Source organism: Salvelinus namaycush, chromosome 9 (assembly GCF_016432855.1).
Source record: "Salvelinus namaycush isolate Seneca chromosome 9, SaNama_1.0, whole genome shotgun sequence".
Lineage (NCBI taxonomy): Eukaryota > Metazoa > Chordata > Actinopteri > Salmoniformes > Salmonidae > Salvelinus > Salvelinus namaycush.
Genome location: NC_052315.1, coordinates 41,030,428 through 41,282,439, shown reverse-complemented (window position 1 = coordinate 41,282,439; position 252,012 = coordinate 41,030,428). Strand labels below are relative to the sequence as shown.

Here is a 252,012-nt window from a genome sequence, read left to right as displayed (position 1 = left end):
CTTATTATTTTGTTGTGCAAACAAAGGCCATATAATTATATTTCTATGCATATGCTATTAATTGCAAAAACATTTATACAAAGAACTCTTGTTCAACTTTTATCTTAACAAAAAACGTTTATTACTCAGACTACATCATAGTCACAGACAACTTTTGACTCCATCACCAGAAACACCACCCAACATTGCCTTAAGAAGTAGTTTTGTATCTTTCACCTGTTTTACTTGGACTAGGATTTGGGGTGGATAAACTGTTCATAGATCTGTGCCCAAGGAGATCTACCCAGACAGAGCCTCCAGGAACAAAACTGTTTCTTTCCCCAATCTGAGGTCCCCAACCCATAAAAACGGTGAGGAGGAGCACTGCTCTATCGACATGCTCACACTCATAAACGTGTGCTACATATTTAAAGTGCTTTTGAATGCATTAGTGTGCTAAGTACATCAAGGGGATAGTGTGCTAAATAATATCTTATTAGGTAGCATACCCAGGCAGGTAGTTTCCCAAACCATGTATTTAGTGCATGTTAGACTGTGAACATAACAACACATGTATCTCATTGGAAAGTGAACTTTGCATTGTCACAAACCGTGTAAGTACAACATTTGTATTATAAGTGTTCTAAGCCTTCCTCTTGTCACATACCAGTGAGATATTCTAAGGTTTCTAATATATTTTACATGCACATCATATGGCCCTTTTATACAGAGACATGTTTTATTGCCCAAGATGACAGATTGACAGCATTAAGGAATCCTCAGTGTGTTCATTCAGAATACATGCTTGTTGTAGATTGTTCTGCCATCACTGTTCAGTTTAGGTTACCAATTGCTCAGACATACGATTGATGGTGGTTGCTACACATCCCCCCCTTGTTTACTGCATCATACCTGGTGAAAGGTGCTATTATATCCTAATAACAATTCTACTAACTACAGTACTCTACTTCTCATTCTTTAACTTCAGGGGGCATTGTCTTTGGTGAGTAATGAGCCACCACAATAACCAAGTCTTACTGACGCGGCATTGGACATGGGGTGCTGTTGTTGCTCTCAATGTGGTGGCGCGTGGCAACGTAGGCCTATGGTGAAAAGGTAGGACAGTCAAAAGCAAATGCTGTGCATTTTATTGTGTACAATGGTTTCTATATCTACGTATAACTTCCCTTATTGTTCATAACGTCCACAAGAAAAGCTGGATATGACTGCAATGTCCAGCACTCTCCCTGAATGAGTCCAGGTTTCAGTTGAATTGCAGTCCTGGCGTAAAGACCACTGCACCTTGAAAGGTCATGAAAACAGTCACTTCTACTGACGTTGAGAGGTGGCAGGTTTGGAATACCTTTCGTAGATCCATAGCAAGGAGATTTTAACTTGAAAGTTGGCAATAATGCATATGCTTGCCTATATGAATTAAAGTGAAGGTGTTTCTGAATTTGACATTTTTGTTAACACACGAAAATCCAACCTATGACTTCCCTTGTGGATGGATCAGCGAACCTTACCTAATAAGTGCACTAGTGGTGTGAGAGGAACCCATTAAAAGGTGCAATCTGTAACTTTCATTCCCAGTCAAAAGTACTGCCCATGCACTTGTTTGTAGGGGAACTTAAACGAACGCAACCATTTGTTTTTTGTTTTGCTTCAGGGCTAAGTGTGCAAATGGTAAAACATAAGTTGCATATTGCACCTTTGAGGAGCCCAGTCTTCTATAAGGTAGGTGCGTTCTCACTTTGCCTCCTCTCCCTGTCTTCTGTATGGTCAAATGACACTGATTAACTAATGGAACATTTATGTGTGAGCACACCACAACAACTGAGATAGGGCTACATACAGTCTATAGATTATTTATAGTATGTAAACATTTTTATAACTTGTGAGCGTAAACATTATTGCCACAAACAACATTATGTGATCTTTTGCATATATTGCAGTGCAGATTTTTAAAAAGTGTATTGCATTGGCTTTCAGTACACTTCGATAGAGGGACCATAAGCAATAATATGAATGTTTTATAAACATGTTTTCATAATGTGGCTGTTGGTGAAGCAGTCTTTATGGAATTCTATACTGAACAAAAATATAAGCGCAACATGTAAAGTGTTGGTCCCATGTTTCATGAACTGAAATAAAATATGCCAGAATTTTTCCATACGCACAAAAAGCTTTTTTCACTCAAATTTTGTGCACAAATACTGTATGTTTACATCCCTGTTAGTGAACATGCCTTCTTTGCCAAGATAATCCATCTACCTGACAGGTGTGGCATATCAAGAAGCTGATTAAACAGCATGATCATTACACAGGTGCACTTTGTGCTGGGGACAATAAAAGGCCACTCTAAAATATGCAGTTTGTCACACAACACAATGCCACAGATGTTTCAAGTTTTGAGGGAGGGTGCAATTGGCATGCTGACTGCAGGAATGTCCACCAGAGCTGTTGCCAGAGAATTTAATGTTAATTTCTCTACCATAAGCCGCCTCCAACGTTGTTTAAAATGTTTTGGCAGTACGTCAAACCGGCCTCACAACTGCAGACTACGTGTAACCACGCCAGCCAGGGACCTCCACATCTGGCATATCCAGACAGCTGATGAAACTGAGAAGTGTTTCTGTCTTTAAAAAAAACTTTTGTGGGGAAAAACTCATTCTAATTGGCTGGGCTTGGAACTGGCTCCCAAGTAGGTGGGCTTATGCCTTCCCAGACCCACGCATGGCTGCACCACTTCCCAATCATGTGAAATCCATAGATTAGGGCCTAATTTATTTAAATATACTGATTTCCTTATGAACTGTAACTCAGTAAAATGTTGAAATTGTCAATGCATCGCAGTGCTAGCTGTGCCACCAGAGACTCTGGGTTCGAGCCCAGGCTCTGTCACAGCCGGCCGCGACTGGGAGGTCCATGGGGCGACGCACAATTAGTCTAGCGTCGTCCGGGTTAGGGAGGGTTTGGCCGGTAGGGATATCCTTGTCTCATCGCGCACTAGCGACTCCTGTGGCGGGCCGGGCGCAGTGCACGCTGACCAGGTCGCTAGGTGTACGGTGTTTCCTCCGACACATTGGTGCGGCTGGCTTCCGGGTTGGATGCGCGCTGTGTTAAGAAGCAGTGCGGCTTGGTTGGGTTGTGTTTCGGAGGACGCATGGCTCTCAACCTTCGTCTCTCCCGAGCCCGTACGGGAGTTGTAGCGATGAGACAAGACAGTAACTACTAACAATTGGATACCACGAAATTGGGGAGAAAAAATAAGGGGGTAAAAAAAAAAAAAAAAAAAAAAATGTTACATGTTGCATTCATATTTTTGTTCTGTATATACAATATATCCTGAAACTATTCAGACCCCTTGACTTTTTCCATATTTTGTTGCATTACAGTCTTATTCTAAAATGGATGAAACATTTTTTTATAGTCAATCTACACACAATACCCCATAATGAAAAAGCAAAAACAGTTTTTTGTTGTTGATATTTTTGCAAATTTATGAAAAATAAAAACAGAAATACATTATTTACATAAGTATTCAGACCCTTTGCTATGAGATTCAAAATTGAGCTCAGGTGCATCCAGTTTCCATTGATCATCCTTGAGATGTTTCTACAACTTGATTGGAGTCCACCTGTGGTAAATTCAATTGATTGGACAAGATTTGGAAAGGCACACACCTGTTTATATAAGGTCCCACAGTTGACAGCGCATGTCATAGCAAAAACCAAGCCATTAGGGCATAGAAATTGTCCTCAGAGCTCAGAAACAGGATCGGGTCGAGGCACAAATCTGGGGAAGGGTACCAAAACATGTATGCAGCATTGAAGGTCCCCAAGAACACAGTGATCTCCATCATTCTTAAATGGAAGAATTTTGGAACCACCAAGACTCTTCCTAGACCTGGTCGCCCAGCCAAACTGAGTAATCGGGGGAGAAGGGAATTGGTCAGGGAGGTGACCAAGAACCCGGTGGTCACTCTGACAGAGCACCAGAGTTCCTCTGTGGAGATGGGAAAACCTTCCAGAAGGACAACAATCTCTGCAGCCAGACGGAAGCCACTCCTCAGTAAAAGGCACATGACAGCCTGCTTGGAATTTGCCAAAAGGCACCTAAAGGACAGACCAGGAGAAACAGGATTCTCTGGTTTGATGAAACCAAGATTGAACTCTTATGCCTGAATGCCAAGCGTCACATCTGGAGGAAACCTGGCACCATCCCTATGGTGAAGCAAGGTGTTGGTGGCAGCATCATGCATGGAAACAAACTGGTAAGGGCCCAAAAAGGTGACACTTTTTTTTGGCACTGAAACATTTAAAAAATCCCTGGTAGGGGGAAATGCAGGTTTTAACTAATTAAACAACAAATAATATGATCTATATGATCAGTCTCTGTGTGTAAAATAAAAAGTGGTTAATGTGAACCTAACTCACAGATAATTTTTTTTACAGAAAGCAGCCTCCCGAGTGGCGAAGTGGTCTAAGGCGAAGTGGTCTAGAGATCCTGGTACGGGTCCAGGCTCTGTCGCAGCCGGCCGCGACCAAATAATCCCCCCTCACTTACACACAAGTGTTAATGTCAAATTCAACACAACAAAAGCAATATCTTTGGGCTACACTGTACGTTACTACATTGTACACTTTCTGCCTGTGGACATCTGTTCTACAATGTGTCAGCAGAGCATGATACCCTTTGTAGGCAGAAGTGATCTCTTTCAGGCAGAGTACACCTGGCATACCCCTTTTATCCACTACATTGAAAAAAATGAGAAAGAGGGAAAGGATGTGGTGTAGCCTTTCACCTCTATAGTGGCATCCAGCTTAAGCCAGGCCCAGCTCCAGCTTCACTTGATCCCTGAGTCCATTTGTATAACAAGCAATGCCTCATTTTCACCTAATTCTCTCATTCTGAAAATTAACCACATACTGTAGAGAGAAAACATTAGTTCACAGATAGTAGTTAGTTCGTTAGCTAGTTAACTATTCACAGATTGCCAGGGTCCAGTGGGCAACTAACATGTTATAACTTGAGGAATGGCAAGAAGTTGTATACCAGTTAATACTAGAGCGAATTGGTTCGGTCACTAACGTTAGCTCATCTGATGTTGTAACATTAGCTACCGTTAACGTTAGCTGTCTGACTTTATTAGCCAGCTAATTTTCACACCATAAACTCAATTATTTGATCAGTTAAGTTGGCTAATGTTGCTCAACATTTCTCTGGCTAGCTAACAGAGAATTCGATCCAGCTAGTAAGATACGTAACAATGCTAACAATACTTGTTCCACCACACTATCTCCCTCACCTAAAACTTTCGAAATGCCAGTTGTTTTTCGGTTACAGCTCATGAAGTACGCTTCATCACCTTCTCACCAACCTCTTCGTTATCGTTCAGGGGATGTGCTGCTGTAACTGGCAAACTGCCTTTCCGCTCTCCGTTGTCTTTCCAGAGCGCGCGCTGATGCTGTAACTAGCAAATTGGTTCTCTCTTCAGTCGCGTGCTGCATTATGTTGTTATGTGAACGATTGGCTGAGCCTTGGATACAGCCAGTGTTGCTCCAAACGTGCATCACACCCGCTAAAACTTTTCTCATTGGATCTACACAAATCACGAAGGTAACCTATTTTGTATTCAAAACGGCGAAAGGTGACTATTTGGCATCCTTGATCATGCTGCGGGAATGTTTTTCAGCGGTAGGGACTGGGAGACTAGTCAGGATTGAGGGAAAGATGAACAGAGCAAAGTATAGAGAGATCCTTGATGAAAACCTGTTCCAGAGTGCTCAGGACCTCAGACTGGGGCGAAGGTTCACCTTCCATCAGGACAACGACCCTAAGCACACAGCCAAGACAACACAGGAGTGGCTTTGGGACAAGTCTCTGAATGTCCTTGAGTGGCCCAGCCAGAGCCCAGACTTGAACCAGATTGGACATCTCTGGAGAGACCTGAAAATAGCTGTGCACCGACACTCCCCATCCGATCTGAAAGAGCTTGAGATGATCTGCAGAGAAGAATGGGAGAAACTACCCAAATACAGGTGTGCCAAGCTTGCAGTGTCATCCCCGAGAAGACTCGAGGCTGTAACCTCTACCAAAGGTGCTTCAAGAAAGTACTGAGTAAAAGGTCTGAATACTTACACTACCGTTCAAAAGTTTGGGGTCACTTAGAAATGTCCTTGTTTTACATGAATACATACATGAAATGAGTTGCAAAATGAATAGGAAATATAGTCAAGACGTTGACAAGGTTATAAATAATTATTTTTAATTAAAATAATAATTGTGTCCTTCAAACTTTGCTTTCGACAAAGAATCCTCCATTTGCAGCAATTACAGCCTTGCAGACCTTTGGCATTCTAGTTGTCAACTTGTTGAGGTAATCTGAAGATATTTCAACCCATGCTTCCAGAAGCACCTCCCACAAGTTGGATTGGATTGATGGGCACTTCTTACATACCATACAGTCAAGCTTCTCCCACAACAGCTCAATAGGGTTGAGATCCGGTGACTGTGCTGACCACTCCATTATAGACAGAATACCAGAATGACTGCTTCTTCCCTAAATAGTTCTTGCATAGTTTGGAGCTGTGCTTTGGGTCATTGTCCTGTTGTAGGAGGAAATTGGCTCCAATTAAGCGCCGTCCACAGGGTATGGCATGGCGTTGCAAAATGGAGTGATAGCCTTCCTTCTTCAAGATCCCTTTTACCCTGTACAAATCTCCCACTTTACCACCACCAAAGCACCCCCAGACCATCACATTGCCTCCACCATGCTTGACAGATGGCGTCAAGCACTCCTCTAGCATCTTTTCATTTTTTTTGCGTCTCACGAATGTTCTTTGTGATCTGAACACCCCAAACATAGATTCGTCTGTCCATAACACTTTTTTCCAGTCTTCCTCTGTCCAGCGTCTGTGTTCTTTTGCCCATCTTAATCTTTTCTTTTTATTGGCCAGTCTGAGAAATGGCTTTTTCTGCCTAGAAGGCCAGCATCCCAGAGTCGCCTCTTCACTGTTGACGTTGAGACTGGTGTTTTGAAGGTACTATTTAATGAAGCTGCCAGTTGACGACTTAAGGCGTCTGTTTCTCAAACTAGATACTCTAATGTACTTGTCCTCTTGCTCAGTTGTGCAGCGGGGCCTCCCACTCCTCTTTCTATTCTGATTAGAGACAGTTTGCGTTGTTCTGTGAAGGAAGTAGTACACAGCGTCATACAAGATCTTCAGTTTCTTGGCAATTTCTCGCATGAAATAGCCTTCAGAAGAAAGGTCTTTGTTTCTGGCCATTTTGAGCCTGTAATCGAACCCACAAATGCTGATGCTCCAAATACTCAACTAGTCTAAATCAGCATAACAGTTTTCAGCTGTGCTAACATAATTGCAAAAGGGTTTTCTATATGCCTATGTACAGTTGAAGACAGAAGTTTACATAGGCTGGTATCATTAAAACTCATTTTTCAACAACTCCACAAATTTCTTGTTAACAAACTATAGTTTTGGCAAGTCGGTTAGCACATCTACTTTGTGCATGACACAAGTCATTTTTCCAACAATTGTTTACAGACAGATTATTTCACTTATAATTCACTGTATCACAATTCCAGTGGGTCAGAAGTTTACATACACTAAGTTGACTGTGCCTTTAAACAGCTTGGAAAATTCCCGGAAATTATGTCATGGCTTTAAAAGCTTCTGATAGGCTTATTGACATCATTTGAGTCAATTGGAGGTGTACCTGTGGATGTATTTCAAGGCCTACCTTCAAACTCAGTGCCTCTTTGCTTGACATCATGGGAGAATCAAAAGAAATTAGCCAAGACCTCAGAAAACACAATTGTAGACCTCCACAAGTCTGGTTCATTCTTGGGAGCAATTTCCAAATGCCTGAAGGTACCACGTTCATTTGTACAAACAATAGTACGCAAGTATAAACACCATGGGACCACGCAGCCGTCATACCGCTCAGGAAGGAGACGCGTTCTGTCTCCTAGAGATGAACATACTTTGGTGCAAAAAGTGCAAATCAATCCCAGAACAACAGCAAAGGACCTTGTGAAGATGCTGGAGGAAACAGGTACAAAAGTATCTATATCCACAGTAAAACGAGTCCTATATCGACATATCCTGAAAGGTCACTCAGCAAGGAAGAAGCCACTGCTCCAAAACCACCATAAAAAAGCCAGACTACGGGTTGCAACTGCACATGGGGACAAAGATCGTACTTTTGGAGAAATGTCCTCTGGTCTGATGAAGCAAAAATAGAACTGTTTGGCCATAATGACCATCGTTCTGTTTGGAGGAAAAAGGGGGAGGATTGCAAGCCGAAGAACACCATCCCAACAGTGAAACACGGGAGTGGCAGCATCATGTTGTGGGGGTGCTTTGCTGCAGGAGGGACTGGTGCATTTCACAAAATAGATGGTATCATGAGGATGGAACATTATGTGGGTATATTGAAGCAACATCTCAAGACATCAGTCAGGAAGTTAAAGCTTGGTTGCAAATGGATCTTCCAAATGGACAATGACCCCAAGCATACTTCCAAAGTTGTGGCAAAATGGCTTAAGGACAACAAAGTAGGTATTGGAGTGGCCATCACAAAGCCTTGACCTCAATTCTATAGAAAATTTGTGGGCAAAACTGAAAAAGCGTGTGCGAGCAAGGAGGCCTCAAACCTGACTCAGTTACACCAGCTCTGTCAGGAGGAATGGGCCAAAATTCACCCAACTTATTGTGTGAAGCTTGTGGAAGGCAACCTGAAACGTTTGACCCAAGTTAAACAATTGCTATGCTACCAAATACTAATTGAGTGTATGTAAACTTCTGACCCACTGGGAATGTGATGAAAGAAATAAAAGCTGAAATAAATCATTCTCTCAACTATTATTCTGACATTTCACATTGTTAAAATAAAGTGGTGATCCTAACTGACCTAAGACAGGGAATTTTTACTCGGATTAAATGTCAGGAATTGTGAAAAACTGAGTTTAAATGTATTTGGCTAAGGTGTATGTAAACTTCCGACTTCAACTGTAGATATTCCATTAAAAATCTGCCATTTCCAGCTACAATAGTCATTTACAACATTAACAATGTCTACACTGTATTTCTGATCAATGTGATCTTATTTTAATGGACAGAAAAATGTGCTTATCTTTCAAAAACAATACATTTCTAAGTGACCCCAAACTTTTGAGCGGTAGTGTACGTAAATGTGATATTTCATTATTACATTTCCAAAAACCTGTTTTTGCTTAGTCATTATGTGGTATTGTGTGTAGATTGATGAGGGGAAAAAACTATTTAATCCATTTTAGAATAAGGCTGTAAAGTAACAAAATGTGGAAAAAGTGAAGGCCCTGATTACTTTCCGAATGAACTATAGATTGTGTGCTTTTCTAAAATGTGTTTAAAAAGCTTCAAACCGTATGTCTTCCCTATTCTCTTTCTTATCTTTTTCATTAAGAGCTGCTTCCTCTCCAAGTCAAGAACATGACCAACAAATGCTCCATTCAACTGTGCAGGATCTACAAAGATAATGCTCCTGTGTGCATTTCAACGAAGTCTTCATGTGTGGAGAGAGTAACAGCAGTCAGATGACTATGGGTAGATCAGAACACATTGAACCACTTCCTCTCTTATGCTCCATCTTGTTAAATCTTCAACACTCCAGCTAAAAATTCTGGTTCAGCACCATCAGCACTCGCACTCAGTGCCTTCACCAGAGGAGTAGTGAGGTATGAGCACAGCATAACTAGGGGTCAGGGGGACAATGTGGCTTTTGGCTATAGGTGGGATGGGACGTGTGTGTCTCCTCCTTAACACTCCCCAGCAGAAATCAGTTCCCCCCCGGGTCTCTCAGACAGTCTGGCCCCCTGGCCTCTAGCCTCCTCTTCCTCCATACTGAGTAGCTGATGCATACTGAGCAGCTGGTGGGAAGGGATCCGAGTGAAGACTGCAGGCTGGGCATCTTCAGGCTCCTCTTGCTCGATTAGGGGTTCTGTAAGGTGGCGGTCAACAAGAAAGGGTGGGTTGGGGCTGGGAGTGGCACCGTTCATATAGGTGCTGGTGGGGACGGTCATTGTAGAGAAGACTGTGTTGGTGGATTCTGGAGTGCGATCTTTCTTTTCTAAAAAGAGAGAGAGAGAAAACAGAACGGTACACAGGCCCAGAATTTTTCCAGACCACATGACCTAACCCGGAAAAACATTAGACCCTAGTTTTTGCCTACTTGTACACTCTTAGAAAAAAAGGTGTGATCTAGAACTTAAAAGGGTTCTTCAGCTGTCCCCATAGGAGAACACCTCGAAGAACCCCTTTGGTTCCAGGTTAAAATAAGTTTCAATCTGGAACCTAAAAGGGTTATCCTATGGGGGACAGCCAAAGAACCCTTTTGAACCCTTTTTTCTAAGAGTGTAGCCCAGAGATCATCAACTACATTCAGCTGTGGGCCAATTGACCGCAAGAAGCCCAAACAGATATGTTTGACTAACACATAATCACTTCAATCCTTGCTTACAATCACATCTCTCTATTTTGCATTGGAATACTTGGAAACAGATTTCTAAGATTAAAATCACTGATTTCCTGGTGTTTTTACAGTCTTTTATGTCCAACAATGAAAATTATGCACATGATTATTATTATTATTTATTGAAGTATTTGCTCAGAAAACTTGAGGGGCCAAGTAAAATCACACGTGGGCCGCCAGTTGGGGAATCCTGGTGTAGCTTATAAGGACGAATTGGTCATGAAAAACTCTGGGTTCTATATATTGCAAATAAACCTCACCATTCCATTAAGTGAAGTGTTCTGTTAGTGGGCTATTTTTCACCTTTTTCTCCTTGATCTAAAACATCAACAAGAATCAGGGGACACAGGAGTATATATAGAATATGGTTTGGTTGCCTTGGTGACAGATCCCTCCTGAGATTAAGCATGGCAATCTTACCTGTGATAGAAGCGGAGACATGGACAATGGTGTGTGTGCCCTCGATGAACACCGCGTCCAGGGTGTGGTCTGGGGGTAGAGGCTCTGCGCTGACTGTCTCTACTTTGGTGGGCTTACGGATGGTCAGCATGTACGGGTGGACATCCAGGGAAAAGTTGCGACTATGCTTTTTCTCCATCGTGCTCATATCTGCAGTCGGCATTCAACAGATTCAACAGATATGGTCAGCGGAGATGGAACACAACAGTGGGACTGAAAAGTGCACAAATTGCACAACTTTATGTACAGCATGTGATATTCCAGAAGCAAAAGGTTTAGTCAAATATACAAAATAGAGTCCTATAGCAAAATTCTGAGTAACCATAAACGTTACCTTCATTTACCCTAATTTTCTACAGTAATGTCACTGCTCTCAGTACAGTACCTTTAGCAGAGTACTGTGTGCTCTTGCTTAAAGGAGCGACGTAGCTCTCTGCCACTGTTTTCCTCCTCACCAGTTTGGGCTTCTCAGGCTTAATGCTGTTCTCCAAACGCGTCATTGTCAGAGGTTCCTTCACAATGGACATGGACAGTTAGTACAATTATCCCAAGTAGGAATAGATTATTAAAGGGATAGTTCACTTTTTGGAGGTTTTCCTTACCTAAGGTTTTTCCTGACTTAGTAAGGGTTACCTCAGGTTTTAACAAACTTAAAAACAGTTTGGATGAAACGACATCACCCTAATAAATTGGCAAAAACGTAAAAAGTCAACGATCCCTTTAACAGATATAACATTATTAGTTCTGATTGAAACCGATTAGGTTCTCTGCCTTTAGAGAGTTCTAATTGAGTACACTGTGCCATCTCTTGCTGAGAGCCTAATTTCTCTATGGGCCTTTCAATCGGAAAAGGCCCATGTCAAGTCTTCACAATAAACGCTGATAAGAATATCGCTGATATTGCTCTGGTCCACTGAGTACAACCCACTGTACAGTAAGTGGTGCTTTGGTTTTTCAGCACAGTGGGTGAAGACTATTTTACTGCTTATATTAATTTACATTATTATCCTCAGTTATTAACCTGAAGGAAATCCACAGGTAACTTGAGGCCGGGCAAGTTACAAGATGAATCAAGTTAATTTGGGTCTAAAATCTGGAATCTCCTCTTTTCATGTGGTGGTAATTAGTCATAACATAAATAAACTTACTAGGTGTAATTTACCTTTAGACAAACATATAGAGTTTCCAGCCTATTATAAGTGGCCAAAATATGCAGACCTTCGACAGGCAACATTTAGGCCTAGTGTATGGGGTCCTACCTTAAAGGGCTGCGGGAGAGGGTTGGAGCTGGGGATCCACTTCATCTTCTTGCGTGGTCGTTTGATGACCAACGGCTCCCCTCCCAGCTCCCCTACCCCCAGGAGAGAGGGGTCCATATTGGGATCTAGGGTCTGGATGCCTGAGTCCCTCACAGTGGGCGTGACATCTTGGTTAGACTGGGCCAGCGCGGCCAGCAGCTGCCTCACCACGTTGTCATACATGAGGTCGCTCTCATTGGTGATGAAGTCCAGGCGGTTGAGTGACTTGATGTGGTCACGGTTCTCGTTACAGAACATGGCCAGAATGTTGATGTCGCAGAACTGGGACTTCTGCCAGCGCCTCCGCGTCTTGATGCCCACCTTGTGCAGTTTGTCGAACACAAAGTTGGACTTGCGCACCACAAACAGGTGCAGCAGGTTGACCAGGATGACGAGGTTCATGGTGCTCAGCAGGGCGATGTCCACGGCGGCCATGATCCGCTGCAGCTGCACGGCCGGCAGTTTGCAGTTGACGCTGAGCCTCAGCTCTGGGATGCTGCTGGTGTCTGGAGGCTCCCCCAGGGCACAGCTGAACTCGTTCTGGCGCTGGCGGTGCCAGTAGGCGCTCAGGTAGGAGATGGGGATGGAGCTGAGGCAGATGATGGCCAGGTGGCGCCCCAGGTACAGCTTGGCCAGGAAGTTGCTCTGGCCTCGTCTCTCCAGGTACTTCTCAAACAGGTTCTGCTCGGGGCTCTTCTCCTTCTCCGCGTTCTCGATGATCTCACGTCTCTCTTTCTCAGTGATACCCGGTCCTTTAGACTGGATCTGCTTCTCGATTTTAGGGGCCCGACCCTCGGCCGCCCGGTGGTAGCAGTTGTCGATCTCGTGAAGCAGAAAGTTGAGCTCGGAGGTAAGTCTTGTGGAGGCCATGAACTCCCAGCCGAGAGCAGGGATGTACATGATGCCAGCAAAGGCCAGCAGGGCATAGGGCAGGAACTTGTGCTCGAACAGCGAAGGTCGAAGTTCAGGCTCCACCCCGGGCACTGCGTCATGCAGCTCTGTCCAACAGTAGCCTCGCGCGTACAGGGCCTGGTCACGGGTGAAGTTGTGAGGCGTGTAGCAGTAGATTGACTCCTCTGAGAGGGAAAAGATGGAGAGAATTAGTTGTCATAATGAGACATTACAACATGACTGATGGTTATGGACGTTTGTCATCTCTACAGTAAGTGAATGAAATGAATATAAAATGAGTTCAATTGAATTGCCAAACTTTTTACAGTCAGTCCTTATAAGAATAATGTTCATTCTATAGATGTTCTTATGTGGGGGGGGGGGAAATACCATTGATCCACTTCATCATACAGTACCAGTCAAAAGTTTGGACACACCTACTCATTCAAGGGTTTTCTTTATTTTTGCTATTTTCTACATTGTAGAAAAATAGGGAAGACATCAAAATTATGAAATAACACATATGGAATCATGTAGTAACCAAAAAAGTGTTTGTTATATTTCAGATTCTTCAAAGTAGCTACCCTTTGACTTGATGACAGATATGCACAATCTTGGCATTCTCTCAACCAGCTTCACCTGGAATGCTTTTCCAACAGTCTTGAAGGAGTTCCCACATATGCTGAGCACTTGTTGCCTGCTTTTCCTTCCCTCTGCGTTCCAACTCATCCCAAACCATCTCAATTGGGTAGAGGTCAGGTGATTGTGGAGGCCAGGTCATCTGATGCAGCACTCTATCACTCTCCTTCTTGGTCAAATAGCCCTCACACAGCCTGGAGGTGTGTTGCGTCATTGTCCTGTTGAAAAACAAATAATAGTCCCACTAAGCGCAAACCAGATGGGATGGCGTATCCCTGCAGAATGCTATGGTAACCATGCTGGCTAAGTGTGCCTTGAATTCTAAATAAATCATGACAGTGTCACCAGCAAAGTACCCCCACACCATCACACCTCCTCTTCCATGCTTTACGGTGGGAACCACACATGCAGAGATCATCCGTTCAACTACTCTGCGTCTCACAAAGACACGGCAGTTGGAACCAAAAATCTCAAATTTGGACTCATTCTAAATATTCAAAGGACAGATTTCTACCAGTCTAATGTCCATTGCTCATGTTTCTTGGCCCAGTCAAGTCTCTTCTTCTTATTGGTGTCCTTTAGTAGTGGTTTCTTTGCAGCAATTCGACCATGAAGGCCTGATTCACACAGTCTCCTCTGAACAGTTTATGTTGAGATGTGTCTGTTACTTGAACTCTGTGAAGCATTTATTTGGGCTGCATTCTGAGGTGCAGTTAACTCTAATGAACTTATCCTCTACAGCAGAGGTAACTCTGGGTCTTCCTTTCCTGTGGCGGTCCTCATGAGAGCCAGTTTCATCATAGTGCTTTGGTTTTTGTGACTGCACTTGAATAACCTTTCAAAGTTCTTGCCATTTTCCGGATTGACTGACCTTCATGTCTTAAAGTAATAATGGACTGTCATTTCTCTTTGCTTATTTGACCTGTTCTTGCCATAATATGGACTTGGTCTTTTACCAAATAGGGCTATCTTCTGTATATCACCCCTACCTTGTCACAACAAAACTGATTGTCTCAAACGCATTAAGAAGGAAAGAAATTCCACAAATGTACTTTTACCAAGGCACACCTGTTAATTGAAATGCATTCCAGGTGACTACCTCATGAAGCTGGTTGAGAGAATGCAAAGAGTGTGCAAAGCTGTAATCAAGGCAAAGGAGAATCTCAAATCTCAAATATATTTTTATTTGTTTATCACTTGTTTGCTTACTATATGATCCCATATGTGTTATTTCATAGTTTTGATTTCTTCACTATTATTGTACAATGGAGAAAATAGTAAAAAATAAAGAAAAACCCAAGAATGAGTAAGTGTGTCCAAACTTTTGACTGGTACTGTATGTCTGAAGAGCTCTCAGGTTTCATTAATCTCTGGAAGACAAGGATTGCCTCGTCCATCTGATACAGACCACAGTACCCTCCAAGCTAATCATTCAGCCCAGGGCCCTGGGTCTGAACCCGGTCCTGTCCAACTGGGTCCTGAACTTCCTGAAGGGCCGCCCCCAGGTGGTGAAGGTCGGAAACAACACCTCCACGTCACTGATCCTCAACACAGGGGCCCCACAAGGGTGCGTACTCAGCCCCCTCCTGTACTTCCTGTTCACCCATGACTGCGTGGCCACACACGCCTCCAACTCAATCATCAAGTTTGCAGACGACACAACCATAGTAGGCCTGCAACAATGACGAGACAGCCTACAGAGAGGTGTTGAGGGACCAGGCAGAGTGGTGCCAGGAAAATAACCTCTCCCTCAATGTCAACAATCGTGGACTTCAGGAAAAAGCAGAGGAAGCACACCCTTATCCACATTGACTGGACTGCAGTGGAGAAGGTGGAAAGCTTCAAGTTCCTCGGCATACAGATCACTGACGATCTGAATTGGTCCACCCACACAGACAGTGTGGTGAAGAAGACGCAACAGCGCCTCTTCAACCTCAGGAGGCTGAAGAAATTTGGCTTGGCCCCTAAGACCCTCACAAACTTTTACTGATGCACAATTGAGAGGATCCTGTCGGGCTGTATCACCGCCTGGTATGGCAACTGCACCGTCTGCAACAGCAGGGCTCTCCAGATGTCACAGGAAGGCCAAAAAGATCATCAAAAAGATCATCAAGGACATCAACCACGGCCTGTTCACCCCGCTATCATCCAGAAGGAGAGGTCAGTACAGTTGCATCAAAGCTGGGACCGAGAGACTGAAAAACATCTTCTATCTCAAGGCCATCAGACTGTTAAATAGCCATCATTAGCCGGCTACCACCCGGTTACTCAACCCTGCACCTTAGAGGCTGCTGCTCTATATACATAGACATGGAATCACTGGTCACTTTAATAATGGAACACTAGTCACTTAAAATAATGTTTACATACAGCTTTACTCATTTCATATTATATACTGTATTCTATTCTACTGTATTTTAGTCAATGCCACTCCGACATTGCCCGTCCTAATATTTATATATTTCTTAATTCCATTATTTTACTTTTAGATTTGTATGTATTGTTGTCAATTGTTAGATACTACTGCACTGTTGGAGCTAGGAACACAAGCATTTCGCTACACCCACAATAACATCTGCTAAATATGTGTATGTGACCAATACAATTTGATTTGATTTGATAGTGCTGATTCATGGTATAAAACCAAATGCAGAGGAGACTGAGAAGGAGGCATCACTTCAAGCCACACTTGTATTCCATCCACTCTTTCCCTGTTATGCTGAGCACGGAAGCAGCAAGGCCATTCGGCTGCCGACTGCCGACTGCCAAGGTCTGGGTGGTTCAGGGGCAGATCTGTCCCTGAGGCGCACTTGTGACTTTCATTTAATGAGTGTTGGACCGAGCATGACAACATTGCACACTGAGTGCAGAGCGCTGAGTCAGGTGGCTGGGGGACGAGTACTGTGTCTGGGAAAAGGCTGTTTTTCGGGCTTGAGAAAGTTTATTTTATTGTTCTTTATTGTTCTTCCACCTATTTTAGGAGAGTTAAATCCACCAAAATGTGCATAATTTGAGGGCACTAACCAAGTACATCAATACAATAAGTGTGTACAATTTGAGGGCACTAACCAAGGACATCAATACAATAAGTATTGCATTGTACTTAAATGTAATATAGTGCACATTGCACTGCTGTCATCGGTTGCTGCCATGGCACTTCAGATGTGTGTTCGGCCTATCGAGTGAGTCCTATGGGTGACCCATGTTTTCGAGTTTTGGGGAGGAGCAGTGCAGAAAATGCAGAAATGGGCTCCGCCCAACACTATGTGAAATGCTCAGTCACAGCTGGCTGGTGCTGCTATGCAGACAGCCTGACTCAGCATTAAGCTACGCCCCCACCTTCCTCTCATCTCCCTCTCTGTTCACCAGAGTGGCCCAGCCTAATGTCTGCACTGATCTTTCTCACATCAAACACCAAATACATTGCATACTAACCCTCAACTCCCCAGATCTCTCTATGGTGTTCAATCATTCTGATAAAAATAACATAGAGCATGTTAGACATTGTGAATGCCAATGTTGTTGGGGCTTTGTCTGTGAGAGCAACCTTTGTTTTTGTTTTTTTCTATATACCAATGTCATAGTATGAAAAACATGAGGCTACTACAGCTGACTACAGTATCTGTGCTCTGGTTCAGTGTTAAGTGAGAGGCTGATGTGATGAGTCAACAACAACACATTAGGACAGAACGTTCCCAGCCTGCTGTGTGTGTTTGGCGTTTACAGCAGCAGCACGGCACTGTCACAGCCCCCTCTATGGGCACTCTGCTAGACCTGGGTTCAAATACAACTCTAAATCTTAAATACTATTAGCGTTTGCTCTGGTCTGCCTGCTGTGCCAAATGGGTGGGGTTTGTACTGTTGCAACTATTCTACTGGTTCAATTACCACAGACAAGCTCAATCAAATGACTTCAAATAGTATTTGAACCCAGATCTGCCGTCTGGCCGACCCACTGACCTGCGAAGTTCCTTGTGAAGACGAGGGTGACAAGCAGGATGGGGATAATGACGGTGCCGATGGTGACGACGCGGTCAAATGGTAGCTCTAGTTTGAGCTGGACCATGAGGCCGGCCAGCATGCCTCCCTTCTCATCCTGGGAAGAGCCAGGCAGAATCAGCTCCTTCAGCTTCTCCCCCGCCAGCAGAGCCGTGGCCATGTCTAAGTTCTGCTCGAGGATGTTCTGCATCCGGCCTGAGAAGACAACTGGCGCCCCCTCCTCCTAGCTACCTCCACCCACACAAACTGGGCTACTTCCACACACCAAGGACTGGCTGTCTCTGGGCCAGACCTGGTTATGTGGCTATGTAAAGTCAGTAATGGCTGGGTCTTGATGGATAGTCTCTTGGGTGTCTTGGGATCTTCACTGACTGTGAGTGGGACCTCCCACCTTTTGCCCCGTCCTCCTAGCTACCTTTACTCACACAGGACAGTCTGGCGTATGTTCACTGAGAGTGAGTGGGACAAACAATGCTCTCTGACTGTCTCTTCCAACATTGAGAAAGGACGTTAGGTTCAGTCAGTGGTTTTCAGTGTGTTCCAGTTGTGCTGTGTACATTCTGTGCTTTTGTCCTCTCTCACCTTCACCTGGCTTTGGTCCACACACAGTGTCAGGTTGAAGAGAGGACATATGATCTTTATCTCGGTTCTCAAAGAGTGTGGTTCCTCGCAGATGAGTTTGTAAGTTTGTACCATGCCCAGAGCAAAAGGGATACCTCCTGTCCTTCTTCCTGTGAAAGACAGATTGGCAATTAGTTTGATTTAAACATACAAAATGTTGGCCTTTTTTCCCCAAAAAGAGACTGAAAAAATAAAACACAAAAACACAAGCTTAGTGAACATTAAAAAGAGTTTAAGTAAGTTATCTGGTTAGGATAATCTCTATAATCAGAGAAGCACACAGGTACACCATTTGGCAATTAACTGAAAGGCTGTCTCATCCAGTGTTCATCCATATAAATATTTTTAATTTAACCAGCCAAGTCAGTTAAGAACAAATTCTTATTGACAAAGACAGCCTACCCTGGACCAATTGTGCGCCGCCCAATGGGACTTCCAATCACAGCTGGATGTGATTGGAAGTCCCATTGACACCGTGACACCTCTTATACTGAGATGTAGTGCCTTAGACCGCTGCGCCACTTGGGAGCCATATTATCTATATGATATAAATAATAGTATTACTATGTGTCACCTTGTGTGGCTATGTGCCTTAAATACCCACTCAGTAGTAGTGGGGGCTCAAGTACAGTGAAATGCCTTCCTTGAAAGCTCTAAACCCAACAATGCAGTCATCAATATCAATGTAGTACTAAAAATAACATAAGGTAGAACAAAAAAACTGAAGAAATAAGTAAGCTATATACAGGGTCTGTTCCAAGACCATATTTACAATGTGCAGGGATACTGGAGTGATATAGGTAGATACTGTATGTATGGGGTAAGGTGACTTGGCATCAGGTATATGTGATAAACAGAGTAGCAGCAGCGTATATGATGATTGTATGTGAGTGTGTGTGTGAATGTGTGCAGACTCAGTATAAATGTGTGTGCATGTTATGTGTGTGTGAGCAAGTGAAGTGAGTGTGTGTGTGTGTTTGTGTGTGTACAAGGGTCAACTCAGATAGTCCGAGAAGACATTTTGTTAGCTAGTTAGCAGTCTTATAGCTTGGGAGTAGAAGCTGTTCAGGAGCCTGTTAGTGTCAGACTTCATGCACTGGTACCGCTTTCCGTGCAGTGGCAGAGAGAACAGTCTATGGTTTGGGTGGCTAGAGTCTTTAACAATTTCCCGGGCCTTGCTTTCACACCGCCTGATATAGAGGTCCTGGATGGCAGGGAGCTCAGCCCCAGTGATGTACCGGGCTATCCGTACCACCCTCTGTAGCGCCATGCGATCGAGGGCGGTGCTGTTGCCACACCAAGCAGTGATGAAGCCAGTCAAGATGCTCTCAATGATGCAGCTGTAAACCTTTTTGAGGATTTGAAAGAAGTAGTCTGTAAGTAGCTCAGTAGTCTGAAGGGCGAAGTCACCCTCTCTGATGAGAAAGAGGACCTTGGAAAGCCTTACAAAGCTTTTCTGCACCGCCGAGTACAAGGGCATATGTTTATTCCCAAACACTCCCAAACAATTGAGTCAATCAATATTATCAGAATGCGATTTATATCATGTTATTGTTTGTCATATGAAATATGCTCATGTTCTGGTCATTCAGAGAGAGCACACCCCCATGCACATCGAGGGGGCCGCAGCGGAGAGGGTCAAAAGCTTCAAGTTCCTCGGTGTGCACATGAATGACAACCTGAAATGGTTCCTTTTCACACAGACAGTGTGGTGAAGAAGATGCAACAGCGCCTCTTCAACCTCAGGAGGCTGAAGAAATTCAGCTTGGCCTCCAAGACCCTCACAAACTTCTACAGATGCACCATTGAGAACATCCTGTCGGGCTGGATCACCGCCCCATTACGGCAACTGCACTGTCTGCAACCGCAGGGCTCTCCAGAAGGTGGTGCGGTCAGCCCAATGCATCACCGGAGGCACACTGCCTGCCCTCCAGGACATCTACAGCACCCAGTGTCAAAGGAAGGCCAAGAAGATCATCAAGGACATCAGCAACCCGAGCCACGGCCTGTTCACCCCGCTACCACCCAGAAGGCGGAGACAGTGCAGGTGCATCAAAGCTGGGACTGAGCGACTGAGAAACAGCTTCTATTTCCGCCCAGTACCCTCCCCTGAACCTTAGTCACTATTCTAGCCGGCTACCAGCAGGTATTCTACCCCTAGAGACTGCTGCCCTATGTACATAGAGAACACTGGTGTCACGGCTGTTGAATGAACAGGACCAAGGTGCAGCGTTGTGAGCGTACATGTTATTTTATTTAGAAAAGACGCCGAACAAAACAATACACACTACAAAACGTGACGCTAAAGACTATGTGCCATAAACAAAGTCAACTTCCCACAAAGACAGGTGGGAAAAAGGCTACCTAAGTATGGTTCTCAATCAGAGACAACGATAGACAGCTGTCCCTGATTGAGAACCCTACCTGGCCAAAACATAGAAATACAAATAATAGAACATAGAATACCCACCCCAACTCACACCCCGACCAAACCAAAATAGAGACATAAAAAGGATCTCTAAGATCAGGGTGTGACAACTGGTCACTTTAATAATGTTTACATACTTTCTTCCACTTTATATGTATATGTGGTATTCTAGTGGCTCATACTACATAACCTATTTTTATGTGTGTTTTGTTATTTAATTATTTATTGGTATGTATTTTTTAATTGCTAGGTATTACTGCACTGTTGGAGATAGAAACACAAGCATTTCGCTGCACCTGCAATAACATCTGCAATTCTGTGTACACGACCAATAAACTTTGATTTGATTTGAAATTATTCCCCCCTGGAGCTGTGAGGCATTATCTTTATTGAACACTATGTCCAACCTGGGGATGTCAAATGTCAGACTCCACGACACCTGTCAGGGATGCTTCTTAATGCTTTGTGTGTGTGTGCAGGTGTGCATGCATGTGTTTGTGTGCGTCCCATTGCCACTGCTGCACTCTGCAAGTGAGGAGGGGGTTGCTGCTGCTGCATGCACACTACAGGAAGGTTACGTGAATGTCCTTCGAGAGGATTGTGATCACATTGTCCTGGCTCACCTCACCGCAAACACCCCTCCCCTCTCTTTCTCTCCATCTTACTTTCTCTCTCTCTCTTTCCATCTCTTTCTCTTTCCATCTCTTTCTCATCATTCACACAGAAGCTGGCCCATTCATTCTGCAGATAGAGGGGAAGAGAGACTGTAATGATTACATTGTGCAAGGACAGAGGGACGGGAAACATGTCTACTAACTGGATTGTTTGAATCATGACTTACTCCATAAAATGGCTTCCCGGACCCTCCCCTCCCTGTCCCTAGCTGAGACCAATCATTAATATTATGACAATTTGGTTTTCATAGAATTCTGCTCTATTATGCCCTCCAATAATACCGTTTCTACTTTTTTACTGTTGAATGCTATCAAGCCTTACATTTTTCAGCGTATGCATGATACAATTTATGATGACAAATGGAATGTATCTGAGCGTAACATACTGCAATATGTAGAATAGAATGAAGTTCATCTACTGTAAAAGTATCTGAAATAAATCACTGTGAGATAAACTGTCAACTTGTCAAGCCGCCAGTAATGAAACATTAGTCATGGGTAGCGACAGTGCTGACTTGTAAGGATGAATAGATAACACGCTTTTACTAATTTTGAAGATACAGGTGTAGGGTGAAGTTGCCTCTAGACGCTGATCTGGGGTCAGTTTAGCATTTTCCCAACTAATAGTTAAGGTTAGGATTGGGGGACGGGAAGTTGATCTTAGATCTGTACCTACTATAGGGAACTTCACCCGGAGCGAAGATGCAGAGCAAAGGTCCATCTTTGTGGGACCCTTGGATCACGGAAGAGCAAGCCCTGAGACAGAGGTGAAAGGGCTGGTTCAACTTGGGCACAAAAAAATAAAACAATATTTTCTTTAGGCTACTGGTGTAGGCCACATTTATGACCTGATGATTCTTGTAAATGTTTGTCCCACAAGTCCAAATATCTGGTTTACAACCAACAGTTGCCAATTGTAAATCAATGTAGTCTTGTAGGGGACAATATCACATTTCAAACACTCAGCTTGCTTCTGGCAGTGGTGAGCCCTTGGCAAAAGTCCTACAACAGTTTATGCCCCACAGTTGAATTTTTTTTTAAAGGGATGCCCACATTCACTAGCTACTGTAAACCATATGTTTGGTTATGGCTGTCCCTGTTTTATAGACAGTCGCTGCTGGTGTAGACTCACTTGTGCTGAAGCAGTTAACACAATTCACAGTATGTTTAAAGGAATGTGAGTGGAACTGTGTGATCTTTCAAGTACTCTCACCGGTCCTCCTCATTTTGAGCATTAGTGAACATCCATTCCGAGTGTGATCCTCAATTTATAGATTGGCCTCCTTCCAAAAAACCCAGAACAAGCTACTCTTGTCATAAAGTTGTCATAAAGTGAGTATGGCTAATGGTGTAATCTTACATCAACAATGCACAGTCTGCAGTATAACGCTAATTCAATCTGTTATAGGCTAGCTTTCTTCAAGTGCACAAATAACAGGTTGAGCAAACTTAAAAAGATAGGTATCCCTGCAAACAATAGCGATTAGGCTATCCCTACTACACCAAATGCAACTCCCTTGCTAAACGAAAGGCTCCAATAACATAACAATGAAGCCATTGTGGTTATAATTATATGCTACTTACTGGCTATAATATGATATTATAGGGTTTCCTCTACTAGTCTAGTGACATTTCCCAAGAGTCATTCTCAAACATGCCGCACTGTTGGTTTGACTAGTCCTCCACAGGCTATTGGCTACTTTACATCAAAGGAGCAGTGTAAGTGTACGAAACACTGCTTGCTATAAATCACGCCGTTTCAGTACGGAGCAGTGAACAAAACACTCTGCTTTAAGTAACGCCGTTTCAGTACGGAGCGGTGAACAGCTCCTGAAATGTAGATGGGATGCTGAAGATCTGAGTGTGAGTCTGAGAAGGGTGTAGTAAGGACTCGTACTAGACTTTCAGCTCTGTGAGATTCAATAGGCTACCTGTATTAGCTACAGTCCACCTGTCCATATTGGTGACAGGCACAGGAAATTCAGCGTCCATCTATAAGGAAAATATATCAGCCCGAGAATTTACTGTCGATTCAAATTCGCCCATTTACACAAAGAGAGGAAATAATGTACTCACCGGTCCTGTGCATCCTCGGCCTGCTAAGAGTTAATCTGCAGTGCGGGCGAGCCGCTACAGCGTCTATCGGGGCACACCGGTTTGTTCCGCCTTTACCCCTCCACACCCTCCCCTCCCGGTTTTGTCTCTCTCCTCTCTTCAGAACCAAAGACGCAATAATTAATGCATTATGATTCAACTAATTATTGCTTCCACGCTCCTTGCCCAAATTGAAACGACAAATACTGATTTAGATGTATATTTGACTGTGTTGTGAAAACCCGGACAACGGGTTGTGATCTTCAGATAGGGAAACAAGCGCGAAACCTTGGATGTAGTCTAAACGGGATCCTTGGGACGTCCCAACTCTGACGTCACCCCATTGAAGTTTAAATTTAAAATAGTTAAGTTTAGTCTAATTTATTAGGGTTCCCATTAGCTACTGCACATGCAACAGCTACTCTTCCTGGGCTCCACATAAAAACGTAGGCTATAAATACACGACAAAGTATATTATAGACACGAATAACATAAGATATTAAATTAAATTCAAAATATGTATATATTGGAAAGACACCAAGAAACAACAAAAATACTATTTACACACAATTCATATATACATATTCATATTCGTATATACAGTACAGTTAAATTCGATATTTAGAAAGAGGAGAGGCGCTGTGATACAATATGTTTGTTATCTGTTTTTTTAAAGATACACTTGCTTTTTGCCCAAGTAACATCTGGTGGCAGAGCTTTCCATGATAACATGGCGCTATACATAACTTAGCGATGCATTATCTTTTTTTTTTGGTTTTGGGTACAGCAAAGAAACCCATAGTGGCATGTCTGGTGGAGTATGTACAGTATGTCTGTTTGAAGTGCATGCAAATAGATTATACAAGTGGTTAGGAATTTTCAACACAGACATGGTTCTTAAAAAGACTAGAAAAGAAGTAGTCAGTTTCTCCTCAACCCCCAACCATGAAAGACTGTCATGCATGTTGTTGATGTTAGTTCTGTATGTGCAGTTAAGGGAAACGTGTGCTGCTCTGTTTTGAGTCAGCTGCAACTTTGCTAGGTCTTTCTTTGCTGCACCTGACCATATTGCCGGACACAGTATCAAGATGGGACAAGATCAGAGCCTGAAATCTAATACAGCTCCAACTATCGTCTTATTATCCATTTAGTTTAGCTATTTCATTTAGCCAAACGTTTAAAATCGGGGTTAAGGTTAGATAAGGGTTATGGTCAAGGTTAGGGGGTTAGGGTTTAGGGTAGGGACGTCCCAAGGATTCCGGATAGCACCAACCTTAAGGATTTCCTCATTCACCGGTAGGCTACGCTGCAGTATGGAGCAGTCTCTGTCTGGCGTCTCAGGAGGGGCGGAGCAGTCAGTCAGTCAACCAATCTTCCCTTGTTATGTAGGCATTATAACCCCCCAGACTCATAATTTGAGCAGGTCTGTGTGGACAGATCGCATAAGCGCGCCGTTGGGAGAACAGCCAGCAGCTAGACAGGGAACACTCTGCCATAACTCGCCTCAACCTCAATCATGCCCCCCACCAGCAGCTGTGTTTTTGCTCAGGGGTGTGGTGCGTCTGGTTATATGAAGGCAGTTTCTGGCAAGACAGGTCAGATCGATAGCAAGCCCGCAAGTGGCTCGGCAAACGCGCAGCGAAGCCAAGGTGGGCCACTCCAGACTCCGTTCAGCGACAAGTCAGGTTACTAGCCGGTTTTCGCCGGTTCGGTGGCGCTCCTCACGACTGCTTCCAAATATAGGGTTTCTTCTCCGCCACTGCAGCGTCGCAATGATGACCGAAGAAACAAATGTGTTGTCACAAGTGGCAGTTGCTTGAGGCAATGTTCTTCATTTTTTATGGGTTTGGCTTTACGTAGAAAGGCTTCATCTATGTTTTGATCCGCTGGTGAGATCTGCATGCACTTTTGATGAATAGGCTAGGCTATCTTTCACGCACCCGCACCCTGTCCTTGGTGCTGAAACAACAAATAGGACATCAAGTGGGAATAGGCTATGATTTATACTGAACAAAAATATAAATGCAACATTTAAAGTGTTGGTCCCATGTTTCATGAGATGAAATAAAAGATCCCAGAAATGTTCCATACACACAAAAAGCTTATTTCTCTAACATTTTGTGACAAATTTGTTTAAATCCCTGTTAGTGAGTATTTCTAATTTGCCAAGATAATCCATCCAACTGACAGGTGTGGCATATCAAGAAGCTGGTTAAACGGCCGTATCATTACACAGGTGCACCTTGTGCTGGGGTGTAACCAAGAACACCAAGGTAACCTGCTTAAATGACTACCGACCCTTAGCACCGACCCAAAGCACTTCATGGTCTGTAGCCATGAAGTGCTTTGAAAGGTTGGTCATGGCTCACATCAATACCATCATCCCAGAAACCCTAGACCCAGTCCAATTTGCATACCGCCCCAACAGATCCACAGATGATGCAATCTCTATTGCACTCCACACTGCCCTCACCCACCTGGACAAAAGGAACACCTACATGATAATGCTGTTCATTGACTACAGCTCAGCATTCAACACCATAGTGCCCTCAAAGCTCATCACTAAGCTAAGGACCCTGGGACTAAACACCTCCCTCTGCAACTGGATCCTGGTATTCCTGACGGGCCACCCCCAGGTGGTAAGGGTAGGCAACAACACATCTGCCACGCTGATCCTCAACACGTGGGCCCCTCAGGGGTGCGTGCTTAGTACCCTCCTGTAATCGCTGTTCACTCATGTCTGCGTGGCCAAGCATGACTCCAACACTATCATTAAGTTTGCTGACGATACAACGGTGGTAGGCCTGATCAATGATGAGACAGCCTATAGGGAGGAGGTCAGAGACCTGGCAGTGTGGTACCAGGACAACAACCTCTCCCTCAACATGATCAAGACAAAGGAGATCATTGTGGACTACAGGAAAAGGAGGGTAGAGTACGACCCTATTCGACGGGGCTGTAGTGGAGCAGGTTGAGAGCTTCAAGTTCCTTGGTGTCCACATCACCAACAAACTATCATGGTCCAAACACACCAAGACAGTTGTGAAGAGGGCACGACAACCCCTATTCCCCCTCAGGAGACTGAAAAGATTTGGCATGGGTCCTCAGATCCTCAAAAAGTTATACAGCTGCACCATCGAGAGCATCCTGACTGGTTGCATCACGCCTGTTATGGCAACTGCCCTGCCTCCGACCGCAAGGCGCTACAGAGGGTAGCGCATATGGCCCAGTACATCACCGGGGTCAAGCTTCCTGCCATCCAGGACCTCTATACCAGGCGGTGTCAGAGGAAGGCCCTAAAAATTGCCAAATACTCCAGCCACCCTAGTCATAGACTGTTCTCTCTGCTATCGCACGGCAAGCAGTACCGGAGCACCAGGTCTAGGTCCAAAAGGCTTCTTAACAGCTTCTACACCCCAGCCATAAGGCTGCTGAACAGCTAATCAAATGGCTACCCGGATAGTCACTTTACCCCTACCTACATGTAAATATTACATATTATATATATTATATATATTACCTCAATTACCTTGACTAACTTGTACCCCCGCCCATTGACTTGGTACCGGTACCCCCTGTATATAGCCTCGTTATTGTTATTTTATTGTTGCTCTTTTATTTTTTTACTTTAGTTAATTTAGTAAATATTTTTCTTAACTCTTATTTTTCTTAAAACTGCATTGTTGGTTAAGGGCTTGTAAGTAAGCATTTCACCTGTTGTATTCAGCGCATGTGACAAATAACATTTCATTTGATTTGACAAATAAAATGCCACTAAAATGTGCAGTTTTGTCACACAACACAATGTCACAGGTGTCTTAAGTTTTGAGGGAGCATGCAATTGGCATGCTGAATGTCCACCAGAACTGTTTCCAGATAATGTAATGTTAATTTCTCTACGATAAGCTATCTCCAACGTCGTTTTAGAAAATTTGGAAGTACGTCCAACCGGCTTCACAACCGCAGACCACGTGTAACCACGTGAGCCTAGGACCTCCACGTCCGGCTGCTTTACCTGCGGGATCGTCTAAGACCAGCCACCCGGACAGCTGAGGAGTGTTTCTGTCTGTAATAAAGCCCTTTTTAGGGGAAAAACCCATTCTGGTTGGCTGGGCCTGCTCTCCAGTGGGTGGGCCTGGCTCCCAAGTGGGTGGGCCTATGTCCTCTCAGGTCCGCTCATGGCTGCGCCCCTGCCCAGTCATGTTCAATCTATAGATTAGTGCATAATGAATTCATTTCAATTGACTGTTTTCCTTATATGAACTGTAACTCAGTAAAATCATTGAAATTGTTGCATGTTGCGTTTATATTTTTGCTCATTATAGATTAAAACAAATGGTACAGTAATTCACAGCATTTCCAGACATTATCGAAGGAAGGAACTCAAGTGTTTAGCAATTCCCCACCAACAACCAAATTTGTTTTCTCACAGTCGCATATGACACCGCTGTTTTCTGAACATTGTATCCCAACTTAGAAAGCTGAGTTGAGTATTTTGTGCCATTCGTATATTGTGACCAGAAAGACAAGTCAATAGCATAGTCTTCTTGGTGCTTCAGCATGTGCCAGCCTGAAAAAGGGGATTGATACATATGATCATTCATAAAATGGTGAAGTGACATGATGGTGTGTAAACTGTTTTATTTGTCGACATGACAGGAATACAATCAGGACACAATAGTTTTATAGTAAAAAACTGAAGGTCTGTTGTATATGTAAATCTCCATGTAAATATCAGTTTGACCTAAAGCCCTATATATAAAGATAACTACATACAGACAAAGACTGAAAGAATACTGTGCCGCAAATACAGTACAAAGAGGCATGAGAGTACCCAATTGTCTACAGATTGTACACAGTAAGGAGATTGTTATAGCATGTTTTAAAATGTAGCCCTCAGAGAGATGTGAATGCTTATGACGTCACACTTCCTATTGTATCCTTCCTCTCCATTCCCTCACTCTTTTGTCCTCCCCCTGTCCTTGCTCCTTTTCTTTTTCTTTTCTCTGACAGGGAAATTGATTGCCGGTATTCATTATTTATTTCTTCTTCCTCTCCCTTGTCTGTCTTTTCTGTTTTGTCCTCCTTCTCCTCCTCCTCTGTTCACTGTGCCATTTGGACCACAACCGCCTTCCAGGCCTTGTCTTTGTCAAACTCCCGCAGTGTTCCATTGGATGCTTGTTGCTGAGTGAGCAAGATGGAGGGAGGGAAGAGGGGACAGGGAAGAGGGGATGGATAGGAAAGGAGAGGATATCATTTAGAAAAGAAAATAGAGAGACAGAGCAGAGACATTTATACAGTACTTTGTCACTGCAGTCTGCACACCGTCAATGCACAACATACTGTTTTTCCATGAATGACCAGCTTAGACATAGGCATCACTCCTCCTCCCACGTTAGTGACATTTTCAGAGAGCTGGTGCATCTCTCACCTCAGTATGTCAAAGTATCAGTGACTCTTCGTCAGTGACTCTTCATCAGTGAATATACATCAGTCATAGAGCACAACATCTCATCTGCTAAAGATATGTGTGTGTGTGTGTGTGTGTGTGTGTGTCTGTGTGCGTGCGTGCGTGTTTGAGAGAGAGACAGCAAGAGGGAGAAAGAGAGAGGGGGGGGGGGGGGGGGGGGGAGAGACTGTATGCAGTATGATAGGAGAGTGTTTGTCCTAGTTCATGTCTATGGGAATCTTCATGTCTATGGGAATCTGCATGACTGTGTGAACAGTATGTGTGTGTACCTCTGAGTGGAAGGCTGGGAGCTGCAGGCTGTCATCCCACTCTGGACCCCCCATGCGGAGCTGGCTCTTGTAGGAGGCACAGTGCACCACGGTGGCCAGAGTCAGAACTGCCTGCACCAGCAGCAGCGCCATCAGAATCAGCAGTAGGATCTCATACGATTGCTAGGGACACACATACATATTGTATTGGTACACCATCTGAGTTACAACCACAGAATCATTCTTGAGCATGTCACATGTCCCTTTGTCAAAACTTTGGGATTCACTCACTATCTGAGTTATAACCACCACATGAAAAGCTCTGTATGATTTTATATTTCATTGAATTTCTCGATGGTCATTAGTTATATCTTGAGCATGTTTGTCAAAATGACTTTGAGCTGGAGGCTTCCCTGAGGCAGTCCTTCTGAGCTCATCCTATTTACACAGACTCTACCTACTGTGTCACAGAGCACTAGGCAGCTCACCTTGGCTGTAGGCACCTCATGCAGGAAGATGTCAATGAAACTGAGTACACTGCAGGAGAGGAAGCCTGAGGCTGAGAAGAGCAGCGGGGACGTCACACTGCTGATGGCAATCAGCATCTCCACCTGAGAGGCGGCGGGGGGGGATAGATAGTCTTCAGTGAGGTAATGGTTGAGCGTGACACCTGTCCAGAATACATAACCTTTAAAAACTCACCAGACACTTGTTGGGGTATTCTGCCACAACATGGCTGGCAATGGCACTGGGGAAACACTGCAGAGACAGGGACCAAAATAGAGGCACAGGTGATTCAGTCTCTTACCCACATTGCTGAGTTACAGACAGACTATTGGGTCATGAATGAAGACTGGGATGTGTCTGCAAACAATTTGCGTCCTTGGGGGGAACAACACTTTTTGGAACCACTGTTATATAGACCCAATGTAACACAGGCAGCTTAACTCACAGCCACTAAGATCCAGAAGAAGGTGACAGACAGGTATGGACCAGGGAGCAAGACGTCCATGTTGAGAGCGATGATACCGCCAAACACAGCCGAGATTCCTACTATCACCTCAATCACCTGTCAGAAAACAGCAGTGACCATTGGGATGCCGTATCAACGCTGGTGTACTGTAAGTGCTGAACTAGAATGTAGCCGGCGTACGTGTGGTGTTTCAAAGTACAAACATTAGAGCCACTGTTAAGAGTACATAGTAGAATGTGTAATAATGTATCTCATTCGTGAACACAGAAACTCAGTGTCTATGTGCTCACAGAGTAGGCCTTTAGAAGTCGGGTGGGAAAGACGGCCGGTGTCAGAACCACAGGACCGTCATACGTCACTGGCTGAGGGAGAGAAAGGGAGAGAGAAGGAGGCGGGACAAAGTGGGGGAGAGGGAGAATCAGAGAGAGAGAGAACGGGAAGAGAGAGGACATACAGTGCGGAGGGAGGGGGAGAGAAAGGACATACAGTGCGGAGGGAGGGGGAGAGAGAGGGACGGCATGTTATAATGACATGCAGACAAACAATCCTACACAGCACAGTATAAGAGGAGTAAGAGTACAGGCAACACATGCACATACATACTGTTTCCCAGCTTTAACAATAACACACACACCTTCCTGTGGCTACAGCAGTCCTCTGCAGAGCGTGCAGACAGGATGACTGTACTTGCCATCAGCACCTCCAGCAGAATCAGCAGGATGAGGTTAAAGTTGATCTGAACAGCGGCGGGCCATGGGAGAGAAACAGAGGAGGGAAGAGAGATTGTCAGAGACAGGGAGAGAGATTCATTCAACATCTGTATCCTACAACATGCATGTGTGTGTGATTGTAATGCAAGTCAGGTATCATGCAAACAAGCAATTGAAGCCCCTCAAGGCTTTGCCTTAGGGCAACTACATCTAGGGTGCACAGAGATGAGAAAAACAGATCGGCTGTAGACTCACATTGACAGCAGAGGGACTCAACACCAGCTTACAGCCAAACCACACCAGGCAAGTGGTCGTCACAGCGAAGGTGGACACAAATACCACCTGGAAATCTGACACCTGTCAATCACAGATGTAAAATATATTATTAGCACCTGCATCAGGGACATGTTGACAGTATTAAGGGGACATGTTGACAGTATTACGGGGACATGTTAACAGTATTACAGGGACATGTTAACAGTATTAAGGGGACATGTTGACAGTATTACGGGGACATGTTAACAGTATTACGGGGACATGTTAACAGTATTAAGGGGACACGTTTACAGTATTAAGGGGACATTCTGACAGTATTAAGGGGACACGTTGACAGTATTAAGGGGACATTCTGACATTATTACGGGGACATGTTTACAGTATTAAGGGGACATTCTGACAATATTAAGGGGACATTCTGACAGTATTAAGGGGACATTCTGACAGTATTAAGGGGACATTCTGACAGTATTACGGGGACATGTTTACAGTATTAAGGGGACACGTTGCGCCTCCACAGCCCAGTACGTCCTGTGCCTCCTCCTCGCACTCTCCCTGAAGTGCGTGTCCCCAGTCCGGTACGTCCCGTACCTGCTCCTCGCACTCTCCCTCAAGTGCGCCTTCCCAGTCAGGTACGTCCTGTGCCTGCTCCCCGCACTTGCCCTGAAGTGCGTGTCACCAGTCCGGTGCCACCTGTGCTGGCCCCACGCATCAGGCCTCCAGTGCGCCCCCCCAGTCCAGAGCGTCAGGTGACGGTCCCCAGTCCAGAGCTTCAGGCGGCGGTCCCCAGTCCAGAGCTTCAGGCGACGGTCCCCAGTCCAGAGCTTCCGGCCACGTTTCACAGTCCGGAACCTCCTGAGACGGTCCACAGTCCGGAACCTCCTGAGACGGTTCACAGTCCGGAACCCCCTTGAGACGATCCACGGTCCGGAACCTCCTGCGACGGTACATGGTCCGGAACCTCTTGCGACGGTCCACGGTCCGGAACCTCCTGCGACGGTCCACGGTCCAGAACCTCCAGCTCCAGGGCAGGAGCCTTCCTCTGCGCCAATGCCCAGTCCGAACACGGCGTCCAGTCCAGCTCCATGGCAGGAGACCCTCTCTGCGCCGATGCCCAGTACAGGCACGGCGTCCAGTCCCGCTCCATGGCAGGAGCCTTCCTCTGCGCCGATGCCCAGTCCAGGCACGGTGTCCAGTCCCGCTCCAGGGCAGGAGCCTTCCTCTGCGCCGATGCCCAGTCCAGGCACGGTATCCAGTCCCGCTCCAAGGCCGGAGTCTTCCTTTTCGCCGGTGCCCAGTCCAGGCACGGCGGCCAACTCAGCTCCATGGCCGGAGTCTTCTTCGGCGCTGAGGCCCAGTCCGAGCGATGGCGTTCTACCCGGCTCCATGGCCAGACCCGTGGTCTGAGTGGGTACTTCGCCCCGCACCGGAGCCGCCACCGACGCTAGATGCCCACCCGGACCCTCCCCTATAGAGTCAGGTTTTGCGGCCGGAGTCCGCAACTTTGGGGGGAATACTGTCACGCCCTGACCATAGAGAGCCTTTTATTCTCTATGTTGGTTAGGTCAGGGTGTGACTAGGGTGGGTTATCTAGGTTGTTTTATGTTTATGTTGGCCTGGTATGGTATGGTTCCCAATCAGAGGGAGCTGTTTATCATTGTCTCTGATTGGGGATCATATATAGGCAGCCATTTCCCCACTGGGTTTTTGTGAGATCTTGTTTTGAGTCAGTGCATGTGGCACCTCAGTACTGCACGGTCATTGTTGGCTTATTTTTTTATTTTTAAGTTTCACAAAATAAAAGATTTGGAACTCAGAGCATGCTGCGCCTTGGTCCGTTTATTCTACAGACGATCGTGACACATGTTGACAGTATTATGGGGACATGTTTACAGTATTAAGGTTAAGGGGACACGTTGACATTATTACGGGGACATGTTTACAGTATTAAGAGGATATTCTGACAGCATTAAGCACTATCTCAGTGGCCCCTGGACAACATTCATGCAACAAATACACATTTGCTCATTGAGTAGCGTAAGCCTATTTGTTGTGTACTCACTGCAACATGATGGTTCTTGGCAATGGCAAAGCTGACAACTGCTGCCGGGACACTCTGAAACAAAGACACACACAAATACTAATCTCACAAGATGAAAGTTTCTCATAATACTTCATATACTACTCTGTAGCTCTCAAGCCTGGCACGCAAGATTACACAACTATAGTACATACTCTCAATATTTGCTTGCCTGCAGTGCTATGCTGTTTCATAGGCACCAGGTGTTAAACGTTTTTGTAACTGGGCAGATTTGTCTTTATTATAATGAACATGATTAGAAGCACGTGTCTCTGCTCTTGTAAGGGTTCTATTTTGAAGCTACTATACTATCAAGTAATGATGATTATCATAATAATAACAACTATCATGAGGATCAGCCTGTTTTCAGACTCTGGTCAGCTGAGAGCCACTCACCGAGCCTGCAGCACAGCGCAGATAGTCCATAGCAGCAGGAAACACATTGCCCAGGTAGAGAGAGAAGCCTGCTGTGACCAACAGACTGCTCTGTGAACCACACACACAACACACACACACACACACACACACACACACACACACACACACACACACACACACACACACACACACACACACACACACACACACACACACACACACACACACACACACACACCGCACAATGGTTAGCATGTAAACTGCCAAGAGGAGAGTTCACCAAAAAGTTGTCCCCCCCACCCCTGTTCTCTTTTCTCTCACCCCTGTGAGGAGGTTGTAAATTCCCCCCTTTGAGGGATGATTTTATGCTCTAGTTTTTCTGTTTTCAAATCCGAATGTGAATGGAATAACCAGATGTGTGGGCTCTCTCTAACCAATCAATGGCATTGAGTAATCAATTACAGCAGCACTGGGTTTTTTGAATACCCCATTTGTCCATCCCTTTAACTCTTGATGTCCCGACCTCTCACCCCAATGAGAACGCTGTAGAGCCAGGTCCTGTAGCTGAGGCAGGGGTGCATGGGCTTCTCAGAGTGGGCAAGCTGCAGGTCACTGGCCCTCACGTCCACCGTGTAGCTCTCCGGCCGCTCCCTCTCCGCACACCCCCGCCGGCCCACCGTACCCCCGCCACCCCCCCTCTCCAGCGTGGGCATCTGGGTGTAGCTGAACTCCTCCATGGCAGACAGATCGTCCCGCTGCATCATAGTGAGAGATGAGTGACAGCGCCCCCAGATAGTCCAATGGGACGGTCACACTGGGTCTGAGGAACCTGTGTGTGTCTGGCAGAGAGGACATGAACATTTTAATGCAATGGGTTAAATCAGGGTCACACAAAATGTTTCTTGGTAGTCTTAAATAAATCTACTTTGAAACAAAAGTATCCACCTCACACACATGGTTATGGGCTTAAAAAAAAGAAGACACCTGTACAATGTCAGATATAGAGTGGAAATGTATTCCACTTTGAGTTAGCATCCCAATATTACACTTTATATACATCACCAAAGACTGAAATATAGCTAAACTTGTCTGTCATTTTTTTTATTTTTTAGGGATTCTCATTACTCTACTCTTCCTGGGGTCCGAACACATTAAGGCATTTACATGACATATAAAACAAAAGATAAAACAGTACATCATATAACATTATTACACCACTACATATCTACAATACAAAATGGATAATATCACCATACAGTGTTATTTCAATGTAGGTGTGTGTAGAGTACTAGCGTTTGTGTGCATATTCACGTGTCTGTACCTGTGTGTGTGTCTTTTCCCAGTCCCCGCTGCTCCATGAGGGGTATTTTTATCTATTTTTAAAATCTGATTCTACTGCTTGGATCAGTTACCTGATGAGGAATAGAGTTCCATGTAGTCATGTCTCTATGTAGTACTGTGTGCCTCCCATAGTCTATTCTGGATTTGGGGATTGTGAAGAGACCTCTGGTGGCATGTCTTGTGGGGTATGTATGGGTGTCTGAGCTGTGTGCTAGTAGTTTAAACAGACAGCTCGGTACATTCAGCTTGTCAACACTTCTTACAAAAACAAGTAGTGATGAAGTCAATCTCTCCTCCACTTTGAGCCATGAGAGATTGACATGCATATCATTAATGTTAGCTCCTCGTGTACATTTAAGGGCCAGCCGTGCTACCCTGTTCTGAGCCAATTGTAATTTTCCTAAGTCCCTCTTTGTGGCACCTGACCACACGACTGAACCGTAGTCCAGGTGTGACAAAACGAGGGCCTGTAGGACCTGCCTTGTTGATAGTGTTGATAAGAAGGCAGTGCATAGCTTTATTATGGACAGACTTCTCCCCATCTTAGTTACCGTTGTATCAACATGTTTTGACTATGACAGATTACAATCCAGGGTTACTCCAAGCAGTTTTGTCATCTCAATTTGCTCAATTTCCACATTATTCATTACAAGATTTAGTTGAGGTTTAGGGATTAGTGAATGATTTGTCCCAAATACAATTATTTTAGTTTTTGAAATATTTAAGATTAACTTATTCCTTGCCACCCATTCTGGTACTAACTGCAGCTCTTTGTTAAGTGTTGCAGTCATTTCAGTAGCTGTAGACACATTGGCTTTACTTAAAGCCAGTGGCATGTCATTAGTAAAGATTGCAAAAATGTGTAAGGGGCCTAGACAGCTGCCCTGGGGAATTCCTGATTCTACCTGGATTATGTTGGAGAGGCTTCCATTAAAGAACACCCTCTGTGTTCTGTTCGACAGGTAACTCTTTATCCACATTATAGCAGGGGGTGTAAAGCCATATCACACACGTTTTTCCAGCAGCAGACTATGAGCGATAATGTCAAAAGTCACACTGAAGTCTAACAAAACAGCCCCCACAATCTTTTCATCCTCAATTTCTCTCAACCAATCATCAGTCATTTGAGTAAGTGCTGTGCTTGCTGAATGTCCTTCCCTATAAGCGTGCTAAAAGTCTGTTGCCAATTTGTTTACTGTAAAATAGCATTGTATCTGGTCAAACACAATTTTTTCAAAAAGTTTACTCAGGGTTGGTAACAGGCTGATTGGTCAGCTATTTGAGCCAGTAAAGGGGGCTTTACTAATCTTAGGTAGTGGAATTACTTTTGCTTCCCTCCAGGCCTGAGGGCACACACTTTCTAGTAGGCTTAGATTGAAGATATGGCAAATAGGAGTGGCAATATCATGCGCTATTATCCTCAGTAATTTTCCATTCAAGTTGTCAGACCCTGGTGGCTTATCATTGTTGATAGAAAAATGTAAAGGGTTCCAAAAGGGTTTTTCAGCTGTCCCCATAAGAGAACCCATTTTGGCACCCAAAGAATCCAAAAGGGTTTTACCTGGAATCAAAAGGGTTCTACCTGCAACCAAAAATGGTTCTTCAAAGGGTTCTCCTATGGGGACAGCCAATGACGGACTGGCCACCTGGAGCACCGGGAGTTTTCCCAGTGGGCCGCTTGACAATTGGGGCCCATGCAACACAAAATATAAATTACCCCAGCCACTGCTTAAATAAAAATAACCAAGTGCTGTGTGTCTGACTGGCCCATGCGAGTGGGCTGCCGGCCCACTGTGTTACGGCTCTCGTTGGTAGAATGACCGGACCAAGGTGCAGCGTGGTAGGCGTCCATTTTCTTTAGTAATGTTCCATCAAAAACAATAAACAATACAACGAACGTAAAGCTTCGTAGTGCAAAACATGCAACAAACAAAGACAAGATCCCACAAAACACAAACTTATATCTGATTCCCAATCAGAGACAACGATAGACAGCTGCCTCCGATTGGGAATCAAACACACCAACATAGAAACAGAAAACCTATAATTCCCACCCTAATCACACCCTGACCTAACCAAATAGAGAAATAAAAAGGCTCTCTAAGGTCAGGGCGTGACAGTACCCCCCAAAGGTGCGGACTCCGGCCGCAAAACCTGACTCTATAGTTTAGGGTCCAGGTGGGTATCTCTCCTCGCTGGCGGCTCCGGTTCGGGATGTAGCCCCGCTCCACACGCTGATCCCTCCGCTTCCGTGGAACCAGACCGTGGAACGTCGCCGGAGACTCCAGACCGTGAATGGTCGCCGGAGACTCCGGACCGCGAATCGGCGCCGGAGGAACCGGACCGCGGATCATCGCCGGAGGCTCTGGACTGCTGACCGCCGCTGGAGACTCTGGACTACGGACCGCCGTTGGAGGCTCCGGACTGCGGACCGCCGCTGGAGACTCCGGACTGCGGACCGCCGCTGGAGGCTCCGGACTGGGGACCGTCGCTGGAGGCTCCGGACTGCGGACCGCCGCTGGAGACTCCGGACTGCGGACCGCCGCTGGAGGCTCCGGACTGGGGACCGTCGCTGGAGGCTCCGGACTGGGGACCGTCGCTAGAGGCTCCGGACTGGGGCCCGTCGCTGGAGGCTCCGGACTGGGGACCGTCGCTGGAGGCTCCGGACTGGGGACCGTCGCTGGAGGCTCCGGACTGGGGACCGTCGCTGGAGGCTCCGGACTGGGGACCGTCGCTGGAGGCTCCGGACTGGGGACCGTCGCTGGAGGCTCCGGACTGGGGACCGTCGCTGCAGGCTCCGGACTGGGAACCGTCGCTACAGGCTCCGGGCCATGGATCGTCGCTGGAGGCTTCGTGCCATGGATCTTCACGGCAGGCTCCGGGCCATGGATCATCACTGGAGGCTTCGTGCCATGGATCATCACTGGAGGCTCCGGGCCATGGATCATCACTGGAGGCTTCGTGCCATGGATCATCACTGGAGGCTTCGTTCGTGGATCCTTTGCCGTCCAGGATGTCCTCCCATGTCCAGTCTTCCTGGCCACGCTGCTTGGTCCGTTTTTGGAAGGATCTTCTGTTATGGCTCTTGTTGGTAGAATGACCGGACCAAGGTGCAGCGTGGTAGGCGTCCATTTTCTTTATTAATGTTCCACCAAAAACAATAAACAATACAAAAAACGTAAAGCTTCGTAGTGCAAAACATGCAACAAACAAAGACAAGATCTCACAAAACCCAAACGGAAACGAACAACTTATATCTGATTCCCAATCAGAGACAACGATAGACAGCTGCCTTCGATTGGGAATCAAACACACCAACATAGAAACAGAAAACCTAGAATGCCCACACTAATCACACCCTGACCTAACCAAATAGAGAAATAAAAAGGCTCTCTAAGGTCAGGGCGTGACACACTGCCACTGCGGTTGGGTATTACATCTGTCAGCCTCTCTCTCCCAGCCGATTACTTTTGGTCCAGTCCATTCTACCTGGGCACCGCCCCTTTCCCATCTCTGTTAAGTGGTGACATTTGGATAAATAGTGGAGTGGAGCAAGATGGACAAACAAAAAGAGAAAAACGTAAAGGTGGTGCTGATAAGCAGAGAGAGAAGAGGTTGAAGTCCCTTGAGGCTAATTGCAGCCAAATGTTTTAAAATAACAAATTATTAATTTGTCGCCGTTACCAGTCAATCATCCCAGCCTAGTGAGCCTGAAGGCACTGGCAGCAGAGAGGAGAGAGAGAGCAGAGAGAGCAGTCCATTGAGCCCAGCAATAGTCAAGGTTTTGCAGCTGAAGCGGTAAGACAGAAAACAATAGGGAGAAGATAAGCAATGTTTGGGTTTAGCTAGCTGGCTATTTAGCTATATCGGGTGCCATTTGTTGAAACAAGCGCTCGTCAATGTCACTTTTTGTGAACAGACCAGTCACAGCCTGGATGGGGCAGGACATTAAAAAAAGGTTGACGTACTACACCAAACTTTCGAAATGTTGAAGTCATTGTTATGAATGGTTATGATTATTGACAAGTTAGTACTTAGCATTAACAAATTAGAGACTAACCACCGATGTACAGTCGTGTCCAAAAGTTTTGAGAATGACACAAATATTAATTTCCACAAAGTTTGCTGCTTCAGTGTCTTTAGAAATTTTTATCAGATGTTACTATGGAATGCTGAAGTATAATTACAAGCATTTCATAAGTGTCAAAGGCTTTAATTGACAATTACATGAAGTTGATGCAAAGAGTCAATATTTGCAGTGTTGACCCTTCTTTTTCAAGACCTCTGCAATCCGCCCTGGCATGCTGTCAATTAACTTCTGGGCCGCATCCTGACTGATGGCAGCCCATTCTTGCATAATCAATGCTTGGAGTTTGTCAGAATTTGTGGGTTTTTGTTTGTCCACCCGCCTCTTGAGGATTGACCACAAGTTCTCAATGGGATTAAAGGTCTGGGGAGTTTCCTGGCCATGGACCCAAAATATCGATGTTTTGTTCCCGGAGCCACTTAGTTATCACTTTTGCCTTATGGCAAGGTGCTCCATCATGCTGGAAAAGGCATTGTTCGTCACCAAACTGTTCCTGGATGGTTGGGAGAAGTTGCTCGCGGAGGATGTGTTGGTACCATTCTTTATTCATGGCTGTGTTCTTAGGCAAAATTGTGAGTGAGCCCACTCCCTTGGCTGAGAAGCAACCCCACACATGAATGGTCTCAGGATGCTTTACTGTTGGCATGACAAAGGACTGATGGTAGCGCTCACCTTGTCTTCTCCGGACAAGCTTTTTACCGGATGCCCCAAACAATCGGAAAGGGGATTCATCAGAGAAAAAGACTTTACCCCAGTCCTCAGCAGTCCAATCCCTGTACCTTTTGGAGAATATCAGTCTGTCCCTGATGTATTTCTTGAAGAGAAGTGGCTTCTTTGCTGCCCTTCTTGACACCAGGCCATCCTCCAAAAGTCTTCGCCTCACTGTGCGTGCAGATGCACTCACACCTGCCTGCTGTCATTCCTGAGCAAGCTCTGTACTGGTGGTGCCCCGATCCCACAGCTGAATCAACTATAGGAGACGGTCCTGGCGCTTGCTGGACTTTCTTGGGCGCCCTGAAGCCTTCTTCACAACAATTGAACCGCTCTCCTTGAAGATTTTGATGATCCGATAAATGGTTGATTTAAGTGCAATCTTACTGGCAGCAATATCCTTGCCTGTGAATCCCTTTTGTGCAAAGCAATGATGATGGCACGTGTTTCCTTGCAGGTAACCATGGTTGACAGAGGAAGAACAATGATTCCAAGCACCACCCTCCTTTAGAAGCTTCCAGTCTGTTATTCGAACTCAATCAGCATGACAGAGTGATCTCCAGCCTTGTCCTCGTCAGCACTCACACCTGTGTTAACGAGAGAATCACTGACATGATGTCAGCTGGTCCTTTTGTGGAAGGGCTGAAATGCAGTGGAAATGTTTTTTGGGAATTCAGTTAATTTGCATGGCAAAGAGGGACTTTGCAATTAATTGCAATTCATCTGATCACACTTCATAACATTCTGGAGTATATGCAAATTGCCATCTTACAAACTGAGGCAGCAGACTTTGTGAATATTAATATTTGTGTCATTCTCAAAACTTTTGTCCTTGACTGTAGACCATTTTTCTTGCACAAGGATTTAACGACGGAACAAAATCTAAAAAAAATATAAATGTTGGTTGTGTATTTCTTAACCTGTCTGGCTCTGGCGTTCCGCTAGCGGAACTCCTCCCACATTCCACTGAAAAGGCAGAGCGCGAAATTCAAAAGATATTTTTTAGAAATATTTAACTTTCACACATTAACAAGTCCAATACAGCAAATTAAAGATACACATCTTGTTAATCCAGTCAACATGTCCGATTTTTTAAGTGTTTTACAGCGAAAACACAATATAGCATTATATTAGCTTACTACAATAGCCTACCACACTACCGCATTCATTCATCAAGGCACGTTAGCGATAGCAATAGGCACGTTAGCGATAGCGAATAAACCAGCAAAAGATATATAATTTTTGACTAACCTTGATAAGCTTCATCAGATGACAGTCCTATAACATCAGGTTATACATACACTTATGTTTTGTTCGAAAATGTGCATATTTAGAGCTGAAATCAGTGGTTATACATTGTGCTAACGTAGCAGCTTTTTCCCACAACGTCCGGATATTTTTCTGACACTTTTTCTGACACACATATTCTGACCAAATAGCTATTCATAAACATAACTAAAAAATACATGTTGTATAGGAAATGATAGATACACTAGTTCTTAATGCAATCGCCGTGTTAGAATTCTAAAAATAACTTCATTACGACATCCAGCTTAGGTATAGCGAGAGAGTACCCAAAATCTGGGCGCAAACAACTATTTCACATGTACGACAGATATATGAAATAACATCATAAAATGGGTCCTACTTTTGCTGATCTTCCATCAGAATGTTGTACAAGGGGTCCTTTGTCCCGAACAATCGTTGTTTGGTTTTAGAACGGACTTTTTCCCTCTCGATTTAGCAAGCACACTTGCCACTACTTCCGGCGCCGACCAAGATGGCCGCCTCGCAACGCGTTCCTTGGAAAATATGCAGTATTTAGTTTTTTTATGTGTTATTCCTTACATTGGTACCCCAGGTAATCTTAGGTTTCATTACATACAGTCGGGAGGAACTACTGCATATAAGAGCAACGTCAACTCACCATCGTTCCAACCAGGAATATGACTTTCCCGAAACGGATCCAGTGTTTTGCCTTCCACCCAATACAATGGATCTGAGCCCAGCCGGCGACCCTATGCGACGCCGTAAAAGGGGCAAACGTAGCGGTCTCCTGGTCAGGCTTCGGGGACGGGCACATCGCGCTCCACTCCCTAGCATACTACTCGTCAATGTCCAGTCTCTTGACAATAAGGTAGATGAAATCCGAGCACGGGTAACATTCCAGAGGAACATCAGAGATTGTAACGTTCTCTGCTTCACGGAAACATGGCTAACTCAAGAGACGCTAACGGAGTCGGTGCAGCCAGCTGGTTTCTTCACGCATCGCGCCGACAGAAACATACATCTTTCTGGTAAGAAGAGGGGCGGGGGTGTATGCCTTATGATTAACGAGACGTGGTGTGATCATAACAACATACAGGAACTCAAGTCATTCTGTTCACCTGATCTAGAACTCCTCACAATCAAATGTCGACCGCATTATCTACCAAGGGAATTCTCTTCGATTATAATCACAGCCGTATATATCCCCCCCCCAAGCAGACACAACGATGGCCCTGAACGAACTTTATCTGACTCTTTGTAAACTGGAAACCACACACCCTGAGGCTGCATTCATCGTAGCTGGGGATTTTAACAAGGCCAATCTGAAAACAAAACTCCCTAAATTCTATCAGCATATCGATTGTGCTACCAGGGCTGGTAAAACCTTGGATCATTGTTACACTAATTTCCGCGACGCATATGAGGCCCTCCCCCGCCCTCCTTTCGGAAAAGCTGACCACGACTCCATTTTGTTGCTTCCAGCCTACAAACAGAAACTAAAACAACAAGCTCCCGCGCTCAGGTCTGTTCAACGCTGGTCCGACCAATCTGATTCCACGCTTCAAGACTGCTTCGATCACGCGGATTGGAATATGTTCCGCATTGCGTCCAACAACAACATTGACGAATATGCTGATTCGGTGAGCGAGTTCATTAGAAAGTGCATTGACGATGTCGTACCCACAGCAACGATTAAAACATTCCCAAACCAGAAACCGTGGATTGGCGGTAGCATTCGCGTGAAATTGAAAGCGCGAACCACTGCTTTTAACCAGAGCAAGGTGTCCGGAAACATGACCGAATACAAACAGTGTAGCTATTCTCTCCACAAGGCAATCAAATTAGCTAAGTCCCAGTACAGAGACAAAATTGAGTCGCAATTCAACAGCTCAGACACAAGAGGTATGTGGCAGGGTCTACAGTCAATCACGGATTACAAAAAGAAAACCAGCCCCGTCGTGGACCAGGATGTCTTGCTCCCAGACAGGCTTAATAACTTTTTTGCTCGCTTTGAGGACAATACAGTGCCACTGACACGGCCCGCTACCAAAACCTGCGGGCTCTCCTTCACTGCAGCCGAGGTGAGTAAAACATTTAAACGTGTTAACCCTCGCAAGGCTGCAGGCCCAGACGGCATTCCCAGCCGCGTCCTCAGAGCATGCGCAGACCAGCTGGCTGGTGTGTTTACGGACATATTCAATCAATCCGTATCCCAGTCTGCTGTTCCCACATGCTTCAAGAGGGCAACCATTGTTCCTGTTCCCAAGAAAGCTAAGGTAGCTGAGCTAAACGACTACCGCCCCGTAGCACTCACTTCCGTCATCATGAAGTGCTTTGAGAGACTAGTCAAGGACCATATCACCTCCACCCTACCGGACACCCTAGACCCACTCCAATTTGCTTACCGACCCAATAGGTCCACAGACGACGCAATCGCAACCACACTGCACACTGCCCTAACCCATCTGGACAAGAGGAATACCTATGTGAGAATGCTGTTCATCAACTACAGCTCAGCATTTAACACCATAGTACCCTCCAAACTCGTCATCAAGCTCGAGACCCTGGGTCTCGACCCCGCCCTGTGCAACTGGGACCTGGACTTTCTGACGGGCCGCCCTCGGGTGGTGAGGGTAGGTAACAACATCTCCACCCCGCTGATCCTCAACACTGGGGCCCCACAAGGGTGCGTTCTGAGCCCTCTCCTGTACTCCCTGTTCACCCACGACTGCGTGGCCATGCACGCCTCCAACTCAATCATCAAGTTTGCGGATGACACTACAGTGGTAGGCTTGATTACCAACAACGACGAGACGGCCTACAGGGAGGAGGTGAGGGCCCTCGGAGTGTGGTGTCAGGAAAATAACCTCACACTCAACGTCAACAAAACAAAGGAGATGATTGTGGACTTCAGGAAACAGCAGAGGGAGCACCCCCCTATCCACATCGACGGGTCATTAGTGGAGAAGGTGGATCGTTTTAAGTTCCTCGGTGTACACATCACGGACAAACTGAATTGGTCCACCCACACAGACAGCGTTGTGAAGAAGGCGCAGCAGCGCCTCTTCAACCTCAGGAGGCTGAAGAAATTCGGCTTGTCACCAAAAGCACTCAAAAACTTCTACAGATGCACAATCGAGAGCATCCTGTCGGGCTGTATCACCGCCTGGTACGGCAACTGCTCCGCCCACAACCGTAAGGCTCTCCAGAGGGTAGTGAGGTCTGCACAACGCATCACCGGGGGCAAACTACCTGCCCTCCAGGACACCTACACCACCCGATGTCACAGGAAGGCCATAAAGATCATCAAGGACAACAACCACCCAAGCCACTGCCTGTTCACCCCGCTATCATCCAGAAGGCGAGGTCAGTACAGGTGCATCAAAGCAGGGACCGAGAGACTGAAAAACAGCTTCTATCTCAAGGCCATCAGACTGTTAAACAGCCACCACTAACATTTAGCGGCCGCTGCCAACATACTGACTCAACTCCAGCCACTTTAATAATGGGAATTGATGGAAATTATGTAAAAATTTACCACTAGCCACTTTAAACAATGCCACTTAATATAATGTTTACATACCCTACATTACTCATCTCATATGTATATGTATATACTGTACTCTATATCATCTACTGCATCTTGCCATCTCTATGTAATACATGTATCACTAGCCACTTTAAACTATGCCACTTTATGTTTACATACCCTACATTACTCATTTCATATGTATATACTGTACTCTATACCATCTACTGCATCTTGCCTATGCCGTTCTGTACCATCACTCATTCATATATCTTTATGTACATATCTTTATCCCTTTACACTTGTGTGTATAAGGTAGTAGTTGTGGAATTGTTAGGTTAGATTACTTGTTGGTTATTACTGCATTGTCGGAACTAGAAGCACAAGCATTTCGCTACACTCGCATTAACATCTGCTAACCATGTGTATGTGACAAATAAAATTTGATTTGATTTTGATTTATAAAAAACAAGTGGCGCGAATCTCTCCATCGTCAACAAACTCAGAGAACGGAACACGGCAAAACTCCCGAAAAAAATTCAATAATCTGATTAAACTATATTGAAAAAACATACTTTACGATGATATTGTCACATGTATCAAATAAAATCAAAGCCGGAGATATTAGTCGTCCATAACGACAGCTTAAGGCAAATCCAGTTCCCTTCTCGCGCTCTCCAGAAAACAGGAAACTGGTGACACCTCATGCCAAGAGCTATTATTCAACCCCAGATCAAGTTACACACTCAATTTCTTCTCTCACTGCTTGTCGACATCTAGTGGAAGACGTATGAAGTGCATCTAAACTAATAAATATCAAGGACTTTAATAGGCAGGCCCTAGAACAGTGCATCGATTTCAGATTTTCCACTTCCTGTCAGGAAGTTTGCTGCAAAAGGAGTTCTGTTTTACTCACAGATATAATTCAAACAGTTTTAGAAACTAGAGAGTGTTTTCTATCCAATAGTAATAATAATATGCATATTGTACGAGCAAGAATTGAGTACGAGGCCGTTTAAATTGGGCACGATTTTCCCCCAAAGTGAAAACAGTGCCCTCTATCCTCAACAGGTTTTAACAACATAGCTGTGTTCTTCCGTGAATCCTACCAGAGGATGAACATTTGGGAGAAGGAGAGCAAGGACCAAAGACACAGACGTCTTGCTCCAATTGGAGAGACACGCTGGTGGGATAAAGACAGTGCCTTAAAGAAGGTCTCTGGAGCTTTTGGAAATCCAGATGAGGGTCTGTATGTTGATGTCCTTCTCACTCTTTCAACCATACAAGATCAGAAAAACATCAACACCATTGCATGCATCAAGGCACAAGGATACATTGAGGGGTTGCTGAAGTATGAAACAATACTTACAGCTCAGATATTCCTCAAAATTATTCAGGTCACCTCACCAGTCTCAAAATATCTTCAAACAAGTGGAATGGACATTCTGTCTGCGCATCGTATGGTTGTGTCTACAGAGGAGCAGCTGAAAGGAACGGCAAGAGATTTTGAAAAAGTCAAGGCAGCTGCAGACACATTTGTTCAGTGGGCCAACAGAAAGTTATAGAAACGGGATGATTAAACAGAGCTGGAGTTAGAGACCACTCTGCCAACGAAAAGGGCCAGAAAGAAGAAAACCATGCCTGGAGAGATGGCACAAGATGAGACTGGGGCAGAGAGTGCATACAGGATTGGTGTCCATAATCAAATTCTGGATACAGTTATAGATGGCATCCATCGGCAATTTCTGAGTAATGGCACTTTGTATGTCGACATGGCTCTTCTGGACCCTAAAAACTATAGTCAGCTAACATCCAGTGCCAGTGGCCTTCCACAGACAGCCCTTCAAGAACTAAGCAAATGTTTGATCAAATTTGACAGCAGAGCAACGGTGGCCAATTTACAGAGTGAGCTCATGAGTCTGGCAGAACAGTGGACTAGGTTAAAGCAATCGGGATTTGAAGAATACACAACCAGGACTATGGAGGATCATGGACCTGAAGGAAATGAAGACGAGGTGGAGATGGTGAACAAGAGCTGTTCATCTTGCAAGGACTGTCCAGTGTGTTGCTACCGTATTCTTAGTCAGTACAACCTATTGACCGACGCATACCACATCCTGGGCCTTGCTTACAAGTTCCTACTTACCCTGTCAGTAACCCATGTAGCTTGCGAGCGGAGCCCCTCTACTCTGAAATTCATCAAGAGTAGGCTCAGGAGCACTCTATCTCAACAGCACCTGGAGGCTTTTATGCTCATGGCTACTGAGCGAGATGTTTTAATGGCCCTAGACTGTGACCTGGTTATAGATGGCACTGCTGAGAGAAGTGAGCTGCTGCAGAAATTGCTAATTTAACAAGCTAGGAAATATGTTTATTTTAATTTTATTCTATGACTTGCCTACTCACCAGTCTTTTCACCAACAAATTTCTTCCTGTATTATTTATTTTACAGGTCAGATGGTTCCATGTATCCTTGCCATCTTGCTGCCAGTGCCATTGTGCCAATACGTGCTCCTTCCAGCCAGCCTCCCTCTAGAGCAACACATCCCCCTTGTTCTATTTTACATATATTTTACTAAAGTCATTGTTATAAATATTGTTCAGTAATCTTGTTTTTCTTTAAGTGTGGCGTGGGTTGTGTGGATGGTTGTGTATCGCTGGGGGGTTTTGGTGGGCCGGTCTGAGTCAAAAAGTCCAGGGCCATTTTTCATTCCCAGTTCGTCCCTGGGGACAGCCGAAGAACCCTTTAAGGTTCTAGATAGCATCTTTTTTTCTAAGAGTGTAGAAACACTGGCTTTTAGGCAGGTTTTTTGTTGTTGAATAATGATGATTAATTATGAAACTATGAAAAATATGAATAACATTCCACCATGAGACCGGTAGGTCATTTGACTGCAGGGAAGGGCTCCAACACTTTGTGAGATGTACAGAATCAGTATCTGAATCAATCATTTATTCAATCAATCATTTATTGTGTGACATTCAGACACTTTGAGAAATCAGGATCGGGATCAAACGATAACGTCATTATCTTTGGTTCTTTAGGGAGATAAAATGGCTGCACAAATGGAAATAATAAGTTATTTCAATAAATTATCAGTTGATAAATAAGGATTTAGCACATAGTGTCATAAGACAAAATTGTTTTATTTACCATTAATCTTGATTTCTTGAATCTTCTTTCCAATAAAATATAGAAGATCAACAAGATGTATTATGAGTTATATTCATCAAAGTATTTCAGACTAATCAACATCTGAGAGCATTATATACCTCTGAGTGAAAATGGTGTGTAGTAAAAATAGGTATATCTTTGAGCGGATAGAGGATAAAAAGGGGATATCAAGGAACAAGAATAATCCAAATGGAAGTACACGCAAATAAATGTTCACACATCAATGAATCCTACACAACTTCAAAAACAACACCCACTCCCCTCTCTCCTACAGGTCTCATCTGACTCAAACACCCCCCTTTCCACCGTCTCCTTCCCCTCCTCTCCTCTCCCATTCCCTTGTCTTCCTCTCCCACTCACCTGTTTAGATGTCCGTCTTGTAGTATCTCCCCAACTTATCTACCCACAAGTTCTCTCTCAATGGACACACAGCAATTTTATAATCCCATATAGAAGACACTTGTTTTTGTCGGTTGGAAAGAAGTTTCTTCCCTCTCCCCCTCTCTCTCCCACTCTCACCCTCCCTCTCTCTCACTCTCTTTAGAAGAGAGAACAAAATTCTGGAGCTAGCTGTTTTCAAAGAGGGGAACAAAAACCCATGCCTCTCAGGCTGCCAGCGCGTTCTGTGCCAGAGGCATACAGCCTGTGAATGACAAAGAGGGGAGAGGAGAGGCGGAAAGGAGAGGAGGAGGGGAGAGAAACAAGGGGAGAAGGGGCTCGCGCTATGGGGCAGAGATAGATAGGGCAGACCACCTTTCCCTTCTGTCCTTCCACCCATCTGCCCACACACTGAGAACATACAAACACACTTTAGCTAATACACACAGTCAGGCCCAGATACTTGGTCAAACACACGGACACACACAAATTCCATAAGGTATAGGGACAAACACACACACACACACACACACACACACACACACACACACACACACACACACACACACACACACACACACACACACACACACACACACACACACACACACACACACACACACACACATCCCACACACATAGCGAGAATAATCTCATTGTTTCAGTTAAATAACTCTGGGTTCTCCCCTCTAGAAGTTCCCCCTGCTCCTTGCCATTGCCTGACCAACAGTTGCTAGCTACACTTCACAGTCCAGTAAATCAAATTGTCCGGCAGGGCTTTAGAAAACAGGAGACACAGAGGCATTTGGTTCACGTGATTTCATGCCACATCTGCAACAGCTAATCTGATGGAAATTCATTCCAGTGTCTCACATCAGTTTCCCCATAATACTTTTCCCTGAATTACATCCTTTTGAATATAATTAGTGTGTGTTTAAAGTGGTTGTGTGTGTGTTTAAAGTGTGTGTGTGTGTGTGTGTGTGTGAGAGAGAGAGAGTGTGTGTTCCCGCAAGCAGGGATTCCATTCAGACTCTGAACAAAGCAGTATACTCTTGGTTTAAAATTGTTCCTGGACAGTCGTTTCCATGGATACTCTTCAACTCCTCCACCCCTCCACCTTCCTCCGTCCCCTCTACACACACTGGACAATTCAACAAACGCTAGACACGGAATGGCTGCTCAGTCTCAGTAAAGCATAGGCCTTTAGTTCAACACAGTACCATTCTGTGTCTAAGGTTATAGCAGAGCATAGAGTTGTTGATCTATCATGTCTGAGTTTTGAAGAAGTTTGAAGCAGTGGAGAGTAGAATAGAATATCATGTAATAGAATCCTTAAATGCCCCATAGGTGAATTTGCATGGCAACATAAGTAGGTCTACATACATATTGTGGGAGAGGACTAGTTCCTCTTAAAAACCTATATATCCTGCAAATAGAAAAACACACAGAGGAAACTAACCTGGGGTGTCCTTATAGTCCTGCCTTGTTGTACACATGAGGAGTAATGGTTTTATTTTGATTCATTATGTTGTTTGGCAGGCCAGACACTTGGCTGCTGCTACTGACAGACAGACAGACAGACAGACAGACAGACAGACAGACAGACAGACAGACAGACAGACTGACTGGCAGCCAGCATGGTGGCCTCAATTTGATAATAAATAACATCAACTGCACAATGAATCTAAACAATCTGTCACATAAACAGCCAAGGGAGAAAACACTGTGGAGACGGAAAAGAGTAGAGTTGGGAGTCCATTATGCAGCAGTTCATTGATGCTATAGCACTGTTCCGTAAAGTAGAACCACAGATTCTTGACTAGAGAAGAGAAGAGCGAAGTACAATGACACGCCTGTTTTCTCTGCACTGCTGTTACAATGGCACTGATTCTCTCTTCTCCCTTTTAAACTCCATCTCTCTTCTCGGCTGCCTCTCTCTCTCTCTCTCTTCTCTGTCCTTCTCGAATGCTGACTACTTATCTCTGACCACTTGTATTCTCTCCCTCTAGACACAGAGTTACTTTGCTAATAATATCACAATCCTGTTTGTATACTGCCTTATTTACACTGTGCATTGTATGTTCCCAGCATTGAATCCTGTCTATTGGGCTCCAGCAGTGCTCTGCAGACATTCTAGCCCAGAATCCAAACTGATACGCCCCCTTTCGTGGAGTGAGACGATAGTGAAACGGATCATATCACGTTGGAGACCAGGCTAAAGGCATTCACATCTAATGATCACAGATGGGTTGAACAGTAGCACAAGACAACGTTGTCAGGATTGTATTCTAAGGCTACATCCCGATTTTCCAAACTTCTCCCAAAGTGTGCACTTGCGCACTCACTGTCATGGATTTAAAACCATTGGATTGGCATAAGCATTGGCTGGAGGCAGTTTCCACCACTTTTAAATCCATGACTGGAAGACTGCAAGTGCACACTGAGAGAAGGGTGGAGAATTGGGATGCAGCCAAAAAATCACTCATTCTCTGTAGAACAGCTTGCTAAGTGTATGGTCGTATCACAGAACCAACTCCCTGGCTGGGATCGAAGACAACCATCCAAACCTTCCACCATGGGGGATCCAGCTAATGACAGAAGACCAGAGGGCAAATCCACAGGTTCCAACAACAACTGGAAAACATTTACTTAGGTTTGAAGGTTTCACAGCAGGAAAAATAGTTGAGATTGTTGTCGAGCCAAGAATTGTACCAGTCGAGAGAGGATTCATATAACTCTTTATATTAATCTTTATAGAGGAAACAGATATTAAGTCACACATTTACATGTGGTTTCACAATGTCTGGAAAACACAAAAGACGCTTCTCCGGTTTAAGATTTAAGACCGGTTTAAGACCCTGGTAATATTTTGGACGAGGCCCCTAACCATAAAATGTCTCAGAGTACGTGTGCTGATCTAGGGCCTGTTTTAGCCTTTTAGGTCATAATGAATAAGACGAAACAGACAGGAGGGCTTGATCCTAGATCAGCACTACCACTCTGAGACACTTTTTGAATACAGATCCAGGCCCTTCGTCGTTCTCCCCTGAAATGAAGACACCAGTACACTTCTACACAATTAGAGATGCATGCTGACAGTATCACTCCTATACCCCTCCCACTCACTCCTACAGTCTCATGCCACTCTTAAACCAAACTGAACACAAACAAAACAGTCATTCTCGTGACATGCAACTTGAAACATACAGAACAATAACACATTGAAAAGAAGAGCGTTTTTTTTACAGCAATATTCAATGGTGAGACGCATGAGAAGAAACATCTGTAGGATATATACATTAACTTACAGGAAGAGCCAAAGCTCTGTGTTTTATTCACAATATTTACACAGTTCTAACAGCGGACGAAGGAAGGAAATGTGTTCCTGCTTTCCCAAACGTAGCTTGAAGAATTTCCCAATTCCTCTCTCCTTTGCATGACTCCCTTGAAACATATGAACACATGACAAACAGTATGTCCATATATCACCGTTACATTTAACAGACCTAGGTTCAAATACTATTTGAAATCCTTTTAAATCCTTTTAAGTACTGGGCGATTGAGCTTCCCTGTCGCAATGGAACCAATAGATTAGTCGCAAAAGTGCAAACCCCACCCATTTGACACTCCGGGCAGACTAGATTTCAAATAGTATTTGAACCCAGGTCTGCTCTTATGTTTAGTTTGGCTAGGTCCAGTCATAAATAGACTATAAAGCTATGTAGGATTGCAGAACAATGCTAAGAAAAGTACCAACAACGATTCTGTCCAGAATACAAGTGGACAATGGCAGGTTTGACTGCAGTCTGGAGACTAATGTCAAGGAGCGAAGCAATGTTGACTGGAGCTTTACAAATGATCCCAGACACACACTCTTCTCACTGGGTCTCAGCGATATAGTCCCACTATTGCTTTGATCAATCAGCTTTACTACAGCTCTACGGACATTTCTGAGGTTCCAGAGCTGTCCACTTTGCCTAACTGCTCGGACCTAGGCTCAGTAGGCTGCAGGGGAATGGCAATGACGTGAGTCAGCACAGCAAGTGATTCAATAGCGTTACTGTCGATTGTGGTTCAGTACAGGTATGTATTGTACTGGGGACAATGGTGACAGACAGTTCCAGTCCCAGTAGCAGCTCAATCAATCAATCAATCAATCAATCAATCAATCAATCAATCAATCAATCAATCAACCAACCAACCAATCAATCAACCAATCAGACGATGGAGCCCTTGGAGGAGGACAGGTGGATGGACTGGATGCGGATGCCCAGGGTCTTCTCCAGGTCCAGCAGTACGTTGGTGGCGGGGCTGCCTGGGGGCGTGTCGTACAGCAGCGTTTTGAAGGGCTCCAGCTCGATCAGCACCACCATGTTCTTCAGGAAGTAGCCCTCGATGTAGGCAGCCAACTCTGGGGCATCCAGGAACTGATAGAGCCAAAGGTTGGAGAACAGATGAGTGTTGCCTAGTTTGAGATGTATGCCAAACCTATTCATTTTTGCTCACACGCACACACATGCCTACAGTGCGTACTGCAGCAGCACAGACAAACACAGAGACACCTAGCAGGCAGGCAACCACAGGCAAAGATTGTTTACACATGATCACACACACACGCACACCTACGGCCTCACACACACACATACATGGATAGACAGTAGACATGCACATGGCGACCCCCAAACCCAACCATCCACATATACATCCATTCTCAACTCAACTCGACCCTCTCACCTTGGTGTGGCTGTAGATCTCCACACAGGTTTCTGTGTTGATGTTCTTGGAGCAGATGACCTCACAGTGCCTCTGCAGCGCCTCCAGCTGGAAGAACTTGGCCGCTGACAGCAGCTGCACACACCAGAAAAGAGGAGTTATAGCCTGGTGGCATCTATTTGTGCTGCCTTAACTCCTGACCTATGGTCACAACGACATAGATCTGGGTCCAGGCTAGGTAAAGTATTACATATTGTTGGACATATATTGTATTACTGCTTCTAACGAACTGTGACAAATAGAATATTAATCTTCTCATATCAGGTATCTACATTGATGCATCCATATCAGTCTAGGATTCACTGCATCGTAGAGGTTATGACTCAGCATGACTGAAAATGTCCAGAAGTGAGCTACTGTACCAGTTTTACCTCCATAATCTCTGTGTTTCTAATGTGCAGATGCTCCGTCCCACCGCAGTACAGGTATTGCATCACCAGCTGTAACAGTAGTGAGAACTGACGTTTACACAACGTTCATAAAACCTAGACTCAGTCGACCTGGAAATGGATTTGTCATGGGAAATAATGTGGGTTCTTTTTTTTTGTATGAACAGTCCATTTTGACAACGTATCACAACATTGTATGATCTATGCAGGGCCGTGCACAGACCTTTTAAGGGGCAGGTACTCAAAAAAAAAAAAGGGCACCCAAAAAAAATGTAATTTCTGCACGAACCGGACACAGACACAGCAATTATGATTTGATTATTAAGTTACATAAAAGCAATAGATGGCCAAATCTTCATGGCTAATTAAATGACCTGTGTTGAGTCGTGAACTATATGTAGTTCAGATAGTAATTGAACTACATTTGACAGTAGCTTGGTGGTAGTTCATCTAAATTCAAATCAAGCTAGTGTTTTCAGTAGATAATAACTTTTTTGCCATGTAGCGTTGTAGCTAACTACAGGAACTAAACAAGAGAATATGGGTAAAGTAGGTAAGAATTGACTTTCTTTTTCAGCATCAGACCTGCCTAATCCTCACTTGAAACAGAGTTGTTGTGTTTATTAGGCTAAATGGACACATTCTGTTAACATCTGACCCAGAAATGATCTGTTCATGCAATTTGTAGTCTACGACATTTCAGATTTACATATTGAACATTTAAGTAGTTTGGATGTAGTGAACTACTTTTTCAAAGTAACTTTAGTTAAGTCAACGATATGTTTCTTAAGTGTAGCTGTAGTGTAGCTTAACTTCTTCCAGGGTGAAGTGATTGGTAGCTTGGTAAACTACATTTTCAGAGTAGCTTCCCCAACACTGTAAATTACACATATTTAACAACGACTTGCGGGCAGTGGGTTCAGAGCAACAATAAAAGGGCACTTTAGAAACTGGAAGGGGAAAGGGGCATGTGGTCTGCACAGGTAGAGCCCGATCTGTGCACGTGTCTGGATGGTTTCTGGATCTATGTATAGATATGATCAGATTGTAAGGGGAAAACAGATATCTAAGTAAACAGAACAGTTGTTTTCTCTTTGAACATACCAGGAATATGTTGTATTTGACGTGGCTGATTTCAATACATGTGTTTTCAGCAGCTGGTCTGTTCGCCAGTAGAGACTTAAACCTTGAGGAGAGGAGAGAGAAAGACAGAGATAAATACAACCCAGATAGAGAAAATGAGGAATTAGAAACCTTATCTTGGTGGACATTACCGTAATAAACCTTGATTCACAATCGTTTCAATCATGGTCTTCACACTTGACCAATGAAAACCGTAATCACTGTTGTGATCAAGTCATACACTGTATTCTATGTCACAGAGTAAAACACACTGACTGAAAAAACAGTGTATTTTACGGTATAGATAAGGTAATGGTTCCCATCCAATAAAATATGATCCAGGTTTTTACAAGGCCCCTCACACATATCACCATATCTCCAGAACACGTCAACAGAGCATTGTCAAGGACATCAACCATCTTGTGACAAGCCCTCACTCACTGTATGACCTATCGGGTCAATCATCCTTAATGACATGTGACAGGATCTGAAGTGAGAGTATTCTTAGGGTCCCAAAGGCCAGAGAAAATGACATTATGGATCAACGCACTGACAATATAGATACAGTCTCTACACATATCTGCAGTCAGTCATATTTTTCATCATTGTGTAGCCAATGTGCAATCGCTGTGTGTGTGTGTGTGTGTGTGTGCGTGTGTGTCAATGGTGTAAGCAGAGTACAGATGGCGCAAGTATCCAGATCTATATGGTGAAACACAAGCACATTTGAAATATAGGGATCAAATGACCTCGGCATTAATGATTTTGAGTTATGTATGGGTAGTTGGGGACAGGAGTTTTTAGTGACCTGATCAGGAAAAGCTCTCACTTTCTCTCAGATAGATTGAGGGGAATTTATACCATTTCACTTACACTTATCCAATCATTTCAGATCTAGGGGCAAGGGGAAATGTAGGAATATGCCCAGATGCAGTTTAAGCCTATCCAAGATTAGAAATCATGATTGGAGAATCTCCGTTGAAAGTGTGTTTTAGTCTGTGTCCGGAAAACTTGTCCTGTGTGTCTGTGTCTGTGTGAGAGAGTGCAGTGCAGCGTTCTGACCTGCCGGAGGCGGTGAAGAGCAGGACTTTGTGGGCGTAGAAGGGCTTGCCCTCCACCAGGAAGGTCACATCTGACATATCCTTGTTGTTCAGGAAGTGAGGGTCTGGAAGGCACACAGATTCATCATGTATTGCAAGTCACTTCTGAATACCCAGTTTAGTACTATCTTTAGCCACCAGATGGCACATGTCTCTATGTTCATGTGAATCTGTGCAGTGTGATACACTATATATACAAAAGTATGTGGACACCCCTTCAAATTAGTATAAAATTGAGCACACAGCCATGCAATCTCCATAGACAAATATTAGCAGTAGAATGGCCTTACTGAAGAGCTCAGTGACTTTCAACGTGGTACCCTTTCAAACAAGTCAGTTCGTCAAATTTCTGCCCTGCTAGAACTGCCCCGGTCAACTGTAAGTGCTGTTATTGTGAAGGGGAAATGTCTAGGAGCAACAATGGCTCAGCCGCGAAGTGGTAGGACATACAAGTTCACAGACAGGACTGCCGAGTGCTGAAGCGCATAGCGTGTAAAAATCGTCTGTCCTCGGTTACAACACTCACTACCGAGTTCCAAATTGCCTCTGGAAGAAACCTCAGCACAAGAACTGTTCATCGGGAGCTTCATGAAATGGGATTCCATGGCCGAGCAGCCTAAGATCACCATGCGCAATGCCAAGTGTCGCCTGGAGTAGTGTAAAGCTCACCGCCATTGGACTCTGGAGCAGTGGAAACACCTTCTCTGGAGTGATGAATCACGCTTCACCATCTGGCAGTCCGATGGACGAATTCGGGTTTCGCGGATGCCAGGAGAACACTACCTGCCCGAATGCATTGTGGCAACTGTAAAGTGTGAGCTTGGCCCCTTAATTCCAGTGAAGGGAAATCTTAACGCTACAGCATACAATGAATGACATTCTAGACGATTCTGTGCTTCCAATTTTGTGGCAACATTTTGGGGAAGGCCCTTTCCTGTTTTAGCATGACAATGCCCCCGTGCACAAAGCGAGGTCCATACAGAAATAGTTTGTCGAGATCGGTGTGAGCACAGAGCCCTGACCTCAACACAATTGAACACCTTTGGGATGAATTGGAACGTCAACTGCGAGGCCTAATCGCACAACATCAGTGCCCGACCTCACTAATGCTCTTGTGGCTGAATGGAAGCAAGTCCCCGCAGCAATGTTTCAACATCTAGTGGAAAGCCTTCCCAGAAGAGCGGAGGCTGTTATAGCAGTGAAGGGGGGACCAACTCCATATTAATACCCAGGATTTTGGAATGAGATGTTCGATGAGCAGGTGTCCACATACTCTTGGTCATGTAGTGTATATGTAGAAGTCTAGCTATTGCTGCAAAGTGTCAAAATCCTAATTCTAGTGCTCACCCAGGCGTGAGGTCTGTTTCCTCTTGATCTCTGTGAGTTTGGGGATGGGGTATGGCCCGTAGCACTGGGTGAAGATCACTGACAGCTGCTGGCTGATTACCTCATTCTGGAACATAACAGACAGGAGGGGTTAGACATCAGACTGGTTTTATACACTCCATACCCACAATACATGTGTATTTAGATACAACACTCCATACCCAGTCTCTCCCAACACCCGCAATCCATTAGCAGGTCGGAGGTCAGCGTTTATGCGAGAATTTAGTTCTGGGTTCCGAGATTACTCCATACCCATCATTTAAAAGGCATATTCATGTAGAGATATCCACTACCACATTCACTAACAAATCTTCAAATATCCCAAGTCACAAAGGCGACTAACTGATCAAGCACAGTAGCTCACAGTCAACTATTAGTAAAGGCCACTTGCAGACATCAGGTGACCCACCCTTTATCCGTGGATGGGGTGAGTATCACACTGATGTACAGTAGCTATACTGCTGTTGTCTGTGCTGTATATCCACGCGACGATGATAAACATAATGTGTCGGGCTTGAGCGTGAGACGTCTCCAGGGACAGAATGGGCTTCTCCTGTCGGAGGGTGTGTCTGAGTCACTGCGTGTGGTACTAGAGCCTATGGCAGAGAAGGTAGAGGGGTAGTAGCATGCACACACCCGTCTCGCACACTCGCATGCACACACACGCGCGCACATACACGCACGCATACACAACGGACCGGTGCACTTTATAGAACAATTCCACTGTGTATTCAACAAATCTGCCTCCCTACACCACGCTAGCATGACGCCTCCAACATCAATTACCAGCCACTTCACTCCACAAGGAGGTTCATGTGTTTTTTTTACTGTCCAGGCAGAGGCTGAGCTCGCGTAGTTGTACAAACAAAAGCTATTAAAATGTGTCACACGGATACCTGATGTATACTCTCCTGAGAGACACAGTAGAACTACTGAAACATAACACAGGCAAATTCTCATATCACATCGTGAACAGAAAAACAAATGTACAAATGTTCTCTGTGTCACTCCCTCTCTGTTGTGCGTCAGCCTTCCCTTGTGTGTGTTAAACAAGGAGAACAAGGAGGTGTGAATAGACTGGCACACACTCAGTCTGGCTAGAGGAAGATGAATGTATTCTACCTTGAAGTCACACATCATTAGCAGGGATATGACAGGACAAACAGTGACGGGGTCCCTGGGGTGTCAGAGAGATGGGGTCACTGCCTCCGCCATAGATCAACCCTGACAGGGACAAGGGCGGCTGCTGGAATGGGACAGGAGAGGGCAATGTGTGTCCATGTGTGTGTTTGTGTGTGTGAGAGAGAGAGAGAGAGAGAGAGAGAGAGAGAGAGAGAGAGAGAGAGAGAGAGAGAGAGAGAGAGAACGAGAGAGAGAGAGAGAGAGAGAGAGAGAGAGAGAGAGAGAGAGAGAGAGAGAGAGAGAGAGAGAGTGCATAAGTGTGTGTGTGCTTAAGTGTGTGTGTGTGTATGTGTGTGTTTGTCTGTGAGTGCCCATGTGCATGTGTGTGTTCATCTGTTCTCTCTCCCAGCAATAATGCACACACCCTACTACATGACAGGCCAAAAGTTAGATTGGAAATGAAAGGCATTCTATTGTGAGACTCAAAATAGGAGATTCTAGTTCTAATATATTACTGAGATAGTCTGTTGGATCTAATGCTGCAGTGAATCTTGAGGAGAAAAAGAGAGAAGGTGGGTTTTTCAAGAATGGGTACGTAAGTTAGAACCGGAGGGCATAAATCATAAATCAAGGCACTAATTGAAATGGATTGGGCCTCTGGGTGATTCTGTCAGTCACTGTGAAGCTACGGGCTGTATTATATAATCACAGGAAGACAAATAGGTTGAGTTCCAAATGGAACCATATTCCGTATTTAGTGCACCATGTATCACCAGTGCCCATAGGAGGAAATTAGAACAACTATAGGTTATCTCTTCAGGGTCTGGCTGTGAGGCAGAGAGAAGACATTATTATCTTCACTGTCAGGAGAGAAAAGGAGACAAAGAGGGGCACATGGAGATGGAGACACGGGACAGAGAGTGATTGTGTGTTGGGATATGATGACAACCTTCACATTGTGAATTGCCCTTCGAAATTCCTCTAATGTGTGTATTTTTTGTATGATCTTCCTGCAAAGCTAATTTCCCTACGCAACAAATATGGTTGAAAGTTGACAGAAAGTGGAATGTGGATATGGAGAAAAGCAGTGACATGCGCCCGACTCAGAGTAAGAGTGCTGATCTAGAATCAGTTTTGCCTTTCAGATCATAATGAATAAGAGGTGGGATCTGATCCTAGATCAGCAATCGCCTGAGACACTTTTTGAATAGAGGCCTTGATATCCAGTCACCTTGCTGGCTCGTAGGATCTGAAACAAGAGTGGCAGGCCGTGGGTGATGAGCTCCTGTGTGTACTCCTCCTCCTCGATACAGCTGAACTCCTTGAGCAGGCCCTGGATCAGTGGTCTCCGGTGCTGCAGGAAACATGTCCGGAGAGACTCCAGCCAGGTGTGCAGTGTCCAGGGGACTCCTGAGACACACCAAGAGGCAATATGTATAAAAAAAAAGGTTCCAAATGGGTTCTTCGGCTGTCCCCATAGGAGAACCCTTTTTGGTTCCAGGAAGAACCATTTTTGGGTTCCAGGTAGAACCCATTTGTAGAAAGGATTCTACATGGAAGGCAAAAGGGTTCTACCTGCAACCAAAAACAGTTATTCAAATGGTTCTATGGGGACAGGCGAAGAACCCCGTAGCCCTTTCCTGCTGCCAATGACCAAAAGCGCCATTTTTAGCCTCATGTGTGGAATGTTTAATAATTCAATAATAACGTTTTTTTTTTTTTTTTTTAACTGGACGAATATCCGGTGTTTCTATGTCAAACAGTTTTGTTCTATTTCTGTCTTCTGTAAATTACAGTACCAATCAAAAGTACCCATTCACGGGTTTTTCTTTGTTTTTACTATTTTCTACATTGTAGAATAATAGTGATGACATCAAAACTAGGAAGTAACACATATGGAATCATGTAGTAACCAAAAAAGTGTTAAACAAATCAAAATATTTGTAATATTTTCAGATTCTTTGAAGTAGCCACCCTTTGCCTTGATGACAGCTTTGCACATTCTTGGCATTCTCTCAAACAGTTTCACCTGGAATGCTGTTCCAACAGTCTTGAAGGAGTTCCCACATATGCTAAGCACTTGTTGGCTGCTTTTCCTTCACTCTGCAGTCCAACTCATCCCAAACCACCTTGATTGGGTTGAGGTCGGGTGATTGTGGAGGCCAGGTCATCTGATGCAGCACTCCATCAATCTCCTTCTTGGTCAAATAGCCCTTACACAGCCTGGAGGTGTGTTGGGTCATTGTCCTGTTGAAAAACAAATGATAGTCCAACTAAGCCCAAACCAGATAGGATGGCGATTCGCTGCAGAATGCTGTGGTAGCCATGCTGGTTGTGTGCCTTGAATTCTAAATAAATCACAGACAGAGTCACCAGCAAAGCACCCCCACACCATCACACCTCCTCCATGCTTTACAGTGGGAACCACACATGCAGAGATCATCCATTCACCTACTCTGCGTCTCACAAAGACACAGAGGTTGGAACCAAAAATCTCAAATTTGGACTCATCAGACCAAAGGATAGATTTACACCAGTCTAATGTCAATTGCTCGTGTTTCTTGGCCCAATCAAGTCTCTTCTTATTATTGGTGTCCTTTAGTGGTTTATTTGCAGCAATTTGACCATGAAGTCCTGATTCACGCAGTCTCCTCTGAACAGTTGATGTTGAGATGTGTCTGTTACTTGAACTCTGTGAAGCATTTATTTGAGCTGCAATTTCAGAGGCTGGTAACTCTAATGAACGTATCCTCTGCAGCAGAGATAACTCTGGGTCTTCCTTTCCTGAGGCGGTCCTCATGAGAGGCAGTTTCATCATAGCGCTTGATGGTTTTTGCGACTGCACTTGAAGAAACTTTAAAGGTTCTTGACATTTTCAGAGTTTTGACTGACCTTCATGTCTTAAAGTAATAATGGACTGTCGTTTCTCTTTGCTTATTTGAGTTGTTCTTGCCATAATATGGACTTGGTATTTTTCCAAATAGGGCTATCTTCTGTATACCACCCCTACCTTGTCACAACACAACTGATTGGGTCAAACGCACGAAGGAAAGAAATTCCACAAATTAACTTATTTGCACACCAGTTAATTGAAATGCATTCCAGGTGACTACCTCATGAAGCTGGCTGAGAGAATGCCAAGAGTGTGCAAAGCTGTCATCAAGGCAAAGGGTGGCTACTTTGAAAAATTTGTTGAACACCTTTTTGGTTACTACATGATTTCATATGTGTTATGTCATAGTTTTGATGTCTTCACTATTATTCTACAATGTAGAAAATAGTAAAAATTAAGAAAAACCCTTGAATGAGTAGGTGTCCAAACTTTTGACTGGTACTGTATCTTGTCAATAAACTACAAGATCTTTGCTTAACATTATAGGCTTTAAGTGGCTGAAGTGTGAGTGATTGACGTGAGAACACACTAACAGAGCTCAGTGCAACTAGGAGACAAAAGGGAAACAAAACACAAGGTTGTTACACAAACAGCCAGGCCTTCATTCCAGTGGGAAAACGACAACAACACAGGCAGAAAATCTATAGCTAACCTCATGTGACTGGGATGCAATGACCCCAGATTATTAGATCTCTTAGATTACAATGTATAGGGTGAGAATGTATATCTAGTATACTGACAAAGGCTGCACGTATCTATACTGTAATTACTGTGAAGGCCTACAGAATGTATATGTTGTTTACAAATATGCAGTTGATTTGAAACTAAGTCCATGGGTGAAAAGTCAAACATCTGTAGATCATTTCCTGTTGCAAGGTCACAGACATGCATGACATGTTACTGATCTGGTCTATTGATTGTTTATTGAGCCTCTATACCGGAGGAGGCTGGTGAGGGGAGGATGGCTCATAATTATGGTTTTAATGGAGTGAATGGAATGGAAACCATTTGTTTGATACCATTCAGTCCGTTCCAGCCATTAGCCTGTCCTCCGACTTAAAGTGCCACTAGCCACCACTGATCTATAGTGTTACCAAGTGTGCACTCACCCAGGCTGCGTATGTCGATGGTGATATCCACATGTCCGTGTTCAGAGCTGTGGTACATGGCCTCTCTCAGGGCCTTGAGCTTGGCCTTGCCTGTCCGGACCAGGTCCAGCTGGGAGGGGCTCCTCTCCTCCAGGCCTCTCTCCTCCTCTGTCCCCTCAGCCAGGATCTCCTCCAGGGACAGCACGTCCCCCTTCCCCTTCTCCGTCTGGGACAGCAGCTTACGGAACACGTTCCTGTACGTGGAGGATAGCAGACAGAAATATTTGTTAGTAGTGATAGTTGTGAAAATGTAGTGATAATGCAAGGTATGATGATGTCAACACAAGACGATGCAATGTGAGTGTGTGGGGGGAGGGGGGTGTCTGGTGTGTGTGTGTGTGTGTGTGTGTGTGTGTGTGTGTGTGTGTGTGTGTGTACACATGCGAAAGAAAGGCAGAGAGACAGAGGCGCAGAAAGAGAGAGAGCAGTGAGAGAAAGATGTGTTTTCTCTGTAAAGTGTTTTGATCATACTATGGAAGTGTTACCTGTGTCCATGTGCTGCTGCTAGACTGTAGGAGTTCAAATCTCCCTGAGGGGCTGTAGAGATGCCGTTACGGTACAGAGTTCCCACCATGGGGTCTGCTCCCCGCTCCAACAGCAGACTGACCAGCTCAAAGTTACCTAGGGGGAATAGAATGTTGCATGTCAAGTTCCGGGTCAAGTTGAGCTGAGAATGTGTGTATGAGGATGGTTTGTTGCCGATGTTGTGTGCGTGTGTCAATCCATGCATGTGTACATGAGGCTGTTGGTGTGTGCTTGTGTGTGTGAACATTTTCGCTAGTGTGCCTACAGATGTCAAATCTTAATTTGACCACCTTTTTGTTGCTGAGAAGTGTGCAGGAAATGCAAACTTGCAGTGTATTCAAGGTTAAAAAGGCTTCAAAATGTTGTAATGTCCACTTAAATATCACAATTGAGTTTCCCAAATGAAAAATGTATCAACCCCTACCAAAAATGTCCATTAATTCGAATCCACATAATAATTCACATTTCCTGTTGCTTCAGGATTATTTTCCTACTGTAGCAAACTGACTCAAACTAAGATCCTACATCTGTATACCTGCAAGGTGTCTGTGGCAGTGTGCGCATGAGTACGCTAGATCTCCCAGAAAAAGGAAACCTATAACAGTGCTGAATTATTTCCCCAATGTGGGGCCCTGAGATTTCTCTGGGCAGGTGGTCAGCCCAAACTCCAGGACCTATTCATAACATCCCACTGCATCTTGTGGTTATTATCAGCAGGGCCATCATGATGTTGGCCACATTGGTTGTGCAAGGTCGGCTGGAGGCTGTCAGACGCATGCTGTTCCAGTAGTGTACCTGCAGCGGAGGCCAGCTGTAGCGGGGTCTCTGTGTAGTTCTCCATGCCATCCTGTAGGGAGCCCTCTACGTTGGCCCGAGCATCCAGTAGCAGCTGTGGAGGGCAGTGGGTGAGGCAGGGTTAAGGCAGGGGGGAGAAACGGGGAGTCAGACTTATCCTCACTCTCTGAAGGGTTGGTATGAGCATCAGTGGCCCATCACCAAGATAGACTCAGACAGCACAACCTGAACCACATACTGGATAGTACAATTTTACAGCCTGGCAGAACAGATGGCTTGGGAAATGGAGTGTGAAATTATGAAACTGAAAAGCCCCCAACCAAATCTGAGTGAACATTACAGGTGCTTAGGGAAAGTTCTACCCCAAAGAGCCTGAACACTAAATCTGCATTTATTCAACCACAAATCCTGTTTTTCTTCTTTCTGCCCATGTGATTTCCATGTACTACAGAAACCCCTCGATGAGGCTGTGGAAAAAGTCCTGCTACACCTTTTCATTGAACAAGTAGAGCTAATTAGTTTTAGCTGTTCAGTGGAAAGATCGTTGAGATGTTGGTCCATTGTGTTTAATAACCATTAGCAATGTGGACAAACAGATTGTCCTGTTTCCATTAAGTTAATGCAGTGTGTGCCACGTGCACTTCACCAGGAGGAAGTAGAGAATCACACAATCGTTCAAACTAGTACATTTCATTTCAACCCGTTTCCATTGGGTTTTCAAGCTCAGGTCACTCAGCATTCAATGACATTCAACAGACATTACATGCATAGGATTAGGAGAAAACACATTTTAGCTGTTATTATCACCATTTATGTCATGATAATAATAACCATGACACCAAGATTGGGGTCAATTCCATTTAAATTCAGTCAATTCAGGAAGTAAACCAAACCTCTAATTCCAAATTTTCTCAATGCTTTTCAATTAAGATAAAAAATAAAATAATATTCCTGAATTATCTAAATCTGAAATGGAATTTACCCCCACCCTTCATGACACTATATGATGCACAATGAGAGGAGAACAGACAGAAAACACAATGAGGTGAGAAAGGATGACATCACTACCTGCACAACAGGGACATGTCCGTGTAACACGGCGAAAGTGAGAGGTGTCCCCTGGCGCGTTTCGGGGTAGACTGAGGGGTGCTTGTGCACTGTGTTTGGCACCTGGGAAGTCATCAGGGAGGTTCAGGGGAGAGAGATATAAAGCCATTACAATTCTAGTCTATGCAGCAAAGACAAGCAGCTAAAGGAGGGAGTCTAAAGGAAGGAGAGCTGGGTCGTATTCATTAGGCACCAAACGGGGGGAGGGGGGGTGATTGAAACAGGGAGGGTCTACTTGGACTTACAGACAATAAAAAAAGCTAATTCTTGTTTTCTGTTCGCTTTTAAAACTTTTTCCATTGCATGCTCTAATGAATACGACCCTGAGGTAATTAGCTAGTTAGCCTGCGGCAAAAGCCGACATCCTGCAGATTTTTTTGCCAAACCAACTCAGTCGATTCTGTCTAGTTCTGCTTAACAGTGTAGTACTCAGATACTTTCCACTTTTCAATCTTTTCCAGCCTTGGTCTGTCTGTCTGGAGTCCAAGGCTGACCTAAGTTGACCTAACCTCAGTAACTAGACCACATTTCCTCTCAGGCAGACAGTCAATCAGGGGTTGAGACAACAACTGGGAGCACATGAATGTGAGGCTGTGAGCAGAGACCCGTGAACGAAGCACACACAATTCCCTCGAGCAACTCTCAGAGTCTCTGAAGCGGACACTCATTTTGAGCTTTTCTCTAATTGACTTTTCTCAAATTTGCTTTGCTTTAATTTACTTTTCCTGACCTTAATTACTCTGAGGATACACAGAGGCAGAAGTAACACATGTTTATTCTATTTGACCTGGTGTGTGCAGTTCTTCAGAAATACCGGAAGCAACAAACAGTGTCCTGTTGCCTAATCAATCAAAACAGTCACGTGCTCCATTTAACTTTATTTAGATGAATCATTATGACCTCATTGTGATGATAACGAGCGTTCAAAATAACCAATGACATAAACCATCCTCAGCCTACTGGAGTGTTGTGTTGAGTGCTTTGTTCTGGGGTTACCACTATCATGACCGACATGAATTCTGACGTGATGGCTGGTGGGTTACACAGTCATGAGGTGACTCAACAAGACTAGGACTAACAGGCATAGGCCACCATTACATGTACATAACTAGGCTACAACCAAAGATCCCCCAAAGCTTCCCTGAGAAATGCCTCAAACATATTAATATAGTATTTAATGTTCTCTTTTCATTCTTTGTACCAAAGGAATAGCTAAAAGGTGAGCTTACAGTTATGTCTGTGTAATTCAACTGTAAACAGTGTGTCATTAAATTGTGTACAGTAAACAGTATGGCGGCCCGTGCCTCATGATTATGACCGTACCCTCTTTTCACTATACATACAGCATGGCAACAGGAGAGGAGTGGGGACAGATGAGGGACAACACAATCTGGGTTTTCTCCTGTCTCACAACACATAAATTAGAATGATCACGCCAAACAAGACAATGAGCATAGGAGTTTGCAAGACAACACAAACAGATCTGGGAACAGGCTACATACAAATCATTCTACACAACATGGTGTTGTCATCATCACTGACCTCACTGTTGATGTCTGCTCCAGCGTCCAACAGCATCTGGACCATGGCCTCGTCCCCTCTCACACAGGCGTACATCAGAGGGGTCATTCCCTGTACATCAGAGGGGTCAGGGGTCGGAAGATACATTGGTCACATTACAGTTAGGGTTTTGTTTGACAGATAGTCCAGATGTTCAGGGTTATGTGAGATGAATAGGGCAGATATGAAGCAGATGTCAAGGACATCATTTTTGTATTGTATGACAGTGGATGGCTGCTTTACATCTGGGTTAGAATACGTACAGTATCTCCTGTGCCCCACAATACTGTGTGGGCTCGCGGAGCTAAAGCCTAGGCAATACCTCGGTGAGCGAACATAATTCTTCAGGTCTTAGACAAGGTTACTACTCATCATGCGAGCGTGGTTCACCAAACTACCGCAGTTACATGAGCACAAGTCAAAGCCATCAACACATGGCAATAATCCTCAGCTTGACCTGTATCTGACTTCTTGGATATGCTTACAGCACACTTGGACTCCATATTTGAAATTTCCCCCTCCAGCCACTTTGATTAACTACAGTAGCGTGTGGCGTTGATCATGGAAAACTCAGAGTAATGTTCTGCAGCTCCCTAAGACACTGGGAACAGTGTGTTTCCACTGGGCTCCTCAGTCAGTCTAAACATCAAAGACAGGAGGCAGTCTGGAGGGAATGAGTTGCGTTCCTCAGCTCAGAACAGCCTCAAACTAAAAGCTGAAAAATGAATGTTGCTGGTTCACTAGATGTGTGTGTGTGTGTGTATACATGTTTGACTAAACTTGTCACAAGAATAGTAAACCAACTAAAATTCAGAGAAGTGATGACATTTTTCCAGTCCTCACTAGTATAAAAAGGCTATTTTATTCTTATGAGGTGTGTTTAGGGTTAGAGTTAGAATTCTGGTTAAGGTTGGAATTAGTTGTCTCATTTGCAATGGTGCCCTGAGGACAAAAATTCCATCAACACAACAACAAAAATAAATAAAAATATTGACAGATATACAGTTGAAGTCGGAAGTTGACATACACCTCAGCCAAATACATTTAACTTAGTTTTTCACAATTCCTGACATTTAATCCGAGTAAAAAATCCCTGTCTTAGGTCAGTTAGGATCATCACTTTATTTTAGGAATGTGAAATGTCAGAATAATAGTAGAGAGAATTATTTATTTAAGCTTTTATTTCTTTCATCACATTCCCAGTGGGTCAGAAGTTTACATACACTCAATTTGGTAGCATTGCCTTTAAATTGTTTAACTTGGGTCAAATGTTTCGGATAGCCTTCCACAAGCTTCCCACAATAAGTTGGGTGAATTTTGGCCCATTCCTCCTGACAGTGCTGGTGTAACTGAGTCAGGTTTGTAGGCCTCCTTGCTCGCACACGCTTTTTCAGTTCTGCCCACAGTTCTGTTCTGCCCAGTTGTGTCCTCATTATGCCATCTATTTTGTGAAGTGCACCAGTCCCTCCTGCACTAAAGCACCCCCACAACATAATGCTGCCACCCCCGTGCTTCACGGTTGGGATGGTGTTCTTCGGCATGCAAACCTCCCCCTTTTTCCTCCAAACATAACAATGGTCATTGTGGCCAAACAGTTTTATTTTTGTTTCATCAGACCAGAGGACATTTCTCCAAAAAGTACAATCTTTGTCCCCATGTGCAGTTGCAAACCGTAGTCTGGCATTTTTTATGGCGGTTTTGGAGCAGTGGATTCTTCCTTGCTGAGCGGATTCTTCCTTGCTGAGCGGATTCTTCCTTTCAGGTTATGTTGATATAGGATACGTTTTACTGTGGATATAGATACTTTTGTGCCTGTTTCCTCCATCATCTTCACAAGGTCCTTTGCTGTTGTTCTGGGATTGATTTGCACTTTTTGCACCAAAGTTCGTTCATCTCTAGGAGACAGAACGCGTCTCCTTCCTGAGCGGTATGATGGCTGCGTGGTCCCATGGTGTTTATACTTGCGTACTATTGTTTGTACAGATGAACGTGGTACCTTCAGGCGTTTTGAAATTGCTCCCAAGGATGAACCAGATTGTGGAGGTCTACAATTTCTTTTCTGAGGTCTTGGCTGATTTCTTTTGATTTTCCCATTATGTCAAGCAAAGAGGCACTGAGTTTGAAGGTAGGACTGGAAATACATCCATAGGTACACCTCCAATTGACTAAAATGATGTCAATTAGCCTATCAGAAGCTTCTAAAGCCATGACATCATTTTCTGGAATTTTCCAAGCTGTTTGAAGGCACAGTCAATTTAGTGTATGTAAACTTCTGACGGAATTGTGATACAGGGAATTATAAGTGAAATAATTTGTCTGTAAACAATTGTTGGAAAAATTACTTGTGTCATGCACAAAGTATATTTGCTAACCGACTTGCCAAAACTATAGTTTGTTAACAAGACATTTGTGGAGTGGTTGACAATCGAGTTGTAATGACTCCAACCTAAGTGTATGTAAACTTCCGACTTCAACTGTAAATATATTATATCAAGTTATTACAACAAGTAATAATTGTCAATTGAAACAATTGCATACTTCAATTAAATGTAACAACAGAGTTTAAAACTGCCCTATCGGCACCGGGAATCCCGGTGTAATTTGTTTTGTAAACTATTCCATAACTGCGGTGCCTTAAAACTAAAGGCGGATTGACCAACTTTGTGGAGACAAGCGGGATCTCAAGAGTTAACCAACCCTGCAAACATATTTTTATATTTCAACAGCGAAGTGAGATACACTACATAACCAAAAGTATGTGGACACCTTCTCGTTGAACATCTCATTTCAAAATCATGGGCATTAATATGGAGTTGGTCCCCCCTTTGCTGCTATAACAGCCTCCACTCTTCCGTGAAGGCTTTCCACTAGATGTTGGAACATTGCTGCGGGGACTTGCTTCCATTCAGCCACAAGAGCATTAGTGAGATCGGCACTGATGTTGGGCGATTAGGCCTGGCTCGTAGTTGGCGTTCCAATTCATCCCAAAGTTATTTGATGGAGTTGAGGTCAAGACTCTGTGCAGGCCAGTCAAATTCTTCCTCACCGATCTCGACAAACCATTTCTGTATGGACCTCGCTTTGTGCATGGGGGCATTGTCATGCTGAAACAGGAAAGGGCCTTCCCCAAACTGTTGCCACAAAGTTGGAAGCACAGATTTGTCTAAAATCGAATTATTTGCTGTAGCGTTAAGATTTCCCTTCACGGGCCTCTAGCACTGCATCACAGTGCTAGAGGCGTCACTACAGATCCGGGTTCGATCCAGGGCTGTGTCACAGCCGGCCGTAACCGGGAGACCCATGGGGCGGCACACAATTGGCCCAGCGTCGTTCGGGTTAGGGGAGGGTTTTGCCGGCAGGGATGTTCCTGTCCCATCGTGTCCCATCACGGTCGCCAGTTGGACGGTGTTTCCTCCGACACATTGGTGCGGCTGGCTTCCGGGTTAAGCGAGCAGTGTGTCAAGAAGAAGTGTGGCTTGGCAGGGTCGTGTTTCGGAGGATGTATGGCTCTCGACCTTGGCCTCTCCTGAGTCCGTACGGGGTTGGCAGCGATTGGACAAGATTGTAACTACCAATTGGATATCACACAATTGGGGAGAAAAAAGGGGCTACAAAAAATACATCTAAATAAATTCCCTTCACTGGAACTAAGGGGCCTCACCTGAACCATGAAAAACAGCCCAATACCATTATTCCTCCTCCACCAAACTTTACAGTTGGCACTATGCAGTCGGGCAGGTAGCGTTCTCCTGGCATCCCCCAAACCCAGATTCGTCCGTTGGACTGCCAGATGGTGAAGCGTGATTCATCACTCCAGAGAACGCGTTTCCACTGCTCCAGAATCCAATGGCGGCGAGCTTTACACCACTCCAGCCAACACTTAGCATTGTGTCTGGTAATCTTAGGCTTGTGTGCGGGTGCTCGGCCATGGAAACCCATTTCATGAAGCTCCTGACAAACAGTTCTTGTGCTGACATTGCTTCCAGAGGCAGTTTGGAACTCGATAGTGAGTGTTGCAACCGAGGACAGACGATTTTTGCTCTCTACGCGCTTCAGCACTCAGCAGTCCCATTCTGTAAGCTTGTGTGGCCTACCACTTCGCGGCTGAGCCGTTGTTGCTCCTAGACATTTCCACTTCACAATAACAGCACTTATAGTTGACCAGGGCTGCTCTAGCAGGACAGAAATTTTACAAACTGACTTGTTGGAAAGGTGGCATCCTATGACGGTGCCACGTTGAAAGTCACTGAGGTCTTCAGTAAAGCCATTCTACTGCCAATGTTTGTCTATGGAGATTGCGAGGCTGTGTGCTCAATTGTATACACCTGTCAGCAACAGCTGTGGCTAAAATAGCCAAATCCACTAATTTGAAGGGGTGTCCACATACTTTACTCTATATATAGTGTATGTAAGATACGTCACTTCCTCTTGAATTTGCAGACGTGTTGCTGTGCGTTTTGTTGCTGTGCGTTTTGTTGCCAACTTTACTTTGCTAGCTGACAACTTTACGTTTTTATTTTTAATTTTTAATTACCGTTTATATTTTTAGTTTTTCCATCGCAGCTTTTTTCCCCCATTCAACTTTTTCACTCCGGACGCTTTATCTGGACATGGTTCGTCAGCACCTTCAACAGCCGAAGCTAAGTAGTAACATTAACATGATGTCTTCTAATTGCAGTCGCTGTACTCATAATATACAGGAGAACGATCGCCTTATGGCGAGGATAGCTGTGCTGCAAGCCCAGCTTCAGACACAATCGTTAGGCAAGGGTAATTTCAGTGTAGGAAAGGAAGAAACAGCGTCTGTGCCACCAGTAAGTACAGATACTAACGTTAGTATAAACCCCCCCGCACAGTCCCCGCAGCCGGACAACTTTCTCATGGCTTCTGGAGGGAAATGCTGTTGGAATGCTCAACTGGTGTCGCTCATTCAGCCGACAGAAACTTTCAACCGGTTTTCCCCATTATGTAGCGAGTCGGAGTCTGAGGCTGAGTCTTCTCTTGTCTCTACTCCTCCCGCTACGGGGTCTGAGACGCCGAAGGCTCCAACCATTAGCTCTGACAAATTGAAAACCCTAGTCATTGGCGACTCCATTACCCGCAGTATTAGACTTAAAACGAATCACCCAGCGATCATACACTGTTTACCAGGGGGCAGGGCTACCGACGTTAAGGCTAATCTAAAGATGGTGCTGGCTAAAGCTAAATCTGGCGAGTGTAGAGAGTATAGAGATATTGTTATCCACGTCGGCACCAACGATGTTAGGATGAAACAGTCAGAGGTCACCAAGTGCAACATAGCTTCAGCGTGTAAATCAGCTAGAAAGATGTGTCGGCATCGAGTAATTGTCTCTGGCCCCCTCCCAGTTAGGGGGAGTGACGAGCTCTACAGCAGAGTCTCACAACTCAATCGCTGGTTGAAAACTGTTTTCTGCCCCTCCCAAAAGATAGAATTTGTAGATAATTGGCCCTCTTTCTGGGACTCACCCACAAACAGGACCAAGCCTGACCTGCTGAGGAGTGACGGACTCCATCCTAGCTGGAGGGGTGCTCTCATCTTATCTACTAACATAGATAGGGCTCTAACTCCTCTAGCTCCACAATGAAATAGGGTGCAGGCCAGGCAGCAGGCTGTTAGCCAACCTGCCAGCTTAGTGGAGTCTGCCAATAGCACAGTCAGTGTAGTCAGCTCAGCCATCCCCATTGAGACTGTGTCTGTGCCTCGACCTAGGTTGGGCAAAACTAAACATGGCAGTGTTCGCCTTAGCAATCTCATTAGGATAAAGACCTCCTCCATTCCTGCCATTATTGAAAGAGATCGTGATACCTCACATCTCAAAATAGGGTTACTTAATGTTAGATCCCTCACTTCAAAGGCAGTCATAGTCAATGAACTAATCACTGATCATAATCTTGATGTGATTGGCCTGACTGAAACATGGCTTAAGCCTGATGAATTTACTGTGTTAAATGAGGCCTCACCTCCTGGTTACACTAGTGACCATATCCCCCGTGCATCCCGCAAAGGCGGAGGTGTTGCTAACATTTACGATAGCAAATTTCAATTTACAAAAAAAAAAATGACGTTTTCGTCTTTTGAGCTTCTAGTCATGAAATCTATGCAGCCTACTCAATCACTTTTTATAGCTACTGTTTACAGGCCTCCTGGGCCATATACAGCGTTCCTCTCTGAGTTCCCTGAATTCCTATCAGACCTTGTAGTCATAGCAGATCATATTCTAATTTTTGGTGATTTTAATATTCATATGGAGAAGTCCACAGACCCACTCCAAAAGTCTTTCGGAGCCATCATCGACTCAGTGGGTTTTGTCCAACATGTCTCTGGACCTACTCACTGCCACAGTCATACTCTGGACCTAGTTTTGTCCCATGGAATAAATGTTGTAGATCTTAATGTTTTTCCACATAATCCTGGACTATCGGACCACCATTTTATTACGTTTGCAATCGCAACAAATAATCTGCTCAGACCCCAACCAAGGAGCATCAAAAGTCGTGCTATAAATTCTCAGACAACACAAAAATTCCTTGATGCCCTTCCAGACTCCTTCTGCCTACCCAAGGACGTCAGAGGACAAAAATCAGTTAACCACCTAACTGAGGAACTCAATTTAACCTTGCGCAGTTGCACCCCTAAAAACGAAAAACATTTGTCATAAGAAACTAGCTCCCTGGTATACAGAAAATACCCGAGCTTTGAAGCAAGCTTCCAGAAAATTGGAACGGAAATGGCGCCACACCAAACTGGAAGTCTTCCGACTAGCTTGGAAAGACAGTACCGTGCAGTACCGAAGAGCCCTCACTGCTGCTCGATCATCCTACTTTTCCAACTTAATCGAGGAAAATAAGAACAATCCAAAATTTATTTTTGATACTGTTGCAAAGCTAACTAAAAAGCAGCATTCCCCAAGAGAGGATGGCTTTCACTTCAGCAGTAATAAATTCATGAACTTCTTTGAGGAAAAGATCATGACCATTAGAAAGCAAATTACGGACTCCTCTTTGAATCTGCGTATTCCTCCAGGGCTTAGCTGTCCTGGATCTGCACAGCTCTGCCAGGGCCTGGGATCGGGAGAGACACTTAAGTGTTTTAGTACTATATCTCTTGACACAATGATGAAAATAATCATGGCCTCTAAACCTTCAAGCTGCATACTGGATCCTATTCCTACTAAACTACTGAAAGAGCTGCTTCCTGTGCTTGGCCCTCCTATGTTGAACATAATAAACAGCTCTCTATCCACCGGATGTGTACCAAACTCACTAAAAGTGGCAGTAATAAAGCCTCTCTTGAAAAAGCCAAACCTTGACCCGGAAAATATAAAAAACTATCGGCCTATATCGAATCTTCCATTCCTCTCAAAATGTTTTGAAAAAGCTGTTGCGCAGCAACTCACTGCCTTCCTGAAGACAAACAATGTATACGAAATGCTTCAGTCTGGTTTTAGACCCCATCATAGCACTGAGACTGCACTTGTGAAGGTGGTAAATGACCTTTTAATGGCGTCAGACCGAGGCTCTGCATCTGTCCTTGTGCTACTAGACCTTAGTGTTGCCTTTGACACCATCGATCACCACATTCTTTTGGAGAGACTGGAAACCCAAATTGGTCTACACGGACAAGTTCTGGCCTGGTTTAGATCTTACCTGTCGGAAAGATATCAGTTTGTCTTTGTGAATGGTTTGTCCTCTGACAAATCAACTGTACATTTCGGTGTTCCTCAAGGTTCCGTTTTAGGACCACTATTGTTTTCACTATATATTTTACCTCTTGGGGATGTTATTCGAAAACATAATGTTAACTTTCACTGCTATGCGGATGACACACAGCTGTACATTTCAATGAAACATGGTGAAGCCCCAAAATTGCCCTCGCTAGAAGCCTGTGTTTCAGACATAAGGAAGTGGATGGCTGAAAACTTTCTACTTTTAAACTCGGACAAAACAGAGATGCTTGTTCTAGGTCCCAAGAAACAAAGAGATCTTCTGTTAAATCTGACAATTAATCTTGATGGTTGTAAAGTCGTCTCAAATAAAACTGTGAAGGACCTCGGCGTTACTCTTGACCCTGATCTCTCTTTTGACGAACATATCAAGACTGTTTCAAGGACAGCTTTTTTCCATCTACGTAACATTGCAAAAATCAGAAATTGTCTGTCCAAAAATGATGCAGAAAAATTAATCCATGCATTTGTTACTTCTAGGTTAGACTACTGCAATGCTCTACTTTCCGGCTACCCGGATAAAGCACTAAATAAACTTCAGTTAGTGCTAAATACGGCTGCTAGAATCCTGACTAGAACCAAGAAATTTGATCATATTACTCCAGTGCTAGCTTCCCTACACTGGCTTCCTGTTAAGGCAAGGGCTGATTTCAAGGTTTTACTGTTAACCTATAAAGCGTTACATGGGCTTGCTCCTACCTATCTTTCCGAGTTGGTCCTGCCGTACATACCTATACGTACGCTACGGTCACAAGGCGCAGGCCTCCTAATTGTCCCTAGAATTTCTAAGCAAACAGCGGGAGGCAGGGCTTTCTCCTATAGATCTCCATTTTTATGGAACGGTCTGCCTACCCATGTGAGAGAAGCAGACTCGGTCTCAACCTTTAAGTCTTTACTGAAGACTTATCTCTTCAGTAGGTCATATGATTGAGTGTAGTCTGGCCCAGGAGTGTGAAGGTGAACGGAAAGGCTCTGGAGCAACGAACCGCCCTTGCTGTCTCTGCCTGGCCGGTTCCCCTCTCTCCACTGGGATTCTCTGCCTCTAACCCTATTACAGGGGCTGAGTCACTGGCTTACTGGTGCTCTTTCATGCCGTCCCTAGGAGGGGTGCGTCACTTGAGTGGGTTGAGTTACTGACGTGATCTTCCTGTCTGGGTTGGCGTCCCCCCCTTGGTTTGTGCTGTGGTGGAGATCTTTGTGGGCTATACTCGGCCTTGTCTCAGGATTGTAAGTTGGTGGTTGAAGATATCCCTCTAGTGGTGCGGGGGCTGTGCTTTGGCAAAGTGGGTGGGGTTATATCCTTCCTGTTTGGCCCTGTCCGGGGGTATCTTCGGATGGGGCCACAGTGTCTCCTGACCGCTCCTGTCTCAGCCTCCAGTATTTATGCTGCAGTAGTTTATGTGTCGGGGGGCTAGGGTCAGTTGGTTATACCTGGAGTACTTCTCCTGTCTTATCCAGTGTCCTGTGTGAATTTAAGTATGCTCTCTCTAATTCTCTCGTTCTCTCTTTCTTTCTCTCTCTCTGAGAACCTGAGCCCTAGGACCATACGTCACGGCAAACCGGGCATGATGACTCCTTGCTGTCCCCAGTCCACCTGGCCTTGCTGCTGTTCCAGTTTCAACTGCTCTGCCTGCGGTTATGGAACCCCTACCTGTCCCAGACCTGCTGCTTTCAACTCTTAATGATCGGCTATGAAAAGCCAACTGACTTTTATTCCTGATTATTATTTGACCATGCTTGTCATTTATGAACATTTTGAAAATCTTGGCTCTCTCTAATTCTCTCCTTCTCTCTTTCTTTCTCTCTCTCGGAGGACCTGAGCCCTAGGACCATACGTCAGGACTACCGGGCATGATGACTCCTTGCTGTCCCCAGTCCACCTGGCCTTGCTGCTATTCCAGTTTCAACTGTTCTGCCTGCGGTTATGGAACCGCCACCTGTCCCAGACCTGCTGTTTTCAACTCTTAATGATCGGCTATGAAAAGCCAACTGAAAATTATTCATGATTATTATTTGACCATGCTTGTCACTTATGAACATTTTGAACATCTTGGCATAGTTCTGTTATAATCTCCACCCGGCACAGCCAGAAGAGGACTGGCCACCCCTCATAGCCTGGTTCCTCTCTAGGTTTCTTCCTAGGTTTTGGCCTTTCTAGGGAGTTTTTCCTAGCCACCGTGCTTCTACACCTGCATTGCTTGCTGTTTGGGGTTTTAGGCTGGGTTTCTGTACAGCACTTCGAGATATTAGCTGATGTACGAAGGGCTATATAAAATAAACTTGATTGATTGATTGATTGATATGTTGGAAGCTTGTAGAGCAGAGCTTTGTAAACAAGAATCGAGTAATGAAGTGTTCTACGGGACTTTAGCGAGGTCCAGCTCACCTTCTGATACAGGATGCAGTGATATGTATTAAAACTTATTCCTGCTGTTCATGGTGAGGCAAGATCTATTTTTAAAGCAGAAGCCCACTTTATATCTTTTTAACTCGCTCATCAGCATGTTTTTTTAAATGTTAAATCTTTATCAATCCAGACACCGAGATATTTTTAGGCGGGAAAACACTCGTCGAGAGTGCCATGAATTAGAGAACAATATTTAGTTTTGCCCGCATTAAGTAGGGATTTCTGTAATGCAATAAAATCAGATTGCAGCTCTAACAACGCCTGGTCTACAGTTGGAACAATGGTATAGATAAACGTTCCGTCTGCATACAGATAAATATTACAGGATTTAATACATAGACCAATATTATTTATATAAATAGTAAAGAGAACCGGTCCCAATACCGACCCCTGCGGTACACTTTTCGTAATATTGAGGAAATTAGAATTGATCCCATCAGAAATCACACTTTGTGTCCTGTCTGTTAGATAGCTCTTAAACCATTTGCACGATTCCTTGTCCAGGCCCATTTCAAACAGTTTTTGAATGAGTAGGGAATCGTCAACGGTGTCGAATGCCTTGGAAAGGTCTATAAATAGGGCAGCACAATGTTTTTTATGATCTAGCCAATTCAACACATCATTTAAAACCAGACTAGCGCATATTTAGAATAGAGTGAGAAGGTAAAACATTTCTTAGCTGGGAGTTGGTCAGGGATTCTAGTACCTTGGCTAAGCAAGATAACTTTGAGCAGTAATTATGTAAATCAGAAGGATCTCTGGCCTTTATTCAGGGGGAGGACATGTGCCGCTTTCCAAATCTTAGAGAAAACACCAGCAGCAAAAATACAGGTTAAAGGTTCAACAATGAGTGGGGCAGGATTAGGGTTACATTTAGAGTTAGGGATTAGGGAAAATAGGATTTTGAATGGGAATCAATTCTAGGTCCACAAAAAGTCCTCACAAGTATAGTAAGACATAGCTGTGTGTGTGTGTTGTCTCAATGGACTGATGTGTGTAGGAGAGAGTGGGCAATACTGAGTTTCACACGTTTACCACAGAGCAGAAAAAAAGTGGCAGGTCAAATTGAGTTGAGAACATGGGTGGGTGGTTGTGGGCGTGGGCATCCATCCATGTGTACATGAGGCCGAAGGGGTGCGTGCGTTTGTGTGTGTAAGCATCTTTGCCAGTGCTTGCCTGCCTGCAAGGTGTCTGCTTTATTTTGCGTTATGTCAGCTCTATGTTCTGTTCCCCAGGCAGTGTGTGTGTGTGTGTGTGTGTGTGTGTGCGTGCAGGCGCGCGTGCATGCATTTGTGCATGTGTATGTATGCGTGTGTGCCTATGAATGCGTGTGTGTGTGTGTGTGTCTGCATGTGTGTGTGTGTGTGTGTGTGTGTGTGTGTGTGTGTGTGTGTGTGTGTGTGTGTGTGTATGTGTGTGTCTAACTAACCTGTTCACTCATGCTGTTGATGCCGTCAGGCCCCAGCAGATTGACAGCCTGTTTCACCAGGTCGGTCCGGCCACAGTTGAGCATACGGAAGCCCAGGTCCTGGAGGAACTTAGCCTCTGTAGAGGCTGCATCCAGCTTGCGGGAAGCACAGAAACAGTCATCCGTCCTGATAGGGAAATCACAGGCAATGAAATCAATGAGCTGAATTTAGAGTGTGACACTGATTCTGGACAGAAATGATTTGTGTGTTAAATGACTTGTGTCAATGTGAGGACAAATAACAACTGTATGAGAGGTGTGTGTGTGTGTGCGTTCAAGTGTGTGTGTTTGAGTGCGCGCGTGTGTGTGTGTGTGTGTATGTGTGTGTGTGTGTGTGTGTGCATGAGCGTGCACATGGGTCCATCCGTGGTAGTGTGTGTGTGTGTTTGAGTTCATATTGTTGAGTGTGGGTGTATCGAGCCTGCGTGCCATGTGTGTGTGTTTCTATGCCGTACTTGAGCTGGCGTGGTTCACAGTCCACCCCTGGCAGTAGCAGCCTGGCGGCCTGCCGGATGTCGTCACTGTCCACTGAGAAGCTGCGGCGGTGCTCCGCGTGAGCCACCGACACCCTGATCCACTCCATCAGGGGAGGCAGCACTAGGAAAGGCCTGCAGACACGCACGCACGCACGCACGCACGCACGCACGCACGCACGCACGCACGCACACACACACACACACACACACACACACACACACACACACACACACACACACACACACACACACACACACACACACACACACACACACACAGGAGTCATCAATATCAGCTATGGGCTGACTGGTACAGGTAAAAGTTGTCCTGGTTTAGGTACAGATCTTGGATCAGCTTAGCTTACACAAATCTGACATTCTAACCATTGTCATTTAAAAGTGACTTGAGATCAGTGTCTTGGAGCACAGTTATGCTACTCCTTTATTCAGAGACCCTAACAGCTGGTTCCCATTTAACTGTATTTGTTCTTTAGAGGATGGAGAAACATATTAATATGTATATGCACCTGTCAGTCATAGACATTGTTACTATTAATATGAATATACATGTAATGTTAATATTGAATAATACTGATGTGACTCTAGATCACTGCATATTATCTCACACAAGATAGCTCAATGCCTTGAATGTCCAGCCCCAGCTTCGCTCCTACATGTACAGTGCCTTCGGGAAAGTATTCAGACACCTTGACTTTTCCCATATATTGGTAGGTTACAGCCTTATTTAAAATTGATTCAATTGTTGTTTTTTCCCCCTCATAAATCTACATACAATACCCTATAATGACAAAGCAACAACAGGATTTTAGAAATTTTAATAATCAAATTTTAATAATCACTAATCAATGGAAACAGGAAGCATCTGAGCTCAATTTTGAGTCTCATAGCAAAGGGTCTGAATACTTATGTAAATAAGGTATTTCTGTTTTTTATTTTTAACAAATTAGCAAAACATTCTAAAAACTATTTTTATTTTTGCTTAGTCATTATGGGGTATTGTGTGTAGATTGCTGAGGATATTTATTTAGTTAATCCATTTTAGAATAAGGCTGTGGAAAAAGTGAAGGGGTCTGAATACTTTCCGAATGGCACTGTACATCTGTCATATATTTGTCACCTATAATCAATCTGTCATTCATCAGTATAGTATTCTAGCCTGAGGGAGAATCCTGCTATTTAATTATTCAAATTTTCATCACTGCACACATGCAAATATAAATGACTCCTGGGAAACATGTGACCTTGAGGCACTATGACACAATTTGTACCAGCGTTTCAAAAGACACAACACCACATCATGAAGTAGTGTCTATTTTATCGGCCAATATATTCCACTACAAAACCAACAGAAAAGCTCAGACATAGTTCACGGGCTAGCTTTACGACGTGTTTCCGACCATTCTCTTTGAAGATTTCCAATTAAGTGTAGACCTAGGCAAGGTTTTAAAACACGATTGGAATCACGCAGCTTTCCCAATTCTCCTCTACAAATCTGTTCATTAGGAACCTTTCTTTGTGGTGCTCAGAGCTGACTGGGGATGGAGACCTGGAAGACACATTAGCAGTTAGTTCTCCATTACAGGGCTGTAAAGTGTAGAGCCCCGGAGGAGGCCTGCTCTGCATCAACTGTCAGCTTATTCACCCATTTCCCCTTCCCCTGACAGAGGTTTCCTCATATCCTCAGGACATTCTGGTCCTGTGAGGTTATATAATGTATAGGAGCGTTTCCTCACCAGGTGACCTGGCCAGGAAAAACTCCAAGCCAGTGTAAATATGAACAGTGTAGATAGATAGCTATAGATAGCAGTTTCGCAGTTTTAAGAGTAGACCAAATTCTAAGGTATAGGAGGGATCTCAGAATCGACATCATGGCAATGTTGGGTAACACATAATACCATTCTAAAACATGGACTCCATACAGCCTATAACTTGTATTGAAATGTAATGACTATGTCAGAGAAAGCAATTTAGTAAAGCCATACGTGTTTCAATAATCATTTCCTGCTGATTCCCCCTGCATGTGATTGTTAGGGCTTAATGTACATTAACAAGCTGTCAATTGTCTCTATTTAAATATTTTTCCTCGATAGGAAAACATCTGGTTAAGGGACGTGTGGGAGACTTGAGGCTCACTGTGAAAGCTAAATGCAGGAGGTGAGTGTCGCGTACTTCAGTATGGCTTTGGTTCACGACAGAATGAAAGTACTGCCATGACATGTGTGTCTTACCCGTCTGATGAATGTCAATCCTAACGGTCTATCTACACCATCAACATAACAGCCCCTGTACAGTGCATTCGGAAAGTATTCAGATCCCTTGACTTTTTCCACATTTTGTTACGTTACTCCTTATTCTAAAATGGATTAAATCATTTGACAAAGCAAAAACAGGATTTTAGAAATGTTTTCTAATTTATTAAAAATAAAAACTGAAATACCACATTTACATAAGTATTCAGACCCTTTACTTAGTACTTTGGTTGAAGCACCTTTGGCAGCGATTACAGCCTCGAGTCTTCTTGGGTATGATGCTACAAGCTTGGTACACCTGTGTTTGGGAAGTTTCTCCCATTCTTCTCTGCAGATCCTCTCAAGCTCTGTCAGGTTGGATGGGGAGCGTTGATGCACAGCTATTTTCAGGTCTCTCCAGAGAGATGTTCATTCGGGTTCAAGTCCGTGCTCTGTCTGGGCCATTCAAGGACATTCAGAGACTTGTCCTGAAGCGACTCCTGCATTGTCTTGGCTGTGTGCTTAGGGTCGTTGTCCTGTTGGAAGGTGAACCGTCGCCCCAGTCTGAGATCCTGAGTGCTCTGGGGCAGGTTTTCAACGGGGATCGCTCTGTACTTTGCTCTGTTCTTTGTCTTGATCCTGACTAGTCTCCCAGTCCCTACCGCTGAAAAACATTCCCACAGCATGATGCTGCCACCACCATGCTTCACCGTAGGGATGGTGCCATGTTTCCTCCAGACGTGATGCTTAGCATTCAGGCCAAAGAGTTTAATCTTGGTTTCATTAGACCAAAGAATCTTGTTTCTCATGAGTCTTTAGGTGGCTTTTGGCAAACTCCAAGTCATGTGCCTTTTACTGAAGAGTGGCTTCCGTCTGGCCACTCTACCATAAAGGCCTGATTGGTAGAGTGCTGCAGAGATGGTTGTCCTTCTGGAAGGTTCTCCCATCTCCACAGAGGAACTCTCGAGCTCTGTCAGAGTGACCATCAGATTCTTGATCATTGCCCTGACAAAGGCCCTTCTCCCCCAATTGCTCAGTTTGGCCAGGTGGCCAGTTCTAGGAAGAGTATTGGTGGTTCCAAACTTCTTCCATTTAGGAATGATGGAAGCCACTGTGTTCTTGGGGACCTTCAATGCTGCAGAATCGTTTTGGTACCCTTCCCTAGATCTGTGCCTCGAAACAATCCTGTCTCGGAGCTCTACGGACACTTCCTTCGACCTCATGGCTTGGTTTTTGCTCTGACATGCCCTGTCAACTGTGGGACCTTGATATAGACAGGTGTGTGCCTTTCCAAATCATGTCCAATCAATTGAATTTACCACAGGTGGACTCCAATCAAGTTGTAGAAACATCTCAAGGAGGATCAATGGAAACAGGATGCACCTGAGCTCAATTACGAGTATCATAGCAAAGGTTCTGAATACTTATGTAAATAAGGTATTTCTGTTGTTTATGCATTTGCATAATTTGCCATTGTGGGGTATTGTGTGTAGATTGCTGAAGACATTTTTAATTTATTTAATCAATTTTAGAGTAAGGCTATAACGTAAGAAAATGTGAATACTTTGAATACTGTATATCCCATGAGGTGTGTGAGTGTGTCCGTCACTGTGTTCTTGCTTGTTTGTGTTTGTTTATGTGTGTGCGTGTTACCTCTCTGTCTGCAGGGTAACCTTGGAAGGTTCTACGTTGGGGTTCTCCCACTCCATCTGGGGACAGTGCATGAAGTAGCAGAGGGTATAGAGCGCCTCAGGCTCCCAGTGTACTGAGCTGCTCTTCTGGTGGATGGGCGTCCCGTTGCTGTGGTTCTTCACATGCAGCGGCTGGAGGTGGTGCATGGCCCGGGAGACCAGGTCACCTGCAGTGCACAATGGAAGGATGGGGGGGTTACGCACATCCAAATTAATATCAGGAGCGGGACAAAAAGAAGGTCATCAAGAAATGGAGGGAATGTCCACCTACACACACACAAGCATGCATACACATATACATACATATACTGTAAGGGGCGATAGATTATACTGGGAATGTCTAGACCCCATGGTGAAGAAACACCCTAAAAACAGACAGACAGACAGGGTTCATAACTATCTTCTCTAAAGGAGCTTTCGTCGAGTTAAAGCGTAGCCACGAATGGTTTCTATGAAATATGAATATTTATATACATAATACTCTCCTTGCTATTTACTCATGCTCTGCATAATCCTCCTGTACTTTAAGGGCCTGCAGTGGCAGTCAAACTCTCTGCTTAAAAAGATTTCCTCATAAAATTAGAATATTCTCCAGACGCTTAGTATGCAAACACTCTTAGCCAGAAACTGTTTCCCACAAACTTTTTTCCTGGGCTGAAGGGACACGACATATTGCCTTCTAATGCCACGCAGACGTGGAAGCCAGACAATGAGACAGCTGGGCCCAGATACAATCCCACTGAGAATCAGTAAAACTGAACGTGGGTTTCAAAGGCTGCAGTATTTAACTCATTGACACAACAGGTATTAGTCCTCACCCTTTTGCTACTGTATAGGGCAGAAACACACATTTTATATATTACTCTGCATTAGAAACATACTGTAGGCTATATACTTCTACATCTCTATCATGGCAGGACATTCTGAAACACCTGGGCCCTATCACACCGTACACGTCTGTTACTATATATATATACAGTTCCAGTCAAAAGTTTGGACACACCTACTCATTCAAGGGTTTTTCTTTATTTTGTATTATTTTCTACATTGTAGAATAATAGTGAAGACATCAAAACTATGAAATAACACATATGCAATCATGTAGTAACCAAAAAAGTGTTTAACAAATCAAAATATACTTTATATGTGAGATTCTTCAAAGTAGCCACCTTTTGCCTTAACGACAGATTTGCACACTCTTGGCATTCTCTCAACCAGCTTCATGAGGTAGTCACCTGGAATGCATTTCAATTAACAGGTGTGCCTTGTTAAAAGTTAATTTGTGGAATTTCTTTCCTTCTTTATGCATTTGAGCCAATCAGTTGTGTTGTGACAAGGTAGGGGTGGTATACAGAAGATAGCTCTGTTTGGTAAAAGACCAAGTCCATATTATGGCAAGAACAGCTCAAATAAGCAAAGAGAAACGAAGGTCCATCACTACTTTAAGACATGAAGGTCAGTCAATCCGGAAAATTCCAAGAACTTTGAAAGTTTCTTCAAGTGCAGTCACAAAAACCATCAAGCGCTATGATGAAACTGTCTCTCATGAGGACCGCCACAGGAAAGGAAAACCCAGAGGTACCTCTGCTGCAGAGGATAAGTTCATTAGAGTTGCATCTCAGATTGCAGCCCAAATAAATGCTTCACAGAGTTCAAGTAATATGACACATCTCAACATCAACTGTTCAGAGGAGACTGTGTGAATCAGGCCTTCATGGTCAAATTGCTGAAAAGAACCCACTCCTAAAGGACACCAATAAGAAGAAGAGACTTGCTTGGGCCAAGAAACACGAGCAATGGGCATTAGACTGGTGGAAATCTGTCCTTTGGTCTGATGAGTCCAAATTTTAGATTTTTGGTTCCAACCATTGTGTCTTTGTGAGACGCAGAGTAGGTGAACGGATGATCTCTGCATGTGTGGTTCTCACCGTGAAGCATAGAGGAGGAGGTGTGATGGTGTGTGATTTATTTTGAATTCAAGGAACACTTAACCAGCGTGGCTACCACAGCATTCTGCAGCGATACGCCATCCCATCTGGTTTGCGCTTAGCGGGACTATCATTTGTTTTTCAACAGGACAATGACCCAACACACCTCCAGGCTGTGTAAGGGCTATTTGACCAAGAAGGAGAGTGATGGAGTGCTGCATCAGATGACCTGGCCTCCACAATCACCTGACCTCAACCCAATCGAGATGGTTTGGGATGAGTTGGACTGCAGAGGGAAGGAAAAGCAGCCAACAAGTGCTCAGCATATGTGGGAACTCCTTCAAGACTGGTGGAAAAGCAATCCTCATGAAGCTGGTTGAGAGAATGCCAAGAGTGTACAAATCTGAGGTCAAGGCAAAAGGTGGCTACTTTGAAGAATCTCACATATAAAGTATATTTTGATTTGTTAAACACTTTTTTGGTTACTACATGATTGCATATGTGTTATTTCATAGTTTTGATGTCTTCACTATTATTCTACAATGTAGAAAATAATAAAAAATAAAGAAAAACCCTTGAATGAGTAGGTGTGTCCAAACTTTTGACTGGTACTGTATATAACAGAAAAACACATCTTATGTATATAATATTGTTATGCATCAGACAAACATACTGTATATTTTCCTGACATAGAATGACATTGTGCTAGTCTTTGTCAACCAAGTAATACTGTAATGGCACATTCCATTGGTTTCACATTCACACATAAGGGTCTGTTCCACAATCACAACACATTGCATTCAATTAAATACTAAAGAGTGTTCTTTCAGAAGGATCTATTTCTCACCACTCATTCAGTGGCAACAACAACTAGCAGTTGTACCAATAAAGGGATGCTTCTATGGGGACAGTCATTCAAAAAGACAAAAACGGCTTGTTTAGCATCATAATTGTGCGGCTTGACTTCTGCCAAGATTCCATTTTGCCGTGACAATGAGAGATGTGGAGGCATCACTAAAAGAGGGGAATTGGATGCTTGGAATCAACAGTCTATCTTCCAGCCAGCAGACCTGGAAGATGTCAGTGCTCGACTGATAAGAGAAACAGTGCAGCATTGTATGGAACAGTATGATGACATTGCACATGCATGCATGAAAGCCTGCACACACACGCACGCACGCACGCACACACACACTAATTGTACAAATGGGAATACAGTGTAATAGTGCCCTAATCTTGGTACCAGTCTTTTTAGCTAACATTTCACTACTTGACAAATGACAGGAGTGGCAAGGAGTGGAATGTAATAGCTGAACAGAGATGGCAACCAGGCTAATAGTGCCCTCATGAGCAGTGGAAGGAGCGGGGAATGAGTTGGGCAGCTCAGGGCGATGGGGTAATAGCCATTCTCATCTCTTATTGACGCTGGCATGTGACATTTCCTGGAGTGGGGTGGCGGGCAGGCAGGCAGGCAGGCAGGCAGCCGTCGGGCTGAGGAGTGAGATTACCTAACCCAACAACCCAACAGCAATACTGTCTGGCACAGCACAGTGCCATAGGCTTCACAGACAATGAGCTTCTTCTAGAAGTGCAGTAAAACAACCACCCATCTGCTACAGATGGCTGAAAGTGGAGGAGAGATTGACTTCATCACTACTTGTTTTTGTAAGAAGTGTTGACAAGCTGAATGCACCGAGCTGTCTATTTAAACTACGAACACTCATGCATACCACACAAAACATGACACCAGCTCGGTACACCTATGCATACCCCACAAAACATGCCACCAGAGGTTTCTTCACAATCCCCAAGTCCAGAACAGACTATGGGAGGCACACAGTACTACATAGAGACATGCCTACATGGAACTCTATTCCACATGAGATAACTGATGCAAGCAGTAGAATCAGATTTAAAAAACAGATAAAAATACCCCTTATGGAACAGCGGGGACTGTGAAGAGACACATACAAAGTACAGACACACGCATACGCACACAAGCACTAGCGTACACATTCTATACACACGTACATTGCAATATTGTTGTATGGTGGTATTATCCATTTTGTATTGTAGATATGTAGTGGTGTAATAATGTTATATGATGTACTGTTTTATCTTTTGTTTTATATGTCATGTAAGTGCCTTAATGTGTTCGGACCCCAGGAAGAGTAGCTGCTGCCTTGGCGTTAGCTAATGAGGATCCCTAATAAATACAAATACAGATACAGATGGAAATACTGAAACTAGGAGAATCTGCTAGCTTTGTCAGGTCCTCTAATAAAAGAGCTACCATTTCACCATGAACACTGGACTGTCCTTTGTGTCAGCCTCAAGAGCTAGTCTACTCATGGGATTCAAGCCATTGCTAGTAATCAATATCTCATCCAACCAAGCTCATTCTTTACATCAACAATGAGCACCGAAGTAGGAGACAGACAGGCTAGAGATAGCTCTAGTCTATTCATAATGCATTTTTCAAGTGTTCTACGGGGCCCCATACCCTTTATCGACAGGCTGAGGCTCTCTCATCAAAAGATAACTTCTCAGGAGTACAATCGCACTGCTTATATTTACAAGTGGGATTTATGAGTGTTGGCATCTGAGGGGTCAGTTACCAGATATTCAGTGCCCACATAACAGCCAAGCACTCATTCAAGCGTGATGTGTAATGACTATTTAATGGGGTAGAGGCTGAGAACGTCTCACTGGAGCCATGACTAAACTATTAATTTACCAGTACTAGCTAGATAAAAATTTGAAATGGCATTGGCTATAGTTTGTCTACAACTTCTAATCAGATCTGGTCTTTGCAGTTGGAGAATGTGTAGTGTAGTCTACAAATTTGTGCAGGTGAAATCACAGCTATTTTGGAGGATTTGCTGTCAATCAGCCATGATCGTGTTTAATTGTGAGTTGGCTGTGTAAGTCCAGCACGCTTCTCTCCAAGGCTCTGACAGAAGCACAGGAACATAGCAGGTTAAACTGTGGGTTTGATTTACCAGAATCAAGAAAACATTGCAGTACAGTAAATCAGAGCTCATCATCATAAATGATCCTAGTCATCCTGGGCACCACTACATCACAGACTACAGTCCTTCCTTAAATGCTCTTGGGCTGAGGAGTCATACTGCAGGCTTTGAGAAGGAAACAGAGTGACCTAGCGCTGGGCCTGTCTGTGAATCCCTCAGAGACCTAAAATCACCATGCCACAGCGCTATAGATTATAGATGAACACATTTCCATTTCACACAAGCTTACACTACACACTTGTGTGAAACAAGGCAAATATATGCACCTACCAAATGATTGTTATTATTTTATTAGTGCATGCAGCTGAATGCAGATACAGACACACCAACATGTTGTTGCAGGAGAGTGGATAGAAGCACACACAGTGCATTGAGTGCAAGCAGAGGGACCCAGGACATAAATTCCTACATGTGATTAACCAACAGATGGTTCTGCCTATTAGAGATCAAAATAAGATTAAAAGAAAAGAGAGGAGTGATTGCTTTCTTGACAGTACAGCTGACAAACATAATGATATTATCAAGATGAGAATGTTGCTGCTTATCTGTGCCTGTGTGTACAGTACAGGAAGAATGCCAAAACATTCTCAGTCAGAGCAACCTTCAGTGCTCAAGTGCACAGATGAAAAATCCTACAGTGCAATGACACTCTGCTGCCAAGACGATTTCCTTCAGGGATCTACGCGTAGTACTAAGGTCCACTGCTGACTGTTAAGGTCTTGGCTTTACATTCACATTCAGCACCCTACTGCAAGAAGATGACCAATGTCCTGGTATGACTCATAACACCCAACATAATACTTGCTCTCTCAATTCAATTTGATTCAAGGGGCTTTATTTGGAATGGGAAACATATGTCAACATTGCCAAAGCAAGTGAAATAAATAACGAACAAAAGTGAAATAAATCATGAAAAATGAACAGTAAACATTACACTCACAAAAGTTCCAAAATACTAAAGACATTTCAAATACAGTGGTGTAAAGATGTGCAAATAGTTAAAGTACAAAAGGAAAAATAAAGAAATATGGGTTGCCCTTCTCTTCTCTCTCTCTGTGAAAGGCCATTAGCAGTGTGAACTGTGGACAACCTGCACTTAGGCAGAGCTCTGCTAAATCAATGCTTGGAAGACAGAGAGGACCAACATACTGATTACATCAACTGTGACATCAGGACAAAGAAAAATGATAGAAAAAGGCCTGGGATTGACATTGACGTATCTGTATGTCCTGTGATGAATTTTAAAATGCCAAACATGACAATTCCATAAGGTGTCGCAAGAGAACAGAAACAGACTGGAACCCAAGCTAGGGCAGTACAGTATATTGATTGTAAACGCCACTGCCCGTTGGTTCTGGGTGGCAAACATACAATAACATTTGAATTTGATGTCATCCCAATACAATCTAGTCACTGTACTCCATGGTCAATGTTTTTTTATTATATGACTGCATGAAATTACAACTACATTAAAACATGATGACATCACACAATCAAACCAAACAGGTAGGATGTTGGAATTAGAATGTTTGGTTGATAAGAGCCAGTGTTTATTGAAACCCATTGCCATAGTGATACTAAATTATAAAAACACATTTACTTTTGAATATGATGACATCACAATTGAATACAGCATGTTTTGAATGTAGAATGCCTGGTTGGAACTCAGTTTTGGTGGCAACTTGTGGCGGTAAAAACATTTTGCCAGCCGGTGAGCGCCTACAAGCCACTGATGCAGACCTTTGGAACATCTATATTTTAAAAAGTCTAATAAATCCATGTAATATTGCCTACACCTTCACAATAAATCCATTTATTTTAGACAGGTCTAAAGAAACATGACATGAAGAAAATGTAGTCTATTTCAGAAGAACAGAATAGCATCCTCTGAGTTGTCCTTATGTTAGGCCCTGATCTGGCTATGCCATATGGCTGTGGGCTACACTAGTTCATTTAGCAGACAAGATTTGCTTAGAATTCCATGGGATTGTTTTATATTATTTTATAGTATTAAGAATACAATTGAACAAAGCTGAATAAAATAGAAAGGATATTTTCTCCAAACGATGTGAGGAAGTGTTCACATGCTGCTATTTTGTGTTGAGCGGTTAACAAAGAAACAGGTCCTCCTATATGCTTAATTTAGAGTTATATTATGTAACTTTTGTCATTCTACCAATATTGGGCTATATGCTTATATTTTTAATACATTCTAAGGCGGCATGATGCAACTCTAATGATCATTTGAAAGGCATGAGCTCTGCTTTGTTTTTTTGCGCAGGCTGCACACAATCAGTCTCTCATTCAACATTTGACAAGCACTTGATAATACCTAAAATTTCCCAGCAGCATCCCCTTTGTGTGGCCGTAATTCCCCTTTAAAAAAATCCATGACTTTTGCGGCCAGTGGCCGTTGTGCCCTGGGGCTGAATATACTAATTATACTTCCCTTCTCCAGGCTGCCTGCTCCGAAGCCCCTCTCACTCGCATGGCTCTCTCAGATAGCTACATTTTTATTAGCCAATTCCCATCACGTGATCAGGTCTTTCTCATAGGCTACGAGTGAAGACAGACACATTGGGGACGCAACTGCGCGCGTCCTTATCCAATTCTGAGGCGCATTTTGAAGATACTGGAAGAACTGTCCACATTTACTTTTCGTCAGCCAACAAGATGATCATCACCCTCCCGGATCCGGGATCCTCCTCATCAAAAAAGCTGACTAGCATAGCCTAGCCTAACGGGACAGGGATATCATATAATATAATTTTCATGAAATCACAAGTCCAATACAGCAAATGAAAGATAAACATCTTGTGAATCCAGCCATCATTTCCGATTTTTAAAATGTTTTACAGCGAAAACACAATATGTATTTCTATTAGCTAACCACAATAGCCAAACACACAACCACATATTTTCACCATGTTTCCACCGCATAGGTAGCTTTCACAAAACCGACAAAATAGAGATAAAATTAATCACTAACCTTGAACAACTTCATCAGATGACAGTCTTATAACATGTTATACAATACATTTATGTTTTGTTCGAAAATGTGCATATTTGAGGTATAAATCATAGTTTTACATTGCAGCCACCATCAAAAATAGCACCAAAGCAGCCAGAACAATTACAGAGAGCAACGTGAAATACATAAATACTCATCATAAAACATTTATGAAAAATACATGGTGTACAGGAAATGAAAGATAAACATCTTGTGAATCCAGCCAATATTTCCGATTTTTTAAGTGTTTTACAGTGAAAACACAATATAGAATTATATTAGCTTACCACAATAGCCAAACACACAAAAGCATTTATTCACCGCAAAGGTAGCTTCGCAAAAACCAGCAATAGATATAAAATTAATCACTAACCTTTGGACAACTTCATCAGATGACAGTCTTATAACATCATGTTATACAATACATTTATGTTTTGTTCGAAAATGTGCATATTTAGAGCTGCAAATCGTGGTTATACATTGTGAATACGTAGCAACATTTCCCCAGAATGTCCGGAGATATTTTGGACACTCACCTAATCTGACCAAAGAACTCATCATAAACTTTACATAAAAATACTTGTTGTATGGCAAATGAAAGATACACTGGTTCTTAACCTGTTGAGGACAGAGGGCGCTGTTTTCACTTTGGGGGAAAATCGTGCCCAATTTAAACGGCCTCGTACTCAATTCTTGCTCGTACAATATGCATATTATTATTACTATTGGATAGAAAACACTCTCTAGTTTCTAAAACCGTTTGAATTATATCTGTGAGTAAAACAGAACTCCTTTTGCAGCAAACTTCCTGACAGGAAGTGGAAAATCTGAAATCGATGCACTGTTCTAGGGGCTGCCTATTAAAGTCCCTGATATTTATTAGTTTAGATGCACTTCATACGTCTTCCACTAGATGTCGACAAGCAGTGAGAGAAGAAATTGAGTGTGTAACTTGATCTGGACTCGAATCATAGCTCTTGGCATGACGTGTCACCAGTTTCCTGTTTTCTGGAGAGCGCGAGGAGGGACCTGGATTTGCCTTCTGATAAGCTGACGTTATGGACGACTAATATCTCCGGCTTTGATTTTATTTGATACATGTGACAATATCATCGTAAAGTATGTTTTTTCAATATAGTTTAATCAGATTATTGAAATTTTTTCGGGAGTTTTGCCGTGTTCCGTTCTCTTCCGTTTGTTGACGATGGAGAGATTCGTGCCACTTGGCAAGTGTGCTTGCTAAATCGAGAGGGAAAAAGGCCGTTCTAAAACCAAACAACGATTGTTCCCGACAAAGGACCCCTTGTACAACATTCTGATGGAAGATCAGCAAAAGTAGGACCCATTCTATGATGTTATTTCATATATCTGTCGTACATGTGAACTAGTCGTTTGCGCCCAGCTTTTGGGTACTCTCTCGCTATACCTAAGCTTGATGTCGTAATGAAGTTATTTTTTAGAATTCTAACACGGCGATTGCATTAAGAACTAGTGTATCTATCATTTCCTATACAACATGTATTTTTTAGTTATGTTTATGAATAGCTATTTGGTCAGAATATGTGTGTCAGAAAAAGTGTCCGAAAAATATCCGGACGTTGTGGGAAAAAGATGCTACGTTAGCACAACGTTAGCACAATGTATAACCACTGATTTCAGCTCTAAATATGCACATTTTCGAACAAAACATAAGTGTATGTATAACCTGATGTTATAGGACTGTCATCTGATGAAGCTTATCAAGGTTAGTCAAAATTATATATCTTGCTGGTTTATTCGCTATCGCTAACGTGCCTATTGCTATCGCTAACGTGCCTTGATGAATGAATGCGGTAGTGTGGTAGGCTATTGTAGTAAGCTAATATAATGCTATATTGTGTTTTCGCTGTAAAACACTTAAAAAATCGGAAATATTGGCTGGATTCACAAGATGTTTGTCTTTAATTTGCTGTACACCATCGATTTTTCAGAAATGTTTTATGATGAGTATTTAGGTATTTGACGTTGGTGTCTGTAATTATTCTGTCTGCTTTCGGTGCAATTTCTGATTGTAGCTGCAATGTAAACTATGATTTATACCTGAAATATGCACATTTTTCGAACAAAACATAGATTTATTGAATAACATGTTATAAGACTGTCATCTGATGAAGTTGTTTGTTGGTTAGTTTGGTTGGTTCTTGGTTAGTTAGGTTGGCTTTGTGCATGCTACCTGTGCTGTGAAAAATGTCTGTCCTTTTTTGTATTTGGTGGTGAGCTAACATAAATATATGTGGCGTTTTCGCTGTAAAACATTTTAAAAATCGGACATGTTGACTGGATTCACAAGATGTGTATCTTTCATTTGCTGTATTGGACTTGTTAATGTGTGAAAGTTAAATATTTCTAAAAAATATCTTTTGAATTTCGCGCTCTGCCTTTTCAGTGGAATGTGGGAGGAGTTCCGCTAGCGGAACGCCAGAGCCAGACAGGTTAATGCAACAGCTGTGTTAGATTTTTTAAAATAACTTTACCACAACATACAGCTTGGGTTATTGTGAGACAGCGCTCACCAACACGGCGGAGAATAGGCATCAACATATTACACAGAAATACGAAATAACATCATAAATGTTTTCTTACTTTTGCTGAGCTTCCATCAGAATGTTGTACAAGGAGTCCTATTTCCAGAATAAATCGTTGTTTGGTTTTAGAATGTCCATTTCTTCTGTCGAATTCGCGCCACAATGCTAGCCAAGGTTGCTAACATTCCCATCCTCTCTTGGCGCAAAGAACGGAAAACTCCAAAAGTCCCAATAAACGTTGAATAAACTGATAAAACTCGGTTGAAAAAACCTACTTTATGATGTTTTTATCATATGTATCAAATAAAATCAGAGCCGGAGATATTCGCTGTGTATACCGAACGCTTTTCAGAAGACAATGTCGAGCTCCCCCGCGCGCCGTCGAAGACAAAGAAAATACCGGACCTGTCACTCCAAAAGCTCTTATTCGGCCTCAGATCAAGCTAGACACCCCATTCCACCTTCCACTGCCTGTTGACATCTAGTGGAAGGCGTATGAAGTGCATACATATCGATAAATAAAAGCCAATTGAATAGGCAGGCCCTGAAACAGAGCCTCGTTTTCAGATTTTTCACTTCCTGTATGGAAGTTTGCTGCCAAATGAGTTCTGTTTTACTCACAGATATAATTCAAACAGTTTTAGAAACTTCAGAGTGTTTTCTATCCAATAGTAATAATAATATGCATATTGTATGATCTAGAACAGAGTACGAGGTCGTTTAAATTGGGCACGATTTTTTCCAAAGTGAAAACAGCGCCCCCCTATTGACAAGAAGTTACAGCAAAAGCATTAGCCTATGTCAATCTACTATCCCCCACAGTACAAAAGTTGACCTATTGTATTCTGTGCGAAAAATAAATATTCCAAACATAGTCTGGGACAGTTGTGGGATGCGATAGATCCCAAATGAATACAACCACTAGCATCCCCGAAACTTTTTTTAAGCAATGAGGCTGACGCAACAAATCAAAACGTTAAGCTTAAAATGTTGCTAAACTATTAGGCTAGTTCTTCACATTATAAGCGCAGCAATGCACACACGGCAGTAGGCTATAAGTGCGAATGTTCAAAAATGCAATCAATTAGCGGGAAAACACCATTCTCAAAAGTGATTGCAAATGCGATTATGCATGTGATGCTTTCATTATAAAAGTGAATTTTATGGTGAAAATTATGTTCCCCAAACTTGAAACTCACGCGCTGCGTATGTTTGCCAGTTAGGCTCAACACCCCTTGTAAAGCGGATTAATGTGCTTAATTTTAAGAAGTTATTTGGCCACTTTAGTTGTGATACAAACCTTATTAAAACATATAGGCCTATAGGCTAGGCTACATAAGGTGTGCGACTATGAAGTTGCCTTACCGCACACAAGCTGGGCATTATTCATATATATATCGTTCACAAGTGATAGGCTAATATTGTCACCCCTCAGACTGTTGATTTAATCTTTACATATAATAATATAATAATAATAATATATGTGTGAAATTTGTTTTGATTTAGAATGGACCATTATCATGCACAAAACATACATGTCATCTATGCACTTAAACACTGTTCCCGTGGTTCATTTTCATGCCAGCCAGATAGGCTATACTCCTGTTGTAAAGAGAAGCAATGTGCTTAGTATTAGGAAAATAGGCCTAGCCTATAGAAAGCTGATGGGATCCTCCTCTTTTTAATAGAAGCCATCACTCTTTTTTTCACTTAATTGCATAGCCTATAGAAATGTTGCGCAACATGAGCTTATGGGCTCTCATACATTTTTTATTAGATTTGCGATCACATTTGCATTGATGTCAGAGTGATTAGAAGGCCAATAGAGTGCTGAGTACCAGGCAGGTTTGGTAGGCTACTAATGACCATCAAAAGCATCAGAGTTTGGAGAAGCCTAATTACCGTGACTAAATGGTCACATGGAATTTGACTGCCCTAGTGGCAACAACCCTAAGACTAGCTGTGCTCTGCTATCCAAAATAATCAATTTGAGAGAATCGACCATGGAGGGGACAGGGACACCAGTACCTTCTTCGCGTGGAGGTCTCACCCCCACATAAGCCCACCTCAACCCCACTGAGCCCACTCTCTCAGGCCTTTGCTACAGTTCATTACTCACACAGTAAGAGCCCCTTTCTACCTAACTGACTATCCTACAATATTAAATCTGTCACTGTCTAAATAACAAATATTTTCATGACTTAATGTTTTCCAGCCTGCTGCCTCTATCTGGCGTGATGCCTCACTGCAGGTGGCGGCCCAGTCACACTCTGAGGTCTCCAGTTGTGAGAAGTACTGGGAGTGCCAGTGCATACAGCTAGCTGGGATTCAGTACTACTACATCCATGTGGCTTTTGGCTTCCTGCCTCTTTCTTTTGGTGGTGGAAAAAGCAATCACTGAGGTCATAATTTTGAAAATTTTTCATGAGGTACTTTTCACCTAGTGGTTGTATCTATAGATTTCCATATGAAAATAGCTTGTGTGCTGAGTATAGGATATCCTCAGCTGTCCGCTATTGACATTTTCAAGAATAGGAGGCCATTGCTGTTTAATGTACAGAATTACATGATAAATTTCTCTTCAGAGGAGGATTTACCTAACTTTACCTCATTTTATCAATGATTGACAGATGATTCTCTGTGTTATTTTTGAATCATGTCAGAGACGAAGGCCCGTTTTGTGGGCACTTTGACAGACTGCCATTTCAAATACACTAATGTGGATTTAACACAAAATAAATAAGACAGTACTAAGAAAGAGGACAATCAATACCTCTTAAATGGACATTAAATACCATTGGAAAAACACTGTACCTGGGATATGCAAATTGGCTTTGCTGCCGCTTAGCTACATTTAAACTAATCTGAGATGTTATCATCTGTCTTTCTTCTCTCCTCTCCCTTTTCCTCCCCCTCTCTCTCTCTCTGAAAATCTGATACCTAGTCTGCTGACATTTCTGCTTTTCTCCATGATTCATTTGGCAGATTGAACTTTGCAAATACTGTATGCTTTACAGTCATCCGGTCTATTTACAAGATAAACATCCTGCGCTAATATTATCTTTGGAAAGAAGCTCGAGACGCATCGAGAGGCATCCTTAGCCTGCCGCGGATGCATCACTGTATTTGTAGTGTCAACAGAGCTGAATGAGTCCCGGAGTGAACCCATCAATACTCCATGTACAGAGCACTGCTGATGTGGCTTAGCGCTCTGTACGCTGGGGACTGGGACTCCATTCTGATCCAGAAGAGATTTGGATCAGTGTTAATTTTGATGATATGTTGACGCTGGACACACATGGTGCTTTGGGTCTCTCATTGTGTCATATGCAATAACAACGTCGACAAAACGTCGACCGAACGTCTGCAAGAGACTGCATTAGAGCCTTTCTGCATGTGTTCTTCGAATGACATGGCTCTATATATCTACACTGACTCGCACTTCTGGACATCACAGATCGTTTCTCGGTTAAGTCAGCTGAAATTCGCTGAGGACAAGCATTCAACCACACTCTCAGACTGAACGGTGTGTCTCTTCAAATTAAGGGCCCACTCACTCACCCCCAAAAATGGCAGAATGACTACAGTATTTTGAAATGCCAGGGGAAGAGATACAGTACTGTGTATGGGCCTAAGATCATTATACAAGAGCTCACTACTCTCAAGTGGAAAAGGTTTTCACGAAAAACATATACAGTGCCTTTGGAAAGTATTCAGAACCCTTGACCTTTTCCACATTTTGTTACATTACAGCCTTATTCTAAAATGGATTAAATAAAACAGAAATACCTTATTTACATAAGTATTCAGACCCTTTGCTATGGCACTCGAAATTGAGCTCGGGTGCATCCTGTTTCCATTGATCATCCTTGAGATGTTTCTACAACTTGATTGGAGTCCACCTGTGGTAAATTCAATTGATTGGACATGATTTGGAAAGGCACAAACCTGTCTATATAAGGTCCCAAAGTTGACAGTGCATGTCAGAGCAAAAACAAAGCCATGAGGTTGAAGGAATTGTCCGTAGAGCTCCGAGACAGGATTGTGTCGAGGCACAGATCTGGGGAAGGATACCAAAACATTTCTGCAGCATTGAAGGTTCCCAAGAACACAGTGGCCTCCATCATTCTTAAATGGAAGAAGTTCAGAACCACCAAGACTCTTCCTAGAGCTGGCCGCCCGGCCAAACTGAGCAATCGCGGGAGAACGGCCTTGGTCAGGGAGGTGACCAAGAACCCAATGATCACTCTGACAGAGCTCCAGAGTTCCTCTGTGCAGATGGGAGAACCTTCCAGAAGAACAACCATCTCTGCAGCACTCCACCAATCAGGCCTTTACGGTAGAGTGGCCAGATGGAAGCCACTCCTCAGTAAAAGGCATATGAAGGCCCACTTGGAGTTTGCCAAAAGGCACCTAAAGACTCTCAGACCATGAGAAACACAATTCTCTGGTCTGATGAAACCAAGATTGAACTCTTTGGTCTGAATGCCAAGCATCACGTCTGGAGGAAACCTGGCACCATCCCTACAGTAGGGACTGGGAGACTAGTCAGGATCGAGGCAAAGGTGAATGGAGCAAAGTAGAGAGAGATCCTTGATGAAAAACCGCTCCAGAGCGCTCAGGACCTCAGACTGGGGCAAAGGTTCACCTTCCAACAGGACAACGACCCTAAGCACACAGCCAAGACAACGCAGGTGTGGCTTCGGGACAAGTCACTGAATATCCTTGAGTGACCCAGCCAGAGCCCAAATTTGAACCCGATCGAACATCTCTGAAGAGACCTGAAAATAGCTCTGCAGCAACATTCCCCAACCAACCTGACAGACCTTGAGAGGATCTGCAGAGAAGAATGGGAGAAACTCCCCAAATACAGGTGTGCCAAGCTTGTAGCGTGATACCCAAGAAGACTTGAGGCTGTAATTTCTGCCAAAGGTGGTTCAACAAAGTACTAAATAAAGGGTCTGAATACTTATGTAAATGTGATATTAAAAATAAAACAATTCAAACATTTTTAAAAACCTGTTTTTGATTTGTCATTATGGGGAATTGTGTGTAGATTGACGAGGGATTTTTACATTTTTAAAAATACATTTTAGAATAAGGTTGTAATGTAACAAAGCCTGAATACCTTCCGAAGGCACTAAAATAATATAGAAATGTAAAATGTCAAATGTTGGTCCCGTGTTTCATGAGCTGAAATAAAAGATCCCAGAAATGTACATATTTTTCTCAAATTTTGTTCACAAGTTTGTTTACATCCCTGTAGTGAGCATTTCTCCTTTGCCAAGGTAATCCATCCACCTGACAGGTGTGGCATATCAAGAAACTGATTAAACAGCATGATCATTACACAGGTGCACCTTGTGCTAGGGACAATAAAAGGCCACTCTAAAATGTGCAGTTTGTTACACAACACAATGCCACAGATGTCTCATGTTTTGAGGGAGTGTGCAATTGTTATGCTGACTGCAGGAATGTCCACTTGAGCGGTTTTTAGAGAATTGGCAGTAAGTCCAACCAGCCTCACAACCGCAGACCACGTGTAACTACGCCAGCCCAGGACCTCCACATCCGGCTTCTTCACCTTTGGGGTCGTCCGGGACCAGCCACCCGGACAGCAGATGAAACTGGGTGTTTGCACAACTGAAGAATTTCTGCACAAACTGTCAGAAACCATCTCAGGGAAGCTCATCTGTGTGCTTGTCGACCTCACCAGGGTCTTGACCTGACTGCAGTTCAGCGTCGTAACCGACTTCGGTCGGCAAATGCTCACTTTCGATGGCCAATGGCACACTGGAGCAGTGTGCTCTTCACGGATGAATCCCAGTTTCAGCTGTACCGGGCAGATGGCAGACAGCTTGTATGGCGTCGTGTGGGCGAGGGGTTTGCTGATGTCAACGTTATGAACAGAGTGCACCATGGTGGAGGTGGGGTTATTGTATGAGCAGGCATAAGCTATGGACAACAAACACAACAGCTTTTTATCAATGGCAATTTGAATGCACATCACCTCATGTTTCAGCACGATAATGCCTGGCCCCATGTCGCAAGAATCTGTACACAATTCCTGGAAGCTGAAAATGTCCCAGTTCTTCATGCTCACTAGACATGTCAATCATTAAGCATGTTTGGGAAGCTCTGAATCGACGTGTACGACAGTGTGTTCCAGTTCCCGCCAATATCCAGCAACTTCGCACAGCCATTGAAGAGGAGTAGGACAATAATCCACAATTAACAGCCTGATCAACTCAAAGGAGATGTTTCGCACTGCATGAGGTAAGTGGTGATCACACCAGATACTGACTGGTTTTCTGATCCACGCCTCTACTTTAAAAAAAAAAAAAGATTTTTTCCTAATTAATGAATTTAAATTGACTGGTCCTGTGTGGCTCAGTTGGTAGAGCATGGTGCTTGCAATGCCAGGGTTGTGGGTTCAATTCCCATGGGAGACCAGTATGAAAATTTATGCACTGGAAGTTGCCCTGGAAAAGAGCATCTGCTAAATGTAAGTTATTTCCTTATATGAACTGTAACTCAGTAAAATCATTGAAAATGTTGCGATCATATGTTTGTTCAGTGTATTAATTTGATGAGGTTTGTTGACTGAGAAAAACATTCTCATTTACAGCAGGGACCTGGGGAACAGTTGCTGTACTTCTTCACATACAGTACAGTATACAGTTCAATAGATTTAATGAACACGGGTCACTTTTATAATGTTTACATACTCTTTCACCCACTTTATACGTATACTCAGTGATCAGTTTATTTATTAGGTACACCCATCTAGTACTGGATATGACCGCCCTTTGCCTCCAGAACAGCTTGAATTCTTCAGGCCATGGAATATTGCTCCATTGGTACCGAGGGATCTAAAGCCAGGAAAACATTTCTCACACCATTATACCACCGCCACAAGCATGTACCGTTGACACCAGGCAGGATGGGGCCATGGACTCATGCTTCTTATGCCAAATCCTGACTCTGCCAACAGCATGACGCAACAGGATTCAAGGCAAGGTTCTTTCGGTGTGGTCGTCTGCTGCAATAGCCCATCCGTGAGAAGAACCGACGAGATGTGTGTTCCGAGATGCCATTCTTCACACTCCTGTTTGCAGTGGCGTGCCGTGGGCCTGGGGCCTGGGCCTTCAGTGAGGTACTACACAGTCCCACCCGAATTAATCCACCTCATTATGATGCCATGGCTCTAGAAACTATACATTTAGACAGAAACGCAGTATAACCAGGCGTTGCGGCACCTTGAAATTGACAAATTGACATTTTTGGGTAAACAGTGTTTACCCAAAAACATGACACAATCAATGAGTCTTTTCAATATTTCCCTTCACCTTTTCATTGTGCAGCTCCGTTGCCCTGCGCGTTTGTTCTTTGAGCTGTAGATCCACTCCGGTGTCCCCAAAAGTTTTCAAAAGCACCATTGTTTGTTAGTGCCCAGCCGTACTTTGGTGTCTCGTTGCTGCCTTGGTTAGACAACTCAAGTTTGCAAAGCCAGTGTGGCTCCAAACACCAAATCGATCACTTGCAAATAATAGGCATTCCCAGCAGTACAGTTTGCAGTGCTTCTCGGAGCCAAGGAGCCTGTGAGCCATTGACAGCGCTCGTAGTTGAAACTTTGAAAGTGGCGAGCGAACGAAGCACTTTCCCGCCTGTGACAGGCTTTGTGGCGTCGGGCGACCTCTCCTTACAATGTCTAACTTTTCTTGAAAAGTTCGTCTTGAGAATGGCGTTATAATTATATCCTTGACCAAATCGATATCTTCTCCTCCTTCCGCCATTGTGGGTTGAAAAAACAGCTTAGTAGTACGCAAATTAATTCGTTTATCAAATTCAGTTTCCTAGATCTCCATAGGACCTGCCTCTCAATATTGGTAATCCAATCAAAAGACGTGCACGCACTACGCCTGCTAGCTGGCTCCTGTGTAACACTGGAGCCAGCCAGAAGGCGTACAATAGCCAACTCTAAAGCTGATTGGTTGACACTAAATTTTCATTTCCATTCACTATAAGCTACAAGCGCCCGCACTGTTGATTCTGAAGGCCTGAGGGCAGATTTTAGACCCCTGGCAACACATGATGGCTGAATATGATTGGATAAAAGATCTAACATAAAGACCAGCCCTCAAAATCTCAACCTGGGGCTGGAAGCAGTGCAACCAAGAGGAAAGCTATGAAATGAAGAGTATAACTCTTACTCTGGGGAATAATTTAATACATATTTGTGGGAAAATATATTTAAAAAAAAATTATATTCTGATGATGTTTAGGCCAGCAGAGAAGGCCTTGCAGGCCCTGACGGCCCACCACTGCCTGTTTGTAGCGTGCCTGGTAGCTTGCACGATTCTTGCCATTCTCCTTTGACCTCTCATCAACGAGCTGTTTTCGTCCACAGGACTACCGCTGATGTCACGTTCGTCGTTTGGATGAAGAGAGGAGGACCAAGGCGCAGCGTGATATAAACACATTCTTCTATTTATTATAACGAAACGAAGAATACTTAAACAGACTTACAAAAACAACAAACATGAAGCTATATAATGACAAGTGCAGCCACAGGCAACTTACACATAGACAATCGCCCACGAACTACCTAATGAATATGGCTGCCTAAATATGGTTCCCAATCAGAGACAATGATAAACAGCTGCCTCTAATTGAGAACCAATCTAGGCAACCATAGACATACAAACACCTAGACATGACAACGCCCCATAAACATACAAAACCCTTAGACAATACAAAAACACATACATCCCCCATGTCACACCCTGACCTAACTAAATTAATAAAGAAAACAAAGAATAACTAAAGCCAGGGCGTGACAGCTGACTGGATGTTTTTTGTTTGTTGCACAATTCTCTAGACACTCTCATGCGTGAAAAGCTCAGGAGGCCAGCCGTTTCTGAGATACTGGAACTGGCACCTGGCACCGACGATCATACGATGCTCAAAGTCGCTTAGGTCACTCGTTTTGCCCATTTGAACGTTCAATTGAAAGGTAACTGAATGCCTCGATGCCTGTCTGCCTGCTTTATATAGCAAGCCACGGCCACGTGAATCACTGTCTGTAGGAGCAAACCATTTTCGTGAACGAGGTGGCCAATGAGTGTATACAGTGAAGGGAAAAATGCCTCGATTTTCTCTATCTTTACATATTTTTATACTGAATGTTATCAGATCTTCAACCAAAACCTAATATTAGATAAAGGAAACCTGAGTTGAGAAATGACAAAAAAATATATACTTATTTTATTTATTTAATTAACAAGTTATGCAACACCCAATTCCCCTGTATGAAAAAGTAATTGCCCCCTCAATAACTGGTTGTACCACCTTTAGCTGCAATGACTGCAACCAAATGCTTCCTGTAGTTGTTGGCCAGTCTCTCACATCACTGTGGAAGAAATTAAGCCCACTCTTGCATGCAAAAAATGTTTTAACTCAGCGACATTTGTGGGTTTTTAAGCATGAACTGCTCGTTTCAAGTCCTGCCACAACATTTCAATTGGGATTAGGTCTGTACTTTGACTAGGCCATTCCAAAACTTAAAATGTGATGCTTTTTTAGCCATTTTCATGTAGACTTGATTGTGTGTTTTGGATCATTGTCTTGCTGAATGACACAGCTGCGCTTCAGCTTCCCGCTCACCGAAGGGTGACCTGACATTCTCCTGTAGAATTCTCTGATACAGAGCAGAATTCATGGTTCCTTCTATGCATCAAGTCATCCAGGTCCTGATGTAGCAAAGCATTGCAAACCATCACACTAGCACCACCATGCTTGACCGTTGGTTTAAGGTTCTTACTGTGGAATGGAGTGTTTGGTTTTCGCAGACATAATGGGACCCATGTCGTCTGTGAGCTGAAGCACAGCTGGGTCATGCAGCAAGACAATGATCCAAAACATACAATGAAGTCTACATGGAAATGGTTAAAAAGCAACACAAGTTTTGGAATAGCCTAATCAAAGTCCAGACCTAATCCCAATTGAGATGTTGTGGCAGGACTTGAAACAAGCTGTTCAAGCCTGAATACCCACAAATGTCGCTGAGTTAAAGCAGTTCTGCATGCAAGAGTGGCCCAAAATTCCTCCACAGTGATGTGAGAGACTGATCAACAACTACAGGAAGCATTTGGTTGCAGTCATTGTAGCTAAAGTTGGCACTGGCCACTGAGTGTATATGCTGTATTCTAGTCATGACTCATCCTATATCACTTCTGGATTATGTGTGTTCATTTAAAAAAAATATATTTCTAGGTATTACTGCACTGTTGGATCTAGAAACACAAGCGTTTCTCTGCAAACTTGTGTACGCGACCAATAAGCTTTGATTTGATACCTACATCTTATTTTTTATTTCAAAAAAATATTTATTTTGACAGGGAAGACATAATGAGACCTAGGTCTCTTTTCCAAATGTGCCCTGTATAATACAATATAAAATACATATACATAATACATATATACACATTAGAATTCAAAAACACTTACAACAGATTTCATGGGGAAAGAAGACAGATGTTTCATAGTATTCCTGAAAGCATATGTGTATCTCCTTAAATAGTTTGAATAATGGACCGATTTTGAATACTCTGACATTGACTTCGTTATCAGGACTTCTGTGGTACATCTTGAAAGGCAAATCATATTTTCATGGATGCTTCATGTGTAATTTCTCTGCTGGGGTAAAGTGAGACCTGAGTGGGCTAACTCTAATATGCTAACTCTACCCCCCCCCCCCCCCCCCCCCACACACACACACACATAAACACAACATATGTAAAAGGTAGTGTAAAAACAAAAAAAGTCTGAGTGTACTCACTGAGTTCTGAGATGCTGCCTACGCGTGTGGCTAGCAGGCACTGCTCGATGGAGCGTAGCTCCGACTGACTGTAGGCGTGGCCCTCCCCACTCTTCCCTGACCGATGCAGAGTCAGGCTCTCTGGTAGGCTTAGCACACCTGGAGGAGGGAGAGAGAGAAAGTAAGGGGAGAGACAGAGAGAGAGAGAGAGAGAGAGAGAGAGAGAGAGAGAGAGAGAGAGAGAGAGAGAGAGAGAGAGAGAGAGAGAGAGAGGGAGAGAGAGAGAACAAGAGTAGGATGAAAGGGAAGAAGAGGAAGGAGGAGAGAGACAGGTGGTTAAGAGCAGACAAATGCGTAAAAAGTAGAAAATTACAATAATCCTATGCAGGAAGAATAATACAGCACAAGTGGGTACTTTTGTATTGAGGAGAAGTGACTTTTCCATTGCAGGAAAGCCTAATGTTCATTAAATATGTCAGTTTGTACTGCACTGCAACAGGTGAACGGTTTGGCCCAAAGCTCATGGTCAGCCATCTTTGTGGAGGGGACATTGAGGAGTGCATATCTTGTACTGTATTGTGTTTCTGTCTACGCAAGCAGTCACTGTGTGTGAGGAACAACACCTGGCAGTCTCTGTCGATGAGCTAGGGTGTAATTGTTTGTTGTTTACAACTCGAGGCATTGGAGCAGGGAGAGGATAGACTTCATCCCCTCAATTTCAGAAATGTCCCATTTGACTGCCTGTGCTTCATAAGAGTATTATTGCTTAGAGATAAAAAATAAAAAAAATGTTATAAGATGATTTGTTATGATGCGGGATGGTGCCTGCTTTGATTTGACTGTCTACCAGGTAAACTACCAGGTAAACGAATTTATGTCCAAACATTTGCTATTATGCTGCGTACGCGCTGGATTGGGTGCCGATTCATATCTAGTTTAAAGGTGCCAATTAGGGCACAGGGGTTTACTTTCTTCCTATTTTGTTACTTTGATAATATGCTGTACATGTAAGAGCTCTGTTTTATTTTAAGTTGATTAATTGTACGGCAGTTGGATTTGGAATGCCATCGCATTTATTACGGCTACTGTGATGTATTTTAGAGAGATAATGTCTCCTCTCTAGTTAAGGGAGTTGGTATGACCCAATCCAGGTGAGACGGTTACCAACTGGTATTTATGTCTGTCTGTTTCAGGAAGGGGGTAGACTGCTGCTGATAGTAATCTCCCTGTCTCCGTCCGCCATTTTCAATACAAGATGCTTGTCGTGAGGCATTCTTAAGTGCAGCTCAGCGGTAAATAGCTGTAATATAATGTATAGAGTGTTTGCTAAACAGTTTAATAATCTAGCTTTTCTTGTTTTTGTGGATCCATTCTGGATATTCATGTCGACTTCCATCATGGAAGACACCTTACTTTATCACGATTCCACACCTGCTTATTGTGTTCTTTATTAAGATTTGAACCATCAGGTGGCCATGTTAAATTATAGTTCACTTAAAATACGTCTATTTAGCTCTGCAGATATCAGGGTATGTGCTTATATTTCTATGTTGTAACTATACCTCTCAGTTTGGCTCAGATGGAGTGTTCTACCTAAACTAATATCGTGGAGGCAGTTTCATCATGGCTGCTGCCACAAAGCACATTAGTCATTCTCTCCTGCTCAGGGGATGATGAGGCAGATTGCTTTCCGTCACATTTCAGACTTCCACATTTAATATTTTTCCACAGCAGCGCAGTGCTGCTACTGCTTCCCCCCACTCACCACTCACACCTGCAGTGTGTCAAATAAAAAAAATGGCTGTAACCAATGGCTCTATTCTCTCCAGGCAGAGGGGAAACACTTCCTCATTCTCAATATGCAGCTAATTCAATTGACTTGCTGCCTAGCCCTGCAGTATACAGTACACTAGTCATCAGTCTCCAAGGAATAAACAGGCTTTAAGGGAATTTAGTAATCCTCCTCTGACCCATTGGACATGATTAGACTAATGTGTTACACATATTAAATGATCTGAGGCCTCTGTTTTGAGAGTCCAAACATTTCTTCTTTTTTTGCTTTTCTCCTTCAGGGTCGCGATGGTCAGAATATTGAACTGATGAAACTCAGTCACCATGGAGATGGAGGGCCGTGACGCAGGTAGAACAGGTGTTGTGTGATGCAGACCCACAGTGCACTGCTCAGTGTCCGTGACCCCTCACATTGTACACCTCAGTCAGGTACACTACCTTGGACCACGTACAAACACATGTCCGTCTAACAAAGGACACTAGACCCAGTCATCTGCTATATTAGGATAGGGTCAGATGTCTGATGCTGCACCAACCAAACCTAACTTTACAGTACCAACCAATGCCTTGGGGAAAGACCCTTACAGGTAGCCTGGTCCCAGATCTGTTTGTGCAAATCATGACAATGACTGTAGGTGTTGGCAATAGAGCACAACCAGATCTGGGACAAGGCTACCTTACAGTAGACCAATGGCAAAGAAACCAATTTTCCTTCAACAACCACCTGGGCATATCATGGAGGTCTCTGAAATACCTTCTTTAATATCGTTCTAGATGACACTGTGGTCCCTTTAACTGCAGCGTGTGCGAAGCTCCAGGTAATCCAGCTTCAAGCACTTAAAGCAGTGTGGGGCTGTCCTGGCATCTCTCCCCGCGCCCTCGCCTGCCAGCACTTTCACACCATTATATACAGTACCTAGCTAAATGGGGATCTGTTAGGCTACCACATGTTCCTCCAACTTTGACATGCAGTGATTTATCAAAACACCAATCATTTGTGTGGGGAGAGTAACAACAGCCGCATTTTTCTGGGGGTAAGTTTCTAGTATTGTGCACTAAAACCTAGAAAAGGCAACGCCAAGAGGACTCAGGGGGATGCTATGAGTTCCAAAAACACTAAAGTGTAGGGGCAGCAGTCTAAGGCACTGCATCGCAGTGTGAGATGTGTTACTACAGACCCAGGTTCATTCCCGGGCTGTGTCACAACCAGCCATGGTTGGGAGGTCCATAGGACGGTGCACAATTGGCCCAGTGTCATCTGTCTTAGGGGTGGGTTTGGCCATGGGGGCTTTACTTGGCTCATCGTGCCCTAGCAATTCCTTGTGTTGGGCCAGGTGCCTGCAGGCTGACCCCGGTCGCCAGTTGAATGGTGTTTCCTCTGACACATTGGTTAAGCTAGCGGGTGGTTAGGCGGGTCATGTTTCGGAGGACTCATGACCACCTTCGCCTCTCCCGAGCCCTTCGGGGAGTTGCAGCGAAGGGCTCGGGGGGGGGGGGGGGGGGGGGGGTAAAGTACAAAAAATATATATAAATAAATAAAAACACTGAAGTGTCACCTTGATTCCCCATAACCTTTATTTAACTAGGCAAGTCATAAGCTTGGCTGTGATGGCTGGCACCCTTTTCCCAGAGGACCACAACATGCAGGACATGACCTGAACATCCACTTAGTCCATTGGTGTCCATCAGCCTGTGCCAGACCTGAGACTGGAGGGAAGAAGAGAAGGAGAGAAAAGGGCCAGATATACTGATGAGCGAGTTAAGACTCCTTCCTGTTCTCTCTCGGCTCCCTCTGTCTATCTCTCCATCCCTTGGCCGTCCTTCAGTCAGACCAACACAGTTCTGCTGGAGCTGGACAGGCTTTACTCAGAAGATCATTGAAAAGTCAGGATTACCGAGGGGCTCTAGAGAGTTGTTTACTGTGAAACTTGGCCAAAGTAAAGACCTGTATCAATGTCCTGAAGCAAAAAAATGTGGTTTCCTCCGTTTTTGAGCCTGTAATTTTCCAATGTCCTCAAAATGTATTAATTGATTTATATGTGGGAGTGTTTGCTTGAAAAACACCTTGCAAATGTGCAAATTAGCTTTTGGCAGTAACTTCCCTGACGTTACTATGACGCAGGGTGCAGAATCATGCAGTGATGGTGCAGCACCAGCTGACAGTGAAGTGCAGGCTGCTCACAGGCTTGGCTGTGGCAAGGTGACTCACTGCATTCTAATGCAAACCAGTGAAGCAACAGCCCGCAGGGAAGAACTGCTCGAGTTCTTACACACACACCAGCCACAACCACAATACAGTACCCACTTTCTCTCTCTCTGTGCGTGACAAAAAGCCATGCCAGCACTCCTCTCCTGATGATGTCCCTGTCACTGTGCTGTGGATTAAACCTGGCAATATTCAGCTATCGGAGAGCAGATGATTAACTTGTATTGTCTGAAGTTGTTGTTTTACAAATGACAGAGGAATCTGTTTTGCAATGACAGAGGTCCCTCTGACATTTGGTGGCAGCAGTGGGATCCAGTAACCGCAGGGTATCACCTGTCCAGCCATTGAGTGTTACTGGTTTGAAAAACCAGGCATTTGAAAAATAAATTTCAGCCTTTGCATCTATTTGCCTTTAACTACACTCTTACAAAAAAAGGTTCCCAAAAGGGTTCTTCGGCTGTCCCCATAGGAGAACCCTTTTTGGTTCTAGGTAGAACCCTTTTTGGTTTGAGTTAGAACCCTCTGTGGAAAGGGTTCTACCTGGAACCAAAAAGGTTGTACCTGGAACCAAAAAGGGTTCTTCAAAGGGTTTAAAATATATATATATTAACCTTTATTTAACTAGACAAGTCAGTTAAGAACAAATTGTTATTTACAATGACGGCCTACCCCGGCCAAAACCAGACGACACTGGGCCAATTGTGCGCCGCCCTATGGCACTCCCAATCACAGCCGGATGTGATACAGCCTGGAATCAAACCAGGGACTGTAGTGACACATCTTGCACAGAGATACAGTGCCTTAGACCACTGCCCCACTTGGGAGCTATGGTGACAGCTGAAGAACCCTTTTAGGTACTAGATAGCAAATTATTTTCTAACAGTGTACCTGTGCCAAGTGACTGCTATTGCTATTCAAATTATCCACATGTGTGAGCAACTGAGTCATAAGGTTTAATGCATGAGAGAGAGAGAGAGAGAGAGAGAGAGAAAGAGAGAGAGAGAGAGAGAGAGAGAGAGAGAGAGAGAGAGAGAGAGAGAGAGAGATCCTCCAGGCAAGCCACTCTTTACTGAAGGATGAATACATTTATGTGTACAGGAGCCCCCCATCTCTCTATGATGAATGCTTAGTACTCAATAATAGGGATGTTTTAAAGTGGACAGTCTCATACAGCCTCATAGAAAAGATCTGGGACATTAAAAGCAATGGTTTGGAACACTGAGCCTGTTCTACTGCAACTGGGGGTACATAGTAGTTACAGTAACTTTTAAATGTAAAAAAACTATTACTGTTTACTTTGCCGATCTCACTAAAACATTGACTATGAACTCATTGCTGAAGTAATCAATGTTATGAGCACACGTCCATCTGAGCTACTATATAGGCTTAATAGAAGAAAAACAACAAGCAAAATGTAGGGAGAAAAGCGGGAACAGAGCACGGTTACTACAGTAGGCTGAGGTGCACCATTGCAGTATGCAGTCTCACTTTCCCCATCATTTGAAGAAGTAATATCACATGCCAATGTGGTCATAACTGCCCTAGCTGTGTTGTCTATCTCTACCGCCCCCTGTCTGTAGGGCTGAATGCCTAGCATGCAGGGGCAGGGACAGGCCCTGCCTCTCTGACTTTCCCAGACTTGACTGTTGGAGTTGTGACTTCGATGTGGCTTTACCCTGCACTTAAATCTATTTTAGAGGGATGCACGGAGCCTGGTTCTCCCCCAGAAAACTCTGCAGGTCCATGGGACTAGTTTCCCTAGGTTTCTCCACAGAGCAGGGACGACACTGAAATAGAGAACTCTCTGTCTGCTAAGTCACTCTGTCCTCTGTGTACTGTGCACAATGTTGCAGGGGATATTGAAGATGAATAATGTAACTTGTAATAATGTGAATTGTTCATGTGTCTTGAACAAAATAAAAAGAGATCGAGAGAAAGAGAGAGAGTGAGCGAAAGAGAAATGTCTATATGTAAAAACACATGAAAAAAGAAGAATAAGGTAGAGAGAGAGAAAGACAGAGAAAACAGAGAAAGAGACAGAGAGAGAGTATTTCCTATTCTACCTTTACATCTTTGCAGATTCAGGGCCCTAAAAAATCCTTGACGCTGAGAACGCGGACGAAATCACGGAATCCAGACATTAAAACGTAATTCAACAATATTCAAAAATGTTTTGAACTTAGTAGGAAATCTACTAAACGTATTGAATTTAATATTATAAAAAAATTATACTAATAATAATAATTTGCCCAAGATTATGATAAGATATTAACAAAATGGATAAGTGTTTTCCTTAAACTTTCTGAAGAGGCAATGGCGCAGGAATGGCCCTGTCTGTGTATGCACGTTTGTCTACCACTTTGTGTAGCCGTTAGCGATGATGCTTATGTGATGACTGGTAGATGGAAAGGCACTCCCAAAAACCTTCTCAAGTCAATGTTAACTAGCTACAAAGTACCCTATGCCTACCTGGCAGAATGATATCATGATTATTTGCATCCATCCAGTGGCGATTTCTTTAGCCAATTCTGCAATCACGTGTGCTTCAGAAACACCTCTAACCAAGCAAGTCTCGTCAAGGGTATCTACACCCCAAAATTTACATTTTGTAGAGTTTTTACACAGACCTCAAAAGTAGTTTTCTGATATGGTTTAATCATTGTTGTGGACATAGAAAAACAACAAAATTGGATGTTCTATTAGAAATGTGTGATTCAAACCGGGAAAAAACCCCAGAGAAAACTGAATTCAGGAAAAAACGAAACGTAATCAGGCAAAAAATTTAACAGATTTTATATAGCCCTACAGATTGTACTGTATCAAGTATGTGGACACCTGCTCGTCGAACATCTCATTCCAAAATCATGGGCATTAATATGGAGTTGGTCCCCCCTTTGCTCCTATGACAGCCTCCACTCTACTGGGAAGGCTTTCCACTAGATGTTGGAACATTGCTGCGGGGATTTGCTTCCATTCACCCAAGAGCATTAGTGAGGTCGGGCACTCATGTTGGGCGATTAGGCCTGGCTCGCAGTTGGCGTTCCAATTCATCCCAAAGGTGTTCGATGGGGTTGAGGACAGGGCTCTGTTCAGGCCAATCAAGTTCTTTCACACCGAACTTGACAAACCATTTCTGTATGGACCTCGCTTTGTGCATGGGGGCATTGTCGTGCTGAAACAGGAAAGGGCAGCCCCAGACCATTATTCCTCCTCCAGTTGGCACTATGCATTCATCTGTTGAACTGCCAGATGGTGAAGCGTGATACATCACTTCAGAGAACGCGTTTCCACTGCTCCAGAGTCCAATGGCGGCGAGCTTCACACCACTCCAGCCGACACATGGCATTGCGTATGGTGACCTTAGGTTTGTGACGTTGCTTCCAGAGGCAGTTTGGAACTCAGTAGTGAGTGTTGCAACCGAGGACAGACAATTTCTAGACGCTACGTGCTCCTAGACGTTTCCACTTCACAATAACAGCACTTACAGATGACCGGGGCAACTCGAGCAGGGCAGAAATTTTACAAACTGACTTGTTGGAAAGGTGGCATCCTATGACGGTGCCACGTTGAAAGTCACTGAGCTCTTCAGTAAGGCCATTCTACTGCCAATGTTTGTCTATGGAGATTGCGTGGCTGTGTGCTTGATTTTATACACCTGTCAGCAACGGGTGTGGCTGAAATAGCCAAATCCACTAATTTGAAGGGGTGTCCACATACATGTATATATATAGTGTATGTCTGTAAGGGGTTAACCCTGATACTGCACATGGTCTCCAGTGGGATATGGAGCTGGCCCACTCTGGGCTCTAACATCGCCCTGCCAGAACAGATGGTGGCCATATGTATACAGAGAGGGATCAGACATGATGGAGCTAGCCTGAGAAACAGTGATGTAGAAAGTAAGAGACGAGGGAAAACAGAACATACAGTGCACTAGATGACAGCTTTATTCTCTCTCATGCGTTGATATTTGTAGTGGTAGAAATACAGCTGTGAGTGAAATGTCTAGAGTTGGATCTGAGTTAGAGGAGAGGGACACATGCCTGGGATGACTGTACAAGTGCTGGAGTATGGTCTTCGCCTGGGATACCCAGAAACCACAGTACGGTCTATGACGGCCACCGACCACAAATCTTTAATGGGTTAGTACTGTACCAGCCACAGGAATGTGTTTGGAGTTGGAGGTTACAACCACTCTGACGGAGTTAGATCACACATGCCCTGGGAGAAAAGATCTCTACACATACACGTGTCTGCTTGGATAAGTAATAGAACACGGTCTAGGGAGAGAGCATTTCAACACGCTATCAGCCACACACATATTGTAAACACGCACATACTGTACATACACATTCACACGCAAGCACACACACATATGTATGCACATGCACAAACGCATGCACACCACACGCACGAAGAAACATAGACTACGACACAGAAATAAGTATGCATCAAACTGTGCATAGTAGTAGTCTATACATCCCAGTAAGGAGAATAATGTGACATTTTTGCTTACAGTAACGTGTTCATTTGAAACTTCCATTTAAATTTCAACCAACCAGGATCTCACACAGACACACACAAAGGGTACTATCTGCACATGCACAAACAGACAGCAACAAAACTCATGAATTCCACCTATCAAGCATTCAAAGCTTTCTGCCTCTTTCAACCTTGTTGCACTGGAAGAGTGGGTTGCCACCTGGAGAGAGCCATGCGAATGAAGAATACATTCAGTCCTTTGTACCCGTTTGCAAGCCAGTACAATTTCCATTACATCTGAAAACTCCCCTACTGCTCAGTGTATAAAGGGCCAGGAAAGAAACAGAATTTGGGGGAATTGTGTAGCACTGAAAAAAGGAACTTCCAATATGCCCTTGTGGCGACATAAATGGCAAAGGAAATGAGAGTGCATACATGTGTAACAATTTATATTCCAAAGGAATATATAGACAGTCATTTGACAATACACCAACCATTTGATTCCAATAGTTATGACGTCACGAACCATTGACTTAGATGGAAAGCCTCTCTATACTTCCATACTGTCTGATCCTAGTACACCATTCACCCAAAGTTCATCTAGTCTCCTCTCTCATCTTGACTAGCCTGTTTCCAAATCTGGTTGTGCTTTCTTGCCAACTCCCATGGTCATTGTCACACCAAACAACGGCCATAGGAGTTGGCAAGATGGAGTAAACAGATCTGGGGGGCCAGACTACCTCTTGACAGCATGTTGATGAGATATCCTGTCTGTTTCAATGAACAACATTCTGCGAGAAGGTTATCTAATGACTTTTCTGTGAGAAATCAATACGTCATTGCATCTTCTGTAATTAGCTATTCATCTTCAAAATGAGAACACAAAACAAACAAGTTGTATCTATATTAAATGACTGGGCCTGGGTGTGTGTGTGCATGCGTAAATAACTGTGCCTGACTGAAGGATAACTGACGGGTAGAGCGATAGAGAGGCTGACAGATAGAATGAACAGAGCAATCCCAGGTCCCAGAGCAGATTGGCCACAGCCCCGGGTGGATGGCATCACACAGAGACAGCTGACAGCCTGAGATAAACCATGAGCGTCATGATACTGACACACACACACGAAATGAGGTCTGATTGACACACAACAGGGACACAACCCAACCTGCATTACACAATTGCCTCCAATCTGAGAAAAAACTGTTTTCTGTAAGCCCTGTTATTTTATCCTGAGGTAATAGCTAAATTGCCTTCTGTTATTCACCTCTTTTTATACCATTTCTTCTGTCAAGGGTAATACCCCTGCGTGTAATATACATGAGTCGCATGCTCCCCGCAGGATGCTTTCCAGACAATGCTAGCAATCAGAGGCAGCAGAGAGAGAACAAGAAGGAAGTCACTGAGCGGGTACTATGCTCTGATCATTCCTCTGTGACTGTATCTATCCCAAAGCATGCAGATACAGCTAGACCTGTCCTGGATATTCCTTCACTTGACATCAACCCCATCTGTTTTATCAGAGTGGACAAAGGGCAGGATGTGTGTGTGCCCGTGCCTGTGCGTGTGTGGTGAAAGCGTTGTTATATAAAATCACAGTCCCGATGACTAGAACAAATGTCTTTGAGAGGACAAATTAATCGTTGAGAAATGCACTTTGCAACCCATTTTACGATATTTAACACAACACTGTGCTATAGTAATTGCTCATATTGCTCCAGAGGCTCTGGTGCAATTAAAAATATGACTAATATCATAAAATGAGATTTGCTGCAGGGGGATATTTTCCTCTAGGTCATTGTACACGGAAGACATCATATCCAGACGCTTGTTAACATTGGGATCATTCAAGTCCCACTTGAATCCATGCTGTATATGAGAATAAAATATGAATGTGAAACAAAAAAGTAAATTTTAACTCAGTAGGTCTACTCATCCAACCCAGCATGAAAAGAAACCAGGGCAGTAACTACAGCATGATACTAAAATATGAATGATCCTGCTGGATTTTCTCCTAGGACCTAAAGGAGAAACTCCTAAAGGAACAGTATAATTTCAAATCAAATCTAATTTTATTGGTCGCATACACATATTTAGCAGATGTTATTGAGGGTGTAGCGAAATGCTTGTGTTCCTAGCTCCAACAGTGCAGTAATATCTAACAGTAAACATATCTGATAGTAAAGAATTGAATGAAGAAATATAGAAATATTAGGATGAGCAATGTCGGAGTCAGGAGTATATATACATGTGTGATGGGATGTGTAGACATTATGGACAGTATGTGGATAGAATATGCAGTATATCTGAAGAATACGTAGGATAGAATAGTATATGTACAGCAATAGTTGAATAGGATGGCTTTGACTAAAATACTGTATTATACATTTGTAATGAGTAAAAGAGTATGTAAACATGACTACAGTGACCAGTGTTCCATCATTCAAGTGACCAGTGTTCCATGTCTATGTACATAGGGCAGCAGTCTCTAAGATGCAGGGTTGAGTCGGTTAGTGACAGTGACTAAGTTCAGGGCAGGGTACTGGGCGGAGGCCAGCTAGTGATGGCTATTTAACAGTCTGATATCATGACAGATGTCCAACCTCTTGATTATTCCTCTTCTATGCCGTGTTGCTATTGACTAAATGTCAGAGCAGATAACTCAGGGTCGACAATGGAGAGGAACCCTGCCAGGAGGAGATAGCAATCAGAGGGGATGGTCCGGTGACTCGCTAGAAAGACCACCATGTACTGAAATGTGAGATTGGGACGAGCACGACAGGAAGAGATTCATTTGTTTGGTGTCAGATGCTCCTCTGTGATAGTGGCAGTGTCAGAAAATAGGCAGTATGGTGTTCTCTCCCTCCCTCCCCTCTCTCTCCTCCTCTCATGTCTCTTTTCATCTCCTTCTCTCTACCTCTCCCCTCTATCATGCACAGGCGTCAAAGGTTAATGGAGTTGAAAATGAGAACTGGATAGAGGCACAATAAAAAAGTAATTCTCTCACAGTTTCTTTATACTCTAGGCATATCCCTCTACCTCTCATGGATATGGTAAGAGAACATATAAACCCTATTCACACACTGCAATCTACATAAATCTACATCAGAATAAGCCCCTTTCATCCTCCTGCACTTATTTTGTATTCTCTCTCACACACATCCTGCCCCTCTATTTTTCTCAGACACACACACACACAAGCACATACCACGCTCCATAACATAACACCTTGCTGTGCAAGCGATATCGATAGGGCTGGCACAATTACTGTATAACCATGTAAGCAACGTTTTTAGGATGGCAACGTCATGAAAATAAAATAACCGTTATAACCGTACAAAAAAAACTGCCAGGTAACGTTATTCGTGCGGTTGAGTCCATTTCTGCGATAACGTGTACATTTAACAACGTGATGAATCTTTGTTGCCCCTTGCTGAAACAGTCATTTTCAATATTCTTAGCAATGATTTAGGAACCCGTGTAAGTATTAGCTAGGTAGCCACTTGTTGTTCTCCTAATGCAATAACTAGCTAGCCAGCTACCAAAACTAACGTTACAAGCAGCCAGCTAGCTTCATCTGGCTAGTATGGTTTGACCGGACGGGGTTATGTGTTGTGAAGCTAGCCACAATAGTTGAATTTGCGGTTCGCCTTCAAAATAAAGGTCGCTCTTTGAAAGTGATGCAGAAGGTTACAATTGGTGGAATGATGTTAAACAAGGTTGGAGTGTTGGAATGTGGAGCAATGAAATGGGGTATCAGTTTACTCAGGCTGTATAGTGAAATACGTATGCCTCCAATGCAATTCTAAAGTCCAATATGTCCAGTGTGATTTCAACAGATTTTTGTCAAATTAACAAATGATTATCTTTTGTTGAATTTATAGAAGAACATTCCAAACTCGTTTAGCACGATCTATTCCATTATGGCATGATTCCACTATTTGTATTCATTTGCATGACTTTCATTGAGAGACTTTTATTTTTAAGGTAAACCGCAAATTCGCTATTGTGGCTAATCCTTATTGTGGCTAGCTTCACATAGGTGGGTCTGACCACCATTATTCAAATAAGAACTGTCTTATAAATTAGGGGTATTTTAGATGATGACAGTTAGCTAGATAGTTAGCTAGCTAACTATAGCTACAGAAACAGATTATGTCGTTTTGCTTTGTTTTGGGGGAAGATCATTGTTTGCATCAAGTGGCGCAGCGGTCTAAGGCACTGCATCTCAGTGCAAGAGGCATCACTACAGTCCCTGGTTTGAATCCAGGCTGTGTCACATCTGGCAGTGATTAGGAGTCCCATAGGGCGACGCACAATTGGCCCAGCGTCATCCTGATTTGGCCAGGGTAGGTCGTCATTGTAAATAAGAATTTGTTCTCAACTGGCTTGCCTAGTTAAATTTAAAAAATCCATCAGCTAGCTAACTTTTTTATGACCAGCACTGTCCAGAGCTTAGGGAAATGTGTCTGCGCTTGTGTGGCAGCGGCAGGTGCGCGAGACAAAACTTTACCAGCATCATAGCATACGTATCGGTGAATCGCTGTGACATATGAAATACGTGTGACAGTGTGATCAATGTGTAATAACTACGTAAAACATTTATGAAAGTGTTAAACTATTATGTGACGTGCAGTCATATTCAGGTCCTGATTGGTCAACAAGCATATTTGACACATCAAGTGTATCTTTTTTGCCCCGCAAAGACCCAAATGGTGTTCCATAATTGATGGGTACATTTCCTGCTTTTACTTCCTACTTTGCTCGTATGGGTCAGAGATGTCGAAAGCTGGGGAGATTTTAGCATGTAAATCTTGGTGGGGCAAACTCCCCCATTTTTTTTTTAGATGAATGCCAGCAAAGCCACAAAACAACACACCACTAAACAATAAATTAATTGCACTATAATGGTGACAAACGGTGCCCACAAACTGTTAGGGCCTACATAAAGCTGTCCGAACAGCATAGCCCTTCTTTTCAGCTCTAATGAGTGAGCGGAGCCTTGTCTGGCAGCCAAACAGTTAATTCAGCTTAATTTACTGCCTTTAAAAAAAACATAGCTGATAAGGCTGACTTGCTTAAACAAATGTGGTTTATACTGACAATGGAGATGTACAAACTATGGCATAAGGGGACAACAAGCGGATAAGAGGCAATCCGTAATTTCTATTAAGACAATAATGAGCGAGCTAGGATGGATGTAGTCAATATAACTATTGGTTCAGCACCTTTGAAATGTACAGTGACAGAATTCAGAACATGGGCCGTTCTTACAGTGTTCTCCCTGTACACTAAGTCAAAACCATAGTATAAATAAAGGGGGCATATAAGCAGATAATGAAACCTCTTACAATATTCAAAGATTTCTCTAAAACAGGCTATAGGCTACATGTGCACCACCAAGTCAGAACAATAGGCTAAGTTATAAGGTGGAAATGCTTATCCTTTTAAGCTTGGAAAAGAGACCCTTAAACACAGACTTAGCCCACACACCCACTCCACTGAATAGCAGGCTAGTGATTGCTTAGCAACGCTTGCAGTTAGCCACTGATTCCTTCCAAACCACTCATTGTTGAATATGCGATTTCCAACTTGTTGTATATTGTTTATGTCCAATAGCCAATGAGCACCGATACGTTTTATCTATAATTTATCTTCATAATTTATCTTTATATGGCCAGGATTGAAAAGGATTTGCTAGTAGATTGTCAACTTGATTCATGATGATGACTGCTTGTCTATCTTGCTAGCTAAGATTTTGAAAGTATGATGTTGACATGATCAGTCCAATCAAAGCTACGGTAGATATAATGTGATTTGACGTCATTTTATCTGTGACCAATGACCTTGAGCCTTCTTGGATGAGCACTTCTAATGTAACTCTATGGCAGCATCCAAGGGGCTTGAATATTTGTGCTCTCTTTTCGGTGTCATAGTGTCCCCATGAGTGACAGAACACTGAGCAAATCACGGGGCAACTATAGAACATTACCAACCCCTAAGCTCCGTATTTTCACTGGCTGCCCCACCACCACAGAAAGCACTGAGCTAGACTGAAACACCTGCATTTTGGAGCTGCCTTACTCAAGAAAGTAAAAAAGAGACCATGTTTGTATGCAGCTTTATTAACTCAATGATTACATTTATTTTTTTTATTTTTTTTACATTGTTTGCAAACTGATATGTGACACGTATTAATAACAAAATAACATGCAAAACAGGCAACCATAAAAAAAAATGCTAAACAGGTGGGGTCGCCACTGATCATAGGTTAAATAGGGGATGCTTATATTTGTACTGTTTCACTTCATGTATAAGTGGGTAACCTGTATGAGTGTGAGGTGTGTAAATGTGTTTTTTGATTATCCCAACTCCCCCTGACACGCCCTCGGAGAGTGGGGTCACGGCCAGGGCTCAGCAATTATTGACAGTGACCATGGAGCAATTAGGGTTAAATGCCTTGCTCAAGGGCAGATTGACAGATTTTTCACCTTGTAGGTTCCGTGATTCAAACTAGCAACCTTTCGGTTACTGGCCCAACATTCTAACCACGAGGCTAATTGCCGCCCATATGGATAATGACGAGATACTTATGGATCCTCCCTAACAATTCGTTGTCAACAGAGCGGAACGTCTCTCGCCTATTCCTCTCTTTAGATTAATGGATACATCATGTTATTTTAATACTTTTTTCAATATTCAATGAGGGGTGTTGACGTCAACGGCCAATGGAGAATGAGATGCAATGCTAGCCTCATGAATATGCATACACCGTCTCGAATTTCAACAGGGATAACTCTGATGTAAAGTGTTTTTCTCAAAGTTGCCAGGATGTCACGAGCATCACACTTATACTGAACAAAAGTATAAATGCAACATGTAGGTCCCATGTTTCATGAGCTGAAATATAAGATCCCAGAAATGTTCCATACGTACAAAAAGCTTATTTCTCTCAACTTTTGTGCACACATTTTTTACATCCCTGTTAATCAACATTTCTCCTTTGCCAAGACAATCCATCCACCTGACAGGTGTGGCATATCAAGAAGCTGATTAAACAGCATGATCATTACATAGGTGCACCTTGGGGACAATAAAAGGCCACTCTAAAATGTGCAGTTTTGTCACACAACACAATGCCACAAGTTTTGAGGGAGAGTGCAATTGGTATTCAGACTGCAGAATGTCCACCAGAGCTGTTGCCAGAGTTGTCTACCAATGTCGTTTTAGAGAATTTGGCAGTACATCCAACCGGCCTCAGAACTGCAGACCATGTGTAACCACACCAGCCCAGGACCTCCACATCTGGCTTCTTCACCTGCAGGATCGCCTGAGACCAGTCCCCCGGACAGCTGATGAAACTGAGTATTTCTGTCTGTAATAAAGCCCTTTTGTGGGGAAAAACTTATTCAGATTTGCTGGGCCTGGCTCCCCAATGGGTGGGCCTGGCTCCCAAGTGGGTGGGCCTGTGCCCTCCCAGGCCCACCCATGGCTGTGCCCTTGCCCAGTCATGTGAAATCCATAGATTAGGGCCTAATTAATTTATTTCAATTGACTGATTTCCTTCTATGAACTGTAATTGTTGCATTCTTTTTTGTTCAGTATATATCAGTATACTCATAACAACCTAAGCACTACAATACTTCTCTTAGATAAAATAAGCCTCATGCATCAAAAAAGCAATTAATGTTAATCTTGGCTAAATTTGTCACTTTCATTGCCCCCTATACAAAAACTCCATATCTGATTAATAATTAAATAGGCGCCAGTCCACCCATTATGCCATCATTGACTTGCATGAGGATGCCCATTCTATTCATTCTATTTCTATATTGTTGCTATTCCAACAGTTATTACAGAAACAGTGGTCATTTGGCTGGCCAATTACCATTATCCGCAATTCCATGACCGTCACAGCCCTAGATATTGAGGAACATATCTGCTTCTTCCTTTGGGGGAAATACCAGAAATAATCACTGATAGCTGCAGCCATGCCAACAGAGCCCAACAGAGCACAGTCAGTCCCCCACTGTCTCCTGTGTCACTACAGAAAGGAGCACGCTAGCGCAATACACCTGCACAAACACACACATGCTCACACACACAGACACGCTTTCGTTCCTGAATAACCTCCTGACAGAGACATGCACAATGCTGTCTTTCTCGTCCTCTCCTCCTGCTCTTTATGGAAGAAAAGGTCATTCAAAGCTGTGTATGTGCGACTGACAGAACATCTAGAGGAGAGAGCGTCTTACCTGAAAGCATTATTATCATAGAGTATTATCTTTAAAGATAATTTTTTCTTTCCCTCTTAAACGCGTGGAATCATTAGTCTTCTCCGAGTTGCTTCGGGAACTGAGAGGTAATTTGTGAGCGAACGAGATCCAAATTGCTCGGTAATTGTTTAACTCACCGAGGGTAATCTATCATTTTGATTGTGTAAAATAGCTGGGTGTAATATTGTGAACAGTGGAAGTGGGCCACATTGGCAGAGAGTGATGAGACTGGGGCCTTGTGTTGCCGTTCCGTACCGCAGTCGACTTCTCCAGGGAACGACCCTGACTGTTAAGGACCACTTCCCCCCAATTCTCTGTCACTTTCATAATGGGAGAACACCATGTGAAGGTGAAAGGATAATCTAGATTTAACACGTCTACACGGCAGAGAATTTAGGAGTCATTTCAGAGGAAGAGCCCAAGTGAACTTCACTCTTTTGACAAAGAAATGTGGGAAATGTTTCCACATAGAGGAACAATGTTGTTTTCGGGGTGACTGAATGATTGTGCCGGATGTTAAGATGATGATACACATAAGCTCATAGTTTTAAGAGTGCAGTTTGAAGTTTGCATTTTATGTTGGTTTCAGAAGTCCCACAACGCATGGCAGCTAGTTACAGTATTGACCTCACTGTCCTTCCAACAAGTATTTCACACTGACACATTCAACTGTACAGTACACACACAAAGTAAAGAGGGTTGAGGATGCATAGCACCAAGAGCACAACATTAAACGTCAAACAATGACCCACACAAGCTTCTTTTTCTACAAAGGACTACTTAGTCTAATATATACAACCAAACCAGGATTGTTATTAAAGGTTAAAACCATCCTCCCCAACTGTAGCCTATTTCCTTAAACGAATCGCCCCGATAATGCCAAACCAAACATTGAAAGTATCACATTTTGGGAGCCTGCCCTGCCTTGACTACAGTAAGCTGTAGCAGCAGGTAAGTAGGGTATTTTCCCCCACGTTTTCCCATCCTCTCCGCCAGGGCATACTGGCTCTGCTATGGGAACCAGGAACACTGGCACAGTGGAGGAAACTGTCCGGGAAGGGCCCAGGCATACCCAAACACACACTCATGCGTGTGCACACACACACACACGTGCGCACATACATGCATGTGCATGAACGCACAAACGCACACACACACACCCTCTTCCTTAGCCCTGTTATTGCTTCACTTTACACAGTGCACAGTTCTACTTTGACCAGAATACACACACCCAAGGAATATGAATGTCAAAAGGGAGCCATTGTTGAACTGACTGTATAGGCCCAGTGTTGGACTAGTTCATTAGGAGTGGTGCTCCTTTTAAAACAGCCGAGGGTGGAAATACTGGACTCTTTGAGACTTGTAACGCTTCTGGATTTGCTCTCTATAGCCCAGTGACTGGATATCAACAGTAACACATACATTTTTCATTACATACAATGGCTCTCCAGTGACAAAACTTGCTTGAAAAGGATTCTATAGTTGTATTTCAGACCAAAAACTACTGAACTTTCCCATGGCTACAGCTTGTACACTACTAAAGTACTACTGAAGTCACACGTCTATCAACTACTATCATCATCGTCTTCTTCCTCTTCATGGATGTACATGTGTAACCTGTTTGAAATGGCTAGCTAGCTAACGGGGTGCGCGCTAATAGTGTTTCAATCAGTGACGTCACTCACTCTGAGACCTTGAAGTAGTTGTTCCCCTTGCTCTGCAAGGGCCATGGTTTTTGTGGCGCGATGGGTAACGGTGCTTCGAAGGTGACTGTTGTAGATGTGTGCAGAGGGTTCCTGGTTCGAGCCCGGGTAGGGGCAAGGAGAGGGAAGGAAGCAACACTGCTACACATGTATAGTCCATCATTATCATCATCAGGCTAAGGGTCAGTTATAAGATGTAATTAACAGTGGTCCAGAGCCCAGGCTGCTCTAGGCATTGCTGGGCCATTGTGGCCTTATAGCCCTGCATGAGCAGAGACTGGGATCTGCCAGCTCAACAGAGTTAAGCATTAAAACCTGACTTTTCAAAATGAGGCAGAGCCGTTTTGAATGCATGAGGCTACAGCTAAATAGTTTTTCTGTGGGTTTGAGAAGTTGGGAACAGTCTTGAGGTCACCTATTGGGTATTTGGCAAGGTCTTTTTTTTCTTCTCCAAAACATCAAGGCAGTACTACGGTATGTAGGCTATGATACTGAAGCCCTTTTAAATAGGAAAAGTTTGGTACAGTCAAAAACAATTTTACAATAGTACCATTGTTACTCTTACCAATAGTTCTAGCATAAATTAAAGTTGACATCATATTTGTTGTTTTGCAGGGACTGTAAAGCACTAGTATCCTCTCCAGGGTCCGGAGAGTCAGAGCTGCTTTGCCACAGCTCCCTGTAGTAGAAAAGTGCTTAAAACCATTGGACACAAATAGATGAAGCGTTAACTTGTTTTCCAAATGTTCGGCTTGCCTCATTCCACTGCTCTCGGCCAACTACCCACATAGTACGAAACTGGGTGAGGTTTATATAAGCTATAAGGACTGGGAGTTTCTAGTAGTGGCCAAGGACGGGCGTCATTCAATGCTTGGCTGCTATTATACAAATGTTATACGATGAGCTAAAGTATGATTTGATATTGATTGATTGTGAAATTAACGAGCGTTAGATACTGGTCCTTGTACGAGTAAATGACTGTGAAAAGTGGAAATGAGAAGGATATTAACTGGCACATGATCGACAGGCAGACAGACAGACACTGAGCAAGGTGAGTCATTCTGAAGATCACTGACATTTGGAGGCCTTGAGTGGTGCAGTAATACATGGCCTTAGATCTATCAGAATATAAAAGCACCATAACAACTCGTCTTTTAGATAAAAAGTAAAGGAGTTGTGACTTTGACAAAACCTCCCTTCCTTTTTCATTGAAGGGCTTGTTGTTCTGCTTGGTCATAATGATTTCTGTAATAGATTTTCTCTGTTTGTGTTATTCATTACCCTTAACCCATTAAAGCAGTCTCTTGCCTTTTTCACAATAGACACACAGATGCATTATATAATGCTGAGTTGGCTGCCAGAGAAATTACAGCCAAGCTCTTGACGGAAACTTTGCTTATGAATAGAGGGCCTCCGCCTCAAAGCCAAAGGCAGCCAGCCTTCAAGAAGGGTTTTCCAAAACACTTAGCTGCCCAATCCAATCAGAAATGCATACGTGAGTGCTTGTGTGCATGCGTGTCTACATAATAATCTGAGTGTGTTTCCATTCCAATTTACAGATGGCCCCCTGTCCATGTCCAAGGTTGCAAAATGTCTTTCACTCTCCTCATGTAGATTGATACTCACTGCCCTATATGTACCATTTGTTATGTCTCTAACTACTTTTTACTTTTTTATGAACTTGTTCACACACACATACTGTAGTCATTTCAGTTCTCCCAGCCTTGTCTTCTTAGTGAATAGATGATGACACAGCCTGTACAACTGTCACGGCCCATCAATATGGTATCTTCTCTCTCACCACAAATCAACCAAGACAGACAGGACGACAAGGCTTCCTGAACTCCACTATTTGAAGCAGCAAAGTTCTCTGGTGATTTGTCTAATACACTGTCCCATTTGGGAGCTACCATACACAGCTTCAGACAAAAATAAAAACCACTTCAGACAAGCAGTCAATGTGATCTGAAGGACACAGTAAAGCGGAGATGGAGGTATCGAGTAACACAGACACCTGCGGGATGGAGCTAGCTGCTAACTACAAATAAAAGCTTTAGCTGTGACCTGCTGCACTCAGTCCTCAAGGTTAAGTAGACATTCCCACAAGACCAAGGAACAAATGTTTGAATTGGCTTGAATTTACTCAAGTATTTTTAGCATTTCTCTGGCTTACTCTGTGACACAGGTTTGATTGTCTCGCTTGAGGACACAGCTCTTCTTATTCTGCCCACATATATTCAAAAGCACCTGATCAAATCTATGTTCTTGAAGATCACACACATAATCACAATTTCAGTCAATTCAACCCACTCACGCAGGAAGGAACAGATTGTCAGTGTTTGAAAGTCGGAATATTACCTAGCGACTTTGGAATTTATCGAGCAGCTCTTTTTTCCATGTCTCTCCTCCCAATGTGTTTTTATGACCATTTAGTTCAGTCTTCTGTGAGGCCATGAAGATTGAAACTCAGCAGGAACCTCCCTACACAACGGAGGATCATTCATATATCTCACATATTGTTTGCACATGTCATTTTATACCAATACATGTTATCTTACTATCAAAATACAACATTCTTAAGAACACTGTTCCTGAAGAATGCAGACCTATATTCAAAAACTCTAAACATCCTGCACACAACACATTAACCTTATACACTCGCGGGAATTGGCCTATATGGATTAGGGATGGGAATTGCCAGGGACCTCACAATAAGATATTATCATGATACTTAGGTGCCGATTCTATATGTACTGCGATTCGATACTGCGATTTTATTGAGATTCGATTTTGCAAAAATATTGCACACCGTATGTCTGCTGTTAAGCGACAAGTGAGAGCAATGAGAAAACAAGTTCTGATCAATCATGGAAATAAAAGTGCTGAAAACAAATTGGCTGCCTATTTAGTAAGAAGATGGAGAACAACCTATGAAGGAACAATACTGGAGTTTTGGTGCAGGTACAGCCAAGGAGCACAAAATTAATATTGCAATATTGCGATATTGTCAAAACGATATGATATATCGTCCTTCGACGAACCATCAAACAGGCAAAGTGTCAATACAGGACTAAGATCGAATCATACTACACCGGCTCTGACGCTTGTCGGATGTAGCAGGGTTTGTAAACTATCAGAGATTACATAGGGAAACCCAGCCACGAGCTGCCCAGTGACGCGAGCCTACCAGACAAGCTAAATGCCCTTTATGCTCTCTTCGTAGCAAGCAACACTGAACCATGCATGAGAGCACCAGCTGTTCTGGATAACTGTGTGATCACGCTCTCCATAGCCGATGTGAGTAAGATCTTTAAACAGGTTAACATTCACAAGGTCGCAGGACCAGACGGATTACCAGGACGTGTACTCAGAGAATGTGCTGACCAGCTGACAAGTGTCTTCACTGACATTTTCAACCTCTCCCTGACCCAGTCTGTAATACCCACATTTTTCAAGCAGACTACCGTAGTCCCTGTGCCCAAGAACGCCAAGGTAACCTGCCTAAATGTCTATCGCCCTGTAGCACTCACATCTGTAGCCATGAAACGCTTTGAAAGGCTGGTCATGACGCACATCAACACCATCATCCCAGACACCATGGACCCACTCCAATTCGCATACCGCCCCAAAAGATCCACAGATGTTGCAATCTCTATTGCCCTCCACACTGCCCTTTCCCACCTGGACAAGAGGAACACCTATGTGAGAATGCTGTTTATTGACTACTTTCTACTTTTAAACTCGGACAAAACAGAGATGCTTGTTCTAGGTCCCAAGAAACAAAGAGATCTTCTGTTAAATCTGACAATTCATCTTGATGGTTGTAAAGTCGTCTCAAAAAAAACTGTAAAGGACCTCGGCGTTACTCTTGACCCTGATCTCTCTTTTGACGAACATATCAAGACTGTTTCAAGGACAGCTTTTTTCCATCTACGTAATATTGCAAAAATCAGAAATTTTCTGTCCAAAAATGATGCAGAAAAATTAATCCATGCATTTGTTACTTCTAGGTTAGACTACTGCAATGCTCTACTTTCCGGCTACCCGGATAAAGCACCAAATAAACTTCAGTTAGTGCTAAATACGGCTGCTAGAATCCTGACTAGAACCAAGAAATTTGATCATATTACTCCAGTGCTAGCTTCCCTACACTGGCTTCCTGTTAAGGCAAGGGCTGATTTCAAGGTTTTACTGTTAACCTATAAAGCGTTACATGGGCTTGCTCCTACCTATCTTTCCGAGTTGGTCCTGCCGTACATACCAATACGTACGCTACGGTCACAAGACGCAGGCCTCCTAATTGTCCCTAGAATTTCTAAGCAAACAGCGGGAGGCAGGGCTTTCTCCTATAGATCTCCATTTTTATGGAACAGTCTGCCTACCCATGTGAGAGACGCAGACTCGGTCTCAACCTTTAAGTCTTTACTGAAGACTTATCTCTTCAGTAGGTCATATGATTGAGTGTAGTCTGGCCCAGGAGTGTGAAGGTGAACGGAAAGGCTCTGGAGCAACGAACCGCCCTTGCTGTCTCTGCCTGGCCGGTTCCCCTCTCTCCACTGGGATTCTCTGCCTCTAACCCTATTACAGGGGCTGAGTCACTGGCTTACTGGTGCTCTTTCATGCCGTCCCTAGGAGGGGTGCGTCACTTGAGTGGGTTGAGTTACTGACGTGATCTTCCTGTCTGGGTTGGCGCCCCCCCTTGGTTTGTGCTGTGGTGGAGATCTTTGTGGGCTATACTCGGCCTTGTCTCAGGATTGTAAGTTGGTGGTTGAAGATATCCCTCTAGTGGTGCGGGGGCTGTGCTTTGGCAAAGTGGGTGGGGTTATATCCTTCCTGTTTGGCCCTGTCCGGGGGTATCTTCGGATGGGGCCACAGTGTCTCCTGACCGCTCCTGTCTCAGCCTCCAGTATTTATGCTGCAGTAGTTTATGTGTCGGGGGGCTAGGGTCAGTTGGTTATACCTGGAGTACTTCTCCTGTCTTATCCAGTGTCCTGTGTGAATTTAAGTATGCTCTCTCTAATTCTCTCGTTCTCTCTTTCTTTCTCTCTCTCTGAGAACCTGAGCCCTAGGACCATACGTCAGGACTACCGGGCATGATGACTCCTTGCTGTCCCCAGTCCGCCTGGCCTTGCTGCTATTCCAGTTTCAACTGTTCTGCCTGCGGTTACGGAACCCCTACCTGTCCCAGACCTGCTGTTTTCAACTCTTAATGATCGGCTATGAAAAGCCAACTGAGATTTATTCCTGATTATTATTTGACCATGCTTGTCATTTATGAACATTTTGAAAATCTTGGCTCTCTCTAATTTTCTCCTTCTCTCTTTCTTTCTCTCGGAGGACCTGAGCCCTAGGACCATACGTCGGGACTACCGGGCGTGGTGACTCCTTGCTGTCCCCAGTCCGCCTGGCCTTGCTGCTATTCCAGTTTCAACTGTTCTGCCTGCGGTTATGGAACCGCCACCTGTCCCAGACCTGTTGTTTTTCAACTCTTAATGATCGGCTATGAAAAGCCAACTGAAAATTATTCATGATTATTATTTGACCATGCTTGTCACTTATGAACATTTTTGAACATCTTGGCATAGTTCTGTTATAATCTCCACCCGGCACAGCCAGAAGAGGACTGGCCACCCCTCATAGCCTGGTTCCTCTCTAGGTTTCTTCCTAGGTTTTGGCCTTTCTAGGGAGTTTTTCCTAGCCACCGTGCTTCTACACCTGCATTACTAGCTGTTTGGGGTTTTAGGCTGGGTTTCTGTACAGCACTTCGAGATATTAGCTGATGTACGAAGGGCTATATAAAATAAACTTGATTGAAACTTGATTGACTACAGCTCAGCGTTCAACACCATAGTGCCCTCCAAGCTCATCACTAAGGTAAGGATCCTGGGACTGAACACCTCCCTCTGCAACTGGATCCTGGTGGGGAGGGTAGGCAACAACACATCCATCACACTGACCCTCACCACGGGGGCCCCTTAGGGGTGCGTGCTCAGTCCCCTCCTGTACTCCCTTCTTCACCCACGACTGTGTGGCTGTGCACGACTCCAGCACCATCATTAAGTTTGCAGATGACACAACAGTGGTAGGCCTGATCACAGACGGCGATGAGACAGCCTATAGGGGGGAGGTCAGAGAATTGGCAGTGTGGTGCCAGGACAACAACCTTTCCCTCAATGTCAGCAAGACAAAGGAACGAATCGTGAACTACAGGAAATGGAGGGCAGAGCACGACCCTATTCACATCGACGGGGCTGTAGTGGAGCGGGTCGAGAACTTCAAGTTCACTAAGGATCTGAGAGCACGACAACGCCTCTTCCCCCTCAGAAGACTGAAAAGATTTGGCATGGGCCCTGAGATTCTCAAAAAGATGTAGAGCTGCACCATTGAGAGCTTCTTGACTGGCTGCAACACCGCTTGGTATGGCAACTGCTTGGCATCCGGGCTCCTTCTTTATCTGTGGTATTACATTACAGTTAGCCAAATATTCAGTTTCCTTACTCTGTTGACACTCAGATGGGCAGATAGGCACATTGAGATGAAGAGATCAACAGGAGAAAATGCAGAGAGACATGTATTGATCACCTTCCTCACGGTTGGCAGTCCTCTCCACCCACTCCTAATAAAACACGGGATTACCCTGTCAGACAGACAGAGCCAGAAGACAGCCCAGATCCCTCAGAGACAATTAATGAAAACCCATGAGGCACAGGTTGATTTAAAGCACCCCATGGTGAGAAACACAAGTTCTGCCTACCCTGCTATCTGTGGATACATGTTATAGAGAGAGTGTGTGTGTGTGTGTGTGCGTGTGTGTATATGTGTTGTGTGCAGCTAGACTGATCTAGCTGACAGGGCCTAAAACCCCACTCTGCCTCTCTGCAGAACAATGCTCATATAGAAACTGGTGCTAGTTCGCCAAACCATTCAGGATTAATCCATTATGACCCACCACAAACACTCTGTTAATGGGTTTTCATTTGACTGATGAAGAAAACAACCACAGAGGGAGCAGAGAGTGAGGCGTTACTAGGCCCTCCAAGACAATTTACTCTTAATTATGTTTTGATTATGATTGAGAAGGTCTGCTTTCCAGAATGAAATAAGACTACGCACACACTGCAATGCACTGCTCTTACTGAGGAGGATACATTATCGTAATGACATTCCAGCACAGTGGAGAATTTTTTTGGGCCCAAATAAAACATGTGTGTGGCTCAGTTGGTAGAGCATGATGCTTGCACCGCCAGGTTCGATTCCCGGGCCACCTATACATAAAAATGTATGCATGCATAACTGTAAGTTGCTTTGGATAAAAGCGTCTGCTAAATGGCGTACAGTATTACCCTAGCTGTTCATTGTTTAGATAGTATGCAGGCAACATGCGGTAATGGAGAATAACACAAGCAGTTATGGGGTGTATAGTGCTTTAAATGAGGCCCAACTTCAGTCCCTGGTCCTTTCTCTAGTGATCAATAAAATTCATTTAGAGATACTGACTCTCTAAACTGCCTCTGTTCATCCATATCCTGAAGCAGAAGGGGAGATGGAGGCCTGCTAATATCTGTACCAGTGGTTCATGCAAAGGCCATTGCACTCCTTGAATTTTTCCAATTTTTGTTTTGTTACAAAGTGGGATCAAAATTGATTTAATTGTCATTTCTTGTCAACGATCTACACTAAATACTGTCAAAGTGGAAGAAGAATTCTAACATTTGTAAAAAAAAAATATGAAAAATAAAACACTAATATATGTTAATTAGATAAGTATTCAACCCTCCGAGTCAATACATGTTAGTATCATCTTTGGCAGCAATTACATCTGTGAGTCTTTCTGGATTTGTCCCTGTCCTTAGCTCCACTCTGTTTCTATTTTATCCTAAAAACCTCTTCAGTCCTTAACAATGACAAGCATAGCCATAACATGATGCAGCCACCACTATGCTTGAAAATATGGAGAGTGGTACTCAGTAATGTGTAGTATTGGATTTGCCCCCAAAACATAACACTTTGAATTCAGGACAAAAAGTTAATTGATTTGCCACATTTTTTGCAGTATTACTTTAGTGCCTTTTTGCAAACAGGATGCATGATTTGGAATATTTGTATTCTGTACAGGCTTCCTTCTTTTTACTCTGTCAGTTGTGGAGTAACTACAATGTTGTTGTCCTATCACAGCCATTAATGCTCTGTAACAACTGATTTAAAGTCACCATTGGCCTCATCTTCAAATCCCTGCGCGGTTACCTTCCTCTCCGGCAACTGAGTTAGGAAGGACGTCTGTATCTTTGTAGTGACTGGGGGTATTGATACATCATCCAAAGTGTAATTAATAACTTCACCATGCACAAAAGGATATTCAATATCTGCTTCTTTTTTTTTTACCCATCTACCAATAGGTGCCCTTCATTGTGAGGCATTGGAAAACCTCCCTGGTCTGTGTTGTTCAATCTGTATTTGAAATTCACTTTAAGACTGAGAGACTTACAGATACTTGTATGTGTAGAGTACAGAGATGAGGTATTCATTCAACAATCATGTTAAACACTATTATTGCATACAGAGTGAATGGTATCCACGAGTCACTCTGTATGCAATAATAGTGTTTAACATAGGCCTAAGACATGAGGTCTTACAATATATTCAATGCTGCAGGACTGCTTTGAGAATCCTGATTGGAATATGTTCAAAGATTCATCCACCCAGGACTCATCCATCAATATTGAGGAATATACATCATCAGTCACAGGCTTCATTAGGAAATGTGTTGATGATCGTGAGAGGAGAAGACTCTCTCCTTTATCCCATTACTCAACAATATGAAAGCAGACCTAATTAAATGGAACAACCTTCCCATAAATCTAACAGGTAGAATAAACCTATTCAGAATGGCACAGCTCCCAACGTTTTTATTCCTGTTCTCTGTAATATCAATTACCCCACCAAAGACATTCTTTAAAAAAGTATACTCGGACATAATATACTTTATATGGGCAAATAAAACTCATAGAATAAAAAGTAAATTACATCTTCCTAAGTTTGAGGGTGGTTTTAACCTTCCAGACTTGGAATTGTATCAACTTGGCACCCAAGGCTTTTACTTGCTACATACAGTGCCTTCGGAAAGTATTCAGACGTTACAGACTTATTCTAAAATAGTAACATATTCAGTAACGTATTCAGACGTTACAGACTTATTCTAAAATTGAATCAATTTTTTTTTTCTTCTTAGCAATCTACACACAATACCCCATAATGACAAAGCGAAAACAGGTTTTCAGAATTTTTTCAAATGTATTAAAAATAAAAAACAGAAATACCTTATTTACATACTGTAAGTATTCAGACCCATTGCTATGAGACTCAAAATTGAGCTCAGGTGCATCCTGTTTCCATTGATCATCCTTCAGATGTTTCTACAACTTGATTGGAGACCACCTGTGGTAAATTCAATTGATTGGACATGATTTGGAAAGGCACACACCTGTCTATATTAGTTCCCAAAGTTGACAGTGCATGTCAGAGCAAAAACCAAACCATGAGGTGGAAGGAATTGTCCATAGAGCTCCGAGACCGGATTGTGTCGAGGCGCAAATCTGGGGAAGGGTACAAAACATTTCTGTAGCATTGAAGGTTCCCAAGAATACAGTGGCCTCCATGAATCTTAAATGGAAGAAGTTTGGAACCACCAAGACTCTTGCCTATAGCTGGCCGCCCGGCCAAACTGCGCCATCGGAGCCTTGGGCAGGGAGGTGACCATGAACCCGATTGTCACTCTGACAGAGCTCTAGAGTTCCTCTGTGGAGATGGAAGAAGCTTCCAGAAGGACAACCATCTCTGCAGCACTCCACCAATCAGGCTTTTATGGTAGAGTGGCCAGACGAAAGCCACTCCTCAGTAGAATGCACATGACAGTCCGCTTGGAGTTTGCCAAAAGGCACCTAAAGACTCTCAGACCATGAGAAACAAGATTCTCTGGTCTGATGAGACCAAGATTGAACTCTTTGGCCTGAATGCCAAACGTCACGTCTGGAGGAAACCAGGCACCGCTCATCACCTGGCCAATACCATCCCATGCATCATGCTGTGGGGATGTTTTTCAGCGGCACGGACTGGGGGACTTGTCAGGATCAAGCCAAAGATGAACGGAGCAAAATACAGAGAGATCCTTGATGAAAACCTGCTCTAGAGCGCTCAGGACCTCAGACTGGGGCGAAGGTTCACTTTCCAACAGGACAATGACCTTAAGCACACAGCAAAGACAATGCAGGAGTGGCTTCGGGACAAGTCTCTGAATGTCTTTGAGTGGCCCAGCCAGAGCTCAGACTTCAACCAGATCGAACATCTCTGGAGAGACCTGAAAATAGCTGTGCAGCAATGCTCCCCATTCAACCTGACAGAGCTGGCCACTTCAATTCCTCTGCAGAGAAGAATGGAAGAAACTCCCCAAATACAGGTGTGCCAAGCTTGCAGCATCATACTCAAGAAGACTCGAGTCTGTAATCGCTGCCAAAGGTGCTTTGTAAATGGTCTGAATACCGTATTTTTTAAAATTACATTTTTTTACATTTCTAAAAATCAGTTTTTGCGTTGTCATTATGGGGTATTGTATGTAGATTGATGAGAAAAATAATAATTTAATCAATATTAGAATAAGGAAGTGACAAAATGTGTGACAAAATGTGGAAAAAGTCAAGGGGTCTAAATACTTTCCGAATGCACTGTATAGTTAAATGCACTAAAGAGGAACAATGGTTCATATTGATGTTGCGCATTGCTCATGCCCAGAATATTTTCATGTGTCTATTTTCAAAGGATAAAGCGAAGAACATTAACAACTTCATAGTTAAAAACTTCTTATGGCTGCAATCCCGCTAACGGGATCGATATGACAACAGCCAGTGAAAGTGCAGGGCGCTAAATTCAAACAACAGAAATCTCATAATTAAAATTCCTCAAACATACATGTGTCTTTTATCATTTTAAAGGTAATCTTGTTGTTAATCCCACCAAAGTGTCCGATTTCAAATATGCTTTTCAGCGAAAGCACTACAAACGATTATGTTAGGTCACCACCAAACCACAATAAGCACAGCCATTTTTCCAGCGAAATATAGCAGTCACAAAAAGCAGAAATAGAGATAAAATGAATCACTAACCTTTGATGATCTTCATCAGATGACACTCATAGGACTTCATGTTACACAATACATGTATGTTTTGTTTGATAAAGTTCATATTTATATAAAAAGTTTACATTGGCGCGTTACATTCACTAGTTCCAAAAACATCAAGTGATGTTGCTTAGCCACATCCTTTCAACAGAAATACTCATCATAAATGTAGATGATAATACAAGTTATACACATGGAATTATAGATATACCTCTCCTTAATGCAACCGCTGTGTCAGATTTCAAAACAACTTTACGGAAAAAGCAAACCATGCAATAATCTGAGACGGAGCTCAAAACAATAGTAAAATTAGCCGCCATGTTGGAGTCAACAGAAACCAGAAAATACATGATAAATGTTTCCTTACCTTTGATGAACTTCATCAGAATGCAGTCCTAGGAATCCCAGGTCCACAATAAATGCTTGATTTGTTCGATAATGTCCGTTATTTATGTCCAATTAGCTACTTTGGTTAGCACGTTTGGTAAACAATTCCAAAGTCACAAAGCGCATCCACTATAACGTGACGAAATGTCCAAAAGTTCCGTAACAGTCAGTAGAAACATGTCAAACGATGTACTGAATCAATCTTTAGAATGTTGTTAACATACATCTTGAATAACGTTCCAACCGGAGAATTACATTGACTTCAGTTGAGCGATGGAACGGACATGCATATGTTAGCAACTATGTCTGAGGAGCAGGCCGTTTACTCTGGGCACCTCTGTGCACCTTTCATCCAAGCTACTCAATACTGCCCCTGCAGCCATAAGAAGTTAACAACATGGAAGAAAATTAAACGTATTCTACAAGAACCAATATCACTCACTAAAAACATAACCCTATGGAACAATCCTTGGGTAGCTTTTCAGAATTCACCGATAAATTGGTTCACATGGAATACTGAAGGTATAGAAACCGTAAATGACTTGGTAATAGGAAATACATTTATTTCCATGACCGCATTAAAAAGCAATTTTCCAATGACCAATGTAGATATTTTACATGCAACTTAAAAGTTTTATATCACAAAGTTAGAGCAATCTTGAGGGAATCCAATTTGAGTTAGAAAATGATTTTCATATGATAGGTAAGTTATACAAAACCTTGCGAAGAGCCTATCCAACTGACAATGTACGCTAAATCCAGTATCAACTAATATATTGAATTTATTATACAAGAGACAAAATTCACAAATGATATAGCACAACGGCAGAATCATGTCTTAAGTGTAAAACTAACAATGACTCAATAATCCATGCTTTCTGGGAATGTTATGAAGTCCAAAAGTTAAGGGTGCAGTTGGAAAGTTGTCTGTCAGAATTATTACAATGTAAATTAACTGTATATTTCAAGACATGGCATATGAGGGTGTAGTGAGATACCCAATGGGTTGGACGATACTTTTCTCACCAATCATCTTGAAAAAATGGATACAAAAAAATGCAAATCAACCAATCCTCCATCGTTAACACAATGGAAAGGTCAACTGTTTAATTATCTAAATGTTGACAGTGTGTGGGCGACAGAGAGAAACAAAATGGTGCAGTTTGAGGCCATTTGGCGGAGAGTGATGCGGGCGCTGGAGATGGGGGTGTGAGCATGTGGGTCTGGGCAGCTGTGATGTAGTTGATGTTTGTGTGATGATGTCATTTCTATGTTTTGTATTGTTAAAAATAAATGTTAAAAAAAAACGTATTGATGATGGTGTACCTTCAATTACAAAATCGGGACATACCGCAATCAAAACCCTGGATGAACATATATTCATACCATGCTGAGGGCCCGTACTGCAGCATTCAATGTCAGCCGAATGAACCCTGATGACTCTATGGCGCTCAACGCATACAAGGTAAGCAGGTACGAGCTCCACAAATACATCAAGGATGCAAAAAGACAATACAGACTCAAACTTGAATTGATGTTCGACAACTCAGACTCGCGAGGTATGTGGCAAGGACTACAGACTATCACGGACTACAAAGGCAAATCCAGCTGTGTGGTGCCCACCGAAGCCTCCCATCCAGCCGAGCTTAACACATTCAATGCTCCCTTCGAGGCAGACAATACCGAGCCATCCAGGAAGACTCTCGCTGCTCCAGACGACCAAGTGCTTTCGCTCTCCGAGGCTGACGTGAGGAAAACTCTCAAAAGAGTGAATTCTCATTAAGTATCCACAAAGTGTATGCTGGCAAGCTGGCGGGCGTCTTCTCTGACATCTTCAACCTGTCCCTGTCCAGGCTGTAGTCCCCACATGCTTCAAGGAGACCTCCACCATCCCAGTGCCGAAGAAAAACAAGGTGACATACCCAAATTACTATCGCCTCGTCGCACTCAACCCAGTTATCATGAAGTACTTCGAGAGGCTGGTCATGGCCCACATCAAGGCCAGCATGACAGGCACAATGGACCCACTCCAATTTGCCTGCCGCGCCAACAGATCCACGGAAGATGCCATTTCCATCGCTATTCACATGGCCCGTAACACATCTGAACAAGAGGAACACCTATGTGAGAATGCTGTTCATTGACTACAGTTAAGAATTCAACACTATTGTTCCCTCTAAGCTCAACATCCATCTCAGAGCCCTGGGCCTGGACACCACCCTCTGCAACTGGATCCTGGACTTCCTGACAGGTAGAACACAGGCTGTGAGGATTGGAAACAACACCTCCTCCACACTGACTCTTAAAACAGGGGTCTCCCAGGGGTGTGTCCTCAGCCTTCTGCTGTACTCCCAGTTCACTCACGACTATGTAGATTTGCACAACACCAATTCCATCATCAAGTTTGCTCAGGTTTACTGATAACCAATAACGACAAGTAAGCCTATAGGGAGGAGGTAAGTGAACTGGTATTATGGTGTCAGGACAACAACAACCTCTCCTTCAACGTCAGCAAAACAAAGAAGTTGATTGTTGTCTTCAGGAAGCAGAGGAGGGAACATGCCTCGATCCACATCAACAGGACTGTAGTAGAGAGTTGGCAGTTTTAAGTTCCTCAGCATCCACATCCCAGAGGACTTGATATAGTCCAACAACACCACCACTCTTATCAGAGCAACGGCGGCTTAAGAAATGTGTGTCCTCTTCAAATACTACCGCTACACCACCTGAACGGTTGCATCATGGCCTGATACGGGAACCCCACAAACACCCAGCCACGAGCTGTTCACTGCCTTAACTTACGGTATCTGAGCATTAGATCTGATACCAACAGACTCAGAGACAGTTCCTGTCTACAAGCTATCAGACTGCTGAACACTTGAACTGGACTGACCACCTGCACTGACTCTCCTCACATTATCTCACATGCACTCACTCACATAGATATACACTCATCCACGCACACACATACACACACACACACACACTCATCCACTCACACACACATCACAACTGCTGCTACCAGACTCTTATTATGATTGCATAATACGTGTAAATATTGGACTATCATTTGGAACTTCCTGTATTTTACTTACACTGAAATGATTATTCTATTCTACTGAACCATTACTTTATGTTCATATTCTTATCTTTTAATTTAAAAAAAAGAAAAGTCCCTTTTTCAGGAACCTGTCTTTCAAAGATAATTCGTAAAAATCCAAATAACTTCACAGATCTTCATTGTAAAGGGTTTAAACACGGTTTCCCATGCTTGTTCAATGAACCATAAACAATTAAGGAACATGCACCTGTGGCACGGTAGTTAAGACACTAACAGCTTACAGACGGTAGGCAATTAAGGTCACAGTTATGAAAACCTAGGACACTAACAAGAGGCTTTTCTACAGACTCTGAAAAACACCAAAAGAAAGTGCCCAGGGTCCCTGCTCATCTGCGTGAACGTGCCTTAGGCATGCTGCAAGGAGGCATGAGGACTGCAGATGTGGCCAGGGCAATAAATTGCAATGTCCGTACTGTGAGACACCGAAGACAGCGCTACAGGGAGACAGGACGGACAGCTGATCATTCTCGCAGTGGCAGACCACGTGTAATAACACCTGCACAGGACCGGTACATCCAAATTATCACACCTGCGGGACAGGTACAGGAAGGCAATCAACAGCCCGAGTTACACCAGGAACACACAATCCCTCCATCAGTGCTCAGACTGTCCACAATAGACTGAGAGAGGCTGGACTGAGGGCTTGTAGGCCTGTTGTAAGGCAGGTCCTCACCAGACATCACCGGCAACAACGTTGAGAGCCTGGATCTCAATCCCATCGAGCACGTCTGGGACCTGTTGGATCGGAGGGTGAGGGCTAGGGCCATTCCCCCCAGAAATGTCCGGGAACTTGCAGGTGCCTTGGTGGAAGAGTGGGGTAACATCTCACAGCAAGAACTGGCAAATCTGGTGCAGTACATGAGGAGGAGATGCCCTGAAGTACTTAATGCATCTGGTGGCCACACCAGATACCCACTGTTACTTTTGACTTTGACCCCCCCCCCCCCCCCCCCCCCCCCCCTTGTTCAGGGACACATTATTCAATTTCTGTTAGTCACATGTCTGTGGAACCTGTTCAGTTTATGTCTCAGTTGTTGAATCTTGTTATGTTCATACAAATATTTGCACATGTTAAGTTTGCTGAAAATAAACGCAGTTGACAGTGAGAGGACTGAGTTTTTTTGCTGAGTTTATTTCTTATTGTTTGGGACCCTGAGATCTGACCACATGACCTGACCGTGAAAAACTGTGGGCCCTAGTAATACTCTATATAAAGCGCAAAACGAACAAATGTACTAATAAAACAGGAGAACTTCATGATCTGTATATAATATTTATGGTCTATTATTTATATAATCCACTTGTATTTTCACGAGTAGCAACAACAGTAGAAATCTCTCAAGGGTTAAAACCAACAGACAGACTTCATTGGCACACAATTGCAGCAGGATTCTAAGTCTCCACCTGTGTCATCAGAGACTGCTATCTCATGAATGACAGGTAAGCCGACACCTCGGAGGAAAACGGTTCTCCACCAGAAGGCAACCACATCACTCGGGGCAGATGTTTGTTTGTGTTTCTACTCCTGTTCCTATCTTCTGATAGAAGGCCCTCCCAAAGCTCTGAATGATTCCCTTAGGGATGAAACTACTCTCTCTCCCCCTCTCTGAAATGTATCTTCTCTTATTCTCAAGCAAACATCATATTCAGCAGTTTGCTTTATCCAAATCCTAATTGATGCATGCAGTACACATATGGTTGCAAAATTCCAGGAACTTTCAACAAATTCCCTGGTTTTCCAGAAATCCTGGTTGGAGGATTCTGGATTACCTATTTATTCCCTCCTGATTCCGTGAATCCTCTAACTAGGATTTTGTAAAAAACAGGGAATTTATTGAACGTTCACAGAATTTTGCAACTCTAAATATACATACAGTGCCTTCAGAAAGTATTCTCACCCTTCACTTTTTCCAAATGTTGTTGTGTTACAGCCTGCATTTAAAATGGATTCAATTGGGATGTTGTGTCACTGGCCTAAACAGCATACCCCATAATGTCAAAGTGGAATTATGTTTTAGAAATGTTTACAAATTAAGAAAAAATGAAAAGCTGAAATGTCTGTAAGTATTCAACCCCTTTGTTATGGCAAGCCTAAATAAGTTCAGGAGTAAAAATGTGATTAACAAGTCACATAATAAGTTGAATGGACTCACTCTGTGTGTAATAATAGTGTTTAACATGATTTCTAAATAACTACCTCATCTCTGTACCCCACACATACAATTACAGTGCCTTCAGAAAGTATTCATACCCCTTGACTCATTCCACATTTTGTTACAGCCTGAATTCAAAATGTATTATATTGATATTTTTTCTCACCAATCTACACACCATACCCCATAATGACAATCTGAAAACATGTTTTAGAAATGTTTGCAAATGTATTGAAAATGAAATACAGAAATATCTCATTTACATAAGTATTCACACCTCTGAGTCAATACGTATTAGAATCACCTTTGGCAGCGATTACAGCTGTGAGTCTTTCTGGGTAAGTCTTTAAGAGCTTTGCACACCTGGATTGTACTATTGTTCTTGTTCTTCAAGGTCTGTCAAGTTGGTTGTTGATCATTGCTAGACAGCCATTTTCAAGTCTTGTCATAGATTTGCAAGCCAAATTAAGTCAAAACAGTGGTAAGCAATTTCAGAAGATTGGCCTTGTGTTTTAGATTAATGTCCTGTCTGAAAGGTGAATTTGTTTCCCAGTGTCTGTTGGAAAGCAGACTGAACCAGGTTTTCCTGTGCTTAGCTCTATTGTGTTTATTTTTATCCCAAAAAACTCCCTAGTCCTTGCCGATGACAAGCATACCCATAACATGATGCAGCCAGCACCATGCTTGAAAAATTGAAGAGTGGTACACAGTGATGTGTTGTGTTGGATTTGCCCCAAACATAACACTTTGTATTCAGGACATACATTTAATTTATTTGTCAAAATGTTTTGTAGTTTTACTTAGTGCCTTGTTGCAAACAGGATGCATGTTTTGGAATATCATTATTATGTACAGGCTTCCTTCTTTTCACTGTCATTTAGCTTAGTATTGTGTAGTAACTACAATGTTGTTGATCCAGCCTCAGTTATCTCCCATCACAGCCATTAAACTCTGTAACTGTTTTAAAGTCACCATTGTATTCATGATGAAATTCTTGAGCGGTTTCCTTCCTCTTCGGCAACTGAGTAAGGAATGACGCCTGTATCTTTATAATTGATACACCATCCAAAGTGTAATTAATAACTTCACCATGCTCAAAGAGATGTCAATGTCTGCTTTTTTTTTACCATCTACCAATAGGTGCCCTTCTTTGCTAGGCATTGGAAAATCTCCATGGTCTTTGTAGTTGAATCATTGTTTGAAAATAACTGCTCGACTGAGAGAGAGAGAGAGAGAGAGAGATAGAGAGAGAGAGAGAGAGAGAGAGAGAGAGAGAGAGAGAGAGAGAGAGAGAGAGAGAGAGAGAGAGAGAGAGAGAGAACAACAAATAAAGAGAGAATGGGTGAATGAGGAGTGGTGAAGTGCCAACAGAGGAAAGAGTGAGTTGAGAGCAAAAGGGAAAATCAATGAGGTGAGGGAGAGAGTGATGGCCAGTTATCAAGCATATACAGTAGAGTGAGCCAACACTGGCATAGATTTGATAGAGTCACTTTCCCCAACATTATACTGTAATTTATGGAGATCTAAAATGACAGGCAACGTGATTGTTAATCAGTCCCAGATCTCAGTCGACGTCTCAACTCCCTCTACAAAGCATCTCCTCTAATGACCTTGGCAAGAAACAGGCAACTGAAGAAAAGACAAACCGATACGATCTGCAGCTTGAAACTGTGTGTCCGCAGCCCAGTGCCTGATGCCCTTTGGTGGAAAATGTGATAGTCTGCCCATAAGAAAGAGGCCAGAGGCTGGTTGCAGGAGCATATGAAATATAATCAGACCTTTGTCAGCTCCCAGCTCCATGCTACTCACTATCAGCAGGTTTTACAGCCGCACAACTCAAAAATAGGCACGGGGGCAATTCCACGGAAACAGAGTGACGCCGAAACACACGTTTTTATTTTAAAAAGTGAAAAAGTAAGTATTGGCGAACAGTACAGTATAGTACAACACAGAACAGTACAGTAGAGCTCAGCATAGTACAGTAAAGTAAAGAAAAGTAGAGTAGAACAGAGTATAGTTCAGTAGAGTAGAGTAGAGTAGAGTAGAGTCCAGCATCGCAAACACAGTTTGTGATAATTTGTTTCGGTTAGTGTAAAACAAGCAAGCCCTAGGACGGTTTGAATCTAGGTTTAAAAACTTAAACTGAACATTTTACTAAAAGCCAAAGAACACCATCCCAACCGTGAAGCACGGGGTGGCAGCATCATGTTATGGGGGTGCTTTGCTGTTGGAGGGACTGGTGCAAAAAGGAAAATTATGTGGATATATTGAAGCAACATCTCAAGACATCAGTCAGGAAGTTAAAGCTTGGTCGCAAATGGGTCTTCCAAATGGACAACGACCCCAAGCATTCTTCCAAAGTTGTGACAAAATGGCTTAAGGACATTAAAGTTAAGGTATTGGAGTGGCCATCACAAAGCCCTGACCTCAATCCTATAGAAAATTTGTGCCTACAAACCTGAATCAGTTTCACCAGCTCTGTCAGGAGGAATGGGCCAAAATTCACCCAACTTATTGTGGGAAACTTGTGGAAGGCTACACGAAACGTTTGACCCAAGTTAAACAATTTAAAGGCAATGCTACCAAATACTAATTGAGTGTATGTAAACTTCTGACCCACTGGGAATGTGATGAAAGAAATAAAAGCTGAAATAAATAATTCTCTCTACTATTATTCTGACGTTTCACATTCTTAAAATAAAGTGGTGATCCTAACTGACCTAAAACAGGGAATCTTTACTAGGATTAAATGTCAGGAATTATGAAAAACTGAGTTTAAAAGTATTTGGCTAAGGTGCATGTAAACTTTCGTCTTCAATTGTACATCGAATTAAGATGCAAAGATGTCTGCAGAAAGAATGGGGTATCAGATATGACAACTTGAGTTTGAAAACATCTCTTTTGGTTATTGAACTACAGTAAGTGAAGTGGATCAACACCCAGTAACAGAATGACAGTAACAGAATGACAGTAACAGAATGACATCATGGGAGACAACTTCTGCATTGTCTCCATGCTGCTGTTCGTTGCTACTTGGCTACATGCCAAACTTTCTCTATTTTTACTTTTAATAACCGGCTTCTGGAAAGAAATGCTGTCGGCGTGCTCAACCTGTGTCGTTCATTCAGCCGATAGAAACTTTCAACCGGTTTTCCCCACTAAGCAATGAGTCTGAATCAAAGCCCGAGCCTTCCCAGGTCTCTCCACCCATTTCGGGGTCTGAGCCGCCAAAGCCTCCCACCATTAGCTCTGACAAATTGAAAAGCCTCGTCATTGGCAACTCCATTACCCGTAATATTAGACTTAAAAATAATCAGAGCGATCATACATTATTTACCAGGCAGGGCTACCGAACTAATGGCTAATCTGAAGATGGTGCTGGCTGAAGCTAAAACTGGCCCTCTTTCTGGGACTCACACATAAGCAGGACCAAGCTTGGCCTGCTGAGAAGTGACGTGCTCTATCCTTGCTAGAGGGGTGCTCTCATCTTATTTATCAACATAGACAGGGCTCTAACTCCTCTAGCTCCACAATGAGATAGGGTGCAGGCCAGGCAGCAGGATGTTAGCCAGCCTGCAAGCTTGGTGGAGTCTGCCCCTAGCACAGTCAGTGTATTCAGCTCAGTTTTCCCCATTGAGACGTGTCTGTGCCTTGATCTAAGTGTGGCAAAACTAAACATGGCAGTGTTTGCCTTAGCATCTCCTCATCCTCATCCATTCCTGTCATTAATGAAAGAGATTGTGATAATACCTCACATCTCAAAATAGGACTACTTAATGTTAGATCCCTCACTTCCAAGACAGTCATAGTCAATGATCTAATTGCTGATTATAAACTTGATGTGATTGGCCTGACTGAAACACGGCTCAAGCCTGATGAATTTACTGTGTTAAATGAAGCATCTCCTCCTGGTTACACTAGTGACCATATCCCCTGTGCATCCCACAAAGGCAGAGGTGTTGCTAAAATTTATGATAGCAAATGTCAATTTACGAGAGAAAAAAGACTGCATTTTCGTCTTTTGAGGTCTAGTCTTGAAATCACATTTTTGGTGACTACAATATTCACATGGAGAGGTCCATAGACCCCCTCCAAAAGGCTTTAGGAGCCATCATTGACTCAATGGGTTTTGTCCAACATGTCTCGGAACCTACGCATTTCCACAACCATACCCTGGATCTAGTTTTGTCCCATGGAATAGATATTGTGGATCTAAATGTTTTCTTCATAATCAGACCACCATTTTATTACGTTTGCAATCGAAACAAATAATTCGCTCAGACCCCAACAAAGGATTATCAAGAGCCGAGCTATAACTTCTCGGGCAACGCAAGCTTTCTGGATGCTCTTCCAGACTACATTCACCTATCAAAGGACGTCGGAGTGCAAAAATCAGTTAACCCCCTAACCGAGGATCTAAATGCAACTTTCCCTAATACCCTATATGCAGTAGCACCGCTAAAAACCCAAAATATTTGTCACAAGAAACTAGTTCCCTGGTATAAAGAAAATACAGAGCCATGAAACAAGCTTCCAGAAAAATAAAGCAGAAAAGCCCTCACTGCTCCTTGATCAATCTACTTTTCCAACCTGACTGAGGAGAATAAAAAAAAGTACAAATATTTAGTTTTATATTCAAAGCTAACTAAAAAGCAGCATTGCCCAAGTGAGGTTGGCCTTCACTTCAGCAGTGATGAATTTATGAACTTCTTTGACAAAAAGATCATGATCTTTAGAAAGCAAATTACAGACTCCTCTTTGAATATGCGTATTTCTCCAAAACTCAGTTGTCCTGAGTCTGCACAGAACTGCCAGGACCTCGGATCAACGGAGACAATCCTGTATCTCTCGACATATTCATGAAAATAGTCATGGCCTCTAAACCTTCCGGCTGCCTACTGAACCCTATTCCAACTAAACTACTAAAAGAGCTACTTCCTGTGCTTGGCCCTCGTATGTTGAACATAATAAACGTCTCCCTATCCTCCGGATGTGTACCGATCTCCCTAAAAGTAGAAGTATTAAAGCATTTCCTGAAAAAGCCAAACCTTGACCTGGAAAATATAAAAACTTTTGGCCTATATAGAATCTCCCAATACCTCTCAATTTAAAAAACAAAAGCTGTTTCTCAGCAACTCACTGCCTTCCTGAAGACAAATAATGTATACGAAACTCTCCAGTCTGGTTTTAGACCCCATCATAGTACTGAGACAGCACTCGTGAAGGTGGTAAATGACCTTTTAATGGCGTCAGACCAAGGCTCTGCGTCTATCCTTGAGCTCTAGACCGTAGTGCTGCTTTTGAAACCATCAATCACCACATTCTTTTGGAGAGATTGGAAAGTCTAAATTGGTCTATGTGGATAAGTTCTTGCCTGGTTTAGCTCTTATCTATCGGAAAGATACAGTATCAGTTCGTCTCTGTGGATGTTTTGTCCTCTGACAAATCAACAGTACATTTTGGTGTTCCTCATGGCTCTGATTTAGGACCACAATTGTTTTCACTATATACACTACAAGGCCAAAAGTATGTGGATACCAGCTTGTCGAACACCTCATTCCAAAATCATGGACATTAATATAGAGTTGGTCCCCCCTTTGCTGCTATAACAGCCTCCACACATCTGGGAAAGCTTTACACTAGATGTTGGAACATTGCTGCGGGGACATGCTTCCATTCAGCCACAAGAGCATTAGTGAGTTAGGGCACTGAAGTTGGGCAATTAGGCCTGGCTTGCAGTCGGCGTTCCAATTCATCCCAAAGGTGTTCGATGGGGTTGAGGTCAGGGCTCTGTGCAGTCCAGTCAAGTTCTTCCACACCAATCTTGACAAACCGTAATGGACCTCGCTTTGTGCACGGGGGAATTGTCATGCTGAAACAGGAAAGGGCCTTCCCCAAACTGTTGCCACAAAGTTGGAAGCACAGAATCATCTACAATGTAAGTGTATGCTGTAGTGTTAAGATTTCCCTTCACTTGAAGGGGCCTTGCCCGAACCATGAAAAACCATCCACCAAACTTTACAGTTGGCACTATGCATTCGGACAGGTAGCGTTCTCCTGGTATCCGCCAAACTCAGATTAGTCCGTCGGCCTGCCTGACGGTCATCACTCCAGAGAACGCATTTTCACTGCTCCAGAATCCAATGGCGGCGAGCTTTACACCACTCCAGCCGACGCTTGGCATTGCGCATGGTGATCTTAGGCTTGTGTGCGGCTGCTCGGCCATGGAAACCCATTTCATGAAGCTCCCGACGAACAGTTCTTGTGCTAACGTTGCTTCCAGAGTCAGTTTGGAACTCGGTAGTGAGTATTGCAACCACTTCGAGGCTGAGCCTTTGTTGCTCCTAGAGGTTTCCACTTCACAATAACAGCACTTACAGTTGACCGGGGCAGCTCCAGCAGGGCAGAAATTTCAGTTACTGACTTGTTGGAAAGGTGTCGTCCTATGACGGTGCCAGTGTAACGGATGTGAAATGGCTAGCTAGTTAGCGGTGGTGCGCGCTAATAGCCTTTCAATCAGTGACGTCACTTGCTCTGAGAGTAGTAGTGGTTCCCCTTGCTCTGCAAGGGCCGCGGCTTTTGTGGAGCGATGGGTAACGATGCTTCGTGGGTGACAGTTGTTGATGTGTGCAGAGGGTCCCTGGTTCGCGCCCGGGTCGGGGCGAGGGGACGGACGTAAAGTTATACTGTTACATTGATGCTGTTGACCCGGATCACTGGTTGCTGCGGAAAAGGAGGAGGTCGAAAGGGGGGTGAGTGTAACAGATGTGAAATGGCTAGCTAGTTAGCGGTGGTGCGCGCTAATAGCCTTTCAATCGGTGACGTCACTTGCTCTGAGACCTTGAAGTAGTGGTTCCCCTTGCTCTGCAAGGGCCGCGGCTTTTGTGGAGCGATGGGTAACGATGCTTCGTGGGTGACTGTTGTTGATGTGTGCAGAGGGTTCCTGGTTCGCGAGGGGATGGACTAAAGTTATACTGTTACACCACATTGAAAGTGACTACTGCAATGTTCCACTCTCCGGCTACCTGGATAAACAACTAAATAAACTTTAGCTAGTGCTAAATACGGCTTCTAGAATCTTGACTAGAACCCAAAAATGTGATCATATTACTCCAGTGCTAGCCTCTACATTGGCTTCCTGTTATGGCTAGGGCTGATTTCAAGGTTTTACTACTAACCTACAAAGCATTACATGGACTTTTTCCTTCCTATTTCTCAGATTTCATCCAGTTATACATACCAACACGTATGCTAGGGACACAAGACGCAGACCTGCTTATTGTTCCTACAATTTCTAAGCAAACAGCTGGAGGCAGGGCTTTCTCCTATAGAAGTCAATTTTTATGGAATGGTCTGCCAATTCATGTGAGTGACACAGACTTGGTCTCAACCTTTAGTCTTTACTGAAGACTCATCTCTTCAGTAGGTCCTATGATTGAGTGTAGTCTGGCCCAGGAGTGCGAAGGTGAACGTCAAGGCACTGGAGTGACGAACCACCCTTGCTGTCTTTGCCTGGCCGGCTCCCCTCTCTCCACTGTGATTCTCTGCTTCTGACCCTATTACGGGGGCTGAGTCACTGGCTTGCTAGTGCTCTTCCATGCCATCCCAAGCAGGGGTGCATCACGTCTTGCCAGGCTTATTTCGCTATACTCGACTTGAGTGGGTTGAGTCACTGATGTTATCTTCCTGTCCGGTCTTGCGCCCCCTTGGACTCGTGTGGTGGGGGAGAGCTTCATGGGCTATACTCCACCTTGTCTCAGGATAGTAAGTTGGTGGTCTGTTGATATCCCTCTGGTGGTGTGCATATCCGAACCTGAGCCCTAGGACCATGCCTCAGGACTACCTGGCCTGATGACTCCTTGCTGTCCCCAGTCCACCTGGTCGTGCTGCTGCTCCAGTTTCTGCTGTTCACCGGGTCTGGTACCTTATCCCGGACCTGCTGTTTCGACTCTCTCTCTCTCTCTCTCTCTCTCTCTCTCTGCTGATGTAAAAAGAGCTTTATAAATATATTTGATTGATTGATTTGATTGATTGATTCATCTACAAGACCCTGCTAGGTAAAGTCCCCCCTTATCTCAGCTCGCTGGTCACCATAGCAGCACCTACCTGTAGCACGCGCTCCAGCAGGTATATCTCTCTGGTCACCCCCAAAACCAATTCTTCCTTTGGCCGCCTCTCATTCCAGTTCTCTGCTGCCAATGACTGGAACGAACTACAAAAATCTCTGAAATTGGAAACACTTATCTCCCTCACTAGCTTTAAGCACCAGCTGTCAGAGCAGCTCATAGATTACTGCACCTGTACATAGCCTATCTATAATTTAGCCCAAACAACTACCTCTTTACCTACTGTATTCATTTATTTATTTTTGCTCCTTTGCACCCCATTATTTCTATCTCTACTTTGCACTTTCTTCCACTGCAAACCAACCATTCCAGTGTTTTTTTTACTTGCTATATTGTATTTACTTCGCCACCATGGCCTTTTTATATTTTTATTTATTTTTATATATATTTTGTTTGCCTTCACCTCCCTTATCTCACCTCACTTGCTCACATTGTATATAGACTTATTTTTTCACTGTATTATTGACTGTATGTTTGTTCTACTCCATGTGTAACTATGTGTTGTTGTATGTATCGAACTGCTTTGCTTTATCTTGGCCAGGTCGCAATTGTAAATGAGAACGTGTTCTCAATTTGCCTACCTGGTTAAATAAAGGTGAAATATTTTTTTTTTTTTTTTTTTTATGATTTTGTTCTGTACTATAGAGAAATTCAAATTATGAATGTAATTCTCTTCATGGTGTTTTATCCTGAATAGGTACACAAAGGTAGAAAAATGTAATATCCTCCTTTTCATGTTTTGGTATTATTCTAATGAGCTCCGCCCCCAATCAAAACCAAATTTGGTTGGTCCAGACCGGGCCACATATGTGCCAATCATAGACGTCTATGTTTCACAAGTTTGGACATCACACTACAGCACTGTAGATTACAGTACAGCACAGCACAGAACAATTGAGTTCAGTACAGTAGATAACAGTACAGTACAGTACAGTAAAGAAAGTAGAGTATAGTACAGTACAGCACAGCACAGAACAGTTGAGTTCAGTACAGTAGATCACAGTACAGTACAGTACAGTAAAGAAAGTAGAGTATAGTACAGTACAGCACAGGACAGAACAGTTGAGCTCAGTACAATACAGTAGATCACAGTACAGTACAGTACAGTAAAGTAGAGTACAGTACAGTACAGTAGAGTACAGCAAAGAACAGCACAGAACAGCACAGTAGAGCAAAGTAGAGTACAGTACAGTAAAGAAAAGTACAGTCTAGTACAGTAGAGTACAGTCCAGTCCGGTATAGTAAATTATATTATATTACATGATACTGTGCTCTACTGTACTGTACTGAACTGTACTTTACTGAACTATAATCTATTTTCTTTACTGTACTGTACCCTACTGTGTTCTACTGTACTGTGCTGTACTGTGCTCTACTGCAACTGTGGTTTGTGACTACTATGATTTCCAATTGTAGCCAATTCAATTGCAGTCATTCTGTTCCTGATTTTTTGGTCACTCTTACCGATTTGGTAACAGAGTGACGCGTTTTAATCACTTAATAACTCACCTCTGTGCATCTAAGTAAATGGTGCAGTGGAGGATAGTTTGAGGTATAATACAAGGTTTTCACACAGTGTTGGCTTAGCCCAGAGCTAATGGAACTCTAAGCCCAGGGCTAAGCGATGTATCACACAAATTTGAAAGGATAACACCAACCTTAGCCCAGGGCATAGCTAGCTGTTAACATCAACTCTTTGGGCTAGCCAAACACACAGTTTGTGATACTTTTTGGGGGTTAGTGTAAAATAAGCTATGCCTAGGACAGTTTAAACCTAGTTTAAGGATTGCCCAGGACAAAAAAAAGTATTTAGGAACTACTATTGCTAAAGTTTTGTACTTATTCTCTGCAAAACTGGTGAATATTACAAAATGTTTAACACGTTACGTAATCAGAATACTTTTATGAGTAAAGGAGTAAAGTAATGCCTTACTTTTTCAAATTGGGTAATATTATTACAGTTATTAACATATGTAGTACTTTCAAAATAATCTCTACCGGACACAAAAATGTATAGAGGTCACACCTCTGATCTTTGCCATTGATCACTTCTGTGACAGGAAAGCCCACAGAGAACTTTCCTGTCTAGTGGCAAGTGTGCCTTCTAAACATCTCTATTGGTCCGTGTAGCATATGTGCAGTCTATAACCAGAACTGGTGGCTCGAGAGAAAGATTTTGAAAGAAAATATATGATAGTGCAGCACTTGTAGACTAGCACAGGAAAGCAGCGCCACAGATGAAAGGAGAAACTAGTGAACAAACCTGAGTTAGTAAGCAGCCTATCTTTGGTAGGGCGTGAGTGGCTCGCCTTGCTCTCTCTGACTGTCAAACTTTTTCTTAAATGTAACGGAAAGTAATATAACGGGTTACTTTCCACACAAAGTAATATTGCAAAGTAACACATATACTTTCGTTAACTGTAATGAGAAATATGTACTAATCCCAACACATATCTTGACGGTGTTGACACCACTAAAGACACTATGACCTCACTAGCTGGAGGCCTTCCCAAGGGTTGGCCCACAGCTGTCCATTTAGAGCTAACGATGCTCTCCACCACTTCAACCAACGCCTTGATGAACTGAAGGGATGACCTCATCACAAAGCTGACTGGCCACGACCACACCAACTCGCCTGGTCTCAGACCTGTATGCGCTTTAGCCAACTTCTCTATCAGAAAAGCTGGCTAAAACACCTACCGATCTGGGACCAGGCTACTGTTTGACCAGTCGTAGACATAACAACAAGGCGTGGAACTGGCGGGGCAAAGAGCAGTTGGAGAACAACATGTTGGACGGACACGAGCGTAGGCCAGAAACCTCATCACACGGCTGATAGGTAGAGTTTGGGATTGGACAATAAAGCCCTTTATCTATTTCCCAGAGTCAGATGAACTCTCTGATACCTTTTTTATGAAGTTGAGTCCCTCATCAAGGAAGTTGGAGATAGTGTCTCAAGCCAATGCTAACTAGGATTAGCGCATTAACTGGATTCCTACAGGAACAGCTAGCTGTTCCCATAGACTTCCAGTCATTGCGCAAACGCTAGTTAACAATTGCGCTAAGGCAATTGACGCAGAGACATAAAAAATGGTATCCACGAGCAATGTTCCTCTAAGCTGAAGTGCGGGCTGATATTTCTTCTGCACGGGAGTCCCAGAGAGCTGTGCTTCCGCGTACCCGCGCAGAAGAAATATCAGCTCGCACAGAGAAGCACGAGATTCAACTTCAGTCAACAATCAAGAGTTTTCCAACTTATTTAACACTGTCAACGTTTCCCTTTACTGTGGGAATTGTGATCGAATCAACGCAATATTAGCCACTTTCAATGCAACATTCCGAAACAAACTATGCAAGAGATTTTGTTATTGCCAGAACGCATTGGAGTAGGATTCTATTGCATTGACACGCACGGCTCAGCCCGTACTTTACACAGAATGGGGGAGCAAAACCAATCAGAGCTGTGGTAGGCCTACAGTGCATTCGGAAAGTTTTCAGACCCCTTGACTTTTTTGTTACGTTACAGCCTTATTTTAAAATTGATTAAATAAAAATGTTTCCTCATCAATCTACACGCAATACCCCATAACGACAAAGCAAAAACAAGTTTTTAGACATTTTTGCAAATGTATTAACAATAAAAAACAGAAATAGCTTATTTTCATAAATATTTAGACCCTTTGCTATGAGACTTGAAATTGAGCTCAGGTGCATCCTGTTTCCATTGATCATCGTTCAGATGTTTCTACAACTTGATTGGAATCCATCTGTGGTAAATTCAATTGATTGGACATGATTTGGAAATGCACACACCTGTCTATATAAGGTCCCACAGTTGACAGTGCATGTCAGAGCAAAAACCAAGCCATGTGGTCGAAAATATTTCTGCAGCATTGAAGGTCCCCAAGAACACAGTGGCCTCCATCATTCTTAAATGGAAGAAGTTTGGAACCACCAAGACTCTTCCTAGAGCTGGCTGCCCAGCCAAACTGAGCAGTCAGGGGAGAAGGGCCTTGGTCAGGGAGGTGACCAAGAACCGGATGGTCACTGACAGAGCTCCAGAGCTCCTCTGTGGAGATGGGAGAACCTTCCAGAAGGACAACCATCTCTGCAGCATTCCACCAATCAGGATTTATGGTAGTGGCCAGATGGAAGTCACTCCTCAGTAAACGGCACATGACAGCCAGTTTGGAGTTTGTCAAAAGGCTCCTGATGAAACCAAAATTTAACTCTTTGGCCTGAATGCTAAGCGTCACGTCTGGAGTAAACTTTGCACCATCCCTACGATGAAGCATGATGGCGGCAGCATCTTGCTTTGGGAATGTTTTTCAGTGGCAGGGACTTGGAGACTAGTCAGGATCGAGGGAATGATGAACGGAGCAAAGTACAGCGAGATCCTTGATGAAAACCTGCTCCAGAGAGCTCAGGACCTCAGACTGGGCTGGAGGTTAACCTTCCAACAGGACAACGACCCTAAGCACACAACCTTGAACCCAATCGAACATCTCTGGAGAGACCTGAAAATAGCTGTGCAGCGACGCTCCCCATCCAACCTGATTTGAGAGGATCTGCAGAGAAGAATGGGAGAAACTCCCTAAATACAGGTGTGTCAAGCTTGTAGTGTCATACTCAGGAAGACTCAAGGCTGTAATCGCTGCCAAAGCTGCTTCAACAAAGTACTGAGTAAAGGGTCTGAATACTTATGTAAATGTGATATCTCAGTTTGTTTTTAATAGATTTGCAAAAATGTCTAAAAAACAGTTTTTGCTTTGTCATTATGGATAATTGTGTGTAGATTGAAATTATTTTTTTTTAAATCCATTTTAGAATAAGGCTGTAAAAAAACAAAATGTGGAAAAAGTCAAGGGGTCTGAATACTTTCAGAATGCACTGTATTTGCAAATAGACCATTGTCATACATGGATCTGTGCCATACACTTTAAACTGGACTGTGTTTACAGCATGAGCGTTTGTGAGTAGATTCGCTTGTTTTGAGATCAAAGCGAGAGCTGCATGTAGCCACGTGTGCACATTTGTTCATATTCTTTGCTAGGTAGTGAGTTATTAGCCCAGTTATAGATCATTTGTAGTCAGTGTGGGGGAGCGGTTGCTTCCTACAAGAGCACCAAACATGTACATTTCTAGACATATTTGAAAAGCCAGTTGGAGAAAGACCTTTTTTTGTCTTAAAGAAGCAGTGTTGTATTTTGAGACAGGCTTGATTAAGTCAAGTAGCCAATAGGCAGCAGAGGGTACATAATTTGTCTGATTCTCTGTAATAATGGAATGGGAATATTAATGTTTTTTTATTTTGTAAAGTGGTTTCTTGTATCAAACAACACAATAACATTTTAAGTCACTTCATTGTCTGAAGGACAAGTGGATAAACAGGTTAATGTCAAGCCCTGCATGTTTTTTTCAAAAGTCTCAAGGAATGTAGGCAAACATTGAACACCACACATTAGCTGCTACTGTAGGCTGAATGACATGACCACTGTCTAAAACTGTAACTTAAAGCGGCTACAGTCTCAGTGTTCACAGTAAACGCACGCTGGAAGTTGCACAGAATTTTCACAACGTTCAGGTTTGCACTCATCAGACCTGAAATTTGCTCATTGCCAAATAAAATGAGAGGGAACATGGATCCACGAGTTCGTCTGAATATGGGGAAGTAGATAAAGGGCCTCATTGCCAAAATCCCGAACCATCCCTTTAATGGGTACAGCATGCAGACTGTGTGGTGTAGGGGGCTATCTGATCAGTTCATGGGAAAATCAGACACAGCAAACAGAGACATCTTTGAGAATATTTTAGAATAAATCTGATCTCCCCTTTATTGTGACTAACTTTAAGCAAGCAAGCTCAATTTAAGCTAGCCAGCTAGATGATTTTGGGTTCTGAGTTAAGAATAAATGAAAGAAAATCATGCAAATGCAGAGAGAATAGTTACTGTGGCTGATGTGTGACCTTCCAGACAGATTCTCAACTGTGAAATTGAGCATTGCAGCAACAAAAAAGTCCCAGGAAAGGAACATGATATTTGATCCTGGTCATTATAGCTACCTGTCTGGGGTAGCTACAGTGCTCACACTGAGCCAGCTAAAAGGTAAGAATGTTCTCACAAAAATAACGACCAGGGAAAATATGGGCAGTTCAAAGGGTTACACACTGACTCTTTAGTCCACTTTGTAGAAGGGAACGGTTTCTGACCTCCAGGTATCCAGGGCCATAAAACCCAGACTCTGTGCATAAATCACATTTAAAAGGGAATGCTTGCCTGTTAAAAGTCTGGCATCAGGAAGGTTGCATCAGGTCGTTAACACAGATGGGAGGTATAATGTACTTTCATCTGGTCAAATTAAAAACATACCACAATTCCAAGTACAAACGTACAGAAAGTACCCCATTCACTGCCATGAATATGATTTTTTTGTCACATGAGGTTCCCTTCACACTACTTGTGGTAAACATCAATGCCAGAAATTAAACCAATGAATCGCAACCTTGCATAGACACACCCCATATTCTGCTGGCTAGAACCAATTAAAATGGCTTATTTTCTGGCGTCGTTTTTTCTGCAAGCAGTGTGAAAAGACCATAAACGATAAAGCGTGTTCCTCTTTTTATATGAGTAATGGTAGCACACCCTCTGCATCAGTAGAAGTTAAATTCAACATTGTGGGTGGGCTGGGATCCTCTATTATAGTCTCCATGATTTTCTACTCTGCACTGTTATTGTTGTTCTGTACCTCACTCTGTCCCATTGTACTGAACAGAGAGTGTTGAATGGCCACTGTCTGCCAATGCCATATTAGGCCATGCCCATAGTGCCCTAGAATAGAGTAAGTAAGTGTACTGTTAAAGTGGCATGTGGCCTGCCTGTACCGCACATGTCCCCACATGTGACCTCACATTGATCAGCCACACTGCAATACACATGGACTGCATCTGAAGGCCCTTCGCCCTCTGGATATATTAGCCATTTGAGTGGTTAGACATCTAAATAAAAGTAGAATCATTGACGGTGGATCAATGTTTTCTATTGGGTTTTTGAGGTATGTAGTTGGCCTGGCTGTGACTGTGTGAGAGTTTAAATGGAAACATTTAGATTAAGAGAAGCACCGAGAGCCATTAACCCAGCTGGCTGGTGTGGTATGATGCAGCCTGCAGTTGAACTCATGGCTCTGTTTGAATCCACTCCAAAGGCTCAGAGAGCGGCTCTCCGGCGTGAATTTAAAGCCAAACAAATGAAAGTTTTTATTGATTCTAAAACTACTCCCAGGTGCCACAGTAAAATGAGTCCCTCGTGGCAGAGCAGGAGAGAGAGAGAGAGAGAGAGAGAGCGAGAGAGAGCTAGAGAGAGAGAGAGAGAAAGAGAGAGAGGGGGGGGGGGTAAGAGAGATTATAGCACTTGCAACAGTGCAAGATTTCATTAACTCCAGGAGGCTACCACCATTTCAGTAGTGTGTTGTTCTGTACTAGGTCTGTTGCTCAAAGCTAGTTCAGGCTATTAATGTGAGGACTATACTGCTGAACCCATAGGGAAAAAAACTGCATTGATCTCTATGGCTGAACCAGCAATGAGCAAGCACAGGATTAAGGATCATAGAGGCAGTGTGTCGCATTAATCTCCTTCCCCACAGGGAACACTAAGCTACAGGTGAGAGAGGATATGAAGGCTGTGGCTCTCTTCACAAGGACAGATGGAAACTCTTTGATTACATCTGAGCTCTCTTCCTTTCTCTCTCCTTTACACTATCTCTCTTGCCATCTCTCTCTCTCTCTCTCTCTCTCTCTATCATCTCTCTCTCACTTTCTTTCTTTCATTCATTCTCTCTCCATCTCTGCAAGCTTTTATTTCTACATCGGCATAAAATGTAACATGATAAAAGGTCATTATGAAATATGTTTGTGTCTGTATAGCCTAAATGTTTATTGTTACATATAGGAAGGCCATTAACCAACACATCACTATAATGTCACAATCACACACAAATATTTAAATTTTTGAATCCTCGCTGTATGTGTTATTTCAAAATGTGCCTATTTATTGTTGGACTGTTTTAATACCGGCCATGAAACTCAAGTCTTTTTATTATCCGGACCCATAAAGAACAAAAACAGCCTGTTTGAACAATTTCCCAGAGTACGACTTCAACATATCCAGTCAAACTCAATAAATACACAGCTCTGTTGTTTCTTCTAACAGTTCACATCCAAAATGACAGCGCATAAGCCTGGCATCAGCAAATTGACTGCTGTCATCACACACAGTGTGCTTGGGGGGGGGGGGGGGGGGGGGGTGGTACTTGCTTGGGGATAAGGGAATGATGTTGCCCTTTGCTTTATGTGGCTCAGTGCCATCTGTCCTTCAATATACCAAGGGTCTGAGAACACCCAATGCCAACAAATACACAAACCAAGCCACCAAGCTTGTGGGACCCCTCTGTTGTCCCCTCCCAGATCCCAATAGGTCCAGGGGCCACTGTGCATTAGTGACTGGCTATCTTATCCATAGCACAGCATATTCATCTGGAAGCTATCCATCTTGTCAATTATAGCAAGTTATCAACTTATCATGCACAAAGTCATACCCTAAGAGCACTGTAATCATTAGCAGTACTGAACACATAAATAAACTGGTGCTTTGGAATACTGCTCTGTTTTCAGAGCAGTCGAAGAATGGGGAAGAGTTTAGTAAAAGAGCAATCTAATTATTTGACATCGCTGAGCTACCATTCCTGTGAATGCCAAATATCCCTCCCTCTTGGACAGCATTCATTATGACATCACTGTGGTTTTGGGTCTTCTCAGACTTCCCAATCCCAGAGATGGGCTGTAATACTCTTTTAAAGACCCATCATTACGAGTAATGGAGCCATTCACTTCAGAATCAAAAGCCTATTTAATGATACTATAAATATGTGTGGGGTTTGCTGAGCATGGCTAACAAGGATAAAAAACATCCAAATGAGTCAAAACACTGAGGCATGCAAAACACAGTAGGATGATCTGGAGTGGGCTACCCAACAGTGTTTGTTTTGAATGTGGCGAGAGGTGATGATGTCATTTTGTTGGGATTCCTGGGATAGATTCCATTGACTGTGTGGTACTCAAAGCATGGGTTGGGCATTACCAGTGTTTACCCACTTGGCAAAAACTGGTTGAATCAACATTGTTTCCACGTCATTTAAACTAAAAAAATCTATGTGATTACGTTGAATTAACATGGAAAACTGATTGGATCAGCAAAAAGTCGTCAACATATGGGGATTTCAGCATTTTTTTCACCCAAGTTTGAAACAAAATCCAATGACATGCCGATATGTTTTGCTGATTTCATGTTGGATTCAAGTTATTTGACAACTCAACCAAATGTAAATCAAAACTAGACATAAAACTGACATCTGTTCCCAGTGGGTACATCTTAGAAGGTGATTGACTTGGCATGTTCCATATGGCAATATAGCCATGCTGTTAAACTACTTATGCCTTCTGAGACTTCTGTCACAAAACACATTTCTTTCAAGGAACTAGCGTACTCATAGCTTGCTTCATATATTGTCATTAGCTTTGTTGCTAAGTGTGGCAGTATTGAAAATAAGGCAAAACACTAGAACCAGAGACGTTAGTGGTATACTTTCCCTTCGAAGGCAAATGAAGTGGATTGAATTTTCAAATAAAGCATTTCTTAATGGCTCCTTAATGTCGCATGAACTCCATTGAGGCTCTGCCAGTGGCACAGAGTGAATTCAGTGGAAAGTAAAGAGCTTAATGGGCCTACTGGGCATATCTTGAGTCATTTTCCCATGATGCCTTATGATGCCTTACACTTGGCTGAGGAGATACAATATGTGATCAAAGAGAGCAGCCCATATGAGACATGATTTCAGAGAGGTATTCTATATCGTTAATCCTCATATGCATGCATCGTCATTCAAATTGCAATGTAGGTGAACCCCCTGCCTCTCAGAGGCAATAAAAGCTTTAGAGTGGTTTATTTTGGGATGGAGAGAGACAGGGCAGCGCAGGGAAATAAGGATCAATGTAATGTAATGAACAGCAGTCACAACGTAATGGATGGAAATAAAAAAAGACTGTCGTCTCATTTTTCTCATGTTCTCTACAATGTTTCCAGAAAAGAGATTCCAGTCAGACAAGTAAAACTGTAAAACATTGTGCAGCAGCCCTGGAAAAAAAAACATACTGTATACCTACCAGATTCCAGAGGTCTTTGACAAAACTGTATTGATTCAGTTCATATAGGTATACTGTAGCAGTCTCTCTTATCTCTGTTTTACTGCAGACAGACAGAAGAACAGACAGGAAAGCTACAACTGAAAAACACCCTATGTTAGTTACATACCCCAAAGACAAAAAATAATGAAAAAACAACTTGTACAGTATTTTCATAGAAAGCCCAACTCCTTTTTATTTTGTATTTTTTGTATTTTTTACCCCTTTTTCTCCCCAATTTCGTGGTATCCAATTGGTAGTTACAGTCTTGTCTCATCACTGCAACTCCCGTACGGACTCGGGAGACACAAGCTTCCTCCGAAACACAACCCAACCAAGCCGCACTGCTTCTTGACACAATGCCCACTTAACCCGGAAGCCAGCCACACCAATGTGTCAGAGGAAACACCGTGCACCTGGCGACCATGTCAGCGTGCACTGAGCCCGGCCCGCCACAGGAGTTGCTAGTGCGCAATGGGACAAGGACATCCCAGCCTTAGACCACTGCGCCACTCGGGAGGCCCCAGAAAGGCCAACTTCCAGTGTTACTCTACCACAGGTGGAGATCTGTGGTGCAGCGATAAGTATGTACCTGCTTACGTACCTCTAAATTAACTTTTAGCTTGTGAGGTTTTTCTCTTACTAGACACGGTTGAGCATGGTGCTGGGTGAGTGCACCAGAAGTGAACTGAGCTTGGCCGAGCGTCCCAGGACACGGTGGCTGCCACTCTGATTAATTTTCACTTCATCAAACCCTATCATCTGGGACTGCATGGCTGAGCTGGGGAGGGTTTTATACAGGCCTCCAACCACAAAATGTACTCCTGGGATTCTGAGGTGCCAGAAGAAATGTATAATAACTACCCTCCACACCACGAAGCGTAGCTACTTCAGAGGAAATGCATTGACAATATCTCACTATCACACCCAGAAGGAAAATAATTACTTAGAAAGCTTGACTGCTATCTTATGCCATAACGGTTATGACTGCCTATGACAGATGTTATAATGTCTTATGTAGCTGTTATGAAGGCTTTATAAATGCACACTTAAGCAGAGCTTTAAGTGTTACCCTACCACTTGGACTTCTGAACCCCTTATTTAGGAGTTGAACTTTGAGTCTGTTGTAGATCCTGTCTGAGTTGATTATCAACTGTCACTTTTCTGATGAGAATGGATGGTGGATGTGACTTTGCCAGCTGGAGGGGCTGTGACGTAGAGTGATGTATCAGTATCTGAGGTCCCTGAACAGATCAAAATCACAAATTGTACTGCTCATGGTCTACGCAGTAAGATTATATACACAATTACCTTCTCTGGGGGGCATATAAATCTTCCTAAACACCCTCTCAGCCTTCACGGCTGCCTTAAACAATGTCTGGAGAACAGGCAATTCGGTTATTCCTCACATCAAGAATTCAATACGCACTGTGATGATTTGTAAGTCGCTCTGGATAAGAGCGTCTGCTAAATGACTTAAATGTAAATGTAATGATAACAGACAGGACAGTAGGCTATGCTTTCATATTTCTTCAGCCTGCCCAGGACTGACATGCAAATGATCTTATTGTGCGTTGAATTGCAACCACTAACCCGCGTCCTTTGAAAAACCATGTTACAGCAACATCAGACAAACTCATCTCACACCTCCTGGGTATTGGGACTATGCTACTGATAGTTACCATGTACTTTATTTCATTGTGGCTCTCACAATGAAATTCCTATAACTTATTAGATGAGAAGCAAATAACGCCTTGATATAAACAACATGACAGTTTACCTCCCGGGTGGCGCAGTGGTCTAGGGCACTGCATCGCAGTGCTAGCTCCGCCACCAGAGTCTCTGGGTTCGCGCCCAGGCTGGGCTGGGTTCGCGCCCAGGCTCTGTCGCAGCCGGCCGCAACCGGGAGGTCCGTGGGGCGACGCACAATTGGCATAGCGTCGTTAGGGAGGGTTTGGCCGGTAGGGATATCCTTGTCTCAGTATGTAAAATGTAATAATAAATAATAAAAAAAATGTATGCACTCTACTGTAAGTCGCTCTGGATAAGAGCGTCTACTTAAATGTAAATGTTTAGTGAGGGAGTACAGTGTGTATCATAAGTATTCACCCATCATTGGATTTCTTCACATTAAATTGTGTTACAAAGTGGGATTAAAATGGAATACATTTTCATTTTTTGTCAATGATCTACCCAAAGATTTATCAGAAACATAACACTAATATACCTTAAATTGGATAAGTATTCACCCCTCTGAGTCAATACATGTTAGAAACACCTTTGGCATGCGTGTCTTCTTGGGAAAGAGCTTTGCACACCTGTATTGTGCAACATTTGCCCATTTATTATTTTCAAAACTATTCAAGCTCTATCAAGGTGTTGGGGATCATGGCTAGACAGCAATTTTCAAGTCTTGCCATAGATTTGTAAGCAGATTTTAAGTCAAAACTGTAACTTGGCCACTTAGGAAAATTCACTGTCTTCTTGGTAAGCAACTCCAATGTAGATTTGGCCTTGTGTTGCAGGTTATTGTCCTGCTGAAAGGTGAATTCCTCTTACAGTGTCTGGTGTAAAGCAGATTTTGCCTGTGCTTAGCTTCATCCCGTTTCTTTTTATCCTGAAAAACTCCCCAGTCTTTGCCGATGTCAAGCAAACCCATACCGGGATGCAGTCACCACCATGCTTGAAAATAAGGAGGCAGTTACTCAGTGATGTGTTGTGTTAGATTTGTCCCTAACATAAAGCTTTGTGTTTTGGCCAAAAACTGTATTCCTGTGCCATGTTTTTTTGCAGTACTATTCTGTATATTTGTATTCTTACTTTCACTCTGTCATTTAGGTCATTATTGTGGAGTGACTACAATGTTGTTGATTCATCCTCAGTTTTCTCCCATCACAGCCATTGAACTCTGTAGCTGTTTTAAAATCACTAATGGCGTCATGGTAACATCCCTTAGCAGTTTCCTTCCTGTCCTGCAGCTCAGTTCAGAAGGACACCAATATCAGAAGGATGCCTGTATCTTTGATGTGTCTGGGTGGTTTAATACATCATCCACAGCATTATTATTAACTTAACCATACTTAAAGAGATATTCAATGTATAATTTATTATTGTTACCCATCTACCAATCACTGCCCTTCTTTATGAGCCTTGTGAAAAGCTCCCTGGTCTATGTAGTTGAATCTGCGCTTGAAATTCAATTTTCAATACTAAACTGAGGAACCTTACAGATGTTGTATGTATAGGGAACAGAGGAAGGAGTAGTCATTCAAAAATCATGTCAACCCCTACTATTTCACACAGAGTGAGTCCATGTATTGTAACTTATGTGATTTGTTAAGACACATTTTACTCCTGAACTAATTTAGGCTTGCCTAAACAAAAGGGGTGAATACTTATGCAGCGACTATATTTTTGTTATAACATTTTTATTTATTTGTAAACATTTGTAGAATTTCTTTTCATTTTGCCATTATGGAGCATTGTGTGTAGATCAATGACAAAAACAAATCACAATTAAATATATTTCAATCCCACTTTGTAAAGCAACAAAATGTAAAAAAAAATTAAAGGGGGGTAAATACTTATGATACCCACTATCTCAGTTTTTCTCCCTTGTGGCTGGGCAAGGAGGGGGTAGTTGGAACAGCCACCTTAACCAATCCCTCTGGGATTGTCTTTCTTTAGAGGTTTGTCTTTCTCTAGTTTTCTCCAGTGTCTAGCTTTGCTTCTGATTGTTGGCCTATCAATATCGAATATGGCCAGAGGGCCTGACAGGCACACATCACAGCGAAACCGAGCCCATCGTTCTCTCCATTAGAGCAGGAACTGGTCTGAACATCTATTGGACCATTCTATTCTGAGCGGTGGGAGGGGGTTACAGAACAACAAGAGAGAGTTCTCTGAATCTGATGCTGTGGAATGTTAAACCATTGAATCGAGTAAGGATCCGTTCACTTCCTGGGGGCACGCGGTTGGTGACTCAACACCCCCCACAGCCCCTCAACACGTGGTAGCCTCCGCGGGTGTAATGGACACAGTGAGGTCCACGTGACAACTCGGGACCCCCGGGAGAGCGGAGAGAGAGCACAGGAGTCAACATCAATCGTCCGCCCTAAGGACCCTCCTCCTTTGTTTTGGTTTTCACACAGCTGGAGGTGCTGAGAGAGGACAGACGGGCTGAGGGTCTATCACAATGCCCTCACACCCCATTAACACAGGAAACTGCCCTGTGGCTATGACTGTGCACATCCATATACAGGGTGTCACAATCCATCTCCATCCACCGCAGCCTATAGGACAATGTGACGACAAGATTACATAAGAAAATAAGCATAAGACTACATGGTGCTAGTATTAGCCTACAGCCATACATTTCCAATGGTCTTTTTTGCTCTCTTCTCAAGCCGTTGTCGTAGTAGAACACAACCAGTTTAGTAGCTACCGCAAGCATAAAACACCATACCACACAACTTAGAATGATTTAACAGAGTGGGCTGGTTGGCTGTAGTAGCCTAATAATAGTACTGCGATCCCTGTCTCATTTTTTCCTAAGGACCTCCTCTTCTCAGTCGCAGCCCTGTGTCCTGCCCTTCCTGCTAGACCTCTTGTTCTCCTCGTCAATTGCAGGCCTGAGCTTGTGCAGTCATCTCTGCTTTTAGGCATAGGATGGCCTACTTTTAGCCACAGATTGCAGCGCAAATAGACCAAATGGGATAGATACAGATTCCCCCCGCCAGCACGTTGCAGACAACCCCAGGAGATCACTCCAGGGTGCAGGGCTTGGTGCTCTTCTTTCTGTCTCTCATTGTTTCTCTCTTTTGCTCTCTTTCCTTCTATCTCAATCATCCTTTCTGTCTCTCTCCTTCCCTCCCCCTTCTCTCTCTGTTTCTGTCTGCCTCCCCCTATTTATCCCTCAGCTATGGATCTAGTAGCAATGCGATTCATGCACCAACCAGTCAAAGTCTGTCGCTCTCAGACTACTGTTCTGAATGAGATTACCAACTAGGAGGTGTGCAAAAGGTTATGGACAACTGTTTCACCATCTATCATAGTCTTCTGAGGACCAATAAAATAGAATAGAATGGAATAGGGAACTTCAATATAGAGGAGTATTGATCCGGCGCCTTCAGATCTGAATGTGACATTTACTAGAAAGCTATGGGATAGAAGTATGGCGGTTCTGACATTTCAACACAGTCCCTATTCCCTTATCCCTGTGCCCCCTGCCGTCCTGCAAGGAATAATATTACCATAAGACATTAGGAGGAACGTTCCGGAATCACTGGAGTTCTACTGGACTAGCTAAGCGCCTTCCTTCAAACCTCATAAAAGGAAGAGACACAATTGTTAGCATTCATCAAGGTAATTAGCTTGCCGCTCTTCACATGCTTCCAACACATTGTCTTTTGTCTTCACAGATGAGCCAGCCAGACACGGCAGTCAGCTCCAAGGCCCTCAGTCAGGGACTCCATCAGAGAGAGCTTCGTTAGTTTAATCGTGTGACTCTAGAGTTTTCTTCCCAGTGACAGCTTCACTCGCACAGGGCCACAGACAGACACAGGAACAGGAAATCTGATGAAGGTGTTCATTCATTTGGGGGACGTGAGTTAGAAAGGCTTTAACAGAGGAGTTTGTGCGTCTAATTATTCAGCTGATAATTAAAACAGCTGCACTTATTATGGCTGATAACACCAACGTAGCAAATACTGTATAAGTACAAACGACACAAAGTCACTGACTGCTCCTTTTTCACTGGTTTCCAAATAAGGTTTTTTCCTCTCAAGAATACACTATATATCATGTCACCACTGTAACTCCAGCCTGGTCTCTAGCTGTGCGATCCTGTCGGTAACTGTGCGATCCTGTCGGTAACCTTCTTCCTTGATCTGTAACTCCTTTGAAGAGGACACTTCAACAATGCAGGAAGTGAGGCAGACTTTCTCACACACACACACACACACACACACACACACACACACACACACACACACACACACACACACACACACACACACACACACACACACACACACACACACACACACACACACACAAACACACACACACACACACGTCTGGCTCTTCTGGCTTAAACAGAGCGACATGCTGAGACAAGACCTGACACACCTGTCACAACCTAACCTGTCCCAGTCCCGGTGAATCACTGTACACATTTAGTTTCTGCGTCTGTCTGACGAGTGATATTGAGAAATCATGACAATTGACACGTCATCTCATCTACAGCACAGTGGTGTGTGTCCAATAATCAGAAATATCTAGGGAGCTTTGGTCGCTCTCTGTCTCTTTCTGTCTGTCTCTTTCTCTCATTCTTTCTCTCTTTATCTAGCCTACCTGTGTGCCAGAAATCTGGCTTTGCATGAATACCCCTTTATGTCTCTCTTGAGTCCAATTATTGTAATTTCTGGACTCTGCTGAATAGATTAAGTTACCACATACAACTGCGCTATATTTACTTTCCTTATTGAACATGTCCATGTAACGCACTGAGATTCTCAAATACTCTTCATTAAATGGATCCCCCGAAGCGGTTAGCCTCAGTTGCTGGGACATCTATACTGTATCTGTTCAGGGATCCTGCTAACCAAAAGTTTGAAGACCTGCTAGCTTAGCTGCTAACTAGCAATCAAGCTAGCAAGGTTTCCTTGACAGCTTGAACACAACACGCGACGTGGTTAGGCCTTGTGGCTGGGTTAGACCTTCGGCATCCAAAGTCAAAGGTGGGAGTCATGGAGAGGACAGTGTTTCTCTATTTGTATTTGTATTTATTAGGGATCCCCATTAGCTGTTGCCAAAGCAGTAGCTACTCTTCTTCCTATCTATCACTCCAGTGTTTAATTGCTAAATTGTAATTATTTCACAACTATGGCCTATTTACCTCCCTTATCTTACCTCATTTGCACACACTGTATATAGACTATCCAGCAAAATTAAGGCAGTTTATACCATTTTAAAAACATTACAATACATTCACAGATTCCATAACACACTGTGTGCCCTCAGGCCCCTACTCCACCACTACCACATATCTCCAGTACTAAATCCATGTGTATGTATAGTGCGTATGTTATCGTGTGTGTGTATTACAGTTGCAGTTGGGCTATTTCACTATACAGTATAAAGTGTGTGTGTGTGTGTGTGTGTGTGTGTGTGTGTGTGTGTGTGTGTGTGTGTGTGTGTGTGTGTGTGTGTGTGTGTGTGATGAGGAGAGGGGTGCCATTAATTATAATGCAATAGAGAGAATAGATGCCTGAAGGTACTGAACTAGAGCTATGTGGTGCCAACAATGGGATGTTCCATACACATACACATGTATACAATAAATGTAAACCCGTAGACCTTCTGAATTGTTTAATTACCACTCTAAAATGTCAGACTTGATTTGCCCCCCCCCCAAAAATGTATCCCAGCTATGAAAGCTGCCAGAAAGCATGGGAACATTGCTTACATCCACTACGACAGGCTGGTAGGAATGAGAGAGCCTCAGGGTCAATAGCTTCAAACCCACATCACACACACACACATATTTATTTTGTCTATCTCAGATAAACTACAAAGGAAAGGGCTAAGAATAGCCCATATTAATATATGAAGCCTTAGAAATAAGGCTAAAGAAATCAATAACTTGCTAACATTCATATATACTAGCCATCTCTGAAACTCACTTAGATAATTCCTTTGATGATACAGCAGTAGCAATACAGGGATATGGATATGGGGGAGGTGTTGCTGTATATGTTTGGAGCCATATGTGACTCGTTTCAGGAAACTAGGTGTATGTCGTACATCACTACTTCACAGGAGAGCCATTTGAATGTAAACATTTTGTTTTAATCAAAATGCGTTTTTGGGCAGAAATGCCTTCTGGAACATGTGAACTTTCATGTGCCTTAATAACAAATTTGTATTTAATCTGTGAACACAAATAAAATTGTTAAATTACCAGCCTAGTTGGTTTAGACACTGAAAAAGACAGGATGGGCTAGACATGCAGCAAAATGAGTTCGGATTGGTCTGCAATGTAGCACGCTTCTGTCTATAACATGAGCTGCTCAGTATGTGTAGGTATGTGTAGCGTTTTTTTATCGATATCACAAAGAACTGCAAAAAACACCTGTCTCCGGATTATATCTTCAAACAAAGGACAACCATGGCATCCGTGACAGAGAGGGAGAAGTGTTCATCCATGTATACGCGTAAGAAAGTCTAGATAGCTACATTTTCAGATATTATATGTTTCTAATTTTGTCTGAAAGTTGTTTTCATTGCAAGTTAAAGTGTATTGTTAGCTAGCTAACGTTCGCTAGCTGGCTGGTTTGCTAGTTAACGTTGTGTATGATCTGTGTACTAATAGTATTTGTATCTCAGAGCCATTTGCATTGCTAGTTATAACCTAATGTTAGCTAGATAGCTAACATTGAACCTAGTTGGTTAGCTTTCGCTATCTGTAGATTCATGCAGGGCAGTAACGTTATGAGTTGGGATTGTGGTTCATTATTTAACTAGCTAGCTATGTATAACCTTTTGTCAATAGGGGGTGCTATTTGCACTTTGTAATAATTTCGTTCCCAAATTAAACTGCCTCGTACTCAATTCTTGCTCGTACAATATGCATATTATTATTACTATTGGATAGAAAACACTCTCTAGTTTCTAAAACCGTTTGAATTATTTCTCTGAGTGAAACAGAACTCATTCTGCAGCGCATTTCCTGTCAGGAAGTGAGATTGCTGAAATCGAGGTCCCTGTTCTGAGGTCAGTTTATAAGTCCCCATGTAAGCTCTGGGGCTACATGCACTGCATACGCCTTCCTCTAGATGTCAGTAAGCGGTGAGAATTTGAATGGAGTGGATTGCACCATCTGGGGGACTATAAAAGCTCATGGAACGGAAGTACCGTTCTTTTCAACGGGGCGCCTGGCGCAAGAGGGACATCACAATGGCGTCCTGCAAAAGCTTTCGTTTTAGCAGTTCTATATCTCCGGTCATGTTTTTATTCGTTATAGGTGTTAAAGACATCATAAGGTAGTTAATTTAAACCGACTTATAGCAGTTTATATCAGTTTATTGCGATTTTCTGGGATTTCTTTGTGACGCGCTTTCACGAGTTGGACACCTCTCCAGTGGGTGGCTATCGTTAGCTGCTATTTCTACAGGAGAAGAGGACATCTTTCAACCAAAAGACGATTGTTCTGGAGAAAGGACACCTTGCCCAAGATTCTGATGGAAGCTCAGCAAATAGTAAGCAGTCTTTATGCTGTTAATTCGTATTTATGTTGACAAATGTCAAATAATAATTCCGCCATGAATTTCGGTGCGGTCTCGCTTTAGCGCACGCTGTATTGCGCAGTAACGTTAATTTTAAAAATCTAACACAGCGGTTGCATTAAGAATTAATGTATCTTTCATTTGCTGTCCAACCTGTATTTTTTTTGTCAAGTTTATGATTACTTATCGATTAGAATAGGTGCCTCTCCAAGATGGCGCCGGACAGATTGCTTGAAGTTTTGGCCACTAATCACATTGTATAACCACGATTTGTGCCGCTAAATATGCACATTTTCGAACAAACCCTATATGCATTGTGTAATATGATGTTACAGGACTGTCATCTGATGAAGAATATCAAGGTTAGTCAAAAATTATATATCTTTTGCCTGTTTGTTACGATCGCTAACCTTTGCTGCTGGTAAATGGTGTTGTGTTTCTGGCTATTGTGGTAAGCTAATATAATGCTATATTGTGTTTTCGCTGTAAAACACTTAGAAAATCTGAAATATTGGCTGGATTCACAAGATCTGTGTCTTTCATTTGCTGTACGCTGTGTATTTTTAAGAAATGTTTTATGATGAGTAATTAGGTAATACACGATGGTCTCTGTAGTTATTCTAGTTGCTTTGGTGAGAGTTGTGATGGTGGCTGCAATGGTAAACTATGATTTATACCTGAAATATGCACATTTTTCTAACAAAACATATGCTATACAATAAATATGTTATCAGACTGTCATCTGATGAAGTTGTTTCTTGGTTAGTGGCTATTTATATCTTTATTTGGTCGAATTTGTGATAGCTACTGATGCAGTAAAAAAATGGTGGAGTAAAAAAGTGGTGTCTTTTGCTAATGTGGTTAGCTAATAGATTTACATATTGTGTCTTCCCTGTAAAACATTTTAAAAATCAGAAATGATGGCTGGATTCACAAGATGTGTATCTTTCATCTGGTGTCTTGGACTTGTGATTTAATGATATTTAGATGCTAGTATTTACTTGTGACGCTATGCTAGGCTATGCTAGTCAGCTTTTTTACTGACGGGGGTGCTCCCGGATCCGGGTTTGGGAGGAACTAGAAGTTAAACTAAAGACTCCACTGTGCAAGTAACCATTTCACTGTACCATTTACACCTTCTGTATCCTGTGCATGTGACAAATAACTTTGATTTGTGTCTACTAGTGACAGTAATGTGAAGAACAACATGAACCTGTCACACCTTGATCTGTTTCACCTGTCTTTGTGCTTATCTCCACCCCCCTCCAGGTGTTGCCCATCTTCCACATTATCCCCAGTGTATTTATACCTGTGTTCTCTGTTTGTCTGTTGCCAATTAGTTTTGTTCGTAAAACCTACCAGCGTTTGTTTCCCTGCTCCTGCCTGTTTCTTGCTCCTGTTTTCTAGTCCTTCCCAGTTTTGACTTTTCTGCCTGCCCTGACCCTGAGACTGCCTGCCATTTTGTACCTTACCCCACCATCCTGGATTATTGACCCCTGCCTGCCCTGACCCTGAGACTGCCTGCTGTTCTGGACCCTTTATACCCTCTCTGGATTATTGACCCCTGCCTGCCTTGACCTGTCATTTGCCTGCCCCTGTTGTTGTAATAAACTCTTGTTACTTCGACACTGTCTGCATCTGGGTCTTACCTAAATGGGATAGAACCGCACCAAAGTCAAATTAGAATACAACGTTAGGCCAGCGAGACAGTGTCCAAGTTCTAAAATTCTCAGGTAAAACGCCCTGCTTTTATTTCGTCACACTCACAGCTATTTTCTTTAATTAGCTCACCATTAACTTGTAAATAATGAAATTTGTTGTGAGTTTATTTTCCTGTAATAATGAATACAAATTAGCTAAAGTTAAGACATTGTCAGCTATATGATATGGTCATTATTTGAACTGGCTAGCCAGCTAACCAAAACATTGTTTAGAAAGTTGCTTTTAGTTGCCTGGTTTGCTAGATTGACATGAACTAAATTACTTTTTAAACGGATGGGTTTATTGGTGTTAAAATACACCAGTTTTGCTATTTTGGACCACCTGGCTGCTGATGTCATGCAGCCTGTCGTTTTTGTGTTTATACTTTTTCACAACGACAATGACAAGTTTGATGTCAGATGACAATAGAATGTTCATGATGCCACTGTAACAATTGTATACAGACATGTTGATAGATGTAGTATAAACCAGCCTTTAGTCTTGAAATCTTTGGTTGTTTAGTACCCTATCGTACTCACTCTGTTTAGCACATGGCCTCACATGTGAATCCTTAAAGAGATGGGTGGGGCTAAAGGGTTAAGAGGTTGTGAAACATGCTGAATGGGTGCAGACAAAGAAGAGCTCTCCAGTAGGTGTACCAAAACATTCAAGGGCCATTTTCTCAAAAGCGGGGTTGCCATTTAATCAACTATCAAAGTTGAATTACTTTTCCATTGTTCCTCAGCTGTAGTGTATGATATACCATTTTCTAACTCCGAGTCTCTGCTTTTATCCAATGTAAAAAACACAATTTCACATATTCATAAACACCGGTCACATATTCATGTAAAGCTTAAAGACGATCTCATGTGAAATGTTGAAGTGTTATGGTTGCAAGTTGCCTGCATCATCTAAAGTCTCTTGTTTTGGGGTGCTGCTATAGGGCACCAAGTGCTAAAGTCAGTATTTGGATATGATAATGTTGTGACTAACCTTAAGAAAACAAGAAGAAATGATATTACCAAACAAGGATAAATGACATAAAACAAAATGGAAAAATACTTTAGAGTATCAAAACCCAAATCCTCTAAATCATTCAATGAAGTTGATGGGTCATTTATAACAAAACCTTTCGATATTGGCAATCATTTCAATGACTATTTCACTAGTAAAGTGGAAAAACTCATAAGTGAAATGACAACAATGAACAGTGAACCATCATATTTCTGTATAAAATATCTAATAATGAAAGAGAAGGATTGCTGTTTTGAATTTGGTCAAGTTAGTGTGGGAGCGGTGGAAAAACTATTGTTATCTATCAATAATGATAAGCCACCAGGTATAGACAACCTTGATGGGAAACTAATGAGAATGCTAGCAGACTGTATTGCAACCCCTATTTGCTATATCTTTAAGCAAAGCCTAAAGGAGTGTGTGTGTCCAAAGGCGTGGAAGGAAGCTTGAGTAATTTCACTGCCTAAAAATAGTAAAGCACCCTTTGCTGGCTCTAACAGCCGCCCAATCAGTTTGCTGCCTGTTCTTAGTAAGCTGATAGAGAGGATTGTCTTTGACCAAATACAATCCTATTTTTCAGAGAACAAGTTAACTACTGACTTTCAGCATGCATATAGAGAAGGGCACTCAACTTGTACTGCACTGACTTAGATGAATGACTATTGTTTAAAATAAATGGATAATAAAATGATAGTTGGAGCTGTATTTTTAGATTTCAGTGCAGCCTTTGATGTTATCATACATTGTTATTGAAGAAACTCACTTGCTATGGCTTTACATCACCTTCCATCACATGGTTTATCCAATAGAATCCAGAGTGTTCTTCAATGGAAGCTTCTCTAACATCAGATAAAGTATGTACAGTGCGGTGTCCCTCAGGGTAGTTGCTTTGGGCCTTTACGCTTCTCTATTTTTACAAATGATTTCCCAATGGTCATACCTGAAGCTAGAATAACTATGTACGCGGATGATTCCACACTCACATGTCAGCACCCAAAGCCAGTGAGCTCACTGAAATTCTAAATAAGGAGTTACAGTCACCCAATATCAGAATGGGTGATTAATAATAAACTGGTCTTAAATGCATCTAAAACTATAAGCATTGTATTTGGTTCAAAACATTCTCTAAGACCTAAACCTGAACTGGAGTTGTACATAAAGGGTGTGACTATTGAGCAAGTTGAGGAAGTTAAACTCCTAGGTATAACATTGGATGGTGTAACGGCAGTCTAAGTCGTCCTCCTCCTCAGACGAGGAGAGGCGAGAAGGATCGGAGGACCAATGTACAGCGTGGTAAGTTTCCATGATTTAATAACAAGAAAACTAGACAAAATACAAAACAACAAACGTACTAACCATCACAGTCCAGTGTGGCACAAACACTGACACAGGAAACAACCACCCACAAAATCCCAACACAAAACAAGCCACCTATATATGATTCTCAATCAGGGACAACGATTGACAGCTGCCTCTGATTGAGAACCATATTAGGCTGAACACAGAAACAGACAAACTAGACACACAACATAGAATGCCCACCCAGCTCACGTCCTGACCAACACTAAAACAAGCACAACACATAAGAACTCTGGTCAGGACGTTACAGATGGTCAATTGCCAAAGTTGTTGTGAAGATTGGGAGCGGCATTATTTACACAAAAATCAACTGTACTAGTTGTTCAGGCTCTGGTCTTGTCCCATCTTGATTACTGTCCGGTAATATGGTCAAGTGCAGCAAAGAAAGACCTAACAAAGCTGCAGCTGACTCAAAACAGAGCAGCACACCTTTCCCTTAACTGCACATACAGAACTAACATCAACAACATGCATGCCAGTCTTTCCTGGTTGAGGGTTTATGAGAGATTAACTGCTTCTCTTCTAGTTTTTATGGGAAATATTACTGTGACAAAAATTCCAGATTGTCTGCATAATAAAATAACATTCAGCTCAGACAACCATACATACCCCACAAGATATGCCACCAGGGGTCTCTTCACAGTCCAAGTCCAAAACAAATTCACTGCAACGCACAGTTTTATACAGAGACATGATCGCATGGAACTCCCTTCCATCTCCAATTACTTAAGCAAACAGCAAAATTACCGTTAAAAAACGGATTAGAAAACAACCCATGGCACGGCGGGGACTGAGAGGACACACACAAAAACATAGACACAGTAACTCACACCAAATTTTTGTTGTATTCTTTGTCATTTTTTTGCATTGCTTGTATATCATTGTATTTTAAATTTGTGTGACTTTCCTTGTCTATCAGTGTTTTGTTACTTGTCACGTTTGTTTTTTGTGGACCCCAGGAGGAGTAGCTGCTGCAAAAGCTAAACAAACAAATAAAGTCTATGTTAATGACTAAGCCTAAATTAGGCAAATATAAGGCAAAACATACAGTAAGCTGAGCGGCATTATTTAGGTTATTTAAGACAATTACAAATATATTCTTAAGTGTCCTTCCCTCTCCCATAGGGGGACACATGGACGTACTCAGCTTAAATGTAAAGCTTTTGAGTTGGTTGAGGAATGCAGTGAAAGGCAGGAGAAGCGCTACCGACTCCTATATAACTACATGAAAGGCTATGCTGTACCTGCTCTCCATCCGTTTCCTCACAATGAGCCTTTTATTCTGTCTCTCACCGATTCTCAGCAAGGGTGAAATAAGAGTTACGCAGGAACGAGCATGTGTTTGCAATAAAAAATATCATGAAGAAAAGACATACCTTCGAGGAGTAATGCGTACCATATGTCGTCGGTACTTGACAAGGCTGAGCTGAGCTACTCAATGTCTAAGAGTGAGGGGCACAAGAGCTGCCTGAATGAATAGGGTTTCTGACAGGCTTTCCCTTTTCTTATTTTGTGTGTTTGTGTAAAAACGATATTTTTTAGCCTGTCAAAGAGTCAATCCACACACGCAGACCCACATGCATGCAGACTTACACACATGTCCACAGACCCACAGTAACGCAAGTTTTTTTCTCTCACACACACGCACACGCACGCACACACACAGACAACACACTAAACCTAGAGATTGACGCTGGATAGGGGGATACCTGCCAAGGCCTAGGCCAAGGCCTATGTGTCTCAGTGTGCAGACTGCAGGGTTGAAGGGAGGAATGGGTTCCCAGCAAAGTTCTCCATGTCTGGACTGACAGTAATATTAGACCTCTGCCAGACAGCCAAGACAGGACAAGGTCACCCAAACTCAGGGTTCTATTCATTAGGGAACACAATAGCGAAACATTTTCCAATAGACAATAAGTGTTTATTATTGGACAAGTTCAGATAGTTTCTCCCTGTTTCAGTTCATTTTCTTCATTTGGGTGCCTAATTTAATTAAACTCAATAGATCTTTAAATAATACGACTCAGCTTTAATTAATACTCTCAATCAAAGCAATGATACAAAGGTGCCTCATCATGAATGCACTGAGAAAGGAGTCGGAGAGATATCCTCTCTTTTCAGGAGTAATCTTATGGAAGTCATCCGACTAGAGTGGAGGGAGTTTTCTGACTAAAGCAAGGACCAGAGCTGTTATAGTCAGTTATAGCTATCCCAGTGGGATAGCAGTCCTTGGGAGCAGAATCATCAGTTCCACTGGGCTCTAGGAAGTGACCCAGAAAAAAAAAAGTAAAATTATGTGATTTATGTTTTCTCTCTCGAACAAACACACACACACAAACGTACACACAGAGCATGTCTACAGTGACATCGTCACTAGGTAGAATAAATTACCTTAATGTTGTTCCCCGTGCCCTGAACCATCTCTACCTACGATAACACTATAAATCAGAAATCACATGGGAATGTTTATTTCTCTGAGATGGTGAGATGCCTGGAGCGGAGATGTTTATCTTCCATATGAACCACATCAGGCCCTGTGTTGTACAGCTGATGCGTAATTTATTTCCCCTCTGCGGGGGAAGCACACATAAAGTGATTTACACAAGGCTAGAATAATAGTGTCCTGATACCTTTATTTCACAAAGCCACAAGATAGAGCCCCAGTGCCATAGCCAAGGATTACTGGATGTACAAAACATTAAGAACACATTCTTAAAAATCCTTCTTTAACCTGTCTCCTCCCCTTCATTTACACCGATTGAAGTGGACTTAACAAGTGACATCAATAAGGGATCATAGCTTTCACCGGGTCAGTCTGTGTCATGGAAAGAGCAGGAGCTTATAATGTTTGGTACACTTGGTGTATATTAGAGTGCTCCCATCGGCATTTCATACCAGCAAGCAGTAAAAGGTTAAGAACACATCAGCATGTAGCAAAATATATGATAATGAAGTAAATTATCCTAAACCTATCAGTGGTGTCAATTAGGTATCTCGCCATCTTTATTTCAGTCAATTGGTTTCAACCATCTCTGTTGTTATTGGTCTGTTTACAACTCTCTCAACCAGTCTTGAGCTCCCATATTCATGAAGTATAAATACAAGGCTGCAAACAGCTGCATCCTTTTAGAAGTGACTGGATGATGGAACATAGATTAGCTAGCATTGCAAATCATCCCAGCCATCTTTGGATAACACATGGGTGTTCTGTAGAGATAACAACCACACAGACACACACTCCCTGATTCTCTGACTGATTGACCTCGGATGGTGCAGCGGTGGTCCGGGTTGAATGGAGTCTGCTACACCAGCATGTTCCACTTTAGGATTAGCACATGCTCTAAAGATTGTAAGCATAACCTGCTCTCTACCCACTCAAACACAAACCATCACATAGCTGTTGATGGGTTTGATGGGTCTCTGATTATCATTGTGTCTATTGACACTAAGGAGACAGTGAATCGGGTCTAATTGTATGGAACTGAACCTATGGTGTATTATGTAGTAATGGGTATTGGGCTGGCATTGCAGGTCCTCACTGTTTCTCTCAATGGTTAGAAATAGGATGGTGAATTTGTTGTAATCAAGACGATCTATTGGTATCCCGGAACCAGAGGTGGGACCAAGTCACTATTATTCGAGTCATAAGCAAGTCTCAAGTCACAAGATGAGTCTCAAGTCGAGTCCCAAGTAAAACAAGTCGAATCTCGAGTCAAGTCCAAGTCGTGCGTTCTAAGAGCAAGTCAAGTCTCAAGTCAAGTAAAAAAATGTATCTATACATGCAACAACTTGTTCAAGTACAAATCTTTGTCTATTTCTTGAGGCTACCAAATAAGCCCTTTATTATTCTGTCTACAACATGTTTTGATTATGTAATTGTAAAATAGGGACCTTGTAGCAGTGGTAAGGGCATGAAATCAGCAGAAGGCAAGGCAGGTTGACGTGCTCAGAGTGCGGATGCTCAAGTCTTGGTGTTCCAATAATGAAAGTGCAGGACTACCAAGCTATCACCATTGAAAAGCACAGGTCATACAAAAAATGCAAGTAGATTTACCAAATATACATAGGCAATAGCCCAAAAGAATTAGCCTCTGTATCTGTCACGCTTCTTCTACAATTGAACCCAGAAGCAGACTAGGACAAGGAGAGTAGGACGAAGGTGAGTATTTATTTACAAGTGTAAACGTAGCGGTAGAAAGATCCAGGTGGCGGAGCGGGCAGTGGAGGTGAGTTGATGGGAGTGAATAGGCAGATCCAAGGGAGTAACAGAAGCCACCGACGACCAGGCAGGAATGGGGTGAGTGTTCCGGGTGAATGACTGTAGACAGAACAAACTGAAGTAAGTTCAAGGCAAGCAAGACGTACAAAACAACAAAACAAACTCTATCAAACTGGAGGCTGATACGCTGGCACAACCTTCTGTTCATGGCTAACGATCCGGCAGTGAATGGATGTCAGGTCAGCGCTTATGAAGTGGAGGGGTGATGATCAGGACCAGGTGTGCAGATAGCTGATGGGATACAGGTGCGGGTACTCAGAGATCTTCCAACTAGCAACGTCGCCCGGCAACCAGACAGGGTGCGTTCCAGGACACCGGAAAAAACACTCCAGGACAGAACACAGGCAAAAACAGACTCAGGAAGCGGGATTCGTGACAGTATCAGTCTTAACCTTTCCTATCTGAACGGACACTGATGGGCTGTGTTTACACAGGCAACCCAATTCTGATATTCTTTTCACTAATTGGTCTTTTGACTGATCAGATTAGCTTCGAAAAAAATATGATGTGAAAATATCTAATATGATTGGTCAAAAGACCAATTAGTGGGAAAAATATCAGAATTGGGCTGCCTGTGTAGATGCAGCCTTAGAGGGAAAGACCGCACAGCCTCCTCTTGAAAAAACAAATCGAATATGTCTAACAGTAGCTCAACCAGGTACATATGCACCGCCCAGGACCATACAATTACCTAATTGGCAATTGCAATGTAAAATGCGATTTCCACATCCATTGTTACATTCCTCTTAATCAGACATTGATTATTAAATATGTCATCACCATTCATACATGGAACAATAATTGTCTCTTTTTCAACGTACTGACTCCAAAGGATGGCGCGCTATTAAGCACAACCAGAATGACAGAGACATAGGACACTTACACACGGAACTATGAACAAACTATCGACATAACCCGGGAAATACAAACAAAGGAAACCGTATATTGAATTAAATACAAATACCTCATGAGTCTTGCAAACGTTCATGTGCACATTAAATATCACACCCACTAAGACGGTAAGAAATAATAATTGAAAACAAGGGCGCAACTTTCACTGGGGATGGGGTGGACATTAATTTTTCTCTCCCCCAGTTTTAGCATTGGAATGTGCTACAAAACGAGGATCGGTGTGCTTTAGGCCCATGCGGATGACTCCGAGGGGTCGCGTAGGCTGTTTATCAGACTGGATTTAAAAAAACGATTAACCCCCCAATTCTAAAACCAAAGTTGTCTCCCTGAATGAAAATGTTTCATATCAAACATGAAACAGAAATGCCTAAGTGTTGTAATAAACGGTACAGAGATGGAATGATGAAACGCTAGCAATTATTGATTGACCACATACGCATTTAAACGTGTGAAAGCAACAGCAAACATTTCAACAAGAGAACAAAGCACTCCCCACTGGCGGGAGTTTGTAGAGCGCAAGTGAAGAGTTGCGTCTATGGTGCACCGTAATAATTGTACCCCACGATGAAATCGGGGAGGGGACTAAGGATTTGCAGTATTTACTTTGAGAATTTAGACATTATGATTAGGAATTAGAACAGTAATACTAATTTAATATGCCCTCTATGGTCTGGACAAACAAAAAAATGTTGCTTAACAACCTGTTATCAATGTGCTCTGTGAAGAAAAAAAAGTGATAATGTTCCCTCTAAACTGCACATGTGCGGGCTGTTGGCCGTTAGGTGCACCTGATTCAGCTGCCTGCCCTGCGTGCTGGGTAGGCGAACTGTTGCCATTTTGAACCATTTCTTGCTGTCTGAAACGTTGCATTCCCAGCGGGCCCAGAGAGCAAATCAAGTGAACTATAGGTATACCACTGGCGAATCGGATGGCTCAAATGACTGTGTCTGCAGTAATGTAGCAGGCATAAAAGAAAGCTACAGCAAAGTTGATACTGTGAGATTTCAAAATGTTTAAAACCATGATTATAGAGACTGTCAATGAATACAGCAAAGCGCTACTGTTTTTAAGAGTGAGGTCTTACTCAGCACTGTCAACACTTTGTATTCAACACGTTTATAAGCCATAAAATGCGCATTCTTCCTATTTCCCCTCAGCGCTACAAAAAGCACTGCAGCAGTAATGAATGAATAGGAAAGTGTATCGATAGGCGTTGTTGTTATTATTAGCGGCTTGGGTCTTTTTTAATATCGAGTAATATTTCACTTTCTCTGTTCATAGGAGTAACAACATTAATTTGTGCATGAGGCAGAGGTGTGACTCAAGTTGAGGGCTGTTGAGAGGTGGACCCTCAGTCTGCTGCTCTCTCCTTCCGCTGAGACTGACCATCAGAGCAAGGAACAAAAAAATAAACGCAACATGCAACAATTTCATTGATTTTACTGATTTACAGTTCATATGAGGAAATCAGAATTTGAATAAATAAATTAGGCCCTAATCTATAGATTTCACATGACTGGGAAAACAGATATGCATCTGTTGGTCACAAGAAAATGGGCTTCACAATGGGCCTCAGGATATCGTCACCATATGTTTGTGCATTCAAATTGCCATCGATAAAATGCAATTGTGTTCGTTGTCCGTAGCTTATGCCCACCACCACCATGGGGCACTCTGTTTACAAACCGCTCGCCCACATGAAGCCATACACATGGTCTGCGGTTGTGAGGCTGGTTGGACGTACTGCTAAATTCTCTAAAACAACATTGGAGACGGTTTATGGTAGAGAAATGAACATTCAATTATCTGGCAACAGCTCGGGTGGGCATTCCTAGAGTCAGCATGCCAATTGCACGCTCCCTCAAAACTTGACACATCTGTGGCATTGTGTTGTGTGACAAAACTGCACATTTTAGAGTGGCCTTTTATTGTCCACATTACAAGGTGTACCTGTGTAATGATCATGCTGTTTAATCAGCTTCTTTATATGCCACACCTGCCAGGTGGATGGATTATCTTGGCAAAGGAGAAATGCTCACTAACAGGGATGTAAAGAAATGTGTGTACAAAATGTGAGAGAAATAAGCTTGTCGTACGTACGGAACATTTCTGGGATCTTTTATTTCAGTTCATGAAACATGGTTCCAACACTTTACCTGTTGCGTTTATATTTTTGTTCAGTGTATTTCAATGTATGCTCACTCAGCTGTACCTCACAAGTAATACAACAACGGATATATTACCAGTATCTCAAATTTAGAAATATATATTTTTTTAAATGGCCCAAAATACAATGCATTGGTAGGGCAATTCAAGCAAAGCCAATATGCAGTGATAATATATTGGGCCTATAGCTTACTGTACAAACCTCATTGTTACAGTACTGTTTTTAATTGGTTAATGGTGCATATGCTTACCTTTTTTTAAGTCAAGCTGAAAAAAATTTGACTTGCATTTTGACTCAGAAAGTGATCTTGACTCAGAACAGGTTGATGACCACTCTTCTAAAGTTTTCCCTGATTAACGTTTCCCTGATAAACAATTAACGTTTCCCTTTACTTGTGATTGTGATCAAAACAATGCAATATTAGCCACTTTCAATGCAACATAGCGAAACAAAACGAAGTATGAAAGAGATTTTGTTGTAGGAAGAACACATCAAAGTAGGATTATAATGCATTGACAAGCACTACTCAGCCCATACTCTACACAGACCGGTGCGGCATAAACAATCAGAGCTGCAAATAGGCCTATATGCAAATAGACCATTGCCATATATGGATCTGTGCCATTTACTTTGAACTGGACTGTGCTTACAGTATGAGCAGTTGTGAGTAGATGCGCTTATTTTGAGATTGAAGCGAAAGATGCATGTAGCCACGTGTGCACATTTTGTTCATATCCTTTGCTAGTTAGTGAATTATTAGCCCAGTTATAGATCATTTGTAGTCAGCAATAGGGGAGTGATTACTTCCTACAAGAGCACAAAACATGTACATTTCTAGACATCTTTGAAAAGCAGGTCAGGTAAAAAGCTTCTTTTGTCTTAAAGTGTCAGTGTTGTATTTTGAGAAAGGCTTGAATAAGCTAAGTTGCCAATAGGCAGAAGGTAGCATAATTTATCTGATTCTCTGTAATAATGGTATGGGAATAATAATGCATTATAATTTGTAAAGTGGTTTCTTGCATCAAACTAGAGGTCGACCGATTATGATTTTTCAACGCCGATACCGATTATTGGAGGACCAAAAAAAGCCAACACCGATTAATCGGCCGATTTGTATTTATTTATTTGTAATAATGACAATTACAACAATACTGAATTAAGACTTATTTTAACTTAATATAATACATCAATAAAATCTATTTAGCCTCAAATAAATAATGAAACATGTTCAATTTGGTTTAAATAATGCAAAAACAAAGTGTTGGAGAAGAAAGTAAAAGTGCAATATGTGCCATGTAAAAAAGCTAACGTTTAAGTTCCTTGCTCAGAACATGAGAACATATGAAAGCTGGTGGTTCCTTTTAACATGAGTCTTCAATATTCCCAGGTAAGAAGTTTTAGGTTGTAGTTATTATAGGAATTATAGGATTATTTCTCTCTATACCATTTGTATTTCATATACCTTTGACTATTGGATGTTCTTATAGGCACTTTAGTATTGCCAGTGTAACAGTATAGCTTCCGTCCCTCTCCTCACCCCTACCTGGGCTCGAACCAGGGACACATCGACAACAGCCACCCTCGAAGCATCATTACCCATCGCTTCACAAAAGCCGCGGCCCTTGCAGAGCAAGGGGAACAACTACTCCAAGTCTCAGAGCGAGTGACGTCACCAATTGAAACGCTATTAGCGCGCACCCCGCTAACTAGCTAGCCATTTCACATCGATTACACCAGCCCAATCTCGGGAGTTGATAGGCTTGAAGTCATAAACAGCGCAATGCTTGAAGCATTGCGAAGAGCTGCTGGCAAAACCTACGAAAGTGGTGTTTGAATGAATGCTTACGAGCCTGCTGCTGCCTACCATCGCTCAATCAGACTGCTCTATCAAATATCAAATCAGACTTAATTATAACATAATAACACACAGAAATACGAGCCTTTGGTCAATAATATGGTCGAATCCGGAAACTATCATTTCGAAAACAAAACGTTTATTCTTTCAGTGAAATACGGAACCGTTACGTATTTTATCTAACGGGTGGCATCCATAAGTCTAAATATTGCTGTTACATTGTACAACCTTCAATGTTATGTCATAATTACGTAAAATTCTGGCAAATTAGTTCGCAACGAGCCAGGCAGCCCAAACTGTTGCATATACCCTGACTCTGCGTGCAATGAATGCAAGAAAAGTGACACAATTTCACCTGGTTAATATTGCCTGCTAACCTGGATTTCTTTTAGCTAAATATGCAGGTTTAAAAAATATATACTTCTGTGTATTGATTTTAAGAAAGGCATTGATGTTTATGGTTAGGTACAGTCGTGCAACGATTGTGCTTTTTTCACAAATGAGCTTTTGTTAAATCATCCCCCGTTTGGTGAAGTTGGCTGCCTTTGTTAGGAAGAAATAGTCTTCACACAGTTCGCAATGAGCCAGGCGGCCCAAACTGCTGCATATACCCTGACTCTGTTGCAAGAGAAGTGACACAATTTCCCTAGTTAAAAGAAATTAATGTTAGCAGGCAATATTAACTAAAAATGCAGGTTTAAAAATATATACTTGTGCATTGATTTTAAGAAAGGCATTGATGTTTATGGTTAGATACACGTTGGAGCAACGACAGTCATTTTTCGCGAATGCGCACCGCATCGATTATATGCAACGCAGGACACGCTAGATAAACTAGTAATATCATCAACCATGTGTAGTTAACTAGTGATTAGGATTGATTGTTTTTTATAAGATAAGTTTAATGCTAGCTAGCAACTTACCTTGGCTTCTTACTGCATTCGCGTAACAGGCAGGCTCGTTGTGGAGTGCAATGTAAGGCGTTGGACTAGAGCGTTGGACTAGTTAACCGTAAGGTTGCAAGATTGAATCCCTGAGCTGACAAGGTAAAAGTCGTTCTGCCCCTGAACACCGTTCCTAGGCCGTCATTGAAAATAAGAATGTGTTCTTAACTGACTTGCCTAGTTAAATAAAGGTGTAAAGAAAATATATATTTTTTTAAATCGGCCAAATCGGTGTCCAAAAATACTGATTTCCGATTGTTATGAAAACTTGAAATCGGCCCTAATTAATCGGCCATTCCGATTAATCGGTCGACCTCTACATCAAACAACACAACAACATTTCAAGTCACCGTCTTGTCTGAAGGACAAGTGGATCACCAGGTTAATGTCAAGCCCTGCATGTTTTTTTCAAAAGTCTCATGGAATGTAGGCAAACACTGAACAACTCACATTGGCTGCTTCTGTAGGCTGAATGATAGAACAGCTATTTCCATGTTAAAATGTGATGGGATGCATTTTCTCCATTGTTTTTGATGGTAGGCCACTCTGGTAGGCCTACATTATGATCTAATAGCCACAGTATCCTACATGGTCACTGTTAAAACTGTAACTTAGAGCGGGTACAGCCTCAATTTTCACAATGTTCAAGTTTGCGCTCAGTGATGAGAAAAATTTGAGGAAACGTTGCTCCAGTCCACAACTCTGCCTGGAAGCCTTTCTGTTGATGTTGATCTTTAACCAGATTAGAGGTCTTATCTGACTAAATCTGGTGTTTGTTGAGGGAAACAAACATACCCGAAATACGAGAGAGAGTGTGTGTGTGTGTGTGTGTGTGTGTGTGTGTGTGTGTGTGTGTGTGTGTGTGTGTGTGTGTGTGTGTGTGTGTGTGTACGAACATTACTGAGAACCATTGTTCGTGGTTCACTTATCATGAATCAAGGAGCAGAAACCTAGAGTCTTGCCCCAACATGCCACAATATCTGAGAAAATATGTGCTCCTCTCTTTCCTACAGGCCTCAGTAAGATGAAATACACATTGTCACTGGCAATAAGCCTAAAGCAGCATTGTAGTAAAAAGTAAATGATATCATAAAAAATTATATTGTTGGTTATATTCTGTTTAAAAGATATAATATAAGTAAGTTAATGTAATTTATTTTTATGCACAACAAATTTTAACCAAAATACCTGTCTGCATGCGGAACTAGACAGAGCCTCCAAGCTACAGGAGTAATCACTAGCAGCAAGCCTATAGAGAATGAGTGTGTGTGACAGCACAGCTTTGTCTGACTAATCGGCATTGCCACATGTGGACCCTGACTCCCTCCAGCTATATTCAGAAGTACTGATCGGTTGTTTACTTCATCATGCCAAAGCCTCTCTAAAAACAATACAGATTTTCCACACACCATGAGCCATTCACTATGGGTCGAATCCTAAATTAGTCAATGGGTATCAATGCGATATCAATGGGAGACTACGTCAGAATTTTACTTTAGTGGAGTTAGGATGCTCTCCGATGTTTCAAATCCCTGGAGGATAACTAATGTGGTCTCCCTATTGCATTTACTTGCTTGCTGGTATAGCACTGCAGACTGCAGGGTTTTCATAGGATTATACACTGAGTGTACAAAACATTAAGAACACCTTCCTAATATTGAGCTGCAACTCCCGCTTTTGCCCTTAGAACAGCCTCAATTCGCCAGGGCATGGACTCTACAAGATGTTAAAAGATTTCCACAGGGATGCTGACCCATGTTGACTCCAATGCTTTCCACAGTTGTGTCAAGTTGGCTGGATGTCCTTTAGGTGGTGGACCATTCTTGATACACACGGGAAACGGTTGAGCGTGAAAAACCCAGCAGCGTTGCAGTTCTTGACACAAACCAGTGCTCCTGGCACCTACTACCATACCCCATTCAAAGGCAGTTAAATATTTTGTCCTGCCCATTCACCTTCTGAATGGCACACATACACAATCCATGTCCCAAATGTCTCAAGGCTTAAAAATCCTTAACCTGTCTCCTCCCTTTCCTCTATACTGATGTGAATTTAACAAGTGACATCAATATGGGATCATAGCATTCAAATCAAATCAAATTGTATTAGTCACATGCGCCGAATACAACAGGTGTAGTAGACCTTACAGTGATATTCTTTCTTAGAGCCCCTAACCAAAAATGCAGTTAAAAAAAATATGGATAAGAATAAGAAATAAAAGTAACAACTAATTAAAGAGCAGCAGTAAAATAACAATAGCAAGACTACATACAGGGGGGGTACCGGTACAGAGTCAATGTGCGGGGGTACAGGTTAGTTGATGTAATATGTACATGTATGTAGAGTTATTAAAGTGACTATGCATAGATGGTAACAACAGAGAGTAGCAGCGGTGTAAAAGAGGGGGGGGGGGGGGGGGGGGTCAATGCAAATAGTATGGGTAGCCATTTGATTAGGTGTTCAGGAGTCTTATGGCTTGGGGGTAGAAGCTGTTTAGAAGCCTCTTGGACATAGACTTCGTGCTCCGGTACCGCTTGCCGTGCGGTAGCAGAGAGAACAGTCTATGATTTGGGTGGCTGGAGTCTTTGACAATTTTTAGGGCCTTCCTCTGACACCGCCTGGTATAGAGGTCCTGGATGGAAGGAAGCTTGGCCCCAGGGATGTACTGGGTCATTCGCACTACCCTCTGTAGTGCCTTGCGGTTGAAGGCCAAGCAGTTGCCATACCAGGCAGTGATGCAACCAGTCAGGATGCTCTCGATAGTGCAGCTGTAGAACCTTTTGAGGATCTGGGGACCCATGCCAAATCTTTTCAGTCTCCTGCGGGGGAATAGGTTTTGTTGTGCCCTCTTCACGACTGTCTTGGTGTGTTTGGACCATGTTAGTTTGTTGGTAATGTGGACACCAAGGAACTTGAAACTCTCAACCTGCTCCACTACAGCCCCGTCGATGAGAATGGGGGTGTGCTCGGTCCTCTTTTTCCTGTTGTCCACAATCATTTCCTTTGTCTTGATCACATTGAGGGATAGGTTGTTGTCCTGGCACCACACAGCCAGGTCTCTGACCTCCTCCCTATAGGCTGTCTCGTCGTTGTCAGTGATCAGGCCTTTCACTGTTGTGTCATCGGCAAACTTAATGATGGTGTTAGAGTCGTGCCTGGCCCTGCAGTCGTGAGTGAACAAGGACTACAGGAGTGAACTGAGCATGCACCCATGAGGGGCCCCTGTGTTGAGGATCAGCGTGACGGATGTGTTGTTATCTACCCTTACCACCTGGGGGCTGCCCATCAGGAAGTCCAGGATCCAGTTGCAGAGGGAGGTGTTTAGTCCCAGGTTCCTTAGCTTATTGATGAGCTTTGAGGGCACTATGGTGTTGAACGCTGAGCTGTAGTCAATGAATATCACTCTCACATAGGTGTTCCTTTGTCCAGGTGGGAAAGGGCAGTGTGGAGTGCAATAGAGCTTGCATCATCTGTGGATCTGTTGGGACGGTATGGAAATTGGAGTGGGTCTAGGGTTTCTGGGATAATGGTGTTGATGTGAGCCATGACCAGCCTTTCAAAGCTACGGGTCGGTATTCATTTAGGCAGGTTACCTTAGTGTTCTTGGGCACAGTAATCGTGGTGAGTAATCGCAGTCCTGATGTCCAGAAATAATTTTCGGTCATAAGAGACGGTAGCGGCAACATTATATACAAAATAAGTAAAAAAATAAGTTACAAACATCGCAAATAAACAAACAGAAAAACACAATGGGTTGGGGTAAAACGTCTTCCTTCTTCGGCGGCATTTTCACCTAGATTCACCTGGTTAGTCTATGTCTTGGAAAGAGCAGGTGTTCTTAATGTTTTGTACACTCAATGTATATCCAAGGTCTTCTTGGATACAATGGTGCTTATGCTCAGTGTCTATCTGTCTGGTGCAGTGACTCCGCAGTTGCACTGGCTCCCATAGAATCTGACTGAGACAGAGTGCGATGTGCTTAGTGTCAGTCTGCCAGCTGCATGTGTCATCACGCAGTGTATGAGAAAGGGAGACGGCTAAATGTTTTTCAGAAATCCTCCATGGCCTGTGAATAATGTCAAAGATAAACCTTAGACACTAAATCCATCTCCAACTTGGGTTCTGGGTTGGCTGGTTTTGATCACGTCTTAGTGCTTGATCATCTGAAATAAAGTTGGCAAAAATCCCTCCTCACCTCAAATGTCTGTGAAACCACAGTACCACACACCATGTAACATTAACATTGCCTACACTCATTATTAAACCCATTGCTGCTCTCTAAGCAAGGGGCTTGTATGTCTGTGTGTGTGTGTGTGTGTGTGTGTGTGCGTGTGTGTGTGTGTGTGTGTGTGTGTGTGTCGAAGTCCCCACAAGAATAGCAAACAAACAAACATTTGATCAAATGAGGACAGTTTGTTAGTCCCTACAAGATCAAATGCTATGCTAAGGGGTTTAGGGTTAAGGTTAGAATTAGTGTTAGAATTACGTTTAGGGTTAGGAGCTAGGGTTAGGTTTAGGGTTAAGGTTAAGTTTTAAGGTTTAGGGAAAATAGGATTTTGAATGGGACTGAATTGTGTGTCCCCACAAGATTAGTTATACAAGACTGTGTGTGTGTGTGGGTATGTGTGTGTTTTTCTATGCCACAGATATCCCAGCCCCAGACATTACAGGGTCTGCTACAGTCTGGTACCATAGCAAACCCCTCTCATTCCTGTTGGACCACAATGCTTACCACAGCACATGTCATACTGTGGTCAACAGGCACCAATCTCACAGGGAAATACTGGATAAGGCACAAAGCAGCCCTGAATGGAACTTCAACCTACACATTCTCTCACAGCTGCAGTCTCCATAGACTATAGAGACACACACCCAGACATAGCATACTAAACTGACATAAAACATCTTATTTACTTGTCTAAAATTAAATACGCCTCATGTGTCTAACTTGCACTGTAGAGAAATCCCAGCTAGCACATTTGGTTCTTTGGAAGTTGTGGAAACTTATGTTTTTGATTTCACATTGGTTGTGGGAAGGAAGCTATATGTTTCCTGACCGGTAAAACTGAACGTTTTTTAAACATTCTGAGAACAGAAGTAAAGATTTTGCCTGTTCTGGAAAAGTTTATTTTTAGGTTGCAGGTATTTGGAATTTTTGGGTATTTTATTAGGATCCCCATTAGCTGTTGAAAAAGCAGCAGCTACTCTTCCTGGGGACCACACCAAACATGAAACATAATACAGAATGACATAATACAGAACATCAATAGACAAGAAGAGCTCAAGGACAGAACTACAAACATACCAGGAAGGTTGAGAACGTTTTATTTCCTTGAATGTTTTCCAGGGAGGTTTTATTAACGATATGAGAATATAAATTTTAGGTTAGGTTTTTGAATAACTTCCTTAAAACTTTCTATGAATGTTTTAATAACTTTTAATAACACTGCTAGTTTATTTTGGGTTTATTTATTTTTTATTTATTTTTTACTCCCAGCACAGATAGGGCATATGGAAATGAACTTCCTTAGCTGAGGCATTAATCATGCAAACACTTATTTTTTTATGTGACAGTGAGATTCAAACCTAGAAACTTCTCTTCTCAATCCGTGGAATTAGTCCACTGTGCCACCAGCATGGAGCTAGCGTGTCCTGTTTTACGCAGACAAAGCTGTTCATTTTTGTCTATTTAAACAGACCTCATTTCAAAGGAAACAAGCACTCATTAAGATCAGGTGTGGTCAATTAGTGGGCGCGGCCAACACACGTGAACACACTTAACAAGATAGAGGATAGAGAGAGTTTTGTTGATGCTGAGAATGTAATATACACTGAACAAAAATATAAACGCAACGTGCAACATTTTCAAAGGTTTTACTGAATTACAGTCCATATAACGAAATCTGTCAATTTAAATAAATTCATTAGGCCCTAATCTATGGTTTGCACATGACTGGGAATACAGATATGCATTTATTGGTCACAGATCACTTTTAAAAAAGGTAGGGGCTTGGATCAGAAAACCAGTCAGTATCTGGTGTGACTACCATTTGCCTCATGCTATGCGACACATTTCCTCTGCATAGAGTTGATCAGGCTGTTGAATGTTGTCCCCATCCTCTTCAATGGCTATGCGAAGTTGCTGGATATTGGCGGGAACTGGAACACTCTGTCGTACATGTCGATCCAGAGCATCCCAAATTGCTCAATGGGTGACATTTCTGGTGAGTATGCAGGCCATGGAAGAACTGAGACATTTTCAGCTTCTAGGAATTGTTTACAGATCCTTGCGACACGGGGCCATGCATTATCATGCTGAAACATGAGGTTATGGCGGCGGATGAATGGCATGACAATGGGCCTCAGCATCTGTGTGCATTCAAAATGCTATCAATAAAATACAATTGCGTTTGCTGTCCGTAGCTTATGCTTGCCCATACCATAATCCCACTGTCACCATGGGGCACTCTGTTCACAACGTTGACATCAGCAAACCGCTTGCCCACATGACGCCCTACACGCCGTCTGCCATCTGCCCAGTACAGTTGAAACTGGGATTCATCCATGAAGAGCACACTTCCCAAGCGTGCCAGTGACATCGAAGGTGAGCATTTGCTCACTGAATTCGGTTACGACGACAAACTGCAGTCAGGTCAAGACCCTGGTGAGGACGTTGAGCATGCAGATGAGCTTCCCTGAGATGGTTTCTGACAATTTGTGCAGAAATTCTTCGGTTGTGCAAACCCAGTTTCATCAGTTGCCCGGGTGGCTGTTCTCAGACGATCTCACAGGTGAAAAAGATGGATGTGGAGGTCCTGGGCTGGTGGTATGTGGTTGTGAGGCTGGTTGGATGTACTGACAAATTCTCTAAAACAACGTTGTAGGCGGCTTAAGGTAAATAAATTAACATTCATTTTCTGGCAACAGCTCTGGTGGACATTCCTGCAGTCAGCATGCCAATTGCACGCTCCCTCAAATCTTGAGACATCTGTGGCACTGTGTTGTTTGACAAAATTGCACATTTTAGGGAACTTATCAAGAGAACATGCCTGGTCATCCCTACTGCCTCTGATCTGGCGGACTCACTAAACACAAATGCTTAGTTTGTAAATGATGTGTGAGTGTTGGAGTGTGCCCCTGGCTATCCGTAAATTTAAAAAACAAGAAAATCGTTCCGGTTTGTTTAATATAAGGAATTTGAAATGATTTATACTTTTACTTTTACTTTTGATACTTAAGCATATTTTAGCAATTACATTTACTTTTGATACTTAAGTAGATATAAAACCAAAAACTTTTAGACTTACTGAAGTAGTATTTTACTGGGTGACTTTCACTTTAGTATTTTTTTATGAAGTTACCTTTACTTTTACTCAAGTATGACAATTGGGTACTTTTTCCACCACTGAGGAAACGTTATGCTAAAGTACTGAAATTCCCATAGAAGAACATTTCTTAATGTTCTCAGAACAATTTGACAGGACACCAAAGGCAGAGAGGGGAACCCAACACCTAAGCAGAATACAGAAGCAGTATCTGCTGAAATCAACCCTTGAGGTGTGTGGGAGCAACGTGGACCCATGGGTAGACATAACATTGTCAATGTAAGTCAGGGACACTCCAATTAGTAGGATATGTTAGGCTTCGCCTGGTATGTATTAATTTGTGGATGTCCATCCATTTTGTATGATATGTTATAAACTGCAGTTTGTATGATATGTTACGAATTACAATTTGTTGTGGCTAACATTAGCTAGTTATCTAGACAGCTAACACTAACGTTAACGAAGTGGCTAACGCTAGCTAGGCTAGGGGTTAAGGTTAGGAGTTAAGTTAAAGGGGTAAGGTTAGGGGAAGGGTTAGCTAACATGCTAAGTAGTTGCAAAGTAGAAAAAAGTAGTAAGTAGTTACAAAGTTTCTAATTAGCTCAAATGCAAAAGTTGTCCGTGATGAGATTCGAACACACAACCTTTGGGTTGCTAAACTACCCATCCACCCTGATCAACCACCCTATTAGTTTTTGCCTTAACTAACCTGTCTTATGTAACCATACCAAACGTAACATATCATACTAATTTGAGTGTCCCGGATTTACATTTACTATGTTATGTTTAGTCTATGAGACCAGGCTGGTCGGAGGGGAGGGCCAGGGTTGCCATATGCCTGATGTGCCAATGGAGAACAGCTACCCACTCGGCAAAATCTATTGGATTTGCAGAAAGTCATCAACATGAGGGCATTTCGTCTTTTTTTCATGCAACCTAAATCCAATTACATGGTAACAATTTTTGTTGAAAACTAACTCTGAACTGTCGTCTGAGCCCAATGGGTAATAGCTCAGTAAACGTGAGAACAGGGGGAAGGAATAGGATAGTTAGGATAGTAGGATAGTAGTTGTGTAAGTAGAAGTAGTGTGTGGTAGGGGTAATGGTCCCTGTGGTGGTGGTGGTAGGGGTAATGGTCCCTGTGGTGGTGGTGGTAGGGGTAATGGTCCCTGTGGTGGTGGTGGTGGTAGGGGGAATGGTCCCTGTGGTGGAGGTGGTAGGGGGAATGGTCCCTGTGGTGGTGGTGGTAGGGGTAATGGTCCCTGTGGTGGTGGTGGTAGGGGTAATAGTCCCTGTGGTGGTGGTGGTGGTAGGGGTAATGGTCCCTGTGGTGGTGGTGGTGGTAGGGGGAATGGTCCCTGTGGTGGTGGTGGTGGTAGGGGGAATGGTCCCTGTGGTGGTGGTGGTAGGGGTAATGGTCCCTGTGGTGTTCCAATGGCTCCCATGACATGAAATGCTTACCACATACACTTCATCAATACGCCTTTATTTCACACTGGAAAGTGGGAAATGTAAAGGATTATAAAATAATAGCTCTTTATAATAGCTATTTTCAATGAATGACAGCTGGTTTTCTTTTGCTATAACATGCTGCTATCTTGATCTTGGACATTTGAATAGTAAGATGTTAACTAAAACTAGCTTCTAGTAGTATTTACTGACCACATGACCTGACAAGGGCCTCTGAGACCTTAGCCTATAAGGCCAAGAGTTTTCCCTGATCAGATTGCATGGTCAGGAAGAACTCTGGTCCCTATAACAAATACACTCTAACTTGCAGGACAAATACCCTCTCTCTGACCAAGGAGCCCACTCTGCCAGCACAGGGGGCCACTCTATGGCTTTAGAGAGAAGGGGAGGAGGGGATGGATGAAGAGGGGAGTGGTGGGCGGGGACAGGGAGGGGGAGTCATACTAAATGCAAAAGAAACATGGAGATTTAATCACCACAATGGATTTGGAGTTCTGTTTATGAAAATCACCAGCGCAGGAAAATAGCTCTGGTTGCAGTAGAGATGCTATAAAGATATGCATACTGAGTCTAAGAGAGAGGCCAACATTACCATAATACTGGAATAATCACCTCAATTACTCCTACTAGGCAGAGAGAGAATGGCTGGAACAATATGAGGGGTTCCGGTTAGCATTCGGTTAAAAGGTCAACCATCACTCAGATATATGAAATATCGTTACACATTGGAAATGAGAATGCTGTGAGGTAGGCTACATAACCTTCTACAGTTAGGCACAGTGCATTTGAGGTCTTCGCTTGTCGCAATTGTAATGGGTGTGATGATGTGCTAAGGACCATTGGCAGTACATTGAGCCATTTGACCTGTGCTCTTTCTCCTACCCCTTAGCTCTCTTTAAAACAGCATCAGTAGGGTCCTCTCCTCTGTCTTCAACTCAGTCCCATTCACATCACTCAGAATAACCCATGATAACACTTGCCCTGGGGCTCTGTATTACATAACCTTGTTGAAGTATGGAGCCACAGACACATATATCACAGATGTAATAAAGCCTGTTATTACATTAGGTTATTATTACATTAGATTACAACTGATGAAATATATTGCAGCATGGAAGACCAATGGAGAAGTCTGAAGGCAAGAGCTTATGTTGAAATTAGATTTGTTTGTTGTTGTTGAGAAACAGCCATTGCGAAAGCATGTAACGTCAGTGTCTGTTGGGGCCCCTCTATGCTTGTACGTCAGCATAGGACATTTGAATACAGTTACTCAACAATGAGGTTACCCAGGACCCAGGATGATCCTGACACGTCAGACAGACACGGGAACAAATACATAATTCATATGTGAGGTCATGATTATCCCTCCATCCCTGTCCAACGCAAATGTTGTATGCGAGAGTGAACTGCTAACTTGATAATGACTATATTACAGCCGGTGATATCACTTCACTGTTTTTGGCACAATAACAAATAATACGTTACAATTACGCGCAAGGTTGATGCGTCACAGAACTTATCAGGTACACAACTTACCACTCGCATTCTTCCCACAAATGAGGTGTTGATATTGCTGCAGGAACCCCCATAACTCCGAGTCGTTGTTGATGGCCTGTTCGAGGGACTCGACTGTGAACTTAGGGATCCCATTATCTTTTTCCACGAGTGCGCTGCGCAGTGCCCGTGCGTACACCTCTCGGAAAAGACTCTCCATGCACCCTGTCAGGTAGATGGCCGCGTGCTCGTGGATCCTCACCGCAACCCGGCTGTCCACCATCCACCTGAAGAACTTCCCCACGTTGAAAATGAGTCCGCACCGGAGCGACTTTCCGCGGCTGAACTTGTCCTCGGTGCTCATGTTGTACATGGACAATGCACTGAGTGCCGCTGTGATGCAGTTCACAGAGACAGTCCAAGACATGACAACCTTAACGGCACTTTGAATCTCATATTTGGTGCATTTGGCATAGCGCAAACTCAGGCGCTGCGCTTCCTTCGCGACCCTCACGAGCGCACGGCTGATGAGGACCGAGAGCCTAGCCAGGATCTCCTGTGACACGACCCCTAGTCTCAACTCTTCGTCCTTGTTTAGTGCGCTCTCTACTTCCCCGAGGCTCCATGGCACGTCCTCTAGCTCGGGTAGTTTAGCGCACTGTCCGAAGCACTCCAGGTTCTCGGCGTCTTCGACCAGGATGGTGTTGACAGTGTCTAGGCTGTTGTGGCGACTGTGCATGGAGTCAGTTAAATGCCAGAAATTCGCCCCATGCGCATACGGTATATGTGCCTCGGAACAGCACAGTGAAGCACTGGAAGACCTGAAGGAGTCCGCTGCTCCACCATAACCCGAATCAAGCGTCAAATCCTCCAGGGTCCTCGTAACTGACTTATTACTACTCCTTGCCATAACTGCACCTCATACTGTAAAGAGGGCTTTGGAATTAATGGCACAAAACGTCGCCTAATAAAATAAAATTAATGCAATTAAAGCCCTAGTGCAATGTATTCTGAAGAGTAAACCTTTTATCCTGTTGCCTTCATTGAAAAAACATCAACTTGCTATTCCCCAGTCCAAACTAAAACTTCAAAGTCGTTGCATCGTAGCACTTCGTGCAGCTAGTGGTCTGTATTTTACGCAGTAAGAGCCTGATAGATGGAGGCGGGGCTATGGAGAATGGAGCGCTTTAAACGGCCAATACACTCTCGGGAAAACTGAGTTTTTGAATTAGGACCGCCTCCAACTATTAATTTACATTAGGCTACTCAGTTCAATGTACAGCCCATAGGAGAAGTGAATATTAAGTACATATAGAATTATTTTTAATGTAATATTCTTAATTTTTTGTTATCTTATATTGGAAAATATAACTTCATAAAATAAGCTATGGTCGAGTTCCCCTGCATCAACCAATGGTTGCGTGCTACTTCATCGGTTGTGTCATTGACTGACAGATTGATATAATATATGACGTGGGTAGCTTATACCTAAAATACCTATCCAAGTGTTGTAAGATCTGGCATGCATCTGCCTGGGCAGAGGAACACCACAGTCCTTTCATTTGCTGTAATTTGAACATGAGTTCAAACATCATTGCTAATGGTCTGATTCTAATGGACTGGATAAACTGGATAATGTGGTTATCCACATAGTGCAGCAAATGTGTCATTCTATGGATAGTTAAGTCCCTTATATATTTTCTTCTGGCAGTAATGATGGTAACATGACTCAAGACTATTAATAATGGATGACATGCATAATGTATCCCCTCTCTGTGGTCTGCGTCCCTTACATGGAGATAGCGAGAGCTCATTGATAGGAAGACATCTGCATTCTTTGTCAAGGTCGTACGTTATACTGCATCAAATGCTAAAGATGCATCATTTGATTGACTGTGTGTGTGCGTGTGTGTATGCGCACGCGCATGTGTGTGGTTAGAGCCTTTGACAGGCTGAAAATTATAATTTTACAGGCACACACAAACTGCATGTATAAGAGAGAGGGAGAAAAAGAGAGAGAGAGCGAGAGAGGTTGGTTACCCTGTACATAACATATTGTGAATGTCAACATGTGTAACAACAGAAAATGTCCCTGAGCTGATTGATAGCCCTATGCCATAGATAGCTTTGGGTGCATCTTAATATCACCTTTCTCCTGAAGTGTACATTCCCACAAATGTAAAAGCATTGGATTGGTTGATGCATGGGCTAGTGGGATGTTCCACTTGTCCGATGACTCACCCTGAATTTAATTCGGCTGCTCTATCGATCGCTACATACATTCAGTCTGAAACTGCCATCCTAGAAGTCATTTGTGGGACTTCAAAATGAGGGGTGTTGTACAAAACAAATTAATCAGCGATTGGATCATCTCTAACAAATCTAACCAATCAGAGTGTCAAAGTTGATAACATCATCACAGAGTTTCTAAACCCAGAGGCCCAATATTGAGAGAATTCCAGAAACGCTTGAGAAGTTTGAGAAGTCAATGAGAGAAGTGAAAAATGTTTCCTTATTTGTAATTTTTTTCTAAATCTAAAGGCACAACCTAGACTCCAGCCAATGTCTTAAGTAGTTGAAGTTGTTATTACTCCAACCTCATGAGTGACAAACTGACACATTTTAATTTTTGTAAAAAATAACTTTATATCAAAGGAGTGCATTTGATTTGATGGCCTGCACATGCGCAGTTCGATGCGAGGCGACCGTTAGACACGATGGCGTGTTTCTACCGATGAGCTTAGCTAGCCAACGTCGCCATGACATCCCCTACAAGTGTGATTGGGGATTTCTACTGGAGAAGCAGTTTTAGCCTATCTTCATACTGTACTGTCTTTGACGCTATCAGGTTTCTGGGACCAATAAGAACGGGCAGAATGTCTTTGCATTCTAAAAATCGTCGGGGAGGGAGGCAAATCCAGACTCATCGTGGAGAAGCGTCACTTGGCCGTAGCGATGTGGAAGCGTAGCCAGGCAAATGTTCCACCATATTTCTTATACCAGTCATTTCCTTTCAAATCAGTGAGGGGAAGTAAACCAGTGCACACTTTGGAAGGAAAGAGAGATAATTGGGACATAGACTTTCTCAACTAACTTTAATTGGTCCTGATATGGGGCACTGTTGACATCTGTGGGATTGAACACACACACACACACACACACACACACACACACACACACACACACACACACACACACACACACACACACACACACACACACACACACACACACACACACACACACACACACACACACACACACTCAGACACACACACACACACACACAACAGTCAACTCTGTTGTTCTATTATATACTATTTATTCAACTGCAGACCAAGACACTACTATCCACTTTATATTTCTATACAGTCTATTATTACGATGCATACTACCGCTTCTATTACTTGTTCTTTTTTCCTTGACTCTTTTTATTGTTATTATTGACTGATGTACTGCATTGTTAAAGATCTAGCACATAAGCATTTCACTGCACCTTTCCCACCTGCTGTAAACTGTGTATGTGACAAATTACATTGATTTGATTTTAATTTGATTGAGGAGAGTATTGTTGGTACATTTTGTGCTGAAGTTGTGTGCTGCTTATCCCTGGAGCAACACTGAACCCTGGTGCTCAGTTTGCAAACCTCAATCATTATGTCAAAGATCTAGCCTCACCATACATTTCCAGACTAGGAAGACTTAGGCTACTATAAAGAGATTCCCTTATTATTTTACATATTCAAAGTTCACACAGTCATGTTGTCATTGAACTTTTCCTTCATAAAATGATTATCAACTATACTATACGCAGCCTAATGTATGCTACTAAAGATGGTGTGTTGTTATTGCATATTACAATCTAGTGTCTAGATATTCAAACTGCATGTTTCCTCACCCAACTACCCACCCATCCCTTGTCTCATGAATAAAAACTACTACAGTTTGTAATTGTTTCACACAATCATCATCCACATGATGTTTTCACACCTCATGCTTCAGGACAATGTAATTAAAGTGTAAGCCCTACTAATGCAATACTGTGTGACAATTCGTTGCTTCTTTTAAGGTGTTTAGGCTACCTTATGATCTTTGCTGATACGTTTTTGATTGAAATCTGATCACATCTGAAATTCTGCATCTGAAATTCTGCATGCATAATATCTAGGCAAGAATAGTTATTTGGTTTGAATCCATTTTGAAATGACGGCATTTTAACGTAAATACATAGTGGTACATAGTCTCAACACAGAGAATTTGACATTCATCACATGCATAGACCTGTGATGGTGATGGGTTGCCCACTAGGCCTACAGATTCACTTGCATAATCATTTTTTTTTAGTACACGTGTTCATCCGGGTCCTGCGTAACTAATCATGACGCGGGAAGGCGGCACACATTTTTATCAACAACATCCAAAATAAGATCGATATTCAGACTATGGTGTTTAAAGTAAGCTGTAAATAACTTGTTAAACATAAAATATTGTGTTGTGTCGATATTTACCGTGTATAAATGATGCCTGTGGAAAAACACAAGATAGGAGTAAGCACACTACAGAAACGTGAGCGAGCAAACGTTACATAACTGGTGACATTGACCAATCAGATTCGTTCATTCTTATCCGCGTATCTCTTTGGGTGGAGTCGTTGTCAAAGAAAGTTAATTTCAACAGGGAACATTTTCTTTGAATATGGGAATACATTCAAGTGATAGTGGAAGACAGTTTCATTTCTCATTAAAACGCTCTACCTACTGTACTTTAGTTCACTCGCTCGCGCTTACTGAACCAGCGCTCTTCTTCCTTATCTGGAAAATAGCTAGATACGACAACGCAATTATACATTTTCGAGCTTCTAGGCTAGCCAGCAGGTCGAACATCGTTTTTAACAGGTTAATAAATAAATATTATAACATTACATTATAAAACCATCTAGGCGACAGAACCGAAACGTAGTTTGGGCATGCAAGGGCTATTGTTTTAGCTCCTACGCGTTTTGTTTTGACATCAGCGCTATAACCAACGGTTCGAGTCGTGGACATAACTAGAAGAGACAGCAGGTGAAATGGTCGGCAACACGATCCACTGGTTCAGGAAGGGACTGCGGCTCCACGACAACCCCTCTCTAAAGGAGTCTATCCGGGGAGCGGACACCCTTCGCTATGTTTACATCCTAGACCCCTGGTTTGCAGGGTCCTCCAACGTGGGAATCAGCAGGTGGAGGTAGGGGTCCTAATAGTAGAATGCACAAGGTGCAATTTCATAATTGGGTAGTGCATCATCAGTTCCTCTTGTCATGTTAGTCATTGCATACCTTAGAGAGATATTTATAACTTGTCAGAAATGTCCAGAGCAACTAGCCCATGTCAGCTAATGTTTTTTTAATGTACTATTTTTGTTTAACTGCAACATTTTATTTGCACCCCATGACAACATTTATAGAATTGCAGGAAATACGCTTTAAGCTTGCAAAATTCTTTCAATTCTCACAGTTTCCCATAGAAAGCGTTTGGGAACCTCTGTATTAGAGGACGTGTTTTAATTGAGTGGCTCGTATTGCACTCACCCAACACAGATTTGTTTACCGCAGATGTAGGTCACACAGGTCCCTGCTTTTTGCATTGCCACATTTGTGAATTTGCCTAGGGGCTCTGATGGATCCATCATGGTTTCCTTTTTGATAGATTATGACCTTGTGGGCATGCCAGACGCCACTTATGCACATTTGGTCAATAGGTTAAGGAAAACCAAATCTGGGTTATCATAACACCAGAAGGAGGAATCCTAGTGCTGTAGGTGGTTATGAATGACAGTGTGTGTGGTGTACCGCTTAGGCAGGAAAGTAGGGCTTTCCTAGCACCACACTTATGCACACAGTTATAGTAAATATTGACTGTCAATTATTGCATTACAAGTACACCTGTGTGCCACACAGGAAACAAGGGCATTCCAGGGCACCAAGGACTGTTGATTACTGATTTACCTTGGATTCCCTCCCTTTCATTTAGCCCACATACTATGCTGCTTTAGTTTGGCCACTTATAAGAATGTTCATTTAAAGCATAACCTCCTGTTTAGAGCAAGAGAAGGGGAAAATGACCTGACTGCATTACCCATGTCGAAAACATCCCTGTACGCAGGGTATTCTCAGTAGTTTCTATTACCATCGAGAGAGTAGGCCTACATTTCAGCAGGGTTTAAGAACATGCATAGCAGTAAGGATTATGTAAGTCCCCCTCCCCATCCTGGCTGAGTGCGGGCAGGCATTGGAAATGGGGCACTGTGTCATTGGGGTGGTTATGACATTCTGCTCTCCAGTCCTCGCAGCTTTGACCTACATTCAACCCACTGCTCAACCCCACTTCCTCCTGAGAACTAGCCTCCTCTTATAGTAGCTGCCCTATTAGCCGGTGATTGAGCCAGGCAGCTCACATAGCTTTACCAGCCAGAACAGAATGGCATAGGCTGTCCTAGCTATAAGAAATAACACTTCTCCTCTGGGACCAGCACCAGCCTGCTGGAATATATATAGGCCTAGTCAATATAAAGTTCCCAGTGTGTGTAGTCTGCTCCAGGTGAGTGGCACAACTGAGTCTCAGATGGGATTTAGCCTACCCAGCAATGTTCACTTTGTGGTCACTGTGCATTACCCTGCTGTTCAAGCGTATGCATGATGATGACATTGCTTGCAGGGCCGCTAGTCATCATATGTTGCATAATAGGTTATATCACCTTTTCAGAGATCATATTGTAAACCCTGCTGCTTGTGATAAACGCTCTACCAAACCTGTTTCATTCAAGTTCCAAGTACAGCATTCACTGTGTGAATGGAGGAACGCAACACAAAACGAGGACACCATTCTCAGATAAGGGTTTGGATGAAGTGATGCCTCCTTAAAGGGACAGTCTAGTCACCCAACACAGAACACAATGTTCAGACAGTCACCCTCTCTTGACTTGGTTGATATCCAAGTTGTCATAACAAATTACACCTAGTTAAAGGAGTAATTTATTGGCTACATGATACAATGATGACTCATGTCATGTTTGCTTCAGCAGGAGTCAATATTATTTTGTGGTCAACACTTCCCATGTAGTTGGAGGATCATATGACAGCAGAATGAGAAGGTCTAAGGTTGGTAGAGGATCAATCAAGCAGTCCTTCCCCATTGGCCCAGGCTTATCACTTATGCTAGTGTACCCACTACCTCGGCAGAGAATGACTGTTCACGTTAGCCAGAGATGTTCTATAATGTTGATACAGGCTTTGTGTTCGCTTACTCAGAAATGTGAGGCATTACAGTTTAAAATCTCCACATTCTAATGAGGGCTTGTAGTTCCACTAGCCATGCTTTGCCAGTTGATGGAGCCATCTATCGTTTTGTTCAACTGTGGACTTTGCTGTGAGCCGAGAGCGCCCTCCTGTTGTCATGTAAATACTACAAGGCTGGGATGGTACAGAGACCTTATTGTTCTACATGACTTACTCACAGCGTAGTATGTTCCATTCAGTCAGACAGATCTTCCACTCAATGTTTCCACTAGGTGTTTTAAATGATAGGCTACCAGCAGAGGAGTTGGCCTATGTAAAATTTAGAGTGCTTTAATAATCTGGTGGTGAAGAACATGTTTTCTCAATAGAATCTCCCTGAATAATGCTCTCTGCACTGAGAGAAGCAGCTGACATTCCCACGATTGCAATTCCTTTCCACTAGCCTTCTTTTTGATTCAATCTCCATTTTACATTCACTTCAAATGCTTTGTTGCAATGATGTAAAGCCCTTTGATATGGTGCAACTCTACTTACCACATGTATTTGAGCCACGGCTCACATGATGGATGTATGGATCATATGTTCACTTGTGCCTAATGAGAGCTGGAACATCCATCATGTGACCTTGGGATAATGACTAAACTAAATACCATAAAACATAATAAAAATAGGCGTCAGTTTTTTTGTGAATCCTGAGCAGGAGGCCTTGTTACACCTGTAGCCTATTTCCTCTCTGATTATATGATCAGATTATTGATCATCTTCTGTTTGATTCCAGGTTCTTACTCCAGTGTCTGGAGGACCTAGACGCCAGCCTCCGTAAGCTCCACTCCCGTCTGTTTGTCATCCGGGGCCAGCCTACTGATGTCTTCCCCAGGCTGTTCAAGGTACAATTAACACTGTCACACTTGTACTGTAGTTGTAAACCATCACACTACCGTATCATAGTTAACCCATCACACTTACAGTACTGCACAGCCACTGTGTACTGTACACGTATGCCTCATAAAAGTACAGTATGCCCCATAGAAATACGGTCTTGTGTGATTAAACTAGTCAGTTACTGTACCGTACTTCCACTGTGTCATATCGTCTCAAATGTCTTGATATACAGTGCATTCGGAAAGTGTTCAGACCCATTGACTTTTTCCGAATTTTGTTACGTTACAGCCTTATTTTAAAAATGATTAAATAGTTTTTTCTCATCAATCTACACACAATACCCCATAATGACAAAGCAAAAACAGATCTTTATACATTTGTGCAAAAAAAAAAAAAAAAAAAGAGAACTGAAATATCAAATTTACATAAGTATTCAGACCCTTTACTCAGTATTTTGTTGAAGCACCTTTGGCAGCGAGTACAGCCTCAAGTCTTTGGTATGATGCTATAAGCTTGGCACACCTGTATTTGGGGAGTTTCTCCCATTCTTCTCTGCAGATCCTCTCAAGTTCTGTCAGGTTGGATGGGGAGCATCGCTGCACAGCTATTTTCAGGTCTCTCCAGAGATGTTCAGTCGGGTTCAAGTCCGGGCTCTGGCTGGACCACTCAAGGACATTCCGAGACTTGTCCCGAAGCCAGTCCCGCATTGTCTTGGCTATGTGCTTACGGTCGTTGTCCTGTTGGAAGTTGAACCTCCACCCCAGTCTGAGGTCCTGAGCGCTCTGGAGCAGGTTTTCATTAAGGATCTCTCTCTACTTTGCTCCATTGATCTTCTCTCGATCATGACTAGTCTCCCAGTCCCTGCCACTGAAAAACATCCCCACAGCATGATGCTGCGACCACCATGCTTCACCGTAGGGATGGTATTGGCCAGGTGATGAGCGGTGCCTGGTTTCCTCCAGATGTGACGCTTGGCATTCAGGCCAAAGAGTTCAATCTTGGTTTTATCAGACCAGATACTCTTATTTCTCATGGTCTGAGAGTCCTTGAGGTGCCTTTTGGCAAACTCCAAGCGAGCTGTCATGTGCCTTTTACTGAGGAGTGGCTTCCACTGTATTCAGTCTTCACTTGATCTGTATATGAACATTAGCATTATTTGAATTCCATGGTATTTTCTATGAACTTCCTACGTGTTCTTTATCTTTAAAGGTTCCCTATTTACCATGGCGTCTGACTGTGGCGCGACTGACCTTGTCTTTCTCTTGACTTCCCAGGAATGGCAGATTAGCCGGCTGTCTTACGAGTACGACTCTGAGCCCTTCGGCAAGGAGCGTGATGCCGCCATCCAGAAGCTGGCCAGCGAGGCCGGGGTGGAAGTCACGGTCAAAGTCTCCCACACGCTCTACGACCTGGACAAGTGAGTGACTCGTACAGATACACGTACACACACACACACACACACACACACACACACACACACACACACACACACACACACACACACACACACACACACAAGGAGTCAAGGAGATCTAGCTACTGTAGTTCCTGGCTGACATATATTAGATCTTGTGAGAATGTTATTACCTTGTTGTTATTAAGTCATCAAGTTGTGCAAATATGCAAACATGATGTATTAGCAACATATTCATAACACTAACATTATAGTTTAATTTATGTGACGCACTAAATTCCTCTCTCTGTCCATGTGTCTCTGTAGGATCATCGAGCTGAACGGAGGCCAGTCCCCTCTCACCTACAAGCGTTTCCAGGTGCTCATAAGTCACATGGATGCCGTGGAGATGCCCGCCGAGACCATCACCGCTGAGGTCATGCGGAAGTGTGCCACGCCCATCAGTGACGACCACGACGACAAGTTTGGCGTGCCCTCCCTGGAGGAGCTTGGCTTTGAGACAGAAGGCCTGGCTACAGCAGTATGGCCGGGGGGAGAGACGGAGGCCCTCACTCGCCTGGAGAGGCACTTGGAGAGGAAGGTGGGAAGGAGTCCCTTCTTTATATCCCACCACTACTGAACCAGTGTGGTGGACACATACAGTACCCGTGTTGGAGTCAATTTTCTTCCTGAAAATGTGACTTTGTTATAGAAAAATTCCTTTATTTCCTGAACTTAGTGTGTCATGTGCCTGTGAGATAGACGGGTTTCACTGGGGTCCTGACTCAAACCCTAACCCTCTATGTTCCAGGCGTGGGTGGCCAACTTTGAGCGTCCCCGGATGAACGCCAACTCCCTGCTGGCCAGCCCCACGGGCCTCAGCCCCTACCTCCGCTTCGGCTGCCTCTCCTGTCGCCTCTTCTACTTCAAACTCACTGACCTCTATAGGAAGGTTAAGAAAAACAGCTCTCCGCCCCTCTCACTTTATGGCCAACTGTTGTGGCGTGAGTTCTTCTACACTACGGCCACCAACAATCCCTGCTTCGACAAGATGGAGGGCAACCCTGTGTGCGTGCAGATTCCCTGGGACCGCAACCCAGAGGCGCTGGCCAAGTGGGCCGAGGGGAGGACAGGGTTCCCCTGGATCGACGCCATCATGACCCAGTTGAGGCAGGAGGGCTGGATCCACCACCTGGCCAGACACGCTGTGGCCTGCTTCCTGACCCGGGGAGACCTGTGGATCAGCTGGGAGGAGGGCATGAAGGTAGATACTGGGGCATGGGGAGAGAGGAAATCTGATGTATGTATGTATGTATGTATGACTGTTTATCGTTGTTCTGTTTGTATCTCAGCATGTGTGTGTTTATGTACCTGTCAGGTATTTGAGGAGCTGCTGCTGGATGCAGACTGGAGTGTGAATGCAGGCAGCTGGATGTGGCTCTCCTGCAGCTCCTTCTTCCAGCAGTTCTTCCACTGTTACTGCCCCGTGGGCTTTGGCAGGAGGACAGACCCCAACGGAGACTACATACGGTGAGAAGATCTTCCCTGCACCTAGTTGTCCACTGCTAATTTTAACCAGTGTGGTACACTGTAATAGACCTTAGTGTTTTATTTCACCATGCCTGTGACAAGGCATGTAGAACATGCAGAAAACCATGACAAACAATTCTGTATACGACCTGCTGGACCACAATGTCTCATTATACACTCCATAGGGTTTTAATGAGATTTTCATGCTGTAGCAACTAGAAATGTCATGGGAAATGTGTTTTATTATTGTTCATTTCAGAAGTCACCATGGTCCTTTTTTAAACAGTCTTTTCTCCATTTGTTTTTTCCAGGCGCTATCTTCCCATACTGAAGGGCTTCCCGGCCAAGTACATCTACGACCCCTGGAACGCACCCGAGAGCGTGCAGAAGGCGGCCAAGTGCGTGATCGGTGTGCACTACCCCAAACCCATGGTGCACCACGCCGAGGCCAGCCGCCTCAACGTGGAGAGGATGAAGCAGATCTACCAACAGCTCTCCTGCTACCGCTACCGCGGCCTGGGTGAGCACAGAGCGCATGACCTGCTGAATGTACAGCTAATCGCTTTGAAGTCCGCTTCAAATCAGCTATTTTCAGACACTAACAATTTCCATGATAAGCTATTCACAAAGTGTCAGAGTAGAAGTTTTGCCTTTTTAAATATAATGAATAAAAGTGGGGGGGATCAGCACTCCTACTTTGAAATTGATTGTGAATACAGTGACTTTGTTTTCTTTTATATTGTTATGTTACCATTATCAATGATTATTTATGGGGCTGAGGTGTGGTAGACTGACTGTCCAACTCTGTCTCCATTTCACAGGGCTGCTCGCGACAGTGCCTGCCAATCCTAATAACAGTGGACACGGTGCAGGGGTCATGACGGGTCCAATGCCAGGGCCCTCCACTGAAGAAATCCAGAATGAGGGAGCCGCTCAAGCAGGTAACAATCCTCCTTAGTTCCTTCCTTGACTGCCACAGAGAAACTGGGATTTTTCCAAAGATCAGTGTTAACCTTATCTACACTGAGATTGACTGCGACTTCATCAATCTCTGATATGGGCTGTGACATGGGTGGGAAAGGTGTGTCATGTGATAGTACTTGTCAGGCATGATGTTACTAAGGATGATAATAAAAGGTTGCAGATTGGAATAGGCTTTTAATTGACCTCCCTGATGGAACAAAGGGTAGATCAGAATAGTAATACCGATCAGAAATTGAAAGGATTAGTCAAAGCAGATGCGTACCAGAAATGTTTGCATTTTTCCATAACCAATTTCATAGGGAAATAATCAGATTACAGTTGAAGTCAGAAGTTTACATACACCTTAGCCAAATACATTTAAACTCAGTTTTTCACAATTCCTGACATTAATTCATAGTAAAAAGTCTCTGTTTTAGGTCAGTTAGGATCACCACTTTATTTTAAGAATGAAATGTCAGAATAATAGTAGAGTGATTTATTTCAGCTTTTATTTCCTCATCACATTCCCAGTGGGTCAGAAGTTTACAACCTCAATTAGTATTTGGTTGCATTGCCTTTAAATTGTTTAACTTGGGTCAAATGTTTCGGGTAGCCGTCCACAAGCTTTCCACAATAAGTTGGGTGAATTTTTGCACATTCCTTCTGACAGAGCTGGTGTAACTGAGTCAGGTTTGTAGGCCTCCTTGCTTGCACATGCTTTTTCAGTTCTGCCCACAAATTTTCTATAGGATTGAGGTCAGGGCTTTGTGATGGCCACTCCAATACCTTGACTTTGTTGTCCTTCAGCCATTTTGCCACAACTTTGGAAGTATGCTTGGGGTCATTGTCCATTTGGAAGACCCATTTGCGACCAAGCTTTAACTTCCTGACTGATGTCTTGAGATGTTGCTTCAATATATCCACATCATTTTCCTTTTTCATGATGCCATCTATTTTGTGAAGCGCACCAGTCCCTCCTGCAGCAAAGCACCCCCACAACATGATGCTGCCACCCCTGTGCTTCATGGTTGGGATGGTGTTCTTCGGCTTGCAAGCCTCCCCCTTTTTCCTCCAAACATAACGATGGTCATTATGGCCAAACAGTTCTATTTTTGTTTCATCAGACCGGAGGACATTTCTCCAAAAAGTACGATCTTTGTCCCCATGTGCAGTTGCAAACCGTACTCTGGCTTTTTTATGGCGGTTTTGGAGCAGTGGCTTCTTCCTTGCTGAGCTGCCTTTCAGGTTATGTCAATATAGGACTCGTTTTACTGTGGATATAGATACTTTTGTACCTGTTTCCTCCAGCATCTTCACAAGGTCCTTTGCTGTTGTTCTGGGATTGATTTGCACATTTCGCACCAAAGTACGTTAATCTCTAGGAGACAGAACGCATCTCCTTCCTGAGCAGTAAGACAGCTGCGTGGTCCCATGGTGTTAATACTTGCGTACTATTGTTTGTACAGATGAACGTGGTACCTTCAGGCGTTTGGAATTTGCTCCCAAGAATGAACCAGACTTGTGGAGGTCTACAATTTAGTTTTCTGAGGTCTTGGATGATTTCTTTTGATTTTCCCATGATGTCAAGCAAAGAGGCACTGAGTTAAGGTAGGCCTTGAAATACATCCACAGGTACACCTCCAATTGACTCAAATTATGTCAATTAGCCTATCAGAAACTTCTAAAGACATGACATTTCCTGGAATTTTCCAAGCTGTATAAAGGCACAGTGAACTTAGTGTATGTAAACTTCTGACCCACTAGATTTGTGATACAGTGAAATAATCTGTCTGTAAACAATTGTTGGAAAAATTACTTGTCATGCACAAAGTAGATGTCCTAACCGACTTGCCAAACTATAGTTTGTTAACAAGAAATTTGTGGAGTGGTTGAAAAATGAGTTTTAATGACTCCAACCTAAGTGTATGTAAACTTCTGACTTCAACTATATATGATATAACATTTCTATTATCATTGATTTTGATTCAGGCAGAGGACAGGTCGTTGTGAAGCGTCGCAATGAGGACCTCACACCGGGCTGTAGCAACAAGGCCCGGAGGCAGACCAGCAACTAGTGCCTGAAGAGGAGAAGAAAGAGGGGATTCCAGCCACTCTGCTCTCCAGCAGAATTGACCAGCGCCTCAACGTTGCGTTCTCCTTCTCTGACTCGTCAACTCTACAGAAGCACATCTACCTCAGTTATGTGAGCAGCAGCAGGAATGGAGGAGGAGAGAAGGCTGTAAGCATTCCACAAACTTTGCCAGCTTTCTGTGAAGTCAGCCGGCTAAATGGAACATCCGACCACATGATGCCCAGAGAACTAATGGTTTGTGACCTTCTGTCTCTGTGGAGAATCTCAAACCCACAGCTCAAATCACAAGTCCACAGTGACACTGTCCCCAGTGTTACTAGAGGGAGGTAATGGTGTCTCACAAGATGACTCTCTTTAACATGCACACCACCAAACTGTCTTGAAAAGAAGTGTTGTGCATCCATGTTCTTTGTATTAATTATAGTGATGCCAAGTTATATTTGCTGAAAGAACACTGGGTGGTGGCTGTGTTTGAGCCTGAGGTCATGCTATGTGCAGTATAATATACAGTCTTAGCCATTGGGAATGGAATCAGCCTCAAGCTGATAACACGATTACCCAACCTGGAATTGTCAGGTCAAATGACCCTAGTTATTCTATGGGGTATAATGCCGCCTTCAAGTGCTGTCGGATATTCAGAAATCAAAGGTTCTGAGGAGCATTTAAAGGCAGCAGAAGTGCATAATACATTTTGTAAACTAATTTCTTTATTACCCTTTTGTAAATGTTTTAAGGGAATTATATAACCCTTTCTGTATATAAGTGTGTGTGTGAATGATTCAACTCAGTTTGTACAGTAATAATTTGATATAGCATGTTTTTGTTTTCTTTTTCTTGTAACCCAATTGTTATTTGTGTGTGAAGACTGACAAATTGACTGTTCTTTATGTATCTGTAGTAAAAGGTAAAAAAATGAACACTGGCTCAAAGTAATATTTATTTTAGTGTAATGGTTTGCTTATGGCATGCACATGCAAATATTGGTTGTCTTAAGTTCAATGACCAACTCAGTGGCCGTGTCGTTAGTGTCAACCCAGACATTGGAAGGTTGTGAGTTCGATACATGGCCAAGGTCATACCAAAAATGTGACTGCTTGGCACTCAGCATTGAGATAAATTAGGGGTAAGGCCCTGCAATAGACTAGCGTCCTGTACATGTACATCATGCTGCCTCACGCTACAGAAATAGGAGCCCGGCTCCAGCTCGCACAAGGCTACTTACTTTACAACTTAAGTTCAATAATAAAAATAGTACAAAGTAAATGCAATGAATGTAAAGTAATAGTGGTGTACCACAGTTTTGCTGGGCCCCTGCAAGGTTTGAGCAAGGGATTTTTTGGGGGGGTGACTTCCTATAATGATATACATTTTACCACAGGCTAAAGAAAATGTTATCTAATCATTCTATTTTACACATATTTCCATAGGGCAGAGAGAAAATGTTGCTGTTTCAAAGCTAATTTCATGCTATTTTGCAATGAGGCTGAGAGGATAGGTTTGCAAAATTCCGGGAAGTTTTACAGCTAATTTCCTGTAATTAAACATTTTTGCCATGTTTTGTGACCTATTCATATGCTACAATATAAACTCAGCAAAAAAAAGAAACGTCCCTTTTTCAGGACCCTGTCTTTCAAAGATAATTTGTAAAAATCCAAATAACTTCACAGATCTTCATTGTAAAGGGTTTAAACACTGTTTCCCATGCTTGTTCAATGAACCATAAAAAAATGAACATGCACCTGTGGAACGGTCATTAAGACACTAACAGCTTACAGACGGTAGACAATTAAGGTCACAGTTATGAAAACTTAGGACACTAAAGAGGCCTTTCTACTGACTCTGGCCTTTCTACTGTGCCCAGGGTCACTGCTCATCTGCGTGAACGTGCCTTAGGCATGCTGCAAGGAGGCATGAGTACTGCAGATGTGGCCAGGTCAATAAATTGCAATGTCCGTACTGTGAGACGCCGAACACAGAGCTACAGGGAGATAGGATGGACAGCTGATCGTCCTCGCAGTGGCAGACCACGTGTAACACCTGCACAGGATCGGTACATCCGAACATCACACCTGCGGGACAGGTACAGGATGGCAACTACAACTGCCCGAGTTACACCAGGAACGCACAATCTGTGAACGCACATCTGTGCTCAGATTGTCTGCAATCGGCTGAGAGAAGCTGGACTGAGGGCTTGTAGGCCTGTTGTAAGGCAGGTCCTCACCAGACGTCACCGGCAACAACGTCACCTATGGGCACACCGTCGCTGGACCAGACAGGACTGGCAAAAAGTGCTCTTCACTGACGAGTCGCGGTTTTGTCTCACCAGGGGTGATGGGCGGATTCGTGTTTATCGTCGAAGGAATGAGTGTTACACCGAGGCCTGTACTCCGGAGCGGGATCGATTTGGAGATGGAGGGTCCGTCATGGTCTGGGGCGGTGTGTCACAGCATCATCGGACTGAGCTTGTTGTCATTGCAGGCATTCTCAACGCTGTGCGTTACAGGGAAGACATCCTCCTCCCTCATGTGGTACCCTTCCTGCAGGCTCATCCTGACATGACCTTCCAGCATGACAATGCCACCAGCCATACTGCTCGTTCTGTGCGTGATTTCCTGTAAGACAGGAATGTCAGTGTTCTACCATGGCCAGCGAAGAGCCCGGATCTCAATCCCATTGAGCACGTCTGGGAACTGTTGGATCGGAGGGTGAGGGCTAGGGCCATTCCCCCCAGAAATGTCCGGGAACTTGCAGGTGCCTTGGTGGAAGAGTGGGGTAACATCTCACAACAAGAACTGGCAAATCTGGTGCAGTCCATGAGGAGGAGATGCATTGCAGTACTTAATGCAGCTGGTGGCCACACCAGATACTGACTGTTACTTTTGATTTTGACCCCCCCTTGATTCAGGGACACATTATTCCATTTCTGTTAGTCACATGTCTGTGGAACTTGTTCAGTTTATGTCTCAGTTGTTGAATCTTGTTATGTTCATACAAATATTTGCACATGTTAAGTTTGAAAATAAACCCAGTTGACAGTGAGAGGATGTTTCTTTTTTTGCTGAGTTTATATACAAAAGTATATACCTGTTGCTGACAGGTGTATAAAATTGAACACACAGCCATGCAATCTCCATAGTCAAACATTGACAGTAGAATGGCCTTGCTGACGAGGTCAGTGACTTTCAATGTGGCACTGTCATAGGATGCCACGTTGCCCCAGACAACTGTAAATGCTGTTATTGTGAAGTGGAAACATCTAGAAGCAACAACCGCTCAGCCGCGAAGTGGTAGGCCACACAAGCTCACAGAACAAGACCATCGAACACCTTTGGGATGAATTGGAACGCCGAGTACGAGCCAGGCCTAATCGCCCAACATCAGTGCCGACCTCACTAATGCGCTTGTGACTGAATGGAAATCCCCGCAGCAATGTTTCAACATCTAGTGGAAAGCCTTCCCAGAATAGTGGAGGCTGTTATAACAGCAAAGGGGAACCAGCTCCATATTAATGGCCATGATTTTGGAATGATGTTCGACAAGCAGGTGTTCACATACTTTTGGTCATCTAGTGTATCTGGGGAGGGAGGGAGGGGGTGCGACCTCCAGTGCCTCTGATTGTTTCATAATCAGTGGTAAACATGGACAGTCACGTAGCAACCGGAGAGAGCGGTTCCAGATGTGGTTGCAAATTCCAGAAACTCATTCTCTCCACACACAAAAACGTTGGATTCAACAAGCAAAATACTTATCCTCGCCCTCCTGTCTACAGTTGCCTTTGGCTTTGGTCATACTCGGTAGAACAATTCAGTGGTTATGCATCGAAATTATCCTCATCCAATGCGTTATTAAGCCTGCTTGCGTATCTGAGCGAGTTATATAAACACTTGTAAACTCGATGTTAAACCAGACAGTTCATGTTGTACCTTCTACTAATGTATCGATGATGTGCGCGGAGAAAGTACAGAAGAAACCGTTGCGGCTCATCGCCGCTGCATGCAACAACATGGGAATAGGAAAAGATGGACACTTGCCATGGGATTTACCGTAAGAGAGAAATTATTATTTATTTATCCCTTTTGGATTTTGATTTGATGTATGCCTTACGGTTTCAAGTTTGGGCTATTTAAAAGCCAGCATTACACGTTACATGCTTGTGTGATTGTAGTATATTCAATGATAACAATTCCTTTTTTCGTTTTCATAGATTTAGGCTACTAGATATTTCTAAACATCTATACGTGGACCATTAATTGATGCGTATACTACATTTAATTGTGTCCTAAATGCGTTGGGTACTAAGGGTAACTAGCCCCCCCTAAGAACAATGTCTTATCGCTGTCACGTTCCTGACCTTATTTTCCCTTGTTTTGTATTTATTTAGTATGGTCAGGACGTGAGCTGGGTGGGCATTCTATGTTATGTGTTTCTATGTTGGGTTCATTGTCAACTAGCCTGATATGGTTCTCAATCAGGGGCAGGTGTTTTACGTTTCCTCTGATTGAGAACCATATTAAGGTAGGCTGTTCTCACTGTTTGTTTGTGGGTGATTGTTGCTGTGTCTGTGTTTGTTCGCCACACGGTACCGTTTCGTTTGTTCCTTCCTTCCTTCCTTCCTTCCTTCCTTCCTTCCTTCCTTCCTTCCTTCCTTCCTTCCTTCCTTCCTTCCTTCCTTCCTTCCTTCCTTCCTTCCTTCCTTCCTTCCTTCCTTCCTTCCTTCCTTCCTGTTCGTGCGTTCATTTTTATATGTTCTCAAGTTCAGGTCTGTTCACGTCGTTTATTGTTTTGTAGTTTGTTTAAGTGTTTTTCCGTCTTCGTTTACATAATAAGTATGCATTCAAACCACGCTGCATATTGGTCCGATCCTTGCTCCTCCTCAGACGAGGAGGAAGACGAGCGTTACAATCGCTGACACAAAAAAGTAATGTTTTGAAAAAAAAATGGTATGCGGATGAAGGTAATGCTTAGGCGAATAAACTATAAAAGGAAATAAATGGCTATTTGATGTAAAGTTCCTCTTTACAACTCACCTGCACATACATTTCTTTGTCATTTCATTGTTCATTTTCCTTACAATCCATTATGTACAATTACACTAAATATTATTGGAATAATGCAAGATTTTAAATCCCTGCAGTCTTTAAAATGACATTCAGGAGCAAAATGTTTTCAATAGTTGTTTTTCATTCATTAAAAAAATTGATTCATTGGAATATAACTAATAACATTTAATAACAATAAATTATAGCTGAATTAATTCAGTGTAACATTGATGTTGCATCTCTTATGCTCTGCTATTGCACAATTCTAATTTGTACATAGATCACAAATGAAGCTATCCCCAGTAAAATTGGAGCACAACTCATAAACCCACCTCCTGTGCTGCTCACACCTAATCCAGTCCCTACTTGTGACTGGAAACAGCTCCTCACAGAAAAGACACCCCGCATCCCCTCGTTGGTGGCTGATGTAGCATGTTGTGTTGCAACAACCTTCTTTGAGACCTTTTTTTTAAGAACCTGATTCATTTTCTTACTCTCTCTTTTCTTCTTGTTGATGTTTCTGTCGAGCATTATCTTCCAGCAACCTTTTGTAAGGTGAGGCTGTCAGTACAGCTGTAGACTCTGCCTTCCTCTTCCTCGGCCTCACCTCCTGGAGCCTTGGCCTTAGGGACAACTCCAATAGAACTGCTGCAGCTGTTGGTTGTTGGTTTAAGCAAAAACAAACAAACAACAAGAACACACGAGTTTTGGTACAATAAACACTTCTAATCACTATATGCAAATATATATTCCCTAAAATAAGTGCTGACATTTGGAACAAGGGTAGGCTGCAGGGTGGAGGTTGTGGCGGAGGTAGATGTGGTGGAGGTAGAGGTTTTGGCATTAGAGCTGGTGGCGGTGGAGGTAGAGCTAGTGATTGTGGCGGTAGAGCTGGTAGCCGTATCGGTAGAGGTGGCGGTGGTGGCGGTAGAGCACTGTGGTTGAATGGATTCTTTGCATTGAAAATAAATGACAAAAACAATACATCGGTGTTAGTACAATAAACACGTTCTACCACGTACATGCTGCTTCTGCTACATTTCCTTCATTTAGATGACTTTTTCTTACCGCCAATGGGCTCAGGCTCCTTTATAACCTCAGCGGCCACGACGTCCGCCTCTGTGAAGATGTCCTTCTCCAAAGGCCACAGCCCACTGGCCCGGAAGCCCTTCACTCCTCTCTCCACACTGGCCACCTTGTTATAGGCCTTTGTGAAGAGGCCAGCCATTTGGTATATACTTACCCTTTTCATAGGATGCGTCGTCATCCACTGATCTGCTGCCCTGTTGTAAAAGGTCTTCAGACCCTTGAAGACGGTACGTGGGGTGGCAGAGTGATGAGAATCACTCCCTGGCCTCTTGCTGTCAGAACAGCCTCCAGGGTCTTATGGGAGTGCTGCCCATCGAGGATGAGGATGTGGGGTTCCTCAGGGGTGCAAACAACACTGTGGGCGAAGTGGTGGAGCCAGTCGACAAAGATGGTACTGTCGACCCAGCCTGAGTCCCTCACCCTTCCAACGGACCCTGGAGGTGCTCCAACCAGCAGCTGTTTGTTCATCCTCTTCCGGGGGAAGATGAAGAGTGGCGGCACATACTGCCTCGCTGCACTGATAGCACAAATTACTGTGACTGTGAAGCCCCTCTCTGCGCTGGTCATCCGTGAAACCTTTTTTGCTCCCTTGGTGGCCACCACAGGCAACAGTTTCTGGACGTTTTGTATTCCCGTCTCATCCATGTTCCAAATCTTTGTTGGCCCGACGTCCCTGACACTGTTTAAAATGTCCTCGTAGGCCGTAAAAAAAACTGATCAACCTTAAGCTTATTAAAGCCCACAGCCCTCGCAAGACTGGTTGCATGAGATATTCGAACTGACAGTTGACGGTTGTGCTTCATTATTTTTTTTTTTTATCCGTTATTTTAAGCCACTGAACCTATCCACCCCGGCATACCCCTTTCCTTTGTTGAAACTGTGTTTGATTCCCATCCTCCCTGCCAGATCGAAGGCAAGTCTTCTCACATCCCATGATGTTAGGCCAAATAGGGCTCTTTCCAGTTGTGGAAGTGGTTGACAAGGTCACTTTCATACGTGGAAGAGAAGACTGGCGCCCCCTGAAGCCTGGGTTTTTCACCTCCTTTCCTCTGTGGTGCCGTAGGGTTCTTGGTGAAATGTTGAACACCCTGGCAGCCCCCTTTAAGGTCTGGCCATTTTCTTGTAAGGTTCTGTATTTATTTTCTTAGTCAACCTTGTGTTCTCTTTCGTTGTGTTCTTGAACGTAGCCCTGTCTTTCATTTTTGTTCATTGTTTTCACCTGTGTTAGTTACTCACCTGGTCTCATCAGCTCCTTATTTAGTTTAGTTCATTCTGTTTGTGCCTTTGTGAGGTATTGTTCGTTTTGACTCTACTGAGCCTTTTCCTAGCTCGTTTGTGAGAACCAGTTGGAGCCTTCAGTCCTAGTTTTGATTCACCTGCCTGTTTGCCTACCTGTGTATGACCTTTGCCTGCGACCACGATTCCTGCCTTCTGCGAAGGCAAAATGAACACCTGCTGCGCTCTGCATGTGAATCTACACCTTTTTCTCCCTGATTATTCATTACATTTCTATTACGTTCAGGGCATGCTATATTACCTCAGTCATAGCTTCCATGGTCTGTTTACTTCTTGTATGTTCTCATCTGAAAATAGAAACATTAAATTATATAAGGAACTGACCCCTAATCTAACAGATGGCCCCAAACCCTCCCTAACCACACAGGACTCTGTACCTTAAGACAAGACAGTTTCTTTCAAACTGCCTGACTCAAAGTATTAGTTTTAACCTGCAGGGGGAGAGGTGCCAATTTAAAAGCTCCCTCTTAAAAACATAGCTAGATATCTAGCTATATGACATATAATGCTGTGTAAAATAGCTAAAAGTCTATAAAGTAACTAACTGTAAATCTATCATCCACTAGTGCAAACATTTACAACTGCAATTAAGTCATGTATTTTACCTCCGACGATCTTGTAAGGTTGCTAGCTAGCACTGCTAGCAGTTTATAATAACTAGCATTTACTGCTAGTGGAGGTTGCTAGCTAGCAGGTTAGCATAAACTGTCTAAATGACAGAAACACATTAATAACATAAAGGGGTAACTAGTCCCCAGGGGCCAGTTACCCCCTAGATGGGGGTGCCGAGTTGCCCCCAAGACACTCATCCAATATATTACTATTTTTCTCTCTAAACAAGTGGATTATTTAAGGCTTTCCTACTTGTATATAAAAAAAATGTTTAAACTATACATCTAACTTCATTGGACTATAGCTACAACTTTTTCATAATAATAAAAAAAATTGATCAACTTACCACAATTGTTTTGTTGTGATGACCCAGAGGACATTTTTGGATGAGCAAGAACAGTGGCAGCCAGGGAAGTGTTGATAAAATAATTTGGTGATATCTTGTGGTCTTAATGTGAATTACAAGGGGGGGGGGGCAGTTTCCCCAGGGGGCTAGTTACCCCCTAGTACCCTAATTACATTTTGACCAGTTGTCAACAGGTGGCATGTGAAGTCGGATCCCATTATGCTTTTTGGGATGGACACAGTTACTTGGTAACATTTAATAACAGGGGTAACACTTGTCTACATGTATTTCAATATGAATACATTTTTTTCAAGTTTCTGGTTCTTGAACTGGCTTAGGTCCATACATAGGAATATTTGGCAAGAGTTGATAGTATTGGTTCAATTGTAATCAATGTATAAAAATATTGCGTTCACAGGACAGAATTCAAATTCTTTTTGGACACTACAACAAATGTCTCCCTACCAGGTAATTTTGATTGATTTCCTTTCTGACTTAAAGGCTTTTAACAGTGCTCCAACTCAATGATGGGAAAGTATAGAGCACAGAGAAATGCAGACAAAGAAGCTGTTGTTGAAATGCAATAGAACCTTGCACTTTTTCTCTAAAAGGTATAATAGATACTACAACCGGAGTTATTCAGCTACTGATAGTTTGACAGCAATATTCACTATAAGTAATGAAATAGTTACTTCTTCCAAATGGTCTTTACATTGTAAGGTGAACTCAATAATCCCTTTCACAGGAAAATTTAACATGATGGTGTGGGGCAGGGGCTGCTGGTTCTCCAACCCAGACAGTCTGTTCTCTATGCTGCCCAATGTCCTCCATGTGGTCCTGAGTACCACCCTGAGGTAAGCCAAAAGTCACACTACTACCAATCACACACACAGTCCACAACCTAAAAACATGTTTCATATACAGTTGAGGTCGGAAGTTTACATACACCTTAGCCAAATACATTTAAGTCAGTCAGTTTTTCACAATTCCTGACATTTAATCCTAGTGAATATTCCCTGTCTTAGGTCAGTTAGGATCCCCACTTTATTTTAAGAATGTCAAATGTCAGAATAATAGAGAATAATTTATTTCAGCTTTTATTTCTTTCATCACATTCCCAGTGGGTCAGAAGTTTACATACACTCAATTAGTATATGGTAGCATTGCCTTTAAATTGTTTAACTTGGGTCAAACGTTTCGGGTAGCCTTCCACAAGCTTCCCACAATAAGTTGGGTGAATTTTGGCCCATTCCTCCTGACAGAGCTGGTGTAACTGAGTCAGGTTTGTAGGCCTCCTTGCTTGCACATGCTTTTTCAGTTCTGCCCACACATTTTCTATAGAATTGAGGTCAGGGCTTTGTGATTGCCACTCCAATATCTTGACTTTGTTGTCCTTAAGCCATTTTGCCACAACTTTGGAAGTATGCTTGGGGTCATTGTCCACTTGGAAGACCCATTTGCGATCAAGCTTTAACTTCCTGACTGATGTCTTGAGATGTTGCTTCAATATATCCACATAATTTTCCTTCCTCTTGATGCCAACCATTTTGTGAAGTGCACCAGTCCCTCCTGCAGCAAAGCACCCCCACAACATGATGCTGCCACCCCGTGCTTCACTGTTGGGATGGTGTTCTTCGGCTTGCAAGCCTCCCCCTTTTTCCTCCAAACATAACGATGGTCATTATGGCCAGTTGTGCACCGGGGCCTCCCACTCCTCTTTCTATTCTGGTTAGAGCCAGTTTGCGCTGTTCTGTGAAGGGAGTAGTACACAGCGTTGTATAAGATCTTCAGTTTCTTGGCATTTTTTTCACATGGAATAGCCTTCACTTCTCAGAACAAGAATAGACTGACGAGTTTCAGAAGAAAGTTCTTTGTTTCTGTCCATTTTAAGCGTGTAATCAAACCCACAAATGCTGATGCTCCAGATACTCAACTAGTCTAAAGAAGGCCAGTCGTATTGCTTCTTTAATCAGAACAACAGTTTTCAGCTGTTTTAACATAATTGCAAACGGGTTTTCTAATGATCAATTAGCCTTTTAAAATGATAAACTTGGATTAGCTAACACAACATGTCATTGGAACACAGGAGTGATGGTTGCTGATAATGGGCCTCTGTACCCCTATGTAGATATTCAATAAAAAAAATCAGCAGTTTCCAATTACAATATTCATTTACAACATTAACAATATCTACACTGCATTTCTGATAATTTTGATGTTATTTTAATGGACAAAAAAATTGCTTTTCTTTCAAAAACAAGGAAATTTCTAAGTGACCCCAAACTTTTGAACTGTATTGTGCATATAGAAAAGTTGCGTTTTAGAAATGATTACTTATTTTGGGTGTCACTCACTCCTCACAGCACTCTCCCGGAGCATGCCCACTTCCTGTGTCAAGATTTCGACAGCATGATCGGCTTAGCCTTGCTGCAACCCCTATGTGACCTGGTGGAGACCATCTGGGTTGTGGGTGGTCCACAGGTCTATCAGGTGACTGTTGTGTCTCTGTGGGAAGTTTGTGGTGCAGTTTTACCTGGGCCCGTATTTATAAAACGTCTCAGAGTAGGAGTCCTGATCTAGGATCCGTTTTGACTTTTAGATCATAATGAATGAGATTACATGGAAAGGGGGACCTGATACTAGATCAGCATTACTCTGAGATGCTTTATTAAAATTGGCCCAGGACTTTAAATCCAATATATGGGTTAGGAATAAATAAGTGGATAAACATTTATTATTATAGGACAATCCATCCACTATATTTGTCTATACTGTAGCTCATTACAGTACCTTTCCCTTGTCATCAGGAGGCTCTGATGCATCCCTGGTGTGAACTCGTCTTCCTCACTGACATCATGGCTGACTTCGACTGTGACGTCTTCTTCCCGCAGTTTGACCGAAGCATTTTTAAAAAACAACAGAGGTAAGGAAGCATATTTTATTCTCTGCTCTCCTGGCCCTAGGCTGCAGCACTGTTTGCTTCATCTTTGGACTGTTTTGATAAGTGGATCTATACTCTGTTCTGATTGACCAGGTCCACAAGTCAGGCCAAGTGTTTGAAAGCTTTTTGTGTCTTTGTCAATCTGTCTAAGTTGTCCCTTTGTTTCCCTTAACTTCAAACTAGGTTTCCTGGAGTACCAAATGAGATTCAAGAGGAGAATGGGGTTACATTTAAGTTTGAAGTTTTCAAGAGGGAGATCTGTAGTGCTGAGGTGATTTAAAACTAACTTACTGCATGAATGCAAACACTGACTATTCTTTGTCAGACGTTGGGTGCCTTTTTGAACTATTCAGTTCCCCAGTGCAATTCTAATAGTAATCATTATCCAGTTGTACATTACACATGTCCCACTCACTCTGCTTCATCTTATCTACCAGTGACTCAATCTGCACAGTTCCATAACACTAATGAATCAGATAAGTCAATGTGTCCATCCCATTCAGATTTGTCTTACTGTAGGTCATGTGTTGTCAGATACAGAAGGGTTTTCATATTTGGCACAAATGATCGATCCACTGCTGTCCCATATAATATCCTTCCTTGTCTGATGTATCATCCTTACTATCCTCTCTCCTCATCTGTAATATTCTGCTAGGACCAAACCAATATGGTTCTGTCTGAGTCAGAGATCATGTCAGACGAGTGGTCTGGGGTGACTCATAACAACATGGGCACTAAGGATGGGGGGTTGTTCCTGATAGTGCCTACGTAACAGAGGGCGATATTTATGTCTGAAGATTTCATAACATATTGCGATTTACGGCATGAAGTCGCCACCCAAAGGCTGGAAATCAGCCTGGAATGGTTTTTACATTTATAATTATGATGCAATCAAAAGAGTATAAGAGTGCTTAGTATGAGCCAGGAAATGAATATTTTATTCCAGATAAACAAAAAATGTCTTGCTTATTCTGAATTATGTTTCTTGAAAGGTGTAGGAGAGCTGTTATTACATTTATTGCAAATGTTTACAATTGAGGAATCTCTGCAATGTAGTGATGTACGTTGTAATGATACTTGCATGTTTTCCCCAAAGGAACTGTATGTATCTTCTATTGTAAATTCTTCAACTTGGCATGATATTGTATTTGTCATCATGGCTAATTGAAACACTTGTCAATCAGTAAATATTCATTCAACTCCATCTTTCAGTATACAATGTTGGAGTAAATGATCCACTAGATGGAGACATAAGACAAGACATAGAGAACAAAGTGCCCCCTGAAACCAATTTCTTTCCCTTTCCTCAACAATAAAAACATGATCGAATGTCATGGATATGGGTGAATGTGATGTGTGAACCAGTTTCTTAGAACTTGACTTTGCAAAAACAGTAAGACCGATTACTGTCAGACAGAAAGACAGATTACTGTAAAACAGATTATGACCTGATGTCCTCTATATAATTGTGTATCAAAGTACTTAAGAACATCCAATCAGACAACCTTTTTATAACACAAAGAAAGTGACTATGGGGAAATTGCTCAAGATATGAGACCCAAGAGTGTTTAGTCCGTGCCATTTGATTGAAAGCTACAGGTCTTGTCAGAGTACAGTATAAATCTTCTTCCCATAAGAAACAGGGTAACCTTTACTGAGGGAAACTATGGGTGCGTCCCAAATGACACCCTATTCTCTAGCTTATGTAGTGCACTACTTTCGTGGAGCACTACATAGGGAATAGGGTACCATTTGGGAAGCCCATTATGCCTGGGAGATCCTGGTATTATAACAGCTGAGGAGGAAGATTCTTAGCGGTGGTCACAGCACACATTAATTCTCCAAGCCCTACTGACCCCAGACATGGAATATTTACCACCTTAATACTCTGCCATGCTGTCGCCGCAGCTGGTAATCATACATTTTAATTGCAGGTGTCATCTATTTTCATATTTTCCCAGAGTTATGCCCCATAAAAGCAATGTGTAACCCAGGCTAATAATAACTGGTGTCACGTTTGAAATGGAAAATAACAATTTATACTCCCTCTTATTAACCTCTCCTGCTTTGGGATATAATTCAGACTGACATAGTCACCGTAGAGCAGCACACAGGGATCATCATTGAGAGGGAACAAGGACAGAGAGAGAGAGGGAGAGAGGGAGCGAGAGGTGAAGACATCATTTGCATTTATACACCTAGCAGGGTCTAGTTCATTACACTCAAATGGAAGCAAATCTTTTAACAGAGAACATACTGTCAGGGGTGGAAAGACTACTAAAATATCCTTCTCCAGTAGAAGTACTGTTACTTTAATGACATTTTACTCAAGTAGAATTAACATGACTGGCGAAAAAAAATACTAAAGTAAAAGTTTAATAATGTAGCTAATTTAAAAAGTACTCAGCGTAAAAGCAATTTAGTTACTTTTAAAATAAAAACATTGACCTTGATAATTAGCTACTTTCGCTAAGGGTACTTGAACGTTGTTACACATTATATTTTCCATGCATTAAATTCAAAAAGCATGAGAGGAAATGTAAAGTAGGAACTAAGCTAATTTATTTTGAGTTGCAACAAGGCACATCTGTATAAAAAACTAAGAATGTCAAAAATATACTATTAACGTTTGAAAATAAATGAAACATTCAAAGCAAATATTTTTACAAAAATCTGTACAAATGCATAAACAAAGCTGCCACACTTCTAAATAAACATTTATAATTCTTTCAACCATTCAATCCCTCATTCCCCAATCTGTTAGTTTTTTTTCATGAAAAGTTCAGGTAGTACCATTAGAGGTCAGTAGATGGTACTCTGTTTTTAAAGATTGCAGCAATTTGGAGATTACTGAATGCATCTTGGTGTGACAATTTATGAGGGAGAAGTCACTGACATTGAAACCGACTGTAGAAGATGAAGTGAACCTTTGGGACTCCAATGTCTCCGAACATACCCTTATAGCTGTCTTGTTTTGAAATTGTACATGACTCAGAAGTAGACACATCTAATATCCATTCAATTAAAATATCCTTTGGAAAACCCAAATTCATTAACATGTACTTATCATTTGGCTATTGCCATGACTACAGGCCCATGTTGTTAATGATACAGGATATGGGGGAATGATGAAGCGGTCTTGTTACAGGTTTTTTTTCTCGCTTTGGTGCAATTTTCACAAGTATGTGGTACATTTTCACAACTCTCAGTACAAAACTCAAAACATAATCAAAACGGCAGTTGTTACGAAAACTCTATGTGCATTTTCAATTGACTAAGTACAACACACAAAATCATACAGTCACTTTTTCACCAAACTTAATCAGTGTTTCATAGAGAAATGCAAATGTTTCACAATTGCAATACATGCTCACATAAAGTAATTGCCTTTTGCAATGCAACGCTCACACTCCTTTTGATATGATTATTTTTATAAGACATTGTGCTATTACTTAATCCGAATGCTCTCAATTGATGATCACTTAACCGTTCGGTAAACCTATACATGTAAACTGGTTTGTCTGCTGCAGATTATGAGAACTACATCATGAAAATGTATGTTTGTAAAGTAGAAACATAAAAAGAATGGTATATACTCAAATGTACTACTAAGATGATGACTATTATGCTTTTACTTCACAGTAATTTTTTTTTTTTTTTTTTTTTTATCTGATATTGACAAGATCAGATATGTGCTATGTAACACTGCTTACCTAAAATTGCATTGGCCTATACAGTAATATATGCCATTTACATAGCAGACACTTTTATCCAAAGTGACAACAGTCTACACATTTTGGTATGTGACCCCAGTGGGAATCAAACCCACAACTCTGGTGTTGCTAGTGCCATGCTCTTATGAACTGAGCCACATACATGATCACTACAATGCAAACATACAGTATAATACAATACACAATTACAATACAGGTGGAAGATGTATGACTGCCAGCCCCATGAGCGTACCACTCTTCTTCGGGCCGTGGATGAGGCATGCAATGATTTCAATCCAAACCAATGCCAGGCTTGGATTCGCCATGCCAAAAGGGTTTCCTCAGGTGCATGAACAATGAGGATATTTACTGCGATTTCCATGAGAACCTATAGCCAAATGCTCAAGACCGGGTTGATTCAAACTAGTGCCTGCTAAACATTAAGTTTCTTTAATTTTTTTTATTTGATTACATTGTGAAAGATGTCTTCAATGATCACACCTAGAATGATCACACCTAGAGATTATGGATATTTGACCTAAAGTCAAAATTGAGTGTACATTATAGCCGAATGTGAAAACTAGCATACTACATTCAACGGGCAATTTTGAAACATGTGTCTTATATGTTTTGCTGTTGGATTAACTGTTGTTAAAATAAATACAGTGAGAAAATATCATTTTGTTGTGTTTTGGTGAATAAACCAATGCACTCACTATATTTCAAAGTAAACTTATATTTGGATCAATGGTTGTGTGGTGAAAAATGTCTACAAACAAAATGAATGCACAATGAAATGTTTTGAATGTTAGACTGGCTGGGTTACAAGTGTTACCAGTTTGGAATTTGTACGTGTGAAAATAGTACCAAAGTGATTTAAAAAAAACAGTAAACTGTATCTCTCCCCCCTATGGTCAGACTATGGCAGCATCTGAAATGGCACCCTATTCACTTTATAGTGCACTACTTTTAAACAAGGCCCATAGTGCTCTGGTCAAAAGTAGTGCACTCTATAGGGAATAGGGTGCCATTTCAAACACAGGCTTAACCCAGTCTGTTGGTTTGGCAGTGACCCCATCATCTACATTTTATCTGAGCTGGGGACCTTGAGGCATAAAGTCATGACTTCATTAGCTGTGCTGCTCACTCCCCATTAAAATGCACTCTGAGCATGTTTCAAGGGCTCCGGCAGGCTTTAGCACATTAAGAAAGGCCTTTAAAAGAAGCTTACAGTACAGTATGTGTTGCTAAGGCTTGGGGTACATGCTTAGCAAGGCTGCATATAGATTTTTGCCTTGAAATAAACATGTGCACACTAATATAAAACCACTCATATCTATTGTATGGCATGCGAAAAGCAGACCAAATTTGATTCTGTATATAATAAATGCAATTCCACTAATTTCAATATAAGAGAAGATTGCAGTTAAAAAAAATGTTTTATCATTGTAGATCAACTTTTCCATAAGGTGTTGCAGTTGCAGTGTTTGCCTATTACACTGAAGATGACAGTGAGATAGACCTATACACACAGGTAATACATGCATTCCCAATGAACTGATACTTGATTTTAGCACTTCAAATACTGGTAATCCTATCTGCAAAGAAACAAAAACTCTGTACAAAACACATGCCTCCTAAAGGGACGAAAGCAATACTGAGACATTGAGACACTGAGATCAAATCATATTGTGTTTGTCACATGCTTCATAAACAACAGGTGTAGACTAACAGTGAAATGCTTACTTAAGGGCCCTTCCCAACAATGCAGAGAGAAAAATATAGAAATAATAGAAAAACAATAACACAAGGAATAAATACACAATGAGTAATGATAACTTGGCTGTATACACAGGGTACCAGTACTGAGTCGATGTGCAGCGGTATGAGGTAATTGAGGTAGATATGTACACAGCACAGGAGGTTGGCAGCACCTTAATTGGGGAGAACGGGCTCGTGGGTAATGACTGGAGTGGAATCAGTGATATGTATCAAATACATCAAATACATGATTTCCAGGTGTTTGATGCCATTCCATTTGTGCCGTTCCGGCCATTATTATGAGCCGTTCTCCCCTCCGCAGCCTGCTGTGACATATATAGTGCATTCGGAAAGAATTCAGACCCCTTGACTTTTTCCACATTTTGTTACGTAACAGCATTGTTCTAAAATGGAATTTAAAAAATTATCCTCATCAATCTACACACAAAACCCCATAATGACAATGCAAAAACATGTTTTTAGAATTGTTTGCAAATGTATTAAAATAAATATCACACTTACATACGTATTCAGACCCCTTACTCTTCTTGGGTATGACGCTAAAAGCTTGGTACACCTGTATTTGGGTAGTTTCTCCCATTCTTCTCTGTAGATCCTCTCAAGCTCTGTCAGGTTGGATGGGGAGCGTCGCTGCACAGCTATTTTCAGGTCTCTCCAGAGATGTTTGATCTGGTTCAAGTCCGGGCTCTGGCTGGGCTACTCAAATTGACTTGTCCCAAAGCCACTCCTGCGTTGTCTTGGCTGTGCACTTAGGGTCTTTGTCCTGTTGGAAGGTGAACCTTCGCCCCAGTCTGTGGTCCTGAGCGTTCTGGAGCAGATTTTCATCAAGGGATCTCTCTGTACTTTGCTCAGTTTATCTTTCCCTCGATCCCAGTGTATGCTGTTGAAAAACAACCCCACAGCATGATGCTGCCACCACCATGCGTCACTGTAGGGATGGTGCCAGGTTTCCTCCAGACGTGATGCTTGGCATTCAGGCCAAAAAGTTAAATTGTGGTTTCATCAGACCAGAGAATCTTGTTTCTCATGCTGTGGGGTGAGTCTTTAGGTGCCTTTTAGCAAACTCCAAGCGAGCTGTCATGTGCCTTTTACTGAGGAGTGGCTTCCGTCTGGTCACTCTACCATAGGCCTGATTGGTGGAGTGCTGCAGAGATGGTTGTCCTTCTGGAAGGTTCTCCCATCTCCACAGAGGAACTCTGAAGCTCTGTCAGAGTGACCATCGGGTTCTTCGTCACCTCCCCGTTCAAGGCCCTCCTCCCTCGATTGCTCAGTTTGGCCCGGCGGCCAGCTCTAGGAAGAGTCTTGGTGGTTCCAAACTTCTTTCATTTAAGAATGATGGAGGCCACTGTGTTCTTGGTGACCTTCAATGCTGCAGAAAGGTTTTGGTACCCTTCCCAAGATGTGTGCCTTGACACAATCCTGCCTCAGAGGTCTACAAACAATTCCTTTGACCTCATGGCTTGGTTTTTGCTCTGACATGCACTGTCAGCTTTGGGACCTTATATAGACAGGTGTGTGCCTTTCCAAATCTTGTCCAATCAATTGAATTTACCACATATGGACTCCAATCAAGTTGTAGAAACATCTCAAGGATGATCATTGGAAACAGGATGCACCTGAGCTCAATTTCGAGTCTCATAGCAAAGGGTCTGAATACTTATGTAAATAAGTTATTTCTGTTTTTTATTGTTAATACATTTGCAAACATTTCTAAAAACCTGTGTTTGCTTTGTCATTATGGGATATTGTGTGTAGATTGATGAGGATTTAAAAAAAAATCTGTTTTTTAAATTATTTTTTATATTCTTTTTCTTTTTCTTTCATTGACAAGCTATAAGTGAATTATTAATGCCAAGAGCTGGAAACACATCAGATGGCTTCCACAACATGTGAACAATATCAGAAAAAAATGGGATTGATAGACCTAACAACTATAAATGGGCAGATGTTTTTGTAAGTGATGTCAGGTGTGGTGTGACACCTAAACCTCTCCAAAGTGGCATATGTCTGTAAATTATATAATTACAGTGCTATTACATATTTGCAATCCCTAAATGCTATTTGTTCAGTATAAAACACAATTTCTACCATATCAACCTCACACTAACATTGTAGTGGTGTTATGGGGTATTTATTCAGTGTCCTTTCATGTGTCCTTTTAACCTATCTAAAATGTCTGAATGTGGTAATTGCACAGTTTTTGCACACTGGATGTGCTTAAAAGTTATTGTTCACTATAAAACTACATTTCTACAACATCAACCTCTCTCAAACATTGTGGTGGTGTCAGGGGACATACAGGGGATATGGATGCCTAAGCAGGCAACATCATATTTTTATGCGCAAAGATATAGTCACTCGGGGGACATTCGATGTTGCCATACATCATCAGATAACATTGGCAATAGGCACGATTTGTTTCTACCAACCTAAGGATTCTATTGATATCCCCATGTAGCTATAGTTCAAACACAGACCAAATCGAAGCTTACCTTGTAAGATGTTTGCTGTTTGGTGAAAACGTGTAAAATAAACATTTTGACTCTCGGGCCTGGTGGTCAATAATGGTAGGTCACAGGCAGAGAAATAAGATATCCTCATGATCTGTGGAGTCCCGGCTTTCGGTGTGTATCAACATATTGCGTGTTTATGTTGTTTATACTTCACAACGCTAACCGGAATGTAGGTAGCAGCCATCTTGAAATGAGGTCATCGGCTCGGCCTACCCTTATAATGTGTACATGCCCATATATGGTAGTAAGTCATACCAAAGATTTGAAGACACCGATCAATAGCCAAAATACTCAGCTTTCCGCAAACACACTACTTTGCTGATAGGGGCTCCCGTTCTCATACCAGCAACAATTGAATAAAAACAATCTAATAGGGTTCCCAAATATGAGAACTTTGCATACAATAACTATATTTGTATGGTCAGCTCCAGAACGGTTGGAGTCTCTATAATCTGAGCCAGCTCTGAGGAGGCCTTCAAAGAGTTCAGCCAGGATGGCCTCAGGGTAGTAGAGCAAGGCTGGGCAGTTGAGCACCGTGTCCCGATCTTGGCATCTGAGCAGCCCAGAGTCTCCTTCGAGTAGGCCAAGTTGAGACGCATGTTGTCCCGGTTGAGCTTGGTGACAAAGCCCCTGAGCTTGGAGAGGAGGTGGAGCAATTCAGCAGTGGTGAAGCCCCCTGTCTCGAGGAACAGCAGGTTGTCGCTCAGGACCTCTGAGGGCTTGAAGAGCACGAAGTGGTTCTGACTGAGCAGCTTCTGCAGCCAGATCTTCATGTTGGTCGCATCGACCCTCAGCTCCAAGTGGATAATTTCCTCGTTCTGCCCCGCAGGGCAGCTGAAACTATGGGGGTGCTGGCCATCAGCTTTGTGACGATGCGCTTGTTCAGGTGCAAACTGGAAGTAGTCGATGTTGCCCCTCTGGTTGGCGTGATGGCTGGAGCAGGTGAAGAAGGAGGCAGGAACTTCTCGATGATGACAGTCAGATGGGTCAGATGGATCTCCACAGCTCTCTCTAGGCCTGCTGCTGTTCCGGGCTGCAGAGGACCACCTCGGGGTAGACCCAGGCGATCACGAGGCCCTCTGCCCCAATGTCTCGCAGCAGGCTGGCCATCTCACTCATGTAGGCAGGGCTCGGGTGCAGGGCCCAACCCTGGTGCCTCTTCTGGATGTCCACTGAGAGGTCATAGATGGCTTCCACAGTCACATGGTTCTCTGCTGTCATACCATTGCTATATACGGTCTGATATACCATGGCTGTTGGCCAATCAGCATTCAGGGTACGAACCACCCTGCTTATAATTATAAATATCTTAGCCAGTGGATGTGACGTTTTGTTATGAAACTGAACTTTGCTTCTTTGGTGGACTGGCTGTATGGTACTATCTGCAACTGCACCACAGCGCAACCAAGTGTACATGAACGGTAATGCACAGTTGAAGAGAGATACTGCAAACATCTAAACTCATCTCTTAAGGGACTCAAACTAAAAGGCAGACTAAAATTATTCAAGCTGAAAATGCATATTAAAATAATAAAGAAGGAAAATATAATTTTCTCCCTCAGAGCTTCAGTCTTGCACCATACACTTCCAGTAATTAGGGTGTTTTGGCGAATGTACATTTCAAATCAAATAGCAGTCGATGCATCTCAGAAGCAGCAGAAAACAGAACAGACACTGATCACTGTAATCAGCACAGAGCTGAATTGGAGTGAACCGAGAGAGGCAGAGTTTCTCACAGTTGGAGCTTAATCACACCGCTTGATCACCAGCTCCACAAGCTGTTCTAGCCCAGCTCAGGAAATGTCTGCAGATTTCCAATCTAATGACTGAGAGGAAATTGAGACTCATTATTGTAAGTCTGCATCAACATAAAAGGCACCTGAGGATAATGGCTTATAGCCAGGCAGGTACTATAGAATATAAATTAGATCTATCAAATCAGCAGTACCTATTGTATATTGTATTTAGCTCATGTAATCATGGTTTTTGTAGTGAGGTCAGGGATGAAGATGGTGGCTGGACCATTTTTGGGGACCGGCGCCCATTGACATCATTGTAAAAATCACTTCAATTAGCTCTTTGATCGCACAAATTTATTTTCTATTGTATTACAGATTGATGCTTGAACTCAATGTTATCAGTCTATAAAATGTCCTTGCTTGTATTAAGAACAAAAGCATTAATCAATACCATTATGATCAGCCTAAATTTGAATGCTTCTAAATTGCTAGAGACAATCACATGCTTCAGTGTCACAAGTGAAGAAATGACAAAAATGAGATATGAGAAAATGCCTTGTGTAAAAATAGCGAAGTGCACAATGCGCCCAGTATGTAATGAAATCAACCTAAAATCAACAGCATGTTGTGCGGCAGAATGACGTACCTACATGCCTTTCTGCCCAACCATAACCTTGCCCTAGGATATACAGTTGGCCTCCCCAAGTACTTTGGCTTTTGGATTTGCCTTTGGTTCCATTAAACCATGCACACTAAATGACTACCATAAAACAACAAAAGTGATCAGCTCGAACTAGATACAGAGCAAGTTATAACCTCCAACACTTTGAACAATGGGAGGAACATAACCATGCATGTATGCACTTGCATACATGCACTCATGCAAGAAGACAAACAAACACTCATGCACGCACACACACACATACACGTCTCTCTCTTACTCAGAGGCCCTTGGCATGGTGATATACTGCTCCCAATGACTGAGTCAAACCAGTCCAACCATCAGCACTAGAAAGTGACAGCAGGGAACATCTTTTATTTCCTCACACTTATTGTTTTGTCTTCTTAATGCCCTTCTCACTCACACTTTTGATGGCTTTCCACCTACACCTGACACTTTTCCCATGCTCAGGTCCACCCTAGCAAGATAATGAAAGATAAAGTGTGTGTGTGTGTGTGTGTGTGTGTGTGTGTGTGTGTGTGTGTGTGTGTGTGTGTTTGTGTGCGTGTGTGTGTGTGTGTATGTGTGTGTTTGTGTGTGCATGCGTGGGTGTTCGTGTGTGTTGCTTGTGTGTGTGTGCGCACACGTGCATGTGTGTGTGTATGTGTGGGGGGAGGGGGGGCAGCTGAGATATGAGCTAATGGGGAGGATCTCAGTGACAACCCAGAACAGGTTACTCTGAGCTGGCAAAGTTGAAAAGCACATCCCCAGTGTGTGACAAACACATGGACAAGGAGTACAATACGGCATAGAATGAAAAATTTGAGGGAAATAGGATTTCTGCTGTTCGTTCTAGTTGGCACAGCCTACTCTGAGGTGCCAGAGGTACCAGAGTCCATCTTCAGACTAGAGGGAGGTGAAATAGAAATGGGCTACTGCTTTGGAGTCGACTATATCACTGTTTTAAGATCAGCTCCAGAGGGAGAACAGCTGATTGGTAATTCCTCAGACGAAGTGGCATCCCCTTCGCCTCCTGCAGACTTCGAGGGCCGCGTCAGACTCACCAACCAGCTCCAGCTCCTGGGCCTCCAGATCAGTCAGCTGAGACAGTCTGACTCGGGCGTGTACAGGAGGGAATGCTGGAAGGACAAGGCACTGGCCAACAAACATGAACACAAGCTGTCTGTGTGCGATGAGGAAATCAGCTCTGTGGATATCTCTGTGCGGCCCGACGGAGGGGCTGAACTGAAGTGTAACATCCCTGCCACAAGCCTGGAGGGGAAGACCATTCGATGGTACCATGAGGTGTTCCCCAACTATAAGGCTACCTGCTTCCTGGACACCAGTGTGTCTTCGGTACCCCTACAGGAGGAGCTACGGGAGGTCATTGCAGTGAAGAAAGGAGGCATCTCACTCAATGTCTCTGGTAGCGTGCTGAAGGACAGCCATCACTTCTACTGCCTGGTCATGGATGGACAGAGATGCCTCAGCTTCCAGAAAATCTACAACCCCAACAATGATGAGATCGACCCCAAGACTGTCTTCACGTCTGTGGGAGAGAAAGTGGTTCTCACCTGTCCTTCGGAGGAGAAGAACCATGATCAGAGATGGGAGGCACCAATGGGCAATGTTAACTCAAAGTCAGTAAAGTCGGCCATCTTGGTCAGTGATGATAATGATGATGATGAGAAGAACTTCTCATTGATCGTTCATGTACTTTCTGCTAACTACTCTGGTGAATACAAATGTTTCTCTGCCTCACTACTTGTTGCTGAGTACGCCTTGGTTCTTTGCCCCAGTGCAGAGCCCACTGAGAGACAGTTTTCGGATGGAGAGGATGTTGTTCTAGAATGTGCCCAAGGCAGAGAGGAGTCTCACAGGGGTGCAATGGTGGAGTGGTATCGCAGAAAACCTCTGGAAGAAGAACACCTGATTCTGGACTCAAAGAATAAAACTATCGTCATTCCTGCGGACCTGAGGGGCCGGGTGGTTTTCTCTGAGCAGGATTCCTCTCTCCAACTGTTTGACCTTATCGAGGGGGACAGGGGGGAGTACTGGTGCGTGGTTCTGGGGAGCCCAGACTATATTGACGATGACAACTACATAGACAGTGATGATGATGATGATGATGATGATGATGAATACCCTGATGGCAATGATGACGATGGCAACAAGGACAGCATCTGGCAAGACTTCAAGGACTACATGGAAACATGCATTTCTAAACAGGTGACGTCTCTGACTCCAAAAGAGAAACCAGAGGATAAAGACAGAGGCATAAACACTGACTTTACCCCACCAAAGAAAAGGGACCCAGACACTGACACACCTGTGGAACAAGAGGCAGACAACACCATTGTTATTGCTGTGTGTGGAGCGCTGGCTGGGCTTCTAATCGTGGCAGTGATAGCAGCTGTGGTGGTTGTACGTCGGAGAAGAGCCACCAATACAGAGAGAGGTGCAGCCATGGGGTCTGGACTGAAAACGATGGGCACTGGGCTGAGTGAAGAAGAGAAACTGGACCCAGATGGACAAGGTCCATAACAGTCCGTCTCATCATTCCTCTATTCTGAACCAGTGGAGAGTGCCTCATGTACTCAAGCTTTTTCCTGGGGATCAATTGCATAAAGCAGTGCCTTAATGCTTAGTTCAAAAGATTATTTACTGATTTGACTGACAGGTGGATCAATGGTTGATCCTGTGTTATGATTCTGTTTTCATTGAAAAGCTTCACTTACTAACCAAAAGAGTTTTGTCAGGAACATATGACCTGAAAGTATGTGGGTTCAAACGGACACTGTTTCCTGCTAGTCTGTAACTCGCTGTCTTGCTGCTTATTTCCAAATCACAAATGTGTTTTTATGGAATGCAGTGTTTTACTGTAACAAGTGATTTACAGTAGGAGAGTTACACACACTCCATACAAAATATCTGTATTTTAATGAGAGACAACGTGGCAATAACTGTAAATATTAAAAACAGATAAGCAATAACAACGCTATGTTCAAATCTAATCTAAAGAATTTGAACATATTTTCTTTTTACAGCCAGGAAAAAATATCTTTGGCACAGATACATAACTGAAATGGGGCATGACTGTAATATGAAAACGCTTTGGGCCATTTATGACATGATGTGATGACTAAACCAGTCGGGTTGCTCTCTTGTCAAGTACAGTATGTGCATAATGGCATCGGTATGCAAAAAATAAACAGGCCTGAGAAACTTTCCATGGTGGTTGAGAGGTATTTTTCTTACCTACTATACAGTCCTTTAGGTTCAATTTGCCATTAAGTGTTAAGATAGTGGTATGCATGAACACCATTGTGGTTGATAAGGGATATATTTTATTCTACTACATTTATTTAGAAGTCTTTGTTGTTTCTCTATGTATTATGGGTGGGTTTAGGTTTTAGTCTTGTATCTGATATGAGTATTTGATTTTACAGTGGGTTGATATTGATACACTCATTATCAAAATTCTATATTTTCTGTTCGTTATGTCTACAAGACCATTCATACAAATATGCATAGCATTACTGACTTAAACAACTTTACAGTTTTGCCACATATCTGGAATGAAAAAGAATGTCATCAACTGAAAAAAGTACAGCTCATTCTAAAAGATTTCTGCTGAAGTGATACGTGTATCATTTTTATCAGGATATATATTTAGTCCTATTTTTTTGCAAGGTGACCCTCAGGTTTCATAAAGGATACAATAATACATTACATTATGACATTAAAAAACTACCAGTCATAAATACTCAGGGGACAAGCTGTACAACTCACCTTCACTAGAACAAAGGGCAGTCGCAGTGCATAATCAGGAGTATAATTCACTGCTAGATACACTGGTTGGACTATGACGTTAGGACATTCACACTGTATGAGTTACAAGGTTTCAGAATTATGTTGATAATGGTTTTGAGGGTACGCAAGGGGAATTCTTATTTTTCAGCCAAATTGTTCAAGTGTGCAAGAGAGAGAGAGAGAGAGAGAGAGAGAGAGAGAGAGAGAGAGAGAGAGAGAGAGAGAGAGAGAGAGAGAGAGAGAGAGAGAGAGAGAGAGAGAGGGGGAGGGAGGGAGGGAGGGGAGAGAGAGACTGAGTGAAGGAGAGAGAGATAGAGAAAGAGAGAGAGATTCTATATCACTGTACTAGTTGGGCGGCAAGTAGTCTGGCGGGTAGGAGCATTGAGCCAGCAACCAAAAGGTTGCAGGATCAAATCCCTGAGCTGACAAGGTAAAAATCTGTTGTTCTGCCCCTGAGCAAGGAAGTTAACCCACTGTTCCCCGGGCACCGATGATGTGGATGTTGATTAAGGCAGTCCTCCGCACCTCTCTGATTCAGAGGGGTTAAATGTGGAAGACACATTTCAGTTGAATGCATTCAGATGTACAACTGACTAGGTATTCCCATTTCCCTAGTGCATAAAATTAATATGTGGTTGGAGAGAAAACACTAAATACAGAAGAACAAATGTGTAATTGAGTTTTTAACACAGTCAGGCGGATCCATTTACCAGTTTTATCTGTTGGTCTTCCATCACTGTTGTGTGTTGGTCTCTCAGGGGCCGATATGTGTGTATGAGTGAGTCCATGATTAATTAGGCATGAGAACCAGAAGAAGCTGTTGGTCTCTAATATTTCTGCAGTTATCGATCCACGTTCTATGCAGGCCTCCCAGTGACGATTTGGGTGTATAACGGGAAAGAAACGCTTTATGTGCCCTCTGATGTGTTGCCATTGCAATGTGTGATTGTATGTGTGTTTGGTTGTGTGCGTGCGTGCATCTCTCTGTCTGTCTGTGTGTGTGTCTGTGCGCATGTGTGTATACAGTATGCAACAATGGGGATCTTAACAGAGGGCGATATTAAAACAACACATGGAACAGAGTAAGAAAATGATAAAAAGAGCAATAATTTACAGTTGGAAGTCAGAAGTTTACATACACTTAGGTTGGAGTCATTGAAACTCATTTTTCAACCACTCTACAAATTTATTGTTAACAAACTATAGTTTTGGCAAGTCGGTTAGGACATCTACCTTATGCATGACACAAGTAATTTTACCAACAATTATTTACAGACAGATTATTTCACTTATAATTCACCGTATCACAATTCCAGTGGGTCAGAAGTTTACATACACTAAGTTGACTGTGCCTTTAAACAGCTTGGAAAATTCCAGAAAAGGATGTCATGGCTTTAGAAGCTTCTGATAGGCTAATTGACATAATTTGAGTCAATTGGAGGTGTACCTGTGGATGTATTTCAAGGCCTACCTTCAAATTCAGTGCCTCTTTGCTTGACATCATGGGAAAATCAAAAGAAATCAGCCAAGACCTCAGAAAACTAAATTGTCGACCTCCACAAGTCTGGTTCATCCAGGGGAGCATTTTCCAAACGCCTGAAGGTACCACGTTCATCTGTACAAACAACAGTACGCAAGTATAAACACCATGGGACCATGCAGCCGTCATACCGCTCAGGAAGGAGACGTGTACTGTCTCCTAGAGATTAACGTACTTTGGTGCGAAAAGTGCAAATCAATCCCAGAACGACAGCAAAGGAGCTTGTGAAGATGCTGGAGGAAACAGGTACAAAAGTAACTATATCCACAGTAAAATGAGTCCTATATCAACATAACCTGAAAGGCTGCTCAGCAAAGAAGAAGCCACTGCTCCAAAACCGCCATCAAAAAGCCAGACTACAGTTTGAAACTGCACATGGGGACAAAGATCGTACTTTTTGGAGAAATGTCCTCTGGTCTGATGAAACAAAAATAGAACTGTTTGACCATAATGACCATCGTTATGTTTGGAGGAAAAAGGGGGAGGCTTGCAAGCCAAAGAACACCATCCCAACAGTGAAGCACGGGGTGGCAGCATCATGTTGTGGGGGTGCTTTGCTGCAGAGGGACTGGTGCACTTCACAAAATAGATGGCATCATGAGGATGGAACATTATGTGGATATATTGAAGCAACATCTCAAGACATAAGTCAGGAAGTTAAGCTTGATCGCAAATGGGTCTTCCAACTGGACAATGACCCCAAGCATACTTCCAAAGTTGTGGCAAAATGGCTTAAGGACAACAAAGTCAAGGTATTGGGGTGGCCATCACAAAGCCCTGACCTCAATCCTATAGAAAATTTGTGGGCAGAACTGAAAAAGCGTGTGCAAGCAAGGAGGCCTACAAACCTGACTCAGTTACACCAGCTCTGTCAGGAGGAATGGGCCAAAATTCACCCAACTTATTGTGGGAAGCTTGTGGAAGGCTACCCGAAACGTTTGACCCACGTTAAACAATTCAAAGGCAATGCTACCAAATACTAATTGAGTGTATGCAAACTTCTGATCCACTGGGAATGTGATGAAAGAAATAAAAGCTGAAATAAATCATTCTCTCTACTATTATTCTGACATTTGACATTCTTAAAATAAAATAAAGTGGGGATCCTAACTGACCTAAGACAGAGAATTTTTACTCGGATTAAATGTCAGGAATTGTGAAAAACTGAGTTGAAATGTATTTGGCTAAGCCTTAGCCGCTAAGGTGTATGTAAACATCCGACTTCAACTGTACATAACTAAATACTCCACAAACTCGTCAATGAAATGATGCAGAGAAATTAAGCTAGCCCAACTGTTAACCCAAACCCTTCTTTTTCTTTACTTGGGCCTGTACTTCCTCTCCAGAAAACATTTGAGAAACTTAATACAATGATTTCTCCTCTACATCTCTCGCCATCACAATCAACAGATAAAGGTGTCCGTGCTGCTTGGTGTCCCTGGTGAGTCCCTGGTGGCTGACTTGCTGGCTGAGCCTGTGGTGCTGCTAGCAGCGCTCAGTTGTAATTTGCCAGGTCCATTACTCCTGCCTGTGAATGTAATGGCTGCGAGCCCTGTGAGTGTGAAATAGTTGGTGAGAGAGAGGAGAATAGTTTGGCTGGGCTGTTGGTGTCTGGAGAGCGATGTGCTGTGTTAATGGCCCCAATTATGCACCAGAAGCCAGCGCTGATGGGTCCATGGGGACAGAGAGAGAGAGAGAGGGGGTGAGGGACCGATGGGAGGAAATTGCCCAAACAATATGAGCCAGGCTGGGATCTGAACACACACACACGCTAACCATTTCTATTACTGTTCTGGTCTCTCCCGTCAGGTGTCTAGTCTGTCCCGGGGAGACAGAGATTTATGTTTGTTTTTCAATGAGAACAAGCCTACCCCAGAGCCTCTAAATACAGTATACTCACAATCACTTTAAATTGGCTTCACTATAGTTTTGTTTTTTAGTATACAGTATATCAACTAGAGATGGGGAAATGTTAGAAAGGCTTATTTTCATTCTCATCATCAGACATCAGAAATAAACCGTAACTCAGTCGACACAACTATTAGAAAAGGAAAAGCAAGTCGCAAGTAATAATTTGGTTTCTAACCCACGGCCTGATTGTTATCATTGTCCTGATGTTCATGGGGTATGGCTCAGGCTGCCTCTGTACCAGAAATGTTGCTGCCTCTGTACCAGAAATGTTGCTGCCTCTGTGCCAGAAACCTTTTTTTGTTTGATTTGATGTGTCATTATGAAACACTCGCACGAGAATCCCCAGCCGAGCGACTAGAGACGCAGGGACCGGTTAGACAGGGAACGTCTTAGTCAGGTAATTGTCTATTTTGACATGTCAGAAGTACTAGCATCTTCTTTAACTGTCACGATGGGTGCCAAGAGGAAATGTCACTGCTAGAACATTTCTGATCCCACGCATTGACATAAAGTTACCCACATACAGTGGATTCACTGTAATTGCTATTCTTTACTCTCAAGCTGCAGGCTTGCATTTCTAAAGAAAAGGTCTGAGTTTGGTACTCAACAGTATTCAAATGTAGACTTGAAAGATAAAATCATTCAAAGATATGAAGTATCATGCAAACAACCCACATTCCATTATGGTCAATCTATGCCTTACGTTTTATCCGGCTGAGAAGTAGCTAATGTTCCTGAACACAAAGAGAGTCAAAATTGGATCATCTATATTCAAGTGAGCTCCTATTCAAAAACTATTTTAGTCATATTTAAATGCATCACACATAAATAAGCACATGCCAGAAGAGAGACATTTAATGCACACAGACACATGAATGCACGTATGCACACACACCATCATCATCACCTAAATTGCACCCAGCCCAGCCAAGCTCAAATGAATAGATGAGACGTCCAAAAATTGCAGAAAGCTGGGAGCAAATGCATGCCACTGTGTATCAGTCAGATGATTGGCTAATGCAGTCGTCACTTATTATTTGGAATTTTCAAAGATAGAAGCCAGTGAATGGATCAGCCTAGGTGTCAGATATGTTTATGGGTGCGTCCCAAATGGAACTGTATTCCCTACATAATGCCCTATAGGCCCTGGTCAAAAGTAGCGCGCTATAAAGGGAATATGGTGTCATTTGGAATGCAGATCCTCCCTCAGTTGACAGTGGAGAGGCCAGGAGGGAGACAATGAGATGGGTGGGGTCAGGGGCTCTGCGGACACCAGAGGACAGCACAGGGCCAGATATGAAACAGGCTGTGATTAGGATTCTGATTGAGGTAAGCATTATTCCATAGAATCTGTGACCTGAAATTTGACATACTGTAACAAACAGTACACAATCTCTACACAAACTTTGAAGACACTCAGAACTTAGATAATAAGCTGAGACTAAGAGACTGGACAATTAAATGAATGTCACATTATATAAAGTTTAACTATATTAATAAGCAATATATATTTCAAACTATTAAATATATTTGTAGGCTATAAACTATATTTGTTTCTATATTACGACAATAGTACTGTATAATGCTGGAAACCAAGCACCAATAACATTGCTCAGGTTTTCTAATACGTTCCTAGAACAGTTTAGGAGCACATTACATTAGAGGAAAAGTCTGCCTGTGTGCCCTTGTGGTTGTTTGCTCAATCAAATTTTGCTTCCTCTGTTGGCATACTGGTAGGTTGAAATTAGATTTCCTTTCACCTGCTTATTATGTGGCAGCAGAGCCTGCTCCGAGGGGTGCTTTTTACTCACTCAACTCAGACAAAGCATAGAGGGAACTCAGGGAAGTTAACTTTCCTTCACAGATCAAATCCATCCCCAGAAAATGTTGGAGAGCTGTACTTTCCCCTGTCACATTCTGACTGACAGCTTATCTGATTGACAAAAAACATTGCAGATAGTTACTGAGCCCAGATCTCATGAGAAAGGTTATCCAGACCTGAGAGCAATCAATTGGTGATTGGTGGGGAAATTTGAAAGATCTTGATAGTTATGTGTGTGTGCATGTTTGTGTTTGTGCATGTGTGTAGTGAGCTGGCACAAGCATTGTGGGGGTGCAAGCTCGAGAGTGGGCATGAGGCAACAGGGTGACCCAGGGGAGTCTTACATCACACACAGAAAAAAAATCCCTCTTCTCTTATTGATGGTCTGAACCCCCACTATAATGAAAGATTAGTCGTCTAAGAGGTGTGGGCGTTATGCTGTTTAGAGTTGAGGATGGATGCTACGATAGCAGGTATGCAGGAATGGAGGACCAGAGAGATACAGTTGAGTGCAAGGCTCCCTCTCAGTGTTCTTGGCAGCTAAAACTCTTTTCTGTATGCTTGCTTGCCTTGTACTGTACAATATAGCTTTGGCTGAGAATCTGCCTTGGCCTATCTTTGTGTTTGTGATGTTGTAGCAGGGCCCCAAAGCCCTGCTCTGGGATCACTTTTGTTTTGCTTTGTTTTGCTCTGTTTTCTGGAGACGTTTAAAGGTTAAAACAAAGGTCAGAAAAGGGCACACAAACTCTGGTGGTCATAAAGAGCACTGTCAGAGGGACAAACATTTCTAAGATGAAAGGGCAGCTCCAAAAACGAATCCTGTACGGCAATATAAATAGGAAATAACCACGGTTAACAAAATCGACCACCTGGGAGTAATTGAGCTGCCAAAGGTGAGCTCGAACCCCAAAATAACCCCTCGGGGCAAGAGGAGCTAGAGGACCCTTTCCCCCACAGGCACAGAGTAAACTGAGCAAGCCTGCTAGACTGCTATCAGGGCAACATAGGTTATGATAGCATGCATCATCCACAGAAAATGAAGACAAATAGGGGTCATAGTGTCACTGTAATATCGTGGGGAGGCTGTGTGTGTGCTGACATGAACAGAAATGCCTGCCATTGCCGCTCCATTTGAGGGGTAAGTAGGCTAGTGGGTCCATGGTAAATCCCTGTGGAGAGCATGGCAGTGATGTATTGTAAACTGCCTCTGATGATCTGGATGTGCGGAGGCATCCCTCCTGGCTGCATTGATGAAAATAGATGTTGGAGATATTCTGCACACTGCAGAATTACAATATACTGTATACATCCACATAACGCTAAACAAAATGGACACAGGCACTAAATACAGAATAGTTCCAATAGTTATCAATAGCCCATCAGGTTGTTTTGCTTACCATATGCACCTGTTTCCACAAATCTAGTATAGATTTACAGTTATTATAAAATGTGTGGTGATTCAAATCCTATTATATAAATACATCGAAAGAAATTCACTTTGGAGTCAGCCTTGGGCATAAAATGACACTGGGGTGGCTTGCCTACTGCTTTTCCTACTCACGCTCTCTCTTGCTGCTCCATCCCTTCGCGCCGTTCCACAAGCCGCTCGCTGCCTGCTCTGACACTCAGTTCCCATTCTGCTCATCCCACACTCCGCTGCTGGACACACAGTCGAGAACAAGAAGATGCTGACGGAGCTTCTGTAACAAGGGTGCCACCAATGCATTTGACGTTACCGAGCTGATTTGGCAGAGAGTTTATATGGTAAGAAGCAGAGTTTATTTTATTGTTGTTTTGTATTTTGCTCGCTATTCGTCTTGTTTCATACGGCAGTATTTGTGTGACTTTGAAGTGTGAGCTGGTATTATCTATACTGTCAGATATCGATCGTAGCCTATCTGCCGGACCGGTGATAAATATCGATGGACTTTGCTTGAACTTATTCTTACCTGGACTACACAGGTACCGAACCGTGCACCGTAGACTCCCTACGGTTATGTTGGAGGATGTTGGCTCCGAGTCCACGCCACTGATAGTTTACATAATTATGTGATTTCTTATATCTTGAAGAAGTAGTAGGCCTATATAGACAACATGTCATAACATTGTATATTTATTTAAAGTGCACTTTCCTTGGAACGCAGGTGCACAACGCTTTCCACCCTGTTGCTCTGATAGGGAAGACAGATATAACGTTTTTATTTGAATAACACTGCATTTAGACAGAACTTTTTTGTTTAAAATGCACCTTTTATAATGTCATGTTTCTTTTGTTTTTTTTTACTTTGTAGCCTATCTATTGTCGAACAAATTGATTGTGCACTGGGGTGAATGTAGGCTGCCTCTTTTTGCATGTTGCATGATCCTTTCATATCCTATTGAATCATAATCATGCCTTTGCAGTCATTGTAAATACAGGTGCTGTAAGTCAGCACACACAAGAGAAGATCCACAATTGACCTCTCCACATCTAAAAGTGCCAGTGTGCACTTCTTTTTCCTTTGAGCTCGAGGAGGCATGTAGGACTAGATTCATCTTCTCTCATATTGCGGGGGTTCATCTGTAGCCTCTGGTTAGTGGAGCTCCCCTCTCTCTGAGAGTGCTCTCTTCTCTCTTAGCTGCTTTGCCTGTGGCTGTGCTGTGCCGTGCTGTGCAAGTTTACGCTGTTCCAGATGGTACATGGCATGCTCCCTGTGTTAGGGAGAGAGAGAGAGGCTGTTTCAAGTGTGACTGGACAAGAATATGTGTGAGAATGTGTTGTGAAATATTTGTATGATGTTGAATGTGTTGTCCAAACCTTGGTGTGTTGCATGTATGCTGCCTGCCCTCTAGGACATTTACAGCACTCTGTGTCAAAGGAAGGCCAAGAAGATCATAAGGACCTAAGCCACCCGAGTCACAGTCTGTTCACTCTGCTACCATCTAGCAGACAGAGACAGTACAGGTGCATCAAAGCCAGGACCTTAAGACTGAAAAACAGCTTCTATCTCCAGACTGTTGAACAGCCATCGAGCCCACCACCCCCTGTAGTAGGAGGCAAAAATAGACTCACTCACACAAAACACACACACACCAGGTCACACACACACACCTCATACACTAGCGGACTCCTGTACTCACATTTACAGCATCAGTCAGAAGTTTGGACACACCTACTCATTCAAGGGTTTTTCTTTATTTTTACTATTTTGTACATTGTAGAATAATAGTGAAGAGATCAAAACTATGAAATAACGCATATGGAATCATGTAGTAACCAAAAACGTGTTAAACAAATCAAAATATATTTTATATTCTTCAAAGTAGCCACCCTTTGCCTTGATGACAGTTTTGCACACTTTTGAAATTCTCACAACCAGCTTCACATGGCATGCTTTTCCAACAGTTCCCACATATGCTAAGCACTTGTTGGCTGCTTTTACTTCACTCTGCGGTCCAACTCATCCAAAACCATCTCAATTTGGTAGAGGGTGGGTGATTGTGGAGGCACTCCATCACTCTCCTTCTTGGTCAAATAGCCCTTACACAGCCTGGAGGTGTGTTGGGTCATTGTCTTTTTGAAAAACAAATGATACTCCCACTAAGCGCAAACCAAAGGACAGATTTCCAACGGTCTAATGTCCATTGCTCGTGTTTCTTGGCCCAAGCAAGTCTCTTCTTCTTATTGGTGTCCTTTAGTAGTTGTTTCTTTGCAGCAATTCGACCATGAAGGCCTGATTCACGCAGTCTCCTCTGAAAAGTTGATGTTGAGATGTGTCTGTTACTTGAACTCTGTGAAGCATTTATTTGGGCTGCGATTTCTGAGGCTGGTAACTCTAATGAACTTATCCTCTGCAGCAGAGGTAATTCTGGGTCTTCCTTTCTTGTGGCGATCCTATTGAGAGCCAGTTTCATCATAGCGCTTGATGGTTTTTGCGACTGCACTTGAAGAAACTAGAAATGTTCCGGATTGACTGGCCTTCATGTCTTAAAGTAATGATGGACTGTCATTTCTCATTGCTTATTTGAGCTGTTCTTGCCATAATATGGACTTGGTATTTTACCAAATAGGGCTATCTTCTGTATACCACCCCTACCTTGTCACAACACAACTGATTGGCTCAAATGCATTAAGAAGGAAAGAAATTCCACAAATTAACTTTTAAGAAGGAACACCTGTTAATTGAAATGCATTCCAGGTGACTACCTCATGAGCTGGTTGAGAGAATGCCAAGAGTGTGCAAAGCTGTCATCAAGGCAAAGGGAGGCTACTTTGAACAATCTCAAATATAAAATATATGTTGATTTGTTTAACACTTTTTTGGTTACTACAAGATTATATATGTTAAAGTTATTTCATATATGTTATTTCATAGTTTTGATGTCTTCACTATTATTTACAATGTAGAAAATAGTAAAAATAAAGAAAAACCTTTGAATGAGTAGGTGTGTCAAAACTTTTGACTGGTACTGTATATACTCACACATGCATACGCCCATCAGTGGTGTAGTGTTATTTTTTTTTAGATGAGGGAGCGGCAAAATGTTTAAATGAAATCATAATTTTGTCAATCAAAGTTTATACCGACAGCCAATCGAATAGCCTATCATTGTAGAATATACATAGAAATGCATCCTTCAATGGCACTACGCCCACACGTATTGTCAAAAGAAAATGTTATATTTTTAATACCCTCAAACACCAAGTTAGGCATAGGTTACCTACTTTCAAAATAGGCCATCATCACTGTCAATCGTGAATGATAATTCTTCACATTTTACTGGTCCATGACAATCATGTGGATTGATCTCAATCAGTTTCATGGGAAAATGCATTTAGATGCATTTAGATCTTCTTGAATAACTGTTTGGTGAGTGAATTAGAGCAGATGGTGTTAACAAACTATTAGACTTCCTGTATTTTGTTTTTAATCAAAGCGTATAACATGCCTAGTGCCTAGTGGCACGCTCTGTTGAGTTTTGGCGCATGATATATATTTTTTGGACTAACCATTCTAAAATCTCATTAGAAATGAGGAGGTGTTTTTGGTATAGCAGTAACGTTATAGGTCTACTATGCTATGGTATTATATTCAGTTATGTTATTTAAAAGGCAAATGAATCATTATGTGATCTTGTGAGACATTGATTCAGCTTTGTTCTAACTTTACAAAACGATCACCATTGTGAGTTGTGATCATCTTCTATTTGTAATAATAATAATACGTGATGAGTAGGACTATAGGGCGTAGGCAACTGATATAGATGAAATTGAAGCTCCCTTAGTGGTGCCGAAAGGACAGCGCCAGGATCACACAATGATGTTAAAGAAGTTGAACCAACTTGTGGTGCTGAAGGATAGCACCAAATCCGGTTTTAGACCTGGACATAACACCGTTTCAGCTGCTATGCTTGTTTTACATGATGTGTTAAATTGCTTAGATTATAAAAATGATTGTGCTGCCTTATTGTTAGACCTTTCCAAGGCCTTTGACACTGTTGACCATCACACTCTCATTCAAATGTTGACTGAAATGGGCCTGGATCAGACTTCTTGCAAGTGGTTTGAGAATTATGTATCAGATAGGACACAATGTGTGATTTCTGATGGTGTTAAGTCTATGTTCCGGGATATTACCAAAGATGTACCACAGGGGTCGGTATTGGGACCTGTTCTCTTTACTATTTATATAAATAAGATTGGTCTATCTGTTAAAACTCGTAATATTCATCTTTATGCAGACGATACTGTTATGTATACCATTGTTCCAACTGTAGACCAGGCGTTGTTAGAGCGGCAAACTGACTTTGTTGCTGTACAAAATGCTCTGGTTGGTTTTGAACTTGTACTTAATGTGGGCAAGACTATATATACAGTGCATTCGGAAAGTATTCAGACCCCTTGACTTTTTCCACATTTAGCTACGTTACAGCCTTATTCTAAAATGGATCAACAAAAAAAAATCCCCTCATCAATCTACATACAATACCCCATAATGACAAAGCGAAAGCAGGTTTTTAGACATTTTTGCAAATATATTAAAAATAAAAAACAGAAATACCTTATTTACATACATATTCAAAGCCTTTGCTATGAGACTTGAAATTGAGCTCAGGTGCATCCTGTTTCCATTGATCATCCTTGAGATGTTTCCACAACTTGATTGGAGTCCACCTGTGGTAAATTCCTGTCTATATAAAGTCCCACAGTTGACAGTGCATGTCAGAGCAAAAACCAAGCCATGAGGTCGAAGGAATTGTCTGTAGAGCTCCGAGACAGGATTGTGTCGAGGCACAGATCTGGGGAAGGATACCAAAACATGTATGTAGCATTGAAGGTCCCCAAGAACACAGTGGCCTCCATCGTTCTTAAATGAAAGAAGTTTGGAACCACCAAGACTCTTCCTAGAGCTGGCCGTCCGGCCAAACTGAGCAATCGGGGGAGAAGGGCCTTGGTCAGGGAGGTGACCAAGAACCTGAGGGTCACTCTGACAGAGCTTCAGAGTTCCTCGTGGAGATGGGAGAACCTTCCAGAAGAACAACCATCTCTGCAGCACTCCACCAATCAGGCCTTCATGGTAGAGTGGCCAGATGGAAGCCACTCCTCAGTAAAAGGCACATGACAGCCCGTTGGAGTTTGCCAAAAGGCACCTAAAGACTCTCAGACCTTGAGAAACAAGATTCTATGATCTGATGAAACCAAGTTTGAACTCTTTGACCTGAATACCAAGCGTCACGTCTGGAGGAAACCTGGCACCATCTCGACGGTGATGCATGGTGGTGGCAGCATCATACTGTGGGGATGTTTTTCAGCGTCAGGGACTGGGAGGCTAGTCAGGAACGAGAAAAGATGAACAGAGTAAAGTACAGAGAGAAATCCTTGATGAAAACGTGTTCCAGAGTGCTCAGGACCTCAGACTAGGGTGAAGGTTCACCTTCCAACAGGAAAATGACCCTAAGCACACAGCCACGGCAACGCAGGAGTGGCTTCGGGACAAGTCTCTGAATGTCCTTAAGTGGCCCAGCCAAAGCCCGGACTTCAACCCGATCGATCATTTCTGGAGAGACCTGAAAATAGCTGTGCAGCGATGCTCCCCATCCAACCTGATAGAGCTTGAGAGGATCTGCAGAGAAGAATGGGAGAAACTCCCCAAATACAGGTGTGCCAAGCTTATTGCATCAGACCTGAAAATATCTGTGCAGCAACGCTCCCCATCCAACCTGACAGAGCCGGCGTGCCAAGCTTGTCATACCCAAGAAGACTCAGAGCTGTAATCGCTGCCAAAGGTGCTTCAACAAAGTACTGAGTAAAGGGTCTGAATACTTATGTTAGTGTGATATTTAATTTTTTTATTTTAATACATTTGCACATTTTCTAAAAACCTGTTTTTGCTTTGTCATCATGGGGTATTGTGTGAAGATTCAGGTGTGTCCAATTTATTCATTTTGATTTCCCTGTTAAAACAGGTGTGTTTTGTGTTGTCCTTTGCAGAAGCTTGAATTGTTTACCGTGTGAGGTCATTTCCTGAGTGACTTTTCAAGACTTAGTGTTTGGTGTTTTTTTAAGTGTACTGTTATCCTGAGGCTACCGTTTCTCAGTAAAGTATTATGTTTATCCTTAACCACTGATTCCTCGTCTTGTCTCTTCTCTGCACCTGACTGTGACAGTTTTAATACTCATTACTACATCCTGTATTAAAAGGTTGGCTGCTCCTCATTAATGTCCCGTAGATCACTTAACATTTTTGTTTACAAAGCTCTACTCCGACTTCCCTAACTTTGTAGTTGAAGTATAAAAACATGAGTTATCAAACCCGTTCACAGGGTTGGTTAACTCTTAAGGTTCCTCGGGTCTCCACCAAATTAGGTAAATCCGCTTTCAGTTTTAATGCGCCTCACTGCTGGAACAATTTGCAGAACTCGTTATAATTACATGTTCTGGTGCTGCTCGGGCAGTTGAGGGTGTTAATTGAGGACCTAGTAGCTGAGGACTGTAACTGTTTCATAAATGTTGTGTTTTGTATTGATTGCTGTTTTGTTTTACATTGTATTGGTTGTTGTGATTAGGGCCCCCTTGGGAATGAGACCATAGTCTCAATGGGTTTTCCCTCAATAAAGAATAATAAAGACGGAGATGCCATTCGGCCAGTTCAGAAACAAACAACAATAATTTGCAGTAGGCCTACGACTACATGTTATAGCTATTTATAGGCTATAGCCTAATGTAAATACAAATATATATATAGCTTAACATCATTGCACTGTTTGCGAGAAGAGCTTTATTTGAGAGTAGGCATTTTATTGTATTGCATAGTTTACACGCTGTTTCATAAATAAACTTTGATTGAACACGTAGTTACAATATACCCTATTGCAGAACTATCAATTCATATAATTTATTTGCATAGATTATACATGTTATCAAATCAATTGACAAAGTTGTCACGCACTGATCTGTTTCACCTGTCCTTGTGATTGTCTCCACCCCCTCCAGGTGTTGCTGATTTTCCCCAATGTATTTATCTCTGTGTTTCCTGTCTCTCTGGGCCAGTTCGTCTTGTATGTTTCCAAGTCAACCAGCGGTTTTCCCGTTCTCCTGCTTTTTGCAGTCTCCTTTTTCTAGTCCTCCCGGTTTTGACCCTTGCCTGTTTCTGGACTTTGTACCCGCCTGCCTGACCATTCTGCCTGCCTTGACCACGAGTCTGTCTGCCACTCTGTACCTCCTGGACTCTGATCTGGTTTTGACCTTTTGCCTGTCCACGATCATTCTCTTGCCTACCCCTTTGGATTAATAAACATTGTAAGACTCCAACCATCTGCCTCCTGTGTCTGCATCTGGGTCTTGCCTTGTGCCTTGATACAAGTAGTGAACATAAATCATTACTATGTACAATTGCAGGAAATAGTTTTTTAAAACAGCCATAAAATCAAGCCTTTGTTGTGGTGTATTCATTCATCTCAATAAACTGTAACCTACAGTAAATGCATTATTACCTCCAACTTGGCCCAGTTCACATTTCCAATTACCCACCCTGACATACCAAGCTAGAACGGGCCCTGCGTCTCAACCAATAGCCAATGTAGGCTAAATATCCCAAGCAGGGCTACAGCAACTTTGTTTGCACTGCGGAGGCCCATCGGAGGCTTGAACACATTGGCCAATCAGAATGTTGAAAAAAAATCTACATTCACTGTGTGTCTGCCTTGATTTCCATAAAACCCCACGGACCACTCTTGCGAAGTGGAACCCAGAATGATATGTGACCACTTGGTTATGGCGACACCCAAGCCAGAGTGGGCACCGCAAAGCCCAAGGAGCCTGACCCTTTCTGGAAGTAGAGAGAAGACAAGGAAAAAAACACTATTTACCTACCTCTAGGCTGCTACATATACACATTTATTTGGTTTCTCATGCTATCGTTTTTCATGGAATTTTTGTGGTAATTAAATATAATTTATTTAGAATTTCTCAGAATTAATTTTCCAGAAATAGTTTCACCAGCTCCATGCATTCTCAAATTGAAAGAAGTGAGGGAGAGCCGCTCCTCCACGCTCCGACAGCACTACACTGGATTCTCAACATAGCTCACTGTAATATATCTACTGCTGTACATATCATACTGTACAGATATACTGACAATATTTTGGTGTATATGCATATATTGCATTTGAATTACTGATACAGTGTTATTTTGGTTGTTTATTAGATTCGTTCTGACATTCTTCATTCTTCATTTCTTGTTTCTAGTTTTAATTTATTATTATTTGTGTACTTGTTTGACATTTTACTACACTGTTAGGAGCTAGTAACATAAGCATTTTTCGGCACCCACTATGACATCTGCTAAACTGTCTACTAACCAATAATTCAATTAATTCAGACTTTTAGTTGTCAGCATTGTCCATTGTCACCGCTTTCACCTGCTTCCCAAAAGCCTCTCTTTCCCCCTATCCCTCACTTCAATGACCACCTCCCCATCTCTGGACTTTAAAGCACAAAAGCCATTATCTCCTGTTGTCCCTTTTATTTAGACGAGAAAAACACCTGCTCAGGTCCCTCTGTAATTCTTCAAAAACAACACCCAGCATGAGATACACTGTGTATTCTAAAACCTATCATCCCCCGAGGCATTTATCCTCTGTAATGCTGTTATGCTATGAAAAATAGATGAGGTCAACAGACAATTCAAAACACAAAGTCCGTTTTCTAGCTGTTGATGGAATATTTGGGAGGAATCCCATAGCGGCAAAATGCCAGATCTTGAGAGGGAAGACAAGTCCCTTACAAATCAAATTGCTTTAATCCGTAAACTTGGCATCTGCTTCTGTTGTCTCGGGAGGACAAGGAGCGGAGGGTCTGTGAGCTCTGATTATGAATGGCAATGAAAACCAAACTAGTCACTGAGGATTCACATGATCTCCAATAGGCAGACAGGCTGTACGGGCTGTACATGTACTGTCATTACGGCTGATTGCCTTTTATTTTCTTTCCCTGAGAATCAATGGTATTAAGTAGCCCGGTCAAAGTTACTCATTATTTGATCTCATTCAATCATTCATGCTCAGATTAGAATTTTTCATGAAAATCATAGACATTTCAGACAGACAGATCAGTCTTACAAATCACTACCTTTTATTTTGCTGGAGTTAAAATAATCAAAGAAATAATATTTTATTGTGCTAGTTTATTGCTCTTGTGCTAGATTATGTCTACTATGATGTGGGCAATTTTTGATCCCATCGTTTACAGTGAATGTCTATGGCAGGGAGGGATGCTGCCTGTTTGTGATGAATGGAACGTCAAAAGCTTATCTCTGGGCTGTAAGATATGTTCCTGGGGACATTAACCTGCCACAAAAACATAAACATCATCAATGAACATGAGGAATTAAAAGGGAGAAGGGATGGTGGAGGGATGGAGAGAGAGAGGGAGGCGAGAGAGAGAGAGAGAGAGAGAGAGAGAGAGAAAGAGGAGGCATTTCCAATTTCTCCTTCTATTTATACATTTAGTACTATCTAGGTATGGCTTTGATGATATTGGCTCATGTGTGGAGCTATTTGGATCTATTTCACTAAGTGCTAAGAGAGCAATTTGGAGTGTTTGTGGAAGCATAGCTGGAAGGGGTTTTAATAATCTGGATCGGCAGGTGCTATTACCTACCATTAACCTGAAGGTGGGAAAATAGAGGCTTTTTGCTCTAATGCCTTTTATAGCTTCGGTATTTTAACCCAGGTCTCTCTTTCCCAATGGTAAACAAACTATGATTTCACTGCAGAGACTTCGGGTTTAGATGAAGACAGCCATCAGTTATCAGTGTACATATGCTATATACTGTACTGTTTAAATATTAAGGTTGAGTTATTCTGGTAATATGTGTTTAAGTGGTCATATGTTATTGTAGCTCCCTTGTATGTACTGATAATAAGCTATGGTACATATCTGCTCTGGTCAGAATGTCTGCAGAAAGATGAAAGTCAAAATGTCAAATCAAAAAGGCCTACGCTTCTGCACCACTCTTGTTTACCTGAGGAGAGTGTGACCTCTCTGTGTTTCCCCCAGTGGCTGCAGCATGTAGGATGTAGGGGCGGAGGAGGAGGCAGGATGGAGTGCTCCTGGAAGACAGTGCTGTTGCTGGTGTGTGCCTCTCTGGGGGTCCAGTACACAGCCATCCGCACCCTGAGGGACTCCCTGTCTGGGCCCTGCCACGGTGGCGTCTACCACTGCCAGAGCCGACAGCCCAAAGGTAGGACAAATCTCCAGCATGTAGCCACTAATGCACAACAAAAAGCACAAGTGGCTGTACTCTACATGGCTTAGGGAGCACACATTCCACTGTTTCTACTTTGTGTGTCTACTAAGGAGTCCACTATTTCCAGAGCCCACAGCCCAAAGGTAGTGTCAAAACTATGCCAAGCACACACGCAGAAAAACAAGCACAAAGTGGCTGTGCTTTATATGGCTTAGGAAGCACATGTTCTACTGTATGTTGTAGCCTACTTTGTGAGTGTCTACCACAGCCGGAGCCTGCTGTCCAAAGGTATAGGCATGACTCTGCCAAGCATGTAACCACTAATACAGAACAAAGTGGCTGGACCGTATATATAGCACATAACAACACATAACAAACACATAACAACACAGAACAACAAACAGAAGTATCTATCTGTTCTACTGTACAGAAGTAGCTATCTGTTCTACTGTACAGAAGTACTGTAGCTATATGTTCTACTGTACAGAAGTATCTATCTGTTCTACTGTACAGAAGAACTGAAGCTATCTGTTCTACTGTACAGAAGAACTGAAGCTATCTGTTCTACTGTACAGAAATAGCTATCTGTTCTACTGTACAGAAGTACTGTAGCTATATGTTCTACTGTACAGAAGTATCTATCTGTTCTACTGTACAGAAGAACTGAAGCTATCTGTTCTACTGTACAGAAGAACTGAAGCTATCTGTTCTACTGTACAGAAATAGCTATCCGTTCTACTGTACAGAAGTACTGTAGCTATATGTTCTAATGTACAGAATAACTGTAGCTATATGTTCTACTGTACAGAAGAACTTTAGCTATATGTTCTACTGTACAGAAGTAGCTATCTGTTCTACTGTACAGAAGTACTGTAGCTATATGTTCACAAATATTAATTTCCACAAAGTTTGCTGCTTCAGTGTCTTTAGATATTTTTTGGCATTGTTCGTCACCAAACTGTTCCTGGATGGTTGGGAGAAGTTGCTCTCGGACGATGTGTTGGTACCATTTTTTATTCATGGCTGTGTTCGTAGGCAAAATTGTGAGTGAACCCACTCCCTTGGCTGAGAAGCAACCCCACACATGAATGGTCTCAGGATGCTTTACTGTTGGCATGACACAGGACTGATGGTAGCGCTCACCTTGTCTTCTCCGGACAAGCTTTTTTCCAGATGCTCCAAACAGTCGGAAAGGGGATTCATCAGAGAAAATGACTTTACCCCAGTCCTCAGCAGTCCAATCCCTGTACCTTTTGCAGAATATCAGTCTGTCCCTGATGTATTTCCTGGAGAGAAGTGGCTTCTTTGCTGCCCTTCTTGACACCAGGCCATCCTCCAAAAGACTTTGCATCACTGTGCGTGCAGATGCACTCACACCCGCCTGCTGCCATTCCTGAGCAAGCTCTGTACTGGTGGTGCCCCGATTCCGCAGCTGAATCAACTTTAGGAGATGGTCCTGGCTCTTGCTGGACTTTCTTGGGCGCCCTGAAGCCTTCTTCACAACAATTGAACCGCTCTCCTTGAAGTTCTTGATGATCCGATAAATGGTTGATTTAGAGGCAGCCTTACTGACAGCAATATCCTTGCCTGTGAAGCCCTTTTTGTGAAAAGCAATGATGACGGCACGTGTTTCCTTGCAGGTAACCATGGTTGACAGAGGAAGAACAATGATTCCAAGCACCACCCTCCTTTAGAAGCTTCCAGTCTGTTATTCGAACGCAATCAGCATGACAGAGTGATCTCCAGCCTTCTCCTCGTCAACACTCACACCTGTGTTAACGAGAGAATCACTGACATGATGTCAGCTGGTCCTTTTGTGGCAGGGCTGAAATGCAGTGGAAATGTTTTTTGGAGATTCAGTTCATTTGCGTGGCAAAGAGGGACTTTGCAATTAATTGCAATTCATCTGATCACTCTTCATAACATTCTGGAGTATGTGCAAATTGCCATCATACAAACTGAGGCAGCAGACTTTGTGAAAATTTATATTTGTGTCATTCTCAAAACCCTTTGGCCACGACTGTACAGAAGTAGCTATCTGTTCTACTGTACATAAGTACTGTAGCTATCTGTTCTACTCTACAGAAGTAGCTATCTGTTCTACTGTACATAAGTACTGTAGCTATCTGTTCTACTGTACAGAAGTAGCTATATGTTCTACTGTACAGAAGTAGCTATCTGTTCTACTGTATAGAAGTAGCAAAATGTTCTATTATCCAGAATAAGCTCTCTCTTCTACTGTACAGAAGTATCTATCTGTTCTACTGTACAGAAGTACTGTAGCTATATGTTCCACTGTACCAAAGTAGCTATCTGTTCTACTGTACAGAAGTGCTGTAGCTATCTGTTCTACTGTACAGAAGTAGCTATCTGTTCTACTGTACAGAAGTGCTGTAGCTATATGTTCTACTGTACAGAAGTAGCTATCTGTTCTACTGTACAGAAGTAGCTATCTATTCTACTGTACATAAGTAGATATATGTTCTACTGTACAGAAGTAGCTATCTGTTCTACTGTACAGAAGTACTGTAGCTATCTGTTCTACTGTACAGAAGTAACTATCTGTTCTACTGTACAGAAGTACTGGAGCTATCTGTTCTACTATACAGAAGTAGCTATCTATTCTACTGTACAGAAGTAGCTATCTGTTCTACTGTACAGAAGTACTGTAGCTATATGTTATACTGTACAGAAGTAGCTATCTGTTCTACTGTACAGAAGTACTGTAGCTATCTGTTCTACTGTACAGAAGTAGCTATATGTTCTACTGTACAGAAGTAGCTATCTATTCTACTGTACAGAAGTACTGTAGCTATCTGTTCTACTGTACAGAAGTAGCTATCTGTTCTACTGTACAGAAGTACTGTAGCTATCTGTTCTACTGTACAGAAGTAGCTATATGTTATACTGTACAGAATAAGCTATATGTTGTACTGTACAGAAGTAGCTATCTGTTCTACTGTACAGAAGTAGCTATATGTTCTACTGTACAGAAGTAGCTATCTGTTCTACTGTACAGAAGTACTGTAGCTATCTGTTCTACTGTACAGAAGTAGCTATCTGTTCTACTGTACAGAAGTACTGTAGCTATCTGTTCTACTGTACAGAAGTAGCTATATGTTCTACTGTACAGAAGTAGCTATCTATTCTACTGTAAATAAGTATATATCTGTTCTACTGTACAGAAGTAGCTATCTGTTCTACTGTACAGAAGTGCTGTAGCTATCTGTTCTACTGTACAGAAGTGCTGTAGCTATCTGTTCTACTGTACAGAAGTAGCTATCTATTCTACTGTACATAAGTAGCTATCTGTTCTACTGTACAGAAGAAGCTATATGTTCTACTGTATAGAATAAGCTATATGTCCTACTGTACATAACTTGCTATCTGTTCTACTGTACAGAAGTAGCTATATGTGCCACTGTACAGAAGTATCTAGCTTTTCTACTGTACAGAAGTATCTAGCTGTTCTACTGTACAGAAGTAGATATATGTTCTAATGTACAGAACTGTAGCTATATGTTCCACTGTACAGAAGTAGCTATCTGTTCTACTGTACAGAAGTAGCTATATGTTCTACTGTACAGAAGTAGCTATATGTTCTACTGTACAGAAGTAGCTATCTGTTCTACTGTACAGAAGAACTGTAGCTATATGTTCCACTGTACAGAAGTAGCTATCTGTTCTACTGTACAGAAGTAGCTATCTGTTCTACTGTACAGAAGTAGCTATCTGTTCTACTGTATATATTTTGTTCTCCAGTTAAAGTAGAATATTCCTTGAAAATTACTATTATGTAGCTAGACATTCTAACTGGTGTTCTTCTTTACATGACAATTTCAACTGATGGCCAGCAGTCACTCTAAATGTTACCAGTAGAGGGCATACATAGATGTTTATATAACTCATTATTGAGTATATACAGTATCAGTTAAAAGTTTGGACACACCTACTCATTCAAAGGTTTTTCTTTGTTTTGACTATGTTCTACATTGTAGAATAATAGTGAAGACATCAAAACTATGAAATAATACATATGGAATCATGTAGTAACCAGTAACCATTCTCTCAACCAGCTTCATGAGGTAGTCACCGGGAATACATTTCAAGTAACAGGTGTGCCTTCTTAAAAGTTAATTTGTGGAATTTCTTTCCTTCTTAATGAGTTTCAGCCAATCAGTTGTGTTGTGACAAGGTAGGGGTGGTATACAGAAGATAGCCCTATTTGGTAAAAGACCAAGTCCTATTATTGCAAGAACAGCTCAAATAAGCAAAGAGAAACGACATGAAGGTCAGTCAATCCGGAAAATGTCAAGAA

The 252,012-nt window shown here is 42.8% G+C and overlaps 6 protein-coding genes and 1 pseudogene across 6 annotated transcripts in view; 3 read left to right on the top strand and 4 right to left on the bottom strand.

Annotated features, from left to right (window-relative positions):
- Positions 1-9,802: 9,802 nt before the first annotated feature.
- LOC120053503 (pannexin-2-like) lies at positions 9,803-17,991 on the bottom strand. The gene is made up of 5 exons (XM_039000633.1): positions 17,763-17,991; positions 12,234-13,348; positions 11,360-11,486; positions 10,936-11,124; positions 9,803-10,113 (listed from the first exon to the last, which is right to left on the bottom strand). Exons 1-5 carry the CDS (start codon positions 17,989-17,991, stop codon positions 9,803-9,805), a joined length of 1,971 nt encoding a protein of 656 aa, XP_038856561.1.
- A 10,730-nt stretch (positions 17,992-28,721) lies between these two features.
- mlc1 (modulator of VRAC current 1) lies at positions 28,722-34,514 on the bottom strand. Its single transcript, XM_039000632.1, has 11 exons — positions 34,284-34,514; positions 33,772-33,861; positions 33,358-33,411; positions 31,275-31,376; positions 30,944-31,045; positions 30,600-30,671; positions 30,289-30,405; positions 30,039-30,095; positions 29,825-29,947; positions 29,358-29,519; positions 28,722-28,802 (listed from the first exon to the last, which is right to left on the bottom strand). The coding sequence occupies exons 1-11, from the start codon at positions 34,512-34,514 to the stop codon at positions 28,722-28,724; spliced, it is 1,191 nt and encodes a 396-aa protein (XP_038856560.1).
- A 16,480-nt stretch (positions 34,515-50,994) lies between these two features.
- On the bottom strand, positions 50,995-192,120 carry btbd11b (BTB (POZ) domain containing 11b). Its single transcript, XM_039001452.1, has 17 exons — positions 191,055-192,120; positions 103,574-103,711; positions 82,162-82,366; positions 78,239-78,391; positions 77,745-77,910; positions 66,146-66,235; positions 64,565-64,666; positions 63,497-63,590; positions 62,662-62,797; positions 62,138-62,370; positions 59,367-59,545; positions 56,975-57,080; positions 55,590-55,692; positions 54,510-54,591; positions 53,388-53,456; positions 52,978-53,091; positions 50,995-52,670 (listed from the first exon to the last, which is right to left on the bottom strand). The coding sequence occupies exons 1-17, from the start codon at positions 191,920-191,922 to the stop codon at positions 52,461-52,463; spliced, it is 3,048 nt and encodes a 1,015-aa protein (XP_038857380.1). The 5' UTR covers positions 191,923-192,120; the 3' UTR covers positions 50,995-52,460.
- Positions 192,121-195,665: 3,545 nt separating this feature from the next.
- On the top strand, positions 195,666-206,067 carry cry1b (cryptochrome circadian regulator 1b). The gene is made up of 9 exons (XM_039001451.1): positions 195,666-196,238; positions 199,067-199,175; positions 200,445-200,587; positions 200,891-201,164; positions 201,375-201,827; positions 201,942-202,093; positions 202,405-202,613; positions 202,915-203,034; positions 205,046-206,067. The coding sequence occupies exons 1-9, from the start codon at positions 196,081-196,083 to the stop codon at positions 205,129-205,131; spliced, it is 1,704 nt and encodes a 567-aa protein (XP_038857379.1). The 5' UTR covers positions 195,666-196,080; the 3' UTR covers positions 205,132-206,067.
- Positions 206,068-208,772: 2,705 nt separating this feature from the next.
- Positions 208,773-220,863, top strand: zgc:153031 (uncharacterized protein LOC557552 homolog). The gene is made up of 6 exons (XM_039001450.1): positions 208,773-209,192; positions 213,949-213,998; positions 214,276-214,384; positions 215,894-216,020; positions 216,338-216,453; positions 216,655-220,863. Exons 1-6 carry the CDS (start codon positions 209,044-209,046, stop codon positions 216,749-216,751), a joined length of 648 nt encoding a protein of 215 aa, XP_038857378.1. The 5' UTR covers positions 208,773-209,043; the 3' UTR covers positions 216,752-220,863.
- Positions 220,864-224,886: 4,023 nt separating this feature from the next.
- On the bottom strand, positions 224,887-225,700 carry LOC120053276 (annotated as a pseudogene).
- A 21,832-nt stretch (positions 225,701-247,532) lies between these two features.
- Positions 247,533-252,012, top strand: part of LOC120053501 (carbohydrate sulfotransferase 1-like) — a 9,407-nt gene continuing 4,927 nt past the window's right edge. Inside the window, exon 1 of the mRNA XM_039000631.1 lies at positions 247,533-247,688. Within this exon, the coding sequence (XP_038856559.1) occupies positions 247,547-247,688 (142 nt within the window). The 5' untranslated portion in view covers positions 247,533-247,546. The remainder of the gene's footprint in view (positions 247,689-252,012) is intronic.

Coding starts and splice junctions, on each gene's coding strand:
- cry1b (XM_039001451.1), top strand. CDS start 196,081: ATGGTCGGCAACACGATCCACTGGTTCAGGAAGGGACTGCGGCTCCAC. Junction 196,239..199,066: donor GTGGGAATCAGCAGGTGGAG/GTAGGGGTCCTA, acceptor GTTTGATTCCAG/GTTCTTACTCCAGTGTCTGG. Junction 201,828..201,941: donor GCTGGGAGGAGGGCATGAAG/GTAGATACTGGG, acceptor TGTACCTGTCAG/GTATTTGAGGAGCTGCTGCT.
- btbd11b (XM_039001452.1), bottom strand. CDS start 191,922: ATGGCAAGGAGTAGTAATAAGTCAGTTACGAGGACCCTGGAGGATTTG. Junction 64,667..66,145: donor GAGCAGACATCAACAGTGAG/GTCAGTGATGAT, acceptor ATGACTTCCCAG/GTGCCAAACACAGTGCACAA. Junction 62,371..62,661: donor GCAGCAGCACATGGACACAG/GTAACACTTCCA, acceptor CTCCACGTACAG/GAACGTGTTCCGTAAGCTGC.
- zgc:153031 (XM_039001450.1), top strand. CDS start 209,044: ATGTTAAACCAGACAGTTCATGTTGTACCTTCTACTAATGTATCGATG. Junction 216,021..216,337: donor GTGGTCCACAGGTCTATCAG/GTGACTGTTGTG, acceptor CCTTGTCATCAG/GAGGCTCTGATGCATCCCTG. Junction 216,454..216,654: donor ATTTTTAAAAAACAACAGAG/GTAAGGAAGCAT, acceptor ACTTCAAACTAG/GTTTCCTGGAGTACCAAATG.
- mlc1 (XM_039000632.1), bottom strand. CDS start 34,514: ATGCAGCGGGACGATCTGTCTGCCATGGAGGAGTTCAGCTACACCCAG. Junction 30,672..30,943: donor ACTGCTGTAGCCACAGGAAG/GTGTGTGTGTTA, acceptor TCTCTCCCTCAG/CCAGTGACGTATGACGGTCC. Junction 30,406..30,599: donor GACTTCTAAAGGCCTACTCT/GTGAGCACATAG, acceptor GTTTTCTGACAG/GTGATTGAGGTGATAGTAGG.
- LOC120053503 (XM_039000633.1), bottom strand. CDS start 17,991: ATGCAGAACATCCTCGAGCAGAACTTAGACATGGCCACGGCTCTGCTG. Junction 13,349..17,762: donor CTTCACAAGGAACTTCGCAG/GTCAGTGGGTCG, acceptor TTTCCCTCTCAG/AGGAGTCAATCTACTGCTAC. Junction 11,487..12,233: donor CTCTCCCGCAGCCCTTTAAG/GTAGGACCCCAT, acceptor TCCATTGTGAAG/GAACCTCTGACAATGACGCG.